General features: G+C 34.9%; 4 protein-coding genes and 1 long non-coding RNA gene across 10 annotated transcripts in view; 3 read left to right on the top strand and 2 right to left on the bottom strand.

The window, feature by feature from the left end:
• LOC145293896 (cilia-and flagella-associated protein 96-like) overlaps nucleotides 1-54052 on the top strand; it is a 64644-nt gene extending 10592 nt beyond the window's left edge. The window contains exons 2-7 of the mRNA XM_080140671.1: nucleotides 7061-7268; nucleotides 22618-22755; nucleotides 34672-34747; nucleotides 40602-40778; nucleotides 47625-47803; nucleotides 53447-54052. Coding sequence (XP_079996797.1) covers nucleotides 7061-7268; nucleotides 22618-22755; nucleotides 34672-34747; nucleotides 40602-40778; nucleotides 47625-47803; nucleotides 53447-53480 — 812 coding nt within the window. The 3' untranslated portion in view covers nucleotides 53481-54052. The remainder of the gene's footprint in view (nucleotides 1-7060; nucleotides 7269-22617; nucleotides 22756-34671; nucleotides 34748-40601; nucleotides 40779-47624; nucleotides 47804-53446) is intronic.
• A 5677-nt stretch (nucleotides 54053-59729) lies between these two features.
• Nucleotides 59730-128913, bottom strand: LOC145293891 (uncharacterized). 6 transcript variants are annotated; one of them, XM_080140652.1, is made up of 15 exons: nucleotides 128776-128913; nucleotides 124268-124388; nucleotides 123357-123549; nucleotides 118164-118259; nucleotides 113140-113283; nucleotides 111708-111812; nucleotides 109237-109326; nucleotides 104367-104483; nucleotides 95671-95795; nucleotides 92164-92308; nucleotides 77545-77691; nucleotides 69900-70042; nucleotides 69550-69707; nucleotides 61189-61334; nucleotides 59730-60490 (listed from the first exon to the last, which is right to left on the bottom strand). In XM_080140652.1, exons 2-15 carry the CDS (start codon nucleotides 124357-124359, stop codon nucleotides 60344-60346), a joined length of 1848 nt encoding a protein of 615 aa, XP_079996778.1. In that variant the 5' UTR covers nucleotides 124360-124388; nucleotides 128776-128913; the 3' UTR covers nucleotides 59730-60343. The 6 variants fall into 6 exon arrangements, with proteins under 6 accessions (XP_079996778.1, XP_079996775.1, XP_079996780.1 ...); XM_080140649.1 differs by lacking the exon at nucleotides 128776-128913 and adding an exon at nucleotides 128169-128413; XM_080140654.1 differs by lacking the exon at nucleotides 104367-104483 and having other exon boundaries at nucleotides 128776-128883.
• LOC145293892 (COMM domain-containing protein 2-like) lies at nucleotides 128898-147427 on the top strand. The gene is made up of 5 exons (XM_080140656.1): nucleotides 128898-129123; nucleotides 138146-138223; nucleotides 141531-141613; nucleotides 142691-142864; nucleotides 144912-147427. Exons 1-5 carry the CDS (start codon nucleotides 129057-129059, stop codon nucleotides 145107-145109), a joined length of 600 nt encoding a protein of 199 aa, XP_079996782.1. The 5' UTR covers nucleotides 128898-129056; the 3' UTR covers nucleotides 145110-147427.
• Nucleotides 147428-168321: 20894 nt separating this feature from the next.
• On the bottom strand, nucleotides 168322-184699 carry LOC145293889 (uncharacterized). The gene is made up of 2 exons (XR_013869783.1): nucleotides 184336-184699; nucleotides 168322-168681 (listed from the first exon to the last, which is right to left on the bottom strand). It is a non-coding gene; the product is annotated as an uncharacterized LOC145293889 (long non-coding RNA).
• Nucleotides 184700-184783: 84 nt separating this feature from the next.
• Nucleotides 184784-282058, top strand: LOC145293888 (uncharacterized). The gene is made up of 18 exons (XM_080140646.1): nucleotides 184784-185100; nucleotides 194762-194856; nucleotides 206044-206139; nucleotides 210132-210236; nucleotides 213062-213201; nucleotides 214261-214355; nucleotides 219707-219798; nucleotides 224838-224981; nucleotides 229233-229316; nucleotides 234158-234260; nucleotides 235847-236044; nucleotides 242180-242574; nucleotides 250958-251025; nucleotides 255056-256739; nucleotides 264231-264309; nucleotides 266479-269657; nucleotides 278860-278989; nucleotides 281249-282058. Coding segments are annotated over exons 1-18 (6873 nt in total). The 5' UTR covers nucleotides 184784-185099; the 3' UTR covers nucleotides 281434-282058.
• Nucleotides 282059-288358: the final 6300 nt, after the last annotated feature.

Raw genomic sequence — 288358 nt, 5'->3', positions numbered from 1 at the left:
TGGTGGACTAAATCACTGGAGGGAAGCATATGAGATTTCTCTTCGTGCACCGCAGCGGGTTACCGATTAGAGCAGGGCAATCAATAGATTTGATTGAAGAATGCGCTATTTCACAGATTTTGATGCATTGGAAGTGTGAAACATTAGTCGGTCCTTGTAGTGCCGTCACATAATTAAATTACTTAACCTAAAACGGAAATTACTTAACAAGCATAAATTATGTATAATGACTAACAAGACAGAAACCAAATACAAATATAGACATTCATTAACACATTTACAAATGCAATACAGACAAGACATAACAGAGCAATACAAATGTTCATAACTCACCACTGGGTGAAGGCTGCTTGTATCTAGCATGGAGGATAAGTGTGTTCTACCCTTTGAGGTTGCATGCTTTCTTTCACATGAGTTTTGACCCAACATATGGGAGAGGAGAGGTGCTTTCTCGACTCCTTAATCAGCTTGTATCTACAACCAGTCTTGTTTCCCTAATTCCCTTATATCCTTATTCAATTTCTGTTGGATCTTCCTGCTTATATATATATATATATATATATATATATATATATATATATATATATTTACATAGTAATTTATAAAATATATATGACGATTAAGCTACACTGAATATTCCGCGTTTCATCCACTCTAGGACTCTTCAGGCTTATGTGCAAATTCTGTGATTGTTTGTCGTTTTTATATGCTCATCTTCTATTGAGATTTTAGTTAGCCAATCAGCTTTCTACTATCAACTGCGCCCTTTCTATCAGCCAATGAGCATGCATTTATCAGACAAAGGCCTATTTGACCTCTGGTTGACCTGTTCCTTTGTGTGTGCTCTATTTAGTTTCTTGATCTGTTTTAAAACTAGGTTAGTGTTTTTTTTTATGTTAGTAATATATAAATATATATATATATATATGTGTACATACATATATGCATATATATATATATACATACATATATGTGTGATCGTTTATGTATATTCATGTTTATTTAATTTATTTATTTGATTATTTTCATTTGTTTTTGTTAGTTTTAAAGCTATTTTGTATCACTATCCTAGAGTAAATTTTATCTTGTGAGCACAGTTGTTTGCTATTTCTCTTCTACAGTTTAATAGATGTTGGGGTTCTTTAAAGTACAGGATATCAAATTTTTCATGAAGACATAATCTACATGGGTCGTCTAGGTCCCTACACATGGCAGCTTGTCTTATTATTTTCCATTCGCCGGTAGTCGAATGTCCGCTTTCTTTGAGCTCCCAGTATTTATTCGCTAGTGTTGTTTTCATACGGTGTTTTTTTATTGTTGAATGTACTTTTGTGGTCATAGTATCAAGTATGAAACATGAATATACATAAACGATCACACATATATGTATGTATATATATGTATGTATATATATATATGTGCATATATGTATGTATATATATATATGTATATATATATGTGCATATATGTATGTACACATATATTTATATATAAACTAACATAGGTAGAAGTTACATAAGAGATGACATACACTTCCTTAGCTCCCTACCACAAACAGTAGACGATGGGACAATACTAGCCACATTCAATGTCAGCAGCCTATACAGCAATATCCCACACAACTTGGAGAAGGAGGCTACCTCATACTGGATTGACAAACATGCACAAACTTTACACACCAGATTCACCAAACAATTCGTGATTGACAGCATTGACATAATCCTAAACAATAACTCCTTCGAAATTAATAATGACAATTACATCCAAACACTAGGCACAGCAATGGGTACTAAAATGGCACCAACATATGCCACCCTTACACTCCCCTTCCTGGAAGAGATCCTTTATGAAAAGATAAAGCAGAAATACAGATACAATATCAAAATACTCTTCATAAAATCTTGGAAAAGATGCCTGGACGACTGTTTGATCCTCTGGAAAACCACATCAAAAAACTCCACACTATACTACAAAACCTACACCCCAAAATAAACTTCACCCTAGAACAGAGCACTACAGAACTACCTTTTCTAGACATCCTAGTAATGATTAAAAACAACATAACTACAGACATCTACCACAAGCCCACAGACACTCAACAATACTTCCACTTCAAAAGCCACCATCCCAAAAACTGTCTAAAATCCATACTCTACTCCTTGGCATGTAGAGTCTGCATGATAGTCACAGACAAATACCTCCGTTCGACTCGACTAAATGAACTGCAAATAAGCCTGCGGAAAAGAGGATATCCACCACCACTAATACGTAAAGGTATTGAACTGGAAGAAAAAATCCCAGTAGACCAACTAAGAAACCCCAAAAAACACAACAAAGAACAAATTCTAACATACGTCTCCACACACAACACAAACAACCCAGAACTATTCACACAGATAACGAAAAACCTTATCCTTCTCAGTTAAAACAATAAACTAAACAACATACTCAAAACAACAAAAATAATAAAAAGCAAACGCCAATCCCAAAACTTAAAACACATCCTAACCTCCTCAAAACTCGTTCCACACACTACAAAAGGAAAAACTATTTCAATGATTTAAAAACATTATTATAGTGATCTTAAATATGATACCTTTTTGAATGAAAAATCAAAACACAGAATAAAAAATAATGTTAAAAAATAAATAGCAATTGTTGGTAACCTTTCTCATTTAAATATACATCTTTCTCGCGTTGGAATCTCTCAACCATTTTTATATATATATATATATATATATATATATATATATATATATATATAGGGAGAGAGAGAGAGGGAGGGGGGAGAAAGAGGGAAGAAAGAGAGAGAGAAAGAGAGAGAAAGGAAGAGAGATAATCAGATCTGTTTATTGTTTAATTTTTCCTCTTTTCAAATTATCTAATATATAATGTGTGCGAGATAATAGCATGCACATGTCCATGTACGTGAACGTTTTGACCGACAGACAAAATATAATGTGACAAATCAACAGACCAACCAACCTGCCGACAGACCAAACCTTTCATAGAAATGCAAGGGTGCATAAAAAAAAGACGAAATGATTTGAGATAAATTAATCTCTCATCTTTCGCATGAGACCATTTTAATCTTTCAAACATTTAACGATCCCGTTACGAGATGACTGCGTGTGACTGGACTTTAGGTTTTTGATCTCGGCTTGAATTTATGCCAATCCATGAATTAATCATTTCTCACTTGGCAAAAAGACTTTCTTCATCCAGTTTTGGTATCTAAGATGCTGCGTGTGTTCTGAACTCCAGGAGGGCAACATCAAGCAGTATTTCATTCCTTCTCTCCATGTGGTTCGATCCAAACAGTTGATATTAGCTTTCATGCTTCTGACATCAATTCTAGCAAAGGTCCCAGGTAAAAAGCGATCAAAGAAGATACTTTTCAGGCAGGGAACTCTACAATGAAGCGGTGAGATGAGCTGTTTGTCAGGTGAGTCAAGAGTATTTACGATGAAGGGGAGGAGTACAAATACAGTGAGTTCATTGAAGCATATTCTGTGGAATTATTTCTAAAACAGGGTAAAGAATTTGTTATTGAATTAATTTGGAATTCTTTTTGAGATGAGTAATTTGTATAATTACTTTTATTTATTTATTTGCGGACTATTATCCTCATCTTCTAGTTGTTGGTTTCGTGACGTTTCGGCCAATTATTCCTCTGGCCTTCATCAGGTGGTTAACCGTGACAAGATAGGAATGTCGAATCTTTCAACTGCATCCACAGCAATTACTGCCTTCCATAATTGTTGTTGTCTTACCACAATTTGGCCAATTGATCCTCTGACTGACTTTGATGGGATTGAAACTGCTACTTTCACCTGGAATCATAGATATTCCACACCTCTATCTACTGCCACGGGCCCTGAAGGACAATCAAGGTTGGATATTTTGGTCGTATAAATCCACATTTTTATATTTAGTTCTATTTTGTCGGGTCCGTACCAATTGTTATATTATTGAATTAATTTGGAATTCTTTTTTGAGATGAGTAATTTGTATAATTATTTTATTTAATTATTTGTGGACTATTATCCTCATCTTCTCGTTGTTGTTTTTACGACGTTGTGAAAACAACGACAAGAAGATGAGGATAATAGTTCACAAATAATTAAATAAAAGTAATTGGGTGAAAAGGGTGTAACTCTGAAGCAAAGAAGAAGAGACTGGAGATTGTCAGAGAGCGCGGAACCTTTTAAGATTCTGGTATTAATGCATATTACAAACCCGATTACGATAAATGTCTACCCGGGTTTGCCCTACACCTGATGTAAACCACCTGAATATGCTGAACATTGCCAAACAAATCTCAAAAATGCTAGGAAACAGAAAATAACAACATTCGCCCGATACGAATCATGATTAAAAGAAAAAATTGGAAAAGCAATAAAATAAAATATAACAACAACTTAATTTTGTTTTATGTTTTTCTGTAAATAAGTAGAAATATTTTTTTTGTGTGATTATAAAAAAAATCGGGTGAGTGTGGTAAGTTCCTTCAATCGGTAACAGTAGGTTCCGAGCCACCCCACATTTTCTTCTTCAAATTGTTCTGCACCTCATTTCAGATGCTATCAGTTTGTCCTAATGATAGAACTCTACTACTTAATCCAGCGTCTGTGCTAACTTGTCCAGCATAGTTAGATTAATTACTGTGTGCTGCTCTATGATTTAAAATTAATAACTAAAAAAGTTTTTTTTTCCTTTTCTTCCAACTTATCAAAAGCCGCCTGCTCGGCTTCTTAAAGGTTCATCGCATTTGTTGTTGCATTCTGATTGGCTGATAAACTTGACTAGCGCTCGGCATATTCCAACAGTTTGTGTAAGTTTCTGATCCAGTCCTACCAAACATTTATGCAAATACGGTTCAAAATATTCACTAGTATCATAAATTCTTTTTTGTATCCTGTCCAGGAGAGAGAGGCGAGTGTTGGGTGCACTAACCAAGATGCAGCAACAATACTCCATGCGCAGATGGCATCACTTCTATTCTGATAATGTTTTTTTCTTTCTTTACCTTGGATTGCTTTCCTTTCGAATTTCCTCTCCGTTTCCTGTTTCCCTAACTGTACAAACACACAGAAATTTAAATATAATGTCAACAAGCATCTTACTACCCAGCTCCCCACTAAGGCTGCACTCACCTAAAACATGTGACTCTTATCATAGTAGCCCCTTGCACTTCAGTTGCAGTATATCTTGTTTGGGTTAATATAAGCAATAAAAAAAAGGATTACAAAATCAAGTCATCTAATATCACTAGTTGCAATATTGGGATCTTTGTTTTTTTCAAATGGTTGAATTAATTAAGTGTGAACGACTGATTTGATGATAAAAATGCCTTTTGTTAATCCATATTATTTGCATTTTTTGGACTACTGTTCTCGTCTTGAGTGTTATTTTTACAACGTTTTCCGACCTTCTTTAGGTGTATCTTGTCGAACTCTGGAACTTTTCTGTTGGACTCAGGGATCTTTCTGCTGCAAGGATCTGTGGCGCAATGGATAGAGAACTTGGTAAAATTCAGTTGTAAAGATTTCTCTTCTGCAGAATGAAGGTTAAATTGTCAGTGCGGGTGACATCCATAATACAGTTGAGAATTACTTATGATTTCTACGCAGTGATGGCTGATGGAACGAAAGCATGTTACCATTGTGGATTAAATAAAGAATTTTGTTCAAAGTTCTGTGCAGATTTTCTGAGTTTGACAGAAATATTCCCAAGTTTGACAAGATACGCCTGCAGAGGTTACATTGACCAAAACATTATGAAAATACTAACATTCAAGATGAGAACAATAATTTTTTCTTTTTTTTTTTACTCGGCTTCACTCCAAACAAGGCATATTGCCACTTAGATGTAAGGGGCTACTAATTGGGACCATGCCTACAAAAGATTAAGATGTTGGTTTATATTGCATTTGAACTTCTGCATATCAGTACAATTTGGAAAACAGGCAGCAGGAAGAGAATTCCAAAGTCTAGCTATTCTAGGAAAGAAGCTATTTGAGTAGAAAACTTTCTGACATTTAGGGACCTCAACAGTGAAGGGGTGTGATTTTGTTGCTAAGCGGGTTTTTTTCGGGGATATGTACATCGAGGGGCACAGTGCAATGAGTTCATCAGAGCACATTTCATTAAAATACTTGTAATAGTAATCTGAAGAATCTAAATAATACGAAGAATCAATCCTCATCCCAAAAATTCAGAAACTTCTTTTTGGCATTTATTTATTAAGTATGATCATCAAAACTTGACTCACTGTTTAGAGTGAAATAGTATTTGAACTCATATCGTTTTATTGCCTCTTTAAGTTTATCCTTGTTGGTTTGTACTCAAGCTAAGGTTAAACCATGTTGTCTAGTCTGTCTAGCAGCAGTAGAGAAAAGATTTCATTTTTGTCCCCTTCTTTTTTATTTCACACTGATGTCTCAAATGTGATCACTTGACCCTTAAAATTCATCTGGTACCCACATGCATATTTATATGTATCCTATTTTGAAGGTCAGCCACATCTTTTATTTTATTTTAATTTATTCTTGGCACCTTTGCCAGTCTGGCTCAAGGATACCGGCCCTGAGCATTATTCTTGGTGCATGTATTAGATAATAAGTCAGCCGAATATTTTTTTTTTTTTGCCAAGGTTCAATATTCAGTGTGGACAACCAAAAAATACAATTACAAATTACTTAAGACCTCTATCCAGTCATGGCTGATGGAATGAAAGCATGCTACCCCTGTGAAGTAAATAGAGTGTTCCGTTCAAAATTCTGTGCAGATTTCCAAGTTTGACAGAAAGATTCCTGAGTTTGATAAGATACACCTGAAGAAGGTCGGATTTTACATCGACTGAAACGTTATGAAAATGACACTCAAGATGAGAACAGTAGTCTGAAAAATCCAAGGTTATTCGGTTGACTTTTGATTTGAAATTAACATTAAAAAACTAAAACAACTAAAAAAAAATCTTTATAAAGACAGAAGGACATTTTGCATGTTTAAAAGTTTTAACATTTTGTCTTTTTCTTCTTCTTTTTCTTCAATTCTAGTTTCTTTGCGGAAAGGAAAAGGATTCAATGTCCCCACATCTAAAGTCAAAAGTTCCAATTATGATGGTTACTTCGAGGATACATATTCACGTATTTTGGATGGAGAAGCCTACACGGATCACTTTAAGTTGAGGAGGCAATTTGAACTGAAGCAATTAAAAAAGAATTTAAGCAAAAATTTTTATCCAAGCAATGGATTCAAAGAAAGGTTAGTAAATATTTGTTCATCAGAAATTGCTTCAGACAAAGTATGCTGCAAAGAAGGTGGGTTCCCTCTATCAAGCTAGAAGACTACTCATGCCTGAGAGTATCCTGTACCTTTACAAGGCCACCATTCGCCCATGCATGAAGTATTGTTGCCACATCTGGGCTGGTGCATCTCTGATAGGTTCATAAGAGTAGTGGTTGATGAGCAGAAATCAGAGGCCCACAGTATTAATGCTGGAGTCCCCCAGAGGTCCATCGTGGGCCCAGCTCTCTTCCTGATCTACATCAATGATCTCCCAAAACACATACTTAAATCATTTTTTAATGCATTAAAACAATGGAGGGAAATGAGAAAGAGGAGTGGAGAGAGGAGAAGGAAAGTGGTATGAGAGAAAGATATAGAGAGATAGATAAAGTCCAAAAAAGAGTTGTCAATCTAATCGGTCCCACTTTATCAACTAAACTCCAGCCCCTGTCTCATCGCCGCAATGTTGCATCACTGTGCCTGTTTTACAAATATTTTAATGGAATGTGTTCTGAGGAACTTATTTCACTTGTATCCCCTCGACGTACATATCCCCGAAAAACCCATTTAGCAATAAGATCTCACCCCTTCACTGTTGTTGTCCCTAAATGCCAGAAAGCTTTCTATTTTAATAGTTTCTTCCCTCAAATAGCTAGCCTTTAGAATTCCCTTCCTGCTGCTTGCTTCCCTGGCTGTACCGATATGCAGAAGTTTAAATGTAACATAAATAAATATCTTGTTAATCTTTCCTAGACATGGCCCCAAATAGTAGCCCCTTACGTCCAAGTGGTGATATGCTTTGTAAGAGGTAAACGAATAAAAAAAAAAAAAAAGAAGCCACTTGATGTAAGGAGCTAAAATATGCTACTTCAAGTTTAAAAACTAGTTAACAGTAAGTGTGAAATGGATAGATTCTAACCCAGAAAACAGTAATTCTTCCCCATTTGTCAAAATCATCGCTCTTGGAATGTAAAAACTAAATAAGGGAGGCAAGAAGCTGCAAAAAAAACAAAAAAAAAAAACAAAAACAAGGTCCACTTTGTACTTTTCTTACCATCGTGTAGACTGCAAAAGATTTTTTTTTTTTAATTCTAACTCCCAAACTGACTCTGAGTCCTAGAATTCCAAAATATCTGAGTCCAACCCTTGATTTTAAAATCTTTCAATAGGCAGACTGTTGATTCTTTGGATATTAAAAATATCACTCCTAGCATTCTTATTAGTTTTTTCCTCTGACTCTGACTCTGCCCAAAACCTCCGACTCCGCTCTCACAATGTTGGGATTGATCTATAAGCAAAATAACTTATGGATTAGAGTCAAGCTTCTTTCTTTTAACTACTATAAAAGCCTTCTCAACCAATGATTGCCATGACAAATAATACTCTACCTCAAAGCCCATCTTTCAAACTCCTTGGCCTCACATTCACAGGCAACATGAATTAGAACAAATACATTGGGGACATTGCCAAGGCTGCTGCAAAGAAGTTGGCCTCCCTCTATTGTGCAAAAAAATCACTCACACCAGAGAGTATTCTATACCTCTACAAAGCCACATTTCACTCATGCATGGAGTATTGTTGCCACATCTGGACTAGTACATCTGCCACTAGTCTCTCACTCATAGACAGTGTCCAAAAAAGATCTAGGTCCCGCAGTGTTGTCCAAGCTTCAATACTGTTCCATCACTGCAATGTCATATCCCTGTCCCTGTCTTACAAGTACTGTAATCTGATTCTGATTAACTTATAGCACTTATGTTCCCCTCTCAGCGTAAATACCCCTACCTAATGTAACAAGTAGCAAAAATCTACCCCTTCACTGAAGATGTCACTAGATGCCAGAAAGCCTCATTTCTTACCTTAACTTTGGAATTCCCTTCCTGTTTTATGCTTCCCTGATTGTACTAACCTGAAGAAGTTTAGATGTAACATTAACAGACATCCTGATGCTCAACTCCCCACAGTGCCCAGTTAGTTATGTTAGTTAGACATGATCCCAAATAGTAGCACTTAATGTTCCAAGTGGCACTAAAAAATAAATGTACACTTAGAGTAGAGCCTCATTTTCTAAATACATTTTTCTGTGAGATTTTTAGATGCAAGCAGCGACATCAGTTAATTAAGAACATGCGAGGTAGTGGGGTGCCGGTGGTGGTGAAAAGGTGAATACCAACACAGAATGGCATCCTTAGTGGACTATTGTCCTCATCAACATTATTTCTCTTTAGACTATTGTGAGAGAGGGGAAAAGGATAAGACAAGAAACCTAGCATTGCTTTGGAGCAATAACTTAAATACTAAAAGATAGCTGAATTTCTTACGTTATACTTATTATTTTTAATATATTAAAAACAAAAATTGTTTCATTATGGTGTTGAGGAGGAGAAGCAAAAGAAGAGACAGGAAACTTGGCATTACGCAGGAACAATAACTGAAAAGCTGAAGGCTTCAGTGAATTTCTTACATTTTTATTGTTATTTTTTAATGCATTAAAACAATGGAGGGAAATGAGAAAGAGGAGTGGAGAGAGGAGAAGGAAAGTGGTATGAGAGAAAGATATAGAGAGATAAAGAGAAGTAGGGGGAGAGAAATTTTAGAGGAAAAATGTTGCACACATTTTTTAACTCTTCTATTTTGGTGAACATGCTAGTTTTAAAATAAATCTAAGTTGCCAATAATTAACAGGAACAATGCTAATGACAAAATGTCTTAGTTTTTCCATGTTTGAGTAAGGTTAAATTTTGTTTATTTAACCCAGTTAAAAGTGAGGAGCGCCTGAATCTCTTTTAAATAAAGGGAGTGATACTCATTTGGCTGAAGGAAAAAATATGTAGTGTTTATGATCTATATATATATATATATATATATATATATATATATATATATATATATATATATATATATATATATATATATATATATATAGCGAAATCAAAGGAGAAGCAATGTTTGCCTGATATAAGCAATGGTAAACTTTGATCTAATATAAATACAAAGTATTTATATATAGATATTTTAATCCCAACCAAATAAAAAAGCTCAATCACAAATAATAGAGAGTAGAACTTGTAAATTTCAACTTAAATTTTTAATTTCTTTTCTCTTTTCTCTTTTATATATATACAGCGGTAGCTCTAGATATATCTAAGGCTTTTGACAGGGTATGGCACAAGGGTCTTCTCAGGAAAATTAAATCATACGGTATCACTGGTAGAATACTTAGCATAATTAAATCCTTCTTAGATAAGAGAAAAATCCAGGTTGTCCTCGACGGTCGAACATCTAAACAGTGTGATATAAATGCGGGAGTGCCTCAGGGGTCTATTCTTGGACCTCTATTCTTCCTGATATTTATTAATGACCTCCCCGACAAAACTGCCTCTGAGACGGGTATATATGCTGATGACACTACACTCTATAACAAGCATGACAGGAAAACAAATGAACACATATCTAAAGAAATGGCAAAAACACTAGAAGATGACCTCCAATCTGTAGTGGAATGGGGACATAAATGGATGGTCACATTCAATGCTGCCAAGACTAAACTGGTTTCCTTCAATAATTACAAGAAACCTTCTCTGCCACCAATAGCAATGGCCAGTGACTCCCTGTCTGAGAGTACATCTTTCAAACTGCTTGGCCTAATGTTCACAGGAAACATGAGCTGGAACAATTATATTGAAAACATTGCCAGGGCCGCTGCGAAAAAGGTAGGCTCTCTCTACCATGATAGAAAACTACTGACATCTGAAAGTATCCTGTATCTCTATAAGGCCACCATTCGCCCATGTATGGAGTATTGTTGTCACATCTGGGCTGGTGCGTCTGCTATTAGTCTCTTACTCCTAGACAAGGTTCAAAAAAGAGTCGCCAATCTGATAGGCCCTGAACTGGCATCTAAACTTCAGCCTCTGTCCAATCGACGAAACGTTGCATCCCTCTGCTTGTTCTACAAGTATATTAATGGTGAATGCTCTAACGAACTGCAGACACTTGTGCCCCCACGATGCAGACACCCTCGACAAACCCGACAGGCAGCTAAATCCCACCCCCACACAGTAGAGATCCCTAGATGTAAAAGATCTTTCTACTCCAGTAGTTTCTTCCCCAGAACCGCTAGACTTTGGAATTCCATTCCAGGATCCTGCTTCCCTAATTGTACTGACATGCAGAAGTTCAAATGCAACGTGAACCAACATCTTGCTGCCCAAATCCCTATATAGTGCCCCAGTAGTTGCTGACCCTGATAGTAGCCCCCTACACCAAAGTGGCAATGTGCCTTGTTTTGGGTGAAAATGTAATATATATATATATATATATATATATATATATATATATATATATATATATATAAAATTAAATATGTTTTTAACTGTTTTTCAAGATGTCTTTTAACATATTTTATTAATCATTTGTTCATATATATATATATATATATATATATATATATATATATATATATATATATATATATATAAAGGAACCGTGTGTGTGTGTGAGTTCATACTCTATAGACTCGAAATTGGCTGGGCCGATTTTTATAAACTTTTACACTAAGGTACTTTATATGTCTGGCAGCATTCTTAAATAGGTTTTATATTGGAATGTCTCTGATAAGTATTGATTATCGATAATCAAAATAATTCAATGAAAGAAGGAACAGGCGATTTTGACCAAAATTAACACCTTACATAGCTTAACATCACAAGTGCATTTAAGAAGTTTTATTATCACACAAGCCGAAAGGCCCAACATATAAGATCAACAGTAGGTTCTTTGATATGACATGGCGTATTTGAAATCAATGTTTCTGTTTAAAGCTTTAAATGTACCATGATACTTGACTTTTTCATTTTAAACTTAAATTCAGGCCATTATCACTGCACAAGCAGTAAGGCCAGACATATAAAATCAACTGTAGATTCTTTGATATGACAGGGGCGTGTTCAAAATGAATGTTTCTCTTTAGAACACAATTGAAGCATGATACTTGACTTTTACATTTTAAACTTTAATTCAAGCCATTATATATAAAAAATAATTTTATAAAATCAACAGTAGGTTCTCTACAGTGAAATGTAAACTACATTGTATTGTGGACTACTCACTGTGGGGAGACGTGTGAAGCTTTTTTCCAGTGCACTATGATGGGTCCCCAACCAGAGCAGGCATTCAAGTTGATTGAAAAATGGGTGATTTCACTGATTTTGATAACAATAAAAATATGGGAGTGTGAAACATTTGTTGATCATCATTCAGTCCCGGGCAACGTCTAGTCTTCCTGCTAGTTATAATATGTTTATGATATATTATAATATTTTTATAATATATCTAATATAACAAAGGAAAAATGGGCTCAAATGTTTGTCTTTTTCCACGAAAGGCTTTTTGACTGGGGATTCTCGTGTCATTTATATTCCGGGAGAAGTTTTCTTATACTTTCTAGATCCTAATATCTCAGATTCACAAACGGACATCGTCGCTAGTTGTTTTTGATCAAGTTTTAAAAAATTCCCTCGTTTCGAGTGTTTGTTTGTCTTTTACGTATAAATAAAGCAAAACTAATCGAACGAATGACAACTCCCGGCCTTCCGGTTGGGTAGTATCTGTTCTGTAATTGGTCCTTGGTCAATGTAGGGGAAACCCTTCATACTGAGACAATTACTATTTAATTGGATACTGCCAGAGTGCCCCTTGTGTCTAATTTGCTTTCGTGGGGAAGCAAATACCACGACAGAAAGCGAGAAACTGAACTGGCTCTCGGTCAGGTTTAAAAGCAAGTTTCATTTCTGCACCTACTTCTATTATTTTTAAGTTAATTTACCAACTCATTGATTTCACTATCCGCTATGGCATGATGGTCAGTGTGGTAGAACTAATGACCCTATGTTTTCGAGTTTAATCCCACCTTTCTCTCTCTATCTTTTTTAAAAAAAAATTTATTTCATCTTTGAGCCAATATCCTCCACCTGGGCAAAAGTTAATTACCAACTCATTGAATTCACTATCCTCCTTTTTTCACGTTCTTTTCCTCCTTCGTGGTACAGGTTCGAGCCTGCCTGCCTACTACCACTTTTTTTTTTGCTCAACACACACCTCCAAACATCCGGGCAACGACGGGCACCCCCGCTAGTTATAATATATTTACGATATAATTGTTATACATGCTATTATTAATGTTCAACAAATTTTTATATGGATCCCCTTAATACTTTCCATGTATCTCTAGAATACTTTTTTCTTTCGGAGGCTGCATTAAAGCTTCTATGAAACCCCAGGTGTTCGTGTGGACATCGGTTGGAAATCCCTGAAAACGAACAAAAATATTTTTAAATGACGTAGAGTTTGAATTCACACGTTTTTGTCTTTCTTTCAATTCTCTTTGTTTGTTTGTTTGTTTTTTCTTTTTTATCAATTTTTTTTTGTTTGCTTTTAAGTGCTTCCTTTTTTTTTTTTTTTTCACCCTTTTCCACCACGTTAGATATACTCACAGAAAAAAGAGGGGAAATAAAGAATTATATTTTGAGGGGTTCGCAACTTTGTGCGGCTGTTAAGTTATGTATTTATTCAAGTTTCGTAATACTCTTATTTAACGTTAAAAAAAAAGAAAAGAAAAAAGAATTTTGTATTGATAAAAAAGCATAATTAATAATTTGAATACTTATAACTCTGTTAAGGATGTGAAACAAACTTTATTTGTGTTGCAGTGTTGATATTGGAAACTGTTAATCCTTTAAGCCGATTAGTGTTTCGTCACACAAATCTATTGTGGATTATGACAGTCAATGGGCAAAAAACAAACTACATCAATGAACAGAAAACATGTATAAATAATAAAATCACTTTCTTTATATTGTTACGCTCCGTCTTCGTTGGAAGCTTTACACAACGATAATTTAAAAAAAGAGAGAAATTTGTGGCTCAAGATGCCAGAGCTTCAATACAAATAATAAAAGAACACTAGAAATGGGAGGGGAACACTAGGTATTAAAGAAAAGCAGCAAATAAAAAAATGATAGCCAGTGCAAGATGACCGAACTAGAAATTGAAATACAATTATTTATTTACATAAAAATACAAGAGAAAAATATATAAAAGGAAAGATGAAATCTAATTTAGAAAGAAGAACTCCAAGACGAACAAAGAACACTTTTTAAATATAAATTTATAGTTTTTTTTCTCCTTGGCACCAAACCCACCAAGCTCTATGCCATTGTTGAGATGGCTTGTTCTCTGTTGACTGGGGTATGGTTTTGGACCTGTGCAGTTCTAGGAGGTCCACCCTTTCAGGCTTTACCTTTTTTCTTTGAAAAGAGATTAGTTTATAGCTAATCGCCTGAAGTGCTGTCGGGGCTGCCCAGGCATTTTTTGCATGCCAGAGTATTCTTCTTCTAAGGCAGGGTTTTCTAAACTATGGCCTGTGGGTTAAATATGGCCCGCCAAAGTCTTTAATCTGATCCGTGGAGCTCTTATGGAAAGCGTAAAAATATTCAGGGAGAATTTTTAAAAATGAAACTTGTGAGAATAGTGTGGTTTTTCTTTTTATTCACAAAATGATTTTAAAAAACGGGGTTTTCGATAACCGGTTTCAATAAAAAGAAAAACTAATGAACAAAACGGTATAAAACATGTCAAGGTCATTTTTATTTTATTTTGGCCCACGTAGATCTAAAAAACAGTAATATGCACCTCCCTCCCTCCCTTTCGATAACTTTGGAGACCCCTACTCTAGGGTAATCCTACTTTCTGACCCTTGTATCACATCATCCACCATAGAGATAAACAAGCCAGTTTATGAGAGGTTTTTCAACTTACAGTATACCGGTGGGTCGTTCAGAAAGTAATCCACAATAGAGTTCAATAGTTTGGAAAGCATGAGTTTCTTTCCATGTAAGAATCCATATGTGAAATAGAAAAAGAGTCTAATCAAGATATATACAACCTTCAGTCAGAATCGTCCATTAGGATATTAGTTTGTAATCCTTAGAACAGGTTGCAATCTGATGCTTATACTCCAAGTAGATGGGTGATTATAATGATAATGACAGGTCATCAATCACACAGGCTGGGCAGTTTGAATTTGGTGCTTATACTTCAAATTCACTTCTTGCTAACAATGGGGGGGGGGGTATTTTGTTCTCTCCCACTGCAAGAACTTAGACACCAGGGTGGGAAAATGGGATTGAGAAGTCAGCATCCCAAAGAAGAGGCACTTTGACCTGCAAAAAGTGCCTAGGCAGTCCTGTTGGCATTATCTTATGAGGGTGCCTCAAAGAGAGAAGGTAATGCCTGGGAGGGTCGACCTCCTAGAACTGCACAAAACTTAACTCCCACCACAAAATCAAGAGGGGCCAGATCATTACAGGAATGGTCTAATCTCTATTGATTTTGGGGGCACAGGATAAAAATCTCCAGCTGGTGCTGACAATGGAAATAATTCCAGATATAATAACACAAAATTGTTCGCTGCAAAAAATTGTCACCCAGTATTTCTTTCTTTTTGTCTTCTTCATTTTGTTGTTTTTTTTTTTATCCACAACTGACGAACGGTAACCAGCTGTTCTCACTCTCTGTTTTTTTTTTTTAACTTATATGTGTGTTGGTCACATGACAGAATATGTGGATGAACTGCATGAGCAGATCACTTCATAGCTGAACCAGATGACAGGTCAGGTGTACAGAGTTGAGAACATGACCTACGTTCAGTTGAAGAGAAAACATAATGTAAAAAGGGAAGGAGTTACAGGAAGTGACTTGGGTTTCTGCTCTTCTTGGAAATCTATCTTTCTTTTTTGTTGCCCATAAATTGCAATGAGTAACAAAATATAAAAATGCATAAATAAACAATGAATTCAATTACAACCCTTTCTTTTGTTTTTTCATTTTCACCCCAAACAAGGCACAGTGCCACTTTGATGTAGGGGGCTATTATCTGGGACACAATTGCAGGGATACTATATAGGGAGTTGAGCAGCAAGATGTCTGTTTACTTAACACTTTAACTTCTGCATGTCATTACAGTTCAGTAAGCAGGAAACCGGAAAGGAATTCCAAACAAGGCACAGTGCCACTTTGATGTAGGGGGCTGTTATCTGGGACACAATTGCAGGGATACTATATAGGGAGTTGAGCAGCAAGATGTCTGTTTACTTAACACTTTAACTTCTGCATGTCATTACAGTTCAGTAAGCAGGAAACCGGAAAGGAATTCCAAAATCTAGCAGTTCTGAGGAAGAAACTATTAGAGTAGAAGGTTTTCTGACATTTAGGGATCTCTACTTACTATGTAGAGGTGGGACTTTGCTGCCTGTTGGATTTGTCAGAAGTATTTACATCGAAGGAGTACAAGAGCTTGTAGAGCATCCACCATTAAAAAAATTATCTGCTTATTAAAATAAACAGAGAAATGCAACATTTCATCGATGGGACAGAGGTTGAAGCTTAGGTGACAGTTCAGGACCTATCAGCTTGGCAACTCTCTTTTAAACTATATCCAGAAGTGAAAGACTAGTAGCAGATGTACCAGCCCAGATGTGACAATAATACTCCATACATGGGCGAATGGTGGCCTTGTAGAGATATAGGATACTTTCAGGTGTAAGTAGCTTTCTAGCATGGTAGAGAGAGCCTGACTTCCTTGCAGTAGCCTTGGCAATGCCCTTGATGTATCTGTTCCAACTCATGTGCCCTGTGAATGCTGAGCCGAGGAGTTTGAATGAAGTATTTTCAGCTAATGTATCATAAGCTATAACTATTGATGGTTGAGAAGGTTTACTGTAATTATCAAAGGAAACGAGCTTAGTCTTGGCAGCATTGAACATTACCATCCATTTTAGTCCCCATTTCACGACGGATTGGAGGTCTTCCTCTGAGATTTTCACCATTGCTTTGGATATGTGTTCATTCGTTTTCTCCCCGTGCCTGTTATCGAACGTGGTGTTATCAAAAAAATAGGTTGATCTCAGAGACAATTTTACCAGGGAGGTCATTTATGAATATCAGGAATAATAAAGGTCTAAGGATTGACCCCTGAGGTACACCTGCATTTATATCATATTGTTTGAATGTATGACAATCGAGGACAACCTAGATTCTTTTCTTATTTAAGAAAGATTTAATTGTGTTAAGTGTTTATACAGTAATACCATAGAATCTGATTTTCATGTGAAAACCATCGTGCCATACCCTGTCAAAAGCCTATATCTAGGGTTACTTCCCTCCCACTTCCCTGCCTTATCCAGTGCATGGTATATATGTTCAGAGATTACTGTTAGGATATCTGCTGTAGAACGGGCTTGCCTAAATCCATATTGTTTAGCGGACAGAAGTTTAGCAACTGTAAGTTGGTGGACTAGAGTTTGATCAATTATGGACTCAAATATTTTGGCGAAAAGAGGGAGGAGGCTAATAGGACGATAATTTAATAAGTCAGTTCTTTCACCAGAATTCTTGTAAACTGGTACCACAAAAGTAGTTTTTCAGCAGTCAAGAAAGCAAGATTCGTTAAGGCATTTGCTGTAAAGTTTGGAGAGAACTGGAGCAACCTCAGCGGAGTATATTTTTAATAGTACAGCTAGGATGAGATCAGATCCACATGTTTTTGAGATGTCTAGGTTTTTTATGATATTATGTACATGAGAAGGGGTCATTTTCAGATAATCTAATGTTTCTGTCCACAAAGGAAAATCAAGGAAGGAGTGGTTTGCTGGGTTCAATGTAGAGTTTAAAGAAAATCGATTGGCAAGCATGTCAGCCTTCTCAGTTGCCATGCAAACGACCTCATCATTGTTGGATAGTGGGGGAATTGTTGATTGCCTATTATTTACTACACCATTGTAGATTTTCCAAAACTCTCGGGTTCCTAACTTCTGTGCTTCAATGCGTTTTCTGGTGATTTTGGTGTATTCTTTCTTAGCTATCGCTATTTCTTTCTTGCAATTATTTCTAGTTTCTATAAACCTTTGTCTGTTTGTACTGGACTTATGCCGGATAAATCTGCGGTATGCATGCTGCCTTTGCACAAAGTAAGTAAACCATTGGGGAGAGTGAGGTTTGCTATAGAACTTCCATGCGGGAACATGTGCTTCAATTGCCGTTTTGAACCATTTGGTGGTCTCATTTGCACACTTTTCTGCAGGAAGAGAAAAGATATTTTCCCATGGGGCATCTCTGATGATGATATCCCTGATGGTTTCCCAGTCAGCTTATAGTACCTTGTCGTTTTGAGCAATGGCTCTTCAGCTTTGGGTTGAGGATTTAGGTTGATTTATATCATTATCACAGCGTGATCAGCATGCCCGAGTGGTTAGAGGGGATGGAGGAGTGTAGGTTAGTTTCACTTAGTGCCAAGATATCCGGGGAGTTTCTTAGGAGAAATGATTCAACATCATCTAAATTAGTTCTAAGTCCACGGATATTCATGAATGCAAGCCTCAAGGGAGAAAGCAGGCGAATTGGTTTCGTTTCAGTTAACACCTGGTTTAATAGTAATTTTTGATTTAACTGTCATTTTATTTTATTTAAAAGTTTCAGTTTGAAGGTGAGATCCAGACTATGTAAACTTTGAAAACTATTTTCTTGATTATTCTACATGCAATATTAATGATTCTACTGGCTATTAACTTTCGTTTCATTGTATTTTATTTTGGACTAGCAAGACATGTGTACTGGCGTTGCTCAGTGGAAGTATGCTCCCGACCCCACCTATAAAAAAAAGAATGATTAAACTACAGTTGTTAGTGGGAGCCTCTGTCGGCCCAGTAAAATAGCGGGCACTGGCGCCCGTGACCAAAATGAATGTACCGTGCCAAAGTACTGATGCATTTTATATATACTTATGTATTGAACAGTTTAGTTTCCAAAGAAACATGTCCTTTTTATTATAATTTGTTCTGAAAAAAAATTACGGAATTTGATTAAAAGAAACACGTGTGGATAAAATTGTTGGCAAAAAAATAAGTTTATATCATTTTGTTCAATAAACTTCCTTGTTTTGTTTTTTTGTTTTTCGGCATAATAATAAAAAAACGCAATATTTGGGAGCTAACCTCTTCAATTTAGTCCAGAATAGACATCTTCAATATCGCCATATTCTCTATATAGCATTTATAAAGGTAATGTTCAAGGTTCCAATGAAGTTAAATTGGCTGTTTATCACCGTCTTTCACAGTCACCCTAATTTGATGACTTATAGTTTTGGGAGTAATCTGTAAACGAATAACACATGTGTAATTGTCACTGACAAATAGTCTTGCCATAAGCCAAACAATGCGCGCATGTGCATTGTTTGGCTGGTCGCTCGGAAAGCATAATGTTTTGTCCATGACAATTGTAGATTTGATATTCAATAATATAATCCCAGGAAACCTAGAAATGTTGTCAAATTGCATGGAAAAGATAAAATAATTAACAAATACACTTCCATATTTTTTTTTTCTTTTTTTGTTTTTTTTTTTAGGAGAAATCTTAATATAAAAGATGCAAATATTTGGGAGCTAAACTCTTCAATATATAAATATATACGTGTTTAATGGTAAAAAAAAGTTGATAGCAAGGGCTGTGTAATTTTTTGTTATTGTTTTGATGAATACATCGTTGTCGTCATCAACATCATCATCATTGTCATCGACGTCAACGATAATGAAGGAGATTCTTATAGTGGATAGCATGGTTTGAACTTTGTAAGAGAAAGCAAATAAACGGGTTATTTAATGTTTGTTAAATGATTTTCTCTCTGCTCTAATTTTCAATTTTACATGTCTGAAATGACCTATGCATTAAATGAACTTTACGCCAGACATACTAATATGTCTCTTAGTGAAGCTATATTTTAATGTTAGTAAGCGTTCGTTTATAAAGCAAAGAACTCTATTCTGGAATATGAGAATTTTTCAACCATTCAGAATGGACGAACTTTGGTGAGGGAGCCTTTATTATTTTTGAATTGGAAATTGGAAAGATTATGTTAGGTGTATGTATGTATTAGCCAGTTACGGTCGGTGTAATCACAGAATCTGTGGAACATGTAGAATTCATGCTAGTGACAACTGGTAGCAGTGGTAGGACTGAATATTTAGAGAGAAAAATAGGGACTCCCTCCTCTAAAAATGTTGTGATTGTGATGGTGTTGCTTGTAGGATACCATGTAGCATTTTCTTATCACAACTGAATGTGTCTAAAATGATGTCCAAAAGCTACATAAGATAGTGGCTAATAGCCTAGAATTTGTATGTGGCATCTGTTGTTGCAAACCTACAATATTTTATTCCAGAGGGGAATTTTTGCAGTCATTTTATTATATATGGGGATTGAGATTGAATCTATTTCTTGTTGGAGCATCCTCCAAGAATTTGAGTTGTTTTACACATTAACTTTCCTATCTTTTCTTTTTCTTACTTTGCTTAATTTGTCCTATTTTATTTATATTTTACAATATATATTTTACTCAGGTTTTTTTTTTTTTGAATTTGCTTAAATGTTTTAAAAAATTGTTTAAATTCTCTAAAATGAACAGGTTTTTACTATATCTGGATGACTAAATTAATCATGATTAATGTATGGTTAACTCTGCTGCTGCTGCTGATGATGATGATGAAGAAGAAGAAGAGTAAAGATCGTCTGAGTTGAAGTTGCTTGAAAAACGAATAATCATCATCATCATCATCAGCAGCAGCAGCAGCAGCAGCAATTAATCATGTTTAATTTTGTCATACAAAAATAATGCCGATAACTAACATTCGGATTAGATTAGTTTTCTTGGGTAAATCTAAACAGTTTATTCAATAATTCAAATATATATAAAGTGTATTGATTGATAGTTTTGCATAGAAATTTAACATAAAATGATCACTCACATTCTAATTAGATACGGGGATTGTTCAATAAGTAATACCCCTGACCCACTTCTCATACCAGTAGAGCAACGAAATTTAGCATAGCAATTAGTTTTTTTCTTTACATAGGAACAACTCAGAGTTACACATCTCCTATCGTTTAATACAGCTCCGGGAACCGTTTGTCCGTGCTACCACCACCACCACCACGATCACCACCACCACTATCTCCAGCTTGTCCGTCCTGAACAATACTAATTTTCTGCTACTGAATTGTTCTTGCTTTGTGCTTTTTTTTTTACTATTTATATTCACTTGTCCGATTTTAACCATATTATTTTTTTCTGGTGGCATTTTTACCTGTGCCATTTTTACTGAGCACCAGTATCGTTATATTGGTTGTTTTTTTTCACAACGTTTCAGCCAACGTAATGCCTGACCTACCTTCAGTGTATCTTTTTGAACTTTGGAACCTATTAATTGAACTTGAGAATCTTGTATTGTTTGGATTATTCTGACTGCTGTTCTCATCTTGAGTGTCATTTGCACAACATTTCGGTCGATGTAACCTTCCACCTACTTCAGGTGTAATTGGCCAAACTTTGGAATCTATGGAGGAAGCATGCTCTTATTCCATCAGGCATAGCTTGGTAGAAGTCTTAATTAATTCTCAATTGTATTCTTAGTATCACTCCCACTGAAGATTAAACCTTCAACACCCAGAAGAGTGTCACTTACAATTGAATTTTACCAAGTACTTTATCCGTTATGAAATTCCGTGCAGATTCCAGAGTTCGACAAAGTTTCCTTAGTTCGACAAGATACACCTGAAGAATTTGTATCATTTGAATTAATTGGACTACTGTTCTCATCTTGAATGTGATTTTCACAACGTTTTGATCAATGTAACCTCCAACCTTCTTCAAGTGTATCTTTCAAACTTGGGAATTTGGACAGAATTTCGAGCGGAACCCTTTATTTACTTCATGGGGGTAGCATGCTCAAGATAAGAACAGTAGTCTGATGAATCTAAATAATACGAATAACCAATCCTCATCTCAAAAATTCAGAAACATCACACCTGAAGAAGATTGGAGATTACATTGTCGAAAACATGAAAATAACACTCAAGATGAGAACAGTAGTTCGAAGAATCCAAATAATATGAATAATCAATGCTCATCTCATAAATTTAGAAATGTAATAATTGAACTTGAGAATGTTTTATTTAGATTCTTCGGACTACTGTTTTCATTTTTAGATGGTATTTTCACGTTTCAGCTGATGTAACCTCCGACCTTCTTCAAATGTGTCTGGTCAAACTTGAGAATCCACATAGGGGTAGCATGTAAGAATGTGTATAAAATTTGGAACTGAACAAGAGTAGATTGTTCTCATTCTCTCAGCCATAGTCTGGAAGAAATGTTATTTCATTCTTTTTTACTCTTATAATTAAATTTATTATCATTATTTATTTATTTATTTTGTAGCTGTGGTGCTGGCTCTTTCTATGGCACATTTGGTGGCATTATTCCTTCGATGTGTAATGTCGAGATAAGTAAAGGTCTATACAAACCTCAAGGAAAAAATGTGTTGACCAATCCAGGAAAAAAAGGCACAGGTTATGGGTGAGTATTTTGGAACCATTTCATTTCTCATATAACATCTCACTTTACTAGACCATCTGTAAAAAAACTGAATATCGAATGCAGAAGCAAGTCCTGGGAATATATACTCGAAAGAATAGTAGGAAATAAGTTATACACCACACACTGGGCCAGAATGCTATTTTTTTGTAATTTGGGCATAAATCCTCGGAAAATAATAGTATAACATGATGTAAAGGCTCATTTGAAAGCTAAAGTCGAGGCGAATACACTGGAATAAAAAAAATAAAATAAAAGTTTATTCATTTTTGGAGGGATGGGACCGAATTTGCATATTTGGACATTACGATCTCAAAACACTAAAATATTTCAGGTTTGGGTAAAGATTATGAGATCAGTGAAGGCTTATTTGAAAGCTATGGTCAAGGCAAATTCACTGGAATTAAAAACTGGAAGTTTCTTCATTTTTGAGGCCGAATTTCCATATTTGAACATCACAGTCCCAAAACACTAAAATTGGGATATTTCAGGTTTGGTTTAAGATTGATAGGTGAACATATATGTTCATGAGAAACAGCTGCTAAATGAGAACTGAAATGAGTTTTAACCAACATTGCATAACCATCACACATTCATACATAAATGGTACATCATCATATTTTTTAAAGATGCTGTACTAGTGTTATATTGATTTTAAAACATGGGTTGAAAGAGCTCATTATTGTAACCATTTTTTAAAGCAAAAGATGATACAAGAGAAATTATTTAAAAAAAAAACTGGTCTGTGTTTAGATTATGTAAATTCTGCAAGGGAGGGGGAGATGATACATCAACAGATGGAAAACAAGGCTATAGATTCTACTCTGATGAATTGATACCCTACACTGATGACTTATGAGGTGCCTTAAATAAGTTTCCAAATTTTTTTTGTATGGGCACTTTTATTGATAGTACACACATGAAACTCTAGTCCCCTTTAAAGTAATATCCTCCGGATGCAATGCACTTGTTGTAATGTTCAAACAACTTCTGGGAAACTCCATGGAAATCCTCCTGTGTGAATATGCCAATGACCCTCGTTACAACCTCTTTCATCTACTCAATTGTCTTGTAACGGCATCCTCTAAGGTTTTCCTTGAGTTTAGGGAATAATCAAAAATCACAGGGAGAATGGTCTGGACAAAAGAGAGAGTGAGCAAAAGATGATACAAGAGAAATCATTAAAAAAAAAAACTGGTCTGTGTTTTAGATTATGTAAATTCTGTCTGATGCCCATCTTGGTCAACTAGTCTGTGACAAGGATGGAGTTGTAAACTGGTGCATGCGCGCAAATCTTCCGCAATCTTCAGCTTCTGGCAGATAATTGTGTGTACAGTTCCCACATTGACATCAAACTGTGCACTTATTATCTCTATAGACACATAACTGTCCTTATCTATGAAATTTTTTATTTGACCAATCAACCCTGGTTTTCTAACTTCCTTACTTCTCCCACACCTCTCAACCAGCCTCACAAACTCCCTGCCTTCCTTGAATCTCTTATGCCACTGAAAAACTGATGCTCAATTCATACAAGATGGTCCAAAAGCAGTCTAAAGCATTCCATACGTTTCTGCAGCATTTTTTTCCAAGTTGAAAACAATGTTTTTGCATATCGTTCTTCTAAAGTGTCCTCACGTCCAGGTTGCATTTTTGAAATTCATTAGCTGTGACAATCAGGCTTTAGAAGAGTGTATTCCAATTCCTGCTGTAGCTGGTCATTTGGACCTGAAATCATAAAAATTGGTCAGTCATCTCATAGGATGTATAGCAATAACATACTGAAGTTTCAAGAGTCTACAACAATTTTTAATGTTTGTACAAAAAATGCCTGGAAACTTATTGAAGGCACCTCATAGTTTGCAAACTATCTAACAAAAAACACAAGGATAACATGTTAAAACTGCATAAACATTATCTTAGGAATAGTTTCCTGTACCTGGAAAATAAATACAGAGAAATACAAGCAAACTATGATTAACATTTCAAAAAAATTTTCCTTGGGTTAACATAAACCAAACTTTACATGAAACCATACAGCACAGTGCTCAATTGATCAAAACGAATGATGGGAGAATTTGGAGTTATTTTCTGAGGAAGGGTTACAGACTAATAATAAGGGCATTTGTAATTATCTAGAACACCTTAGTAGAAAATGCAATAGCAACAAGCAAATCAAAGATATTCACCATGGTTTAATGGAGCCATCAAATCCATATCTAATATACGTAACATCAAATTGAGCTGGATCAAAGTTGTGTACATTATGTAAAGCATCTGATCGCACAATCTAAACTCATGATGCACATTACTTGAAAATAGATGAACCGGAGGAATTTTTTCCTCTGACATGTTCGTCATTTACCTTGTTTGTTTGAACTTTTTTCAAATTTACTTTCTATTTGTTGATTCATATAGGATTCAATCTCAAGTGCAGAATATGTTGAAATGAGTATTTGGCTGCTTTCCAAATGTATGGATATTTTTGATCCCTGAAGTTACTGAAAACGGCTCAATATGATCCACTGGGAGACTTGAAAGCCATCTTCCAGATGAACACAATCTGAGAGTGAACGCAAATTGTTGTCTGATTTTTCTCTGATAATGGCACTTTAGACTCTCTCAGGGTTTTGGAAATGGATCAAAATGAGATAATGTCACGCTGAATTGTATTCAAAGCAGGATGTTCAATGTTTATATAATTAATATAGTAAAATCAGCTTGATTTGGGGCATATGGGATCCTGGGAAATGTTCAATAATCACTATTGAACTGGATTTTCAAATTCTGAAAAATTTCAGTCTACAACCTTGGGTTTTCCTTTCCTGAATAGCTTCAGGTAATTATTTTACAAACCGGATTTGTTTACCACAAGGCAATTAATGATTCATGTAGAGAATTAGTTGGGTATTCAGAATATATATATATATAATTAGTTGGGTATTCAGAATATATATATATAATTTACCCATATCCACAAAACATCTTCCAGGTGTAATTTGAAGGTAAATACAAATATTTGGGAGATTTTTCTCTCTAAAAAAAGCTATTTTTGACCCCACCATGTCATGAAAAAGAGTCAAAATAAGACAATGTAGGGGTTTCAATGTTCATACCATGAATGAATGAAGTAGCAAGTCCTGGGAACATATACTCTAAAGAACAGTCAGAAATAAATCATACACCATCCACTATGACTATACAATTCTTACAATTACGTACCTATTAAACAGAGTGTGACCAGACGTGTGAGGCCCCCAACAGATCGCCGACTCCCAACGTCGTGTGTCGTGGATTTTTCGTTTGACTATTTCTCTTATGACCGGATCATCATTATTTTGCTGGCGACTGTCGATGGGAACACCCGTGGTTTCACAAAGTAGAAATATAATAAATCATGAAACAAAGAAAGGAAAAACACAAACGCCAATGTTTCATATATAATTGACGTGTGAGCGTGTGTCTTCTCCCCGTTCTATCGATGTTACGTTTGTCTGTCAGTTGCAATTCATCTCTATTTCTAAAAAACTGTCCAACCATTGTCGCTATCAACTCCGATCTGTCGCAACCGGCAAGTTGGCCTTCGGGACAAGATCAAAGTGTAGTATCTGTTCTTCAGATGCTGCACTTCAATTTCTTGTTCTCTGTCAGTGAAGAAGAAATCCTTCACGACTGAGACAATTTTAATTTTTGTTCCTTTTCTCCGCGTTAAAAAACGACCCTGGTGTCTAACTCTGTCCCGTGGGGAGGCATTGTAAATAGGAACTAACTCTCTGTGTCAGTATTTGAAGTTGCCCCCCACCCCGACTACCGGAAGCTGCCCTTCCGTTTTATCTGTTCTGTGGGTTTCTATTGTCATTTTCAAATCTGCAGGCTTGATCTAAAAATACCTACAGATTCATTGTTTGCTATTTCCTATTTTATTGTTTATTGTAGGACATTTTCTATTCCTTTGTCTACTGCCCCCTCCTTCTCAGCACTTAGTGACTCAAGTCCACCTCAGGTCCACTTTATAGTATCACAAGAGTTATTAAACCTGACATAGTGATATGGTGGTGATTTACTAGTGACTTATGAAGAGGCTTTTAAGAGATTTCTGATTGAAATATTTCCTTGTAGAAATTGGTCCAAACAATGCATAAAGTCACTTAATATACGGAACTAGAAAGAAAAAAAAGAAATACCAATTAAGGTAAAATACTAGCTAACAATAAATGCTAGATGGATAGATTTCGACTCAGAAAACAGCAATTTTCCCTCCTTTGTCAGAAACATTACTCATGGAATATGAGGACTAAAGAACAAAATAAGGGAAGCAAGAGTTATGAGGCTGCCGATAGTAAACACAAGGTCCACATTCTACTATCCTCATCAAATGAAAAGTAAAGTTGGTTTTGACTTAACCGCCTGTGAGCAATGTGGCTTGTGTTTATGTAAAACCTGACTCCTGAACTGAATGAAAATGAAACGCTGGTGGGTCACTGTCAAGATTACTGCAAGATATTTTAATATTTTTAGCATCTTGCTACAATGTTGACTTATTGGATCCAATGGTTGCTGGTGGGTCAGAAAGCAAGATACAGCTACTTTTTTTTCTTTTTGCTAAATGTTAACCTTAAAAAAAACAAAGAATGAAAACACTACAACAGAAAAGGAAGTTGTGATTAGGAGTTCACTGATTAATCGTCAGGTAATTGTCGGCTTTATTGGTTATTTTGTTGATTAAACAGTAAAAGGTTGATTAATCGGTAATTGGGCAGTTAATTACTTTTCTTTTTCCTATTAAATTTAAACTATTTTATCACTGCCAAGTGACTCATCTTATACTTTGACACATTAACACAGCAACTGCCAATTTAACTTGACATTTTTAATGTCTGGCTGCTGTTATGGCTTTATGCTTTTCTTTTCTTTTTAATGAAATTACAAAATACAAAGTATAATTTCCAATTCTTAAATGAATATAATTAAACAACTAGATAAGAAAATATGTAATTACAAGCAAACTACAAAGTACAAATTCCAATTCTTAAGTGAATAACTATAAGCTGAAGTTCTGCTTCCACTGAAGCATGCTGCGGTGGTTACCTCTGCTCTGCACCTGCTGCTTCTCTACTTCCTCTTCTATTCTTGCTGCCTACCTTCTCTGCTCTCATAGTATTTAAAGCTGAATATTCTTAAGTTGTAATGCAGAAACATTTGAGTTTCTCTATTCTACGGACACAGCCTGTTCCTTGTAGGTTCATACATATTACCACCTGTACTAAAGAGCTTCTCACTCTCCATGGATGAAGGTGTTCTTCCGCATTTTGAAGCCAGTTTACTCAGCAGTGATAAGGTCTCCTATGTCTTTTTCGAACATTGAAATGGATCATCATCTCTTGCAAGAAGAGGTAAAACTACGTAATGATCAAGTTCTTTTGTGCACTTATGAATAAGGATTTTGCTCTTTTTGAGTTTAGATTGTACTTTTGTTGTACTTGCAGTTGCGAAATTTAACTTAGCCTCTACCTGCCCTAAGCTTGGATTTGTTACTGTAGGTTTATTTGAAGCTAATTTATCAAACCGGCTTGAGGTATATACAGTTTTACTTTCACTGTGAGCTTCTTGACTTTCAGCAGAGCTTGAAGAAGTGTATCTTGATTTTGCTTCATTATCACCAGTAGAAAGTAGACGTAGAATCCAATTCTTAAGAGTTTTTTTGATGTAATTTTTATTTTAATTTGAATCTTGGATCCAGGAAAGTAGACGCACACAAGTTTTTATCATTTAGATAAGATGAAAATCTTGTTTCCATTGATTCACTGAATTGTTCAACAGAAGTAAGGATTCCACTCAAGTCAGAAATATCAGAATTAGATTGGACAGCTTTTGACAGAAATAACCTCAAAGCTAACATTGTAGATATTATTGATATGGTTGAAGTTCTGTTACTTACTTCTTTGATGATTTCTTCAAATAAACTCAGTAACTGAACAAATTTTTGAAGAAAAAACATTAGAAAGTTGTTATTATCAACAGCATACATTATAAGAGCTTTTCGTTGTTCTAAATTCCTTTTCAGCAAATATGTTGAATTCCACCGTGTGATCACATCTTGAATGAGTTTTTCCAAATTAAGCTGATCCTGTTTTTCAGTTAATTTGTTGATTGCTAGTGGAGAGCAATTAGAGTGAGAGACTGTATTTCTGTTAATTGTAATGACTGTCATCACAACCTCTTGTGAAAATGATGTCATTTATTGAGAATTGCAATGTATGTATGAAGTATGACAGTGACTCTAAACCACATTCCTTGACACCAGCAGCCATATTTGCTCCTGAATCCCAAAAGACTAAGAAAACTTTATTGAAGACGAGTGGGGTTCCCGGCATTGCCCAGGTGTTTAGGTGGTGTAGTAAGGAACCCCAGGGAGGAGGAGGGGATCAAAAAAACAGTAGCGGGGGTGCCCGGGTGTGTGTAGATGGCGTAGTAAGGACGCCCCCCCCCCCAAAAAAAAGTGGTAGTAGGCAGCCCGGGTGGAACGACATGTTGTATAAAAAAAATTTTAAAGTTGGCAGTAGGCAGTCTGGGTGGAAAGAGGTGTTGTTTAAAAAAAAAAAGTGGTAGTAGGCAGGCAGGCTCAACCCGTAAAAAAACGTGACATCTAAACCGATGTCTCCATCACATGACTGGAGGTTCAGATCCAACCAATACGATGTCTTGTGAAAATGGTGACGCAAAAACCGCCTCCCCCTTGTAGAAAACTGCCACATTTAGAGTGAAGGAATTAATGTTTTTGGCCAATTTTTCAATATTTGTCTTCTGAAGGATCGAGCTTGAAAATGATACTGGTCTGGTCACACACACGCATACACACACACGCATACACAGATTTTACCTTTTATATATTAGATTTTATATTTATCAAGAACATTGTGCAATTTTTCACTTATTCTTGTGTGTGTATCAGGAATCGAACAATTCTAAACACAGCTCTGCAATATCTGAAGTCATTCGAAAGCCTATCAAACTCAGAAAAAGAGCATTATCTGTTGCAGCTGCCCAAATGTTTGTAATCAAAGAAATCCTGCTAATTTCCTCAAGAGGCAATTGAATTTTTGTTTTTACTTTTGTAAATATATCTGAAATTATTTCTCAGTGAAGTACTTTCATGATGGAAAACTAATTTTTGCAATAACCCTATAAAATTCAGTGTCAGATGTTACAGAATAAAGTTGAATATCAACATTAATCATTTCTCATTTTTTTTTTTTTTAATTTTCTTCCTTTAAAGATTGTAATGCTGGGTGTGGGGCAGCCAAACCAGCTACCAACATTGCCCTGCTTTTTATTGAAACCAACCGAGAGCTCTTTTTAGTATACTCGTTGTTCCCTTAAGTGCAATTGTCTGGATCTCTTTTGCACTTGGTTCACCAGGAATATTAGTTAGATCTTGTGACTTATAATCATTAATATCCCAAATTTTCTGCTTGACCAATATTGATTCTACAGTTTTGGTGTTTCACTGGAGGCTCATAGTGTAGAGGACTAGGACATATAAATCCTAATCCCGTTACAAAAGAAAATAATGAAACGAATGGAATTGAAGGAAACAAAAACTCAATTGATGGGATGGAATAAAAATGTCGTTTATTTTCTGTTGGAAATAAAAATGGTTTAGGTGTAACACATGTTCATTCAGGCGTTGACGACTACATGCGTGGAAAAGAAAGAAATGAAGTCGAGGACGAGAAATGGCCGTCTCACACGTAGTAAGGGAGTGTTTGCCTCAGCAAAACCGTGCGTTCATGATAGCAGTCGTCCACGTGCAAAAGTCTTCAACACCCAGAGCTATGGACGCCAAACTTGCCTGGTCAACAAAGCCAGGCGAAAGGGAAGAAAGAGGAAGTTGAATAGTGTCGTGGACTTTTATATCGGGGTGAGTGTTCTGACTGTGCATGTCTAGAATTCCTTTCAGGGGAAGTGACGTTTCGCATGTGTGCGTACTTGTACGCGTATGTGTGCGTACATGAGGATGTGTATATGCGTGCATGCGTGTGCGTATGTGCGTGCATACATGTGGATGTTCGAACAATAGTTTCTGACACTTGTTTTTAAAATATCTATCCCTGAACATTTATTGTGTTTCTTTTTCTTATCTGCAACTTTTTCTTCTTCTGCATTAACTTTTTAAAGATGGTTTAACATATTAATCATTGCAAAAGTTTTTGCTTATTTGCCACCCATTGATATAGTAGTTGACATAATTTGCAGACAGATGTATTCTTATTCTTGAGATTGACATCAAAATACTTCCAGTAGAAGTTGGTTGGTATCATGATTGATGGTTGTTGTCAATATTTAATTAACTTTTACGTATTTAATTTACTTATGTCTAATATCTAATTACAGGATGGAACGATAAAATTGTCGCTCTAGAAAAGATGACAGGATTCCATTTCCGTTTGATGAAAATCGTTTTTTTTTATTGTTGCTGACCATCTACTAGTTGGCCAGTTGTGTACAAATCCCAAGAGCGAAAGAAGTCTTCTATCATGCCTGAAAGAGACACAATGTTCAATGAACAAGATTGGAAATGCGCCACTGTACACCTCATACTCTGTACTAATCCAAGTTACAACAACAGGACCATTGCCAGCACCCTCAAAATGCAAATGCAGACAGTTCAATGCTTGAGAGTACAGCTCAATAAAGTTTCTGGCCACAGTTATTGTCTTCGGTGTAGTTTCAAATGAGGGCCACATCATGCCACCTCACATCTTCAAAGCCGGCTTGAAAGTCAACACCAAAGTGTACCTAGATGTGCTGAAGAGTGTGGTGATCCCCTGATGCAATCAATTGGACACTAGCAGAGCCTGGGTGTGACAGCAGGACTCGGCACTGGCCCACAAGTTCAAAGAGACCTAGGCTTGGCTTCAGAAGGAGTGCTACGACTTTGTATCCTTCTCTCACTGCCCCTCCCCCACTCCTCCCCCAACCTAAACCCGCTGAATTACTTCGTCTAGTCATAGATTGAGAACATCCCTAACATGACCTCCGACAACACCAAAGCCAGCCTGATTGCCGCCATCCGTCAAATATTTGCCAAGCTTCTGCTGGCGCTTGTGGAAAAGGCATGCTTCCAGTTCTGGACATGTATCGAGGCAATGATTGAGGCTGAAGGTGGCAACATTGAATAGATGTTAACTCTACTACATAATCAAGTTACCTGAATTGATTTTTTCAATAAAGGTTTTAAAATAAAGCTGTAGTGTTGTTTTCTTCATGGCTACAAATTTATTGTTCAACCCTGTAGTAATTTATCTCAATAAACTATGCATTGTTCAAACCAAAAATAAAAAATATATATGTTATGGTAGCACAGTTTCAAAAATGAGGAACAAGAGTACGACTGATGAAGAATGCTTTAATTTCAGTTTGAATGTGGCCACAATTTACCGTACAATTCCTCAATGCTAAAACTGAAAGATTGATACACCAGTTCTTGCCAGATTACCGAAGTTAAACAACATTGAGCCTGGCTAGTACCAGATGGGTGACCATTTGGGAAGGCTAGATGCTCTGTATGTACCTTCTGGGAAGGTTGGGCATGGGGCCAGCACCCTCACCCCGTAAAAAGAACTAAGTCGGTACAAAAGCATCTCCAAAGTTGTAGATGGCAGGGGCTCAAGTTCCATGGAATGGACTTTTTATGACAACAATATTTGCTAATTAATCAACACTAGAAAATTTGTTAATTGGCTAATTAATCAGTAATCGGACGATCAAAGTACAATTAATTAGTAATCGGCCAGTTTGTTTATCGGTGCATGCCTGAAATGAGATGGGTATATATGTTGATGACACCACACTCTATAACAGGCACGACAGGAAAACAAATGAACATATATCTAAAGAAATGGCAGAAACACTAGAGGATGACCTCCAATCATTACAAGAAACCTTCTCTACCATCTATAGCAATGGCCAACGACTCTTTATCTGAGAGTACGTCTTTCAAGCTCCTTGGCCTAACGTCCACAGGAAACATGAGTTGGAACAATTACATCGAGGGCATTGCCAGGGCCGCTGCAAGGAAGGTAGGCTCTCTCTACCGAGCTAGAAAACTACTAACACCCGAAAGTATCCTATACCTCTATAAGGCAACCATTCGCCCATGTATGGAGTATTGCTGTCATATTTGGGCTGGAGTATCTGCTACTAGTCTCTCGCCCCTTGACAAGGTTAAAAAGAGAGTCGCAAATCTGATAGGCCCTGAACTGACATCTAAGCTTCAGCCTCTGTCCCATTGACGAAATGTTGCATCCCTCTGCCTGTTCTACAAGTATTTTAATGGTGAATGCTCTGATGAACTGCAAGCACTGCAAGTGAACACCCTCGACAGACCCGACAGGCTGCAAAATCCCACCCTCACACTGTAGAGATCCCTAGATGTAAAAGATCTTTCTACTCCAGTAGTTTCTTCCCCAGAACCGCTAGACTTTGGAATTCCATTCCAGGTCCCTATTTCCCTAACTCTACTGACGTTCAGAAGTTCAAGTGCAATGTGAACCAACATCTTGCTGCCCAAATCCCTACATAGTACCCTAGTAGTTGTTGCCCCTGATAGTAGCCCCTCTACACCAAAGTGGCAATGTGCCTTGTTTGGGGTGAAAATGTAATAAAAAAAATAAATAAATAAAAATAATGCCTAGTTGTGACTACTTGTTGTTTTAATGTAACAAGAAAAGAAATGCGATGATAGTTGCAGAGGAATTGGAGTTTTTATTAAAGAAAATTGCAAATTTTATGACTAAATGAAGATTGATCGTCTTGCAACACCATTTTGAATATAATCTCAAGAAATAAGGGAGATAACTCAATGTAATATTGCAGTGCTTAGGAATTCCCATTTATTCTTTAAAAATCATTTTATTTATAAAAATAAAACTACTTGATCAATTTAAGTGACTTTTAGAATAAGATAGATCTTTTCAGTCATGGGTGTGTACATAATACAGATTTTTCTAAACAGCGATGCAATTCATGCAGTGCTACAAATGGTGTGAGTGAAAGATATTTGGGGGAGGATGATTGGCTAAGTTCCTATTGAAATAGTAGAGATAAGAAAAAAATAAAAATAAATGAATAAAATAAAAAATAAATAAATCTGAGATATCTGATTTTTCATAAAGGACTTTCACCCTCTATTTATTCCCTTTGCATAAAACTAAATCAAATTAATTTATAGCTCACATTTGGGTCCTTTACGCCAATCAGATGTGTTCTGAAATTCATGATGATCAATTAATTTAGGATAATAACTGCAATACTTTTAGATGGCATCTTTTAAGTTACTACGCTATTTTATCCCAATTCAATTATCTCTAATTTTAAAAACTCCCTTCGTATTCTTGTTTCATTTTATTTACTTAATCTATCACGGTTATATTTCCAGACACAATCTTTTAAATCTCTACGATATTTTAACTTTTAGACGTAATCCACTATGCTAGTTTACTCTAATTTATTATTTTCTCTCATAAAATGTATATATGTATATAGACATCTAATTTACATAAGGAAAACATGCTGCTCTCTCCCATCATTATATATAGCCCCAAATCTTGCGACTCTCTCGTCAGTGACCATCCCTCTTGAAAAAGCCCCCATAAATCGGGCAAAACATTGAGTATTCAGGTCCTTCCACCTCCATTTTATTTCATATCGTCGGATTTAATCCAGCTCAACAATCAATACAATATAAACATATTCACATACATAACTTTATACAGAGATTGGAAAGAGAACGTGTTGGTGGATGTTTGTACTTTTTTTGCTTTAGTAGAAATAACTGCTTTAGTGAACATGATAAATTCCATCATAATGTAATTGTTTTTATATTTGCGTTTGTAGTTACCTTGATGTGACTCTTGGGGAATATTACAAACATCTTTCTGACCCTTATGAACGAGCCCGGCAGCAAACACAGGTCAGTATTGCATGGTATTTACATGACATTTACTTAGTCATTAGCTAACCAATAATTATACTGCTTTCTAGAAAGAATACAACCTAATTTTTTTTTAAATATACTGAAAGATCTTTGTGATGTATGTACATGTCATGAAACGGAGATGTCATATTCCAAAAATTAAGTATATTGATCATGTAGTTTTATTTTTAACTAAGAAAATCAAATCTCATGATTCAACAAAAAGGGATTGTCTCACATCGCCATCTTGAAAAAAAATAAATAAGGGTAGTTAACTCCACAATAATTAAAACTTTACGTTACTATTTCAAAGATGTCAGCACATTTCTTGTGGCCTTTTCTCTTAGTAGGTCTGCAATCTGCAGCATATGCATGTATGCATCCCACCAAACATGCATCATTGTGCATGTTTACAAAAGCCCCTGAATATTTTAAAAAAGAAAATAGGGCCAATGTTTTTAGAAGACCACCTCCTTCCTCAAACAAATTTCATCAAAATCAAATAATGAAAAAGTAAGTCAAGATACTCTTAATTAGTAACTTTTTATTACAAAAAAAATATAACTGTAATTTAATCATTCTTTCACTGAATTATGCAAATAAATTGTCAAATATAAGCTTAAAAGTGTAAGAGCAGCATGTTTTCCTTATGTATAAACAATAAAAACATTAAAGAAGGGAGGCACATGGGATGCACATGATAAGAACATAACCATTATATATCATTTTTTGGTTGGAATCCTTGAGATGAGTAATTTGTGTATTCATTTATTTGTGGACTGTTATCCTCATCTTCATTGCTTCGTTGCTTCACCACATTTCGGCCAGTTCATCCCCTGGCCTTCTTCAGGTGATTAACTGCAATGGGATAGGAATGCTGAGTCTTGTAACTGTATCCCCATACATTATTGCCTTCCATAGTTGCTGTTGCTTCACCACGTTTCGGCCTGTTCATCCCCTGGCCTTCTTCAGGTGATTAACTGCAATGGGATAGGAATGCTGAGTCTTGTAACTGTATCCCCATACATTATTGCCTTCCATAGTTGCTGTTGCTTCACCACGTTTCAGCCAGTTCATCCCCTGGCCTTCTTCAGGTGATTAACTGCAATGGGATAGGAATGCTGAGTCTTGTAACTGTATCCCCATACATTATTGCCTTCCATAGTTGCTGTTACTTCACCACGTTTCGGCCAGTTCATCCCCTGGCCTTCTTCAGGTGATTAACTGCAATGGGATAGGAATGCTGAGTCTCGTAACTGTATCCCCATACATTATTGCCTTCCATAGTTGCTGTTACTTCACCACGTTTCGGCCAGTTCATCCCCTGGCCTTCTTCAGGTGATTAACTGCAATGGGATAGGAATGCTGAGTCTTGTAACTGTATCCCCATACATTATTGCCTTCCATAGTTGCTGTTGCTTCACCACGTTTCGGCCAGTTCATCCCCTGGCCTTCTTCAGGTGATTAACTGCAATGGGATAGGAATGCTGAGTCTTGTAACTGTATCCCCATACATTATTGCCTTCCATAGTTGCTGTTACTTTACCACGTTTCGGCCAGTTCATCCCCTGGCCTTCTTCAGGTGATTAACTGCAATGGGATAGGAATGCTGAGTCTTTTAACTGTATCCCCATACATTATTGCCTTCCATAGTTGCTGTTGCTTCACCACGTTTCGGCCAGTTCATCCCCTGGCCTTCTTCAGGTGATTAACTGCAATGGGATAGGAATGCTGAGTCTTGTAACTGTATCCCCATACATTATTCCCTTCCATAGTTGCTGTTGCTTCACCACGTTTCGGCCAGTTCATCCCCTGGCCTTCTTCAGGTGATTAACTGCAATGGGATAGGAATGCTGAGTCTCGTAACTGTAATCCCATACATTATTGCCTTCCATAGTTGCTGTTACTTCACCACGTTTCGGCCAGTTCATCCCCTGGCCTTCTTCAGGTGATTAACTGCAATGGGATAGGAATGCTGAGTCTTGTAACTGTATCCCCATACATTATTGCCTTCCATAGTTGCTGTTGCTTCACCACGTTTCGGCCAGTTCATCCCCTGGCCTTCTTCAGGTGATTAACTGCAATGGGATAGGAATGCTGAGTCTTGTAACTGTATCCCCATACATTATTGCCTTCCATAGTTGCTGTTACTTCACCACGTTTCGGCCAGTTCATCCCCTGGCCTTCTTCAGGTGATTAACTGCAATGGGATAGGAATGCTGAGTCTCGTAACTGTATCTCCATACATTATTGCCTTCCATAGTTGCTGTTGCTTCACCACGTTTCGGCCAGTTCATCCCCTGGCCTTCTTCAGGTGATTAACTGCAATGGGATAGGAATGCTGAGTCTTGTAACTGTATCCCCATACATTATTCCCTTCCATAGTTGCTGTTACTTCACCACGTTTCGGCCAGTTCATCCCCTGGCCTTCTTCAGGTGATTAACTGCAATGGGATAGGAATGCTGAGTCTTGTAACTGTATCCCCATACATTATTGCCTTCCATAGTTGCTGTTGCTTCACCACGTTTCGGCCAGTTCATCCCCTGGCCTTCTTCAGGTGATTAACTGCAATGGGATAGGAATGCTGAGTCTTGTAACTGTATCCCCATACATTATTGCCTTCCATAGTTGCTGTTGCTTCACCACGTTTCGGCCAGTTCATCCCCTGGCCTTCTTCAGGTGATTAACTGCAATGGGATAGGAATGCTGAGTCTTGTAACTGTATCCTCATACATTATTGCCTTATATAGTTGCTGTTGCTTCACCACGTTTCGGCCAGTTCATCCCCTGGCCTTCTTCAGGTGATTAACTGCAATGGGATAGGAATGCTGAGTCTTGTAACTGTATCCCCATACATTATTGCCTTCCATAGTTGCTGTTACTTCACCACGTTTCGGCCAGTTCATCCCCTGGCCTTCTTCAGGTTATTAACTGCAATGGGATAGGAATGCTGGGTCTTGTAATTGTATCTCCATACATTATTGCCTTCCATAGTTGCTGTTGCTTCACCACGTTTCGGCCAGTTCATCCCCTGGCCTTCTTCAGGTTATTAACCGCAATGGGATAGGAATGCTGAGTCTTGTAACTGTATCCCCATACATTATTGCCTTCCATAGTTATTGTTGTCTCATCACGTTTTTGGCCAACTAAACCCCTGGCCTGCTTGATTGAAACCATTATATTCAGACAATGCTTACCTGGAACCGTAGAGATTCAACACCTCTATCCATCTTATTTGTTACGCCACTCAACAACATCGCTGCCAATCCCAACGCTGTTTCTGTAGTCTTCTTTTTTGACCATGTTGTCATCTCTCATATTGGCAGCTCCCGAAACGTTCATTAGTATAAAAATAAAATAAAATAAAATACAGAAACATAAACTCTGACATATTTTGTAAATATCAGTTGCACCATCGACTCTATAAAGCTCACGTCTTAGTCGTCTGCCAAGACTATGTTTGTCAGTTGGTTGATCAGTTAATTTTCCCAACTGCTCCAAGCCACAGCTTGTGTTCAGTTGTGTCTAACTGGAGACTCTCCTCAACTCTAACTGCAGTCAACAGTTGCAAACCCAAGACTTTGCAACTGTTTCCAACTGTCGCAAAACCCACTGCCACATTTAAAAGTGTCTGTAAAATGACTCTAAAAATATATCTGGTCCTTTCGTTCCTGTTCACTGCTTTGATTAACAATCATATTTTAATTCTCTTTCTATGCATTGGTAAACAACTTCCTCTTCATTGTACTGCTGCTAAGTTTATTTTTATATTTTTTTCCTCATTTTTTTTTTTATTCCTACCACTGGGGTAGGGGGCGTTGATAGTATCACACAAAAAAATGGACTTGTCAGTCACCACCTTCACAACAGACCTCAATGGTTGCACTTGGCCCCAGGCGTTCATAACAACATTTTCTACCTTTTTTTTTTTTTAAACTATATATAGTAATGAATTCATTTACTTTTTTTTTTTTTTGCACCAAAAAACAGACTTACAAAAAAAGGATAAACATATCTCCCAACAAAACACAAACAGTCCATCAGTTTAAGGTCCACCCTGTGTTCACTCTGCTGGAATATATATATAGATACTAGACAAAATAAATGGTTAAACAATAAAATCTACTATCCAAGGGGTTTCGAATCTGTAATTTATTTTTAAGACACGTGGCTCACAATTGCAACATAACATGTTGTAGTCAAGAAAACATTACTATTTCAAAGATGCCAACAAATTTCTTGTGTGGCCTTTTCTCTTAACAGGTCTGCAATCTGCAGCATATGCATGTATGCATCCCACTAAACATGCATCATTGTGCATGTTTACAAAAGCCCCTGAATATTTTAAAAAAGAAAATAGGGCCTCTGAATATATTAAACATGACCGCCATAGCTTCAACTGCATTATCCAGTGTATGGTATATACGTTCAGAGATGACTGTTAGGATATTTGCAATAGAACAGGATTGTCTAAATCCATCTTGTTGGTGAGAGAGAATTTTAGCATTTTCAAGGTGGTGAACTATTGCTAGATTGGTTAATGATTCAAAAGTTTTAGTGAAAAGCAAGAGAAGATTATTGGTCGATAATTCTACAGGTCAATTCTTTTGCCAGAGTTCTTCAATGCAAATCTAAAATGTTTTAATTTTCAAATGAGAGGTGCTCCCAAAACTATAATGATCAGTTAATTAGTTTAGGAATAGATCTAGTGCATAGAAATGCATAAACATATACACATACCCAAATTTATATAAGTACAAAACTTTCATCAGATTGTGAACATATGCAGAAGGTGTAAATTTTTAGTTAGTGCATTCAGAAATGTGGCATCATTGAAATCCATTAAAGTGTGTGGTGAGCACTTTCACTTGAGATTAAAAGAATGCAAAAAATGAGTACCAAAAAGTGAAATCAGTGCTATGAAATTAGTAAGATGGACATGTTCACATGTAAAAACCATGTTCACTGTTGATCAGTGTAATTAAAGATTCTAGGAAATTATGATGCAACAACCGTGGCCAGAGATGGTTTGAACAAGTTTTACTTAATAAAGAAAGAGGAGATTATTGATTTTCTAAGAAAAAAAAAATTGATTGCGTTTTTGTACAACTGTATAACAAACTAAATAAAATCAGGGCTTGGGGAGCATTGCTAAAGTGGAAATGGGAGGAAAGACAAATTTGAATTGAAAATTGAAAGGGTGAGAAATAATGATCCAAGAAATATTTTCTTGTTTGTCATTTAAGATATCTTCTTGTAGCCTTGGATATTGTTACTAATCAAGACAAACACAGTGGTATAGTTAACAAAAAGTATATTAGCAAAAGTATGTTACAGAAGTATGCGTCATGATTTTAGGGGCCACAACTGCCACAAATCACTGTTATTTACTTATTCTCACTGCAGGAAGATGTAGAATAAGGTTGTAAGGTAGAGAGAGTCTAGCTAATACCCCTAAAGGAGGCGCACTCTGACCTTTTAAAAAATTGCTATGTAGTCTTGTCAGCATTCTCCAGTCAAGGTGGCTCAGTCAGCATTCTCCAGTCAGGGTGCTTTCCAGAAGGATTTTATAAGTAAAACTAAGTGTTTGTAATTATTCACAAGGACGATTAAAGGTTGGTTTTAGAAAAACCAGGAAAATTTATTTAATTTTTACGCACACACAAAAAAGGTTTATTGAAATAAAATTTGGATCAAATGGATTTGAGGCACCGCAAAATGAACAACAACCAAAAGGACACATTTTGTCTTAACCTTGATTTTATTTTTTTGCTTCTGACTTCCGGTTTTATCGCTTATTAAAGGTTTGCAAAGAAAGGTTTAAATATTTAAAAAATAATTATTTTCCAGAAAGAGCAAACTGAAAACAAGCAAAAGATGAAAGGCTCTGCTTTCAAGCTGAATATGCATCCTGAACCCTATTTTGATCCAAACCCGTACTTCACAAATAAGATGGAGCCTGAAAAGAAAAAAATCCTCAAAAAGAGAGAAGTGAAGCCATTTTATCCGAGTCATGTTGGGCTTAAGGTTTGTTGTTCAAAGTATCTACTTATGCCATATAATAATTAGGGCTATGACAAGAGCATATTTTTTATCATTGTTTTGGCTCTCGAGTTTATATCTGACAAAGTTAGACACAGTTAATCAACTGAGAAACACATAACTCTATCCAAAAATATATACGATATTAACTGATATATACTCGAGAGTCAAAATAATGAAAAGAATATTCTCTTGTCATAGCCCTAATAACAATACAGTATACTACTAAAACTCCGTGGATCTTGTTTGTTTGTTTGTTTATTTATATGTTTGTTTGTTTGTATGTTTTTTTGTATGTTTAATTTTTTTGTATGTTTGTTTATAAAAAATAAAAATGTTTGTTTTTTTTGTATTGTATATTGATGTTTTTTGTTATTTTGTGTGTTTGTTTTTTGTATGTTTATTTTTTGTTTGTTATTTTGTATGTTTGTTTATTTTTTGTATGTTTGTTTTTGTATGTTTACTTTTTTCTTATTTTGTATGTTTGTTTTTTGTATATTCATTTTTTGTATGTTTGTTATTTGTATGTTTTTTTTTTATGTTTTATTTTTTGTATGTTTGTTTATAAAAAATAAACATGTTTGTTTTTTGTATGTTTACTTTTTTGTTTGTTATTTTATATGTTTGTTTATTTTTTGTATGTTTCTTTTTTTTATATATTTGTTATATTTGTATGTTTGTTTTTGTATGTTTCTTTGTTTTTTGTATGCTTCTTTGCTCATGTGCGATTGAACCTACGAATGCATTCACTTCTTGTTCTAAAAATAACAAATAAATAAATAAAAACCCAATTATGTGCGCAAACAAAAGAAGATGAATTTAAGAGGCGCAAAGACTTTTTTAAAAATACGCCCACGTAAATTTTGTGGGTAATAAGACTTAAAATGCATTTTGTTTGGTGGACATAGTTGAAAGCATACCACGTGACAAAAGAGCACATTTTTAACCAATCAATGCTCCAAGAAAGATTTAATTTTCAAAACCTTTTTTCTCACATCGCCTGGGAGCCAATCGACAAATAAATGAATTCACTCACTCTGCGTTTCTCACTGAGTGCTCCTTACTCTGCGCTCATCACTCTGTGCTCACAGCTTGCTCACTTCTCTATTCACGTCAACGACTCTGTTGCTACGTGTTTTTTCTGCCAGCATGACAAAATAAAATTATCCACATGTACGCACACAGACAGAGAAACATTTATCCACACGCACGCACCGTGAATAATGCAGATATTAAACTGCACACAAGGATATTTACCTTCTTCTTTATTTCTCCTAGCACACAGAAAAATTAAGCCTGTTTTCTTGATAAGAAAACAAAGGACACTCTCTGCTTTTTCTTGTCAAAACAACAAACAGTCTCAATAACTTTCACATTTGCAAGAAATGTCTATCCAGACACACCTTTCGGAATCTAAGAAAAATGATTCGTTTGTTACTTGTTATTTTTGTGTAAATAAACACCAATTATTTCACGTTTGATTTTTTTTTTTTAAATTTTATTTGTGGTGGAAAAAGGGATTTTATCAGACCTGAGTACCACTACACTTATATATGTTTACTTTTTTTTGTATGTCTGTTTCTTTTTTTTTTTGTATGTTTGTTTGTTTGTTTGTTTTTTTTTGTGTGTGTGTATGTTCGTTTGTGTGCACAATGGATGACATGGTAAAAAATAACATCATCTATTAAAACAGGTGGTGAGAAAAATATATTTAGAATTTTGAAATCAAGAAACGTTGCTTAATCTTCAATAAATTTCAATAAACAAGTCCGTTTATTGTTCTTTGAATTAGAATAAAAATAAAAAAATAATGATCACTTGAATTATTATATAACTCGTGCATCAATTGAACAAGAAATTTATTTTAAAAAAAGACAAATAATAAAAGAGACATTGCATACAGGTCGAATGCGATTGATAAAAATAAATATTTAACACAAAGAAAATCTATGCACAGTTTTGAAGTTTTTTTTTTACAGAAACAACAATTCTGGATCTATGCTTTGAGTGTTTTATGAATTTTCTTTGCTTCGTTCTTTTTTTCTTTTTAAGCAAACTACATTTTTTTTAGCATAAAAATCTCTCTTGGCTTTGAAAAAACTTTACAAAGAAGGATGCAAACAATGTTTTTATAAAAGAGTTATTATTTTCTTTTCTTCTTGAAATTTGTCAGAAAATCTATTGAAAATAGTTCTTTTGTTTATTTTTTATTTTTTGCTTTTTGGTGAAACTTTAAGAAAAACAGTTCAGCATCGCCTTTTACTCGGGAAAAAATTGTTTAGAATCTGAAAAGAAAAATTGCTGAAAACCCTAGCCTAAAATAGCTAAAATATTATCTTCTGTTAATATATTTTCTTTTTAAATTTATGTTACGAATAAAAATCATTTGAACTCAAGAAACTTTTTGTTAACTTTTTAGGGAATATTCTGAAACAATCTTCTTGCTTCATTCTCTTATATATTTTTTATCTCTTATTATTTATCTTTACAAGAAATAATTAATACTCTTTGTTACAAAGTTGAGTACAAGATCTCATTTCGATTTATGAAGCTTTCTCGCAAAGAAAACAACAAATTAGCAGTAGCAGCAAGTACATTATGGAATGAGAAGAGACAGTCCCAACCATGACAAATAATAGCAGCAGTAGCAGCTAAAAACAACAATATTTACAAATCTTTACAAAATACCAAAATACTCAACTCTGATTGGTTAATTTCCAACAGTTTGATTGGCTATCAAAATCCAAATTTGACCAAACAGAAAAGACTTACCGTGGGAGCCAGGCACCTGCTAAATTTATGTTTAAATAGAGAGGAGCCAAGCTGATCGAAGGGATACTGGCTCGATAAAGCCTGGTAAACACTGCACAAATCCCTGTCAGTTGACAATCCAACTTCAAGACCAAGGAAAGCAACAAACTTTAACCCTGGCCAGTTTAGCCATGGGTCTCGACTAACACCAAGAGATGAGAAGTACTACACTTCACCGGTCTACCACCGGTCAATACTGACTTCTACACCAGACCACTGGTCAAATCTCCAGCCTTTTTCATGTATGTTACAACACAAGGATCAACAAACCTTCAAGGACACTACTAGATCCATCAGGAGACCTGAGAGCTTGCACAAGGGGAGAAAAAGTTTTGATATCGCTGACCGGCAGACGACAAATCTGTACCATGTTAGGATCAACAAAGCCGTGAAGCACAGCTGAATAAACGCCTCATCTAAACGAGAGAGGAACAACATTTCAAAAATAAGTAAATGACAAATCTGCTAAGTTGCTTTCCTTAACGTTTCCCATCGAAAAAACAAATTCTTATTTTCCGATATTGTTATCAAAACCACCTAGCACAAGGAATAAAACATATTGACATTTTTTATCAACAAAATCATTATTTATGCTAAGTTGTCTTCCTTGAACATTTTTCATTGAAAAGCAAGCACTTATTCTTCAATATTGTTATCAAAAACACCACCACAAGAAATAACATGACATATTTTATCAACAAAGAAAGACGTGAATATTAACACTTCTCTATCGCTGATAAAGACTATGCTGAAATGAATAACCTTAACAGAAGGGACAAAATGTTGTTGAACTGAAGAACATTTTATTTTGCTTTTCTTAAGTTTATTTTTAAAATAAACGATTGAGTAATCAATCACTTAACATTAAACTTATATTGTTTGTCTGGTTCTTTCCCGCCACCATAACGCTTATTCATAATAAACAATATTAAATAATCTAGTTACACAAACTACAAACTTGCAGATCTTTACAAAACTTTCAGATCTATTACAAAACTGAGCGTATGGAAAGCAAGAAAGTGACAAACAAAAAGGTTGAGTTTAAACGTTTTATTTAAAGTTTAAACGATCGTGAAACGAACTGTTTGGTGTGTTAGGATAATTTGGCAGTAACGGGGCGTCGGTGGGAGTGCTGGTCGGGTGTTAAGACGAACTCGGCGACAACCTAATTTACTGTCAGGCTGAGGTAGAGGGCGGCGATGGCAGGAATGTGGCTTAGCATTCTGGTGTCTGGATATAGGTGCGGCGATCTTCAATAGCTGGTGTCACTGGCAAGGGGTTAACAGCTGTTGGCTGGTGAGCTGTGGTGATCTGGTGGTGCCGGTGGCGGAAGAGATGTAGTCTTCAAGGCTTGCTGTCCAGTATCACGAGTGAGATGGCAGCGGTGCAGCGGCGGCTGTGGCACAGTAATCTCAGTAGCTGATGTCGCTGGTGAAGGGTTAATTGCCACTGGCTGCTGACGGAGCGAGATTCATGGCTGATACACAGAAGCCGATCTGGGTTGATCTGTTTGCGTGTGGAAAAGATGATCTTTTTATACTCGCGATGCAGACGTAGTAGTAGGCAAAGGCGGCTTTAATTGCTTGGTTATCATTTTAACTTTTTATTTGAGTTTCTTATTTTGTATTTTAATGTGTTGTAGGGAGTCGTCTGTTTGTTATTTGTATACATGTGTTATATCAATTTAAAGCTAATAAAGTTATGAATATATTCTAGTAGGTGTTATACTGTTGTAGTGTTTCATGAAATAATTATTCGTGTTTATATGCTGCCGGAGTTGCATCTGCTGTGACGTTTGTGCCTTGTATTTTGATTTTTCTTTTGATGTGCAGCTTCCTCTGGCGGTTTTTTTTATTGAAGTGAGGTGCAAATTATTCTGTTGATGTGTATACATAAAAAAATAGGCTTTGATGTTGTCCTATGTGTTTAGTGTGTTCATTTGCATTGTGTTGATGAAAGCGTCGCCATTATTATCACTGTCGCTGCTCCTGCTAGTTTCTGGTTTATTCATGTAAATATGGAGGAATATGCGATATAACATTTATCTGACAGTTAAATTTTCCTTATAAGAATGCCATTTAAGACTTACTGAAAATATTTTTTTAATATTTTTGACCTCTTTCAAAAATATTTTAAAACAAATATTGCAATATTTCAATTTTTCTTAATATTTTTAATCTCTGTCAGAATATTTAATCTGTTATTCAGGTTAATTTCCCGGTAGAAAGTTTTTTTACAAAAAGATATCAAAAGCTCAAATAAATCAGTTTTGAGATCAATCGTCTCACGTTGTTAATATATTATGCATTTCTATTTCTTCTCAATATATCGAGTTTACTTAAAAGGAGACAAAGATTTTAACGAAAAAACATTTTTCAAAGTAGAAAATTCATCCCTGAAGACCTAAAAAACCTGAACTAATTCACTCAGAGATATTTTCCAATCTGACAAAATTCGGTAACTTTACCAATCAGGAAAACATTGATTTTCTTTGTTTACATCACGTGACCCAAAACAGCTAATGAGAAGGCACCAAAAAGAGATCTTTTGATGAATACCACTACTCCCTTCTTTCACCACACCTCCCTTCAAAAACCCCTACTGCTCACATTCAACAAGCATACACCCCACTTTCTTCCAAAACGTAAACCACACCCAAATATCCTATAAAACTAATGTAATTTGGACTCCAGTTTCAATATCAATTATTTTTTGGTCTGATGAGATGTTATCCTTGAATTGGGATATGTATGCACATATGTAACCAATAATATTTGTATAATAAACAGACTATATACCAGCTCTTTCCGGCATTGGGCACTCTTTAATAATCACATGAGTTTCATTGGATTTACATCTTGGAAACCAATACATATAATAATTATATATATATATATATATATATATATATATATATATATATATATATATTAGGATTTTCAGAATGTGAGAGATTGTATAATAAATTCCACAGCCAAACAATGTCGCAGCTCACAAGAGCCATGACAGTCAACGAACCGGAAGTCCAAGACTTGAGTTTCGCCCTCATTTGGCGTTTGCTCAGTTGGTAGAGTGCTTGCCTCGCATGCAAGAGGCTCGGGTTTTGAATCCTAAGCTCGGATGTGTCTAACTGATGAGCCCAAATGAGGGCGAAACTCGAGTCTTGGACTTCCGGTTCGTTGACTGTCATGGCTCTTGTGAGCTGCGACGCTGTTTGGCTGTGGAATTTATTATATATATATATATATATATATATATATATATATATATAGGAAGAATTTATTATATATATATATATATATATATATATATATATATATATAGGAAGAAATTATTTTAATGATTAAGAATATAAATGTACATAATTTATTGAACCATGAAATGTTAAAAAAATAGGGAATATAATAAAAGTTGGACCCCAACCGACTTCACTGCAAAGAAAGAAAGAAAAATACACCTTCCAGTCGACAGCGGTTTGACCTTGACCTTCATACACACACATTGGCTCTGTAAACAAATATTGTAACAAGAAAACTTTTTAAACCAAACTTTGTATTGATAGGAAGCCGGTCAGAGTCCTTATTCCCTACTTCATCCAATGAAAGAAGCTTACTAATCAATATAAAAATTGAAACTGTGGTTATACACAATGGTCGTAAGAGTGTGAAAGAAAGTAGGGTTCATGAGGAACACATATAATCCAAAGGAAAAATTCAGTCAGTGTATTTAGCTGATTTAAATTAATCTCCAGCAAGAAATCTGTTAAATACAAAGTCCGTAAAAATATGGTCTAGAAAATCTTAAGCAGCATAATTATTCATTTTCTGTGTGTATTTAGGCAACATGTTTTCATTTAGGCAAATGTCATTAAATAATAGGTTTGATGATACTTTTTATTTTTCAAATTTTTTAATAGCTTATTAAGTATTCCTGTCACACACATCTGAATTATGTCGTATAAAAACACTTTATTATTATATTGCATGTAGACTAATTTGTACTTCTCTTTCTAATTTGTAGGATGGGGGCATGAAGGCAGGAACATTTGAAGCTTACCCCAGTCATTCAAATGACGAATACGTGAGGACCAAATCAAGCCATGCCATTACTGTGATGAACAAATCTGGAAAAATATTTGTTCCTCCCAGGAGAGGAAAATCACGTCCAATTTCTTCAATAATGCATTTAAATGTCATGAGGTAAGTATTTTTTTGTTGTTGTTTTTTAATACAAATAAATTTCTTTTGGGGATTTTTTTTTTTAGATACAACTACTAATATTTATTTTTCTAGAAACCACTATGGACATTTTCTTAGACTATGTACAATTTGAGGGTGCATTTTTTTATATACAACTATGGACATTTTTTAGAATACATCTATGGACAATTTGTTGGGGGGGGGGGCATTTTTATATACAACTGTGCACAATACCTTAGACTACATCTATGGATAATTTTGGGGAGCATTTTTATATACAACTATAGACATAATTTTTTTTTACAGAAAACCATGGATATTTCTTAGATACAACTATGGACAATGTTTTTAGATAACAGTATGGACACATATTATTACATAGCAGGGTGTCTGTATACTGGGAGAGTCTGTATAACTTGGAGGAGTGTATATTATATTCATAGCTGGTGTATACATATTCTGTATGTATAAACGAGGAGACCGAACTATGTACATGTTATAAATAGACTTCGTGGCTACAAAATAGACTTCTTGGCTTAGTGGGGGATGCCCTTTTCTCTACCCTGCAACCTCTCTCCCACAGAAGAGACGTTGCGAGCCTATCCTTGTTTTATCGTTATTTCCATGGCAGGTGCTCATCTGAACTCCAATCTCTGGTCCCCCCTCGCCAATCTTTTACGAAAAACACCCGTCTAGCCGAATCCACTGTGAAAAATTTCCCCACTCTTTATCTGTGCCTAAATCAAAACGTGGATTCCATGAACAAAGCTTCTTTCTTAGAACTGCACGCCTGTGGAACTCTGTTCCGTCTGCCTGCTTCCCACCGGACTACAAGTTGGATGTGTTCAAGTCCAATGTTAACAAATTCCTAATGAACCGCTCCCTTAAGTAAACACTTCATCAAATCCCCACACTAACGTAATGTACTTGCAATAACCCTTATCCCTGAGTGGCTTCCGGGCCTTAATAAGTGGTGATCACTGTGTAAAAAAAAAAAAAAAAAAATATAGTTATCTATATAATGTTCGCTGCATGTGTGTGCATACATTTTTAACACATATAATAGATACCTTCAGCAACAGTTCAACCAGCGGGACAAATAGCACCATTGTCTGCTTGCCCAGACAAGGGAAGAACATAACTTTTTGGTTGGAACCATCGCTGTATTTTTCCAGACGCGCTTCTGAAAATGTAAATCATTTTCTACCTGACAACCCAGACAACCAAATTGTTTCGCCATATTTACATTCATTCCTGTTGCGACTTTTTTTTTTGTTCTGGGGTTGCATGCCATTCCGTCGGGGATTACATATTACTGTTTGTTTAGCTGAATGCTTCAATAGCTGAATGATTCCCAACTAGCTGTCCCGTCTAATCATTCCAATTTGTTCACTCAAGACTCCCTTCTAACTAACTCTTAACTTGCCTGTATATATAGGAGTCTTATTAATAGTGAGAGTCTTAGAAAGAGAGTCTTAGAGAGTCTTAGTGAGTGTTTGTTGTAAGAGAGATTGTTCGTGTTATAAAGTTTTTCATATATATATTAAATGTTCATACTTAGAAGTGTAGATATGAGATGTAGAGTTCACATTGTAGATATGAGATGTGTATGTCAAGACATTTTAAACCACATGATATACAAGACATATAATAACAATTTTCACTTTACCTTTTGGTAGAATTACAACACAAAGACAACGTTTATAAAAACACATGATGGGTTTATTTCTTCTCACGACCGGCCGTGGTTTTCTGAGTCAAGAATTCAAAGCTTCACATTCTAAGTTTCAAAAGTGACCGTCTCGCTTCTAGACGTTCGAATCCCAACTCGACTGTCGTCTGTCGTCCTCAGACTCTCTCTGACTCTCCCCCAGTTTCTCCCCCAGTTTCTCCCAAGTTTCTAACTATATCTAGAACTTCCCATTTTCCATGACGTAATACACATGTTAAAACATGTGTCTTCTTTCACGTGTTCTGGACATGCGTGTCCAAAACTTTTTCCTTTGTTTACAAAAGGAATTTTAACCTATATTCCCAGTAACCTATTTTTCCAATATGTTAAAAACATGTTTATTAAATTATCTTGTATATGTTCCTCAATTGAATTTTTCATAACAGAATTGACAACGCACATTCTTTTCTTGAAACTATTTTATCTCTAAGCTAAACAATGGTTTGTTTTACATTCCATTTTCTAATTCTCTCTCGTAATCTATTTCTAAACCTAATTTACGAGGTTCGAATTTCGTCTATTCTATTTCATTTTCATTTTAACTAAATCTCTCTATTTTTATACTTACATGAAAAGGGGACAGCCCTTATCATGTAACATCCCTCCCTTCCATATTTCACAAAAAAAAATGTATGCATTTTTAAATTTAGTACATGTTTTTTTCTACATTTACACAACCACACAGCTAGGAAAGATCAGGCTAAAAAAAATCTCTTTCAGTCAACCCTCCTCGGCCGACTTCACAATTATTATATTTTTATAAGATCTTCTTGGCATTTACTTTTTGGATGTAAGGTCTTTACCTATGATTCACATCAGCTACTTTCCAGCCACCCATATGCCGCAGACTAGAGGTTTCCATCTCCCTCGAAATGAACGACTCCTTTCGTCCCAAAAGTGTCCTGATCGTCTCTTTCCGCATGGTTAGTCTTATCAAGTATCGCTTTTTTTTTTTTCTATAACTATCTTATACGGGACATACCAAAGCTCATAACCAATCTTCTTGGTTGGCTTTAACTATCAAGATAAACATATATATTAAAAGTAATCCTTTGTGTTCATGTCATGCGACTACACAAAAACCTTACAGGTGACTTAATTGGCCCAATTTTATTGTTTTATATTGAGGTTTGAAAACCTATTTTGTTTATGTCCATTATATTCTTTTCTATTAAAACATATTTGTTTTTATTTATCTAATAGTCCTTCTTGTTATTGTTTATAGAATCTAGTCAAGTTAAATTCCTAAAACGTCATTCAACCATATTTGTCCTTGAATTGCATTTTTCTCTTTAAAACAAATCTAATTCCATCTACATGATAATAATAATAATAATAATAATAATAACTTTCTGGCTCAGATAATTCAGCAATACCCTGGATGTGCTAATGTGCAACAATGTTTTTAAATGCGACTGAGGACATTTTTGGTAAAAAGGAAAACTAATCTATGCTTTACTTGTTTTCCAAGAGTCAGCCATGAATGTCTAAAAATCAGATGTGTCTGAAGATGGAGTATTGTTGCCGCATCTGGAGCAGTGCCACTCAAAACTATCTTTCCTGCCTTGACAGAGTACAAAATCGACTTTGGAATCTAATAAAAGATGACTTTTAACTTTTCCTGCAGACGTTGTTAGTGCTTTTCTATTCTGTTGTTATTTTCAGAGAAGGTGCTCGACTGAGCTCCTATCTTTGGTTTGTCCTTTCCACAGCAAAAACTCATATTGTTATCACAACAGAAAAATACATTTCTGTCTTCCTACGTATGCCTAGCATCAAGTAGAATTTCCATGGACAGAGCTTCTGTGGAACACATTATCATGGGACTACTTTCCAAAACATGATCGTCTTTAAATCTAATGTCAACAAGTACTTTGTCATAAATAATAAGTAAGCAAACTCAGTTCATACCATTGATTGTTCATCGTCTTTCAGCTGACAATCATTCAATCTTATTAACCATTATCCTCGAGTGGCTTTTGACCTTGACGAGTCCAAGAAGATGTGCTGACTAAACAGTAAAAAAAAGTTATCCATAACAGTTCCATACAATTCCTATCCTCATGTGAATTACTCTTGATGTGTAAATGCTATCCTTTTATATGCTACAATCATTCCAAAGCGAAACCTATTTCGGTACTAGCAGGATTGTCCAGCGTTGCTTAGGCCAAGAGTGTAACATATTTCTAATAAAACTTCTATTTTTCTTTATTTTCTCCACCCTCTTTCTTTTCTATGCCCAGCCCATTCCTTAGAGACATACACAGACAACTTATCTTTATATCGATTCCTAAAGGAATAAGTTCGCATAAGGGAATTAACTTCTTGATTAAAAAAAATCAGAGTTACTTCCCTTTACTCAATATATAATTTGGCTGGAAAATAACCCCCTGCCCGATGAAATCTGCATCAGTTTAGGGTCAAAGAATGAATAATTTTTTTCTAAATTTTCAATATTATACATTTGGGGCAACACTGATCAGGAAAATACCAACTTTGTAGATGTTTCTGCTTCTGAATTTTTTTGAGATGAGGGTTGATTATTTCACATTGTTTGGATTCTTTGGACTACTGTTCTCATCTAGAGTGTTATTTGCATAATGTTTTGGTCGATGTAACAAATCCCCAGAACTTCTTCAGGTGTATACTTAGGAATATGGACGGAACTTCGAACACAACAATTTATTTAATCCACAGAGGGTGTCATGAATAGGTAGAAGTCCTAAGTAATTTGCAATTTTATTTTGATTATCCCCCCCCCCCGCATTGTGGATGCTTGTTTCGTATTTTTTTTAGTTTTATTTGAACATGCAAACACCCACACAGGCAAACTTGAATGCCTACTGGAGAGAACTTGAATGCCTACAAGACACTGTCCTCGAGTGTCTAAGGTCTCTCTGTACAGGGGTTTGTCAGCATAACCTGGCATGAGGATACTTTTTCCATAGAAGTAAATCCTGACCAAATATCCAAATATCACATAGTATTTGCTGCACAAATAAGATCTCCTCACTACCTTCTCCAAGTGACATTACCTCAAGTAATAACACGAAGCTGGATACTCTACCAGAGTAGATAAATTTTTGTCCTGGAATCCAGTAAGACCAAGAGACCAAAATGAAAGATATAATACAATATATAAAAATGGTTAATTGGGGAGAGGAAAGTTACGTTCTCAATTTCTTTACTAACTCAGTGTTTGAAAAATAAAGAACTTAAATGGAACATTCGAATATCTATGTACCTCATATAGATTTCAAGTGTTAGCCCCAGGTTGTGGGCCCCTTGATTTCTGAGAACTTCGACTGAAGTAAAATAAAACAAAAAAAAGAAAATGCTCTTTATATAATAGACTAGCCTTGGTGCCCAGCGTTGGCTGGGTGTTTGTAGGTGTATGTTGAAAAAAAAAAAAAAAAAGTGGTAGTAGGTAGGCAGGCTCGAACCAGTAACGTGAAGGAGGAAAGGAAAGTGAAAAAAAAATGTGACGCGTTAGCTGTTGCCCCCCATCACAAAACCGGAAGTGACGTAGGTTTAAATTAAGGCTTGACTATCGAAAAAAGGGGATGACTTTCGAAAATATCAACGAAAAAAAGTGACCCCTCTGTAAACAAATGCCCAGTTGAGATTGAAGGAAGTAATGTTTTTGGCCAATTTTTCGATATTTGTCGTCCGAAGGGTTGAGCTTCAAAATGATACCGATTGTGAAAATCCATCGCCTCTGTCAAGTTTTTGTGAAACATAAAAACATACATACAAACATACATTTAAACAGACAGGTGAGATTTATTATATAATAATAGAAGCCTTGAAATGATCCCAGTATGTCCATAGATCATTTTCATTAAACTCTTCTGTTTAACATTTTGTGTACTTTAGATAAAACCACAATTTTTTCCTTTTTTTATTTATAGATCAGTCAACAATCAAAACTACAAGACTATGTGAACCTGTGCTGCTGATGACAGAAAATAGTTGAATTTGCACGACCCTCAAATTTCAACTGGTTATTCTGCAAAAGAATAAATAATTCAAGTAATATTTGATTTTCTTGTACCATTGTTAAAGAGTAAAGAGAGAGGGGGAGCTGTGATATGAAGCTGTGATTGGTCAAATAAGATCATGTGATGTTAAACAGCAAAGAAGAGAGTACTCTTGAAAATTAATCATTTGATCCATAACCTCTTAAAGCATAGTCATCACCTCGCCCTCATGTGTTTATACAAGAAAACATCCAAATTATGTAATCATTAGGGCTATGACAACAGCATGTTCTTCTCATTGTTTTGACTCTCGAGTATATATTCAACTCAGCTAGACAGTTAATCAACCAAGAATCACATCACTCTATATAAAAGCATATAAGATATCAACGGATACACACTCATGCGTCAAAACAATAAAAAGAATATGCTGTTGTCCTAGCCCTAGTAATCATTCTGCAATCAATTAAATGATGAAAACGTGGATGTAGCATAAATTTTTTATAATAGTGATGAAATAAAAGTATCACACTACCATTCTTGTGTTTTTTTTCTTCGTGTACTATCGGTGCCCTCCTTCCTTAAGTTGTTGGAAGAAACAAGAAAACAGGAAAAAGTGTAACAAAAAAAAGAGGAAATAAGTTTATCAGATAAACAAAAGTATAGGAAATGTCATAAGAAGTTGTTCCCCAATGCATACAAAGGAGAGCTGAGGTGGAGTTGTTTGTTTTTGTCTGTTTTTTATGGAAATCACTCGAGACAATGTATGAAGCCACTTGATGTAAGGAGCTAACAAGAACGAAAGCTGATTATTGCAAAGACAGGAAATGATTATTGACCTTAGTCTTAAAAAGACCAAGGAAGGACGGAAGGAATGCAGTCAGCAGGAAGAGAGTTCCACACCCTTGCAGTCCTTGGAAAGAAGCTACTGGAATAGGAAGCTGTATTACAATGATGGAGACCTCTAGACAAATGAGTCAAACGAGCTGGAACAAAGGAAACAGGGAATAGATCAAACAATTCTTAGGAATACGTCATTATAGTATTTGTAGAAAAGACTGAGATTAGCAACATCACGTCTGTGAGAGAGAGGTTGCAATGAAGTGTACGGGTCAATAAAATTACAGGTACGTTTCTGTAATTTATCAAGAACATCCAAATACAACACAGATTCACCAGCCCAAATGTGATGGCAGTACTCCATACATGGTCTGATAATGGATTTGTAAAGCTAGAAAATAGCCTCGGGTGTGAGGAAGTGTTTAGAGCAAGAGAGAAGCGATTTTACGAGAAACAGAAAGAGAATGGATTTAATATATGGACTGCAAGAAAGCTTTTAGGAAAAAGAAAAAAAGACCAAGAAGTTTTAGAGTTGATTTCTCATCAAGAGCAGAACCATGCATAAGAATCTCAGGAAGAAAAGAGATACACTTGCGATTGAAGGACAATAGTTGAGTCTTATTGTAATCAAGGTATAGCAGTTAATGTGAACAAAAGATGTATTTATAGAGTTAGTTTTAAGATTGGCAAGGAGTTTCACGACAGTTGGGAGCAGTTTGTAGATAGTTTTGGGTTTGTGATGATCGACAAGTAAAGTTGAGGAGAGTTGCCAGTTGGACACAGTGGAAGGCAGATCATGGCTTGGACCACTTTAGGCGAGCCTAGGGAGATTGAAATGGGCTGACATCAACTGACAAACACAACCTCAACAGAAAAACTATGATATGGATGTTAGCGCTTATAGGGTAGTCTCCCACAATTGTGACAGACGTATATAGAGGCAACTAATATCTACGGAATCTGACTGAGTTTGTGTTTCGTTTTATTTTATTTAATTTTTATACTTGTGAGCTAGTGCACTCTCTCGACAGTCGCCAATGCATGTGAGACGATGACATGGTCAGAACCAGAAGAGAAGGTGAGAGAAAAGAAATCCATCACACACAACATTGGAGTGGACAATCATTGTCGAGCAAGTGGGCCACGTGCTCTTCATTTTAGTAAAAAAAAAAAAAAAAAAAAAAATCCTGCCTACAAAAATTACTTGCAAAGAAAATTGGTTGCATTTCAGACTATGTAATTTCAATGATAGAAGTTTGTGTGGAATGTCTGGTGAGATTGTTGAGTTTCTTGAGAAGATTTATTGACCTGACTCACCCCAACCTCACCCCCCAAGCAAAAACCCCCATATACACACAACGAAAAATCTTGTATTTGGAAATGATTCAGTGATCAAAGTGAGGTATCTGAACAGGCAGAAGGTGGGGAGGTGGGGGCGAAAATCTATTGAATTTCTCCAAGCAACTATGGAAGGCAGTAATTGCTGAGGAGGCAGTTAGGAGATTCGGAGTTCCTATCACGTCGCGATAACCTCTGATGAAAGCCAGAGGAATAGTTGGCCGAAATGTCGTAAAAACAACTAAAGAAAGATGAGGATAATAGTCTGCAATAAAAAAATGAATAAATAATACTCCTATCAATAAACATTCCAATTAATTAAATAGCATATTCCCCAAACCGGTTGTTTGATAGTTTCCAGGTGGTCAGCAGAGAACAGTAGCAGAAAACAGCATTCACTCTATGCGGGTTAAACTGCGACTTTCAGGCCTAATTACTGAAAAATGATATCACAGTTGAGGTCCTAGCAAGCAAGATCTGTCGAACAGTCAGACTGCCAATAATGAATCAGAGCTTTTTACAAAAACATTAGAAAACTTAAAAACTTGCATCGAAAAAAGAGAAAAATAAGAAACATGATTTATACTGAACATAAACTTATTCAATCTATACTCCTAGAAATTTGGGGGTTTTGTGCATTGATATTCATATTAAAACCCCTTTTTCTATTTATTAAAAAAGAAAATACAACTTTGTTATATATGGGTTGTGGAATTGCATTCATCTGCAAAAGACCAAGCTAATTTGTATATTCTTTTAAACATTCATTTTAATTAATTCCCTATTAGTTTTTTCAGTTTTCTTATGAGATGATCATCTTTAGTTAACTATTACGTATAATTATATTCATGCAGATATTCTACATGATTTATACTTGCGTAACATTTGCGTAAGAAGATTTGAGTAAACACAAACTTCTTTATATATATATATATATATATATATATATATATATATATATTTATGTATGTGTATATATATTTATTAAAAAAATTTTGCCTACCAAACTTTTGTCAGTTTTTGGTCTACAGACATGAAACTTCATATATAGGGTATTCAAACCCATACAAAACTACGTTTTGGTTTTAGTCAGGGAAAATCTGTATAAAAGTGTAAAAATTAAAAAAATGGAATTTGCCAGGTGAAGGTCAAACGATGGCATTACGAATATACATGCGTAACATAATGGCTATTGGTTCATGTTTTAATTTTTAGTCTTGCAGCAAACATGTCTTCATAGGTCAGGCATTAACGTCAAAGGAAAAAATAAATCGTAAGCTAAACGTTTTCGTTTTGATTCTTGGTGGTGATGCAAGAGTCATTTTTTTAAAACTTTTTAAATCATTAATATATATTGGGTTCAATATGATATAATAATAATAATAATAATAATAATAAATACAAAATCTGCATTAATCAAAATATCATATTTAAGAGTATTTTATGACCGGGCAATGCTAAATAATAAAAATAAATTGGTAGTGGAGAGAGGCAACAGTAGGCAGTTTGGGTGAAGAGAAAAAAAAAGTGGTAGTAGGCAGGCAGACTTGAACCCATAACGCGAAAGAGGAAAAAAAAAATGTGACATCTTTGCCAATGTCTCCACAGTCCGAGTGGAAGTTCGGAACATTGAAATTGAGAGAAGTCAATCCAACCGATATGATGACTTGCAAAAATGGCGACAAAAAAAAAAAAAAAAAGAAAAAAAAAAGACCCCTCCTTGTAGAAAACTGCTCAGTTTAGGGTGAAGAAATTAATCTCTGATTTCGCTTGTTGAACATTGTGTCACTTTCAGACATGATAGAAAGCTCCTATCACTCTTGGGATTTCTACATAACTGGCCAACTAGCAGATGGTCTGCAACAAAGAAAACCGATTTTCATCAAATGGAAATGGAATCATGTCGTCTTTTCTAGGATGACAATTTTATCATTTCTTAAGCAATTTTAGGTTGGCAAACCAGATATTAGTTTGAGACTCTAGTTCTAAGAAAATTGTCCACCAGGATGAAGGAGGTCTCTTTTTCCCCAGTGGTTTCATGCCAAAATGTATGAAGTCAATAGCACAGAGGTTTATATCAGAATTTTCCTTCTTTTAGATGGACAGCCTGGCATCTATGAGATCATACTGAGAGGGATAATCCTATGCCTTGGCACTATGCCATGTATTTCGGCACCCCTGCATGGAAAGATAAAGCACTAAAATAAGTTTGCATATCTCTTCAAAAGAAAATAAAAATTAAGATGGGTTTCCCTCTCATAAAAGGTAGAAATGAATAAAGTTTAAAAGCTAAAAGCACGAGTAGTATACCAAAATTTATTTTCGTTTTTATAAACATAAATATCTTATTTGTCAAAAGAAAAGAATGGTTGAAACAAATCCTCAGTTGCCGCCCCCCCCAAATTTTTTGAATGTTCTCTGAAATTGGTAAAAATTTCAGTTGAGTGCCATATTGTAACACTCATTGGCTAACTAGATTTAGCTATGATATAGCACTATTTTCATTTATAAGAAAACTAGCCTGGGTGCCTGGCATTGCCCAAGTGTTTGGAGGTGTGTGTTGAGCAAAAGCAAAAGTGGTAGTAGGCAGGCAGGCTCGAACCCGTGACACGAAGACAGAAAAGAAAATTAAAAGAAAATCTGACCTCTTACCCCTACGCCCTGATACAATCGAAAGTTCAGAACGTCGAAATTAGTAAAGTCATTCCGACCGATACGATGACTTACAAAAATGGCAACGAACAAAAAAAAGAAGAAAAAAGAAAAAGAAGAAAAAAGAAAAAAAAGAAAAAAGAAAAAAAAGAAAAAAGAAAAAAAGAAAAAAAAGGAAAAAAAAAAAAGAAAAGACCCTCCTTGTAGAAAACTGCCCAGATCACTAGACGAAGTTTAAAGTTTAGCCACTGGAACTGAGGGTTAGCCTCTGCGTTTAGGGCCTGGTGACGGCCTGGTTACATGAATTGGTCCTGTGACGTAGGAGTGTGCAATCCCACCCTCACATACATAAACGTGGTTACATTTAACCATGGAAGTGCAAGACAATCTATTTATGAGTTAAATGAAGGATATATTTGGAGTTAGTGGATAGGTGACAGAGGGAGTATCTTGTATTTCTATTTATGAATTTCAAACTGTTTTATTCTTAGTAGTGTTGGAATGATTAATCAGAATCAGGAGAAAAAAAAATTAGAACTTTTGAGGTATTGAAATCAGAAAAATTTGTGCTTATTTTTCAGATGCCCAAAATGATTCTTTTTATTGTTTTTATATCTTTGTTTTTGTTTAAAACTTAATTTTCATGGTTTGTAGTAATGATAAATTGTTAAGTATTTATTAATTCTTAAACTACCAGTAAAACTAAAATCTATAGGTCACACCCAGAAGTCTATTTTTACATTTGCAAAAATAGATGCACATATTACATAGGTTTTTGCAGTAATCCACTTCTCCCCACCTCCTCTAAAACAAAAAAAAAAAAGAAATTTTATTTATTTTTAAAAAGAATCAGAATTAGTAATTGTATTGGAATTGGGAAAAATATTAGAATCGTCCCATCACTAATTTTTAGATTTTTTTTTTTTTTTTTTGTTGCTTACATTAAAATGTGTTTAAGCTAAGAGAAGTACTTGTCAGTACTCAGTCAGTCGCCATTAACAGAATCAGTCATGTAAACAGGGATGGAGAGAATTTCAAGACGAAGTGATGGATAAATGGAAGAAATAAAATAAAACATTTCTGATACAAACTCAAAATTAAAAAAATAATTTTAAACATGAATGGAGTCAACTCATATTTATTAATTTCAGGCTGTTTTACTTTTAGATAACATTCAAATGGTTTTTGGTATAGAATCAAAGTAGAATAAATAATAGTACTGGTCATGACCCAGCGGGTCACAAGTACATATTTGAATGAAATAAAATAAAATTAACAGATACACGATAAAACAAATTATTTTTTAATTCTCTAAACCTTTCAAGTTTAAAGCTATTGCTTCTAGGAAACGTGCAAATAAATTTAAGAAACAAAACAATAAGAATAGATTGTAGGGTTTTATTTAAATAACAAAGTACATAAAAAATGTATGCAATAAACATGTTTAAACAATATATTTTATCTACAAATAAATACATAGATATTTGTAATCAGATCGTATGATTTGTATGTAATTTCTTAAGTAGAATATTTGGTTCTTATTCATAATTCAACCTAATTAAAATAAACAAGAATACAGAAAAATATTATGATGTACATACCATCATTGAATGAAAACGTCATACTCTAAAAAAATCATGTAAATTGATCAAGTTTTTTTTAACAAAAAAAATCAAACTTTTCAATTTTTAGGGATTAATAATATTTCGAAGCCATTACAAGGCTAATTAAAACAAACAAAAAAATCTCAGTAGTCAAATTGAGTTGTCTCCCTTGATTTTTAAAACATTCTAAAACATGACGGACCCATCTTGCTTCCTCATAGAATTTGATTTTCTTAGTTTAAGAAAAGAGCTGCTTCATCAATGCGCATGATTTTCGGAATATGACATTTTCGTTCTATGATGGGTACGTACATCATATAGATATTTTCTCTATTTTTGTTTTTTATTAAATTGAATTCTGGGCTGGCACCGAATATTTTGTCAAGTAAATGAATCAAGCATTGTCAATGAACTGCTGTAGAGTGGCTTCTGTCTTTTGCCAGATTTCTTGCAAACGTTTGTCAAAATTGTCTTCCCATTCCTTTCGACGCATGTCCTCCTCGCCAAGAAACTCTTGTAACTTGACCTTTTCAATGCTGAACTGTTTAACAATAAAGAAGACATAGTTTTGAGTATTTGGTGCTTGTTTGGAATAAGAATGAAATCTGAAAAATTGAATTTCAACTAAAAGCAACGTTATCTACTTAATTATCATGTCGAAATTAGTAACATATTAATATATCACGCTCATAACAGAAGCAGTTTTGGATCGTTAATTCGCTTACCACATCATGAAACATTTACATTACATCAAAATTAACATTTTCAGAGGGAACTGTCATAGAAGGGAAAATGAAGAAAAGATGGGAAAGGAGAGAGAGACAAAAAAAAGGAAAAGAGAAAGAAAGATAAAGTGAGAGAGAGAGAGAGGGGGGGGGGAATAAAATCCAGTCAAATAGCAAAAAAAAAAAAAAAAAAAAAAAAATGAGAAAGTAAAGCTTTAGTAATTTTGCAGAAATAATCATTTTCTTATAAAAAGAAAAAGTAGATTTCGGCTAAACAGTAAAGATCTCAAATCCATGGATGGTCTAATGATATAAGCAAAAATTCATTATTTTTTTTAGACTATAAAAATAGTGAGTTTTCTACTAAAAAAACAAAAAACAAAAATGGAGAATTCACATTCTATATACTTGTGGGTGCACACATCAACATCAACAATGGCTTCTGAAAGCTGTTATAATTAGAAATCAAGATTCACCATTATTTTAACAAAATAAAAGCATTTATGAATCTTACCGTAGAATAATCGGATCCAGTCGCATTTTCTTTTTGCGTAGATATTTTAATGGTATCGCTTTTGTTGGATTTTGGAGTTGCTTGTTGTACAATATTATCGACTACTTTTGAAAGCTCACTCATAACATCGGGCTCTTCTTCTGTCTCTGAAAATGGGAGAATTACAAGAATTAACAAATGTCTTCCCGTATGTTGCAAAATATGATTGTATTGTCTCCAGGACTTTTGATTTGAGACAAAGTGTAGTATCTGTTTTGATGCTGCACCTTGTCTTTTTTGTCTTCTGTCGGTGAAGTTGAAGTTCTAGATGGAGACAATTTTTATACTTGCTTCAATCTGGAATTCCCCTTTTTTGTAAAGCTGGATTTTTCCCTCATAAAATAAGAACTTTTGCATAACTTTGCCCTTGTGGGGAAGCAAGTAAATAGGAGCTTTCTCCAAGACTTTCTGTTTGTCTTATCTGGAAGTTCACATGTTAACAGTCAATCTTCACGGTGGTTTACCTCTTTTCCTGCACCCTTTTTACCTCTTTTCTGGCACCCTTTTTACCTCTTCTTCTGCACCCTTTTATATTTTTTCCTGTACACTTTTACATTTTTTCCAGCACCCTTTTACCTCTTTTTCGACACCCTTTTACCAGTTCTTTTAGAAATACTAAATCAATGGTTACAAACTTTTCAAACTTCTTGAACGACTAAATGCATAATTTAAAATTTGGCAGACCACAAATAATATCAGAAAAAAAAAAAAAAGCTAAATTTATTTATATAATAATATTTGGAACAGTTTCTATTTTATTAATATGAAACGCATCCATTAAAAATAAGAAAGTTGTAATTTTTTAAGAAAAAAACAAATTGAAAATTTTAAGTTTATTCAAGTATTACACATTTTTTTGTTTTAATATTTATTCCTGTTTGTTTGAAATCAGTTTGCAAATTTGAGGCTCCAATAACTTCACTTCAAGACAGAGAGAGAGGTGTTTAGTTCAAGTTGAAATCGGTACACACAAATATGTTGTTGGAAATTGAATAAAAACTTTTATTGCTTTGATTTAATAGAACTAAAAATGAGGTTTTTATAAATTTGTCATAAGATTGATTGATAGGATTTTCCTTTTCATTCATGCTTTAATATCTTCATAATAATTGAAATAATGTTCCAATGTTTTTTCGTTTTTTTTTTTTTGCAGACTATCAAAAATCAGTTCTGGGCAAGCAAGATTCCACTATTTCATATTTCTTATTAACCATACAATCCCATCAAGCATAGATTGCATCTTTTAAATTTAACCGGTAGATATTTCCTTGGCTTAGCTAAAACTGATCAATTTAATGTACAGTTAAGGGTTCTCTCTAATAACCCCTGATATTTTTGCCAATGACCTAGATATACCTATTGTTCTTCTCAATGGTCTTTTCCTAAAAGACCCTACTCACACAAGGGTCAGGGTTAGTGCACATGTTCGTGAAGGGTTAAGTTTAGTGTACATGTTGGTGAAGGGTTAAGTTTAGTGCACATGTTGGTGAAGGGTTAGGGTTAGTGCACATGTTGGTGGAGAGTTAGAGTTAGCGCACATGTTGGTGAAAAGTTAAGGTTAGTGCACATGTTGGTGGAGGGTTAGGGTTTAAACACACATTGGTGAAGAGTTAGGGATAGTGCACATGTTGGTGAAGGATTAGGGTTAGCGCACATGTTGAAGGGTTATGGTTAGCGCACATGTTGGTGAAGGGTTAAGGTAAGCTCACACGTTGGTGAAGGGTTAAGTTTAGTGCACATGTTGGTGAAGGGTTAAGGTTAGCGCACATGTTGGTGAAGGGTTGGGGTTAGTGCACATGTTGAAGGGTTAGGGTTAGCGCACATGTTCGTGAAGGGTTAAGTTTAGTGCACATGTTGGTGAAGGGTTAAGTTTAGTGCACATGTTGGTGAAGGGTTAAGGTTAGCGCACATGTTGGTGAAGGGTTGGGGTTAGTACACATGTTGAAGGGTTAGGGTTAGCGCACATGTTGGTGAAGAGTTAGGGTTAGTGAACACGTTGGTGAAGGGTAAGGGTTAGTGAACATGTTGGTGAAGGGTTAGGATTAGCGCACACATTGGTGAAGGGTTAAGGTTAGCGCACATGTTGGTGAAGGGTTAGGGTTAGCGCACATGTTGGTGAAGGATTAGGGTTAGCGCACACGTTGGTGAAGGGTTAGGGTTAGCGCACATGTTGGTGAAGGGTTAGGGTTAGTGAACACGTTGGTGAAGGGTTAGGGTTAGTGAACACGTTGGTGAAGGGTTAGGGTTAGTGAACACGTTGGTGAAGGGTTAGGGTTAGTGAACACGGTGGTGGGTTAGGGTTAGCGCACATGTGGGTGGAGGGTTAGGGTTAGTGATCACGTTGGTGAAGGGTTAGGGTTAGTGCACATATTGGTGAAGGGTTAAGGTTAATGCACATGTTGGTGAAGGGTTAAGGTTAGTGCACATGTTGGTGAAGGGTTAAGGTTAGCGCACATGTTGGTGAAGGGTTGGGATTAGTGCACATGTTGAAGGGTTAGGGTTAGCGCACATGTTGGTGAAGAGTTAGGGTTAGTGAACATGGTGAAGGATTAGGGTTAGCGCATAGGTGAAGGGTTAGGGTTAGTGAACACGTTGGTGAAGGGTTAGGGTTAGTGCACATGTTGGTGAAGAGTTAGGGTTAGTGAACACGTTGGTGAAGGGTTAAGGTTAGTGAACACGTTGGTGAAGGGTTAAGGTTAGCGCACACGTTGATGGTGGGTTAGGGTTAGCGCACATGTTGGTGGAGGGTTAGGGTTAGTGAACACGTTGGTGAAGGGTTAGGGTTAGCGCACATGTTGGTGAAGGGTTAGGGTTAGTGAACATGCTGGTGAAGGGTTAGGATTAGCGCACACGTTGGTGAAGGGTTAAGGTTAGCGCACACGTTGGTGAAGGGTTAAGGTTAGCGCACACGTTGGTGAAGGGTTAAGGTTAGCGCAAATGTTGGTGAAGGGTTAGGGTTAGCGCACATGTTGGTGAAGGGTTAGGGTTAGCGCACATGTTGGTGAAGGTTAGGGTAAGTGAACACGTTGGTGAAGGGTTAGGGTTAGTGAACACGTTGGTGAAGGGTTAGGGTTAGTGAACACCTTGGTGAAGGGTTAGGGTTAGTGAACACGTTGGTGAAGGGTTAGGGTTAGCGCACACGTTGGTGAAGGGTTAGGGTTAGTGAACACGTTGGTGAAGGGTTAGGGTAAGCGCACACGTTGGTGAAGGGTTGGGGTTAGTGCACATGTTGAAGGGTTGGGGTTAGTGCACATGTTGAAGGGTTAGGGTTAGCGCACATGTTGGTGAAGAGTTAGGGTTAGTGAACATGGTGAAGGATTAGGGTTAGCGCACATGTTGGTGAAGAGTTAGGGTTAGCGCACATGTTGGTGAAGGGTTAGGGTTAGCGCACATGTTGGTGAAGGGTTAGGGTTAGCGCACATGTTGGTGAAGGGTTAGGGTTAGCGCACATGTTGGTGAAGGTTAGGGTTAGTGAACATGTTGGTGAAGGGTTAGGGTTAATGAACACGTTGGTCAAGGGTTAGGGTTAGCGCACACGTTGATGGTGGGTTAGGGTTAGCGCACATGTTGGTGAAGGGTTAGGGTTAGCGCACATATTGGTGAAGGTTAGGGTTAATGAACACGTTGGTGAAGGGTTAGGGTTAGCGCACACGTTGGTTGTTGTTTAGGGTTAGCGCACACGTTGGTGGAGGGTTAGGGTTAGCGCACATGTTGGTGGAGGGTTAGAGTTAGTGAACACGTTGGTGAAGGGTTAAGGTTAGCGCACATGTTGGTGAAGGGTTGGGGAACACGTTGGTGAATGGTTAGGGTTAGTGAACACGTTGGTGAAGGGTTAGGGTTAGTGCACATGTTGGTGAAGGGTTAAGGTTAATGCACATGTTGGTGAAGGGTTAAGGTTAGTGTACATGTTGTTGAATGGATAAGGTTAGCGCACATGTTGGTGAAGGGTTGGGATTAGTGCACATGTTGAAGGGTTAGGGTTAGCGCACATGTTGGTGAAGAGTTAGGGTTAGTGAACATGGTGAAGGATTAGGGTTAGCGCACATGTTGGTGAAGAGTTAGGGTTAGTGAACACGTTGGTGAAGGGTTAGGGTTAGCGCACATGGTGAAGGTTTAGGGTTAGCGCACATGTTGGTGAAGGTTAGGGTTAGTGAACATGTTGGTGAAGGGTTAGGGTTAATGAACACGTTGGTGAAGGATAAGGGTTAGCGCACACGTTGATGGTGGGTTAGGGTTAGCGCACATGTTGGTGGAGGGTTAGGGTTAGTGAACACGTTGGTGAAGGGTTAGGGTTAGCGCACATGTTGGTGAAGGGTTAAGGTTAGCGTACATGTTGGTGAAGAGTTAGGGTAAGTGAACATGCTGGTGAAGGGTTAGGGTTAGCGCACATGTTGGTGAAGAGTTAGGGTTAGTGCACATGTTGGTGAAGGGTTAGGATTAGCGCACACGTTGGTGAAGGGTTAAGGTTAGCGCACATGTTGGTGAAGGGTTAAGGTTAGCGCACATGTTGGTGAAGGGTTAGGGTTAGCGCACACGTTGATGGTGGGTTAGGGTTAGCGCACATGTTGGTGAAGAGGTAGGGGTAGCGCACATGTTGGTGAAGGTTAGGGTTAGTGAACACGTTGGTGAAGGGTTAGGGTTAGTGAACACGTTGGTGAAGGGTTAGGGTTAGTGAACACGGTGGTGGGTTAGGGTTAGCGCACATGTGGGTGGAGGGTTAGGGTTAGTGATCACGTTGGTGAAGGGTTAGGGTTAGGGCACATGTTGGTGAAGGGTTAAGGTTAATGCACATGTTGGTGAAGGGTTAAGGTTAGTGCACATGTTGGTGAAGGGTTAAGGTTAGCGCACATATTGGTGAAGGGTTGGGATTAGTGCACATGTTGAAGGGTTAGGGTTAGCGCACATGTTAGTGAAGAGTTAGGGTTAGTGAACATGGTGAAGGATTAGGGTTAGCGCACATGGTGAAGGGTTAGGGTTAGTGAACACGTTGGTGAAGGGTTAGGGTTAGTGCACATGTTGGTGAAGAGTTAGGGTTAGTGAACACGTTGGTGAAGGGTTAAGGTTAGTGAACACGTTGGTGAAGGGTTAAGGTTAGCGCACATGTTGGTGAAGAGTTAAGGTTAGTGAACATGTTGGTGAAGGGTTAGGGTTAATGAACACGTTGGTGAAGGGTTAGGGTTAGCGCACACGTTGATGGTGGGTTAGGGTTAGCGCACATGTTGGTGGAGGGTTAGGGTTAGTGAACACGTTGGTGAAGGGTTAGGGTTAGCGCACATGTTGGTGAAGGGTTAGGGTTAGTGAACATGCTGGTGAAGGGTTAGGATTAGCGCACACGTTGGTGAAGGGTTAAGGTTAGCGCACACGTTGGTGAAGGGTTAAGGTTAGCGCACATGTTGGTGAAGGATTAGGGTTAGCGCACATGTTGGTGAAGGGTTAGGGTTAGTGAACACCTTGGTGAAGGGTTAGGGTTAGTGAACACGTTGGTGAAGGGTTAGGGTAAGCGCACACGTTGGTGGTGGGTTAGGGTTAGCGCACATGTTGGTGAAGGGTTGGGGTTAGTGCACATGTTGAAGGGTTGGGGTTAGTGCACATGTTGAAGGGTTAGGGTTAGCGCACATGTTGGTGAAGAGTTAGGGTTAGTGAACATGGTGAAGGGTTAGGGTTAGCGCACATGTTGGTGAAGGGTTAGGGTTAGCGCACATGTTGGTGAAGGTTAGGATTAGTGAACATGTTGGTGAAGGGTTAGGGTTAATGAACACGTTGGTCAAGGGTTAGGGTTAGCGCACACGTTGATGGTGGGTTAGGGTTAGCGCACATGTTAGTGAAGGGTTAGGGTTAGCGCACATGTTGGTGAAGGTTAGGGTTAATGAACACGTTGGTGAAGGGTTAGGGTTAGCGCACACGTTGGTGGTTGTTTAGGGTTAGCGCACACGTTGGTGGAGGGTTAGGGTTAGCGCACATGTTGGTGGAGGGTTAGGGTTAGTGAACACGTTGGTGAAGGGTTAAGGTTAGCGCACATGTTGGTGAAGGGTTAAGGTTAGCGCACATGTTGGTGAAGGATTAGGGTTAGCGCACATGTTGGTGAAGGGTTAGGGAACACGTTGGTGAATGGTTAGGGTTAGTGAACACGTTGGTGAAGGGTTAGGGTTAGTGCACATGTTGGTGAAGGGTTAAGGTTAATGCATATGTTGGTGAAGGGTTAAGGTTAGTGTACATGTTGTTGAATGGATAAGGTTAGCGCACATGTTGGTGAAGGGTTGGGATTAGTGCACATGTTGAAGGATTAGTGTTAGCGCACATGTTGGTGAAGAGTTAGGGTTAGTGAACACGTTGGTGAAGGGTTAGGGTTAGCGCACATGGTGAAGGTTTAGGGTTAGCGCACATGTTGGTGGAGGGTTAGGGTTAGTGAACACGTTGGTGAAGGGTTAGGGTTAGCGCACATGTTGGTGAAGGGTTAAGGTTAGCGTACATGTTGGTGAAGAGTTAGGGTTAGTGAACATGCTGGTGAAGGGTTAGGGTTAGCGCGCATGTTGGTGAAGAGTTAGGGTTAGTGAACATGTTGGTGAAGGGTTAGGATTAGCGCACACGTTGGTGAAGGGTTAGGATTAGCGCACACGTTGGTGAAGGGTTAAGGTTAGCGCACATGTTGGTGAAGGGTTAAGGTTAGCGCACATGTTGGTGAAGGGTTAGGGTTAGCGCACATGTTGGTGAAGGGTTAGGGTTAGTGAACATGTTGGTGAAGGGTTAGGGTTAATGTACATGTTGGTGAAGGGTTAGGGTTAGCGCACACGTTGATGGTGGGTTAGGGTTAGCGCACATGTTGGTGAAGAGGTAGGGGTAGCGCACATGTTGGTGAAGGTTAGGGTTAGTGAACACGTTGGTGAAGGGTTAGGGTTAGCGCACACGTTGATGGTGGTTTAGGGTTAGCGCACACGTTGGTGGTGGGTTAGGGTTAGTGAACACGTTGGTGAAGGGTTAGGGTTAGCGCACATGTTGGTGAAGGTTTAAGGTTAGCGCACATGTTGGTGAAGAGTTAGGGTTAGTGAACATGCTGGTGAAGGGTTAGGGTTAGCGCGCATGTTGGTGAAGAGTTAGGGTTAGTGAACATGTATGTGAAGGGTTAGGATTAGCGCACATGTTGGTGAAGGGTTAAGGTTAGCACACATGTTGGTGATAACGTTAGCGCACATGTTGGTGAAGGGTTAGGGTTAGCTCACATGTTGGTGAAAGGGTTAGGGTTAGTGAACACGTTGGTGAAGGGTTAGGGTTAGTGAACACGTTGGTGAAGGGTTAGGGTTAGTGAACACGTTGGTGAAGGGTTGAAGTTAGCGCACACGGTGTTGGTGGGTTAGGGTTAGCGTACATGTTGGTGAAGGGTTAGAGTTAGCGCACACGCCGGTGGTGGGTTAGAGTTAGCACACACGGTAGTGATGGTTAGGATTAGCGTGCATATTAGTGAAGGCAGATGAGAACAGCAGAATTTCATTTGATGATGTCCAAATAGTTGCCCCTTCTTTCTAAGATGCAATATGCTTTGTTTGGAGGTGAATAAACATCTGTTATATAAAGGGCAAAATTGGTACAAGCATTTGTGTATGCCCACGAAGGGCTTTTTGTATCAGGGGTTCATGCGTTGGTTAGATTCCACGAGAAGTTTTCACATACTTCCCAGAACGTAATCTCTTGCATTCGCAAACAGACATTGTTTCTTTCCTTTTTTTGATCAAGTTAAAAAAAAATTCTCACCATGCTGTAGTCTTGAGTGTTTGTCTTTATCGTATGAATAAAGCAAAACTATTGGAATGCAACCGCCTGGCCTTTGGGTCGGGTAGTATCTGTTCTGTAATTGGTCCTTGGTCAATGTAGGGGAAACCTTTCATACTGAGACAATTACTATTTATTTGGATACTGTGAGAGTGCCCCCTTTTTTGGGAGAGCTGGTTTTCCCCCCATTTTAAAAATGACCTTGGGTCTAATTTGTTTTCGTGGAAGGTTAAAAGCAATGCCATTTCTGCAAGTCTTCTTTTGTTTTTGATTGACTATATTAAATTTGAACGCTTTAGACTTCCGGTCGCATCATGAAGCAGTGGTAAGTCATAAGATTTTCTCTCACTTTCTTTTTTGCCTTCGTGACACGGGTTCAAGCCTGCCTGCCTACTACCCCCTTTTTTTTTGCTCAACACACACCTCCAAACACCAGGGCAATGCTGGGCACCCAGGCTAGTAAAAAAATAAATAAAGCAGACGATGGTATCTAAAGTAAAATGAAAATCGTTTGGTCATTTAGATGAAGAATCTAATGAATTTTTTTATATTACTTACTCTTTTCTTTTTCTTCAGACAATTCTTTCTCGAGGTAATCTATGCGTTGTTTCAATGATTTGATCGCCTCTTCCGCCTGTTGCTTTGCCAACTGTTGGTGCTGTTCAAATTGAAGGTGGAGTTTCTTTTCTGTTTCTTCAATTGTTTTCTGAATTTTCCTAACAAAATAAGCATCAGATTTTTCATGTTATTGTGCATGAAAGAAAATTTGAAATTTCATTAAATTTAGGAAGTGAATTCGCTTTTAGTTGAGGATTTGGTAATCCTAGAGACCATTTCCAAATATGACTTCAATTTGGATCCGTTTGGATATTATGCCAACATAAAAAGAAAGTTGCTTTCTCACTCACCAAGAATGTTTATTTTTAATGTCTTCCACTGCTTGTTGCGCTATCTTCATGACCTCTTGCACTTTCTGGCGAAAATCAATTTCACAGTTTTTTAATCGAGTTGATAGTTCGTTCACTTGTTTTTCTAAAGCAAGCTTTTCATTCTGGAATCAAAACAAAAAGAGACAAAAGTTATTTAACTTTTTGTTTAAAGACTTGAAGGAAGGTTGACCAGCCAAGGAAAACTTTTAAAGAAAGTAATTAAAAGAGACTACATGCTTGTGCAATAAATGGGATTTCCAAAAACTGCATTTTAGGTAAAAACACTATTACGTAGTAACGTGTCATATTGAACTTGGTACAAATTCCAAAAATTTCCTACAAAATGATAGACAAGTAACAATAAAATGTATGAAATAATAGAGTTTTATCATATTTGTTATTGCTTAAGACTTCTTAAAATCCAGGGGAGGTAATTACAGTCTATGATTTTGACAAAATAATTGTAGGTATTTAGTTCTCTCTCACTACAAGAACTGTGATACTAGGGTCAGAAAGTGGGATTGAGAAGTCAGTACCCACAAAGAGGGACACTCTGACATGCAAAAAGTGCCTCGGCAGCCCCGTCGGCATTCCCTGGTAAGGGCACTTCAGGCGATTAGCAATAAACTAACCCCTTCTCAAAGAGAGATGGTAAAGCCTGTGAAAGTGAGCCTCTTAGAAGAACTGCACAAAACCAGCATCATATTGCAACCAACAGGGACCAGGTTATGACAGGAATGGTTTAATCTCTTTGATTTGGGTGGCTGAGGATAAAAATCTAAATAATGGTAATCCATCATTTCATAATAGAAAATGGCAAACGACTAATATTTATGCTTTTTATAAAAAAGTAGTTCTAGCAGATCTTCTACTGCAATTTAGGTCCCTGATAGTAGCCCCCTACATTAAAGTGGCAACATGCCTTGTTTGGAGTGAAAATGTAATAAAAAAATTTTTTTTAAAAGTACAAGGAAACAAAGTCTTTCAAAAACAGAAAAGGACAAAGCCGTAAAAAGTCTACAACCGCCAGTGAAGATAGATCTTTGCAAAGAGTATCTCTTGCAGGAAGAAAAGTTCTTCAGAGCTTGCTGCTGAACTTGAAGAGGATGCAAACAAAAACATATCAGCTCAAAGGTTATTAAAAGTGGGATTAAAAGGATGCAAAGCAAGGAAGAAGCCCTACTTGTCTCGGGCAACAAGAAAAAAAAAAACGATTGGAATTTGCAAAAAACATGAAAATTGGACACCTGATGATTGGGCCAAAATTGTTTGGTGTGATGAAAGTAACTTTAAGATAAGTTAACAGCTTATATATACAGGGTGACCAAAAAAAAAAAAAAAAACAGGCCCCAACTCTAATTAGGTCCCGTTTCTTAGTGTTTTGTTCGAATGAAATGAAACTTTGGTCATAACTAGTTTATTATATTCAAAACATCACATCAAAATACTAGGATCTTTGGCTTTTTTTCTCCATTCTACAGCATATGTTCTAGATGGCCTCCATCTAATAAAAAGAGAAAATGCATGTTTCTTATATTTTTAGTAAAGCAATCCACTTCAAAAAGTAAAAAAGGTGAAAATGAAAAAAAATGGTACTCTTGCAGAATTTGATCTGGATCCTCAGGAGTTTCCGTCAATCATGGTTTGGGCTCGACCAACAATCAGTGGATGAAGCCGAACGTAGCAAAAATGTTGAAACGCTAAATGTTTTTTTGTTTGTTTGTTTTCTGTATACAAAAATGTGAGTTAGTAATTAATATTTGGTTGATGGTGGGGGGGAGGGGGGTTACTATACACAGATTCGAAAAAGTTGTCCAAAAACAAATAAATGAAAGCAAACGTAAGGTAAGTTACGTTTCTACCTAACTGGATAATTGTTTAGTGTTTTTATGTAATGTAAAATGTTTAATCGGCTCAAAAAACAGAAATGGTCGCAGACTGTTGAATACGTTAAGTTTGGGAAAGTAAGTTGAAAACTAAAAACTATACAAAACAGTGTCAGAAACCCACCGAATATATGTTACCATGACATAGGCTGGCATAATCGGTGGGCTTCTGATAGTATTTTGTATAGTTTTTTGGTTTTAACTCACTTTCTCAAGCTTAATGTAATCAACAGTGTCCACCACTATTTGTAGCTTTCAAATACACTGATAAACACTGTTTTTCGAGCCGACTAAACGTTACATTAAATGAAAAGGGTTTGTAAACACAGAGACAAAAAAGTTGTCAAAAAATGTTCAGATATATCGCAATTTACATAGATGTTATTTGTTTTTGTGATACGTTTTGAATGAATTCAATTATTTACTATCAAAGGCAAGAAAAGTAAATGTTCTACCTAACTAATTATTTATTATCAAAAGGCAAGAAAAGTAAATGTTTTACCTAACTGGATAAGAATGTAGCGTCTTTATGTAATGTATAATCGGTTCAAAAACATTCAATGTTTATCGGTATATTCGAAAAATACAAATGGCAGCAAACTGTATCGAACACGTTAAGTTTGGGGAAATTTTGGGAATTTAAACTAAAAAAAATATATCAAATACTGTTAGGAACTCACTAAATATATATGTTACTGCGACGTGGGCTGGCATATAATCGGTAGTTTTAAACTTTTGCTCGATACAAGTGACGATTTTTAAGAGTCCCTTTTAGTGATTACCTGGTTTAAGGATATTTGTACAACTAAACGGCAAATCTGCCCCCAAAAATCCGGTATTATTTTACTTTAAGGTCTGTTTCACGTTCGTATATACCGAAATATTTTATTGTAGATTTTGGTGTACTAAAAACGAATCTGCAAACGGTTTCCATCGCAAAAAGAAAGTTTTCATGAACGATGTAAATTTAACTTAGAATGAGCACCTTCCTCTGGCCACCTGAGAGAGGGGCATTTTTCTGTGTATTTCTTGGCTAAAAAGTTTTTTGTTTGATTTCTTTTGCATGGTAATAACCCCTGAACTCTGGGACTATTTTCCATTTCACAGCTGTAGCCTTCGTTTATGCTATAGCCAATAAACATGGGAAAAAATCCCCCCTCTCTCAGGTGGCTAGAAGTGGGTGCTCATTTTAAGTTAAATTTACATGGAAAAGTGATCACCCACTTTTCGAAAAAGTAATTTCTTCATATCATGAAAACTATTTTGTACTCCTTGGGCGTTGAGTTCTATGGCGACTTGCAGAATTATTTAATGGTGGTTCCCTTAGTCTCCCACCTTGAGTTAAGGCTAGCGCATGCAACATTTTTTTTTTTATTTACTTACGTTGCCTTGTGCACTTTTACAAACATTCTTTACTCTTTTCATAAATAATAAAAAAAAGTAACTAAACCATTTATTGATAATTTGTCATGTGTACAAACATTTATTTATTTATTTACGTTGGCTTAACTCTTCAGGAATAAAAAAGTTTTACTCTTTAAGAATAATAAAAGGAAAAAGTTAAACATTTATTAATAATTTCTCACATACTTACGTTGGCTTAACTCTTTTCATGAATTATAAAAAAAAAAAGTAACTAAGCCGTTTATTGATAATTTCCCACTTACAAACATTTTTAATTTACATGAGCGGATAAATCTGCTGGTCGCCATGGAACTCAAATGCCACCCAAAAAAGTGTTTTGTTATATACGAACGTGAGACGGGCCTTAATGAAAAATTTGATCAAAATTCTGGGATGCTATATATTTTTTTTTTTCAATAACATAAGAAATTAAGAATTAGACAAATTTATTTTAGGTAGGCTTTGCCAGGAAAGCTTCAAGCCAAAAAAATGGATTCTTGGAAATCGAGTGTTGTTAGATGCCGCGTACCAAACTGCCTTGTCAAAAAACCTTTACGCCAATAAACACGAAAATAAATGCCCCTTCCTCAGGTGGTCAGAAAGTGGGTGCTCATTTTAAGTTAAATTTACATGGAAAAGTGATCACCCACTTTTCGAAAAAGTAATTTCTTCATACCATGAAAACTATTTTTGGTACTCCTTGGGCGTTCAGTTCCATGGTGACCGCAGAATTATTTAATGGTCGTTCTCTTAGTACCCCCCTTAGTTAAAGTTAACGCATGCAACATTTTTTTTTTATTTACTTACGTTGCCTTTCGCACTTTTACAATCATTATTTACGTTGGTTTAACTCTTTTCATAAACAATAAAAAAAGTAACTAAACCATTTATTGATAATTTTTCATGTGTACAAACATTTATTTACTTATTTACATTGGCTTAACTCTTTTCATGAATAAAAGAAATGCTTTACTCTTTAAGAATAAAAAAGAAAAAAGTTACTAAACATTTATTAATTTCTCACGTACTTATGTTGGCTACTATTAAGTAGATAGTAAAATGTTATAATTCAAAAGTCGTCAACGCGTGGTGCAAATGAAAGGCTCATTTCTACTGGAAATGAAATGGCAGACAGTGTCGCAGTTACGAAAAATATTTTTATTTTATTTAATATTTTTATAATTCGCAATGTTAAATTATTTTAATAATATGAAAACATTCCTTGACTTTACAGATAGATTTTCTGAAAATTTCAATTAAATTGGTAATGTAGAAATATGCTTTTATCGATTTTGAATGAACCAAGAATTACATTTATATATATATATATATATATATATATACCATTGCTCAAAGGCAGCATGCATTCCGAAGGTTTAACCGACATAAGTCCAGTTCAAACAGACAAAAGTACATAGAAGCTAGAAGTAACGTTAAGAAAGAAATAGCGACAGCTAAGAGGGAATTTACGGAAACCACTAAAAAACGCATCGAAGCACAAAAATTAGGAACTCGTGACTTCTGGAAAATCTACAACAGTGTAGTAAATAATGGGCAATCAACAATTCCCCCACTAACCAACAATCACGAGGTTCTTTGCTGAGCAACCGAGAAGGCTAACATGCTTGCCAGTCGGTTTGCCTCCAACTCTACACTGGACCCTTTAAACCACCCCCTACCTGACTTTCCTATGCGGACAGACGCCAAGCTAGACGATCTGGAAATCACCCCTGCTCAGGTGCATGCTATCATAAAAAACCTTGACACTTCCAAAGCATGTGGACCCGACCTCATCCCAGCTGTGCTATTAAAAAAGTGCTCAGCCGAAGTAGCTCCAGTTCTCTCCAAACTCTACAACAAATGCCTTAATGAATCTTGCTTTCCGAGCTGCTGGAAAACTGCTTCTGTGGTACCAGTATTCAAGAATTCTGGCGAAAGAACTGACCCATTAAATTATCGCCCTATTAGCCTCCTCCCACTTTTTGCCAAAATATTTGAGACCTTAATTAACCATGCTCTAGTCCAGCACCTTACAGATGCTAAACTTCTGACCGACCATCAATATGGATTTAGACAAGCCCGTTCCACGGCAGACATCCTCACTGTAATCTCTGAACGCATATACCATTCACTGGACAAAGCGGGAGAGGGCAGAGCGGTAGCTCTAGATATATCTAAGGCTTTTGACAGGGTATGGCATGAGGGTCTCCTCAGGAAGATTAGATCTTACGGTATCACTGGTAGAATACTTAACATAATTAAATCCTTCTTAGATAAGAGAAAAATCCAGGTTGTCCTCGACGGTCGTACGTCTAAACAATATAATATAAATGCCGGAGTGCCCCAGGGATCTATCCTTGGTCCTCTGCTGTTCCTGATATTCATAAATGACCTCCCCGATAAAATTGCCTCTGAGATGGGTATATATGCTGATGACACCACACTCTATAGCAGGCACGACAGGAAAACAAATGAACATATATCTAAAGTAATGGCAGAAACACTAGAGGATGACCTCAAATCAGTAGTGGAATGGGGACAAAAATGGATGGTAACGTTCAATGCCACCAAGACAAAACTGGTTTCATTCAATAATTACAGGAAACCTTCTCTACCACCTATAGCAATGGCCAACAACTCTTTAGCTGAGAGTACGTCTTTCAAGCTCCTTGGCCTAACGTTCACAGGAAACATGAGCTGGAACAATTACATCGAGGGCATTGCCAGGGCCGCTGCGAGGAAGGTGGGCTCTCTCTACCGTGCTAGAAAACTTCTAACACCCGAAAGTATCCTGTACCTCTATAAGGCCACTATTCGCCCATGTATGGAGTATTGCTGTCATATTTGGGCCGGTGCATCGGCTACTAGTCTCTCTCTCCTTGACAGGGTTCAAAAGAGAGTCGCAAATCTGATAGGCCCTAAACTGGCATCAAAACTTCAGCCTCTGTCCCATCGTCGAAACGTTGCATCCCTCTGCCTGTTCTACAAGTATTATAATGGTGAATGCTCTGAAGAACTGCAAGCACTTGTGCCCCCACGACGTGAACACCCTCGACAGACCCGACAAGCTGCAAAATCCCACCCCCACACTGTAGAGATCCCTAGATGTAAAAGATCGTTCTACTCCAGTAGTTTCTTCCCCAGAACTGCTAGACTTTGGAATTCCATTCCAGGTCACTGCTTCCCCAACTGTACTGACATGCATAAGTTCAAGTGCAACGTGAACCAACATCTCGCTGCCCTAATCCCTACATAGTGCCCCAGTAGATGTTTCCCCTGATAGTAGCCCCCTACACCAAAGTGGCAATGTGCCTTGTTTGGGGTGAAAATGTAATAAAAAAAAAAAAATAAATAAAAATAAAAAAAAAATATATATGTTATTTGTTTTTGCAATACGTTTTGAATGAATTCAATTATTTACGAAAGTGCATTTTTACTTAAATGCGAATTGGGAATAATTTTCCGTTTAACCAATTTGGTACCTCCATATGGGGAGTGGCATATATATTGTTTTTAAAATATAATTATTCACTGATACGTGTTTCATCGTGTACGACTTATCAGAGTGGCTAAATCTAGCGAGATTCGAAATCAGGACCCCATGGTAAGAAGCCTGAACTCTTACCACTCATCCACCTCGCTGACTGTTCAGATATATCGCAATTTACATAGATGTTATTTGTTTTTGTGATACGTTTTGAATGAATTCAATTATTTACGAAAGTGCATTTTTACCTAAATCATGATATATCATGAAACGTCTAACCTCAAGCAGGAGACATAAAGACAAAAAAATGAAAATAATAATTCAAGATACATAAGATATTTTAAGCAACTTCTGTGGGTTAAAAAAAAGTGAAATAAAAATAAAAACATGATAACTAGCAGGGATACCTGGCATTACCCAGGACAAAAATGTAACTTCTTTTTCCTCTCTTCCCCCTTTTCTCATTCATCTTCACCCAGTCCATTCCCGTCTCTCTGGACATTCTATGAAAAAAGATTAGAGTTATTTCCGTTTAATTAGTGGCTGGAAAACAGACTACTCACTAACATTAAAAGATGCATATACATGTTAATAACATTAAATGATATAAGTGAACATTTAACTCCCAAATAATGAATCATTTTCTTTAAATTTTCAATATTATACATCAAGGATTATGCTGATTAAAAAAGTAACAACTTTATAGGTGCTTGTTGTGTAGTTTTCAAATTTTATCTAGACATACAAGCAGACATTTGCTCTTCATATAATAGATAAAAAAGTCATTAATCAATTCTCAATAATAAATTAATATAACAAATTTGAACAAGAAAAAATAAATATTTACCTTTATTTTGGTGAGCTCTTCCACAAAATTCGGATCTTCCTTGACTGGTTCAATTTGTCCACTGCTTCCTGGCACATTTTGCTGAATTAAAGCCTTACGAAGAAGGTGATTTTCTGATCGAAGGGAGTCCATCTGTCCGTTAGCCAACTGTTTGAAAAACATTACATATATATAATTATTCCAGATCAAATATATCCAATGAATTTTACGTGGTTTATATAAGAGTGCTCAATGACCTTCTTTTGGTGCAATTCTGGCTTAAAGAAGTGTCATGGAGCTTCGTCGGCATCTAACCACTGAGCTGAGTGCCACCAGTTGTCATAAAGAACCTATTTTTTATCGCAAGTCACAACCCAATCAGAAACGTGTCGTTCTTGTTGCATAAAAGGGAAGATGACACTTCATAACGGCATTTCTTTTGGTTGTCATTCAATTTATGAGGAACCCATTAATCAAGTTTTCTGGATAGCACAAAAAATTAGTTTTTTTGAACAGAAAAAACAATAATACGCAGCAAATATGAGTTTAACATTTCTATCAAAATAATGTCGATTATATTTAAAGTATACAACTGACCCAAATGATATGAATTAATAAATACTCAGGAAGTAATACTGTGCTTTTCTTTTTTTTTTTTTACATAGGCATCACCACTTATCAAGGTCAAGAGGTCACTAGAGGATAAGGGTTAAAGAGTGTACAGTAGAAATTGGACAATATAGTAATCGTTAGTAATGGAAATTCATTAAATTTGTTAACATATGGAACGGCTCATCAAAAACTTGTTTACATTAGACTTGAAGACAACCATATTGTAATCAACTGAAAAGCAGGCAAACAAAAGACAATTCCATAGGCGTGCAGTTCTAAGAAAGAAGCTTTGTTCATGGAATCTACATTTAGGTTTAGGCACAGATAAAGAGTGGGGGAAATTATTGATAATGTTTTCTGCTAGACGGATGTTTCTTGTGAAAGTTTGGCAAGGGGGGACCATAGATTGAAGCTCAGTCGAGCACTTGACATGAAAATAACGCTAAAACAGACAAACTCGCTACATCTCTTCTGTGAGAAAGAGCTTGCAGGGAAGAGAAAAGAACATCCCCTACGATGCTACAAAGTCTATTTTGAACTCTATCAAGGCAGGATTAGACCTTTCTAGCAGCTCCTACCCAGATGTGGCAATAGTACTCCATCCTTGGACGTACCTGGCTTTTAGAGAATTATATCAGCAGTGAGATATCTACTGGATTGATAGAAGGATCCCACCATTTTTCCAGCGGCCTTGGCAACGGATTTAATGTATGTGTTCCATTTAAGATCAGGAGTAAAGGTCAAGTCCAGAAGCTTGTCAAAACATGACGCCTCCCCAAGACAAGAGCCATTCATTTCAATTGATGCCAGATGGGGATCAGAGCGTTGATGATGTAAAAATAAAAGCTTGATTTTAGATGCATTAAAAGTAACAAGCCACCTCTTTCCCCATTGTACCACTTGCTCAAGATCAGAGGAGAGAGAATCGGAGAGAACTTGGTCGTTTACGGTCTTAGATGTCAAGAGCAATTGCCCTAGAAAGGTAGCCTCCATTGAGAGATTCACTAATCCTATGAGATATAACTGTAAGCACATCTGCTGTAGATCTAGCAGAACGTAAACGATATTGCGTGTCACTAAGAAGGTTATTTTTGCTGAGATGGTTGATTACTTCTCTACTTAACAGATTCCAGCAACATACTCATGACGCACAGGAAACTTATTGGCCTGTACTGAGAGGGAGATGAGCGATCACCTGAATTCTTACATACAGGGTATACTGATGTCATTTTCCAGGGTGATGGGAAGCAATTCTCCTTAAGACAACGTTTAAACAGTTTTGTAAGGATGGCGCTAGTTCTAGTTGAAGTCTTTTGAGTACTATAATTGGTGTACCGTCAGTATATAGTTCAATACAAATAATAAAATCACATTGTAATGTGATTTTAATTTACTCCTTTAATCCAGCACTTCTTGGCAGACAATGTTTTTCCTGTTTTTTTACGTAATGTTTTGCTGATTTCTTTCTTCGGTGAAGAACTGTTACATGTTGAAATTATTAGGAGTTCCTTTCTCATGCCATTGCAACAATTATCATATATATATATATATATATATATATATATAATGATATCCGAAAACTGGGCTGCATCAAAGAGAGGTCACTCTCATATTCTTATCCTGGGTTGCCAAATTGGTCGTTTTAAATACCAAATTTCGCGAATTTGGCCTTTTTAAAGCAGTTTTGCCTTCAAAAATTGTATTTGGCCTTTTTCAAAATCTCATGTACAAAGTAGGAAACAACACGCAGAATATTGTATAAGTTAGGGATTCTATAACCTACAATCAAGAACATTGAGGTTTTTTTCTACTAACTTGCGATATATATAAGTGTAATCATTAAAGTTAAATTTTGTAGATTAAAATATATAAAAAAAATATATTCAAGTTAAGAATTTATTGTTTGAAACAAGGAATATATGAAGAAGAATTATATTTCTTTCCTTATTCCATGGATTTTCATTAATGGCTCACATCATCAGAGGAAATGAAATCCTTTTTCTATGACTTTAAGCACCACTTATATAACTTTCAAATAAAATTTTCAATATATGTGCTGAAAAGCAAAATACTTGTTTATTTACAGCTGCACATTTTGATAATTGCATTTCATTTCCTCTGATGATATGAGCCATTATTGAAAATCCATAGATTAAGGAAATAAATATAATTCTTTTCCATATATTCCTTGTTTCAAGCAATAAATTTTTAACTATAATATATTTTTATGTATATTTTAATCCACGGAATTTAACTTTAATCATTACACTTATATGTTGCTTATTTTTTATATATTGAGCTTTACCTTTTTGGCTAGGATTGTCCTGAAATTATTATCGCACTTTAATATCTAATAGGACAATTCACTTGATTTCTAATCTGTGACTTATCTCATTTATATATATATATATATATATATATATATATAGTTGGGAATCACTGCTTATCAAGGTTCAGAGGCCACGCTAGGATAAGGGTAAACATGTGTGTTGGGAAGGCGGTGATACAACACCATGATGATCAGTAATGATGGAACTTTGGTAGAATTGAATTTTGTAAGAGAACGGCTCAACAAGAATTTATTTGCATTAAACTTGAAAATGATCCTATGACGGCCAGCTCTAGGCAATAAACTTTTCCCATGGAATTTTCCTTTAGTTGTTGACAGTTGTTGCAGCTAGAGGAGTGTTTTTTTTTTGTTTGCTTTTTTCTGACGATAACCAAGCTTCCATGAATGACTGCACAAGAAATATCAAGGCAAAATGCAAGACGTGGAAAAACAGGGAAAATCAACATCTGAACAAAAAAAAAACAATGAAATCAAATGACTAACTAATCAGCTTATGGTAAGATTTTAAATTCCTATAGAATTGACTAATCGGTTTATGGTAAGATTTTAAACTCCTATAGAATTGACTAATCGGTTTATGGTAAGATTTTAAACTCCTATGGAATTAACCAATTGGCTTATGGTAAGATTTTAAACTCCTATGGAACTGACCAATCGACTTATGGTAAGATTTTAAACTGATTCATGATTGAGTAATCATAGACCAGAGTTTTTTACAGGAGGAGGAGGACCATCGATTGAAGTTCAGTCGAGCACCTATCATGAAAATAATGATAGTGCAAGGATGGACTTGCAATGTCTCTTTTTCTCTCTCTATAAATGTATATGCATATCTAGGTTATTAACGTCTAAACAAGTGGAATTATTTATACTGTAGATGACAATCAACAAACCGGAAAATAGCAATAAAAGTCAGCTTGTTGTCTTGAAGTCTGCGTAAGCTATGCAAAATCTGAGCTTAATAATTAAAGACTTGACCATGTTATGAAATCGTGCGTGTATTCTGTAAGTTAACAGCATCAGTTGCTTCGTGTGTATTGACTTCATATAATTAATTCATCCATTTGGAAAGGAACCAGATTTCTCAGCTGGATGGTTATGAGTTTGGTTTGTGCTTAGATTTTGTCAGTTTTTACAGCATGTCAGCATTTTTGCAGATTATTTAATGTTGTAACAATATTTATTGTCAAACTGTTTTTTTTTTTTTTAAATTATCAAGTTTAAAGAAAACACTTGAGAAAGCATTAATGAGATGCATAGATTGACAAGTGAATGGTGATTAATATTATTAGAGGATTGAAAATTTCCATATAACATGCACTCCAAAACAACAATCGAACCAAAAAACAAAAAAATCGTTTTCTTGACTCTTATATGTCTTGCACTTCTTATCTTATGGAACACGTACATTAAATCCATTGCCAAGGTCGCTACCACTCCAGTAGATATCTTACTGCCAAAGCAATTCTTTACCTGTATAAGAGTCAAGTATGTCCTAGGATGGAGTACTGTTGCCATATCTGAGCAGGAGCTGTTAGAAGTTACTTATCCTGCCTTGACAAAGTTCAAAATAGACTTTGTAGCCTAGTAGGAGATGCTCTATTCTCTTTTCTGCAACCTTTTTCCCCACAGAAGAGACATTGCGAACCTGTCTCTGCTTTATCATTATTTTCATGGCAAGTGTTTGTTTGAGCTCCAATCACCAAACTGTCACAAAAAACACTTGTTTAGCTGAAAACACTATCAATAATTTCCCCCTACTCTTTATCTGTGCCTAAATCTAAATGTAGATTCAATAAACAAAGCTTCTCTTTTAGAACTTCACACCTGTGGAACTCTCTTCCGTTTCCCTGCTTTCCAGCTGACTAAAAAATGGTTGTCTTCAAGTCCAATGTGAACAAGTTCTTGATGAGCTGTCCCCTTAATCCAATTTACCAAATTTCCACTACTAACGATTACTAAAATATTGACTATTGACTACCGTACACTCATTAACCTTTACCATCAAGTAGCTTCTGGGCCTTGATAAGTGGTGACTCCTTTGCAAAAAAAAAAAAAAAGAAAGAAGATCTATACATCAACATTATGTTAGTTATCTGCAGATTTCTGCATCAGCAATAACCTGAGTCATGACAACACGGTTTGCTAACCACCATTTTTTTTTTTTTTTACAGATGTGAAGAAAAAAAAAAAAAGAAACAATTCTTATTTAGAATTCAAGCTAATTAAAAAAAAAAAAACAATACAGAAAATGCAGACAAATCTTTATGATGTACATAGCCGTCACAGTATGAAAATGTCATATTCCAAAAATCACAAATTGATCAAGTAGTGTTTTTTTTTAACTAAGAAACTTAGATATTGTGAGTAAGCAAAAAGGAACTGTCTAGCATCGCCACCTTAAAAAAAAACAAACAAGGGCAGATAAGTCCACAATAATTTAAACTTGCAAGATCATCCTTTTGTTGCTAACGATTTCACATTAATTGCTTAAAATCATTTAAAAATGATTTTCTTTATAAAAATGAAACTATTTGATTAATTTTAGTGATTCTGGGAATATGACATTTCCATTCTGTAACGGATACATACTTTATGAAGTTTTTTCTATAATTTTTTTTTTTTTTTAATTAGTTTGAATTGTAAACAATAACCAAAAAAACAAACAAAACATCATAATATGGAAATCAATCCAGACAAAGCATAGAGCCATTTGATATAAAAAGATAACAAAAATGAAAAATGATTCCCACAAAGACAGGAGATGCCTATTGACCTTAGTCTTGAAAAGATCCAGCCTATACGTAGGAAGAAAACAACTAAAAAGGAAGCATGTTCCACAAGCTGGCAGTTCTTGAGAAAGAAATTACTGAAATAAGAAGCTGCATTACAATGAAGTATAAAGACATCAAATTGATGGAGACCACTAGACGAACCGACATCTTGCTGCCCAACTCCTCACCTAATACACCTGTAGCCTGTGTCCCTAGTCAAAGATTCTTTTTTTTTCAAAGATTTCAAAGATTTGCCCCCTACATCAAAGTGGCCATGTGCCTTGTTTGGGATGAAAATGTAATAAAAAAATAATTTTTTTTTTAAATAAAAAAGTCAAAACAGCTGGAACAAAGGAAGCAGAGAATAGATCAGAAAATTCTGAAGAACACATGCCATTATAGTATTTACAGAAAAGACTGAGACTAACAACATCATGTCTGTAAGAGAGTGGTTATAGAGAAGGGTGGGGATAATCAAATTACAGATACACTTGTGCACCTTATCAAGAACCCTCAAATTGGACAAAAATTCACCAGTTCAGATATGATAACATGACTCCATACATTGTCTGATAGTGGATTTGTAGAGATAGAGCTCCAGGTGTGAGAAAGTGTTTGGAGCGATAGAGAACTGAGTTTACAAACAGCAGAAAGAGTAGTAAATCTAATATATAAACACCAAGAAAGATTTAATGAGAAAGAGAGACCAAGAAGTCTCAGAGTCGACTTTTTTCAAGAGCAGAGCTATCCATGAAAATCTCAGGAAGAAAAGGGACACATCTATGATTGAAAGATAAAAGTTTTAACAAGATTAAACAAAAATATTTAGATGCAGATATTCCTCCAGCATTTAAGCTGAGAATTCTGAATTTCTTTATGGTTACTTCCAGTGGCCAAGGGTTAATCCTTTTACCACCTCTGGTAATGGGTATATTTCTATGCATGGTGTAGCAATCGGTCTCCGAAGATTAACAGGGACACCACGTGAAATCCTTCCAAAGTGCCCGTTGGAGACTGGGATATAACCCTGATCTAGCATTTATTTCATCAAAGCACTATGGAAATCTAGAAAAAACTGTGGGAAGCTCAGTGTCAAAACTCAACACCGACCCATATTTATTGATATAAGACCTATCATTAGGCCACAGAAACCCCAGATTAGGCCACGGTTCAATTTCCGTAAGGCCAACTGGGAAGGCTATACCTTTGACCTAGAACAAGCCATCAACACCATCACCCCACTACCAGGTGAATACAACAACTTCCAATCCCTGATTTGGAAATTAGCCAGGAAAAACATACCAAGAGGGTGCAGAAAAACGTACATCCTTGGTCTCACGGAACCAAATAAAGCATAGTATGAGGAATATATCCAAGCTTATAATGAAGACCCATTTGCTGAAAACACGTTAGAGCTTGAAGAGAATTTGCTTGCTTCCATCAGTAGCGAATACAAAGAGCGCTAGCAAGTAACATCGATATGACACACAATAGCAAAAAAGCCTGGATGACAATAAAAAAGTTAAACTCAGAAAAAGCCCCTCAGTTCCGAATTGCAGCCGTGACACCCAACCAAGTAGCCCATCAGCTGCTACTGAATGGCAAACCGCAACAAAAAGAAAGAGAACAGAAAAAGAGAATGAAAGCCGAACTTAGCCACGTCATGCAAAACAACAATGCCCATCTAGAACCATTCTCAGAAGCCAAAATAATCGCAGCAATATCTCAACTAAAAAATGGAAAGGCATCGGGCCTTGATGGAATAACCACAGATATGGTAACACACTTTGTAACAACTGTAAGAAAGTGGTTACTGGCCCTAATAAATAACTGTGCGTCATCCCCCAAACTCCCTAAAATCTGGAAAAAGGCAAGAGTAGTAGCCATTCTAAAACCTGGAAAAGACCCCACATCACCTAAGAGCTACCGACCTATCTCCCTACTGTGCATTCTCTATAAACTATATGAGCACATGATACTTGCCAGAATAACGGAAACAGTGGAAGAACAACTCTCAGCTGACCAAGCTGGCTTTAGACCAGGTTGGTCATGTTGTAGCCAGATTTTAAACCTGACCCAATTCATTGAGGATGGATTTGAGACCAAAAAAATAACAGGCACTGAGTTTGTAGACCTTACAGCAGTCTATGACACTGTCAACCACAGGGCACTCATATTAAAGTAGCCCAAATGATACAAAACTCAGCATTGGTGAGCATAATTGAATGTCTACTTAGTAATCGGCGTTTCCATGTTGAGATGGATGGAAAAAGAGTAGATGGTTTATCCAAAACAATGGCCTCCCACAAGGTTAAGATTTGGCTCCAACCTTATTCAATATCTACATTAACGACCAACCACAATACCCAAATATACAAAGATATATATATGCCGATGACTTATGCATCACCACCCAGACAAATAGTTTTGACATCATAGAAGAAAGACTCTCTGATGCCCTAGCCACTCTCTCTAGGTACTACAAAAAGTGGTACTTAAATGCAAACTCAAACACGACCCAGGTTTGCACCTTTCATCTTAATAATCACCAAGCAAATCGGAGACTAAGAGTCATGTGGAATGACAACATGCTTACACATGAACATTTCCCAGTCTACCTGAGGGTAACTTTGGACAGAACACTCTTTTAGAAAACACGTTACCACATTGAAAGGCAAGCTGTCATCACGAAACAGCCTTCTCGGTAAGCTTGCCACCAGCAATTGGGGTGCCGACCCCAAAACACTGAGGCAAACAGCTCTCGTACTGTGCCATTCCACAGCGGAGTATTGTGCCCCAGTATGGGCAAGATCATGCCATGTCCATAAAATTGATGTAGAGCTGAACAAGGCATACCGGACCATAACTGGTGCCCTAAGACCAACTCCCTTGCCAGCTCTATACTGCCTAACTGGTATTCCATCACCATATATCAGGCAAGAAGTCATCACCAGAATAGAACGGTACAAACAGCTTAACGACCACAGGCACTCACTGTTTGGCCACCAACCAGTGAGACAAAGACTAAAATCTCGCAGTAGCTTCATCAATATAGAGGAAATCGATCCCAAGCAAGCTGCCTCCTATAGGATGGAACGATGGTGAGACTATAACAGCAGGAATAAAAATTAAGCCCTACCAGATCCAAAAGAAACACTCCCCCAGGGTTCAAACCTTGGTAGAAAAAAATGGGTGACTCTAAATAGAGCCAGAGCCAAAGTAGGCAAAACAAAAGACAATCTCCACAAGTGAAGCCTAGACACCTCACCTTTATGTCCATGTGGAGAGATACAAACGATGCACCACCTTAGGGAAAACTGCCGATTGGGTCCTCATTGCTCAAACCAAGACCTTAAGGAGGCAAACAGCACTGCCATGCGATGGGCTAATTTCTATTGCGATAAGATATGATGATGAACAAAAATAAACCCTTTTGTACCCCAATCCACAACTGAACCCAAGTCAACTTCTAGATTAGTTGCATATTTCAACCGATTTTAGAGAGATGCAAGAAGCAGCACCAGAAAAAATCTTTTGCATAATAATTTTTTTTTTTGTGAACACATGGAGAAAAAAAAAAAAGGTACTTTTTCCACAATAATTTTTTTTTTGAACATACGAAAAGAACAAAACAAAAAACAAAAACAAAGAAAGAACAATTTTTTTTGCAAACAAATGGAAAAAGAAAGAAAATATTGTGCATAAACAAAATCTGAATTATTTATGTCATGGATTCAAATTTATTGGATAAAATATTGTGAAACTGGCAAGCAGAATTTTTAAAGGCTCAAAACAGTTTAATTGAAACTTTGACTGCAAAATTTTACGAACAATTAATGGAAATGCCAAAATCAATTTCTCTGGACACCATAGCAAGCACAATAACGGATTTTTTGTTCAATCCAGATTTAAACTTTTACTGCTTGGTATGGACGATGGAAGGATATATTTCAACATGAGTTCACATTCGTGGACGATGCATGGAGATTGCGGTTGCTACTTTGCAAACTGGACAATGCAGAACATGAAAGATATACAAACTTCATCCTTCTGAAAAAACACATTTGATGAAATGATAGCACAATTATCAGACATTTGTGGTGAGTCAGCATCATTACTTAATATCTGTTACAATTGCTTGAATCTAAAGAAAAATGCTACAGACGATTTTGTCAAATATGTTGGAATTGTTAATTTACAATGCGAAAATTTTCAGCTGAAATCGCTCAATTGATCAATTCAAATGCCTCAGTTACAATCTCCAGAAGATGTAGACATATGTATGAATCTACTGTCTATGGTTGAAAAAGACAAAGAAATGACAGTTGAAATTCTGACAACAGAATGTCAACGACAAATAAATCTAAAACGAGACATGACAATAGTGCAACAACAAAGCCCATTGGTTTCATTGTCAAATCAGTAAAGAAATCTCCAACTGGAAATAGAAAGAAGCTGCCAACACCCTGTTGGTCATGTGGGGAGATGCACTATGCTCATTTTTGCCGATTTAAAAGACACATATTTCAACATTGTTCACATTGTGGGCACAAGGACGGATTCTATAGTAAAAATAACTGTAACACTTTCAGGATACATACTGCACAGCCAAGAGTTAAAAACCACAGAAAAACGGCAGGACGTTTCCAGAAAGCCACATTGAATTCAATTTTTACGACTTTCAATGTAAATTTTGAAGCTCAGAGAAAACATACTTAAAGCAAAGTTTAGCAATATTTTTCAAGAGGGTCTTGGATGTTGCTCTAAAATACCAACCAAGCAGCAAATTTGGCCAGGCAGATGTGTTACACAGACTCATCTCGTCTCATAAAAAGGTAATGGAAGAAACAGTCATCGCGGCTATATCTGTGGAACCCGAAGTTGTCTCTGCACTTGTTTCCACAGTGAGATCACTACCTGTCACTTCAGAGATGATCCAGGAAGCTACAGTCACAGATCCATTCTTACAGTTTCATCTCGCAAGTTGGCCAAAAACATGCACTGACTAGCAACTTTAACCATTTTTTAAGAGATATTTATCCAAGATCAATGAAACACTTCTTTTTGGAGAATGTGTTGTTGTCCCATTCAAACTCCAAAACAAAATTCTCAAGCAATTTCACGATAGATATCAAGGAATAAATCAGATGAAAGACTTGGCACGTGGCTATAAGTATTGGCCAAACATGGACAGGCAGTTAGAGGAACTTGTAAAAAGTTGTGCCAAATGTCAACTGGTTGTGAAGTCTCCTTGGAAAACAACATTGCAACATAGAAACCCCTTGGTCACGACTACATATAGATTTTGCAGGACCAATTAATGGACAACATTACTTAATATTGGTTGATGCTTACAGTAAGTGACCAGAAGTCTTTCAGATGAGCCATCTATAAATATAAAAGCGAAAATGTATGTATGTATGTATGTATGTATGTTCGCTTTTCCCCGATGTCCACGAAAGGCTTCTTTCAAACAAGCGCTTACTCGCTTCACAACTTTTTAAAACTTTTTATATCATCTATAAATTGTAATATCTACGAATTATCCACGGAGCTCGCCTCTCTATTTAATTTTATTCACTTTCAAACCTTAATTATTCCACATTTCCCCGCATCGGCACGTATTACATTCGCTTTTCGGTATAAAAAAAAGCGAAACTCGACTCTAATCACAGGCCGAAAGCCAGTTTGTTCAATGACTGTAGCTTTCAGGGAGCAGGTTTTTAAAAACAAACAAACCCATTTATTCCAAACTGTCCCGCACAAAATAACTGCTGAATACCTATCGCCGTCACGTCAATCAAAAACACGCACCTGTTTTTTTTTAAAACACTTTACTATTTTCCAACTGCGTGTCGTCAACGCTTCGGCTTTTTTTCACATACCCCGAAAAACACCCGGGCAATGCCGGGTACCCCTCACTAGTACTATATAAAGTGAAACTATAAAGAAATTACAAGCAGAATTTTCTAACTTCTGTAAACAAAACAGCAATCAACATCTCAGATCTCCACCTTTCCATTCACAATCAAATGGTGAAGCCGAACGCTTTGTTGACACATTTAAGAGAGCACTCTTGAAGTTAAAAGGGGAAGGAATGACTCGCGAGATCATAGAAATATTTCTAAGTAGCTACAAAGCTACCCCAAATCCAAATTGCCCAAATGGAAAGTCTCTTACTGAAGCACTGATGAACAGAAAAATATGTTTATCAATGGATGCTATTCGTTCATCATCAAATAATCTTCCCAGGAGAAACAGGACAAACCAGTTCAATCGTCATCATGGAGCAAGGTCACGTAAATTCCTACCAGGATAACATATATTGGCAAAAGACTACCGCAATGGTAAAGAAAAATGGACACAAGGTCACATGGTACGTCGTTCTAGTAATGTAATCTATGATGTGGATGTACAATCATCTATTTGGGTCAGATATGCAAATTAACTTTGTCACTCATGTCTACCAAAGAGACAACCAAATAACACAATCATTCAATTAAATATTCTACTGGACACATTTGAATTACCTTTAAGTATTCAAGCAACATGCAATAAACAAAGCAAGGTCCAATTCGAAGGATGTAATGAAGGTGTAAACTAACTTCAACTCTACAAATAGATCCACATCAAACATCCTACAAGCATCCTATTTCAAAGGGTAGATGTTATAGCGATAAAAGGGGGAATAACTCTAAATAAATAAAGTAAGAGTTGTCATCCTTTATAGATACTTAAAAAGACTAGAGAGTTCTACTGCGGGAACCTAAGCAAGCTTTGCCGGACACTGAATTTGTACTTTAAATAATTTAATGTTTCTGCCACAAATAAATTGTGTTTGAAATACAATGAGCTTGTCTACTCGTTCTATGCTATTCAATGATCCTGCCATCACAACTTCCCCGAACACAACATGTAAGCATATAAGAAGGTTGTTAGCGATGTAGAATATGGGGATGTTAATGTGACGTGATCTATGAACAAAAACAGCCAAACAAACGAAGGTTATATTTAGATTATAAACGTCCGTATATCTAATAAATCTTTGTACATCTATTTATTTTTCAAAATAATTCACATACATAAATCAGTAAATATGGATGGTAAAGGTCTTTGATATTTTCAAAAAGAAAACAAACCAAAAGTATGAGGTAAAATCGGAACAGGAATACAAAATCAGTTGCTAAGCAGAAAATAATAGGGAAGGAATGGGTAGTAAATTTATTAAAATTTATTTATTTGTTTTTATAAAGCTTCTCTATTTTGTTAACTTAAATATTAATTTTATTAATGTTAAATACCATTTATCAATATTATTTTTTTATATATATGTTATTGTTATGAAATACAAATTTACACATGTACAAAACAACAGATTCAAAACTAGAACACACAAACATGACAGTTGGCAGTGAACTTAATAAAATTATTAATTAATTTATTTTTTATATTATTAGACTTTTATGCTAATCTATATATTAATTCACTATTATTTTCTACTTATATTAAGGAATATTGTTTTTTTTATTTATATATATATATATATATATATATATATATATATATATATATATATACGACTGAGAGCACATCTCTCCCAGTGGTATTAACGTGGCCTCATATACTAATATGGAAATTTCTACATTCCAATGCAATATATACAGCACTTAGTATTCTAAAATAACCAGGCTCATTATTGCTTAACTTTGGTAATCTAATGAGAACCAGTGTGTCAACATGATTATGTCGTTAGGAGAAGAAAAACTTTTATGTAAAACCTGAGGTTTACTGTCTGATCCGTCTTGTGACAATCATTTGCACTGACTGACGTTAACAGTGGTTCCAAAAAGAGTGGATGGTCCTACACAAAGCCTTCACCACTATAAAAAAACCATCTGTGTGGATTTTGGACAACTTAGCTGCCTGAACCTCATAAATTGGGATTTGATAGAAGAGCCCTTTTTTTTTTTTTTTTACATAAATAGTTGTAAAAAAATTTTAATAAAAGGTTAGGTTTAAGTTTTGAAAACATTTTTAAAATAAAAGAATTACATATAAACCAAATTCCATGACGATTCTGCAAAATTTATTTTTGAATGAGAGGAGGAAAAAAAATATTGAGGGACGTTAACATGTGTGGAACATGGGGTGGTAGAAGGAGATTCTTAAAAGGGCATTTTGAATGATTAAGTGATAGGGAAAAAAATGGTGGAAGTAATAGGAATGAAAGTATATTAAATGTCAAGTTGAAAAAATATTGAAATTATTAATTCAGTGTTTTGGTTCTATCAACTTGATTAAAAAAGCAAAAATACAGACAAATCTTTATGAGATATGTACCTGTCATGGAACGAATATGTCATATTCTAAAAATCATGTAAATTGATCAAGTATTTTCTTTCTTTTTTATTAACTAAGAAATTCAAATTTTATGAGAAAGCGAGACTAGAGTTGCCACACTGTTTTAGAATGTGTTAAAATTCAAGGGCGATAATTAAATTTGACTACTAAAATATTGTTTGTATTCAAAATAATTAGAACTTTTTCAATAACTAAAAAATTATAGCTTTTGATTTTCTTAGAAAAAAAAAAAACTACTTGATTAATTTACGTGATTTTTAGAATATAACATCTTCCTTCCTTGACAGGTAAGTATGTGATAAAGATCTTTCTGTATTTTTGTTTTTTTTAATTAAGTATAATTCTAAATATGCATCTATTATTTAAATGTGAACATTTTTTAAACCTTTTTAATTACTAAAAATCTGTAATTTTTACGTACATCATAAAGATTTTTCTGTATTTTTTTTTTTTTGTTTAATTAAGTCAAATTCTAAATAATAGTGAGTGAGACAAATTGGTTTTTATGCTTTTCCCTTTTTCTCAATAAACAAAATGGTTGACCTTATTTTGCAATTCTTCACTCGGATTACTTTTCAGAGTCTCCAATTGTTGTTCCAGCTGCGAGATACGGTTCGCCTTGTTGGCCAACTCCACTTTAAACGCACAAACGGCTTCTTTCAACAATACCTCAGTGTTGTTCAAATCACTAGACGGAATAAACAAAGAAACAAAAACGATATTAATATTTTAAAAGGTAAGCATTATGTATATTTTTTTTCAATAAAATGTTGTGTCTAGGTGTATGAAGTTTGGACACTTTATAGAGATGTGTGCAGAACAGGAAACTTTGATTGTATGACCACATTGAATGAATTGATGAAAGTTCTTGAGTTAGTAAATGTAGACTAGTTGAGGTAGCAGGTTCAGTTCATAGGTGAAGGAAATTCCCCTGTCCCATTTCCCAACCTGCACCTCCCACTCCTCTGCATGTGTGGAATTTAACATAGAATAATCCCTCAATTCCGGGTCATTCAAGCTTTTTTTTTTTTTTTTTTTTGAGCAATTAACAAAAAATTGTTATAAGAAATAAATTGTGTGCATTTCTTTTATATTTGTTTTGCAGAGGGGGGGGGGCTCATACTGAAATGTTTATAAGCAAAATAATTACCCTACCAATATTTTTAAGTTCAAGTCGTAAAGCCTCCTTAAAGAAAAAAAAAAGAAAAAAGAAAAAAATAAACCCCAAAACTTTCCTTAACTATACCACCATAAGTTATCAAATTTATCAAATTTTCATTACTAATGATTACTATATTGTCCAATTTCTACTGTACACTCTTTAACCCTTATCCTTGAGTGGCCTCTTGGCCTTGATAATGTGGTGATGCCTATGTAAAAAAAAAAAAAAAAAAAACCACCACCCTTAAATCTGAGTAGCAAGCCTCTCCGCTAAATAAATAAAAAAATAATTGCCCTAAAACACTAGAATGGCTCAGAAGTGGAAGATTATTTTATATTAAATGCACTTATGAAACTTTTTCTTTATACTAAATTCTGAAATAATTGCTTTTTTTCGTCAAGTTTTTTTTCTAGGTGATCAAACATAATCACCTAAAAAAAGTAAAATCTATTTTTTTTTTTTGTATGCATGAGGGGGGAGGGGATAGTGGAGTGTGTTAATCTACAATGCGTTTATTTTTTCATATTGAAATTATCGATTGAGGTGTTCTCATTTTATTTCTGTTAAACTTAGCTTTTTGTGTATAAACGTTTATTTTTTGTCAAAACATATTTTGTGTGTAATAATAAAGTCTAAAAGATCAAAAATAAGTTTAGTCAAAGAAATAAAAAAATAAGTTTAGTCGAAGAAATAAACAACAAAAAAACAAAAAAAAAAACAAGTGTACATTCAAAAGGAAAGCGACAGGATGGGGTTCTTTGATAAAGCAAAAGCATCCACTTTCCCTGCCCATAATAAAGTATAACAAAATTAACATTTCCAGAGAGAACAGAAAAGTTAGATGAGAAAGATAAAAACAACAGAAAAAAAGAAATAAAGTGAGAAAAAGAGGAGAAAGAAAAAAATAAATAATAATCAAGCCACTGCAAAAATTCTGTTTTTTTTCTAAAATTAAAATAAAAGCAGAACTTCACCTTTTTTTTTTTTTTTTTTTTTATTAGGGATCACAACTTATCAAGGCCTATAGACCACTCAAGGATAATGATCAATAAATGACATATGGGTAGTGAGACAACACCCAGATGAGTGATAATGGTGGAAATTGAGTAGAATGTTTATTTAAAAGGATAGTTCAACAGGAACTTGTTTACATTGGACTTGAAAATAACCATGTTCTAGTCAACCGGATAGCAGCTTTGTAGTATTGTGTTCCACAGATTGAAGCTAAAACAAGCACCTGCCATAAAAATAACCATTTTCAACTGTCTAGGGCAGTTGTTTGTGCATCCAGCTAAAACACAAAAAATACACAACAAACCCCTATAAAGTTGGCATTTTTGTTTTACATCAGTAATCATAAAAATATCTAAAATTAATAAAAAGGATTCATTTGGGAGGGGGACATTTATATGATTTAATCTGATGAAGTAAACACGATTTTTTATGTTATGTATTATTACAATCATGAAAACAAGTCAGCATTTTTTTTAAATTGAAAGACGCTACTTTTGGATTTAATTTATCGGTACTCCTGCAGTATTTTACCCACCGATTTCACGATCTTAGCCGAGCGTTGATCGACATCCGTCGGAAAACGCCGGAACATGGCGAGCGGTACGATACTCTATCAGCCAATCAGGGCGCTTCAAACGAATGCGCAGCAGACGAATAATTTTCATTGAAATTACACACATAGCGTTTCATTTCAGTTATTTTATTGTTCAAAGTAAAAATACACAGCCTTTCATTTCAGCTATTTAATTTAGCGATAAAAAAAAAAAAAAAAACCGGGAGCTGTTGGAAACATATTTATGCGAATTTATGTGGAGACAAAAATTTGGACACAACCCTTTTGTCTCCATAATAAATCAAATCGCGGAAGGCTACCCGGTTTGGGAACGAGCTTCTTTCCACATCCTCTGAAAACCCTTTGCTCCCTACTTTGCCTCTACAGTCAGTAGAAAATCTTCCAGTTGGAACTAAAGATAAACAGTAATTGTTGTGTCCCCCCGCCCCCTACAAACATTACTGAAAAAAAAAAAAAAAATTGTTACTGTTTAATAACGTTTTGTTAAAAACAAACAAAAAAAAAGCATTGAAGTGTTTATTACTGTTGCTTACCCCCCCCCCCCCAAAAAAAAACTATCGGAAAACAAAATGAACCAAAAAAAAAAAAAAAAATATTCAACAAAATAAATTTATTTTACTTTAAAAAAACTTACGGTAAGTGTTTGTGATTTATTTTATCCAAATTTTTCTGTATTAATTTTATCCATTTTGTTGTGTGTGTGTGTAATATCTTTTCCTTGTAATGTTGTTGCTATTCACATACTTTTAGCGTTCTTGCACCGTCGGCGTAGCTCCGAATTCTCGGCTTTCGTCGGCGTTAACGCCGAAAGCGTTCGTCAACGCTCGGCTAAGATCGTGAAATCGGTGGGTAAAATACTGCAGGAGTACCAATTTATCCTTTCTTAATTATTGTCATTTGTCTACCAAGAAAGGGGATGGGAGAAACTTAATTTTATTAGTGCTCTTCAGGGATTCTTAATTTTATTTAACGTTTTTAGTAGTGCTCTGGAGGCCTCCTAAGTTTTATTCTTTCACTCCTTGCTTTAAAATAAGGAGTGTCTCTTTTAGGGAGGGGGGGTTGAGAAAATCCACACAATTTAGCATCTTCTATTTAGTTATTTTGTTTTTATGGCTCCAGGCAGTGCCAGGTAGCCCTGCTAGTAATCCATAAAAAGTGTAATTCTGCTAAGATCTGAAAAGGATCCAAACCAATAGCAGGTTTCTGATAACTGATCAAAACGTTCAAGTTACTTTTACCGGACAACACTAGATTCCTTTGCTTTTAACAAAAATGCCAAGAAATCAAATACACCACTTACGTCAATTCTTCATCTTTCTTTAAAACTTGATCATGAAGGCTTTGGATCTCCTGATTATCTTCTATTTTCTGTTTTTCATAGACCTTGATTTTCTCAGCTAATTCTACCCGTTCTGTTTTCATGGCCTAAAAACAAACATAAAAAGGAAAATCATCCGTTAAATATCTACCAAAATAGTTGCTTTAAGAAATCTAATAAATGTAATTGGTATTTGTCTAGAATTCAATCTAATTAAAAAAAACAAAAATACAGAAAAATCCTTATGATGTACAATGTACATACTCGTCACTGTCATATTCTAAAAATCACATAAATTAATCAAATATTTTTTTGTTGGAATATTTCGGAAATAATGATGTCTATTAATTTTTTATTAATATTAATATGACCGAGGAAAATTGGAAGGATCTATTTATAGATACTGAGGATAGGAACTGATCAATCAAATGGGGCCACCTTCTGCTAGCAACCAATCAGAAAGCACAATGGATCTGTTAGAATTCCCATACATAATTTTTTGTGTCAACATGAGAAAGATGTCTGCCCTTCGTATGTAACTTTTAAAGTTTAGGACTTGTACAGATCAACTACCTGCCAAAATCACTTTTTCATCTCCAAGACTTCTGCAAATTAGTTACCTATTGGAAACTTTTCTGAAATTAAACATAGCTTTCAATTCAAAATTTTTAACTAAGAAAACAAAGTTTTATGAGGATGCGAGATGAATCTGCTTTAGAAATCAAGAGAAACAACTCAATTCGACTACAGAGATTTTTTGTTTGTTTTAATCAGCCTTGGAATGGCTGCAAAATATTCATTGCTAAAAATGATAAAATTTGATTTTCTTAGTTAAAAAAAATTTAATCAATTTATGTGATTTTTGGAATATGACATTTTCATTCCGTGACAGGTATGTAGATCATAAAAAATTTTCTGCAGTTTTGTTTTGTAAATTAGGTTGAATTCTGGATAAGACCGGTATAATCTTTTAATTATAATACATGCCAAATAAAAATAAGATGCAAAACAATATAAACAAATTTAAAGGGTAGGAGAGGGTAGAGCCATTGCACTTGATATTCTGGTGTTGCGTCTTATTTCTTTTAATTCTGTTAAGACTCACCGTGTGTCTTTCAATCGTAGGCATATCCCTTTACTTCATGAAATTCTCATGGATAGCTCTACTCTTGAGAAAAAAAATTGACTTTGAAACTTTTTTAACTATTATTAGATTTTATTTGGAGTACATAAATTAGATCCGTTGCTTTTTCTGCTTCTCATAAAGCAAGTTCTCTCTATCTCTCCAAACACTTCCTCACACCCAAGGCTATTTTCTATCACTACAATTCTATAATCAGACCATGTATAGAGTACTGTTGTTATATTTGGGAAGGTGAATCTTTGTCCCATTTGAGAGTTCTTGATAAGATGCAGAAACATATCTGCAATTTTGTTGACCTCAACCCTATCTTCTCTGCAACCTTTCTCTCACAGACATGATATTACTAGTCTCAGTCTTTTCTATAAATACTATTATGGCATGTGTTCTTCAGAATTATCTGGTGTATTCCCTACTACCTTTGTTCTGGATCATTTGACTTGTTCGTCTAGTGGCCTCCATCAATCAGCTGTTTTGATACCTCATTATAACAGTTTCCTATTCCAGTAGATTCTTTTCAAGAACCACAAGCTTGTGGTATTCTCTTTCTGCTGACTGTTTTCTCCCTACTTTTAACCTTGGTCTTTTCAAGACTAAGGTCAATAGGCATTTCCTGTCTTTGCGATAATTATCTTTCATTCTTGTTTAATCCTTACATTAAGCGGCTTCACACTTTGTCTGGAGCAATTCTCAGAAAAAAAAAAATTGCGTATTTTTTTTTTTTTTTTCACACCGGATATGATAAACAAACAGAAAAAATATCATTTTTTTTTTTTTTTTTCAATAAAAATAGAAAATATGAAATTTGCAAGGCAGTCTGTTCTGTCTTATAAAATAAATACTTCATTTTCAAACTTTCATAATTTTGTTTTTTTTAAATATTTGTTATCTTTGATGTTCAAAGTTCTATCAACTAGCATGGAATGGTTAATATTTTATGATTTGGATTAAAGTTAAGCTATAAAACTTAAATTGTCAACTGTAAATAAATGCAATTAGAAACAATTTAATAAAATTGTAAGGAAATATTTACATAAACTATGAAAATATCCATTTTTTTTTCTTTTACTTCTCTTTGCTTGCTTCACCATGACAACAGAATTAAACAAAAGATTGGTTTTAAATCGTGGGTTGGGGTACTCTGAATGAAGAAAAAGGGTGCTTCTTTATTAGGGCGAAATTCAAAAATCGAAATATTGAATTTCAATTAGAACCAATGGTATATACTTAATTGTCATGTCATAGTAATGAAAATATCCAAAAATTATAAAAAGCAACAAGGTAGAAAATTAATTATTAATAAAAACAGTTGCGAAAAATGGAATTTTTTTAAATTGGTTCAAGATTTAAAAAAATAAGTGCCTCCTAAATTATGAGTCAAATTCTTCGGTTTCTTTTTTCTCTTTTTTTTTTTTTTTTTTTTGCAAAACTCAATTTTTGCTGTCTTTGAAAACTATTTTCATTAATAATCATTTTTCTATGGTATCATGCAGTGATTACCTAGTTTATTGGTTTCATCCAGATATATTATTGATGCATTCGTTCCAAACAACTTATTTCTTTATAAAACTATGATTTATATATTTATATTTCATTTTTTTTTTTTAATATAAATATTTCATTTAAAAATTAATAATAGTAGTAATAGAACAATCCACTGTTATACAGTAGTGTCATCTTGAAATTTAAAATATAAAAATTAAGAGACCAAAGTGCATATTTGTTTTTAATAAACATTTATTTATTTAAAATTCAAATTTTTTATTCATATAAGAGACTACATCAGGAAAATGCAAACAATATTTTTTTTTTTTTTTTTTTTTACGTGTCATGTTGCTATTGTTTTAGCACAATCTGCAGTTGTGGATGAAGATGGAGGTTTAAATGCCCGAGTCAGTGTGGGAAGCATCTTGGGAGGAAAAAAAAAAAATTACACTCTATCTGTTTTTTTGAACCGTTATATTTAACTTCAAAATTATAGTAGTTTCTAACAATAGATTATTCCATTATTACTCATACGTGTGTTCTTCCCACATTGACTCGGACATATGAATTAAAACCAGTTGCCTGCAATACTACAGTGCAATAGAGAGGAGTTAGAACAACAATTTATTAATTTTACTTATTTAATCTACTTTAGATTAAAAACAATGAGTGAAATTAATAAATTAATATAAGACCGTTTACATATGTTCAAAGAAATCAACCCGGTTATTATCTGTGTATTCATTGTTTTGCTGATGATTATTCTCATCTTCATTGTTGTTTCACCACGTTTTGGCCAACTTATCCTCTGGCCTTCTTCAAGTGATTAACCACAACGGGATAGGAATGCTGAATCTTGTAATTATGTAACCTAGTAATTATTGCCTTCCATAACATAAAACTGAAACTACTGTCAATAATTTTCCCCACTCTTTATCTGTGCCTAAATCCAAACGTAGATTCCATGAGCAAAGTTTCTTTCTTAGAACTGCACGCCAGTGGAACTCTCTGCTGCTTGCCTGTTTCCCACCTGACTACAACTTGGACGTCTTCAAGTCCAACATAAACAAACTCCTGACAAACCCCCCCTTAAGTAAGACACTCTATCAAAACCCCCAATACTAATGATTACTACAATACTATCTCATTGATTACTGTACATGCAATAACCCTTATCCCTGAGTGGCCTTTGGGCCTTGATAAGTGGTGACCTCCATGTAAAAAAAACAACAAAAAAAAACAACAACTATGAAGATGAAGATAACAGTCTGCAAAAAAAAAAAAAAAAAAAAAAAAATGAATACACAAATTATGAAAACCTCATCTTAAATGATTAAAAAAAAAAATAAAAAAATAATACGAGTTATTATTGCTTTGATTTCTTTAAACATATGCGAATGATCTTATATTAATTCATTGATTTCATTTACATCTTATTTAATCTATATATTAATCAATGTCTATGTGTTACCTATAAAAAGAAATGTTAGAGAATCTACATAAAAAGTAAATATGTATTTATAAGTAAAATTTTCCATTGAAAGACAATGGAAGTTGTCTCGAATCTATAAGTGCACCTTTAAGAGAATTAAGGCAGCAAAACCTCCCTTAAAATTACACGTATACAATTTTTATGAAATTTAAATCATCTCACTTGTCTGTTTAAATGTATGTATGTATGTATGTTTGTTTGTATATCTACCTAAAACTTTTGACAGAGGCGACAGATTTTCACATTTATCGTTTTGAAACTCGACCCTTCAGATGACAAATATTGAAAAATTGACTAAAAACATTAATTCCTTCACCCTCAACTGGGCACTTTTCTACAAGGAGGGGGTTGCTTTTTTCATTGATATTTTCGAAAGTCATTCCCTCTTTTCGATTGACTAGCCTTAATTTAAACCTTTGTTCCGGTTTGGTGATGGACGCAACAGCAAAGCCATCAGGTTGTTTTTTTTTGTTTTTTTTTTCACATTCTTTTCTTCCTTCGCGGTACGGGTACCTCAAACACAATAAAAATAATGATAAATACAACAAAATTTAAACCACACATATAAGACACTAATGAAGAGAGTTTCCCAAAATTTCAGTTTCTTCCAACTATATAAGGGGATGAAGCAATGGTGGGTGAGGAACAGTTAAAGAAAAATAAAAATGAGCAATGAGCATAGTGAAAAAAAAATCAGTGCTCCTCATTAGATCCCAAGCAAGGTTGGGTCTTCCTGCTAGTATTAATATTTATTAAAATATTCCTGCTAGTAGTAATATTTATTAAAATAAAAACAAAATATTCAAATTGTTCAAAAATTCAGTTAGAGTTATATGTTTAGTGATGCAAGCCAAGATATGAATAAACAAAAAAAATTATTTTTAAAAGAATTATTAAAAATTTTTAAAACAAAAAAAATGTTTCACACAAATATATTAGATATTCCCCAAGAAAGGTGTTACTAACCCAAATGTTAGCTATATAAATCAATTAAGTAATGTTAACAATTTAAATAATTTGTTTTTAATAATATTTAAAAACTGCTAAATGTAGTCATCCTATCTAACCTGCCTGTTTCTAACGACACTGTTATCTGATGAAAACATCGGTGCTCGTGTGAATTGGTGATCTTTTAAACCAACATATTTCAGGTGAAAACATTACATACTTATGTGTCATGACGAATTTAGTATAAATTACAAAAATTAAGAAAAATAATTACAAGTAAAAATAGAATTTATTGAATTATTGAGTTTTGCGTTTTATTGTAAAAGAGCAGTACTACCAGTACAATACAAACTGACTTTTATTTAAATTTACTTAAATTAAGGGTCCCCTAAAAATCTCAGAACGTGGCTGATTTTTTGTAAAAAATACATCCAGCATATCTTTTACGGGATCATTTTTCGGAATTTTTGGAATTTATACTAATTTTGACATGACACGTAAGTATGCAATAATGTTTTCACCTAAAATGCACTGGTTTAAAAGATCATCAATCTACCCAAGTACCAAAAAAGAAGTTTATGAATGAACCAAGTAAACCCCTCCCCATCTCTAATAGGTTGAATTTTTTGATTAAGGAAATAATTGTCTTCTATTTAGCTTAAATGAATAGCTTTTTGCACAAGAATACAACACTCAGGTAGCCTTGTAATTGCGAATGCATATATAACTACTTATACATTTCCCTTTCATGATGGTTCCGTCAGTACAGCATTTGAATCACAACTGGAAGCAGTCATTCATTTCTAACCATACTGAAGAGCCACGGTACGGAAAAACAGCTGTTTGTGGATGGGATAGATAATATATGGAACTAGCAGATAAACAAGCAAGCAGAGTAATTAAAATGATAACACTAACACAAAGTCAGCATCAGTCGTGGAATAGCATGTGATAGAAAAGGCCTTTTCTGGATTTCATAACTGAAATATTATTGGACTTTAGAGATACATTCGTGTATTTTTTAACTAGTGTGCTTACTTCTTATCCGTTAATTCCATATATTAGCCATTTTATTTTGTCTGAAATTTGATTCCATGTTTTACACTTGCCATATATATATATATATATATATATATTTACAATAAATATTAATCTTTTATTCCTACAGATACTAGTGTTTCATGCAATCATAAGTGCAGAAAGTGATAATTACTGTTGGTCACAGAACTCAAACTGAGTCAACAAAGCCAACCTTGGCTTTTGTGTGCTAGCCTTCTTCCCCTTGATCACCAAGAATTAACTTTTAAATGGAAGTGTATTAAGATACTTATGTAGCTGTGTAAGAGGGCTTGTCAAAATCAATTTTACAAAAAAGAAGTTTGAAATGATACATGTAACTAATTGACCACTTTATTCTCAATTTACTACATAAGGCTTAACTTTAAACTTCTTAAAGGTTTATATTTTTTCAATAAATATTAATAATTTCTTTCATACCTAGACACTAGTGTTTCATGATTATCTAATCATCAGTATATCTACAGATATGACAGAAAAAATCTTGGTACAAACCAAAAGAATTTACTATCTAAAGATATGTGGAAAGTTTTCAATTGTGAAATTCACACTCTGCTATGATTAGACACTACCAGATTCCTTTTGTTCAGACTACTAATATTTTTTAAAAGACAAATTATACACTTTTTGTATAGTCACAATGTTTTAATCAATCTTGCTAGTCTTATGAACTGTTTCATCAATGTATCTTAATATATAAAAAACGATAATTTTCAAGATTGTTGAAAATTTTGTTTTAATGCACTTATGATTTTCTTGTAACTCCATTCTCAAAATGTTGAAAAATTCTCATCCTTATTTGTGCTGATGAAAAAAAACTTAAATTTGTCTCCAAAACGTATGTACACTGAAAATTTTGAAGATGTCATATTTTTTAAACATATACACTAAACAATGAATATGTCAATATTTTTGTGTGTGTGTGTTTAATGGCATGTCTGCCCTTGTTGGGTTATTTTATGCCGAATCGTAGTTTAATGTTTAAATATTTTTTTTAAACAAAATTATTTGAATAAATATATTTATAACTGAAGTATAGTTTGCACTAAAATTTGACTAAATTCGTAAACATTTTAATACAAAAATAAAAAAATAAATGCATAAAATGTATTAAAATGCGAGTAAATTTGCAAGTAAATAGATAAAAATATTTAAGATGAATTTGCGTTATGTGTGTGTAAATTTGTAATGATAAATATTTATTACTTAGGTGTAGTTGCGTTTGTGTAAATTTGTATAAAAGTGTTATATTTGCATAAAAATATTTAAAATAAATTTGCGTTATGTGTGTTACATTTGTATTAGTAAATATTTACTACTAAGGTGTTTGCGTTAATTTGTATAAGAAAGTCAAATTTTATTTAATTATTCTTATGTATATAAAAAGTGCAAAGGATTAGTTTAGAAATACTAATTCGTATCGATTTGTATTAAATTGTTTTGCTTATTCACATATATATGAAAATTTATATTTTTGTATATATACCAATTTCTTTAAGGTAATCGATTATCTTTTCGAATTTTATGTTTTCGAAAAGTTCTTATTGCTGTCTTTGTAATATTTTCATCTTATAGGCAGAAAATCAATGCATTCAATAAGAAAATGTTTTGTTGTCAGCAGAACCTGACATGCAATACAAATTGGCTGGTCTTCTCCTTTAAGTAAGTATGATTCGGTAAGGTATGTGTGACCTATACGTAATCTCGTCAATACAACCTCTTTCTTTCTATTTTTTCTGGAACTTTGTTCCCAATTACCAATTGTTGGTTTAATGGCATATAATTTATTGCTAGTGTAGCCATTCCAATAAATTTGCAATTATTTTTTAATGTATTCATTTATATTTTTTTTAAATCTGTATATGGAACTTTAAAGCTTTCATCTAGGTTATCATAATTTTGTATCTTTAAAAATTGTTTTATATATATATATATATATATATATATATTATATATATATAATTATTATTCGTATGGATATTATAGCTACGTATACACAGACATATTTCGGTTATAACCTTATTTTGACTAAACTTTATCATGCTGAATAATCAGGATGAAAGCAGAAACACAAACCAGTTCATTTTTTTTTGTTTTCATCTTGAAGCTTAGCTAAAATAAGGCTATAACTGGAACATATTTGCACATATCCAGTCAAAATGTTTATATATAAAATTAACAAATAAATATATAGCTCTACTTATTATTGAGCACTATTATACAAACACAGGTTTAACAGGTTTAATATCTGTAAACAAAAATATTACTAGAATATACAAATCAATAGCTCTCACTCATGTCGTCTTCTGCAGACCTAAGAAATATTACCTATTCAATCAAAAATTTCTCCAAGAATTTTTTAAATTTTAATATTGAGAATGAAAATTACAAAGAAACCTAAAATAATGGGGGGGAAAAAAAGAAAGAAAAAAAGGTTAGTGAAAACTAGAAAGATTTTATTAAAATAAGTAAGATTCTCAAAACAAAAAGATGAGGAAATATTAATTTTTGTGTTGATGACATGCAGTTTTGTACCTGCAACTTGGAATGAACCACCTGATCTCGATTTAGTCGCTGGTTTTCTTCGGCTACTCGTTTCATGGATTTAGATAACGCCTCCATGGCTGCCTGTATATTCTCAATGAAGGCATCCTGATAGCAGTGCACAGAAATATTAACATTTCAGACAGGGAGTTTAAGTGTAAACACTTCAAACAAAAACAAAAGCAAAACAAAAAAGAAAACAGAAAATGAAGAAGAACAAAGGATTTTGTATCAGTTGTCTCAATTCCTGTCTAGAAATTAATAACTGATTTTTCTTTTTCAATTTTGATCTCTTAAGCCAACAACTGGATTGAAAAACCAAGGTTTACTTTAAATGCATAAGAAACCTAAATGTTACTCAGTACAGTTGATGCTCAATAATAAAAATTACTAAATCAAAAAAAATTAATTTAAAATAAACAAATAAAAATAAACAAATAAAAATAAGATAACACCTGTGGTAATAACAATAATTTTTTTTATATTGTCCTGTGTTAGCACGACTTCAAAATAAAAAATGGAGACACGACAAAGTCGCTCTGGTACTCCATTGGAATGTATGCTAACTATGAATTGGACCACGATGACAAGTGATACAAGCATAAGCTGAAAGTAATACAAGAGAATGACAATGCCAAACTTGTTTTAGGACATGTGGATATAATCTGATAAAGTTCTTGAACATTCCTAATCAGACGTAATTTTTTTTTAAACATAAATAAGAGCATTTGCTTAATGATTATCATAGCCTGTCCCTAGAGTGCAGGAGAAAGAACATGCAAAAAATAAATAAATATCAAGATCTAAATTGTCATGATCTCAATTATGAATTAATTAGATTATGAAAACCTAAGTAAATCAAGGTGATTCCCATTGTAATTTGAACACCTGGAACCATAACAAAAAGCCACCATAAATGGTTTAAAGAGATTGAAAAGACAATTTATTTTCCAATTCTGTAAAAGGTTTGCCTATTAGGAACAGATGAATGTCTAAAGTCAAGGTGATTCAAAAACAAAATACAACTGAAAACATGCAGAAATTGAGACTACTACAAAATAAGAACAACAATACAACTGAAATGTTGAGGAAAATCCATGAATGCAGGAATCAACCCACATAAACGAATGCTAACCAGCCACATTTTTTTTTAATTACATTTTCACCCCAAACAAGGCAAATTGCCACTTTGGTGTAGGGGGCTACTATCAGGGGCAACAACTACCGGGGTACTATGTAGGGATTTGGGCAGCAAGATGTTGGTTCACGTTACACTTGCACGTCAGTACTGTTGGGGAAGCAGACAGCGGAAGGGACCATGTGAGTGTCCACAAAGAACTAATGTCTCACCTAAACTGGACAGTATCCCTTTTGCCCTTACGGAAGAAAACAATGGATGAAGAAGCATTTTGAGTCCAGTGCATTCAATGTATGCCCACATCAACGGCTGCAGGCAATGAAAGGAAAACCCATGGACATCACATTCATCTCGAGGGGTCAAACCCTCTGCTGTCCACACCCTAATCCCAGTCCCACACCATTGGAAGAAAAGAGTCAAAGAGGACCTCGACCGAGACGTGGCATTGGGCATCATGGAACTTGTACCAGTAGGTACACCTACAACATGGTGCTCCAGAATGGTAGTTGCACCGAAAAAGGATGGGTCACTGAGGCATACGGTAGATCTACAAAAGCTCAACGCCGCTACCCTACGAGAAACCCATCATACACCGTCTCCTTTCAACCAGGCATCGCTGGTGCCTGCGAAAACTAGAAAAACCGTCTTGGATGCATGGAATGGCCATCATAGCCTTCAGCAAGAGATGCAACTACTTTCATCACGGAATGGAGTAGATACCGTTTTCTTCAAGCACCACAAGGATTCCAAGCGTCAGGAAATGCATATACACGCAAGTTCGACAATATCACTGAAGATATGCCCAGGAAAACAAGATGTATAGACGACACAATACTATGGGACGATTCTATTGAAGCATCATTTTGGCATACGATGGAGTACATAAATAACTGCAGCAAAAATGGTATCGACCCCCAGAAATTTCACTTTGCAGAAAAAGAGGTGGAATTTGCCAGGTTCTTGATAATGGAAGACGGGATAAAACCCACCCAAAAAAATGACTGAAGCAATATGGAATTTTCCGACACCAAAAAATATAACTGACATAAGATCCTAGTTTGGAATGGTGAACCAGGTAGCCTACGCTTTTTCTCAGGTCAAAGTAATGGCCCCGTTCCTGGAACTGTTGAAAACAAAAAGTCGGAAGTTCTACTGGGACAGCACACTCGATCAAATCTTCGAAGAGTTGAAAAGAAGGATCACAGAAGAGATCAAGAACGGTGTAAGAACCTTTGAAGTGAACAAACCAACTTGTTTGTTGACGGACTTCAGTAGGACAGGCTTGGGATATTTTCTTTTCCAGAAGCACTGCAACTGTGCTACCGAAGCCGGACTAAAGTGTGGTGAGGACCACTGAAGATTAATCCTTGCCAGTTCCCGATTTACTAATGACACAGAGTCCCAATACGCACCAGTTGAAGGAGAGGCATTGGCATTAGTCTATGGACTGGAAGCATGCCCAGAGCTGTTAGTCACCATGGACCATAAGCCTTTGGTGAAGATCTTCTTGAACAAAGCTCTGGAGGACATAAAGAATCCAAGACTGTTCAACTTGAAAGAACGGTCCTTGATGTACATATTTTGAATAAGACATCTCCCTGGCAAACTCAATGCGGCACCAGACTGTACATCGAGATGTCCAGTAACGTTAAGCCAGGGGGAAGCAAATGAAAAGGACATCGCACAAACCATAGATAGTGCCATAAGAGCATCATTTAACTCCACCTATGAGCAGGACCCCAAATTAAGGGCAATAACATGGGACAGGATTGTGGCTGCAGCTGCTATTGATGAGGAATGCCGTACCCTCGCCAAATTCATACAAAATGGTTTCCCTAAATCTCGGCACAAACTGCCGGAGATAATTCACTAGTTTTGACATATGAAAGAGGAGTTATATTGCTTGGAAGGGGTGACGATAAAGGAAAATAAAATCCTCATACCCAGAAAACTACGTGCGAAGGTACTGGAATTGCTCCATGCGGTGCATCAGGGCGTCAATGGAATGTTGGCAAATGCCAGACAACGGCTGTTTTGGCCAGGACTGGACACGAGCATTCATCAGACCCAGACCCAGTGCAAAGTATGCAACGACTTTTTTTGATTTACGAGGAAAGAACTACCTAGTATATGCAGATAGATACACCGGATGGGTAGAAGTCACTCTGATGTCGTCCGGGAATGCCAAGGCCACATGCGACGTCCTACGAAACTGGTTCTGCACATACAGCATCCAAGAGGAACTGTCAACCGATGGTGCACCACCGTTTGACTCCAGTGAATATAACCGGTTCCTAGATAATTGGGGCATAAGGAAACGAACATCAGCATATTACCCTCAAAGCAACAGGAGAGCAGAATTGGCCGTTAAAATGGCTAAAGGGATAATTATTGATAGCACGGACAGTTGCGGTCACCTACGCCATGACCGGGCAGCTAGGTCCCTACTGACTCATCGCAACACTCCGGTACAAGACCTACATATGTCTCCAGCAATGATGTTCTACGGTCACATGATAAAGGACCAATATCGAATCCATAAACGCTGGAGAAAATCAGTCATTATCGGGAAACAGCGATGGCAAAAAGACACTTACAGAATATAAGGGAATACAATCTAAAAAGTCACCCACTTCAGGAACTGAAAATGCAGGTTCAAAACCAAGTTGGTCCACATCCATGCCGATGAGCAAAGACAGGAAGGGTGGTGGAAACGCTGGGTAACCGGCAATATAATGTATGCATTGATGGGAGTAACTGGGTAACCCGTCGTAATCACAGATTCCTCTGAAGAATAAACCCCGTGGTAGATACCCCTTGTCATTCGATACCTGAGGAGCCACTAGGAATGTTGGATACCATAGACAACCTAACAGGGCCCGAAATACCGGGACAATGGTCCCCCACATGTATGGATCAACATCAGCCCGAAACATCCGACACTCTACCAGAACAGATGGAAGTGGATGACACAGCATCCCCTGGGATGATGAAGGTTGAGGAAGATCAACTGGGACGTTGTAGCCGAAGGGTGATGCGACCACCCAGGAATCTATTCTCACAGGTATGGGGCACATCACACGACTACTCCAGAGCTTCAAATCATTGGACCACAACGCAAGTATCTTGTGGCCCTGGAAGAGGGAGTGCGTGTAGAGGTGGAATCGAACCCAAGACACCCAGTTACAAGACCAGAGTGGTCTTAGTGTCAGACACACCCCCATAGAAGTAGACTCGCCTGCTTGCATGAGAGGCAAGAGCAGGCTACTTAACCAAGACATTAACGGCAACGGGTGTGCTTTCAAATATACGTCATCTTGCCGACACTTACAATGATTAGGTAAAAGTTCTAAGTATTTTGCATTTGTATCTTGAGTGTCACCCACTGAGGATTGAACCTTCAATCTCCAGAAGAGTGTACTTTTACAACTAAATTTTACCAAGTACTTTATCCACTAAAGGTGTTTGGATTAAATAAAGGGTTCCGTTTGAAATTCTATGCAGAGTCCAGAGTTTGATAAGATACACCTGAAGAATGTCAAAGGTTACATTGATCGAAACATTGTGAAAAATAAAACTCAAGATGAGAAAAGTAGTTCGAGGAATCCAAATAGTACAAATAATCCTTATCTCAAAAATGAAAAAATTTCATGATTTTCAAGTTTAAAAAAAAATAGGGAGTAAGGCAAAGTAATGATTATAGATTTATAAAGAATTGCTTACTTTAGCTGAAATTGTTCCCATGGCGGAGTTTAACTGATCTTCCAACATGTTTTTTTCTGAGTTGAATTTGTGTTCCTTACTCTCTAATTGCTGTTGAATCCAGACAAAGAAAGAAAAAAAAAAGAAATTATCACTGGACACAACAATTTAGTATAAGATGAAAAATGGCATGACAAGCAGAAGACAAAGATGAACTTTAAAAACATTTTTTAAAAGTAAAAGGGAAAGCCTATTTTTGGTGATGATAAATTGTTGGAACAGTGGATGAAAATCATTTAAGAATTTGCTCAAAACTTTGATGTTTCAACACTGATTAAAGAAACTGGAAAAATAGATCCCACATAAACATTTTCGAAGAACTGGGAAATATCTTCAGCACATTCCACTCGGGTTTGTGACTAAGGTTTAAGAATTGAAATCTGAAATTTTGTAGCATCCCCCATATTCTCCTCATATTTCATCAACAGAGTACTCCTTATTCAAGTATTATTAACTTTACATTTGAAAAAAAAAAATGACATGATCAACTTATTTACTTTATTTCTGACCACTAAGTTTAAAGCTTTTCATAGGCGTAGGATTTTGTCTTCCTATGATTGTTAAATATCAATTCAAATCAATCAGATTTCAATGAAATAATCACTTGTTTTATTCATTCCTACAACATTTTAGTATGAGTGTAAAAAATAAAAGATAGTTTATGTGAAACATTAGATTTAATCAAACTTCTAACTCTATAATATTAACAGTGAATAAGACAAAAAAAAAAGAAAAGAAAATACTGTTTCTGCAGAGTTTCACCAAATGATTTAGTCCAGAATTTCTACTAAGTGGTTCAATTGTTTAAACGCAATGTATAGATTAAAAAATTAGATGCTTGTTTATATTGGTGACCTTAAACCATTATATTTCAAATGAAAACATTATTCCATATGCGTCATGTCAAAATTAGTATAAATTTTGAAAAATGAACAAGTAGATGTGCTAGAAAATAAAATCAGCCACAATTACATTCTGTTTAAAAATGGTAGACCATTAATTAAAGTCAAGAGACATAAGTTAATTTGTCATACTGAATTGCCCACAGAGGTCTTCCACATTAAAAACATACAATAAAACTTGATAATTCAATAAATTCTATTTTTATTTGTAACTAACAGAGCTGCCTGGCCTTGCCTAATCATAAAATATGCTTAAATATATTTTAATTCATGCAGATTTCATATTTATTATTACAAAGCAAATTCTCTATTGAATATTATATTGCACCTAATATATAGTACTGATTTCAAAAGATCAGTCAAAAAAAAAAAAAAAAAAAAAAAATTGCTTGGGTGCCATCAGCTAGAATTGAAACCAGAACATTTAGCATTTCAGCCGTATTTCCTACTATTTGAACTATCAACAGACAGATAAGAAAGATTTAAAATCAAACCACTTCAAGCTATGAATGAATCTGCACATGCACAAAAGTAATAGAAATATGTTGGCAAGTTGAAATGAACATTTTGCATTTCAACTTGCCGACATATTTCTGTAAGAATTATTCATCCATCCAAACAAAGATTTTAATATTTTTAACCATCCTTGGTGCACAATCATTATTTCTTGTCAATTTCAGTGTTATGTGACCAGAAGTTTAAGAGTTTATCAGTTAAATATTTTTATGCACACACACACCTACCATTTTATTTATATAGATTATTTTTCTACTAGAGCATTTTTCATAATTTTTGGAATTTATACTAATTTTGATACGGCATGCAAGTACATAATGTTTTCACCTGAAATGTGTTGATTTAAAAGATCACCAATGTAAACAAGCACCAAAGGTTAAAATGAAACACTTGCTAAATGCATTTTCAAGAATTTATTTTTTTGCATGGAGGCTTTGCTTGATATTCTCAAATAGTCACCTCTTTAGTATTGACCAGGCTCAACGTTACTTAACTTCAGTGATCTTCCAAGAACAAGTATCTTGAATGTTTAATTTCAGAACAGTTTCCGATGGGTAGTTATTCTATACAAGCCCTGAAGATGAATTTTCAGTGGGTAGCTGCTCTGTACAAGTCCTGGACTTTATGATTTTGCAGGCAAAGAGCAAAAGATCTTTCTCATGTTGACACAAAAAGATTACGTGCTGGAATGCTAGCGATTCAATATTTTTATGGAGCAACTCCGATTTCTGACTGGTTGCTAGCAGAACATGATTCCATTTGATTCATTAGTTCCTACCGCCAGTGCCTATAAATAGAACCTTCCAATTTTCGGTGATCATACCCTTCTCTTTATATCAAAAAAAATATTGCAACAAAATGTATTAATGTGATTATGTAAAGGTTAATCACCTTTAAAAAAAAAAAAAAAAAAAAAAAAAAATGCTAGACATGCAGATGACTTTTCAGTTTATATATTTTTTTTGATTGACAATCAATAATAAAAACAAAATAAATCTTTCATTTTGGAAATACCTGATATTTCCCACTTAGTTCTTTGCATTTTCTATCAAGATTTTCCATTTGGCTGAGCAATTCCTGGTTTTTCAACTCGTAATTTTGATTTTGCTGCTCAGTTTCCTGGATATTGAAATAACGCAAGTTTATATGAAAATAATGAAAACAGAAATACATGGATATTTGTCATTTAATTTATTTTCTTGGTATGATCGTGTGGAAAAAAATAGATTAAGAGGCACACAATATTATGAATGTCAACTTGAAAAACATTGGTTCTTTGTTATTCTAGCAAAATTCGAAAATTGAAATACTGAATTTCAAGTGAAACCAATGGTATCTACTGAATCGTCATGTTGCAGTAATGAAAATATCCAAAAATTACAAAGAAAGGTATAAAGTTAATTATTAATAAAATAGTTTTCAGAGACAATTAGTGAAAATTGAGTTTTGCAAAGAAAAAAAAAACGGTGAGTTCAAATTGTAAAAAAAAAAGGGGGTAAATATTTTCTGAAAACTTAAAATCTTTGGCCAATCAAACTTAATTTTCACTAATTGTCTTCGAAAACTGTTTCCATTAATAATTCATTTTCTACCTTATCATTTTTTGTAATTTTTGGATATTTTAATTATTGCGACATGACAATTCAGTAGATACTATTGGTTTCACTTGAAATTCAATCTTTCATTTTTCGAAGTTCGCTACAATAACGAAGAACCAAAACATCAAAATTAAAAAATAAATCCTCCATTATGGAAAATAGTTATCTAACTTGAAGTAATCTGGAAGAAAAAAAATATTAATGACACAAGAGAAAGAATTGTAAATTTATAAAGAAAAAGACGGGTCTTTGTCCAGAATTCAACTTAATTAAAAAAATACAGAAAGATATTTGATATGTAGATGTCATGGAACAGAAATGTCATATTCCAAAAATCACATAAATTGGTCAAGTAGTTTTGTTATATTAACCAAGGAAATCAAATTCTATGAGGAAGCAAGACGGATCTGCCATGGTTTAGAAATCGAAGGGAGACAGCTCAATTCGACTACCAAACAATTTTATTTGTTTTAATCGGCCTTGTAATGGCTGCAAAATATTAATCACTAAAAAACTACTACTTGATCAATTTACATAAATTTTGGAATATGATATTTTCATTCTATAATGAATAAGTACATCATAAAGATTTTTCTACATTTTTGTTTTTTAAATTAGGTTGAATTTTGGATAAGAACTAAAAAAGATTAAATTTTGTTGACATCTAAATATTATCAAAATAACCCTAAAAATGAACGAGTCATTACAAGTTGAAGTTGAAGGGAATTTCACCATAGTTACTCATTTTCACGCACTAAACTCTAGGCTGGTTTGTGATACCCAATCATGTATCAGTACAGCAAGTTTAAAAGCCGATTGGTCCATTCTATAGGAGTTTAAAATCTTACCATAAGACGATTGGTTATTCGTTTGATTTCATTGTCTTTTTCTAAATCTTGTTCAGATGTTGTTTTTCCCCGTTTCTCCACGTCCCGCATTTTGCGCTGATATTTCTTGTGCAGTCGTTCATGTTCGTTCCTTAATCTGGAAGCCTGATTATCACCAAAAAAAGCAAACATACAAATTAGCAAATCACGGATAACGCTGAAAAAAGGTTTAAATCAAAATGAATTTCGCAACCTGTCCTCGCACCCCCCTTTTGTGTGTGAACATGCGTATGTGGAAAGAAGGCACATCTAAAAACGACTTGCATATGTTAGTGATAAGTAAGCAAAAACATATTGAAAATAATTTGAAAAATGTTTGCTTACTGAAATATCAATCTTGGTCAACAAGAAAAGACAAAGAGTGTGAATGTGAAGGGAAAGAGACAGAAAGTCATGAGGAAACAAGTCATGTAATTCCACATGAATTACTTGAAATCAAAGCTTTTTTTAGCAAAATTAACATTTTCTGTTTTTAGAGAGAACTTTAATAATAGAGAAAAGGAAGGCAAGGAAAGACTGGACCAATAAAGAAAAAACAGGAACAGAGAGAAAGAGAGATAAAATACAGTCAAATAGTGACGAAAAATAATTTGGCAGCTTTTTCTTACAAAAAAAAAAAAAAAAAAAAAAAAAGATTGTGACTAAAAAGCAGAAAACTCACATCCATGGTAGACTAATGATTTAAGTGGAAATCTGCTTTTTTTAATCAAAAATAAAAACAAAGAAAAACGGAATTTCGTCAAAAAATTTAGAATTCACATCCATTCATACATAATTATCTCGGTACTTGTACAGTTTAGTCAAGACATTAAAAATCAAAATATTGAAAAAAGGTTATATTGTACGTATCTGTTTTGGACTGAAGATATCCGAAAAAAAAAAATTAATTTAATCTGATCGAGTAGTTTTTTTTTACAGCGGAAAAACACGTTCTTATGAGAGCATGTTGAAGTCAGCCATTGTGAAATTTGCTGAACACGCCACGGGGAGATAACTCCATGTAAAGCGCCAATACTCCCTCCCCATCTTTAATTCTAGCTTTTCTTCCTAAAAATCGAACCTTTTGCTCGGTATCATAACAAATTGCTTTTTCGCTGTAAAAAAAAAAAAAAAAATACTTGATGAAATTAAGTAAAAATTTTTTTCGGAGAACTTTGTTCCATAACGGATACGTGTAATATAACCTTTTTTCGATATTTTCATTTTTTAATGTCTAGACTAAACTGTACAAGTACCATTATCTCTCCTACAACAGGTTTATTGTCTATGTTCCCTTTGACAAAAAGTTTGATATTGTTTGGCTGTCGTTATGCCTCTAGTGATCATGATTGTGGGGACTGCCTGTATTCATTTAGCACTATTTACAGTCTTGTCTGTTCGTTTCTTTCCATGTCTTATTAAGACGTACAACTTTCTTTTTGCTGTCCAGTCTTACGTCTCTGCAGGTACCGATTTAATCTATCACTCTGTACCTTGCGCCCCTTAACCCTCGTCGTCCTTCTCTCAGGTCAAGGTGCCCACTCAAGTTAAAACAAACTCAGGGGTGGCTGGTCGTATGCTCCGAGTGTCTGCAGTATGTTCGATCAGTCAGTTGGATTGAATCTGCTCTTTGCCATGTTGTTTTTTTTATCCGGAAAGCAGGTTTGATATCCATCTGTTGCAATTAACTGGGAGCTGGGCTTGGCTCTGGGCATTAGTGATAGAATTAAGGTTTAGAAGATGACGATAACAAGAAACAGCACTTTTCAAAAGTCGAACAACAATGAGTGAATCTCAATTTGTTTATGTACAAATCTTGGTATGAAACAGATTATAGGAGAATGGGGTTATTTAACATATTATCAAAGAAAGAAGCAAAACAATGTGTTTGCCAAAACCCGACAAAAGATTTTCTTGTGTGTATACAGTAAAATGTATAACACTTGGGGAACATTTACGGCTGATAACTTCGATGTGCAACTCTCAACATGAGTCACCTCTTGCCACCGTGGCTCGCCATTCCGCTCGCTGACCCCTCTTACGGCTCACCAAAAAAAGAAAAAAAAAGACTATTGGCAAAAATTGCTGTATTTATATAACGAATCAGTCAGCTAATGACATTTCAACCCTTGAGACTACACACATGCATCACCAAATTATTGACAACCTTCAATCGCCACAACTCATGACAATTTATATATATCATGTCACACACATTAACATTGTTTCTATTATTGTGTGCTATTTTTAGATTTATAGCATCTGTATTTATTTTTACTTATCAAACTCTTAACTTGTTCACCATTCCATTCTTAAGTTAAGATTCCTTTTTGTTGATTTAGTAACAACGTCCTTACAATTCTAATAAACCCACACAGCTTATCAATCTCTTAATTCCTTAGTCTCTCACTCCAGTCTATCACTCTGCACTGCCATCACTATTGCCACTTCTGCATCAGGGCAGCATTTAGTTCCAGCTCGCTCCCTTGAGTGTTTTCAGAGGAGTACACCAACCTCTGTCTGTCACACTGATATACCTATTGTTTCTTTCAACATGTCTAAACCAGCAAAGATCGTTTGTCCTTATTAGAAAAACAAGTTTTCGAATAACTAATTTATCGAGTAAAATGTCTGACGTAATGTTTTGGATCTGGTCTGGCTTTACGTTGCATATTCACCTAACCATTGTCATGTCATTTCTTTGGAGTCAGCCAAAGGAGATCAGGGTGAAGATCTAACACTGTCATACAACATTATGCTTATCATAGACCTTACCCCTGGTAATAATTGGGATTGCTTGGGATGTTAGCATCAAGAAGTTCTCTGAATTTTCCCCAAATTGTGTTTAAATCAGAGCTGGTGTAAGTGGAAATACAGAGATTTGAATGTTGAATCCATCAATATTTACAAATTATTATTATGTTCCTATTTACAATGCCTCCCCACGGGACAGAGTTAGACACCAGGGTCGTTTTTTAACGTGGAGAAAAGGAACAAAAATAAAACTTGTCTCAGTCGTGAAGGATTTCTCCTCCACTGACAGAGAACAAGAAATTGAAGTGCAGCATCTGAAGAACAGATGGTATTTATTTGCTCCCCCACTGAGCAAATTAGGCACAAGGCCGTTTTTAATGTGAGGTAAAAACCAGCTCCCCTAAAAGTAGGCAAAAAGGGGTCACTCTGGTTACCAAAAATAATAATTGTCCCAGTATAGAGGGTTTCCCCTCCATTGACTGGTACAAACTATCTTAAGTGCAGCATCTGAAGAACAGATACTACACTGTGATCTTGTCTCCGAAGGCCGAGAAGTTTAGATTTTTAAACATTAAAGTTGACATGACTTGTCACAACACGTAAAGAATGTTTGTATATGAGACATCGGTGCTTGTGCATTTTTATTTTTACTTGTAATTATTTTAACATAATTTTTGGAATAGATACTAGTTTCGACATGACATGTAAGTACGTAATAATGTTTTCACCTGAAATGTATTGGTTTAAAAGATTACCAATCTGTACAAGCATCAGGATGTCTATCATCTTTCTCTCTTTGAATACATGACATGGTTCAATCGTTTAATGGTTCGATGGTTCAATGTTGCCACATCAAATTTTTGCTCTGATTGTGAGAAGAGAATTCTCTTTTTATAATACAGAATTGTTTTCCTACAAGGGAGTCACTACTTATCAAGACCTGGAGGTCATTCGAGGATAAGGGTTGATGAGTATAAGGTGGTCAGTGAGACATCAGCATAATGATTGGTAGTGATAGAATTTGGGTGGAATTTAATTATTTAAGCAGGCAGCTCCACAAGAAAATGACCATGTTGTAGTCAGCTGAAAAGCAGCCTCGCAGTATAGAGTTCCACAGGCACAGATACAGAGTAGGAAAAATTGTTAACAGTGGTTGTAGCTAGACGAGTGTTTGTTGTGAATGTTTTGTATAAAGCAAAATAATTAGGCATTTACATGTTATTTTTTTCTTCTTTTAGCGTGAAATGACCACGGCTTCAGAAGTGATACAGAAAAATGAGTTCAAAGTATTTCTTTTATTTGTTTGGCACTTCGGAGTCGACAGACAAGAGGAAGAACGAAATGAGAATGCCTTCTATAACATTACAAATCCCACCTTGTTTGCAAAGGCCTCAACGTATTTGCTAAAATTCATGTTATCTGTGTGTGTTAAAACAAGTAGTTCGAAAGATGGACTCTCAGGTAGGGTGTTATTTGTCATGACAATCAGTGGTTGAGGATGGCTGCTGTGACCAGCTTGTGGTCAGAGAAAAAAAAGAAAAACGTATGCCAGGTGATATGAATATGTGGTCCTGCAGTGGCAGCAAGACTTTTAAGCTGGTGTTGAGATGGCAGGGTTTTGTTAATCTCATGATAGACAAAATGAACAGTTAGAAAAATCAAGAAGCATCGTTTGGAAAGTAATGGTAATAAATGCCTTTTGCTAAAAAGCATAGAAAAAAAAGCAGAGTCAGATTTTTTATTTTTGTTTTTTCCATTTCCGGAGTCGGACAGCGTGGTGATCCAAGAGAGGTTTGAACTGTAATGAACATGGTTCAAGTGTAACAGCCATATTACCATAGTTGTTAAAGGAAAGGAGCTTAGTCTTAGTAGCATTAAATGTTAACATCCACTTACAGCTCCATTCCACTACTGACTGATGGTTACTATCTAGCGTTTCTGCCCTGTCATTGCCTTGAACATGCTTATATTTGTTTTTTCCCCACTCATGTCTATTATAGAGCGTGGTATCATCAGCAAATACCTATCTTGGACACAATTTTATCAAGAAGGTCATTAATAAATATCAGGAATAAGTGACTCAAAAATGAGCCATTCCCCTTAAGTAATCCAATTTACCAAATTTTCACTATTAACAATCACTACTACATTGTCCCATTGACCACTGTACACTTATTAACCCTTATCCTCGAGTGGCCTCTGGCCTTAATAGGTGGTGACTCCTTTGTAAAAAAAGGTCATTATCTTCTTACCTCTGTTTTGAGTCCTGAGAGTTGAGTTTCATACTTGAGCACCACATCTTGCTTCTCTTTAACTGCATCGTCCAACTGGCCATGCAAGGTCATAATCTAACAGAAACAAAAAAGGTCAATAGAACATAAAGTAGGGTTATTTATATTATTGTACAGTATAAGCACGTTTGTATAAATAAACATTATATATATGTTATATTATGAAATACAAGATCTCCATAGAGTCTATAATAACATGTAAACAAAACAATTGCTTCAGCAGGAGCGGAGACATCCAAACACCAGGAGCAGCCACCGATATCACAACAGCAACACAAATGTGAAAATGGTGCCAACCTGTGTTTTACTTCGATATTCAATTGACTGCTAACGACACATTAAGTTGTTAGAAACTATGCTTTTTGTACCCATCATTCTATTACAATATACGGTTCATTATAACAAAGAATTATCGGCCAAAACACATTGCCCAAGGAAATATCTACAAGAAGAGAAAGGTCAGAAAAAATTTGACAGATCAGATACGGAAATATGTGATGAGGTATCTATAAAAGATCTACAAGTGACAAACTTAAACTAAACTTCATTTACAGTCACATCAAGTTAAAATGGAAATAAACAAATGCGGACTCCAGGAGAACAAGCACCGCCTAACACCAAGGATGATCGAGACATTAAAACAATGACAAGATGTCTCCTCCGATTGCAGCATAGACTTCAGCTCTCAACTACATCCACGTGTGTGATACATAAAGGTTTGTGCCATCGGCGGTCTCCAGCAGTTGGTGGTAGAGATTGTCCAAATATCTTGCATGGATATCTCTCTCCCTTTTTCCTGACAACAGTAGCAGTCAGCACGAATGTCTTTTCCCTTTCTTTCTCATAGCAGTAGAAGCCGTTCGCTCCACACTGACAACAATACATCTTGATAACAAGACTTTATTATTTTCTCTTCTTGGAAATTTTTTATCAACAAGTGACAATTCTAATTAAATTAATTCTAACTAACCTTGATGTCCAGGACTTTTCAATTTCTTTCTTTCGGAACATTCTTATCAACAAGAGGATTTCTCATTCATTACATTTCTTCAATAAATATTTAGATTGATATTTTGTCTGCCTTTCTTGCTACCATATGCTATTCTTCTTATTGTGACCATCATTATCAGGTATTGAAATACAATACCTTATAACACACAAAATATAACGCTGGTGCCAGAAGTTTACAAAATAAAACTGGTATCAAAAGTTACATGTACACACACATACAAAATCAAAATTTGGGCAAAATGCCATTATAATAGTGAATAATATTCAAATATTTTTTTTATTAAAGCATGTTTTTACAACCTTGGCTTAAAATTATTTTGATAAAATATCCATCAGAGACAAAAGTTTTTTTAATATTAGTAAAAGTACTACCTCATTTTAAATATTAGTAAAAATATTACCTTTTTTAATAATTAGTAAACTCCTTTTGTTATTGTAGTAGTGTCTACCTCATACCAAAGAACAGTGTGATGAAATAGTTTTGTATTTTTTTTTTAATTCAAAACTTTAAGCAAAGTGAAAATGGAAAAAAGTTTCTTTGAAGCTTGTTATGATTTTTAAATAATTTAATAAAAAATATTTGCATCTTATTTGTTTATAATTGACATTTTCGATTTTCAAAGTTAAATTCCACTTTTTTATCATTTCTAGTATACTTCCGGCATCACTTAATGTTCTGTACATAAAAAACTGTTCTATCAGATTGTTTCAGGACATTAGGTGGATACTACTACAATAGCAAAAGAAATTTACAAATAAGCACTGTAAATGGTTTCATTTAAAAATTTTTTTTATGGAAATAAGCTTCAGACAAGGCATGAATCCACTTGATGTAAAGAGCTAATAAGAAAGACAAATGATTATCAAAAAGACAAGAGATGCCTACTGACTTTAGTCTTGAAAAGGTAAGAGGAAAACAGTCAGCAGTTCTTGGAAAGAAGTTACTGGAACAGGAAGCTTTTAAAATCAGAGAATCAGAAAATGTTAGGAAAAGTAATAATCTATTAAAATTTGACTAAATTAATAAATAATTTTCTTTTTTTCATGAAAAGTTAATCTGCAAAAAGAATCATGTATTTCCACATAAAAAAATACATCCAAAATTTGTTTCTGAATTTTTGACATGAGGATTAATAATTTGTATTATTTGGACTACTGTTCTCATCCTGAGTGTTATTTTCCAAACATTTCAGCCAATGTAACCTCTGGCCTTCTTCAGATATATCTGGTCAAACTTGGGAATCTTTCTGTTGAATTCGGCATGATCGATAAAATACTAGGTAAATTTTATTTGTAAGTGATACTCTTCTGGAGGTTGATGGTTCAATTTTCAGTGTGGGCGATATTCAGAATACAATTGCAAATTACTACCCGGTCATTGCAGACTGAACAAGAGCATGCTGCCCCAAGGATTAAATAAAGGATTTTGTTTGAAATTCCGTGCAGATTCCCAGACAAAATACACCTCAAGAAAGGCAAAGTTTACATTGATTAAAATGTTATAAAATAACACTCAAGATGAGAACAGTCGTCCAAAGAATCTAAATAATGCAAATCAGGCAAAGTTTGTATGTTAGAAATCATGTTATAATGTTTACATCATTTGCAAAGATGACAAGAAGGATCTCCAATATGAAATCCAAACCAAACCAAACATTACGTTGATGGATTTCTTATAAATATTACATTTATTCAACATGGAGGGACAAATTGGTTATACTTGTACGATCATGTGGAGCATTCATCCTCTTAAATAAACTGTTGCAAAAGGATGTATGAACCAGCACAAATAATTTGTAAGCATATGATTGGACAAGACTGTACAGAGTGGAATTTGGAGATAGTTGATCCACTAAACCCTGAGAACTGCTTGCAAAATATCAAAAGACATCTGAACCCTGGACAAAAACAATGTTAAATGAATTAAGAGAAAAAGAAAACATGCACCTGACCAAATGCAAGTATGCAAGTAACAACAAAATAAATATCAAATGTACTAAAATGTCATTTGAGAAATCATTTTGACAAAAGTGTATACCTGGTGATAAATGCAAAATAATGACATAAAAACAATTATGAAAAGGTTATTTAGATAAAAATTATGAACCTGATATGATAAGAAACAACAAACTTGATCAATTGTCAAAAAGAAGAAGAGTTAAAGGTATGGTCATTTTGAGCAAAAAGTTATACAGGTGTAATCAAGTCAGGTCAATTCAGTAAAACTACAATAGCCGAATAAAATGCCCTTTGAGTGTTGCTATAGTGATAATGCCGTTTCAATGGGGGTTGGAGTCAGATTGTCACTATTATTATATAATAATAACTGAAAAAGATATCAGTAATGGTTGACGATTTCGAACTGAGAAGAATCAACCCGTCAAATTCCCATGCATGCATCTCCCTCCTAACAACTCACCATCCATAACCGTCACATAGAATAAAGATAAAATGTTATATTTTTATATATCAGTGTGTCAACATTCTTTTAAAAACAGCAGAAATACAACATTAGGTTTAAAGCTCAAAATGTTCAGCACAGAAATAAAGCAATTTATAAAGCTAAATTATTTTATACAAAATTTATCAAATTAAAAACTTCTCTTAAAATTTACAAAATTTACTTTATTCCAACATAAATTTCCAAATCTTAAAGCATTTACTTCTGATTAGTCAATTTTCATTTGTTATTGTTGTAGCATGTTATTAATGATATAATAATCTACTTTCTAAATTACTTAGTCCAACTCAGGCAACTGGTAATATAAAACACTTTAAATAATCTTAAAAAAAAAAAAAAAAAAAAAAAAAAAAAAAAAAATAGCAAGGGGGGAAAACTCATGTTGTTTTCGATTACTTTTTATATTTTATTTGCCTCCTCTTGAAGAGATTAGACAGTCTGGTGTGGCTTTAATGAAAATTTTTGTGGAATGAATAGGATTCTAACTTGGCAAACTCAGCTTTTCAATCCATGGCATTAATCACTTAACCATTGCTTGCTTTTTTTTTTTTTTTAATTTTTACATAAAATTCTAAATAAGAAAAAATATCTCCCTTTAACACTGTTGAAAACAATGATTATTGGTCAGATATCGTTTTTTTTTTATCCTCCTTGTCCTTCTGAGTGAAAGTAAGATTTTGAAGTATTAGTCTACAAATAAATGATTCTGGTTTCTTCTTTTTAATCTTTTTTCTTAATCTTCTCACCAATCAGATTTTGTTGCAATGACGTTTTAATTTCCTAATACAGTCAGTTTTTTTCTCTAACAAATTTTGACTCTGAATTTTGGTGGAAAGATATCAAACATTTTCTTCGGATACTGCAAAATACAGTCTATCCTATATTTGTCTCAAAGACTTCTTCTCTCTCGCTGTTTTATTTAGCCAAGTGATTGATTTGCAAGTCCAAGGATATATGTTATCGTGCAATATTTTCAGTAGTTTACTTCTTTTTCTGCATCCTTCTACCATTCTTCCTAGACATAATAGATCAGCAAGCAATTAGTTTATGCTTTTGTATATTTTTCCAAGTTAATTATAGATCTAATATTAGACATCTAGTCACAGGACATGTTTCATTTTTTTTTTCTTTTTGTTATATTTCAGATCATAATTTGGGCTCTTATCCAGAATTCCCCTATATTAAAATAACAAGAATTAAAACATCTGTATGATGTACATTCTATGACAGAACAAAAATATCATATTCCAAAAATCATAAATTGGTCAAGTAGTTTTATTTTTATAAAGAAAATCATTTTTAAACAATTAATCAAATTTTATGAGTAAACAAAAAACAAGTGTCTCACTCATCATCCTGAAAAAAAGGAGGGAAGATAACTTCACAATAATTCAAACTTGGGAGATCAGCCTTGTAATGCCTATGAATTACCATTAATCGTTTAAATTTATTTAAAAATGATTTTCTTAATAAAAGCGTAAGGTGTACACTCGTTTATTAATCATATCGTTTCAAAATTTGAAAGTAATTTTGAAGCCTTTAAACTGCTGAACGGAAAGTTTTGAACGAAAAAAGTTAAATATTAATGTGGTGCATTTTTCTGGCTAAACCAAAGGAAAATACTCATTTTTGTTTATGTGTGTCCATGACAAAAGAACGTAAATTTTTTTTCTCATAATAACCTTTTTTAAATTTTCATCAATCGTCATCTTTTGCTGCAAACATTCTTTCGTCTTTGCTTCCATCTGTTTCTGGATCCTCCTCGTATGCTGCCGGAGTTGACTCTCCCGACTCTTCACCATGACGTCAATTTGTCGCACCAATTCTTGCAACTCTTGTTCACAAGAAGTCATCAATGGACCACCCAATGGAAGTCTGCAAACGGAAGAACGAGCAAGTAAAATAAATTAACTCTATTGTCTATTTTGACTAAACTAAAAAAAGAAGAAAATACATAAATTATTCTTGTCATCAAATTATTGCTAATAATAAGGATTATTTAGATTATTATTCTCCTCAGCTTCTTGACTCGGAGCATTGTATAATGCATGTCACACTATGCTTGCCTTATTGTTATATAGATTTTAAATCATTTTTTAAAAATTAAAAAAAAAAAAATACATTCTAAATTAATTTTAGATAACAAATAATACTACGCTTCTAAATTTTTGAGATGAGGATTGATTATTCATATTATTTAAATCCTTTGGACTACTATTCTCATCTTGCATTATTTTCACAACATTTTAGTTGATGTAACTTCCAACCTTCTTCAGGTGTATCTTGTCAAACTCGGGAATCTTTCTGTCAAACTCGAGAATCTTCATGGAATTTCAAATGGAACCCTTAATCCACAAGGGTAGCATGTTCTTGTTTCATCAGTCATGATTAGGTAGAAGTCCTAAGTAATTCGCAATTGCATTTTGAGTGTTGTCTGCACTGAGGATTGAACCTTCAACCTCCAAGTATTTTATCCACTGTGCTATGGGTCCTTGCAAGATGAGAACAAGAATCCAAAGAATGCAAATAATAGGAAAAAATAATGCAAAATAACTATTAAGCATATATTATTTTTTGACAATCGTGTACTTACTTATTTTCCTGTTGAAGGTCATTCCACAAATTAGATGCGTGGTTTTCCATATCTCCCACAGAGCTACAATAGGACGCATCAATCTCTGTCATAAAACTCTGCAACTGCTCAAGATATTTGGCTGAGAAAAACAAAATGACATCATACATTCCTTTTAAATTCTAAATAAAAGACATTGCAAGGTTGCTGCAAAGAAAGTGAGCTCCTATCAACTCAGAAAACTTTATCCCTATAAAACCTCATTTGTCCATATCGCATCTGTGATAGTGCACCAACCGCTAGCCTCTCCCTCTTATACAGGGTTGAAAAAAGAAAATATACAGGTAGTTAAAAAGAAATGTTTACTTTAATACCCTGCAAGTGTGTGGGTTTTTAACTACCAAAACACTATTCACTTAACGTCACTTTTCCCTTGTTTAGAAATCAGACTTTTTTTTTTTTTTTTTACAAGCTGATTCTCCATTCCTCACAATTCAGCAACTCAACCGTTTCTAAATTTCATCTTGTATGATCTTATCCCATCACTTGCTTCCATGTTTTTCAACCTTCTATGATTCAAAATATCCATGCTGCTGCAATGGTTTATCCAGGAGGATGAGCACTTCACATGACCATACCAATGTAACCGGATCATCTTTAGGACAACATCCATCTGGGCAAATGTAGAGCTTTCAGCAAATCCTCCAGCGTAATACGTTGCATCTGGTCAGATTTTACTCTGCAGTTCCATCTGATAATAGATCTGCCATTGCGCTGCAGTCAAACAAGAAAGAACTCGGTGAGTGACCAGCATTTGCTGTCATAAACATAAGACATCTGAGACAGCTTACTGGGGATATTATTAGAGGCAACAGCTCATGAAAGTTTGCCCTTGCTATCTTCAATCTACTTGCATAATATAATAATAATATACTAGTAGAACCCGTGGAAATTCCACGGTAGTTGAAAATTTTTAAAACACATTATAGTTAAAATGAATAAAAAATAAAACAAATAACGATGAATTTAAAACAATTTTTTAGCAAATTATTTTTTATCCTTTTAATATCAGGTTTCACACAACACCATAATGATAACGTTTACAAAAGAAATAAATAAAAATGTGGCACCGTTACTCTGTTGCCAAGAACACATAGCCCATAATAATTTAGGAATTTATCTCGTACACACATTAAAATTTGATTACATGATATAATTCAAAGTTTGCTTTACAGCAATTTTTTTTTTTGTATCTCACTTATTTTAAGTTTTTTTCTTGTTTTTTTTTTTAGGGGGGGGGCTAAATGATGAAATTTATAAAATAAATAATGCCCCCATGTTACTCACCATGTTGCCATAATTCATAATGATCTGTTCATTAGTTTAGGAGTGGATCTTATGCATAAGATATATGTGTGTGTATAAAATTTTATGTAGCTATTTTCAGTATTTATCTTCAACAGTGCTCGATAAAAAAAAAAAACTAGGTAATAAGTTTTGAAAATATATATGGTAATTAAGCTACACAGAATTTTCTGCGTTTTATATACATATTGCAACAACTTGATGAATCCTCACAAGGATGAAATGTAAAAATTCTGTGTAACTTAATTGTCATATGTGTGTGTGTGTGTGTGTGTGTTTTTATTATTTCAACCTTGGGGATTTTTGCTTAAATCATTAGAAGTTGTTTTAAGACAGAACAATAAATTATCTTGCCGATCTCATCAGACGATCTGTTTTTTTACTAAATATATCTCCTTTAAGAGAGAGAGAGAGAGAGAGAGAGAGACAAAAAGGAACAAACCAAGTTATGTGTTCATCAACGTTTTGTCTTTATTTCGAAACTTCGAAAGAAAGACGAAATGCTGATATACACATAACTCGGTTTTTAGTTCTCTATTTTGTTAGAATACTATTTCCATTATTCTCATCATATATATATTTAACTTTATATATGCAAAGTAACCAAAAATGTTCTGTCTATTTTTTAAAGAAAACAAAAAAAGAAAATGCTTCACAGTATGTGTAACTTATATTTAGTCTTCATCATTGGTATCCAGCACTTTCTGCCAATATGACTCCAGCTGTTCAATTTCATTGTGGTAGAACTCAGAAGTGAGATCATGTCTAAAGGAGATTATGTGAGGAGTTGAGCAGCGAGATGTCTGTTTACATTACATTTAAACTTCTGCATTTTAGTACAGTCAAGGAAGCAAGAAACAGGGAGAGAATTCCAAAGACTAGTAGTCTGGGAGAAGAAACTATTAGAGTAGAAAGCTTTTTGACATCTAGAGACTTTAAAAATGAAGGAGTGGGATTTTGCTAATTGTTGGGTTAGTCAAAATTATGTACATCAAATGTAATAGGTCCATCAGAGCACATTGCATTAAAGTACTTGTAAAACAGGCACAGTGGATGCAACATTGCAACAATGGGACAGAGGTTGGAGCTTGGCTTTTAATTAGATTGGAGATTTTTTTTTTTTTTGGAGAGCCTAAGAGGTAGAGGCTAGTGATAGATGCACCAGCCCAGATGTAGCAACAATAGTTCATGCATGGGTGAATTGTGGTTTTGTAGATATATAGGATACTGTCAAGTGCAAGTAATTTTCTAGCATAGTATAGAGAGCCCACCCATTTTTTTTTTTTTTGCAGCAGTCTTGGCAATGTTCTCAATGTATTTATTCTAAATTATGTCGTCTGTGAATGTTAAGTTGAGGAATTCAAACAGATCTCAAGTCGGGTGTTATTTGTCATGGTAATCCATTGTTATATTCATGTTGCGACTGATGTAACCATTGACCTTCAAGTCAAACAGGAAATTTGATATTTAAACTGAAAAACCTGCACATAATTTCGGACTGAACTTTGTATTTAATTGTTGAATAAAAGAGTTCATTTATATTATTCTTAGTTACCACCGTCCATAATAAAGATTGAACCTTCAACCTCTATAAGACTGTTCTTTAACTAATTGTTTTAATCGTTGGATCATAGGTTCATATAAACGATTCTAATATGAAGTTTTGGCATTTTTAACCTAATTTTGTATCCACATGAAGTATTACTACTTATTACAATAGAATAATGTTTGTTTTTTGAAATTATATTAATAATACTTTTAAAAATTTCCGTCCAGGTTCCCGAGTTAGACCTAAAAATTTCCAAAATCGAAAATATGTACCTGAAGAAGACCGAAGATTACATCGGCCGAAATGTTTTGATAATAACAACCCTGATAAGTAGTTCGACTAATCAAAATAATATAAATTATTACTGTTAGTCTAACAAATTTCCTAAGCCGTTTATGATACTTATGCAAAATACGGACTGTGCTGAAATAATAACATTTAGAAAGCCGTTCTTAACGTGGGTAAGGGAGGGCGTTTGTAACTATTCTGTACTTTCACCTCACAATTTTATAAAACTGAAGATACTGTAAAAAAAAAAAATGAATTTAACTCGAAAATCCTATCTAAAATAATACCACGGTTCGTATTTCTGCATAAGTATTCAGTTTACATTGTTTATATTGAATAAAGTTTTATTCGATCAAATATGTCAAATCTGTTTTCAGAAATACAAAATGACAAAAAATAAAGAAAGAAAACATGTATTGTACAGGTTTCGTGCTTGTGTGAGCATGTCGTTGTTTTGTTTTGTTTGTTCGTTGTTGTTTTTTTTGTTTGTTTTTGTTTTGTTTTTTTGGGTTTTTTTCTAATTTCGATCTCTAGTAACAAAAATAAATGACCAGAAAAAATGTTAAACACTGTCTAGGAGACAACATCGACAATTGAACTGAACGCAGCAAAGAAAGCAATGTTGTTATGGTAAACAGAAGAAAAGGTGCATTTAAAATTAAACATCCATTTCGTTTCACATAAAATGCGGCATAATTAATTCTATACTTCTCTTTCTACCTCTGATATTTCTTGTAGACGAACAGGTTGGGGAACGACACGAACGAAAAGAAAGATTCGACCAGGAACCACTTAAATCGGGTAAGCTTCCAGCCGTAAAACTGGCCATTTCTTCAAGAATTAAGTTTCAAAATAATCGAAAAATCACGGAAAATAGATTTTATCCGATTTTGTTTTCGCAGACTGAACGATCAGATGTTTCGACTATTTTTTGTTATCCTTCCTTGACTGTTGCGAAGGAAAAAACAAAAACAAACGTGGTAACTCGTCCTTTAACATTCTACGATTATTCCACGTTTCTTTTACCCTTTCTTTTTTGGGGGGTGTCCTTGCTCAAACACGTTAAAACTATTGTTGTCTATGTTCTTAGCGTTTTTTTCTTTTTCTCCAAAGCTTGGACAAGTCCGTACTTGATGAAAATATAAGCTTGGAGACTCGCCGAGAGAAAGCTCAAATCAGAATTTACCGCGGGTAAATTTGAAATGGGGTACAGAATGCAAAACAAAGGGATTGTTTAATGACAACGAGGTTTACAACAACCATTAACACTGTAAATCAAACACAAAACAGATCATATACACAGAAATAAAATAAACCATGTTCTTACGTGTTTCAGCATTTTTCAATAGTTTTTTTTTTAATGTATCTTAGTGGTAAAATGCACAGTGTTCGAGATCGACGTCCATGCTTGTCAACAACAGCATTAAATGTCACTTCCGGTAAAATTCCGGAAGTGGCATCAGACATCTCTCCCATCAAGTTGAAGTAAAGTAGGCGGTGTACGGAGCCTAGCAGAAATATAGTCTCCGCTCCATAAATAGTTTCCTTTTATTGTTATCGTTTCAAAAAAAAAAAAAAAAAAAAAAAAAAAAAAAAAAAAAAGGTAAAATGTTGGCCTTGCTTAAAGACGATCATAAGGAACATCTGAAATTTTTGGCAGACGTCGGTGTTGACGGTAATTTAATTTTTTTGTTTTTATTCTCGTTGGTAACCTGTGTTTATTCTTTTTTTATTTTCAATTACTGAAAAACATTTTTGTTGTTGTTGTGTCACATTTAAACGCGGATATTAGTTAGTGGAAAAAAAAACAAAACAAAAAAAAACAATAGTTATCAAAAGATTTTCAACCCAAATTCAATTTTTACAGTATTTTTTGTTTATTAAATTGTTAAGTGAAAGTACAGAATAGTTTAAAAAAAAAAAAAGCACCCCCTTCCTCTTACCTATCTTAAGAACGGTTTTCTAAATTTCATTCTATTTCAGCTTGGTCCTAAAATGTACACGTATCAGTCGATTTCAATCATGTAAATTATTTTAAGCGAAATAGTTTTGCTAAATGTACATATAACATATAAAGTTATATTTTCAAAGTCAGACCCAAATAGCACTTAAGATGACAAATCGAACTTTGCTTTTGATTAGTCAATGTTTATTTGTTATACCATGTTATTGGCAATACAATAAATTTTGTAACAACAAGTAATTTTTTAACTTGCTTAATCTGGTGAAGATGACTACTAATATGAAAAATTTTGCCTAAAAATAAAAATCAGCAAGGGGGGTAACTCATTTTAAATCACAAACATTATAGAAGTTTGTATTATTTAGATTCTTTTGGCTGAGTGTTATTTTCACAACGTTACAAGCTGTGTAATTTTGCCAAGTACTTTATTCACTATGCCACAAGGCCTTGTGCGAGTTACACTCTCCTAGAGGTTAAAAGTTCAATTCTCAATGCAGGCCGCCTGCGACACTCAAAAATACAATTGCAAATTATTTCAAACTTCTACCCAATCGTGGCTGATGAAACGACATAAATAAAGGGCCATGTTCAAAATTCTGTGCAAATTACTGAGTTTGACAAGGTTCATTTGAAGAAAGTTGAAGATTACATCGACTGAAACATTGTGAAAATAACACGGAAGATGAGAATAGTATTCCAAAGAATTTAAATATGAATAAAGGGCCATGTTCAAAATTCTGTGCAAATTACTGAGTTTGACAAGGTACATTTGAAGAAAGTTGAAGATTACATCGACTGAAACATTGTGAAAATAACACGGAAGATGAGAATAGTAGTCCAAAGAATCTAAATATGAATAATCAATCTTCATCTCAAAAATACAAAAACATAATAGAAGTTATTTACCTTAAGTTTAAAAATGTTTGTATTTATTCATTATCAGAGCGAAAATGAAAAGTCGAAAAAATGAATTTTCATTAAAAACCAATGTTATTTACTTATGTTGTAATTAGTTAAATGTTCCTATTTACAATGCTTCCCCACGGGACGGGACAGAGTTAGACACCAGGGTCGTTTTTTAACGTGGAGAAAAGGAACAAAAATAAAAATTGTCTCAGTCGTAAAGGATTTCTCCTCCACTGACAGAGAACAAGAAATTGAAGTGCAGCATCTGAAGAACAGATGCTACACCTTGATCTTGTCCCGAAAGCCAAATAACACATACCTTCATTCATGAGTTTATAAATTCAGTTATATTCCCCATTAATTGTAACAAAGGAGACTGCAGTTACTTCCCCTGACTTCAGATTTTTTTTTATTTACACTTGAATTTTGTTCAAAAACTGTTTTCATTAATAATTAATTTTCTACTTTATCATTTTTCGTAATTTTTGGATATGTGCTTTACTGTGATATGATAGGTAAGTATATATCATTGGTTTTACTTGAAATTCAATATTTCACATTTCGCTCATGTGCAAACAGATGTTACTATTGTTTTCATTTTTCGACATTATATCCCATCCTAAACGTTTTGTGAATGAGTTCCAATTTCGGTCTGTTGTCATTTCACTTGTGTCACCTAGTATGAGCAAGTTGTTAGCAATTGATCTCTTCCATTTCTTTTAATTTTATTCATTTTTTTTTTTTTTTTTTTTTTTTTTTTTTTTAATGGCTTTGGACTATTGACATCGATTTGGGCACGCTTCAGCGTGTTTTGGATAACTAACAGTAGGGTGATATGATCGTACTAGTTTAGACATTGTGTAATGTAATTTTTTTTTTTTTTGTGAAAGTTGTTACAACGAGACTGGCAAAAACACACGTTCACATTTCAAGCTATATTACTTGTCATATACATACGAGCACACAAACATATGCGCCCACGTACACATATTCACGTTTGCGTACATACACACACATGCTAACATACGCACATGCACGCACGCATAGACAACGTCACTTCCTCTTTCAAAGGAAATCCACACATGTGCAAAAGATCACCGGAAACAAGTATAAAAGCAAGAGACAAGCTGTTTCCAGCCCCTTTTCAGACCAGCTTCCTAGCTGGGCGGTCTACAGACCGACAGCGTGCCTTTTCGGCATGCACACGCGTGCCTCACACCACTTGCTACTATGTGGGACAAAAAGCCAACAGACAGTACGTACACTTTATATGCTTTCTCTCTCCATGAACTGAATTGACATTCTTATTCTTTCTCTCTCTATCTACTACTTGTGCCAGAGAACACCACCGCGTAGCTGATGGCTAACATGGCGCACAGTTTAACTGAGGTCAACCCTCTATCTTTTTTTTTTGTCTACACGCTGGACTATCATTCCCATTTTCCACTACATTCACTCACTTCTCTTCCCACGCGCGAACAAACAATAGTGGCCCGAATGTGAGATGAACACACATTTCCTTTTTCCTTCTATACTACCAATCCCGCAACAAACGATGGTTACACCCACGCGGACATGAACACGTATTATATCTAAAACATTCATTCTTTCAACAATAAATAAATGACACGTTTATCTATTCCAGCAATTGAGTCTCTGTTTCCTTCATTCCATTCGTTTCATTATTTTCTTTTGTAACGGGATTAGGATTTATATGTCCTAGTCCTCTACAGTTTTGACATTTTGCTATTGACCATATAAGAGTACAGCTCAGACATGATTGGGTGCCTGCATTTTGTAAAATTATCTTATCAGTTTGTCCATTGGAATCGGTTGTATTGCCAAGGTAGGTTAATTTACTGACTCTTAACATTTACAATGATTTCTGCTTACATCAGAGTTGGATTTTGATACGTGATGCAAATGCGTCAGATGCATGCAGCACTAGCAAGTTGGAACACCTTTTCTGACATCACTTATTGCATGTTCTGCATTTGATGCCAAGTGCTGATTTCCATTTGCATTGATAAGAATATAATTGATTTAAAAAATCTTTACACTCCTATCATTATTTCTAGGGGTTCGGAGATCACACAAACAAAGCTCACAGCAATTGTCGGTTTATGGTAGTCTAGAAACTACATTCACTAGTTCATCAGAAACAAGTTTGTGTCTAAGGATAACATTTTATGGCACCTTGTCAGAACTTTTTTTCTGAAATAATTACTTTTATGTTGGAGAAACTTCTCATGGTGTTATAATAGTAGAAAAAGAGCATTCTCAACTGTAATGCTCAAAAGCTGCGCAATCGACTGAGGAGGATCCAGTTTATAAGTATTCTTTCATAGAACTTCGATTCAAACCATGCTTGAGGAGTCTCAATCCTCTATAGCTTCCTTGTAAAGTCGGATAGTGATGCTATTTGTCCATTATTCTGGCAAAGTATCTTCATCCTTTATTTATTTTATTTATTTATTTATTTTTTGAAAACTGACAAAACTGATCATATGACAATTTGTCCATCACGTAACAGCAAATTGGTTGTTATGCTTGACAGATCTGGAGCTTTGTTCTTGACATTTTAACCTCAGCTATCAATACTTCCACCATAGAATCCACCATCACCTCTGTGGGTGAATATTTATGCTTAAACTTACCATTAACTAGTGTTTGAAAATATTTACAGATTCAGTCAGCTTTGTTAGAAGTGTTTCATCATCAGACTTGGCAGACAGTTGTACAGATACATCAGTTGTCCTTCTTCAAGCAACTTTGTAGATGCTGTTTTGGAGGCTTTCAGCTTCACCATGTGACATCATATCTACGTACCAGATTTCCCAGTAAAGTTTCTTATGTTTAGTGATAAGGATGCATATGATACGTGATGCCAAAGAAATGATATTTGTCCGTACAACAGATACACATGCGGCATATCTGTAAACTTGGAACTTGTTCAAACTCCATCAAATGCGGATGATGTCTCAACCATTATGCCACAATTATTTGTACTTGTTTTCATTCGTTGATAGAATTGTTATCTTTCGTGTTTTGAAAGCTATGGCTTTCATCTTTATAGTTTTGCTGATTGACGAATTCCACCACCATGTTTCGTATTTTTCTCCCACTTCAAATGCTTTTCCACAAGTGTCAGTAGTTGTAGTTGTGATCCATGTCTCCAGTTTGCTCCAGTCATCGGTATTTCTGCTGTTCAAAAGTTTTTCTATACTAGTGACATGTCTGAGCTTTCATTGGTTGATAGAACAGTTTGTTATATATTGGAACCCTATGCCAGTAAGTAGTGATTATGCTAACTAGTATGAATTTTGATGAGGGTTACATTGAGTACATGTCAGGATAACCTGGTAGCAAACAGGAATGGATCCAGATGCAACTAGCATGATTAAATTGAGGGAGGGAGATGGGCAAAGGTTAATTTCCTAGATGGAATGCGCAAGAAAGGTAGGTGTCGAAATTTAGGATGTGATGATGTCATGCCTTCGAAGAAAGAAACAAAAGGATTTTTAAGTCAGTTTAAGTCAGGAATTGGGACAGACAAGATGTGCCCGACAATATAAAAATCTAAATGAATGTTGCCTTGAGACTATTTATGCATCACTGTCTTAAGACTAAGCAAAACGAGTTAAAAAGTAATTAGAATTAGATATTGGTCTCTCTTCCCATAAACAACTTCTCTCCAAATAAAACCTTTTGAAAACCAGTAAGTCTCCATTGTGTTTCCAGGCACGAGTAGATTTGTTTCAAGTTAAACTAATCAACAACCACGAGCAGGTCACAGTTTCTCTGTCCTTTTTTAATCCCTTTTTCATTTTGTCCTTTGTTAATCCTTTTTTTTCTTTGAAAGGCACTCTCCTCCTCGTCCATGAAATAGGCAAGATGGTGGGATACACTCGATCTCATTAAAATTTGATTTTCATCTGTAAAAAAAGATGCTTGGATCAAATTAAGTGATTATTTTTTTATGAAAACTTTATTCAGTAACGAGTATATACAATATAATTTTTTTTTTTTTTTTTCAACATTTTCATTTTTTTAATGTCTTGATTAAACTGCACAATTATCAAAACATTGAATACTATCTACTTAATTGTCATGTTGAAATTAGTAACATATCCAAAAAATTTTAAAAATGATAATGAAGAAAATTATTAATGAAAATAGTTTTCAAAAAATATCATGTTTTACTTAAATAATAGTTTGTAACTGCATGAAGTCAGGGGAAGTAACTGCATTCTAACTGCAACAGCCTATTTGAGAGTATCTTTAGGTGTATCAAAATTTTTGTATGAATTTTTGACACCCCTAACACGAAACTGCGAATAAAATATTAAAAACTCGTAATTTCTCTTTTAAAAGTGGGTTGTTTATTTTCTTTATGGATTATACTTCCAAAATAAACTATTAAAGTTGTTTTAAAAGTAATAGAATTTTTTTTTTTTTTTAAACAGTAATGAAATTAATTGAATTTTATGAGCTCGGTATTTTTCAATTTTTAAACTTTAAAAATCTATCAAATTTTTCTATTGATTCAATTTTTACGATATTTTCAGGGTCAATGTGAAATTTTATGCTCTTTCCAATAAACCGAATATAATATTTTAGACAAACGTTTTTTTTTTAAATTCACGCCCCCCCCCATTTTCAAGTGTCTATTAAAAAGTAAATAATTAATTTACTCACCAAAGTTTTATATATCACAAATTGAAGATAAAAGATCAGTAAATAATATATTCAAATTTAAAACAAAAAAGTAGTGTTTTTTAGAAATTTACCTGTAAAGTCCGAAGTTTAAAACCTTCTTCTTTTTTTGAAACCACGCTGTTTGTTTATTCTTTTTTTTTTTTAATGAAAGCTTGGTCCTTGCCCCTTTAATTGAAAAAAAAAATTAGGGCTTGAATTACAATTTTCGAGTAGTTATAAGCTTGTAAAGACAGGGGGTCGAATTAATTCACGCCTCCCATTTTGAAATGTCTATTAAAAAGTTAATAATTAATTTACTCACCAAAATGTTATATATCACAAATAGAAGATATAAGATCAATAAATAATATATTCAAATTTAAAACAAAAAAAGTAGTGTTTTTTTAGAAATTTACCTGTAAAGTCCGAAGTTTAAAACCTTTTTTTTTTTTTTTTAAATGTTGTTTGTTTTTTTTGTTTTTTGTTTTTGTTTTTTTTTTTTGTTTTTTATGAAACCTTGGTTCTTGCTCTTTTTAATTGAAAAAAAAATTAGGGCTTGAATTACATTTTTCGAGGAGTTATAAGCTTGGAAAGACAGGGTAGAATTATTCAGTATTTTTCACAAAATTTCTGACACACCTAGAGTATCTTTAATTTAATTGAAGAATTTAGAAATTGAAAACAAAAAAATTCAACAGTTATGTAAAAAAATATGCATATATATGTTATGTCTATTTTGTTATTTATAAAAAATATTTATGCTTGAAATGATATCGTTTATGCAAGGGAAACAACTCGATTTCGTGTGTGAAATGTTAGTTTGAAAACAATTATAAAACCTCTCAGATGCTGTTTATGAAAAAAAAAAAGTGATATCAGGGTTTCTTTATCCAATGCTTCATATTTATTCCCACCACATGTATAAAAAAATGGTAACCAGTCCTAAGGGCACTGTATAGTGATTAACTGTGAGGATGAAGTCTGTCTGTCTCCAAACTATGCTATCCAATAGCTTCGTCATACCAGATTTCACTGGCACTGTTTTAGTAAACTTGTAGGATGTAGTTTCCAGGTATTATGTAGCGGGGAGGGGGGGATGTTGCTTGTGGCATGTATGTCATTCATTATGTATCGTTTATACAAACGGCGTGTATGTGATATGTATATATGCGTGTAATATACATGTGGGTGCGTGTGTATCTTTGTCTAGGTGTGTGCGCAGCCATGATCATCTATGTATGTATCTGTATCTGGGCATGGTCATATTGTCTTATCGGCTAATTTAATATGTGTGTTCATGTGTGTATAACAAGCAATTCATTCGACATACCTTAGTTCCTGACTTTCTGTGTCAATTCTTCGAGCCTGGAAATGACAAATAAAGGAACAAATAACTGGTCTCTTCTAATCAGATTCTTGGTTTTATTCTTTCTTGGTCTTGGCAGTTCCGCAATTTTCTTTTGTTGGCTGACTTGTCTTTACACCTTTCTTCTACGCATCTTAGCAAAATCTCAACGGTGCTATTCAAACTCGGAAAACCAACTTACTTGCATGTGGGAGAAAAGATATCTTCCTCTCTTTCTTTCATGCTCTCTTTCTCTTTCTTTTCTTTCACGCTCTCTTTCTCTTTCTTTTCTTTCACGCTCTCTTTCTCTTTCTTTTCTTTCACGCTCTCTTTCTTTTCTTTCACGCTCTCTTTCTCTTTTCTTTCACGCTCTCTTTCTCTTTTCTTTCACGCTCTCTTTCTTTCTCTTTTCTTTCACGCTCTCTTTCTTTCTCTTTTCTTTCACGCTCTCTTTCTTTCTCTTTTCTTTCACGCTCTCTTTCTCTTTTCTTTCTATTTTCTTTCTTTCTCTTTTTCATGCTTTTTCTTTCTTTCCACGTTCTCTCACACATACTTGATCGACGTATTCTAGGTGCTATCGTCAACCTCAACTACCGACTTTGACATACGTCAGCAACTTAACCCTTGAACTCTTCTTGCACTAACCAACCTTCACATACCAAAAATGCCACAAAGTAGGATAGAACCCATGACAGTTATTTTATTTTTTTATGTCTTCAAATATTGTGATTATACAAACGTTCTCATTTCTTTACACAGATCACATTATCAGTAACAAAAACTGGCATAGTGATATGAGATAAGTGGGAAAAGTTAGCAACCCTAGTTGAAGTCAGTGTTCCTAATGATGTTAGCTCAAACAGAGCTGAGAGAGAGAAGGTAACAAAATACTAAGGTCTTTTTATATACATCATGAAAATAAACTGAAACTTTAGAAAAACCTCCATGCTAATAATTATGAGAGCAACTGGATTTATCAAAAAGAATTTCAAAAACTTGTAACGTTCAGCAACTATACAATGCAACACAATGGAATGTGTAAATATCTCCATTGAACCATCTGTAAAAAGATTGAATATCGAATGCAGCAGCAAGTTCTGGAAACATGTTTACCAGCAAGAACAGTTGGAAATAAGTCATACACCATCCACTATGACTATGCAATCCCTACAACTACATACCTAGAAAACGGATCTATTAAACCTGACATAGTGATAAAGGACAAGAAGAAGTCACCTTATTAGAAGTTAGTCTCCACAGTGATACTGGGTTAAACAGAGCTGAAAGGGAAAAGATAACAAAATACCAAGATCTTATGTATGACATGAAAAGAAATTGGAAATCTTAGGAAGATCTCCATCATTCCAGTAATTATAGGAGCAACAAGACTCTGGGGGGAAAAAGAATTTCAAAAACTATCTGGCAAATATACCTGGTGAACCAGGTGCAAGAGAGATACAAACATTTGCACTTAAAAGGACAGTTATAATCTTTAAAAGCTCTCTCGGTTGGAATGTATGAGATAGGGGGGGGGTGAATGTCTACTGTCCAGTAAGATGCCCACTCCAGAGTTTAAACAAAATGATAAAAAACATAGTTATTAGAATGTAAGTATTGAAAATGCCTTTCTCCATTTACATTGTGCCATGCATATATATATATATATATATATATATATATATATATATATATATATATATATAATTTTTTTTTTTTTTTTCAAATTGTAAATTTCCTACAACTTTTATTTATGAGCTATACATTTTTTTTGTTGTGTTTTTGCAGTTGTTCAGGAATTTTGCCGGATTTCTATAGAATTCATTAAAAATGGTTGCAACCCCAAAATTTATCAAAATGCTGCACGTAAGTTTTTTTTTTTCTTTTTAATTTGTAGACTAGTGGTTCCCAACCATCGTAGCGTATCACATTGGTGTACTGCAGAATGATTACTGGTATGCCACAAAAGTTTTACTGGTGTGAAACCGCTTTCATATCATCATAAACGGAGTTGTTTGTATTAATAAATACTAACTCGCACATTATTACTTATGTGATATCGATGTTTGATTATCAAAAAGAGAATAAATAAAATATATAATAAATCATTTGTTTAAACGGTTATTTTGAATTTTCAATCATAATAAATCTTCGTAAGTATTGTTAATTATTCATTTAAATATTTTTTTCTGATAGATGTGCCGTGAAAATTTAAAGAGCTCAATTGTAAAAGTTTGGGAACCACTGTTGTAAACAAATTGTTGTTCTATAGTCAAGCTGTTGGTAAGAAAGGACAATGCAGTCTCCTAAAAAAGATAAAGTGGTTTCTTTATTAGCAAGTACAGATTTGGTAAAACAGCTATTAAGATGATCATGCATATAACAAATCAAATCATAAAAGAAAAGGTTATCCTGAAAGACTGGGAACTAAGAACAACTTAGTTCAGTGGGGGATGCCCTGTTCTCCTTTTCTCTTCCTTACAACTGCTTTCTCATAGAAGAGACGTTGCAAGCCTGTCTCTGCTTTATCGTTATTTTCATGGCAAGTGCTCAGCTGAGCTTCAATGTATGGTCCTCCCTCGCCAAACTTTCACGAAAAACACTCGTCTAGCCAAAACCACTATCAATAATTTCCCACACTCTTTATCTGTGCCTAAACCTAAATGTAGATTCCATGAACAAAGCTTCTTCCATAGAACTGCACACCTGTGGAACTTTCTTCCATTTGCCTGCTTCCCAGCTGACTACAACTTGGTTGTCTTCAAGCCCAACGTAAACAAGTTCTTTGTGAACCGTTCCCCTAAGTAATCCAATTTACAAAATTCCCACTACTTATGTTTACTACGCTATAATCACATTGACTAATGTATACCCTTTAACCCTTATCCTCGAGTGGCCTCCGGGCCTTGATAAGTGGTGATTCTTGTGGAAAAAAAAACAAGCAAACTGAATTGTTACAAGAGTAAAGGGGAAGCACTTGATAGAGGTAATTGATGGAATACTGTTGCCACATCTGGGCAGGAGCTGCTAGAAAGGACTTGTCCTGCCTTGATAGAGTTCAAAATAGACTTTGTAGCCTCGTAGGAGATGTCCTTTTGTCTTTCCTGCAACCTCTATCTCACAGAAGAGATCTTGCGAGTTTGTTTCTGCTTTATCGTTATTTTCATGGAAAGTGTTCGACTGAGCTTCAGTCTATGGTCCCTCCTCGCCTAACTTTCACAAGAAACATTCGTCTAGCTGAAAACACTATCAATAATTCCCCCCACTCTTTATCTGTGCCTAAACCTAAACGTAGATTCAATGAACAAAACTTCTTTCTTAGAACTGCAAGCCTGTGGAATTGTCTTCCGTTTTCCTGCTTTCCGGCTGACTACAATATGGTTGTGTTCAAGTCTAACGTAAATAAGTTCTTGATGAGCCATTCCATATAAGTTATCAAATTTACCAAATTTTCATTACTAATGATTACTATATTGTCCAACTTCTACTGTACACTCTTTAACCCTTATCCTTGAGTGGCCTCTTGGCCTTGATAAGGTGGTGATGGCTGTGTAAAAAAAAAAAAAAAAAAAAAATTTACAGAGGCTTAAAATTGATGGATCGGGTCCTGAAAGTGATTGATAGAATAATTAAAAAGCAAATAAAGTTTGATAAGCATAGATGAAATACAATTTTACACCTGAGCAAAGTATCACTTGTATTATATTTAGAATGAGACAAATGCAAGAGAAGTAACTTAATAATAAGAAGAGCCTGTATTCTTTCTTTTGAGGATCTAGAGAAAGCTTTTAACAGTGATTGTCCAGTGGGTTTTTGCATAAGCTGGGAACAAATGAGTGGTTAGTGAAGGTCGTTAAAGCAATATATAGAAATGCTGAAAGTCGTGTTAAGAAATAAAAGCACATTTAGTGCCAGTTCTAATGTTAAAGTAGGAGTACATCAGTGTTCTGTAGTGAGTTTGTTGCTTTTTGTTTGCGTTTTAGAAGCGTTTTTGGATTGGTGGCATAGAAGAGATGCTTTTTTGCATTGATTATTTAGTACTTGCCTGTGAAACAATGGATAACATATGTAAGTTAAGTTAAAGACGTGGAGGAATGCCATGGGAAATAAAGGCATGAAAGCGAATGTTACCGAAAACCAAAGTGATGATTAGTGATTGTAGTGCTGGAAAACTCCTCGAAAAAGGAAAGTTCCCTTGTTCCATTTGTGAAAAGGAAGTTGGGTGAAATTCAATTTTTTGTGCTACTTGCGAGCATTGGATGCAAAAGTAGTGCAATGGGATCAATGTTAAATTGAGAACGGATGACCAGTTTGTGTGCAAGATTATGGAAATGGATGAAAACTCAGATGTGAAGAAAGTACATCTGGATGGTGAAACCATTGAGGTTACCAAGAAGTTTTGTTACCTTGATGATAATATTGGATCACAGGGTGGCAGTGTGATTTCATACTTGGAAGTGCCAAGGAAGGACACCACCATCTAAACCTCCACTTGAAGGACATGGAAGGTACTGGAATCCCAAGGATGCTTATTGTCATTCAAATTCCAGAGAAAACCAATGGCTGTTATCAGCGATAATGCAAAGTGATTTAATCATTGGATACGCAAGAAGTGCAGTGACCTTGCTGTAAGATTGAAAGAGCATAACCAATTTGCATACAAGAAATGTAAGAATTAAGTCTCTTGTTCTGCATACATCTCCCTATACTGTTCATATTTAATATCCCTCTAAGCTCATCAGAACTGATCCTGAAATGACTTGCATTACACATCCATTGTATCATTCTCATACCATTCCTTTCCATGCAGAATATTTTCTTATCCATCACTAATCAGGTTTCACATCATCACATTGCGTAACATGCCTGATAGACTCTTTCCTTGTTGAACAATGGTAACATTGTGCTGTGAACTAAGTATTATGATATTCATTTGATGCCCAGTTAGGGATTAGTATTTAATGCAGAAATGAACACAAATGTAACCATATTCAATCATTAATTTGGCATAAAAGATTCCTTCTAAGTCAGACAATAAATTTGACCTATTTTTAACAATCAAAAAAAAAATCTTGTAATTGATAATTCCAGTGTAAAAAGTGGAAGTTAAATTTATGAAATATTTATTAGAATAATGATGGTTTAATACCAAGAAATTCTGTTTCCTTTTCAGAAAAACTTGATGTTGAGGCTGAAACTATTCAACATGCAGTGGAAGGTTTAATGCATTTGCTAACAGAGACTTCTAGACTAATGGTTAGTAATAATACCATTTCTCTCTCTCTCTCTCTCTCTCTCTCTCTCTCTCTCTCTATGTATGTATAAGGTATCTCCCTCCCACCAACCCCCCAAAAAACACCAATGCAATTGTTAATAGAATTCATGATCCATTTTTACTTTAACTTAGATATTTAACCTTAACGGTTAAACATTTATCACACATACTTAATTATGTGTTATGGATAGAGTTATCTTTTATATCATTTTTCATTTCAAAATTTTTACTAATTTCAACATATTTAATTACAGAATAATGTTAAAATGTATTTTTTTTTATCTAATTATAATACACAAGCATTTTTTTATCCTTCAAATGTTTTTTTTTTATTTTAAAAGTTTCACTTTTTTGTTGGCTTCATTTTGTGTTTAATTTATTTATTTTTATTTATTTTTATCTTTATCTCAGAAATTATATTTTTGTCACTGTCCATTATTTTGTTAAATTTCTGATTTTTCTCTAAATTGATTAATTAATTTTTCAGAGAAGTTGTTAGACCATGTATGCAGAAAACCGCCTGAACCAAATTTTTCAGGAAAACTTTTTTCTCTTAGGTCATGAAAATAAATATTAAAAATTTACATTAGTTTTTGCTAAATATATCACATGACCATAACAGCATAATCAGTTTGTCCTTAGGATAACGTATATGCTGGACAAATTTAGTGCTCTAAGCAAATTTTCCAACCTGATGTTGGATTGTAAGAATGTGCTTAAGTAATAAATAAATACCTGGCCAGAGATAGCTTGGTTTGAAAGTCAATTTCTAAAAGCTGTGCAACACATGCCTACATGTAAAATGGATGTTAAGTTATTTCTGATTTATTTTCTGAAGTTATTAAATAAAAATGATTTTTTTAGGTTAGTGTAGACACATGAATAAATATCTACTCTAATTTAACTTCAAATTGTAAAAAAAAATTTTTTAAATAAGTAAAGCATCTATAATTTTTCATTAATTAGCGTTTGAAATGATAATAAAAAATAAGTTTTATTTTTAAAAACCTTTTTATTTATATATGTTTTTGATTTTTTTTTTTTTTTTTTTTTTTCAGATTAATGAGGTAGACTTTCAGGATTCCATCACTATTCTTGGATTTCCAGATGAGATTGTCCAAATTCTTCTGACGATGTATCTAGAGAATAGATTGATGATCCGTAATGTTCTTTCGGATATGTCCATGGATCTTCCTCATTATCATGATTTTGAATGGCGTCTGGATGTTCAGGTAAAGATTTAAACATGAATCAGTTCTCCACTAATTAGGAGTATTTCTTTTTAGACTGAAGCGGAGAGGCTGATTTCTAACAACAATACTAGAGCTTACTTGCTACATTTTCTCATGCTGTTTGGCTGAAATTCACTGCTCTCCCTCTTTTACGCTTTGCTTATCTTGTTTCCCTCCCACCACCACCACCATTTTTAACATTTTCGTTACCATTATTTTGCTCATGAGGGAAGATGAGTTATCCATTGCTACGACTTTGATTCAAAATATTTTTCAATAATTTTTTTTTTTTTTTTTTTAAATATAAGTATATCAAATAGTTTTCCTGTTATTTTATTTTGACAAATAGCATGCTACCTGAGAGTTTATCATTCAAACTCCTTGACTTAACATTCACAGACAACATGAATTGGAACAAATACATTGAGGACATTGCCAAGGCTGCTGCAAAGAAGGTGAACTCCCTCTACCTTACTAGAAAATTACTCGCATCTGAGAGCATCCTATAGCTCTACAAGGCCACCATTCGCCTGTATTGTTGCCACATCTGGGCCAGTGCATCTACCACTAGTCTCTCCCTCTTGGACAGGATCCAAAAAAGAACCGCTAATCTAATAGGTCCTGTACTATCGACCAAACTTTAACCATCTGTCCCATCACCACAATGTTGCATACTTGTTCCTGTTTTACAAATACTTTAATGTATTGTGCTCTGATGAACTCGTAGCATTGTGCCCTCTTAATGTGCATACTCCCAATTAACTCGACAGACAACAAAATCCCACCCCTTCACTCTAAACTCTCTAGATGCCAGAAAGCCTTCTACTCTAACAGTTTCTTCTCTGGAACTGCTAAACTTTGGAATTCTCTCCCTTTCCTACTTCTCCGACTATGCAGAAGTTTAAATGTGATCTGAATGAATATCTTGCTTCTCAACTTCCCTCAGTACATGATTGCAAATAGTAACCCCTAACATCCAAATGACAATACGCTTTGTTTTGCATGGACAAGAGTAAAAAAAATCAAAGCGTACCAAATAATGAGTACGTCTAGTAAACTTTTAAGATATTTCATTAGAGTTTAATGATTTGATGAAAGTTCATAGAAATTCATCAGAAGGTATATCTTTTATAAATTAAGATTTTGTATGTACAGGATATTTTGGAACAGTGCTGATGGGTGTAAGGGATCCAAATGTGGCCTATATTTGGTATTTATGGAAATAAGGTGGAATCTATTTGTGAAAATTTAGATACTTTCAATTTTTGTGAAATTATAACAATCGGTATTAGACATCAATTAATAAATATTTCTTAAATTTCAGTTTCTTTGGGCATTTAAGGGGACATAAATATGGACACAACCTCTCATTTCAGATCTGTATTAAATTTGACCCATGGTCATTAGACACCAATAAAGCAAGATTCACTGAATTTCTATTTCTTCTTAAAACCGAGACATTTTCTAGAATTAAAATTATGTAATAGACTTTTATCAAAATTAGAATACTTTGAGACAGACACGCTATTTAACCATATTTATCGTTAAAAAAAATCAACAAGAAGTCTAAGTTTATAAACGATAAAAATAAACAGTAAAATTGTCTAGGAGTTCATGGCGTAATGGTTAACATGCCGAACTGTGATACATAAGGGCCAGAGTTTGATTCCTAGACACAGTCAAGCTATGCTGAAGAGAGGTAGATACCTCGAAACATACATGTACGTAGATTACTGTTTTAAAAATAATAAAATAAAAAAAAAAAATATTATATACGTCCAAATAAATATGGGCGATTTTTTTAAGTAAAATGATCTTCGAGGCGAAGATGCGATTTAACTGTATTTATCGTTAAAAAAAAAATCAACAAGAAATCATGCATAAGGTTTAATATTCTTATATTTCGATTTTAAACTTCATAAGAGGATATAAAAGTGGTGCAAAACTGTTCGGGTTAGGGAATTAAATTTTGGGATAATTACTCTTCTTATATTTTTGTCATTTTAAAATGTTATACCTATAAATCCTGTATTTATTTTGCTTATAGGTTGCCAGCCGCTCTCTCCGGCATCAGATAACACCAAATGTTGTTTTGAAACTTCACTTAGAGGAAGATCATGAAAAAAGCACGCACATTTTGCAAACTGACCCTGGTAACTTGTTGCAGCTCACTAAGGAATTGGAGAAAGCTTTAGACGAAATGAAGTCCACATACTGTCGCCGTATCGTAAGAAACATAGACTGAATTCACTATCGCGCTTTAGAGGATTCGGTGTAAAGATTTCTCGTGTATAATGTGCAGTTATGTGAATAAGAAATGGGTGGAGAAAAAATATGTTTTATAAAAAAGTGCTCCCAAGTTTTTATACTTGAAATGCTAAGAATTGTCTTTAGAAAATATACAAAACATGAAATTTTCCAAAAAAGACAAACTTTGAAGATTTCATATAGGTTGAAGTGAATTGAAATTTTATAGTTGGATGAGAGGACCAAAATTAGAATCAAACATCTGTCTATTACCAACATGTGAGTTCTTTGATTTTTTTTGATTTTTTAAAAAATTTTTTTTTTATCTTAGTTAAAACTGATTGAAATGCTGAGGAAAACCAAGCACCAAAAAACTAAACAGGGGTGTCAGTTCTCATGTATAATGTGGCAGTCATGTGACTGATGATGGGGAAAAAATGTTTTATAAAAAGGTTTACAAGTTTTTATATTCTATTCTTTGGATTGTCTTTAGAAAATATCAAAAATAAAATTTTCTAAAAAAGATAAACTTTGAAGATATGAATTGAAACAAATTGAAATTTTATAAATGGACAAAAGGATCAAATCTATATATCACAAAGATGCGAGTTCTTTCATGTTTTTACTTTCTTAGTTAAAACTGATTGAAATTGTTTAGGAAAACAAACCCCAAAAAATTAACCTGAAATCAGTTCAATTAATCCAATGATTAACTCTTATTTATAAATTTGCCAGTTTTTTTTTTAATTTACAAAGATTAATATTTAAGTCCCAACTACTCAAACCACTACTCATCATCTACCTGACATGTCAGCAGCTCAGACAAAGCTATCCGTAGACTACACTTACTACAACTCCAACACTTACAACTCAACAGATACGTATTCAACCTTGACGTTGTCTCTCTTTACTACTCCATACCAGCACACCAAGCTGTAGACCTTATCACAGACTGCATCTCCTCCAACAACTTCTACTACTTTGGTCACCCTGCTACCGACATACACCAACTATTATGTATGATTTAATATTTTTGAATTTTTGAGATAAGGATTGAAAATTTATATTATTTGAATTGTCCGAACTACTGTTTTCATCTTGGTTATTATTCTCAAGTTTCAGTTGATATAACCTTCAACCTTCTTGAGGTGCATCTTGACAATGGCACTTATTGGTGAAGGGTGGAAAAAAATAAAAACATTCTTTTCACCATTCACCTATAGAAGCCATTATTTGAAGAAGCTCGGAGGTTACATCAGCCAAAATATGAGAGTAATAACCAAGATGAGAACAGTAGTCCAAATAATCCATAATAGTCAGCAACACTTATTTCACAGAAACACAACAAACCTACAAACAAGTAACAGGATCAAATCTCTCAGAACTACTCAGCATTAGGTGCATTTTCATGAGATGACACTGTTCTCATATTGCTTTTTATTATATTTCAGCTGATATAACATTCAACTTCTTCAGGTGTATTTTAATAATAACTCCTATTGGTGAATGGTGGAAAGAATAAAATCATTTTTCCGCCATTCCCCAATAAGAGCCATTGTCAAGATTCCCAAGTCTGACAAAAAGATCCCGAATTCGACAATATTCAGCGAATGAACATTATAGACTAAAAAGGGTAGAAAATAATCTACTTGGAGAAATGCTTATCAGGCAAGTACAAATATTATTTAAACAAAGGGTTACGATAATTTTTATAGGTTGTTTACATTTCAAATATGATAAAGTGGAAAGCAAGATGACAAATTGCCGGTTAGAAATTATTTATCATCAAAAATGCAAATCTTCTATTCCTCACCTTATACTACACTCAATCTGTAGTCGAATGTGAGATGCTATAAGAAAAGATTCTTTCAAGGATAGAACAGCGTGTGTTTCCACTTGATCATCATATGTTAAAGTTCTTGCTGTGTTTTAATGCTGCCTGTTCTTGTTTGTTATTCATTTATTACTCCATGCATCTCGCGAGCTATTGCTCTGTCTTGTGAAATATCAGATGCCATTGGTGCTAAGTTATAAATTGGAAATTGTTCTGAACTCATGGTTGGCACCGCTTGAACTTCTTGGATTATATGAACAATGGAAAAAAATTGGAATTTTTTTTTTTTTTTGTTCCTGATCTTCTCTGCTGATGTCTGTACATTTTAAAAATAATTTAATTCTATTGAAATGTATTCAATTTATCATCTTTGAAAACAAAAAAAGATGAAATTTATTCCTTGAAAAATGGAAAATGTACTTAATTTATTGATAAATGAAAAAAAAAATCAAATGTATGAAATAAATTTTTATATATAGTAACATACGGTCTTTACTTTTTTATTGCATATATATATATATATATATATAATTTTTTTTTTTCTCTCTTAGTCTGTTTGTCTGTCTGTCCATTCACCTTTTTCTAAAACTACATGGCTGATTTGGCTGGAATTTTGTATGGACCTTTGCTATGATAAAGTACAGCAAACTAAGTATTATGGTATCAATTTGATGCACAGTTAGGGATTAATAGGGATTAGTATTAAGTTCCAATTTTTCAAGAAAACTACTAGGCTGATATTGCTAAAATTTGGTATCGACTTAATGTCTGAATTAGTAAAGTTAAAAGGAAGAAAGAAAAAAAAAACCCTCTCAAACTAGACAGAAAAAAACGATTTAGAATAGAAAGTTAAAAAAAAAAAAAAAAAATGAAAAAGCATCTCATGAGTATAGATTGAAGACAGAGGGTTGTCTGATGTTATTTGCTTTCTCAGTTAACATAAATACTTGAAATGGATTCGTCCAGCAAGATTTCTATTCAATAACTTTTTTTTATATATAACAGGACAGAATTTATATATATACATTAGTAGGTCATCCAGTATTGCTGAATCTTTTTTTTTTTTTTTTTTTTACATGGTGGTCACCACTTATCAAGGCCCGGAAGCCACTCAGGGATAAGGGTTATTGCAAGTACAGTACGTTAGTATGGAGATTTAATGAAGTGTTCACTTAAGGGGGCGATTCATCAGGAATTTGTTTACGTTGGACTTGAAGACATCCAGGTTGTAGTCAGGTGGGAAGCAGGCAGACGGAACAGAGTTCCACAGGCGTGCAGTTCTAAGAAAGAAGCTTTGTTCATGGAATCTACGTTTTGATTTAGGCACAGATAAAGAGTGGGAAAAATTATTCACAGTGGATTCAGCTAGACGGGTGTTTTTCGTGAAAGATTGGCGAGGGGGGGGGGCCAGAGATTCGAATTCAGACGAGCACCTGCCATGGAAATAACGATAAAACAAGGAGAGGCTCGCAACGTCTCTTCTGTGGGAGAGAGGTTGCAGGGTAGAGAAAAGGGCATCCCCCACTAAGCCACAAAGTCTATTTTGTACGCTGTCAAGGCAGGATAGGCTGTTTTTAGCAGCTCCTGCCCAGATATGGCAGCAGTATTCCATCCTTGGACGTACTTGGCTTTTATATAAATAGAGAATTGCATCAGTAGTGAGATATCTTCTGGAGCGGTAGAAGGATCCCGCCATCTTTCCAGCGACCTTGGCAACAGACTTGATGTACGTGTTCCATTTAAGATCAGGAGTAAAGGACAAACCCAGAAACTTATCAAAACATGGGGCTTCTCCTAGACGAGAGCCATCCATTTCAATTGATGCCAGATGGAGATCAGAGCGTTGATGATGTAAAGATAGGAGTTTGGTTTTAGATGCATTAAAGGTAACCAGCCACGTCTTCCCCCACTGAACCACGCGCTCGAGATCAGAGAAGAGAGAATCAGAGAGAACTTTGTCATTTACAGCCTTTGATGTGTTGCCGTAGATGGTCGTGTCATCAGCATAAATGTCAATGAATGATTTAAGTATGTGTTTAGGGAGATCATTGATGTAGATCAGGAAGAGTTGGGCCCAGGATTGACCCTTGAGGGACTCCAGCATTAATACTGCAGGCCTCTGATTTTTGTCCATCAACCACTACTCTTATGAGCCTATCGGAGTCATAAATATACTGATATTTTAATTCATGTAGATTTCATATTTATTATTATAGAGCAAATACTTTATTGATTATTGTACCCAATATATAGTAGCAGTTTCAAAAGTAAAATATGTATGATAAATATATACTTTTTTGTTTTTTAACACCTCTTTCCACCCAAACTGCCTACTGTTGTTTTGACCCCCCCCCACTACTGCCACTTTTTTTTTTTTAAGTGTTCCTTACAACACTACCTTGACATACCCAGGCAACGTCGGGTATCCCCACTAGTCTATACTATAAATGAAATATTTTTGTTTGTCTCTTGGTTATTTATATGCTTCAAAACTACAAAATTATACAAAATTTGCTATAAAGCATCCTTGATATTCCAGGTGTCGCTGTTGCTCCAAATATTTCTCCACCTGGATTGGTTTTTGGTAGAAAAAAAGAGTTTATTCAAATAAAACAATGATTCTTGTGTGTGTGCGTGTGTCCACTGCTGATGGTAACTTTGTATGTCAGAATTAGTATTTTGTCGACTGACGAAAATATGAAATAGTAAGGACTTTGAATTTGTGCTGCTACAGATGTAAGCTGTTTTCACCATTTTTCAATCTATTTTTGCTATTATCTAATAGTATTTACACTTCTTTTATAGTATATTGCTTTTTTTTTTTTGCTTTTTTTTTTTTAAATTACTTCTACAACTGCTGGACAATTATTTTCATGTCAAATTTTGTAGTTTTACAGATATGAAACATTCCCATTTTGTTCGTTATGAACACTTCTAAACAGCATCTTGAATTATAAAAATGTACATATTTTTTTCCGTATGTGTATTATGTCTCCATTATATGCATCAAACATTTTCTTTCACTCGCTTTAACAAACATTGGTGGTGAGGATTCAATACTAATATTCAGAAGATACTGTCACAAAATTTGTGGAGGGAGAGGAAAGCTATTCACTTCTTCATAATCAAAAAAGAAAAAATATATCTTGCGGTGTCGTCTTTCTCTTTGGTAATGACCTTTCAATTTTTTTTTTTTTTTTTTTTTTTTTTTTTTTAATTCCATTTTCACTCCAAACAAGGCACAGTGCCACTTTGAGGTAGAGGGCTACTATATCAGGGCTATAATTTGTATGGATACTATGTAAGGAGTTGAGCAGCAAGATGTCTGTTCACATTACACTTGAAGTTCTGCATGTCAGTACAGTTGAGAAAGCAGGAACCTGGAAGAGAGTTCTAAAATCTAGCAGTTCTGGGAAAGAAACTATTAGAGTAGAAGACCTTCTTACATCTAGGGATCTCTACCGAATAGGAGTGGGATTTTGCTGGTGTTCATCGGAGGTAATTATGTTGAGGGAGGGCTTGTAGTTCGTCAGAGCATCCACCATTTAAAATACTTGCAGAACAGAGGGATGCAACATTTCGTCAGTGCGACAGAGGTTGCAGCTTAGATAACAGTTTAGGACCTATCAAGCAGGCGACGATCTATTAAACAACAATAACTTTTCCTCCTGTTAATAAAAGATTTATATTATGCAAGTGTCAAAAATAATTTATTCTTGTTTGTATTCACTTGCACAGAAAAAGTGGGCAATATTAAGTACAAGATCAATTTTTTTTATATTCATTTTCACAGTTAAAAAGTATCGTTTTTTTTTTTTGTTTATTTTAATCTTTGTAATTCAACAAATATCCATAATTACTTGCTTTCCAACGAGGACAGAATTACGACATAAATTGTCATAACCCGGGGCACAGGTCAATCAAATAAAGAAACGCTTCATTTCAGTTTATCAATTTATTTTATATTTACAGTAGAATCCCAGGGTACGGCATTAAAAATTAGTAATAAATACAGTACAGTATATAATCAAATAACATAAATAACACTGTAAGACGGGGAAAATACTGTAACTAGGTTCGGAAAAACATTGTATTCCACATCGTAACCTGAAAAAAAACGTATCCTGGGGTTCTTCTGTATTAAAATGTTGTAATATAATACACATTTCTAGCAGTGGTACTACAAGCAACATCTGCAACAACAGCAGCAATATTTTGAATCAATAATTAATTTTTAAGCTGAGTTCTGGTTGGTGCAGGCATTTAATTTTGAGCTGAGCATATGATGGGAGATTATGAAAGGGATCGCCAACTCCTTTCTTCCTCTTTTTCAGCCACAAGATGGTACTGCTTACAACTAATTTGTGTTTGGATCAACCTCAAAATTTCTGTCTAGACCCAACTCTAACCCATCTTGAGTTATCTTGCCCTAAGTTTGACAGGAAGACTGTTGCAATATTTTGGTGTTATAATGGGGTATTTATTTAAATGCTGCCCACATCAGCATTATGTGGCACAAGGCCAGAAAGTGGGAACCCTGCAGGCTCCCCTAAAGGAGGGGCACTCCTGCAACTTTAAAAATTGCCTGAGTAACCCCGTCGGCATTCCCCGGTCGGGGCGCCTCAGGCAAGGCCTGAGAGGGTGGACCTGCTAGGTTTTACCCAGGCGACGTAACTCAGTCCAACAGGTGCTGGGCTGGTTCCCGGCCCCTTACTTGTTGGGCTGAGTGTCAAGTGACGAATCCTTGACATGTACTACCCTGTCCCCCTGCAGATGAAGCCGCTAGGAGACACATCCCATCACAACAGTGTTATAATGGGGTATGATCCCACACAGTCAGATGATTCTATTTATAAACGATGCTGCTAAGAACTGACGAATCAAATTAATTCACGTTTTGCTACCAACCACTCAGAAACCAGAATTGCTTCATAAATACTAAACCTTTTCTGGAGCAATTTCACATATTCTTTTCCGTCTTGACATGGTAAGAATATTTTGTTCTGTGGAACTGTCTACTACAAACAAGTCACCTCCCAGGACTTGTGTGTAACAGCAAACCATCTGAAACTGTTCTGAAACTAAAAATGGCTTACACTTCTAGAGGTTATGCACCCAGTGTGCGTCTTTATTTCGATGGATCCGAATCAAAATTCGAATTGTGGCAAGTTAAATTTCTAGAATATCTACGAATCCAAAAGCTACACAAAGTACTACAAACACAACCTGAAAACAGAAGCAACCCCGACTTCATTGAAAAGAACGCAACTGTCTTTGTGGAGTTAATACAGTGTTTAGATGACCGAAGTCTATCACTGGTAATGAGAGAAGCCCTGGACGACATATTGAGAGAGCATTATTTATCGAAAGGAAAACCCAAAATTATTTCTTTATACACTGAACTGACCTCTCTAAAACGAATGGAAGCTGAAACTATTACTGATTATATTATAAGAGCCGAGACAACTGTAAATTCTTTAAAAATGTCTGGTGGAGTGATAAGTGACAGTCTGTTAATTTCCATGGTCTTTAAGGGATTACCGAGTGATTTCAAGCCATTTATCACCGTGATAACCCAGAAAGAAAAACCCATGACTTTTAGCCAATTCAAGGTAGCACTCAGAAGTTACGAAGAAACTGAAAAGATGATCACATAAAAAAACGAATCCACAAATATCATGAAATTTGAAAATATACACATAAAAACACCAAAATCGAATTATACCCATGCCAGGAATAAAAAACGCAACTTTGCCAAAAGCAAGTTTTTTCCTAAGAAAAATACAAAAATTATTTGCTATAATTGTGGACGACCTAATCACAAGAGTTTCCAATGTAGATACAGGACTCAAAATGGTGACTACATTAAAAATGTAGAGAGCTCTGTTAGCGAACATACATTTTTATCTTCGTGTACATTTAATGCTTCAACAAACAATAATAATTTTCTTGTCGATTGTGGGGCCACGGCACATGTGATTACAAAGGAATCTGATTTTATCAATTTTGATCCCAACTTTAAGCCACAAAATCATTTTGTAGAACTAGCTGATGGGAGTCGAGTAAATGATATCGTTTTGAAAAGAGGCAATGCGAAAATCTCGCTAAAGAACAATAAAGGTGAACTGTGTTTCTGTATTCTAGAAAACACTCTTCTAATCCCAAAATTTAAACAAAATATATTTTCTGTACAAGCTGCCACAAAACAAGGTGTGAATATAAACTTTAGCCCCAATAAATCAAAACTGGTATACCCGAATGGAACTGTATTCGACATTAAAGAAAATGGAAGACTATATTATTTAAATAGCGTAGTCCCATCAAAAACCGCCTGCCATGATCTACAGACATGGTATAAAATTCTTGGACACTGCAATATTCCTGATATCAAAAAGTTGCCGACTGTAGTTGATGGAATGCAAATACAAACATCAAAAAACTTCAACTGCGACGTCTGTACGCAAGGGAAAATGACAAACTATCAAAACAAGATACCAGACAAAAAGGCCAAAAAAAATCCTATCGATGGTGCATTGTGACTTGAACGGTCCCATAGAACCGATGGCCAAAGAACATTATAGATATGTGTTGAATTTCATAGATGACCATTCAGGTTTAATAATGGTTTACTTTTTAAAGAACAAATCTGATACCCTGCTAGCAACTAAGAAATATCTAGCCGACATGGCCCCCTACGGTAAAATCAAGTGTATTCGCTCTGACAGCGGTACGGAATTCACCAATAAAGACTTTGAACTTTTACTAATTAACCATCATATCAGGCATGAAACATCAGCTCCTAGATCGCCACACCAAAACGGGACTGCTGAATGTGCGTGGCGGACACTTTTTGAAATGGCAAGATGCCTACTCATTGAATCAAAACTCTCTAAAAACCTCTGGACTTATGCACTTATGGCGGCAGCCTATATATGCAACATGTGCTTTAACAAAACACTATCTAAAACTCCATATGAATCTTTCTGCGGTAAAAAACCAAATTTAAGCAGAATGCATATATTTGGTTCAACTTGCTTCGCATATATAGAGAAAAAGAGTAAATTGAATATTAAAGCCAACAGAGGTATATTTCTTGGATACGATAAAAACAGTCCAGCCAATTTAATATTTTTTCCAGAAAAAAATAAAATAAAAAGAATCCAATGTGTAAAATTCACAGACACGTTTAATTTTACAGACGAAAACCCGTCATATGAAGAAGATGAAATCATATTACCTCAAATAATTAAAAAAAAAACAATAAAAATGACGGAGACGAGAGTGTCCATGATGATGATGATGATGATGATGATAAAGTCGAAAGATATCCCAAAAGAAATAGAAGGCGACCCGATTTTTTTGTGGTCGACAATATAAAAGATTATCAAATTGACTATTGCTATTCAATGGAAAATGCACCAAAAAGCTTCAACGAAGCAATTAATTCAGAACATTGTGATGAATGGAAAATTACCATGAAAAAAGAAATAGATGCCTTAACCGAAAATGATACCTATACGGTAGTGCCTCTCCCAAGAGATAAACATGTTATTTCTACCAGATGGGTCTTTACAAAAAAGAGTGCAGCATCAGGCGTAGAACAGTACAAAGCTAGATTTGTTGCTAAATAGTACTCTGAGATTTACGGTATAGAATATTTTTCTACGTTTTCACTGACCACAAACCTAACGACAATCAGAATTTTAATGCAAGTCGCATCACAATATGACCTAAACATCCATCAAATGGACGTAAAAAATGCTTATTTGAATGCCCCAATAGACTGTGAAATTTATATTACCCCTCCAGAGGGATTTATAATGAAAAATAAAAATAGCGTGTGGCGACTCAACAAGTCAGTATATGGTCTAAAGCAGAGTGCTCAGTGTTGGAACATAGTATTTCATGATTATATTATTAAACAACAATTTAGACAATGCACTGTAGACCCCTGTTTATATACCCAACACAAAGACGATAAACTACTGATTTTGGTTTTGTGGGTCGATGATATTTTAATCGCATCAAATTGTGACATAATGTTAACTGATGTTAAGAACAAATTAAGTAAAAGATTCAAAATGACCGATCTTGGCAAAATATCCTGGTTTCTGGGGATAGAATTTACTCAAAGCAAAGAACTTGTTACGATGACTCAATTGAGATACATCGACAAAATACTATTAAAATTTGGAATGGGAGAGTGCAAGAAATGCTCTACACCGGTCGAAAATGATATTAATAAAAATATACACACAGAATCTGAAATAATAAATGACACACAATATCGTGAAATTATAGGTAGTCTTATATATTTAATGACTGCAACCAGGCCCGACATATGCTATACAGTAACAAAACTGTTACAAAAATTATCACGACAGACAATGAAGGATTTAAACAGAGCTAAACAATCCTGCGTTATTTAAAAGGAACTAAAGAACAGAAATTAGTATTTAGAAAATCAATAAATCCCCTAAAGTTAGAAGGTTTTTTGGATTCAGACTGGGCAAACGACAAAGATCGCAAGAGTGTATCTGGATATTGTTTCAGACTCTCTGAAAATGGGCCTATTATTTCATGGAAATCTAAAAAGCAACAGATTGTATCTCTCTCTATGTGTGAAGCAGAATTTATCGCGATCACACACACGACCCAGGAAGCACTCTACCTTAAAAATATCCTAAAGACTATTTTAGAGCCACAATTAATTAAAAGCCCCGTAGTAATTAATTGTGATAATCAAGCCAGTATAGTCTTAGCACAGAACACGATAATCAACCAAAGATCTAAGCATATAAATATAAAATACCATTTCATAAAAAACGAGATACAAAAGGAATCCATTATTTTGAATTACATATCATCAGAACAAAATATCGCTGATGTATTTACGAAACCCGCAACAAGGATAAAGTTACGTTTTTTTCTCAAAACTTGTTGGGGAATTCGACTGAATAATTTTTTTTTTTTCACTGCCCTGTATGTATATAGATTTCTATATATCAAAAAAAAAAAAAATTAGTCCTGGACAAGACGTTAAACTGTATCCATTTTATTTGTATTAACACTTTAACCTATGAATGCGTAACTAATACTTTTGCTTTAAAAAAAATTAAAAAAAAAAAAAAAACTCTTTGTAATTTTCCTTTTTGACATTTGAACACAATTAAAAATGGCGTCTTTTTAAATGCTAAAATTCTAAGATCCAAATGATTTCTAATTTTTGTTATATCTAAGTGAATATAAAAATATATATTTATTTTTGAGCGGAACAAACACAAGGAACTTCCCCATTATAAAAAAATAGGGAGGATGTTGCAATATTTTGGTGTTATAATGGGGTAGTTATTTAATTACCGCCCACATCGGCAAAATGTGGCACAAGGCCGGAAAGTGGGAACCCTGCAGGCTCCCCTAAAGAAGGGGCAATCCTGCAATTTTAAAAATTGCCTGAGTAACCCCGTCGGCATTCCCCCGGTCGGGGCGCCTCAGGCAGCAAGCAATAAACTTGCCCCACCGGAAAGCCCGGTGGCAAGGCCTGAGAGGGTGGACCTCCTAGGTATTACCCAGGCGGCGTACCTCAGTCCAACAGGTGCTGGGCCGGTTCCCGGCCCCTCACCTGTTAGGCTGAGTGTCAAGTGACGAATCCTTGACGTGTACTACCCTGTCTCCCTGCAGCCGAAGCCGCTAGGAGACATCCCATCACAACAGTGTTATAATAGGGTATTATCCTACACAGTCGGACGATTCTATTTATTAACGTTGCTGCTAAGAACTGACGAATCAAATTAATTCACGTTCTGCTACCAACCAATCAGAAACCAGAATTGCTTCATAAATATTAAACCTTTTCTGGAACAATTTCACATATTCTTTTCCGTCTTGACACGGTAAGAATATTTTGTTCTGTAGAACTGTCTACTACAAACAAGTCACCTCCCAGGACTTGTGTGTAACAGCGAACCATCTGAAACTGTTCTGAAACTAAAAATGGCTTACACTTCTAGAAAGACCCAAGAATTTAATATGGTGGCAGCTGTATATACAAGATCTCAATGTAACACACTCACCTAAACATACGTACATACAGCTTGACTATGACACCTGCATACATACAGACTTTATTATATGAACTCTTTTCTTTTTCTTTGTTTTTTTTTCTTTCTCTTTTTTTTCTTATTTTACAAGAGAGTCACCACTTATCAAGGCCCAAGCCACTTGATGATAAGAGTTAATGAATGTATGGTGGTTACCAAGACAATAGCATAGTAATAGTTAGTGGTGGAAATTGGATATAATCAGAATATTTAAGAGGATGACTCAACGAACTTGTTTACATTGGACTTGAAGACAACCATGTTGTAGTTAGCTGGAAAGTAGGCCAGTGGAACAGAATTCCACAGGTAGGCAATTCTAGGAAAGAAACTTTGTTCATCGCATTTGTGTTTAGATTTAGGTACAGATAAAGAGTAGAAGAAATTGTTGATAGTGGTTGTTGTTTTTTTTTGTGAAAGTTTGGCTAGGAGGAATCATAGATTGAATCTCAGATGAGCATTTGCCATGAAAATAATGATAGAGTAGAGACAGGATCATGACATCTCTTCTGTTGGAAAGAAGTTGCGAGAAAGATTTCGAAGACAGTTTTAAACTATCACGGCAGGATAGGATGCTCCAAGCAACTCCAGATGTGGCTACAGTATTCCATTTTAAGAAGTATTCAGCTCTTATACAGGTAGAGGATTGTGTCGGGATGAGATATTTTCTGGAGCAGTAGAATGAAGCAACCATTTATCCAGTGACCTTGGCAACAGATTTTATGTAGGTCCTCTATTTCCGGTCAGGAGTGAAGGTCAGACTAAGAAGATTGTCAAAGCAGCAAGTTTCTTTGAAATAAGAATCATTCATCAATTTCATCAATTGAGGTCAAGTGGAGATCAAAATGTTTATGGTGAAAAGATAGAAGCTTGGTTTTGAATGTGTTACAATTAACCAACCACCTTTTACCCCATTGCACTATATGCTCAAGGAGAGAGACTCAAAAAGATTTTGGTCATTGCTGGCCTTTCAAGTGTTGCCATAGATGATTATGTCATCTGTGTATATACGAAAAATGAACTTAGAATGTGATTTGGGAGATTATTGATGAAGAAAAGGAGTTGAGCACAAGATGGATCCCTGAGGCACTTCTGTCTATTGATGATCACTTATATAAAACCTATTGAAGAGAAAAGATTTGATAGTTGCAAAGACATTTTCAGATATTCCATAACTGGAAATCTTGTGAAGTAGACATTTATGCCAAAACCTATCAAACGCCTTTGCTATGCCAACAGTTACTGTTCTGAAGAGGAAATCCCTGTTGATAGATTAACTGATTCTGTATGAAATTACAGTCAGTACATCAGCTGTAGATCTTGCAGGATGGAAATCATATTGCTTGTTACTGAGTAGGTTGTTTTTGCTGAGGTGGTTGACAAATTCTCTATTTCAGGCAGCTTACTCATGACACACAGAAGACTAATTGGTCTGTACTAAAATGCAGAAGACCAATCTCCAGTATTTTTTAAAAACTGGGTAAACTAATGGAGATGTTCGGAAGCGTTTCTACTTTAGGCATCAATTAAACAGCTTTGTAAGAATGGGTGCTAGTTCCAGTTGTAGCTTTTTGAGTACTATAACTGGACTATCGTCAAGGCCAGTTGCTTTGTTGGCATCAAGGTTCTAAATGAGTGTGGTAGCATCACAAACAGATATGTGGATGTCACTCTTATCTATTAACTATGAATGGAACATTTATTCAACACCACATGGATTCTCTAACCGTTTGTCTTCATCTGTACTCATAGACTTATTCATTTACTAACTCTTTCGTTCTCTTTCATTGACATGTTAACAAAGATGGCCTAATAAAGTTATTTTAAATGTTAGACTTTGTTTTCCTATTTTACACATTATTCATATTCAGTTGAATCCCAATAAATCGTCGTAATCCAGGAGACAATTCAATACCAGGTGATTTCTCATAAATCGAAAAAGGATCGATCTGTTGTAAAACAAATCAACCAAACTCCCTTTATTTTTGTCCCCCTCCTTCCTTCATGGTCCATTTCAGTTTATTTATTAAAATGTAACACTGAGGCTAAATTGAGACGAGGTAATTTCTTGAGGCGATTTTTTTTTTTTTCATTCAAACATTCATTCACACTAGTAATCAATTTGCAAAATGTACACATTTGCTTACACGTTATCTATTCATATAAAATATTTAAAATTATGGAAAGGGGAGGGGGGGGTGAACAAAATAAATATAAAAGATAAAAAAAAAATTGCCGGCATTACAAACAATAACAAAAAAAGATACAAAAAAAATAATAGTGCTCATGTATACTTGTCTGAACTAGACAAGGTTAGACATAAAGTTACTTTTTACATTTTTTTTCACTAGTTTTAAATTAATTCATTAACAAATGAATACCTATTTATGTGACCTTATTTCAAATGTTTTGCTCATTTAAAACTGAAATAAAAATTAAAATAGATCTCATGAATTGGTCAGAATAATATGTGTAAGTCATTCTCGATCATCGCACATTGTCGTGAGACTGCTTCTCTGTAGATTTGCTCAACTTCAAAGCCGATGTCAACAGATCTCTATCTAGAACAATCCACACAAATATTTGAACTTAACCCTTATCCTTGATATCTAACCTTGATAAAAAGTAGTCATTTCTCTCAGCGACTTTTTATTCAAATGTTCGTTAATAATTATGATCGATTTTCAAAGTGCACACATTTGCTTACAAGTATTATATAATTAATTCATATAAAATATTCAACATTATGGAGGAGAGGTAACTAAAACAAACATTCAAGTAAAAGTGGTAGAAAGATGCAACCATTTTTCCAGCGACCTTGGTAACAAATTTGATGTAGCTCTTCAATTCCATGAAGGTCAGACCAAGAAGCTTGTCAAAGTAGGGAACTTCTTTAAGATGAGAGTCATTCATATAAATTGGGGCCAAGTGGTGATCAGAGCATTTATGGTGAAAAGATAATGATAGAATCTTGATTTTGGATACATTAAAATTAACCAGCCACCTTTTGCCCCGTTGCATCACATGCTTAAGGTTGGAGGACAGAGACTCAAAGAGATCTTGGTCGTTACTGGCCTTTGAAGTGTTGCCATAAATGGTAGTGTTGTCTGCATAGATGTGCCCAGTTTATTTATGACTTGTAAAATTGAATGGCGCTGTGCTTAATTTATTTATGACTTGTAAAATTGAATGACCTTGAACGTAAATATGTTCACTGACATTGCAAATAACAGAACAGATAAAAAAAAATGTTTTTTTACTTGTGTCTATTTGTCTCAACAATGTTCGAAAGCTTTTAATTAGTTTTAAGTTTATTGATTAGCAAATAAATACATAGTTATGTGATGTTAATCAAAAAGTTTTTGTAAGTCGCCTAATCCATTTCATTAATGATTATATTATCTTACAAGCTATTATTTCATAAAAAAGACAAAATGAGAGGGGGGAAAAAATAAGGAGATTTGGTTGTTTTGTTTTAGGGCATATCAACCCTTTTCAAATTATTTAAAGCCGAATCCATGCATTTGGTAAAATTTTTATGCTTCAAATTCTTTACATCTTCAAATATTTATTCATTGTGTTTGGTTTGGTTGTTTTGTAGAGGTTTATTGTTGTTTTTAGCTTTGATTGAGTTTTGCAAAGAGAAAGGTTAAAATATGCAATAACCTCAATGTTTGGTGCATTTTAATTTAGGAAGTCGGTATCTTCAGGCAGCCTTTCTTAAACTCCTTTTTTTTTACATTATAAAATGTATTGCCACTTGGACTATGGGGCTACTATTTGGGATTGTGTCTACAGGGGATTGTGGGGAGTGTTGAGCAGTGAGATGTCTGTTTACATTACATTTAAACTTCTGCATGTTAGTACAGTCAGGTGATCAAGAAACAGGCAGGGAATTCCAAAGTCTAGCAGAGGGAAGAAACTATCAGAGTAGAAGGCTTTCCAGCATCTACGAATTTCAACAGCGAAAGGGTGGGATTTTGCTGCCTCTCAGCTTAGTCAGGAGTATGTATGTTAAGGGAGTACAAGTGCTATGAGTTCATCAGAGAACATTCCATTAAAATACTTGCAAAACAGGCACAAGTATGCAACATTGTGGTGATGGGACAGAGGTTAGAGCTTGGTCGATAGTATGGGATCTATTAGATTAGCGACTCTTTTTTGGATTCTAAGAGGGAGAGACTAGTGGTAGATGCATCAGCCCAGATGTAGCATATGCATAGGCAAATGGTGATTTCGTCAAGATACTCTCAAGTGTGAGTAATTTTCTAGCATGTTCAAGGGAGTTCACTTTCTTTGCAGCAGCCTTGGCACTGTCCTCAATGTATTTGTTTCAATTCATATTGCCTATGAAGTCTAAGCCGAGGAGTTTGAATGATGAGCTCTCAGGTAAGTTGTTATTAGTCATGACTATCAGTGGTTGAGAAGGTTTGTTGTAATTGTTAATGGAAAGAAGTTTTGTCTTAGTAGCAGCAATAAATATTACTATCCATTTACAGTTTCATTCCACTACAAAGTGAAAGTTGTTTTCTAAGGTTTCTGCCATTGCTTTGGATATGTATACATTCATTTTTCTCTCATGTCTATTATAGAGCCTGGTGCCATCAACAAGTATACCTATCTCAGACAATTTTATCAGGGAGGTTGTTCATGAACATCAGAAATAATAAAGGTTCAAGGACTGATCCCTGAGGCACATCTGCATTAATATCATGTTTGAACATATAGCTATCGAGGATAACCTAGATTTTTTCTCAACTGAGAGATCTTTTTAAGATTCTAACTATCTCTTTAAGTGCAATTGTTTGTATCTCTCTTGCACTTTGTTCACTGGGTATATTCGCCAGGTAGTTTTTTTTTTTAATTCTTTTTCATGAGCCTGATTATTTCTATAATTACTGAAATGATGGAGATCTTTCTAAAATTCCAATTTCTTTTCACGTCGTACATAAGACCTTGTTATTTATCCCTCTCAGCTCTGTTTAATTCAGCATCAATGGGGGGGGGGCACTAACTTCTACTAAGGTTGCTGCTTTCTACTTCTTGTCTCATAATCACGATATTAGGTAGAGAAAATGATAACATAAACTAAATTTATATAGATATGAATGATTCACAAAGGGATCGAATCTCAATTACAAAAGAAGCTCAATATTTAGACTTTGAATAGAGCCTGTAATCTGGGATATCCATGGGTGGATGTAAACTAGGTAATTTATGTTACATGGATGATACCATTCTCCTTACAACATCCAAGGAAGATCTTCAGAAACTTCTAGAAATAGTAATGAATGAGTGAAAAGCTTGGCCTGAACCTGAATACAAAGAAGACTTTTAGTTAATATGTGGCAAAGAAGTCATACCTATGTGTGAGTTAACAATTAGATCTGTGTCAATTACTCAGGTGGATAAATTCAGTTACCTTGGATCATGGATTACATCTACAGGACGATCGTAGTGTGCTATAAGATCGTGTAGAGCTCAGAATAAGCAAACATTTATCAAAATTAACTCAGTATTATGCTCCAATATTATCACGCTCCAGAGTAGACACTGCATTCTTAAGGCGTATGTTTCCTCTGTCTTGTTATATTTTTTTTTTTTTTTTTACATGGGGATCACCATTATCAAGGCCCAGAAGCCACTCGGGGATAAGGGTTATTTTGTGTACAATAATCAATGGGATAATATCGTAGTAATAGTTGGTATTGGAGATTTGATAAAGTGTCTTACTTAAGGGAGCGATTAATCAGGAATTTATTTATGTTGGACTTGAAGACATCCAAGTTGTAGCCAGGTGGGAAACAGGCAAACGGAAGAGAATTCCACAGGCGTGCACTTCTCAGAAAAAAGCTATGTTCATGGAATCTACGTTTGGATTTAGGCACAGATAAAGAGAGGGGAAAATTACTGACAGTGGTTTTAGCTAGACGAGTGTTTATCATGAAGGATTGGCGAGGGAGGACCAGAGATTGGAGTTCAGACGAGCACTTGCCATGGAAATAACGATAAAACAAAGACAGGCTCGCAACGTCTCTTCTGTGGGAGAGAGGTTGCAGGGAAGAGAAGACAGCATCCCCCACTAAGCCACAAAGTCTATTTTGTACTTTGTCAAGGCAGGATAGGCTGTTTTTTGAAGCTCCAGCCCAGATGTGGCAGCAGTACTCCATCTTTGGACGTACTTGGCTTTTATAGAGATAGAGAATTGCATCAGTAGTGAGATATCTTCTGGAGCGGTAGAAGGATCCCACCATTTTCCCAGCGGCCCAGGCAACAGACTTGATATACATGTTTCATTTCAGATCAAGAGTAAAGGTCAAGCCCAGGAGCTTGTCAAAACATGAAGCCTCCCCAAGACGAGAGCCATCCATTTCAATTGATGCTAGATGAGGAACAGAACGTTGATGATGTAAAGTTAGGAGCTTGGTTTTAGATGCATTAAAAGTAACCAGACATCTCTTCCCCCACTGAACCACGCGCTCAAAATCAGAGGAGAGGGAATCAGAGCTTTGTCATTTACAGCCTTTGATGTGTTGCCGTAGATGGTCGTGTCATCAGTATAGATGTCAACGAATGATTTAAGTATGTGTTTTGGGAGATCATTGATGTAGATCAGGAAGAGAGTTGGGCTCAGGATGGACCCTGAGGGACTCCAGCATTAATACTGTGGGCCTCTGATTGCTGCCCATCAACCACTACTCTTATGAACCTACCAGAGAGAAGTGATTTAATTATTGAGAAAACATTTCCAGTTATACCGATGGAAATCTTGTGAAGTAGACCCTTAAACCTTATCGAAGGCCTTTGATATGTCAAGAACAATTGCACTAGAAAGGAAGTCTTTGTCAAGAGATTCACTAACCGTTAGCACATCTGCTGTAGATCTTGCAGAACGGAAACCATATTGCATGTCACTAAGGAGGTTATTTCTGCTGAGGTGGTTGACTACTTCTTTATTTAATATGGATTCCAGTAACTTACTCATGACACACAAGAGACTTATTGGTCTGTACTGAGAGGAAGATGACTTATCACCTGAGCTCTTAAATACAGGGCATACTGATGAGGTTTTCCAGGGTGTTGGAAAGCACTTCTCCTTAAGGCAATGCTTAAACAGTTTTGTAAGTATGGGGGAAAGTTCTGGTCGAAGCTTTTTCAATACTATAATTGGAATACCGTCTGAGCCAGTTGCTTTACTGGAATCAAGGTTCTTGATTAGTTTGGCGACCTTGTGCACAGATATTTGTATGTTGCATCGTGTGTTGTCTGTTGTAGGAGGAAATATAGGGAGTTGATGACCTTCGTCGCAGAGGGTAGAGTTAGCTACAAAGTTCTTGGCAAATAGTTTGGCCTTGTCTGATGCTGATGAGATGACCTCAGATCCATTGATGATGGTTGGGATAGAACGCACGCATCTGTTCAGGATCCTGTTTGCTATTTGCCAAAACTGGTGGGAACCAAGCCGCTGATCAGCTACTTTGGATTTGACAGACTGAGCATATAGCTCCCTTGCATTTTTTATTAGTCTTTTGCAGTGGTTGCTGGCAGTCCTGAAGGCAGCTTTAGTCTCAGTACATCTATTACGTTGGTAGTTATGGAAAAAGTGATTTCTGTGCGCAATGGCAGCAGCACATTCTGGGGAGAACCATGGCTGGCTGTTAGGTTTTTGTTGGAATTTTTTTGGATGGTATGAATCGGTCTATGCCTACAATTAACCATTCGGTCAGGTCTGATACTATAGAGGATACATCCTTTTTAAACATGGAATACAGAGGTAGATCAGATATGAATGTACGGAAGCTATCCCAGTCAGCCATAGTGTATCGATATACAGTACGGTGGAGAGGTACATCTGAAGACTTATTGTATTTCATTTTTATCTTAACTGATACAACTGTGTGATCGGAGGATCCCAGGGGAGATAGAACAGAACATGAACATAGCTCAGGGGAAGTTGTGAGAAAAAGGCCTAGAAGGCTTGCATACTGACCAGTAGTATCAGGCACACGGGTGGGTTCGTGAACAATCTGAGTGAAGTTATAGGCAATGGCAAAATCATGACAGAACCTCCCCTCATCATCTGTCTTATTTGAGTGGGTCAGCTATTCCACATTATGGACATTGAAGTCACCGCAAATGTGAATGGTAGCCGAAGGATGAGCAGACAGGATGAGGTCAATTTTCTCAGATATACTCTTAAGGACAGTAACCCCGCTGTTGTGGTGGCGATAGAGCGCAAATATGAATGTGGTGGTGTAAACAAGTGCAACCCAGAAGCACATATAAGGTAAATTAGGGTCTTCTCTGGAGATATGAACTCATCTAGGGAAGTGGTCGGCCCTATGCCAGTTTCGCTTAGAAAGAGTAAGTCCGGTTTTGTCTCCTGTAATTGGGTTTCAACCTCTGGAAGGTTGGAACGTATTGGAGAAGGAGAAATGGTAGTAGGGGTCTACGTTGGAGGATGCAGTTCTACGTTTATTTGTTTTTTGTTTGAGATATTTCATGTTGAGTTTTTGGGATTTGTGGAACAGGTCGACAGACTTGGTTAGAGTAGGACAGAGAGGGAAAGTAAGAACGAGAAAGAGAGGAAAATTTTTTTTTTTCTTTGTAGCACATAAGGTAAAGCCGTAACAATTACCCACTAGTATGGCATCGAGAGGCCCCACCAGAAACTACTGCATGGTCCAGAATCCATTCACCAAATGGCAATACAGCGATGGCAATATTGTTGCAAAAGCTGGACTATCTGCCCCAAAATGAAGAAATGTATTAATAGCACGAAAATTTTGTTTGTGAGACAAATGTCATTTGGAAAGATCACATTTCTAACGCGGAAATATGGGCTAGATCTGGATGTGCTAAAGGATTGCTGATGGAAACTATCATGAAAAGACAAATGATTTTACTTACTGTCAAAGAGGCATAGAACATCTAGTAGAATGCCAGGATCGAAAAAGCAAGGTCGACCCACGTCTCCTCATAGACAGTCGCAAGTGAAAAATGACTATTCAGCCATAAGCAGATAAGAAGTTGAATGAAGAATCCATGGCACGCACAATGTTTGGGGGTCGGCAGGCCACGTGGTGTCACACTTGTATTTATTCCAACTACTAGAAAAACATTCATCTTTAATAAAAATATACATAAGTCAAAATGTTACTGTGCAAAAACTCTTCCATGCATTTATTAATACCAATAGCACTTTTGTATGCTTTCTCTAACAATGCTACATTTTCCTAAACTTTCATTTTTCTTTCGTATAATACCATCTTTCTTAAACAGTGCATATAATCGGTTACATTTTTTTTTCCTTACATAAAACAAAATTCATAAATTGCATAAGTATTTTTCTTCAGGTTTAAACTACAACAAAAAATACATTGATTATGTTTTCTTTCAAAATCAATCCTAACCTGTTCTGTTTACAATAACACATACAAATAAATTGATTACATTTTTTTTCTGTAATAAAACATTAACATAAGCCGAGTAAGGGGGGGGGGTAAACTAAAACAAAACAGTATATCGATTAACTTTATTTCAAGATCAAAAGTTTCCAGTTAATATGTTTACTTATCAACGCTTTCCATGATTGTTGCAATTAGCTCAGTTGATTGCATAACAGCCTAAATATTTCATTTTGATTTTAATGACTTTATTTAGCAGCCACAAAAGTTCAAAATATGGGCCTCCTTTACAATGCAAAAATACATAAAGATGTTTTCATATTCAAACTAAAACTACTAGCTTTGCTTAGCTCTTTCTCTCTCCTCGACACTGGCTAGCTGGTAGTCAGTAAAAGAAACGTCTTCCTATTGAAGGTTGTTTGTAGACAAAATGTTTACAGTAAATTAAAGTTATTAAAATCTCAATTTTATTATTCTTGTTGATACAATAACGATCATAACCGCAACAAGAGAAATATAACAACTTTAAAACTGACCAGAAAATTTTTTTTAAAACCTTTCAAGGCATCAAGTTAAACAAAAACAAGAAAAATCTGACAAAAGGTAAAGAGTTTAATATGAAAATTTCACACATGCTATTTAACTTTTGTTTCTTTTTTTTAACAACTTTGGGCAATGCTAGATAGTCCTGCTAGTTTCACAAATATCGATTATTTATTGCTTTCATACTGATGTGTTAAAAATAGTCACTATAGATTTATGAAAGGAAGAAATGACTGATAATTCTCTCGTCTGTTTTAGAATCAATAATTGTCGCTTTCAAAATTCATAAATTAATTAAATGTATTAAATTTGTATATAACCTCAATAGCTTCATCCTCTAAATATACTTTCTCCACAGTCCTCATCTGTCACCATCCTCTTACATCATTTATGCACAAACACGTTATCATCTTTCAAGCTACCTGTAATTCCACTGCACTTTTTGTGTACTCCGTGTAGTCATTTGGAAAGATCACATTTCTAACGAGGAAATATGGATTAGATCTGGATGCGCTAAAGAATTGCTGATGGAAACTATCATGAAAAGACAAATGGCTTTCTTAGGATATACGTAGCGTCAAAGATGCATAGAACATCTAGTACGATCAAAAAATGGAGTTGTGCTCATCTCCCTTTCCACAAAGGAAATAACTGAGAAATAAAATTGTCGCTTAAAAATCTGATACCTCGTGAATGCGGTTTTATCAAATGCAAACGGTTTCGGATAACGGCAAGCAATGTGGCCGTACCAGTAGAGATCACAATGCGACTACGTCACTAACCTTCAGTCATCCAAAACACTCTAAAGTGTTATGAATCCTACATTAATGTCAATAGCCCAATGTCACATGGTAGGCCGCTTAAGGCATAGTGGAAACAAGTTGATGACCTGATTTTGGCAGGCAGCACAAGCGAGATGGCAACAGGCAGGAAAAATTGGAATTCGTTAACAAAATGTCTAACGTGAGCATGAGATATAATGAAAAGTGAAAATAGTACAAAAACAACAACAAAAAAAAAATGTATCAGTATTGACTGGCATCAGACCAAATAGTTGTAAAAGGTTAAGGAGGATGGAAAGACTGAAAAGAGAAAGCACTAATCAGACCTTCACTGGAGGAGTACGAAGAGAACTGGGGCCTTGTTGCCACCTAAATTCCAGTGAAGGTCAATGGCAAACAACTGTTGCGATAATGCAAATCCATGAAAGGAGGTGGAGAGTACTGGAAATCTGGAACATGACCAGTTGTTGTCAGTGAGTAATCTCTGATGTTGACCTGTGTGAGAACTTCTAGTGAGTAGACATGACAATAAAGAAAAAAATACAAGTTCAAGAGAAATAAATAGTCACTGCTTTATTTCGTGTTAATAAAAAGAATCTCCATCTCTGACATTCTAGCAGAGACGCTTTGAAAAGTCTGAAAATATTGCAAAGGAAAGAAAAGTTCATGAGTAGCTTGTTGGAATCAGAGAGAGAACTCCTGCTGCTACTGTATCAAAATTTGGTCACATAGAGAATATAACAGACAAGAAGAAGAGTCATCACTGCCAGCGTTGGTAGCACAACTGTGAAGACCTTCTGTTTGTTTTCCAGGAAATCTCGTTTGCGTTCTCGCTTCTCCTTCTTATTTTCTTTCTTCACTTTGCCCTTCAGTTGACGCATCTTGAAATTTTGTCTTTAGAGAAATGCTGCAAGAATAAAGAAACACAACAAAAAAAGATTTTTAGCAACTTTATAAGAATCCAATGCAAAACACTGTGACATTATTGGGAAGTAAAAAAAAAAGAAAGAAAAATGAAGAAAAGAGTATAACAAAAGAAGAGGAAATGAGTTTATTAGTAAAGCAAAAGTATAGGAAGTTGTTCACCAATGCACACAAAGGAGAGCTAAGGCGAGATTGTAATCAAGGTGTGGCAGATAACCTGAGATATTTAGAGTAAGTTTTATGAGTATCAGTGGGTTTTACAACAATTGGGAGCAATGCATGGAGTTTAGTTTTTGCGAGTGTTTGGATTAGTGTTCTCATCTCATTTTGCCTGATGTAACCTCCGACCTTCTTCAGATGTATCTTAGTCTGAACAATCGAAATAATACAAATTATCAATTTAAACTCAAAATTTCAGAAATTATATCAAATCAGTACAAACCCAAATTTATACAAAAATAAAAATGACTGGACGCTCTTTGCATTTCATAAATCATCACATAATTTAAATTCCAACGGCTATGATTTGTTAGAAAAAAAAAAAGAATAAAAACATTCTTTTTCACCAATTACCAATAATAGCCATTGTAAAGATACACCTGAAGAAGGTTGGAGGTTACATCGGCCGAAATTTTGTGAGAATAATAACCAAGATGAGAACAGTAGTCCTAATAATCCAAATAATGCAAATTATCAATTGTCATATCAAAAATTCAGAAACACAAAGGTATAGTTAATTTTTAATATTAATAGTCAGACTGTGATTCAATGGCATTGAGGATGCGATTCAAACTCTAATGGATTATTAGAATTCATTGTAACTTTTAGATAATAATCTAAGCAGTGCCGCATTTTATGTGTTGGACACTGCTAGAAAATACCAGGTTCTCAAAAATAACAAACAAAAGAAAGAACCGACCTGGGCTGTCCCAGAATTTGGCTGAGAAGTTGATGTCAGATGCTGAACAAAGGAACAAAGGAATTTGGTCAATATAAACAAGCGAGGGACACAGAGATAGGTCAGTCAGAGAGCGTGGAGAGGAAGCATGAGACACCCACCACACCTCATCTACATTTTTCTCTCTCTCTTCACCAGCATAAGCCTGGTTGTCAAAATAAAGACAGCTGTTTTCCTATCAGGTAAATCATTAATTTATTGTTATTAAAAAATATACATCTGTACGCATTTAAAAAAGTGAACCTTAAAACATACATACATTCTCAACGCTCGCTCATAATACTACATAACAACTAGTTTAAAATCATCATAGAGAACAAGCTGGTGAAGGTATGAGTTTTATGATGTCTTTGAAATACTGAAACCTCAACTAAAATCAGAAGAGAAACACTTTAGCAAACATAAAAGACAACTATCTCTATCTTTGGGCATTTCTCTTTTATATGTGAGTCACCACTTATCAAGGCCAGAAGGCCACTTGAGGATAAGGTTGAATAAGTGTAATGTGGTCGGTTATACAACAACGTAATGATCCGTACTGGTGGAAATTGGGTAGAATTTGATTATTCAAGAGGACGACTCAACAAGAACTTGTTTACATTAGACTTTAAAATAACCATGTTGTAGTCAGCTGGAAAGTAGCCCAGCGATATAGAGTTCGACATGTGGGCAGTTCTAGGGAAGAAACTTTGTTCATGGCATCTGTATTTAGATTAAGGCACATATAAAGAGTAGGGGAAATTGTTGACAGTGGTTGTAGATAGATGAGTGATTGTTGTGAATGTTTTGCAAGAGGAGGGGGGGCACCATAGATTGAAGCTCAGTTAAGGACTTGCTATGAAAATAATGATAGAGCAGACAAACTGAAAACATCTCTTCTGTTGGAAAGAGGTTGTGAGGAGAAAAAGACATCACCTACGAGGTTTCGAAGTCGATTTTGAACCCTGTGTTCTGAGCAGCTTGTTGCCCACAAAAAAAAAAAGATACAACTTTTGGAAGAAGTGAAATTTAAAAAACTAAATATGTTGTGAAGAGACACACTGTCAGAATGAACCAAGTTGAAAAGAAAAGAAGACTATAAACAGTGCATACTGTTATTAAGAGAGAAACATAAAGATAATTGATTTCCAATATTGTGTTTGAGTGTATTTATTCCTATTTACTGTCGGGGCTATGATCTGACAAACGATGACACATGTCTACCGCCATCTTCGGAGACGTGCTTTTATGATTTGACTTTTCCAACATCTGTTGTTTCGACCATTTTTTTCCCTTCATTTGATTTGTAGTCAAACTTTGTCAACTTTAGTTGTTTGGTTGATTTAAAAGGTTGCCTTTCACTTTTATAACTGGCCTGAAACCCCAGCTGCCAAAGTTTGACACAAGGTTGCCATCCCAGAGCACCTCTTTTTGCGCATTTCTTTTTTTGTACTAATTAATCATCACTTATCAAGGCCTTCTATTGGTCGGTGGCAATAATGATTTGCTGGTTAGTAATGGCAGAAGTCTCCCAAATTTACTGCGGCCATTTTTAATTCTTGCGATGAAATAAGTTGATAAGCAGACCAAATTTATAGGAAAGTTAGTAGAAAGACAATAGGGAGGAAGTTGTTCACCAAAGCACGCAAAGACACCTGAAATAGGATTGTTAAACAAGGTGTAGCAGTGATTGGGAAAAAAATTGGACATACAGGGTTTTTTTCTTTTTTTTTTTACAAAGTGGTCACCACTTATCACGGCCCGGAAGCCACTCGGAGATAAGGGTTATTGCGTGTACAGTACGTTTTTTTTTTTTTTTTTTTTTTTTACAAAGGCATCACCACATTATCAAGGCCCAGAGGCCACTCAAGGATAAGGGTTAAAGAGTGTACAGTAGAAGTTGGTCAATATAGTAATCATTAGTAATGAAAATTTGGTAAATTTAATAACTTATATGGAACGGCTCATCAAGAACTTATTTACCTTAGACTTGAACACAACCATATTGTAGTCAGCCGGAAAGCAGGAAAACGGAAGACAATTCCACAGGCGTGCAGTTCTAAGAAAGAAGCCTTGTTCATGGAATCTATGTTTAGGTCTAGGCACAGATAAAGAGTGGGGGAAATTATTGATAGTGTTTACAGCTAGACGAGTGTTTCTTGTGAAAGTTTGGCGAGGGGGGACCATAGATTGAAGCTCAGTTGAACACTTTCCATGAAAATAACGATACATCAGAGACAAACTCGCAACATCTCTTCTGTGAGATAGAGGTTGTAAGGAGGAGAAAAGGACATCTCCTACGAGGCTACGAAGTCTATTTTGAACTCTATCAAGGCAGGACAAGTCCTTTCTAGCAGCTCCTGCCAAGATGTGGCAACAGTATTCCATCTTTGGACGTACCTGGCTCTTATATAGATAGAGAATAGCATCAGCAGTGAGATATCTACTGGATCGATAGAAAGATCCCACCATTTTTCCAGCGGCCTTGGCAACAGATTTGATATACGTGTTCCATTTAAGATCAGGAGTAATGGTCAAGCCCAGAAGCTTGTCAAAACTTGAGGCCTCCTGAAGACGAGAGCCATTCATTTCAATTGATGACAAATGTGGATTAAAATGTTGATGATGCAAAGAGAGAAGCTTGGTTTTAGATGCATTAAAAGTAACCAGTCACTCCTTTCCCCATTGTACTACATGCTCAAGATCAGAGGAGAGAGAATTGGAGAGTACTTGCTCGTTTACTGTCTTAGATGTGGTACCATAAATGGTAGTGTCGTCAGCATAAATGTCTACAAATGATGTAAGGATATGATTTGGAAGATCATTAATGTAGATCAGGAAAAGAGTTGGGCCCAGGATGGATCCCTGAGGGACACCGGCATTAATACTGTGAGCTTCTGATTTTTGCCCCTCAACTACTACTCTTATGAACCTATCAGAAAGAAATGATTTAATAATTGAGAAGACTTTTCCAGCTATACCATAGCTAGCGATCTTATGAAGTAAACCTTTATGCCATACCCTATCAAAGGCTTTAGATATGTCAAGAGCAATTGCCCTAGAAAGATTGCCACCGTCGAGAGATTTGCTAATCCTATGCGATATAACTGTAAGGACATCTGCTGTAGATCTAGCAGAACGGAAACCATATTGAGTGTCACTAAGAAGGTTATTTTTGTTGAGATGTTTGATTACTTCTGTATTTAACACAGATTCTAGCAACTTACTCATGACGCACAGGAGACTTATTGGCCTGTACTGAGAGGGGGATGAGCGATCACCTGAATTCTTAAATACAGGGCATACTGATGAGATTTTCCAGGGAGATGGGAAACTATTCTCCTTAAGACAACGTTTAAACAGTTTTGTAAGTATGGGCGCTAGTTCAGGTTGAAGTTTTTTGAGTACTATAATTGGAATACCATCAGGGCCAGTTGCTTTACTCGAATCAAGGTTTTTGATTAGCTTGGCAACATCACGTACAGATATACGTATATCACATAGCGTGTTTTCTGATACAGGAGGAAATATTGGGGGTTGGCGGTCTTGGTCGCAAAGGGTAGAATTAGCTGCAAAGTTCTTGACAAAGAGTTTGGCTTTGTCTGATGCTGACGAGATTACCTCAGGTCCATTGATAATAGTTGGGATGGAGCACACGCTTCTGTTCAGGATTCTGTTTGCTATTTGCCAAAACTGTACGTTAATGTTGAGATTTGATAAAGTGTCTACTTAAGGTGGCGGTTCATCAGGAATTTGTTTATGTTGGACTTGAAGACATCCAAGTTGTAGTCAGGTGGGAAACAGGCAGACGGAACAGAGTTCCACAGGCGTACACTTCTAAGAAGGAAGCTTTGTTCATGAAATCTATGTTTTAGTTTTGGCACAGATAAAGAGTGGGGAACATTTTTGACAATGGTTTCAGCTAACCGGGTATTTTTCGTGAAAGATCGGCGAGGAGGGACCACGGATTGGAGCTCAGACGAGCACCTTCCATGGAAGTAACGATAAAACAAAGACAGGCTCACAACGTCTCTCCTGTAGGAGAGAGGTTGCAGGGAAGAGAAAAGGGCATCCCCGACTAAGCCTATTTTGTACTCTGTCAAGGCAGAGAGTTTATGAACAGTTTCAAGAGTGGCTGCGAATTTGGAGACAGTTTACAACAGTTAAGAAAAGTTTTTAATTGGAGACAGTTGACTGTAAGTTAATTGAACAGATAGGAATATGAGACAGTAAAATCCTGTGGATGCAGACTGTGCTAGCCACCTAGTACAGGATGTGTAATCGTTTCTATGCCCTAATGGCCAACGGAGAATGACTGATCACAATGTTTTTAGAAATAGAGAGTAGAGATATGTGACATGCATCCAGAACATGGATAAATGCATAGAAGATTGGGTGAAAGTTTAATGTTTGGAGACCAAGTGAATAAGGTTGGTTTAATTGGTGATCGTGCTGATGTAAGTCGAGAACATTAGAATTTTAATGGTGAGATTGTTTTATTAAAAATTGTCCAAGATACACGTGACAGGAAAAAAAAAAAATAGTTTGTTTAGAGATGTCTTTTTTACTTTAACACTTGCCAAATGCCCTAGTTCATAAATATCACAGTCACAAATGTTGCAAAAAAAAAGAAAAAAATACATAAAATAAAATAACAAATGAAAATCAAAATGGGCGTTCATTTTCAAGCGCATAAAATCAATAACAACAATTGAAACAGTAAAAGAAAAAAAGAACAAACAAAAAAAACAGAACACAAAAAAAGATGTGCACAAAAAAAAAAAGAAAAAAAAAAAGTCCTAATCCACATAAACAACATATGCATTATATGCAAGTTTTATTCATTTCAAGCTTTATCTGTTCCAGCTTTTCATTTGGGGATTCTTTCTCACAGACAGATGCAATCATCATCATCACCATATTCAATTTAATGTCCATTTTACATGCCGGCATGTGTTGAACAGCTTCCAAACTAACAGATCTCTGGTCAGGTGTTTATTTATCCCTTTTTCTCTGAAGTCCATCCTTATCATTTCCTCCCATATTTTCCTTAGTCTTCCCTTACTCAACTGATCCTGCTGTCTTTTTTAAAATTTTTTATTATTTTTTTTAATTACATTTTCACCCCAAACAAGGCACATTGCCACTTTGGTGTAGGGGGTTACTATCAGGGGCAACAACTACTGGGGTACTATGTAGGGATTTGGTCAGCAAGATGTCGGTTCACGTTGCACTTGAACTTCTGCACGTCAGTAGAGTTGGGTAAGCAGGGACCTGGAATGGAATTCCAAAGTCTAGCGGTTCTAGGGAAGAAACTACTGGAGTAGAAAGATCTTTTACATCTAGGGATCTCTACTGTGTGGGGGTGGGATTTAGCTGCCTGTCGGGTTTGTTGAGAGTGTTCACGTCGTGGGGGCACAAGTGCTTGCAGTTCATCAGAGCATTCACCATTAAAATACTTGTAGAACAGGCAGAGGGATGCAACATTTCGTCGATGGGACAGGGCCTATCAGATTTGCGACTCTCTTTTGAACCTTGTCAAGGAGCGAGAGACTAGTAGCAGATGCACCAGCCCAAATATGACAGCAATACTCCATACATGGGCGAATGGTGGCCTTATAGAGGTACAGGATACTTTCGGGTGTTAGTAGTTTTCTAGCACGGTAGAGAGAGCCCACCTTCCTTACAGCGGCCCTGACAATGCCTTCAATGTAATTGTTCCAACTCATGTTTCCTGTGAACGTTAGGCCAAGGAGTTTGAAAGATGTACTCTCAGATAAAGAGTCGTTGGCCATTGCTATAGGTGGTAGAGAGGGTTTCTTGTAATGATTGAATGAAACTAGTTTAGTCTTGGCGGCATTGAGCGTGACCATCCATTTTTGTCCCCATTTCACTACAGATTGGAGGTCATCCTCTAGTGTTTCTGCCATTTCTTTAAATATATGTTCATTTGTTTTCCTGTCGTGCCTGTTATAGAGTGTGGTGTCATCAGCATATATACCCATTCTCAGAGGCAATTTTGTCGGGGAGGTCATTTATGAATATCAGGAACAATAGAGTTCCAAGGATAGACCCCTGGGGCACTCCCGCATTTATATCATATTGTTTCGATGTACGACCGTTGAGGACAACCTGGATTTTTCTCTTATCTAAGGAGGATTTAATCATGTTAAGTATTCTACCAGTGATACCGTATGATCTAATTTTCCTGAGGAGACCCTCATGCCATACCCTGTCAAAAGCCTTAGATATATCTAGAGCTACCGCTCTGCCCTCCCCCGCTTTGTCCAGTGAATGGTATATGCATTCAGAGATTCTCACTGTTCTATGTCTACTTACCCAAGAACTCTCATCCATTCTTTCAATATCGCAGTCTCTTGTTCGGCATGAATCTAATCTTCCTCTGATATCACCAAATCTAACAATGTCTTCAAAACTTACATTACGCATCCATCTTATCATTCTCATATAATTTCTATCCATGCAATGTATGTTCTCAGCCCTCACTGGTCAGGTTTCACTTCCAAACATCATCACACTGTATAGCCTGATAGACTCTTCCCTTGATTAACAATGGTAACTCTCTGCTGGTTAGTAATGATAGAAGTTCCCTGAATCTACTCCATCCACTCTTAACTCTTGCGATCACTCTAGTACCTGCTCCACCCTGTGATCCTATGGTGTTACCAGTATAACAAAACTTTGCCAATCTTTTTCCATTGTCTTAGATTTCTTGCACACAAATTGATTATCTTCTCTTAAATTATGTAGATTTTGTATTGGAATCCGTCCGATAAGTATCAAAAACATCCGATTAAAGCAGAAAGTTAGATTTTGACCAAAGTTAACACTTTATATAACCTAACATCACAAGTGAGAGGTTTTATCACCGCACAAGCAAAAAAGCCCAGCCTATAAAATCGACTGTACATTCTTTTATAAGATAAAAGAGCATTCGAAATGAATGTTTCTGTTTTGAGCACAATTGAACCATGGTAATTGACTTTTGCATTTTAAACTTTAAGTGAAGCCATTATTCACACATAATTTTATAAAATCAACAGTAGATTCTCTACAATGCAATGTAAACTACAACGTATTGCGGACTAAGTCACTGCAGAGAGACATGTGAAGTTTCCTTCCAGTATACTTCAGGGTGGTGGGTGGGATCCCTAACTGGAGCAGGAAATTAATAGATTTGATTAAAAAAAAACATGGACAATTTCACTGATTTCGATGACAATAAAAGGGCGGATCCTCATTCAATCCCGGACAATGTCGGGTCGCCCTGCTAGTATATATATATATGTCATTTCTTTGTTTATTTGAGGTACTGTTTTGAGCGGATTGCATTACCTTAATGCTAATTGGGAATAATTTTTCCATTACCTGTTTGGCACCCCCAAATAGAGAGCGACAAGTATATACATTTAAAAATATATTACATACATGTTTTATTATCATACGGCTCATTAGTGCAATGCTGTAGAAATGTACAAAACACGTGTCCGTAGCTAGTATATATACATAATACAAAGCCACATACAAACTCATGAGAAATAGAATATAGGATTCTTTTGGTAAAATGGTTCAGTACCACCTGACATTTCCTTTTACCGGATTCAATTATATTCATGAAAAAAATATTTCCATTATAGCAGCTGCAACTCTTATTTTTCATGAGTTTCAATTCTTGCAAAACACTGGGTTGTTTCAGTTGAAGCAGACCATTAAACAACGAAAAGAAAACAAAAAAAAAACGCATAATTATGTACGTTTTCAGCATCCTAATCATAGTTTAGCGTCCATTTTATATGCTGGCATATTTCCAAAGTAACTTATCTCTGCCCAGGTTTTTATTTATCCCTCAAGCCCATTTTCATAACTTCCTCCCATGTTTTTCTTGGCTTTCCCCTATGAACTGAACCAGCTATATTATTTATTTATTTTTTTTTTACATAGGCATCACCACTTATCAAGGCCAAGAGGCCATTCGAGGATAAGGGTTAAAGAGTGTACAGTAGACAATTGGATAATATAGTAATCGTTAGTAATGAAAATTTGGTAAATTTGTTAACATATGGAATGGCTCATCAAAAATTTGTTTATGTTAGACTTGAAGACAACCATATTGTAGTCAGCTGGAAAGCAAGAAAACGGAAGACAATTCCATAGGCGTGCAGTTCTAAGAAAGAAGCTTTGTTCATGGAATCTATGTTTAGGTTTAGGCACAGATAAAGAGTGGGAGAAATTATTGATAGTGTTTTCTGCTAGACAGGTGTTTCTTGTGAAAGTTTAGTGAGGGGGGGGGACCATAGATTGAAACTCAGTCGAGCACTTGCCATGAAAATAATGATAAAGCAGAGACAAACTTGCAACATCTCTTCTGTGAGAAAGAGGTTGCAGGGAAGAGAAAAGGACATCCCCCTACGAGGCTACGAAGTCTATTTTGAACTATATCAAGGCAAGATAAGTCCTTTCTAGCAGCTTCTGCCCAGATGTGGCAAGAGTACTTCATCCTTGGACGTACCTGGCTCTTATATAGATAGAGAATTGCATCAGCAGTAAGATATCTACTGGATTGATAGGATTCCACCATTTTTCCAGCGGCCTTGGCAACGGATTTAATGTATGTGTTCCATTTCAGATCAGGAGTAAAGGTCAGACCCAGAAGCTTGTCAAAACATGAGCTATCTTAACTGTTCTACATCTACCAATCCAAGAACTTTCATCCATTCTTTTAAGGTGGCCATACCATCAGAGTCTCCTGTTCTGTATACATCTCACCATATTGTTCAGATTTAATTTTTTTCCGAGATCATCAAAACTAAAACTGAAGTTTTGTTACCTTGGTGATACCATTGAATGGGATTGATGCTGGTGTGAATACAAGATTTCGGAATGGATGCAGTATGTTCAGGGACATCTGTCATTACTAACCAGCAGAGCGTTACCAATGTCAATCATCAGGCACATGTACACATGCAATGTGATCCGGGAATCAATACATTGTAGTCTCAGTCACAAAGTGGACAAAGAATAGAAAAGAACTTCAACTCGCTTTTTTTTTGTTGTACAACTATATTTATTTCTTCATTTTGTTATCGTCGTGATGTCCATCAAGTGATCGTCTTCTCGAACGCGCTCTCAAACGTCACACTTCTTTTCACAGTCCAACTATATTCAGTTCAAGGAGAATATGTTATAATTCCTTTTTTTTTTTTCAGGTTGTTTTCAGGAAATCAACTTTTAAATCTGTCATTTCTTAGAAATGTTCGTTTTCCATTATTTAAGTTATGTTTTTCAAATGCTATCCAGTTAGAAACTGCTAGTCCAGAAATCGGCGGCCATTTTATGTTAAATCTATATACAAAACTGTCCTCCATCACCATTCTGAAATAATTTTGTGCATTTAAGTTTGCTTTTACTGACATGTTTAAATATAATCGCTGAGAAAAAAGTAGATCTTTGTGTGTGTGTGTGTGTGTGTGTGTGTGTGTAAATAATTAGCATATGTTATATTTTTCCTCCAAAATAATTAACCTCTCCAGCACATCCATCCAAAATTAATCTTCCATAAATTAAATAGCCAAGATAAAAAAAAAAAAACAGGACAAAAACAAAAAGGTTCTTATTTAGAATTCAACCTAATAAAAAAAAAAAATGCCCCAAAACTTTATGATGTACGTACCCGTCATAGAACGGAAATGTCATATTCCAAAAATAATGTAAATTGATCAAGTAGTTTTGTTTTTATAAAGAGAAATGTTTTGAAACTATTTAAACTGATTAATGTGAAATCGGTAACATTACAAGGCTGATCTTGCAAGTTTTAATTATTGTGAATTCATCTTCACTTGTTTTTTTCAAGATTGCGACATGAAGCAGTCTCTTTTTGCATACTCATAAAATTTGACAGAGCAACACTGATTAAAAATATATTAAGTTGACAAGAAAGTTCATGTGAGATTTTAAATTTTGATCTCAAATGATGTATCTTCAAATAAGTCTTCATTATAATATCTTTACATTTTAAAGAGTGTTCTTCACCCTACCTAATCATTTAAATTACAATCGTTTTAAAACAATGTCTTCTTTTCAGATTAGCAAAAAAAAAAATATATATATATATATCTTTTCATTATTTTTTATGAAAAACACTACTTTTAAATCTTTGAAAAATAAATTAATAATTTTCTTTTAGTGAGTCCAATATTGGTAATATACCATTAAATAGGAAATGCTTTGAAGAATCGATACCAAAACAGAAAAAAAAAAAAAAATGATAAATAATTCTGCATTTTGCTAAAAATACGATAATTTCTTTCGTCAATTTGTCATTACATATTACCTCAACTATGGTAGACCACAAGGCCTACAGACAGGTATTCGTATTTACAAACAGTTATCTTTCCCTTTTCCAAAATTACATCCAAGCCTGCCACTATGCAATTCCAATTTTGGTTGCCCAAACTGTGCTAACTCCAGTTTCCTCGCTGTACTTTTATAAGCTACTTTCCTCGCTAATATCATTGCAAGGTATTCTTCTAGGAATACCTGAATCCCGAAGCACTGATCATTACTGGAAAATAGATGGTGTAGTCGAAAGATAAGGTGAATTACAGCAAATCCTCATTCCAAATTGTTATACTTTACCATAAACCAGATGACTATGATATTGGTGATGAAGAAGTGGTACCTGTGGTGGAATTGGCAGTAGATTTCCTCTATGAAGAAACGGATTTCTGTTGATTATAGCTGATTGACATCCCAAGAAGTTGCCCCCCCCCTCTCCAGAGGATTATCAAAAACGGCCCTTTTAAGACCCAACAAATTCTAATGAAAGTCTTTTTCACAAATTATGCGATAAAAAATTGTGGAAAAACCAATTTTATATGGTTTATGGAAAAAAGTTTTATATGGTTTATGGAACAAGTATATGGTTCACAGGTTACAAATAGGAAAATGGCTGTAATCATGAAATTAAAAATACATTAAGTTTTTAAAAATAAAATAATTTATGGTTGATGGAAAACAAAAATATGAAAAAAATAGTTTTAGTTTATTTTTATTTACAAATTTTTACTAGGAAAAATTTAAAGCTTGATAAAAAATTAGTGAGAAGAAAAAATATAAAGCGAAAATAACATAATATTGAAGGTATTTCACCATAAATGGCGTTTGGAATTATAATTTAATTCAATTATTAAAAAAAGGTTATTTGCTTGTTTGGTTATATAAAAAAAATATTTGAAGGGTAGGAGTGACCACAAATGAAGAAGATGGGGATTATGTCATCCATTGTTGTCGATGAAAACCACAAATATTACTGGTTTGGGGTCTAAGATCAGAGTGTACTATCTGTTCTGATGCTACACTTAACCTATCTTTTCCTCATTCAATGAAAGAGAAATCTTTTTAGAGTGGGGCAATTTTTATTTTTGTTCTTATCCAGAGTGACCCATTTTGGGGGACCTGATTTTCCCCACATTAAAAACCAATCTTGTGTCTAACTCTGCCCTCTTGGCGAGGCAAGTAAATAGAAACATCACTGGTTATTATCTGATGCTGTGACTTGCATTTGACTTAGTTTAAAGTGAGGAGGACTTGCATCTACCACACTCTCTCGTCCAGAAACACTTGGTCCTGATGGCAAAACAGAGTCAAGACGACTGTGATATTAGATGCAGGAGTTGTCTCCAACACATATAACATCTAAGCATTCCCAAAATGGTCATCCATCTGGTACTGGCTAGCCTCATCATTTCTTAACTTCGGGGATTATGTAGACAACAAATGTATATATATGTGTGTGTGTGTGTGTTTATCGCTTATGAAAAAAATTAAACCCTTATAAAGTTAATTATTCACTTAATTGTCAAAACAAACGTTAAAAACACATGGAAATTTACCGGACTGTAAAGGCTACCGTAGATTCTTCCAAACAAAATTCCGCCACGCAAAATCTACAGAGTGAAATAAAAGACGGAATTGTTTGAAATTCAGGTACTTGTTATAATATTTTTGCATATTTTTATAGTAAATCATCGTAAATCTTATTTAAAAAAAAAAATTGACTCAAAAACCTTTAAAAAATATTTAATGTTATTCATCGAGTCAAAAATGGCGGTGAATTGTGTTTTTTTTGGGGGGGGGGGCGTAAAATTTTATTAAAAATAGAAAAAGTTTTTTCATATGATAAAATTCACGCTTTTATATTTCTGGAAAAAAAAGTTGCTCAAGAATAATGGATTTTAATAGATTTTAATTCGTTAAAAAAAACAAAAAAAACTTAGTTTTTCTTCCATTTTTTGGCCGTGCCTAAATAAATAATTTAACAAATAAATGTTACCAAAGGCAAGAAAAGTTATTTTTCAAAGCGTTTATTTATTTTCAAACAAAAATAGAACAATAATTTATCTTGAATTTGGTACTACTAACAGTTATGGCGTTCATCAAATTCTGTCTGTGTTTGTTTACAATATCATGTCAGCTGATAGTTGGGTTCAACAATGAATGCACCAATGCACCATTGCACCAGAAAGTGATTTCTGGTTAATAGTTTTGTAAAATATTCCATTATTCTGAAAAAAAAACCCAGCCAAGTTCGTTTTTTATATTTTAAAACTGGTAAATATTAATCAGAAATGATTTTTCCCAAACATTCATTGTCAAGCCAAACCATCAGGTAACATGATATTATAAATAAATACAGACGGAACTGGATGAACGTCACATTTATTTGTTAATTTTCACTCCAAACAAGGCACAGTGCCACTTTGAAGCAGGGGGCTACTATTAGGGACTTAATTAGCGGGGTCATTATGAAGGGAGATGAGTAGAAAGATGTTTGTTAACATTACACTTGAACTTCTGCATATCATTGCAGTTGGGAAAGCAGAATCCCGGAAGGGAGTTCCAAAGACCCGCAGTTCAGTTCTGGGGAAGAAACTATTGGAGTAAAAGGCTTTCTTGCACCTAGAGATCTCTACTGTAAAGGGATGAGACTTAGTAGCTTGTCGGGTTTGTCGGGGGTAGTTACGTCGGGGAGGTACAAGTGTTTGCAGTTCGTCAGAGCATTCACCATTAAAGTATTTGTAGAACAGGCAGAGGGATGCAACATCTCGTCGATGGGACAGAGGCTGAAGCCTAGATGACAGTTCAGGACCTATCAGGTTGGCGACTCTCTTTTGAACCCTGTCCAGGATGTTATATGTTATTGTTTGGGTAATTTGTTTTTGTCTTTTGTCTTTTTACTACTTTTTCGTTTTGTTTATACTGCAAAAATGCACATAAAGCTTTTATAGCTTCATAACATTTATTTAGAAACCCACCTAATAACTGTCACCGTCGCATTTATTCGATAGATTTTGTATAATTTTCGATTTTTGAGCGATTATTGAGACCCCAAAGATGACAACGTTATGTCCGCCATCTCGTTGTCGTTCTAATTTAGCAAGCAAGGCTTACTTATTTCAAAACTTATATATAAAAAACATGCTTTAAAATAAGTTAAAGCAAAACTTATCCAGACTCTTCTGAGAGTAAATTTATCTTGTCTTTAGTAATGTTTTTTTATTTGTTATGTAGTTATTTCTTTACCACCTTTTCGGTTTGCTGTCTAATACTAAATACGCAATAAAATTTACTTTCAAAATACTACAAATTTGAATCAAACTTTGTTTAAAATTTAAATTAACCATAACTGAAATTTTCAATTTAGTTAAGCATAAGTAAGTTTGGTTCGGTTCAAATTTTGTAAAAGCAGCTTAAACATAATTTGAAAGAGAGAGAGAGAAAATTAAATATTCCCATCCAACACCACGCAGTTAAATTTTGATATTTATAAATAAATGCTTAGATGCACACACACACACACACAAAAAGAAGAAAAGAAAAGGGCACTTATTTAGAACTAAACCTATTAAAAATTGGCGAGGTTGCGATAACGTCGTTTTTGGAATATGATATCTTCGTTTTGTGACGGACAAAAAGATTTTTCTGGTTTGTATTACTGTACACTGATTCTAAAAAGTTGTCAAAAAACAAATAAATGTTATCAAAGGCAACACAATTTACTTTTCTACCTAACTGGGTAAGTTTCTAGTGTTTTTATTTAATGTAACATGTTTATTCAGCTCGAAAAACATACAGTATTTACCGATCGATGTATTGGAAAATTTAAAATGGCGCCCGACTCTCTCTTTGACACTAAGTTTGGGAAAAGGAGTTAAAAATAAAAAAGTATACAAAATACTGTTAAAAACCCACCGAATATATGTCAGCCTATGTCACGATAAAATATTTAGCGAGTTTTTAACAGTATTTTGTCTTTTTTTTTTTTTTTTTAAATTATTCTTAACTTCTTTTCCCAAACTTACCGTGTCAAAGAGAGAGTCGGGCGCCATTTTAAATTTTCCAATACATCGGTAAACACTACGTTTTTCGAGCTGAATAAACATGTTACATTAAATAAAAACACTAAAAACGTATCCAGTTAGGTAGAAAAGTAAGTTATCTTGCCTTCGACAACCTTTATTTGTTATATATTTGTTTTTTGTTTTTGACAACTTTTTCGAATCTATGTGTACAGTAATACAAACCCGATTTTTCTGCAAGTTATTTTTAATACGTTTAATTCTAAAGAAGCACTAAAAACAGTTACAAAAAGAAATAAAACAAAAATATAGAAAAACTTACAATGATGGAATCAGATGTCGAAAACACCTATCAAAAACAACGAAATAAATCTGTCGCGTTTGGAGAAAAAAAATTTCTTTTAAAAAATAAACGAATCGATAAGAGAAAAAAACAAAAAAAGAAACTCTAAACACCGTATACGACGTCACACAATCGCAAAAATTAAACCAATAAAAGTCGAGGGACGATCCCGGAGAAAGTAAATGAAATAATAATAAATAAGTCAAAAAGAAAACATTTCCACTTCAGAAACGAAGTAGGCGGGACCTAAACACTTTCTTTCTTTTTTTTTTGTTTTTTGTTTTGTTCAAAAGAAAAAAAACGCAATGTGTTGGCAAATTTCTCTTTAAAACACGTGGAGACTAGAGGAAATGAAACAATTTTCAAGTTTACTCCACTTCCGTTTCCGGTTTCAATATACAGCCGGGCGGAACCGGAAGTCAAATTTATTGACGAAATTCAAATTCGTCAACATGTCTTGACACGCAATTGTCGTTTTCGTAGCAACCTGTATTATTATTTCTGTACGATTGTTTGCCACATTTATTTTATATATGTATTTTACTTCCTTGGTTACCAAGCTTGTTTCTCTGGAGGCGTAGACGAAATAAGTTATTAGAATTGAATATGTCCGAATAAAAATGTTTTGTGTTGAACTTCATAAAAAATGGCTATCGACTTGATTAAAAAGAGAAAACATAGTTTAAATTATCTGGATTAAAAAAAAAAAAAAAAAAAAATCAAAAGCGGAAAACAAAACAACCAGTGAGTATTTCAGTGTATTTTTCATTTTTTTAAGTGTTAATCAATGGATACAGTTAACTATTAGGTTTGCAAGTAAACAAAACCTCAACGAATAAATTAATAATATTAAAGAAAATACATTCTCATGGAATCACGCCCTTATCTAAATCGTTTTTTTTTCTTTTTTTTTTTTTTTTTTTTAGTGGAGTGCTTCTACAGAATTTGAACATAACCAAACCACGATCGTCGTTAATATTAACTAAGGTTGTCAATGTGACCAAACCGACTTTTTCCAAACTAAACCTAAGACTTGAGGTTAGGTGAAGGTTAAAAAGATAAGTTTGGAGACGAAAGTGGTTAATGCTAATGTAAATTAGTGATTTTTTTTTCAACCAACGCATTTAGGTGAAAACATTACGTACTTACGTGTCATGTCGAAATTAGTATAGGATTAAAAAATTACGAAAAATGATCCCACAGAAAAATAATTACAAGTGAAAATTATCGAATTTTATTGCATGTTTTAACGTGAAAAAGTTGTGCAACTAATTCAGTATGACAAACTCACTTAAGGAACTGCTATTTTTCAATTGTGGGTGATTTTTGTTAAAAATATATCTAGCACTTCTACTGGTCATTTTTCATAATTTTGAAATTTATATGAGTAAGGTAGGTACGTGAAAGAAAAATTCAAAGTTAACATATCTTAAAATGGAACAGCTCAGCAGAAAGAGTATGCAGAGACCATTCTAATGATACTTGAACCACCTCTGTAGGACAAATAATAAGAAAGTTACAACAATTCTAAAGCTGAAATTTGAGGCTAATTTTTGACAATAGAATCAATGGATTTCCTTAACAAAGTTGTGACCGATATCAAGATTTTTCACAGTTATTTTGTCATAACTTTCTTATTTCTTGTCCGATTTCAAAAAGACAAATATCACTGGAGAGCTTATTGAATGGAGAACAAGAAAAATATATTTTGAAAGTTTATTAATGAATTATTTACAAGATTAAGAGGTGAAGGGGGATGCTGGGGCGGAAGATGTAGTCAATTACTTAAGGCAATATTATCCCCGCATATGAAGTCTGCTGCTAATGCTGATTTTTTATGTCAAAATAAACTGCAGAAACACCAATAGATATAATTTTTTTTTTTTTTTTACATTTCTCATGAACTTTTAGCATATAAATTATTAAAATTTCTTTTAGCATATAAATTAAAATTTCGGGTTTGTTAACTACTGTACACATAGATTCGAAAAAGTTGTCAAAAAAACAAATATATAACAAATAAATGTTATCAAAGGCAAGATAAGTTACTTTTCTACCTAACTGGATATATTTTTCGTGTTTTTATTCAGCTCGAATACAGTGTTTATCGATGTATTGGAAAATTCAAAATGGCGCCCGACACTCTCTTTAACACGGTAAGTTCAAGAAAAGATGTTATAAATAATAAACTAGACAACATACTGTTAGAAATTCGCTCATTATATGTTACCGTGACATAAGTTGGCATATATTCGGTGTTTTTTTAATAGTATTTTGTCTAGTTTATTATTTATAACACCTTTTCCCAAACTTACCGTGTTTAAGAGAGAGTGGCCACCATTTTGAATTTTCCAATACAACGGTAAGCACTGCATGTTTTTCGAGCTGAATAAACATGTTACATTGAATAAAAACAAAAAAATGTATCCAGTTTGGTAGAAAAGTAACTTATCTTGCCTTTGATAATATTTATTTGTTATATATTTGTTTTTGACAACTTTTTCGAATGTGTACAGCAATACAAACCCAAAATTTCTTTTAAATTATTAAAACTTTTAGAATTTAAAGTTTGCAAAATGTGCATAATAAAAAAATATATTCATGAAAGTTTTATTTTTAAATTTTAAAAATAACTCTTGTATTTTTTTTAATTGTAAATTTGTTTATTAGTTTATTATAGAAAAAAAAGCAAAGTAACAAAATGGAAGAAAAAAAAAAGCAGCTCGATAAAATAAAATATTTTGCCGGGGAGAAATGTTTTGGTTTAAAGAAAGTAAAATAATTATAAATCCTAAAAGTTCATTATGCTGAAATAAATTTTAATAATTTAAAAGAATTTTTTTAGCCAGCCATAGTTTAGCGTCATTGCCGTTGTTGGAAAATATTTGTAAACAAAGTGCGTAGGTTAACGATATGGCGTTAGTGAAATTTTGAAAATTTTCGTAACGGCTTCACATTTTAGGTAAACTCAAAACCAATGAAGGTAAAGTCATATAGGCTTCATATTTCGCACAAATAATGTTTAATATCTATATTAACGAATATATATAGTTTCAAAACTATTACAACTTACCTTCAGGTCTAATAATGATGATTTAAATGACACAAAACTTCACTTCAAAAATTTTTACACTTCTACTGAACGTATGAAAATAATTCAAATACCAGCATGTAGCGAAACATGTGTGCTACCTCATCAGTATCCCTGCGGTGTAGTTAACCCCCCGGATATAGGTGGTAGGGGCCAATTTATGACACATACCTCAGTGCACAGAATTACGGCTTACTCAAGTTATCAATGCCACTTAACCCTCGCAAAAGCCTTGGCATTTTCACATACCTAAGTAAGGCGGAAGCAGGAACTGATGATGCACTGCAGTGCCCAGTGCAGCACTCAGCAGTCCATTTTGCACATGTTCTCTTATATCACGGCCACCTCAGTAGCCACGCTTACACTCGGTACCAAATTCTCCTAAATCTTTTTAATACCTCATCCCTGCAATTCAAGGACTCTAAGAGTTGTTTGCGAGGGGGGGGGGGGTCTAGTTGGTGAATACACTCCCTGTCCATCTTCAAAATCAAACGAGAGTTTACTAGAGCAGAGATCGGCAACCTTTTGCTGTGTGCCGACTTAGGGTTTCAAATTATTCAGTGTGCCAACATATTTTATAGCAATCAAGGTCAATATACCTGTTCTCAGTGTATTTTATTTTATAAAATATACAATATTAAAGTTTATAAATAATGTGAAAAAAAAACTGTTTCTTAAAAGTTTTTGTAAAGTTTTTATTATTAATGGGACCCTTGTTCTTGCATGGTTTTTGCCAATTCCTCATACTTTGTAACTTTGAGCTTTACACAATTTTCTGAATGTTCAGGCGTTAGACGACTTCGATGTGGAGACAACACTACTTTCATGCGAGAGAAAATTTCCTCACAAGAATAAGTTGAACCAAAAGTCGAGAGAAGAGCAAAAGCCATTTTCTTCAAACAGATGAATGAGCTTGGGAGAGAAGTCCAACAGTTCAAAATAGCACCAGACTTTTCTAAATTTTCATCTTTCAGAGACTTTCTTAGTTTAGCAAATTTTAATGTCCATATTTCTGAAGACCTAAAATCAACCTGTTGCATTTCAAAATCATCAATGTCCATGTTAAAAAAAAAAAAAAAAAAATCCTGTTGAGGGGGGAGAGGGGTAAGTCGAGCGGAGGATCATGCTGGGTTGCAAAGGAGTCGCCCTTGCAACCCTTTCCTTAGGGTCAGGTAACAGAAGAGCAGGTTGGTAGAGGTATATAGGTAGAAATAGATGGTAGAAAGTAACTAAGTACCGAAGTGCCAACAGGAACGACTAGACTTGTAACACTTGCTAGCCACACCGAGGCAGAGTGGTTTGAGGCCACCTTTATAACAAAGGGAAAGCTCCTCTCACCACTCCTCCCAATCCAGCTAAAAAGTTTCAGTTGGGCATTTGTCAAATCAAGAATGTCAGTCTTAATAAGATATGAAAATAAGGATTCATGAATGTAGAAGTCCTGACTTCGTTTATCAAATTCTGCTTTGAGTGCTTCAACGTGCTCCTGAAGCTCATCTATGTTCACTTCAAATTGATTTGCATGATTTTTCACATTTGGAAATAACTTAAATGCTTTGATGTCATGGGTAAAAATGTCAAGTTTCATTGTAAATGCTTTCCAATAGCTGAAAAGATTAAGGACTGTTTGACTCTGTCCTTGTAATTTCAAATTAAGCTCATTTAAATGTGGTGTGTTTATGTCGGTCATAAGCATTAACTTTAACAACCAGCTTTCATCATTCAGTTGAGGAAATGGTTTCTGTTTTTTTATCAAGAAACGCCCTAATAGCCTCAAGGTAACAAACAAATCTAGCTAAAACTTTGCCTCGACTAAGCCAGCGAACATTGCTGTATAACAGAAGATCTCCATATTCACACTCAATTCCTTGTAAAAGAGATTTGAATTGGCTGTGAACCAATGAAGAGTGAGAAATAAGAGAGTTGATTATCTCAACAACAGCTTTCATCACAGACCAAATTAAAAGATGAGGATTTGCACATAAGCCCTTCTGATGCAATAATACAATTGAAACTTAACAGTTTGCGTCCAACATGATTTTCAAGAAGTTTTACAAATCCTTTCTTCTTGACAATCATTGCAGCAGCACCATCGGTTGTTACGCGAAATAATTTGTTCAAGTCAATGTCCTGTTTAGAAAAATAACCAGTAAATGCACACAAAATATCTTCTGCTTTGATTGTATCATGAAGGGATAATAAACAACACAACTCTTCATAAATGTGGTTGTTCTCGTGATATCTTGCAACCACAGCTAGGAGAGATGCATCGTTTACATCAGTGCTTTCATCAAGGGCGACACTAAATATGTGGGGTTGCTTTAATCCAGTTGTTTGTTTAGTTGTTACATTTTCAGCCAAGTCTCAACTGGTCTTGCAGAAACTGGTATTTCTCTAATTCGAGAGAGTATAATGTCTTTATTTTGTAAATCACAAAACAAAACTTCAGCACCGCTTAAAAAAGGTTTCTTTGATTTCTTCACCATCTGTAAAAGGTTTGCCATTCAAAGCCACACACTGAACTATTTTGTAACTACATTCAGTAGCTTTACTCTTCATTCCAACAGCTTGGCTCAAAATACCAGTTTGTTTTTTGAAACCAGAAATAGCTTTTTTGATGGCTTCACCTTTCTCCTATGAGGTTTTAAACTTAGTGTGAGAATTTTGAATTGGTTGACTTGCCAAGGGTAGGTCGGTGGGGAAGAAAGGGGGGCTGGTAGCTGTGACCAACACGGCCGGTGGTCCGTTAATCAAAGAACCTGAGTGCCTATTCCTTACAAGTTAAATAGACATTTCAGTCACGCGTGAATCTCGTTGACTGAGAGTTGGAATAGATAAAAAAGGGGTGGCCGCTCTACTGTTGTTGTAGTAGTTGTTGTAGTCTTTTAGACAAATTACACTTCGACCATCGTTACCCATTTGTTACTTTTACAAGGAAAGACTGCTTGTAAGCAACGTCGACATTTCGTTGCAAGACTCAAACCGTCTTTTCTTCCCCTCCTCCCTACTCGTCGGTATGCTAATTCTGACATTAGATTGATATTTGGTTTGAAAGTGCCTTTGTACACTAGATGTGCGACACACAACACTTTCGCAGCAGAAAGCACAAACAGATCCTTTTGTTCCACAAATCCATATTCCTTTGTTCAGTTGTCTTGAAATGGCCGATGATCAAGTTTTCTTTTCGGCCATAACTAACACCAGGGTCATTCTGAAAATATAAATAGGCCTAATTATACAAATGTCAATTATGATATATAAAATACTAACCAAATTATCCTCACCCTTGCTGTGGGAAAACTATGATACATTTTAATAAAATTTGTGGAGAAAAATTATGTATAGGGTGTCCCAGAAGTAGTCTAAAGGTTTTGATTAGCTCCCATTTGTGTGTGACATTCACAATTCAAAAAAATATTTCATCCACATATTCCCCCAATCATACCATTTTGTTTGGTACATAGATTATCGAAATTGCTCATCTCTAATACCAGTTATGAACTTGAAAATTAAAAAATACACTTTTAAGAATTTGAAAGGCAATTATACCGAATCTTGTATTCATATTCTGACCACTGAACAATTCTGTGACTCTAATAATTAACACGAAGTAAAAAAACGTGATTTTACCTATTATCACCGCTGGTGCATCGTATTTTGCCGCTCAACAATGAATGAGTCGACAATCATCTGCAACTCGTATGACTATGTCATTGAAGCCTGTGTAACGGCAGTTCTCCTTTCTCACGGTTTCATTGGCCCCGACAGCGCGCATAGAATCAGTTTTTCTTCTCCCCTTTGTTCTCGGCCATAGAATTGAATTTTGTTTGTTATTCTCATAATAGGCGATCCAATTCTATATTCTCGGCTATATCGGAGCTTGGGAGCTGGAGGCTCGGCGTGCCATTGAAAATTGCTTGCCATGCCACGTGTGGTACACGTGCAGTAGGTTGCCGACCCCTGTAGTAGAGGGTGTAAAAATGATTTGGACATTATTTCCAAACTAGAGTCTCAACTTCTGTTAGTCAAGGGACAGTCATTTACAGCATTTTGTATATCAGAAAGAATTTTCAGAAGATCAAAATAATTATAACTAGCTCGACCAATTAATTTAACAAGGCGTTATGATTTTGATCAGTCTTTCCCATACACTTTCATACCAAGGGAAGTGTAAATTAATGTTTTATGATGTGTTTTTTTTTATTCAATTGTAAGGTTAAAATACAGAATAGGTACAAAATACCCTCCCCTCTACATGTTAAAAACGACATTCTAAATAATATTATTATTTCAGCACGGATCAATAAGTGCACTAGTACCAGGAATCCCATAAATGTTGGAAAATCGAATTAAGGCCATTAGTAATGAATGGACAGGCACAGAAGTGCACTGACTGCACTTCTAAACAAGTAAAAACCAGGATATACATCCTCACCCTTTCTTCACCTTTTAGCACCCACAGATGGCCTGCATAGTCTGTGTGTAAAAAGGGCATTATCATATTGACCTGATATTTCGGTAAATTGGTCATTTTGGGCTAGGTAAATGGGATAGAGTTGAATTTCTAGTATAAGGAGCACCCTGACAAAACCTTTTTTACAGCCTGCCTACCTTGCGGTATCCAATACCCAGATAATCTGATCCTATTTAAAGTAGCAGAAACACCCAGATGCTTACACTGGTGGTGGCAGTCTAATACAATGAGATTAGTAAGAGGATAGTCCTTAGCAATAAGTAAAGGATTAACTATCTCATACTCGTATACAGTTTTCCAATTCTGCCCTAGAATTGAATTAATTCTTCCTTATCCATAAAAAGGTTTAGGCTTCCCACTCTCTGTGGTAACAATCTATCAGAAGGATTGTCTCTGCATCACTTTAATTAAGTACGTTCGAGCCATCTTGGCAGAGTCGGTCTCTCTTTAACTTATCGATAAACTTGACCACACATGCCGTAACATTCAATAATGACAATGATGAATATTTGTCATATTGTACAAGTGGCTCCTCTTGGCTGTGGGAAACAGCACAAACCATTGAGGACACAATCCTTTTACTTTCTGGCCGTAAACAATTTAAAGCATTTTCAGGCCAAGAAATCGGTTGGTTCTTTATCCAAGATGGTCCAGAGACCCAATATTCCAAATTGGCCCTCAATTTAGAGGTAAGAATGCCCCTGGTGATAAGATCAGCAGGGTTGTGTGCAGTTGGTACATATTTAAATTGAATGGCCACATCAGATTCAGACATCAGTTCAGCCTTCCATTGACCAATGTTGTTCAGTTTGTTTGTAGCAAAAACATTCTTGCTATTGGTTTGTTTTGTGACCAACCAAGATAAAACTGTTTGCAAATCAACCGCAATAAATACTTTGTTGAAACTTACATTCGAATAAGCTTTCAATAATGTTGGAAGGCATTTGATGGCTAAGAGGGCTGATAAAAACTCTATATTGGTTAAACTTTTTGACTTAAGGGGTGCCACTTTTGCCTTGGAAAAAAAAAAAACAGATGAATCTTTCCCTCAGACTGCATATGCTGCAAACCCATATGCTTTTTGGAGGCATCACAGAATAGAAATAATTTGGCCTTCCTTCCTTCCTTCATCAAGGGTTTTTCTTGGGAAGGTAACAAAACTAAGTTCTGACAATTCGTGGGCAATGATCACCCATTTGGATCGAAGTTCACTCTGCGCAATTTCATTCTACTCAAAACCAATTTCTACAATTCACTAACAAGAGTACGCGCCTGTAGTGATACTGGCAAACATAATGAGAGAGGATCAAATATCCTTGATGTTTCAGACAATATATGCGTCTTAGTTGTCGCTTCAGGGTTACAATTACAGGAAGCGGTATTGATGGTATCAATAAGAGGCTCATAATGATAACCTAGCACCTTCTCCCAAGGACAGCTGTGACTCACAAGAGTACCATCTCCTCTCATTAACTCATGAGTTGCAAGATTGGAGTATGAATCCTGCCTTTTGCAATCTTTCTACTGCATCTGCTAAGCTGCAATGTTCATACATCATATAACTTGCATGGGATGCATGTATTGGATTAAATCAATCCCTATGAGACCCTACAATTGTACACTGCCACTCTATATCCCTGCAGCAAAGGTATAATTGAGGTTCCTTAGGTTATCCCAAACCAGAGGAGGGTCTGGTACTGTGTGTGAAAGATTTAATTCACTGTCAATGAGAATAGGCAGTTGAGGGGCTACTTTTGATACATTGGATAATAAAAGTCTTAATATCAAAAAAACTACTTGTCTGCAACAATTTTAAATGTGTTATTCATTCAAAACACACCCGAATACCCTAATAATCAATTTTTGAAAGGTAAATCTTTAGTTGGTACTCTAATGCATTCTGATTGATTACAGTTCATCAACTGTAGAATCGCTTCCTAAAAACTTTTGTTTTAAAAATATAGGAGGACCTTTTTATATTTGAAACAGACCATTCTGAAAACCGAAACTCTCTAGCAATTCAAAATATTTCCATTCTGTGTATTTTAAATTGAATGAATTATTAAAAAAAAAAAAATAATTGGAGTAAACAATTCCTTTCTAGACAATATTAAAAAAGAAAAACATGTTCAAGAAAAACATTGCTGAATTTTTGAGATGAGGATTGATTATACATATTATTTGGATTCTTTATGCTATTGTTCTCGTGTTGAGTGTTATTTTTGTACGTTTCGGTTAATGTAACCTCCCATTTTGTAAAACTTAGGAATCTGTACAGAATTTTCAAACAGAACCTTTTTTTTTTTAATCCACAAGAGTAGCATGTTCTTCTTCCATCAGCCATGACTAAGTAAAAGTCCTAAATAATTCACAGTTGTATTTTGAGTATCATCCGCACTGAGGCTTCAATCACCGGAATAATGTAACTTTACAACTGAATTTTATTGAGTACTATTATCATTACGCCATGGGTCCTTGCAGACATAACACTAAAGATCAGAACAGTAATCTGAAGAATTTAAATACTTAAAAAAAATGAAATACTGCTCTCAAAAAAAGAAAGTTTTAATTAAATAATTAAAAAAAAAAAAGAACAAACAAAAAAAAATTAAAAAAAGAACTACATCTAAACTGAAAACTAACCCCCAACCCTAACTCCATAAGTATTGGAATCATTCATTGGAAATACCAGATTTTGGATCCTGAACTGCCTTAATTTTTAAAGATATTCAGGATCTGTATTTATTGAATGTTTCTTTTATCTAACGTAATTAATATATCAATTAAACATCACAAAATTATGTTGCATTTCTCTTTGATTTCTTTTTATATTATATCAGTGTATCAGAAGAAGCCCTACAGACTCAATGCCGATGAGAAAGAACAAATTGCAAAGGCAGAACGGGAAAGACGGAGAAAGATTCGAATCCTTCAGGTGAGTTTCCTTTTTTATTCCTGTTTGCTCAAAGAGTTAAATCAAAACGCAAAATTGACTTTTAATGGTTCATTAAAAGTCAAATTTGCCTCAATTAATATCTTTGTTTTAAATTTCACTACATCTAGCCACACTGATGAAGTCTTTTTTCCCCAAGGTTCAGTTTTTATGATGCCCAGCTGTAGTGCAAGTTACAATAAAATCTGAGGATATGGGTTTCAAAATCTTAAGTTTCTGAATGATTTTTACATGGAATTATCATATATCTATATATATAAAAATCAAACATCTGGTTTGTTCCAAATCAATAAACTAAAAATTTACACGCCCGTTTTCTGTGAAATTTTATAAGAGTGACTGTTTTTTATCATCTATGTTTTTAAATGTTAAAAAGTAAAAAATATTACCAAATTAAAAAAAAAAACTATTATTCGACATCGTTTCTTTTCGGTCGACCATTTTGAAATGACAAAAAATAACGATTCTGGCTACACGTGTGTATAAAACAAACTTTTTTTTTAACAATCGTTAAAAGAGTAACACAGAAATTGTTAAATTTAAGAAATAAAAAAAAATTATTTGTACTTCTGCATTTAATGAACCAGACGTAACTCAGCTTGTGACTCGGATTTCTCCGGAACATGACATCCACAGAGGAAAGAAAGAAAGAAACAATTTGATCGGTGGATGCGTGTTCCTCTCTAGCATACCAAAATAACGTTTTCCATAATATTTAATAACAGTGATTGTATCTAAAAAGTAAAAAATATTACCAAATTATAAAAAAACTGTTATTCAACAGCGTTCCTTTTCTTCAGTCAACCATTTTGAAATAACGAAAAATAACGATTCTGACTAGACGTGCATATAAAACAAACTTTTTTTTAAACAATCCACAAAAGAAAGAAAGAAAGAAAGAAGAAATTTGATCGGTGGGGGCATGTTCCTCCCAGGCATAACAACAACGAAAACAAAACACTACTCGTCGGGGATCGGCAATATATATATACCCCCAAAACCTCGAAAGCCGTTCTTAACATGGGGAGGTAGGGTGTATTCCTAAAGCCGATTTTACCATGAGGAGGTTGAGGTGTTTATAATACGCTTGGGCAAGTCATAAAATTAATGAAGTTGCTATTATTTATTGCAAAAAAATGCTAAAACTTTATTTTTGTGACAAAAAAAAAAACATTATTTTCTACAAACATTTATTAAGAAATACAAATGGCCGATAGTTTTTTTTTGTTTTTTGTGTTTTTTATTTAAAATTTTACTTTACTTTTTCTTTCACATAGCGTTGTATTATGTCATCGGCAATGCTCGACTTTATCCGGCTGTTGACATCATGCGCTGGTGAAAACCGAACGCTGAGAAAATAATTACACAACACTTAAAGTTTAATTCATTCTATCAGTCTTTGGAAAATAAATATTTGAAATAAAGTGGTGCTTATGCACTTACATTACCGTGCTATTTTTTTAAATTAGTATTTATACATTAAATTCAGGTTTAAAAATATCTTTTAGTTTATTAAATTGTTAGGTGAAAGTACAAATAACCCAGTCGGTTTCTAATTTGTGGAAAATCTAGCTCCCAAAAAAAACAAAAAAAACAGTATTCTGGATAGTAACAAAAAAAAAAATTGCCTCAGTCTCGAAGGATTTCTCCTCTACTGATCGAGGAAAAAAACGGTGAAGTGTACTTCACCCTCTGTTTCTCTCCCCCTCTCTTAACTCTCTCAATCCATCTCTCCCTTTCTCTCTCTCAATCTATCTCTCTATATCACCATCTCCATCTCTCTTTGAGCCTCTTTCTCTCTCTAATTCCCTCTATCTCTCTCCCCTTCTCTCCTTTCCTCTGTCTTGCTCCCTCTCTGTTTCTAACTCTCCCTCTATCTCTCTATATCTCCTTTTCTTTCTGTATTTCCCTCTCACTTTCTCTTTTCTATCTATATATCTTCCTGTCTATCTGTCCATCTCTAATCCCTCATCCTATTGTAGTCTCTCCAATTAATTACAGTGAATAAAGCATTGTCAAACATGCATAAATCTTATTTTAATCACTTAATTTACTGACTGTGAGAATAGAAGTTATTTAGAAATTACTGCTGCATTGAATAGCACCAGGAGTAACTGGTAAAACCCTTCTAATTAAATTGATTTTGGCAGCCATTCGGTGACAAAATGACATAGTCCTTGCTGCATGTGGAATACCTGTGACCTTGCTATCAAGTAGAAGAACTACTTATTCTACTTTGAAACTACTATTAAACATTCAATTTTTCAAAAATCTCATGTTCAACATCTCCAAAACATCCAGTATGGGGAAAAATATTGCAGAATTGCTAACTTATTGTTTGTGATGAATGCACAATAGTATGCAAATAATCACTTGAGGCTCTTGGTCGATCTTTGCAAGATTTGCATGGCAGACCATTTGGGAATGCAGTAATATTGCTTGCAGGAGATTTCAGACAAATGCTATCTGTAATTCTTCAATGAACACCGGCAGATGAAATAAATGCTTCCCACAAATACTCTTGTTGGTGCCATATGAAGACATTAAACTTAACTCAAAATATGTATGTCCAGTTGCAGACTGCTCGATCTGCACAGAAATTTTTATATCACTTGTGGGAAATTGGGCACGGAAAAGTGCTGGCTTATCCAAATTAAGGGTGACATTCTTCGACTTTTAACTTCTGTAATTTTATTACATCAAAAGAAGAGTTTGTTAAAAAGGTTTTTCTAGATATTCAAATTAATTATACGACTTCCACTTGACTGAGTAAACGAGCTATTCTTGCAGCTCAATACAAAGACGTCCATGAACTTAACGCTATTATTCAACGTAAAATTCCAAGTCAGGTAGTCACATACACATCCATCGACACTGTTGTGGAAGCAGATAATGTGGTTAATTATCCAACAGCTAGATTTGCCAGGGATGCCTCCGCATATACTGCAACTGAAAATTGGTTTACTAATTATCAGTTGTGAAATATAAACCAATCCAAGCTTTGCAATGGCACATGGCTTGCAGTAAAAAAAAATTAACAAACAATATCATAGAAACAACAATCTTAACAGGATCTTTTGCATGTGGAGATATCTTCATTCCAGGCATTCCTATGATTCCATCGGATACACCATTACACTTTAGGAAACTGCATTTTCCAATTTTATTGTTGTTTGCCTTTTCATGTGCTACAAAAAAAAAAATTTTCCTGTCTTTTTCTCTTTTACTGTCCCTCTCTGTACTCCTCTAACCAAGTATGCCGACCTGTTCCACAAATCCCAAAACCTCAACATGAAACATCTCCAGAAAAAAAACTTGAATAAACCTAGAACCCCATCTTCCAACGTAGACCCCTACTACTATGTCTCCTTCTCCAACATCAGGGGTTTACGTTCCAACCTTCTAGAGGTTGAAACCCAATTACAGGAGACGACACCGGGCATATTCTTTCTAAGCGAAATTGGAATAGGGCCGACCACTTCCCTAGATGAGTTCATAATTAACGGATACTCTAATTTAACATCTAAATCTGACTGAATATGTGCCTACATTAAAGATGGCTTCTCATGTGGCAGGGATATCTCTAGAGAAGATCCTAATTTACCTTATATGTGCTTCCGGGTTGCACTTGCTTACACCACTGCATTTATATTTGCCCTCTATCGGCCCCACAACAGCGGAGTTACTATCTTTAAGAGCATATCTGAGAAAATAGACCACATCCTGTCTGCACACTCCTCAGCTAACATCCACATCTGTGGTGACTTCAATGTCCATAACGTCGAATGGCTGACCCACTCGAATAAGACGGACGATGAGGGGAGGTTCTGTCATGATTTTGGCATTCCTTATGACCTCACTCAGATTGTTCGTGAGCCCACCCGTATGCCCGATACTACAGGTCAATATGCAAGCTTCCTAGACCTTTTTCTCTCAACTTCCCCTGAGCTATGTTCATGTTCCGTTCTTTCTCCTCTAGGATCCTCCGACCACTCCGTCGTATCAGTTAAGATAAAAATGAAATGTAATAAATCCCCAGACGTACCCCTCCACCATACTGTATACCGATTCTCCATGACTGACTGGGATAGCTTCTGTACATTTATATCTGAGCTACCTCTGCATTCCATGTTTAAAAAGGATGTGTCCTCTATAGTATCAGACCAGATCAGTATGCCAGATAAGGATCAGAGCATTGATGATGTAAAAATAAAAGCTTGGTTTTAGATGCATTAAAAGTAACAAGCCACCTCTTTCCCCATTGTACCACTTGCTCAAGATCAGAGGAGAGAGAATCAGAGAGAACTTGGTCGTTTACGGTCTTAGATGTGCTACCATAGATAGTAGTGTCATCAGCATAGATGTCTACGAATAATGTAAGGATGTGATTTGGAAGATCATTAATATAGATCAGGAAGAGAGTTGGGCCCAGGATGGACACCTAAGGAACTCCAGCATTAATACAAAACTATTAAAACTCCTTTGTAGTGGAATCTTTAACTTCCAGCCCTTAACCTTCACATGCTAACCACTTAATAGTCATCACTAAACATCTATACATTTCTACCTCTAAGACATGGATTAGAGTTCATTCCTATCCTGTTAGGTACTTAACAGCCAAAGTATGTACTCAGAAGCAAAGTGATCTGCATTACATAACTATGTCTCCTCCTAGATAGTTTTGCAATGATTAATACAAAACCAATACTCCTTGTTGATGCAAAATATCCCATGACTCTTAATTGAAAGCTGAAATTATCTTCCTTCAATTATAGAAACACACTTAATACCTACAACTTCAACTTATTCACATCTACTGAAAACTTGCCCATATATTTATTTACTTAATTACACATGACTCAAAACTTACATCCTGTTTTACCCGTACTGTATTGCACTTACATCTTAACCCTCCTGTCATCTAAAATATACAGAGATTGGGCACAATTTTTAGTTCAATTCTTAATACCTACTCATACTGTAACGTTATCCTATACCTATGCTAACATATAAATAAAATAAAATAAAAAATCTAAAGGAAAAGTCTTAAACCACATTAATCTCCTTTCTAACAAGCCTGCTTACAAACATAGTTGCTTATACTGATATAAGCCTTACTTACCCCCTTTATCCAGTAACAATGAAATAGCAATGCCCCTAAATCACTTTGAGGAGTGTAACTATTCAGCAGATATATAACGTCTACAAACTAACCCAGTAACATTAACTAATCATGCGGGGGTCGCAGAAATACCTGGATTAGGACCCAGGTGCAGGGCAAACCCTCTCAGCTAAAGCACATTTCAAAATGCACCCTAACTCTTATACTATAATTTTCCAATTAGTCACTAATCCACAAACCACATTTGATCTTTTCTTAACCCTAGTAGATATTCACCTTTAATCTACACCCCACACTCATACATATCACTTTTAAAAACGTAAGCAATCTTAATCCTATTTTGAGGAGTGTAACTTCAAAGCAGATACTAATTATTTGATATTAACTCTATCAATCCTCACTATCCATGCAACCAGGTGCAGGGAACACCCTCTCAGTGCTGATGGACCAGTAGATCTGGTTAGATCATCCATCTTGAACTCTGATTTGTAAACCTGTGTCACTAACCTCATACATCTTGGCACCAAACAGGGAAGGGAGGAGGCCTCATTCCTGGACGACAACCTCCCTATAATTGGTGACTTGATCAAATCACCGGTTTGCAAACCTAAACTGCTTAAGGAGTAGTAAGGCTCTGCCTATCTATACACCATATTCCTTCTTTGCCAGGAGCAGCGGTGCGGCTACAAGGACTCATTAGAAACGCCCAGTGCTTAGCCTTGTTTCCTGACTAGGGCAATGAATGCCATCCCCTACATTTGCCTTATTCCCTTCTCCTATAACTGGGCATCTTGGGAGTGCTTATTTACCATATATGCTAACATGATGGGACTGGGCCACTCCTGTCGGACAGGTTTGAGGGTATCGGTTTGACAGTTGCTGGTTGCTGTTTCCAACTGACAGTACAGAAGCCATTTGATAGCACTTAGAGCGGCTGTTCTATCATCAGTTGTGTAATATTGGGATATTTGTAGTGCCATGTCACGCATGGAAAGACACCCTGCATTCATCTCTGGTGGGCGTTCCCGAGACCACATTCTTGTGGATGAGGAGTCGGCTGATGGTCTACTCGTGTTGCATGATGGTGCCTATGCACATGCGTTTTGCCTAGCACCTCAATCTAGATCTGAAACTGCTAAATAGAATGAAATAGCTCAATCCAAAAAAAAATGTGCAAACCAGACACACACTCAGGCCTATTCCCTTAAGGCTTGCATTTACACAAATCCGAGGACTTGGAACTTAGATGATGCAGAATAATTTCTCCTAGCAAACTCCCCGGATATCTTAGCACTAAGTGAAACTAACTTGCACTCCTCCATCTCCTCTAACATTTTTAACATGTCTGGTTATCTTCCACTTTGTTGTAAGGACTTTACAGGAACGGACTTGGAGTCTATATTCGTAACACCCTCCCCATGTCTAGGGAATCTAAACTAAACTTACAACATAGCGTTAGCTACCTGTATTTTCTTTATTGCTCTCCATCAACCCAGGACTGTACTATAATCAATCATGTCTCTGATAGCATAGATGTAGCACTCTCCCTTGACACTATTGCCCAAATACATGTATTTAGTGACTCTAATGCTCGCCACAGAAATTTGCTTGGCTTCTCTAACTTCACTGACACAGCTAGTAGCATCATCCATATCTTTGCTATATCCCATTCCTTGACACAGTAACATTCCCAACCCGTCTCCCAGATCGCCAGGATCAGCAAGCTTCACTTCTGGATCTATTTCTGACAAGAGATCCTGAGGATCGTGTAACAAATGCTGATCATGTGATAATGATAGAATCCCTCTAAACTCTCGACCCCAAGTTGAAGAGCCATTGCTCAAAATGACAACATACTAAAATAAGGCTGACTGCGATACCATTAGCGATTGGATCAGAGATGCCCCATGGGGAAATATCTTTTCTCTTCCTGCAGAATAGTGTGCAAATGAGACTACTCAATGGTTCAAAGCAGCAATTAAAGCATATGTTCCTACACGGAAGTTCTATAGCAAACCCCACCCTCCCCAATGGTTTACTTCTACTGGTGAAGCTGCCATTGCTCAGAGGCAACATGCATACCATAGATTTATCCAGCATAAGTCCTGTACAAACAGACAAGGTATATAGAAGATAGAAGTAATTGTAAGAAAGAAGTAGCTACAGCTAAGAGTGAATATACTGAAACCACCAGGAAATGCATTGAACGCGCAGAAATTAGGAACTCATGATTTCTGGAAAATCTACAATAGTGTAGTAAATAATAGCAATCAATAATTCCCCCACTATCCAACAATCATGAGGTTGTTTGCACATCAACTGAAAAAGCTAACATGTTTGCCCGTTATTTTCCCTCAAACTCTACCTTGGACCAAGCAAATCATTCCCTCCCTGATTTTCCTCTGTCGACAAAAACCATGCTAAATGATCTGAAAATCACTCCTTCATGATATTATAAAAACTAGACACCTCAAAAGCATGTGGACCTGATCTCATCCTGGCTGTGCTATTAAAAAAATGCTCTGCTAAGGTTGCTGCAGTTCTCTCTAAACTCTTTAACAAATGTCTTACCGAATCTTGCTTCTGTGGTACCAGTTTACAAAATATCTGGCAAACGGACGGACCCATTAAATTATTGCCCAATTAATCTCCTCTCGCTTTTCACCAAAATATTTGAGTCTTTAATTAATCAAGCTCTAGTCCACCACCTTACAGCTGCTAAACTTCTGTTTGACCATCAATATGAATTTAAACAAGCTCGTTCTACTGCAGATATTCTAACTGTAATCTCTGAACTTATATACCAAGCAGCACTGAATAAGGCAGGGGAGGGGAGAGCAGTAGTCCTATATATATCTAAGGCTTTTGACAAGGTATGGCATGATGGTCTTCTCATGAAAATAAAATCTATGGTATTACTGGATGAATGATTAACATAATTAAATCCTTCTGAAATGAGAGAAGAATCCAGGTTGTCCTCGATGGGCGTATGTCCAAACAATATGATATAAATGCAGGTGGTTCTCAGGGATCGATCCTTACCGGATAAATGGGTATATTTGCCGATTACATCACGCTCTATAGCAGGCACGTGAGGAATAATGAGCACATATCTAAAGGAATGGCAAAAACCCTAGTAGAAGACCTTCACTCTGTAGTGAAACGGGGTCAGAAATGGATGGTAACGTTCAATGCTGCCAAGACAAAGCTCGTTTCCTTTAATAATTATATAAAACCTTACCAACCACCAATAGCTATGGCTAAAGATACATTACCTGAATGTACTTCGTTGAAACTCCTTGGCTTAACGTTCACAGGAAACATGAGTTGAAATAAATACATTGAGATCATTGCTAAGGCTGCTGCAAAGAAGATGGGCTCTCTCTACCATGCTAGAAAGTTACTTACGCCTGAAAGTATTCTGTACCTCTACAAAGCCACCATTCGCCCATGTATTGAGAACTGCTGTCACACTTCGGCTTGGTGCATCTGCTACTAGTCTCTCGCTCCTGGACAGTGTTCTAAAGAGAGTTGCCAACCTGATAGGCCCTAGTCCTGAACTCTTATCTAAGCTTCAGCCCTTGTCCCATCGACGAAATGTTGCATCCCTCTGCTTGTTTTACAAGTATTTTTAATGGTGGATGCTCTGACCGAACTACAAGCTCTTGTACCTCCGCGATGAAAATACCCCCGACAAACAGCGGTGCCACCCCTACACAGTAGAGATCCCTAGATGTAAGAAAGCCTTCTACTCTAATAGCTTCTTCCCCAGAACTGCTAGACTTTGGAATTCTTTTCCGGTTTCCTGCTTCCTCAACTGTACTGACATCCAGAAGTTTAAGTGTAATGTAAACAGACATCTTGCTGCTAAACTACCTACATAGTACCCCTGAAACTTAGATCTCTGATAGCAGCTCCCTACATCAAAGTGACAATGTGCCTTGTTTGGTCAGAAAATGTAATAAAAAAAAATGATAAAACCAAACCGGAAAACCATGTAAAAAAATAAATTCATTGGACTTAAGGAGTTGGAGTCTGATAAAAAAAATTCCGACTCCTTGTACTTTTAGAAATCTGACTCCGACTCCAGCTAAAACCTTCGACTCCGCAACCCTGGCCAGAGATATATTAGTTTGGAAATCCAACACATGCCAGCATGTAAAATGGACATTAAACTGAATATGATGGCCCTGTCAAAGAGCTTTGATATGTCGAGAGCTATTGTTCTAGAAAAAAAAAACTGAAGAAATTCACTGATTCTGTTTGATATTGCAGTTAGTACATCAGTAGTTGACCTTGCAGGATTAAATCCATATTGCTTGTCACTAAGTAAATTATTTTTGCTCAGGTCCTTGATGATGTCTTAATTTATTACAGATTCAAGCACTTGTGATGCATAGGAGATTGATAAGTTTTTACTGAGATGCCAAATACTTGACATCGGTATTTTTTTAAGTATTGGACAGACCAACAAAATTTTTCAAAGAGATAAAAAGCATTTCCCCTTTAAGCAATAATTGTACGCTTTTTGTCACAAACAAAACAGAACAATAACAAATGGCTTATGCGAAACACTGTAGAATTGAATTATCTACCAACCTGTATACATTTAACATTCTGACACTGGTTTTTAATATAGATTTACCTGTTAGGTAAATGGTGTGGTCAATTTAAAACGTGGCTCACAACAGTCAAAGCTGACTTGAAAGGTATAACTGTCCCTCATGTCTTTGGTATGGGACAATGGAATCATAAATGGCTGAAGGAGTTAGCAGCACACAGACCTGGATGGGCTGCCTTGACTCGTGATGTGACGAATTCACTCGCAGCTGGCTCAATCCATCCCGGGTGAATGCTGTCACAAGTACATGTCAGGTTATCTTCCTTATAGAAGCAACCAATTCTCAGACTATGGTCAAAGAACATGTGTGGCACAATGACGTATCCCTTTTTGAGGGAGTTGGGGGCTTCTACATTATTAAACCTTTTGTTTAACTTGGTCTGTACTTGTGAGGTGCAGATGTGTTATGCAAGTGTTTATGATTTTGAAAATGTTCTGCTATGACTCAAGCCAAGAATGACAGTTTGTTTATAATATGGAACCAAGACGAAATGATATAAGACCTTAGAATTTGAAAGGTCAAACCCGAAAGAACTCATGGATACAAAAACAAAACAATGTTTAAACGTTATGTATGAATGTCTCTCTCTCGCTCTTTCTCTATTTCCCTCCTTCACTCCTCTTCTCTTTCTTTCTTCATTGAAAGAGAGAATTAAATATAATTCTATTGTTTTAAGCAGTTGATGCTTGCATTCTGGAGTTGGCGGACGCGACATAGCATGCATCTGGTTTCAACTGGTCTTTATAAAAATATGCTCCTTATTGTTAAATCTTGAATAAATTATATTTTTATAAAAATGCATTTGTTCGCTATTTTTGTATAAGCGTTAAATTCCAGCATGCCATTAATGCTGATGATGGAAAGCTGACACAATGAAGACAAGAAGCGACCCATGCCAGCCAATTATAGCCAACGACATCTCGACCCATTTTTGTTGATGTTTCCAACATGTGCCTATCATTTGGGTATCGTGTCTAACACGCGGGGAGCTACATTCCGAGGACATTCCTCAATCAAGTAACTCTCACCGGGGAAGCGATAGTGTCATACATGACTTTCTTATAAAATTTCTTATTTTCTCAGAATGACATGCACCACGGTTGAGATTCTTGTTGTAAATTTACATGTTCTGTGTATTTACCATTTTTTGCCTTTAACAACATGTTTTGTATTGCATACTACTGACCTTGTGCCAGTACTGCTAGACACATGAACATGTTATCAGTTCAGATTTTTATCGATTGTATCTAAGAGATCGGAATCAGAATTTTTGTTGCTTAAAGTTTGTTCGCATATTGGTTTACTTTATGATTGAAGAAATTCTCAGTGCTTTTATTTTTTATCTCTGACAACAAAATGGTACTTTTTCTGTGAAATAATATTTTCTAACGTGTTTTTGTTTAATGCCTTTTCTTTCGTTTTAAGGTTCGGGAAATTTCCAAAAAGAATGCTGCGACTATCCGCAATGCTGTGAGGCATGAGAAGCTAAAACAGCTTCAGAAATTGGCTGACAACATTAATGTAAGTAATAGATTCATTTTTCTTGAAATGATTTATTTCTTCTTAACAATTACAAATCTTACACTTTCAATTTTTTTTATTTTACTTCAGTAAGTTTTAAGAGATCAAGGAACTAGCACTTGATTCTGTTATGATTTATGATTTATATTCAAGGGCTCTTTTAAGAATAGATACTGTTCCCTTTATGGCTGCTATTTGTATTTCGTTACAGCTTGATCTTATTTTTTTTTTTTTTTTTTGCTCAACACATACCTCCAAACACCTGGGCACTCAAGCTAGTTTATAATATAAATCTCACCTGTCTGTTTAAATGTATGTTTGCATGTCTGCCTAAAACTTTTAACAGAGGCGACGGATTTTCACAAGATCAGTATTGTTTTGAAGCTCGACCCTTCAGACGACAAATATCAAAAAATTGGCTAAAAACATTAATTCCTTCACCCTTAACTGGGCACTTTTCTACCGGGAGGGGGTGGCTTTTTTTGCCGATATTTTCAACAGTCATCTCCTGTTTTCGATTGACTAGCCTTAACTTAAACCTTCGCCACTTCCGGTTTGAGGATGGATGCAATGGCAAAAACATAACATTTTTTTTTTTTCACATTCTTTTCCTCCTTCGCGGTCCGGGTTCAAACCTGCCTGCCTATTACTCCTTTTTTTTTCTCGACACACATCTCCAAACATCCGGGCAATGCCGCGCACCCAGGTTGGTTACATAATAAACTGGAATAAACCATTTATTATTGATATTAGAAATCACCTGGTATTAAACCGTTTCCTGGGTTACAATGATTTATTGGGAGACAACTGAATATGAATAATGAGTATTATTACATTATTATATTACGACATTTTAATAAATATAAAAGTAAATCTACAAATTGAAAGTATATTTTATTTATTTATTTGTGGACTTTTATCTTCATCTTTTATATAGTTGTTTCACAACATTTTGTCCAACTATTCCTCTGGCCTTCGTCAGGTGGTTAACTGCGACAAGATAGGAATGCTGAATCTTCAACTGTATCTTCAGTAATTACTGCCTTCTATAGTTGTTGTCATCTCACCAAGTTTTGGCCAACTAATCCTCTGACCGGTTTTGGGTAGGATTGAAACTGCTATCTTCAGACAATGCTCACCTGGAACTGTAGAGATTCAACGTCTCTATCCACTGCGTCACGGGTACAGTGGATAGAGATGTTGGCCAAGATGTCATGAAACAACAACTATAAAAGATGAAGATAAGTCTGCAAATAAATAAATAAAATAAACAAATTACTCATCTGAAAAGAATTCCAATAATTAAATAAAACTGAAAGGAATCTTTTTTTTTTTTTTTTTTTTTTTTTAGAAAATAATGTTATCTTGAACTGTGCTCTGGGTTACGACAATTTATTTTGTTTGTGATGAGTCAATCATGAACCAACTGACTTTATTTTATAGAGTAGATAAATATGTCTATGTACTAGCTGTATCTCCCCTGTGCTACTCAGTAATTTTTTCAGCTTATCTGCTATGTGTCACTCGATTTCCTGTCTGTGGCATCATATCCTGCCACTTAGCCCTAATGCTAATCTGTTAACTTCTAATGGAAATTTCTACTTTTGTGTTTAACCTGACCTTATGTGTAATTTTCTGTTTGTAATCTTTATTATTATACACCCAAGTCTAATATTGCTACATGTTGCTGTTATCAAATTTGAGACTTGAACACAAAAAAAGAAACCACTCATTAAGGTTTTAAAAGGCTATGAACATGTTGAACCACCTGCGCTCCCTCTTGCTCGGCAATTGCTGAACCCAATGTTGCATGGCATGAATTTATTTTTTCACCTCATCTTCTTGTTCTAGCCATGTCATTGTTTCTCACACTTTGCTGGCGAGTCAGTGCCCTAACTCACAAGTATAAAAATAAAACAACTCAAAAGAAAATATAGAAACCATTCTGTGGATGTCAGTTGGGGTCTGTGTGTTTGTGTGACACCATTTTAAGGAAACACTCCTTTGGGCACTAAGATTCAAATTTACCTCTTCTGTTGAGGCCATGTTCGTCAGTTGATTGACGTCGGCTTGTCTCAATCTGCTCTGACGTAGAACTTGTGTTTTACTATGCCAAATAGGAAACATTCAGAGAAAACGTTTCAGTAACAAAGAGGAATGTTATAAAATAAAATAATTAGTTGGAGATGTTCGGAATTTGGGAAAATTAAATGTCAGCTAAATATGTATCAGGAATTTTAACTTGGTAAAATAGAATTTAGATCAAAACAGTGGCCATGTTAGTGGTCTGAGTGGTAACGTCATGGACTCAAACAAAGGAAGAGTTTGATTTGTATATATGTAGAATTAGTTAGACAGAGTCAGTCAGTCAGAGAACAGACCAGTTAGGGAGTTTGAGTCTGAGAATTGGAGTCGATTGTCATGGAAGCGTTTAGCAGGGAAGACAGTGGTATGTAATCACCAAAAACAAATGGCATATACTCCAAGGACAAAAGAATAAATGTTAAATTGATGAAATATAATTTTGTTATGAGTTTTCGGAGGAGAAAATGGTTTGCATTTTCAGGAGTACATTTAGAATGATACATCAACAATGTTTTGCGACTACAAAAAGATATGTTCTTCCTTTATTTATGTTTATTCGTACAAGAATGAACTGTTATAAACTGTTATATGTCCGGTGGGAACTGTATCTATATGTGTAATGCATATGTGTAAACAGTCATACACACACAGTAAACATTATACACACTAAACAATCACATGTATTATAACAGAGCCACTAGCAGCAGCATATGACTGCTAACATATGCAAATGACCAAACTGGCTGCATAATGTGGCATCACAGCAGAAACAAAATGACACACGTGGATGAAGAAGTATGTATTCAACACATGGCCAGAGAGTGGCAGAAAGAAAAAGTATGTGTTCGATACATGTAGCTAACATCACAGTAGAGATAAGAAGTCACATGTGGCTGAAGAAGTGAGGGAGAAGCACGTGTTCGAGACATGGCCAGAAAATAACAGCAAGTAACAGATGGGTAACGAGAGTGATTTAAAAAGACATGTCAATATGAAAAATAAAGTGTTAAAGCAAAATTTGTCTTGAACTACCAGAAATAAAGGTCTTTTGTTAAAAACTGAAAAAAGCGAGTCAAATTTCTTTTTTCCTTTCCTCTGTTTCGAAAAACACTTGTCTGGCCGAAACTACGATCAATAATTTCCCTCACTCCTTTTCTGTGCCTAGACCTAAATGTAGATTCCACAGACAAAGCTTCTTTCTTAGAATTGCATGCCTGTGAAACTCTCTTTTGATTGGCTGCTTTCCAGCTGACTACAATCTGATTGTCTTCAAGTTCAATGTAAACAAGTTCTTGATAGACCGTCCCCCCAAAGTAATCCAATTTACAAAATTCCCACTATTTATGTTTACTACGCTATAATCGCATTGACTAATGTATATTCATTATCCTTATCCTCGAGTGGCCTCCGGGCCTTGATAAGTGGTGATTCCTGTGTAAAAAAAAAAAAAAAAAAGAAAAAGACTTTCATGTACATTTGGGTCTGTTAAAATATTACAGAAAATTATTCTAAACCATTAAAAAAAAACTAACATTACAGTATTGATGCCCGTTGATAACAATGACTGCCATGCAAAATTTCAACCTGGTCAAATAAATAGTTTTTGATTTATTAATGTTTCCGTGGTATAACTTTGGGAATATTTCATACAATATGGAGAAGCCCGAATAAGAGTTTGACCCATCCTTACATTGTCAGCTGGATGCATGCAGTCTTACAACTTATGTTCTTGTTATAATATGAAGTTGCTTAGAGAGAATCGAATGTGGAGTAAAAAATGACCTTTTGTTGAAGATATGTAACAGTAGATTATGAAGGTTTCTAACTTTGATTCTTTTAAAAAAAATCTGATGTTACATTTGGATTTCGGGTGTTTATTGCTGCACGGTTTTGTTTTCCATTTATAGAATGAATTCAACAAATCCAAACAGCAACAACTTCAGGAATTGGAAGACAATTATGAGAAAAGTTTGCATAACATTGGACGAGCGCATCGCGAAGCTTCAAATCAGGTTTGTTGCGTTCTTTCTTTTATGATTTTTTTGTTCATTTCTCAGCTTTACTAGTCCACATCTGCAGGTGAATCCGATTTGGGCCAGGAATAAGGATTTTCTGATCCAAGACTTGAAACTTGTATTACCATTTTTTGTCTAATTTTTATTTTTTAAATAAGCTAGAAACATGTATGACGTCACACCAATTAATTATTTTCTTGTAGTAATGTTTTAAGCTGTATTTATGAGAAAGTCTAAATAGGTAAATTAGTAGAACCGTGGACAGAGTATCTCGGTTTAAATTTCTGTTCATTCTGATCATATTAGTTGGAAATTTACCATTTACTATTGAAAGAGCTACCCAGCATTGCCTAGGACAAAAAAAAAGTATAGCATATTTCTATTAAAACTTCTATTTCTTCTTCTATCTTTCTCTCTTGCCCCATTTCGCATTTCCTCCTTTCTTTTTCCACCTCCTTTTCTTCTTCATCCAGCCCATTCTTCTCTACACGTGCACATACATACAGACAACTCTCTTTGATATAATAGATTCAGTGAGGAATGAGTCGGCATTTTCTTTCCAGATTACTTGACCTCAATGAGAATGAATAGTTTTTTTCTAAATTTTAGATATTATTCATCCAGGGCAATGCTGATCAAGAAAATACCAACATTGTGGGTGTTTGTTTTGTAGTTTTGGTCTCCCAACAAAAGGAGGTCCTGGGTATGACCGTAAACTATATCCAGTGGTGAGGCCCCAACTTGCGAGCTTTGGGGAGTGTGGAGCCACCCTTTAATTGCCATTGCTCCCAGGTCCACTCTGACCCGGAGTGGTAGTACCTGTTAAGGTCCCAACTATGGGTTAAATAGAAACCAACTTGAAAGCAACAAATATATTCTATTAAAAAAATTTTCTTCAAAATTTTTGAATTCGGCATTAAATAACCTGAAAAGGGTTGATATGCCGTAAAACAACCAACCAACCCAACAAAAAGATGGTGGACCTGTAAATTCACCCTTGCCCGTTCGTCTGTCGGCACTTTTCTCAATTACTATGCCTTGGAATCTTTTGAAATTTTGTACGAACATTAAACATGGTATGAGTAAATAAAGTAACAGAACAGATTTTCGGGAAAAACTTCAGTCCCCCCCCCCCTCCCATAGAGGTGCCTTTCAGATTAAAATGACTAAAATTGACACTTTTGTGCTTATTAAAAAAAAATTGATGCTTTGGATTTTTATAAAACTTTCTGAAAAGTTGTAACTAACTGATTTCTATATAACTTTTAGGGCTAATAAAAACACTCCATTTTTGGGACTATTTTACCATATTTATCCAAAACTTTATGTGTATGTCTATTTAGCAGTTTTGCATGGTGCTGAACTCAAATTTAAATATGTTAAGGCTTTGGGGACATTTGGGCTAAATGGGGGCTGGGCAAATGATGGACTTAGTCATTTCTTTTTTTTTTGTATGGTGCAGAACTCAAATTTACATATGTTAAGACCTAAAACTTCACTGTTTGTTCATTTTCACCAGGATTTGACATCCCCTGGGGACTTTGAGGCCAAATGGGGAGGGGGAGGCAAATGCTGAACTTAGTCTTCCAAAAATCTCTCCTTATCAAATGCCTTTGCTGGTTCGGTCATGCCCTTAGCAACATCCAGGTGACTTCATTCATGAAGTCATTGATCCAGCAGCACCACCAAACTGAAAGAAACGTTGCGATGATCAACTCAAAACGTGGCTCAGAGCACTGAATCAGAACACTGAACTGATTCTGAGCCCCCACTTTTACGGTGTTCATCATTAGAACCACAAACAGCTTGAATTCATAATGGAAGCAGCCTTGACTCACCGTGCCTGGTCAGGATGTGGTGAACTTGTTGGAAACAGCCGGATCAATTGATTCAGGGTGAATGCCACAACCATGGCCATGACTTCACTTTTGTCTTCTTTTTCTCGACTGTCAAAGAGATGCAATGTTGCTCCCATATATATATATATATATATATATATATATATATATATATATGTGTGTGTGTGTTTGTGTGAAAAATAAAACAACCCAAAAGAAAAGATCTGTAGATGTCAGTTGGCCTCTCGGCGTGTGTGTGACACCATTGTGGGAAAAGTCTGTCTATCAAGGCTTTTTTGTCATCTGTTGATCAATTCATTTCCTCATTTGCTCCAAGCTACAACTTGCATTCTACTGTGTCACTCGCAACTCCCCCAAAACTAATTGTCGTCAGCAGTCATAAAAACTGTTGCAAAATCTACTGACACTCCTAAAACTAAGTTTAAAAAATATTGACTAATCTTTTGTTAATGCTATTGCCACACCTAACAATCCTATTTTAGCTTTCTTTTGTGTTTTGTTGTGAGCAACTTTCTATACTTTTGTTTTACCGATAAACCTATTTTCCCCTTTTGTTATACATTTTTTCTCTCTCCCCCACTTCTCAGCACTTGTGGGAGAGGGTGCTGATAGTATCACACCAATAGTAAAGTTAAAGATATAACTTGAATCATTAGAAAAAATCTTGTTAAGATTGAAACTCTTTGATAAATACAAAAGTAAAATCCTTTGTTTGATATACTTAGGTATCCAATTGGCAAAATGACTTATGATCTATAAACAAAAATCCTATGTATATCTGTAGAAATGCTTTTGCCTGGGATATCAGATCAGCTTTTAGTTTTAGTTTTTAGACAGCAATGTGGTTGGTTTTAGAAAATCTGTTTCCAAAACAAATATTTATAAAGTTTTGAGGAATTATTATTTTTCCTCTTTGCTCACTGTACTCCTGATTAATGATTCTATTTTGTTTCTTTCCCTTAGATGGAAAATGAAGATTTAAAAGAAATTTCCAAAAGCCAAAATGAATTAAAGGCTGCATATCGATACAACGCTGCTCTGGAAAGATTGCACGATGACCATGTGAGAAAATATGTTCATGAAAACAAACACATCATCGCAAGGTAAGAACAACTAAAACCTCACCATTATGATCTCGGGTCATTTTTAATTTCAGTTTTCAGAACATCGCTCCAGTATTCTGAAGATGTTAGAACATTAGCTCAGGACAAAGTAGGACATTTCTCTTTCTTTTAATGACCGATTTGGTAATGAGCTTGTAGACCAGGGTTTAATTTTTGGTCCAATAATACATAAACACAAAAAATCAGACTTAATGCCCTTTTGCTAAATACTCAGCATTATCAGGTGAGGATCAAGAGTAAGTGGAGCAATCCAGAGAAATGGGAACATTTTGTTGTAGAAAATTTGATAAACACAAAAATCTCTTGACCTACCTCCCAAATATTCCTATCACTATTAATTTAAAAAAAAAAAGAAGCCCTATACAACTCAATAATGCTGCAAACAATCTGCACATAAAAATTCATGATAAATAACCTTTTATTGCATTAAATGACCTAACAGGATTGATGTGCGATTAAAAACTGACCAGTCTACCAATAAACTTTTTTAATATTGAAGTAAAACTGGATGAGCATTAAAATTTTTTTCGTGCCTGTACAGAATGGTGATGTTTTAAACCAACGCATGTCAGGTGTAAACATTATTACATATTTATGCGTCATGCCAAAATTAGTATAAATTTTTAAAAATTAAACAAAATAATCCAGTAGAAAAATAATTATAAATAAAAATGTAATACATCTAGTTGATCCATTAAAAGGGTTTTACCATATGTTTTATTGTTGAAGAGTTTGTAACATTCATGGGAAGTTAATTATAAGCAATCATTGTTGATTAAGCAATTACAATCTTCCATTTTTAAAAACAAAATATCAGAATGTAATTGTGGCTGATTTTTTTTTATTGAAAATACATATAGCACATCTACTGGATCATTTTAGATCATTGGATCGTGTAATTTTTGGAATTTATACTAATTTTCACATATGTAAGTATGTAATGTTTTCACCTGAAATGCATTGGTTTAAAACATCACTATTTTGCAAAAACACCACAAACTCTATTATTATTTTTTTATTTTTTTTTAATCTCTCCAGAAAAGCTGTTCTTGAAAAAGAAAAAGAACGTGCTGCTCAGATAGCATCTTTACCAAAAGCGCCTCCAGGAATCCGGGAGAATATTCAGCAACAATGTGAGATGACATCCTATTTTTTTTTATTTTTTTTTAATTTTTTTTTTTTTTACTATTGAACCAAATGTATTTTTGACATCTCCAATTATACTAGCAGGTGAAACAGATAGATTTAGCCTGACACCATATCTGATGACACTAAAACACTGATCTCCCAAAATATGCATGAAACCCTAGAACACTAGCAGCTCAAATCTAATAGGTCCTGCACTGTTGACCAAGCTCCAGCATCTGTCCCAACACCACAATGTCACATCCCCATGTCTGTTTTACAAGTACTTTAAAGGAATGTGTTCTGATGAACTCCTAACACTTGTGTCCCCTTGACATACATGTCCACGATTAACATGACAAGTTGGTATCTAGGGGCGCAATAATTCACAGGGAGAGATGCACCCCCAGTCTTCGGTTAAGACATGCATCTAGGAGAAGGAAAACTCTGATGTAAAAACCTGCAGTCTATCGTATACTTGGTCCTGTGGCAGTTATCTGCACTGACAAAGGTTAGCAGTAATACCAAAAAGTGTGGTTGATTCTACACAAAGCCTTCACCACTATAAACAAATCATCTGTGGATTTCTGAGTTTTTGTGGCAGAAGCTCATATATCGAAATCGATGGGGGAGTCCATCATATATATATATATATATATATATATATATATATATATATATATAAATTTAAAGGAGATTAGAACAATAGTCTAAAGAGCAAAGTGTATTTTAATGTTATAGTAAAATTACTAGTTTAATTAAAATACAGGGAAAGAAAAAGTGCTTGTTGTAATTTAGATATATAATAAGCTCGATAGGTAAATATCCTAGAGCTAATTTAATATTTAGTAATGTGATTGATATATATATATATATATATATATATATAATGTGATTGATATATATATATATATATATATATATATATATATATATATATATATTTATATAAAGTAAAATTGTCTGTGTGTGTACATTTCCTTACCAAGCTACTGTGTCAATTTTCAGTTTACAGACTCAAGATTTGACATAAGAGGTATTGAGGTTTGGGAAAATCTTTTTAATCGGTTTTCAGAGTGAAAGTTCAACGATTTGACCTTTGAAAACTCTACCAAACTCCTCCGCCAATTTTGAGTCTAAACACTTGAAATTTTAGATGTAAGTTACTTGGATATAGATCAAACTTTTTAATTTGATTTGATCCCAAAACAATAAATTTTAAGGGGTCAAAATTGGGGTTAAAGTTTTTAAAAATTTGACCTTTGCGGTTTCTACCAAATTACACAACCAATTTTTGGTGTAAAGATTTAAAATTTTACATAAAGTGTATTCAGACATAGGGCAAGCTTTTTAATCGGATTTTAGCCAAAAATGTGACTGCCAAGGAGTCAAAGTTCAAAAGATTTGACCTTTGCGGTCTCTAGCAAATTATTCAGCCAATTTTGGGTCTAAACATTTGAAATTTTACATAAAGGTTATTCAGACATGCAACAAGCTTTTTAATTTGTTTTGAGCAAAAATTTGGCTGCTAAGAGGTCAAAGTTGAAATAGTTGACCTTTGCAGACTCCACCAAACTCCTCCGCCAATTTTGGGTTTAAACACTTGAAATTTTAGATGTAAGTTACCTAGACATGAGTCAAACTTTTTAATATATATACATATGCACATAAAGTTATGAACAGTACATAGGGCCCAAACAAAGCTTGGTTGAACTGCTAGTATATATGTGTGTGTATATATATATATATATATATATATATATATATATATATATATATATGTATATATACTAGCATAGGTACCTGGCGTTGCCTGGGTTGATATGAAGTTCCGTTTGAAACACGCCTGCTATACTAATCATTTCCATCATGGGTAACGTGGATACCCCCACAACAATTTAAAAAATAAAAACGGATAAAGACATGTAAATGTAATCATCCCCAAAAAGAAGTATCTGATACCCTCTCCACCAGATATTTCGAAAGAAGAGATCACTGTCCTAAGAAATCTTACGGTTTTGTGAACCTAAACAAATAACGTTTATAAACATTAATGTGTGCGTTTATTTTTTATTTTGGTAAATGTGTAGTTTAGCGGCTTAAATTATTTGCCAAACAAAAAATAAAAACTATTTTTATATAAAACACATTGTTAGACCAAAAGGCTGAAATATAACCAGAAAAAAAATTCATTTTTATTATTTTTTTTATTATTTATATTCATTATTCGAGGCCGGTATATTGATTTTAAAATTTGGCCTTTCTAAGATTTCTAAAATTTGGCAGATTGGCCTTTTTAAGCTCTTTCATAAACTATGTTTTTGGCCGCCATATTTTTTGTAATGAAAGAGCGTAAAAAAGCCAAATCTGTCAAACCTAAAACAGGCCAGATTTTAAACGTGTAAGGTATGCACATTAAGTCTAATAAAAAATGATAAAAAACATAAAAATGAATTTTTTTTTGTTTTATTTCAACCTTTGGGTCTAATAATGTTTCATATAAAAATAAAGAGCTTTTATAATTTTTTTTGTCTGTCAAATAATTTACGCTGATAAACTACACATTTACCTTTATTTTTTGTAAGGGCACTTTCTTTACTGGCTTTTTTTTTGTAAATAAAGGAAATTTTCGATTTGCTTTTTTTTTAGGGGGGGGGGGGGCTTTTCAATTTGCTTTTTATTTGTTTTATGTTTCTAATGTAACCCCCCCCCCCAAAAAAAAAAAAAATTGAATTTGTCATATTTTGGGGTTTGTTTTGTTTATTAAATTGTTAGGTGAAAGTAGAGAATGGTCTTATAAAAAATAATTAAATTTATCGTTATTTTATGTTTCCAATGTAATCCCCCGCCCCCCCAGAAAAAAACAAATTGTATTTGTCAGATTTTGTCCTCCCCCTCAATCACTAAACTTGAAAAAATGCTAGAGGTGATATGTCTTGTTGAATGCTTGGTGGCCAAAAAGTGGGTGCTCATATTATGTTAAATTTATATAGAAAAGTGACCCCCACTCTAACATGTTATTTTTTTTTGTTTTTTCAAAATTTCTTCTCTCATAATATTTATAAATAAATAAGGCTGTTTAAATGTATTAGGCTGAAAAAAAGTGGATCTCCATTTTTTTTTTTTTTTTTTTTTTAGGTCCTGGATATGACCCTAAACTATATCCAGTGGTGAGGCCCCAGCTTGCGGGCTTTGGGGAGTGTGGAGCCACCCTTTAATTACCATTGCTCCCAGGTCCACTCTGACCCAGAGTGGTAGTACCTGTTAGGGTCCCAACTATGGGTTAAATAGAAACCGACTTGAAAACAACAAATATATTCTATTAAAAAAATTTTTCTTCAAAATCTTTGGATTCGTCATTAAATAACCCGAAAAGGGTTGATATACCGTAAAACAAAAACAACCAACCATTTTTTTTAGGGATTAAACACTGCTGGGTCACATCGTATAAAGTTACCTTTTTAATTAGAAAATTAGGTTTGTAGTCGATGAAATTAACGCGAAAAAAGAAAGAAAAATGTAAATTGTGGAATTTGGAGGGGGGGGCAGTAGATCTTCATTTTTGTAGGTATTAAATGACGCTCCGAGTAAGGAATAAAATAAAACAAACAAATTTTCAGTTTTTTTCGTAAGTGTTTTTTTTTTTTTTTTGAATATTTAAAAAAACAAAAACAATAAAAGCCAAACATTTTTCAATCTACACAAAATTATTTTTCCAGCTAGAAACTTAATGAAATTACCAAATGATATTTGGTGAACGTTTGTGTTTTTTTTTTAATGGATAGCATCTAGGGGCAAATAACTCTAAAAAAGTTTTTAAAAAAGGTCGCTCTGTTGGAAATATTCATTCCAAAATAAATTAAATATATTATCAATATAATTGTTGTTTAAAATTTATTAAATAACAATTTTAAATAGAATACTTAAAATAATTCTCTCGCGAAAAACATTAACTAAGATACCGCTATTTAGTAAAATCGATTTTTCTTAATGTCATATGCAAATAAGGTTATCTCTTAATTGTATATTTTTGCAAGTATAATACTATATATAGAAAAAAAATGAAAGATTAAAATAAGACACGTTTTGTATATATTAATCAAATTGTGAACAAACAAACAAACAGGAATACAAATTTTTATATATATATAAGAGTAATATATATATTAAGTATATATATATATATATATATATATTAAACCAATAATGCAATATTTTGAAATACTTAATATTTAGTACAGACAGAAGATCAAAAGCAGCCACTTGAATGACTAATTTTCATGAATTCCAACAGTTCATAGTAAATTAATGTTTGGCGTTATTCATTTGTAATTTTATATCCTTTTTTTTATTTTCTATATATGTGCAATTGTATTGTCAAAATTAAATTGAAGTGATTTAATAATAAAGATAAATAACTAAAATTTTTTAAATTAAACTAACATTGCTTACTAGAAAGAAAGATTGATGATAAGAAGGGGAAAAAGAGAGAGAGCATAAAACCCAAGGAAAGCGAGCAGGAAATTCTTTTCCTTCTTTTAGCAAAGTAGTTAAGAGGAAAAGCAGTTGAGACAAAAAAGAATAAACAACATATGAAGTACACCTAACAATACTTTGCTTATTTTTAACAACAAACAATTTTTGTTATTACATGTTTTATTAATTTTATTTATTTAAATGAAAGTTGTGGTATCAATATAGCAATATTATCAACATAAAATGAATTGTTCATCTTGTCTGCTAGTAAAAAAAGAATTGCTGTGTGAATTTCAATAAAACTTTGCATGCACATTCAGAGTGTCATAAGTTTTGTAAAATGGACCTAAGTCAAAGTTAAAGATTGAGCCAAAGAAACCATTTATTAATGATTTTCTCATCATCTGTGAATCTATCGTTAAGCTCAAGACACTACACTTTTTTTTGTGGAGATGATATATAACAGTGTCTTGCCACATGACCTCAGACAGAGATTACATCTGGAGAGTATAGAGTGATGTGTGCAAAACAGGAGACTTAATTGGTTTGGTCACATTTAAAGAATGGATGAAAGATCTTAGATGCTAGCATGTAAAAATGGATGCTAAAGCAAATATGATGATGAAAGAATTGATGAGAATACCTTGGGTTAGTAGATACAGAACAGTTGAGGCAGCAGGATCAGTTGTAATGATAAGTGTGGATTAGAGAGAGAGAGAGAGGGGGGGAGGGAAAAGCCTTGGCTTGTGATAGGTTGGTTTGGAAGTGAATTTATTAAAGCTGTCCAACACATGTCAGCATGCTAAACTGATGATGTAAACAGAAGAAAAGATATTTTTGTAAAATATTTTATTTTATTCTTTTTTATTCTCCTCATCCATAGTGTGTCATGTCAGTGTGAGAAACGAAAACATGAATCAAGACGAAATCTCGTATCCAGGAAAACCTGTTGTAAAAAAGCACCACAAGGAATCGGTAAGTGTAGAATATTGCTAGGGTGAGTCAGCTAACCCAATGAAGATGTAGTGCTGAATGGATGTGATAATTGACAGAGTGTAGTTCCTGGCAGAAGTCTAGAACAGTAAAACCCCTGAATGCCAGAGCAGCTGGCATTTGTAGAGTGGCACCTGCCCCTCCTGGCATGTTTAGCCAATCAGGCGCCTCAAAATAGAACAATCCATCATCCCTGACTAATTGTAGGCTGGTCCAATGGCAATTAGCATGCCACTAATTGCTACTGAATAAATATGTTGAAATCAGTTAAATGGTCCATAATGGTGGAGAGGGAAGGTAAGCGCATTCTTGATTCTTGATTCTACATCTCCCCTCCCCCATCACGTGGAGGTAACGGCCTCCGAGGAGGAATGAGCTCTTCACGGCCAGGTTGATTATGTGGGAATAGCCTCGCAAGTGCCTGCGCCGACTTGGCTGGCATTAGTCTAGGAGGTTCAGGTACTTCTGGAGTGATGTTCCTGCCAGGTTGCTGTGTCCGAAGGTCAAATTGAGGGTCTGGTACGACAGGGCTGTTTGTCTCTGTCACTTGAGGTATGTGAGGTAGGGCCCCTGGTAGCATGCTTGGGATGGGCTTTGGAGATGTGGGAGTCTCAAGTTTTCTGAGGAACCGCCGATTCTGCAAGGTGATTCTACCAGAGCCATCAACTCTGATACGGTACTGCCAATTGGGGAGGGCTTCAATCACCCGACCAGTGATGTCCCAGAGATCGTTGTTTCTTTGTAGTACGACCAAGTCCCCACTTTGTAGTGGGCGGAGAGAATGGGCCATACGGTTATACATCTCTATGAGCCGCGTGTTGCGCCGAGACAGGGTTATCTGGCGCTTTCGAGCTGCGGCGATCCATTCCGGATGTGGCTTGTAAAGGGTCGGGTTAGAGGGGAGGTAGTCTCGAAGTCGCCTGTGGAGCAGAAACTGTGCTGGGGATAGGCCGATACCCTGTATAGGGGTATTTCTGTATTGTAGGATGGCCCTGGCAGCCTTGTCATTATCTAAGGACCCTTGTGGTCCTGTGTTGCCATCTACAACCCTCTTGGCTGTTTTGACAGCTAGCTCCACTTGACCATTGGATTGTGGATAGGCCACAGATGATAACCTGTGCTTTACAGACCATTTCTCTAGAAACTGCTTGAATGGGAAGGATGTGAATGGCGGGCCACCATCACTGCTGAGTTCTTCTGAGGAACCATATGCTTGAAATATCTCCCGACAGATTGAGATGAGCCGAGAGGCGGTTGCCTGCCCTTGGCTTAGGTGGTACAAGATGAGCCAGCCAGTTAATCTGTCAGCACAAGCAAGGTATCTGTGGTCACCAACGTGGAACAGATCCATGACAATCTGCTGGAACGGCCACTCTGGGGACTGTCAATGTAATTGGTTCCCGGGGCTGGCTCGGTGCGATCCTTGTACAAGTCATGCAGTTCTCCCTGGTATTGCGGATGGAGGCATTCATTCCAGGCCAATATATGGATTCGTTTGCTCGGGCTTTCATTCCAGTTATGCCCTGATGTGCTGAATGTAGGCAGCGCAATATATTTCCTCGTTGACCTTTTGGAACGCTATTCTTCTGTTTAAGAGAGAAAGGCTAGTAGCAGATGCACCGTTTTTTTTTGTTTTTTTTTTAAATTTTTTTTATTATAGTTTTACATTTTAAACAGTAGTGCAATATACCTGTGCCATAAATATTACTATTGAACATTTTGTTTCATAAAAATTAAAATTTGCTTCAAGTAATTATCAGTGGATTGAGATCAGATAGAGGGAACATATTTTCTTAAGGTTACAAACAATTAAGTTATTATGAGTATTTTCACCCCAAACATGTTCTGCCCCCCCCCCTACTCTTCCCTTCTTTCCATTTCCCGTTTCTCTTTCTATCTCCCTCACTTCCTGACTCGTTTCCTAAATTAAAATGTACCAAACCTTAATTTTAAGAAGTTTAAATTTTTTGGTTGAGGTGGGTGGCTGGGCAGGTATGTTTCTGCAAAATAAAAATGTCAATTTCAGGTGTTGTATAGAAAAAAAAAAACGAGCAAAATGTTTACATTTTCAATTTTTTCCTTATATGGGCTGCTTGAAGAAAAATGATGCATTTTTTTTATTCACATAATCTTTGTTTCCCAATGAAATCACAAATTAAGGTGTTTCCAAAGCTAAGAATTTATATTAATCTGAATGTATCCGATTGCAATTTATAGAACAAATCAGAAATGGCCAAAGTAATTCACTATTTGAAAGCCCCTCCCCCCCCCGCCCCCATATAAAGTGAAATGGCAGACAATACTAAAGCATACAAATTCAAAACTAAAATGAATTTAAGCAAGGTGACTATAACCTTAAGTTGGGGAGGTGAGGGATGCAAAAGTTTTCTAATTGACTGTTCAGCGATGGATCAACCATTTCTGATCCGTGATCTCAATTGGAAACCTTCTGGTTGATTTGGATCTCTCCCTACAGAAGTATCCAAATTAATTCTACTTTGAAATCACAGCCCTTTGAAAAATGCATCATGATGAGCCTGTTTGGAAATTTCAATAATTTATTAACTAAAATATCATAACCCTAACTCTTGAAATGCTTTCACTAGTCCTGTCATGTTCTTTGTTGTTACCCAATTGACTTCATCCACAAGGTTTATCGAACCAGCCTCTCTTCGGGGTTGAAAAAAAAATGATGCAGAAGTCAGCTGAAAACCTGACTTAGAGCAATGAAACATGATACTGAGCTGATCCCAGGTCTTCGCCTCTATGGAGTTTGCTGGTTAATGCTTCTATCTGTTAATGCGGTGGACCATCTTGTGCGGTCAGCATTCATTTGGGACACGGTAAATTCTCTGGATGGCCAAACTGCTCCAGGGTGAATACTGAAACAAGTACAAGTAACCTTAACCCCTAATATCCCAAACCTTATATCTTGCTATCTAACACAAGCTTTATTTGTAATCAACAATAATCTGACTTAAATAGTTTCAATAAAACTTTTGAATAAAAATTGAGCAAAAGGTGTCACTTCATCACTAGCTGCCTTAAGAAGCCTACCAACTTGAACAAACCGCATCTTCTCACTGACATTTCTCCTTCAGATGTCGGATGAGAAGTTGGCATCTGAATAGAGATCATAAGGGTCATCAGTGATAAATACCATCTCCTTCATGGATGTGAACCAGTCAAGGACAGGATAACTTTTCAACTTGTGTTTGAAAAGAGAGTAGAAAGGGGACCTTGGGTTTACTTTCAGCAGCTTCGTAATTTTTGCTTCCTTTATTTTGTCCTTTAGTCCTCACATTCCATAAGTAACGTTTCTTACAAAAATGGAAGAATTGCTATTTTCTGGGTGAGAATCTATCCATCTAATATTTATCGTTGGATAAAGTTAAGTCAAAGAAAAGCTTCCTCAACCATGTCAGACCCCTAACAACATCTCTGGAAAAGACCAGACTATAGCTGTGGACCAGACAACTGATATGACTATCCTCCCTTCTGAGGTCGTTTTAGTTCAGAAGGATCCTGGTTTCAGTGGCAAATACTCAATTGCCAGAAAACATTAATAGGTGGATCAAAAGTTGCTACGACCAAATATGGCCACAAAACCGACCTAATCATTTGCGAATGCAGAGAGGGAGACCATATGATGCAAGTAAATGTTGCCAAGGGCAGGAGAATTTACTCTTCTACTTGTGTTTGAAAAAAAGAGTAGAAAGTGGGTTTACTTTCGGCAACCTCATAACTCTTGCTTCCTTTATTTTTTCCTTTAATCTTCACATTCAGTGAATGATGTTTCTGACAAAAATGGAAGAATTGCTGTTTTCTGGGTCGGAATCTATTCATCTAACATTTATTGTTGGCTAGTTTTGACCTTGAAGTCATGTTTCATTCTGTTATAACGACCTAATGTGTTTAAAATGTTCTAAAGTTATATAAGATAGTGGCTAATAATCTGGACATGTTAAATTTGTATGTGGCATCTGTTGTTGCAAATGTATGGTACTTTGGTCCAGAGGGGTATTTCTGCAATCATTTTATTATATAGGAGATTAGCAGGGCTACTCAGAGTTGATCAGGGCCATAAAAAACAAAATAGATGTTAAAAAATGTGTTCAACATCTTTATATTACAACTTCTAATCTCTACCTTTCTCAATCCATCTTTCTCTCTTCTTTGTTTTTCCACATCCATCTACCTCTATCCAACTCATTTGTCTCTCTTGTATTGAAAATAATAATATAAGGCATTCATCTCTCCTTTATATGTAGATATAGCATTGGAGATGGCTGAAAAAGCGCCTTTCACCTAATGAGACCTGGCCCAGTTGACCGCCCCATAAGAATGAATAATTATTCTAAAATTTTGGATATTAATTATCCAGGGCAACGGCCATAAAAAAAATAATAACTTTGTGGGTGGTTGTTTTATAATTGTTACTCTTAGATATACTAACACACATACACGCAGACAACTGCCCTTTATATAATAGATCAGAGTCTCTAAACAAAAGCCTGTGGGCCAGATCCAGCCCACCAAAGCCCATGGAACTCTTATGGAAAGCATAAAAATATTTAGGAAAAATTTTTAAAATGGAAATGTGTAAAAATAGTGTAGTTGTTTTGTTTTTTTTTTTGTTCAGAAAATGATTAAAAAGTGAGGTTTTAGAGAACCAGTTTCACTAAAAAGCAAAACAGTACAAAAAACAACCATGTCATTTTTTATTTATATATATATATATATATTTTTTTTTTTTTGCCCGAGTAGCTTTAAAAAGTTAGCAGTTGGTCCCTCACCCTGTTTGAAAACTTTGGGGACCCTTGTAATTGATTATAAAACTTTTTGCTCAATGGTATTTTTTCTATATTGCAAGATACAGTAAATATTTTGAATAACTTATAAGGGAGTAATGCATGGAACTTCATAAACAAAATCAGGCTTATTTATTGTCAGTGTTTAATTGAATGTCTTTATAGCTTTTAATCCTAATTGTATTGTTCCTAATTTCTTCTCTGATGCAGGTGGAAGATGGTCGAAGGGCAGCCGTTATTCAAGAAGAAAAACTTGATGAACAACGCAAATATGAAAAATCTCTGGCCGTAGAACGAGAACAAGTGGCCAAGATCCGTTTCAAGAAGGCCATAGACAAGGAGTTGCTCGATCGAGTGAGTATCAACCATTGTCCTTTAGTTTATTCATGTGACATTGGTTTTCACGTTTTAAAATTGTCTTTACATGTAAATACGTCGTAAAATGTACGTATCATTTGCCTGTGAATGGAGTCTTTTTGCCACATCTGGGCTGGTGCACCAACCACACCCTCTTCCACTTGGGCAGAATTTCTAACCTAATAGATCCTGCACTGTCTTCCAAGATCAAACTCCTGTCACATCGCTGCAGTGTTGCATCATTGTGCTTGTTTTATCAGAATACTTCCACTGAATGTGCTTCGATGAACTTGCTGTACTCGTACTCCCCCAATGTAAAATCCCCTGAAGTGGAAAATAAGAGGAAGTACTCACCAATAGTTATTTAAAGAAAATAATAATGAATGTTTTTAAGTTGCATCCATTCAATCTTATACTTAGCATAAAAACTTATGGCTAGAAGTATATTTATTTGATACTAGATTTCACTTTTCTATCCTCAGTGAATGAGAAAGTCTTCTAGACCAGGGTTTCCCAAACTTCAGGACACCATGGAGCCCCTGAGCAGGGTAAAGGTTTTTCACGGAAAACTAACAAGATAATTTCTAAAATAAATATAGAAAATCTTAATTTCAAATTTTTACACTTACTAATGATTTTGGGAGTTCTTTGACTTCTTAGATGTGCACGCCTGTGGAACTCTGTTCCGTTTGTCTGTTTCCCACCTGACTACAACCTGGATGTCTTCAAGTCCAACATAAACAAATTCCTGATGAACCGCCTCCTTAAGTAAGACACTTTATCAAATCTCCAATACTAACGTACTGTACATGCAATAACCCTTATCCCCGAGTGGCTTCCGGGCCTTGATAAGTGGTGACTACCTTGTAAGAAAAAAAAAAAAAGAAAAAAAAAACACATGTATTGTATTTCTATCCAGTAAAAAAGATCAGTAATTAAATGTCTGCAGCCATTTAATTTTTTCATATAAAGCATTTGGTCCTCTTTAAGAAAGGGCTTCCGGAACCCCTCAGCCTCACTCACAGAGTCCCAGGGCTCCGTGGAGCCCACTTTGGAAAACTATGTTCTCAACTGAGGCAATCTTTATTTTTGTTCCAAACCAGAATGCTCCTTTTTGGGGGGCTGAATTCCCGCCCATTAAAAATTGATTGTGTATCTAACTTTGCCCTTGTGGGGAAGCAAGTAAATAGTGAAATCACATTTATTTCTAACACCCTTTATAAAAGTCCAACATTTAAACTCTTCGGTCTGACATTCTTAGGTAACATGAATTGGAATAAATACATAAAAGATACTGCCAAGTCTGCTGCAAAGAAAGTGTGCACCCTCTATTGGGCTAGAAAATTTCTAACATCTGTTAGTATTCTATATTTCTACAGTCAGTATGGAGTTTTGTTGCCACTTCTGGGTTTGTGCATCAACCATTAGCTCTCTCTAACCTAATAGGTCCCGCACTGTTTGTAAAGCTTCAACCTCTGCCACATCAATGCAGTGTTGCATCCCTGTGCTTGTTTTATAAGTACACTTTTACTGAATGTGCTCCAATGAACTTACTACACTTATAACCCCTTAGCAAAAATACTTCAGACTCACCTGACTGACAGCAAAATCCCACTCCTTCACTGTAGAGGTTTCTAGATGAAAGAAGGTTTTCTACTTTAATAGCTTCTTTCCTCAAACTGCTTTCCTATTTGGAAATCTCTCCTGGCTTCTTATTTCCGCCAACATGTAGCAATTTAAATGTAATGTGAATAAATACCTTGCCGTCCACCTCACCGCCTGGGTTACTCCTATAAATCTGACACCTATCGCAGTAACCTTTTACATTTCATTAGCAGTATGCTTTATTTGGGGGAGGGGGGGGTGAATAAAAATTAAAAAGAAGAAAAAAAGCAAGGAAAACTAACAACAAACTCTCACTTCTTTATTATAGAGGTTCCAAGATGCTGAAAAACTTTACAGTTTGTCTTTAATAATCATCCTGAATCTATCATTACAAAATTTACATCTTTATTAAAATGATGAACCTATTTAAAAAAAAAATGTTTTTAACTAAGTGTTTATTTGCAGTAATTTTACCTTCAAATCATATGTCTATAAAACAGTCTTCATCATTAAAGAAGACATGATTTTTTTTTTAGGAATAATAGATTACCACTTATCAAGGTCAAAAATCGCTCAAGGATAAGGATTAATGAGATGGAATGATTGTCAGTTGAGTGATGAAGAACCTTCTGACAGGATCGAAAGTGATTGATGAGATGAACCAAGTTCAGATACTCGTGGGGATGATTCATGATGGGGATCTGCTGACATTAAGATTTAAAAATGGCCATATTGTAATCTACAGGGAAGGAATCCCACCGTAATGTGTTCCACATATGGAAAACCCTTGTGAAAAAACTTTGTTTATCGAAATTCTGCCCTCGATTAGGCACATGAAGGAAAGAAAGGATTTTTTTTGTTTTTTTTATGATAGAAAAAAAAAATGAGTTCTTGATGTCATTGTTTTACAACAAGCCAGGGATTTGGAAATCCATTAAGCATCTTCCATGAAAATAGTGATAGAGTAGCGCAAAACTAACAACATCTTTTCTGTGAGAAAGGAACTGTAAGGAACAGAAAAGGCCATTCCGAGATGGTTTCCTTATTCTATGAAATTCAAAACTTGTTTAAATTGCAGGATTTATTTATGTGTGCATAACATACACTAGAAATAATCTAATTGATTGACACAAACATAAAAATTGCTCAAGTTTTAAAGATAAAATGTAGTATGAGAACAGATACTACACTTTGTTCCTAGCCAAAAGGCCTGTTTCAGTATTACATAACCTTTAAGAGCTATGTATTTGAATTTTTGAGATGAAGATTGATTATTCATATTTCTTTGGATTCCTTGGTCAAGCTGTCGTTAATAGTATTTTCACAACATTTTGGTCGATATAACCTTCAGCCTTCTTTGGGTGTATCATCAATAAGTAATAAGATTGTACATCTACATGCTAAAATCGTCTGCAAGAACCTGTGGCATAGTGGATAAAGTACTTTGTAAAATTCAGAATTTGAATTATTGTTTTGGTATTGCTTGAATAAGCGTCAGTTCCAAATTTTAGACATGGCCTTGTTGTGCCACAAAGGATTTGTTTTTATTTTTTTACAAAACAGGACAAACCATATACTTTGTGTTTTGGCATTAAATAATCTTAAAATGTTTAATACTAGCAGGGGTGCCTGGCGTTGCTCGGGTGTTTGGAGGTGTATGCTGTGCAAAAAAAGCAAAAAAACAAAAAAATGGTTAATTTTTTAAAACTTTGACCCCTATTATGACCCCTTAAAATTTATAGTTTCGGGCTCAAATCACTTTATTAAGTTAGATCCAGGTTCAAGGAACCTATATCTAAAATTTCAAGTGTCTAGACCCAAAATTGTCGGAGGAGTTTGGTAGAGTTCTTAAAGGTCAAATCGTTGAAATTTGACCCCTTAACAGCCAAATTTCTGGCTGACACCCATCACATCGATTTTCCCAAATCTCAGTACCCGGTATTTCAAATTTCGAGTCTATAGACTAAAAATTGACAGAGTTATTGCGTAGGGAAATGTACACAGACAGACAGACACGTTCACTTTTATAGATATATAGATACCATAAAATGGATGAAACAAACCATTATTATGACAAATAGATTCGGTTCTTGTCCAGAATTCAACAAAACAAATCAATTAAAAAAACAAAAAAAAATACAGAAAAATCTTTATGCTGTACATACCCATAATAGAACGAAGATGTCATATTCCAAAGATCATATAAATTGATCAAATAGGTTTATTTTTAACTAAGAAAATCAAGTTTATGAGTAAGCAAAAAGGACTGTCTCGTGTCACCATCTTGAAAAAAATAACAAAAGCAGATAACTCCACAATAATTAAAATTTGTGAGATCAGCTTTGTAATGCAATGTAATCAATTGACCGATCTTTTATTTCAGTTTTCCTTCTACAACTAGATTAACAATCTTATTTTAGCTTTCTTTTGTGTTCCTTTCTGAACAACTTCCTCTCCATTGTCCTGCTGATAAACCTATTTTCTCTTTTTTTTTTTTTTTAATCTTTTTCTATTCCTCCTTTATTTCCTCACACTATTGGAGTAGGGAGTAAGGATGTGTATAGCATCACATATACATCTATTATTAGAATTAAGTATTTTAAAATCCAATGTCCTAATTTTATCTAACTTGTTATTTTTCAGGATAGTGAAAAAGTAATGAAAGAGCTGAGCTTTCTTCAAAAGAAACAAATGAAACAACGTCAGAAACAACTTTCCACAGTTCCAGTGAGTATTCCAATTATTCAATCATTACTTTAACAGTTAATTTTAAGGTTTTTCTTTGAAATATATATATATATGGCATAATCGTGTTGACACACCAGTTCTCGTCAGATCACCGAAGTTAAGCAACGTTGAGCCTAGATAGTACCAGACAGTTGACCATCTGGGAATTCTAAGTGCTGTATGTGCTCTCCGCTTATCTCGGCATTTGTTTCCAGTCATCCTGTACATACACTTCACTTGCCACTGGTATTTAACAATGTCATCTCAGGAGAGGTGTGGTTGGAGATTGCGCACCTCCTGCCACAATAATTTCATGTGCAGGCACCCCTTTATAGATATATATATATATATATATATATATATATATATATTAATCATCCACAGGCAGACTGTTTCACTGCCACAGGTCTTAAATCTGGCTAGACTCAAGCCAGGATCGAAATTCGACTACCTAGGCGACAGTCAGTGCTCCTAAACATTACGCTATTTTGGATGCTGCTAAGTAGGTAGATGAAATTACAATAATTAACATTGTCCAATTGCCTTGAGTTTCATTTATTTACACAAAAGATCATTACATTATACGCGAGTGGCAGTTTGTTATTTCACTCACCAATATGCTCAACCCAAGATAGGGAGATTAGTGATGGGACGATTCCGATAGTTTTCTTTGTTCTAAATTCCTGATTGTGATTCTTTTTAAATTTAGAAATATTTAGCCATAGGGTTTTTTTTGTTTTTTGTTTAGATTACTGTAAAAACCTATGTAACATATATGCACATATTTTCTCAAATGTAAAAATCCTTTTGTCGGAGTGATTTTAGTTTTGCTGATAGTTTAAAATCAATAAATACTTATCATTTTATCGTTAATACCAGCAATGGGAAATTTTATTCTAAATAAAAAAAAAAAAAAAAAAAATCAATGGATCATTTTTGGCTTTCGGAAAATAGGCACAAATATTTCCGATTCCAATACCAATTCCGATACTCCAAAAAGTTCTGATTTTTCTGATTCTGATTAATCATTCCAATACATATATATATATATATATACATATATATTTATGAGTATTCATGTAAAAAATATTTTTAAAGGTATATATCTTTTATTATATTGTCTAAATTGCTTCAAATAACAAGCTCAATAGAATTATGTTTCTGGTCAGAGAATATATATACCACTTGTTTGCATCTAATGATGATGATGACTGTCACTGACTCATAGGGAGATAGGGACAAGTCTATTAAAGCATCCGTCTATCCCGTTTTTCATTAAAAAAAAAAAAAATTTCTGCCACAAACAAATGTTGTATAGTCCATAAAAGGTGATTGTTGAGAGGGTAGGGACTAATTTTTTTTCTTTTTACTATTGATGTTTTCTCTTTGAATAAATATCTCATTGAAGAAGGCAAAGACAAAACATATATTTTATTTACCTAACTCTTCATTCATTTATTATATATTAAGACCCTATGCCAGTAAATAGAGATTATGTTAACCAATATAAATTTTTTGAGGGTTGCATGTCAGGATAACTTGGCGGCAAATCGAAATAGACTCACCTGCAGCTAACATGATTGAGGCACAGGTTCAAAGATCAGCTCCCTTGACAAAACATGCTAGAAATGCAGGTATTGAATGATATTACATAGAAATGACATTGCATGTTTCAGGGACAGAGCAGTTTCTAGTCAGTCAGAGTTGGGAAGCAAGACAGGTGATGTGCATCTGAAAATGTAGAGAGAATCTAAGTGAATGTTGCCTCGAGACTCTGCCCATATTTCGATAATCTTAAAACTAAGTTAGAAAAAACAAGTTAAGTAATCAGGATTAGATGGCTCTCTCCTGAGATGAATAATCCTTTTCTAAATAAAACCTTTGCAAGGCAACAATTCTCCATTGTGTTCCATGTACGAGTTGATTTGTCTCAAGTTAAATAGAAGATCAATGATCACAAGGGGGTCATGACCCGCCCATGAAAAAGTGACAATAAAAAGAATAAAAGACCAGTGACTGCACATGTATGTAAAAAGATCTTTTGTTGATTGTTTGTTGATTGCTCACTAGCAAAACCACACGTGTGCACTTTATTCATTTGTTATAAACCACATGTGCAAACTGTTTAACATAAATATGTTACACATTTCCTTCTCTATATCTATTTCTGGTGACTGTCTTCAGAGAGATCTAAATGACTATATCAACCCAGATCTTATGTATTTTCTTTCACTAATGTAAAACTGCAACTGTTCATACCTTCAAATCCGTCTATGTCTAATCACATGACAAAAACTCAACCAATCGGTGAACTCTTATCATGGGGACAGATGAAGCTAAGTTCAAACCTTGTCCATCATGCACAAGTGACCTTTCCTATTTGTCACACATTCTGCACTTCTAAAACGTTTTACTGCTAAATCATACGTAATGCAGACGCAAATTACTTTCTATTATAAAACTTATTTATTGACCGTAAAAGGACATAAATAAATACAAATCGATGAAACATTTTCAAATTAAAATTTTTAATCCTCAAAAATATGCATCTTTGCAATCAGTAAGTGTTGTAGTTTATATTCTTAAATCCTCCTCCCATTGGATGAATGTAATTTCATTGTATCTCATTTTTTTTTTCAATGTCTTTAATCAAGGCTTAGCACTGTTTCTTCTCTATATTAATAATCTTCCATAGAATATTGTTCAGAAAATTAACATCTATGCTGATGATGCCACTCTGTATTCTAGTGTTGCTTCTTGCTTCTCACCCATCTTTTGCGAGTCAGTTGAAAAGTTGATCAGAGTTATGGATTGGGCTATGAAATGGTCTGTTTCATTTAATTCTCATATTGTGCCTTTCAATCATAGACGTATCCCTTTTCTTCATGAAATTCTCAAAAATGGCTCTGCTCTTCAGGAAAATTGACTCTGAAACTGTTTGATCTTTCTTCCTTATCAAATCTTTCTTGGAGTTCACATATTAGATCCATTGCTCCTTCTGCTTCTCGTAAAGCTAGTTCGCTATATCTCTCCAAACACTTTCTCACACCCAAGGTTATTCTCTATCTCTACAAATCTGCTATCAGACCACGTATGGCATACTGTGGTCATATTTGGACTGGTGAAACTCTGTCCCATTTGAATGTTCTTGATAAGATGCAGAAACATATCTGATTTTATTGACCTCGATCCTATCTTCTTTATAACCTTTCTCTCACAGATGTGATGTTGCTAGTCTCAGTCTTTTCTATAAATACTTTTATGCCATGTGTTCTTCAGAATTGTCTGATCTATTCTTTGCTTCTTTTGTTCCAGCTTATTTGGCCTGTTTATCTAGTGATCTCCATCAATTCACTGTTTTGATACCTAATTCCAATACAGCTTCCTATTCCAGTAATTTTTTCCCCAAAACTGCAGACTTGTAGAACTCTCTTCCTGCTAACTGTTTTCCTCCTACCTATTGACCTTAGTCTTGAAAAGACTAAGGTCAATAGGTAGGTAGGTCTATTGACCTTAGTCTTGAAAAGACTAAGGTCAATAGGTGTCTCCTGTGTTTGTGATAACCATTTTTTATTCTTGTTAGTTCTTTACATACAAGTGACTTCATACCTTTTATTTAAAAAGAAAATAACGGATTGGAAAGAATATGTAGTTTAGTAGAATTGGAATTTATTTTTGTTTATTTTGATATCTTCACTGGTCCTTACACAACAAAGACCAGACTTTGTCTTGTGTAAGAGGGCTAGAAGTATGTTGGAGTTGACTGTAAGGATAATTTTTCAATTGCAGAAGACAGAAAATATGATATAGTGATGTACTGATTGAGTGCCAGGAAGAGGGATGGATATGGAATGTTGGAGCTCAAGAAGATGTTGAGCAAAAGCTAATCTCAACATACTGCAGTATCGTTTATTTAATAAAAAATTTTGACTAACATGAAGGAAGCAGCAGAGGAGGCATCATGCTGGATCTAGTTAAAAAACGATGTGTATTGGAGAAGAAAATTAGCTTACACTAGTACCAATACGACCTCCTGTTGTGGATGGGGGGGGGCACTTCAGTGATGCAGCAGAGGAGTAGAGGCTGAGATTGTGAAGTGGTTTCTCCTGCTGATCGTGGTACTGAATCTGATTGCAGAACTGTTAGCTACTATGCACTGTATATGTGCAGATAACTTACACCAACTGTAACTATATGACAGGATAGTAAGACTGAAAAATCCAACTTATCTTTACGTGTTGGATTGAAACAGTTTTACTGCGTTATTCTTAATATTTATATATTCTGTTATACTTGAAATAGATTCTGTTGCAAATTCCCCCACAATCCAGTGCTTGGATTGAGTAATAATAATTATCATTTTTAGACTACTCATAAAATGTTGTTTTAGAAAAGTTGCATTTAATCTTGTTACAGAGCTTTCTTATGAAGAAAATAAAGTAAAACTTTGTCTTTGCTGTTTATGGATGTCCATTGTGAATGCAGATCTCTCAATATTCTTGTAAAACCTTTAAAACAAATTAATGCCGTCATTAGAGTTCTTGCAAAATTTTACTTGGTAAAAGTGATTTTATTTTGGTATAGGGCTTTCTTTTCAATTACATTCACAGAAGGACCAACACCATGAATACATGAATAGATTATCAAAGAAAATATTTTCAAGTCTTATTTTGTACAAAAATTTTCCTTATTTTTCTTTTCTTTTTTATCTCTTTTTTTTTTCTTGTCTCTTTTTCCTTTTCTTTTGTTTCTTTCTCCTTTTGTCTGTTTTTTTCTTTTATCTCTGTTTTTCTTTCATCTCTTGAATTTTTTCTTTTTTTGTCATCAATTTTGATAAAAAGAAACAAGTCTTCTTACCACCTTATAAAAGAGCCGAGGCTCTTCAAGATAAGCAGAGAATTATGGAAGAAAAGTTTGAACAATTCTATGTTGGAGATCATATGGGTGAGTAATTATCTATATATATAAAAGCGAAAATGTGTGTATGTATGTTCACTTTTTGTGTATGTCCAATAAAAGCTTTTTTCAGAGAAGCGCTCGATCGGCTCGCAACTTCTTAAAACTTTTTATATCACATATAAATCATAATATCTCCGAGTTAACAATGGAGCTCGCCTGTCTATTTAATTTGCTCGACTTCGGGAAGATAAATATTCAACAGTTTTCGCTCGCCGCCTGTGGATTAGGCTTTTTCCTATAATAAAAGTGACACTAATTCTGGCAATATTTTTCCGGTCGCCATCGCCAGAAATGTCCAAAAGCAATCGGCTTTGATCAATGTGGAAATATTTTCCTTATATCAGACAATTGCTACTCAAATTGGACAAGGGGAGCTCCCCCCCCCCCCAACATCTATGGAAAATAAAAATAAAAACCCCGCAGTCAAAGTTGACCTCATTAAGACATTAAAACATGCACCTGCAAATTCTAAGTAATTAAATAAATTCAAACGTGTTTCCGTTAGTATGTTGCAATGGCCCAATGGTTAACGTCACACTTTTTTTTTTCACACTTTAATTTCCAACTTTGCCTCAAGGGTTCGGGTTCGGGTTCGATCCTCATACTCACCAACCAAAACTTTTTTTTTTTAAATTTTACCCCCCCCCCTCTCCTCCAGAGTTTTGATTTACCTCCAAACACCCGGGCAACGCCGGATACCACCCCTCCCCCCGCTAGTATTTCTATAAAAGACAACATTTTTCTGTCCATATCCACCCATATCCACTTTCTTAGAACTGCACACCTTTGGAACTTTCTTCCGCTTTCCTGGCTTCCAGCTGACTACAATATGGTCATCTTCAAGTCCAATATAAACAAATTCTTGATGAGCCGTTCTCTTAAGTAATCCAATTTACCAAATTTCCACTACTAACAATTATTATGATATTATCCCATTGACTACCGTACACTCATTAATCCTTATCCTCAAGTGGCCTCCAAGCCTTGATAAGTAGCGACTCCTTTGTTAAACAAAATCAAAGAAAAAGTCTAATTGACTTAATGTAAATAGTTTCTAGGATCTTTAGGCGAAAAGATGGGTACGATTTGCTCAGAATGGAACAGAAATCGATACTGAACGTAAAGGCACAATAATGGTTATTTATAAGATGCTCACCAACGGATGAACCATAGGTATTCTTCAAAACATCTCATGGTAAATAATTTTATGTCGAATTTTCATTGGTATATATTATTTGACCCAGATGTCCAATCTTTTCACTGTCCTTCCAATGTAATGGAAACTGTAACTACATTTAAATAATTAAATAATAAAATTATTATAGTGAGAGTGGCGGTGGAAGGGGGGTCAGAAGAACATCTTTTTGAATTGAAAATAGAATGGACCTGGTGGAAGTATTATATGTTTGTTTACAGGTCCAACGTGTGTTAGCGAGTAACCAGAAGTGGAACAACCAGTGTCAAGCTAAATGTGTCCTTTTCATATTTGCGTGTTTTTGGGTTTGTTTTTAATGTAAATGAAAAAGAAAATAAACTGACTCATAGAAATTGTGTCTTCAACTTCATTTCAGCGCTGAAGAGTGATTTAAATGTTTTGTTAGAACCGCATCCTCCATTAGAAAGTTCTCACCGAACAGACTCCCTTGATCTCACCCTGACATCGGATGCTGAAACCACTCCTGTTAAAAACATTCCAAATAAACCGTCAGTAATGAAAGATATTACTAACGTTTCTGTTCCATCAACTCAAACAGTGCCGACTACTAAATGTAAGTAAATTTTTGCTTAATCCCTTTTTTTCTTATTACAGTGTAACTCGGATATAAGAGACCTGAATATAAGAAAACTTATATAAAAGAGGGGTTTGTATTACTATACACGCAGATTTGAAAAAGTTGTCAAAAAACAAATATATAACAAATAAATGTTATCAAAGGCAAGATAAGTTACTTTTCTACCTAATTGGATACTTTTTAGTGTTTTTATTTAATGTAACATGTTTATTCAGCTTGAAAAACATACTGTGTTTACCGATGTATTGGAAAATTTAAAATGGCGCCGGACTCTGTTGAACACTGTATGTTTTTCAAACTGAATGTTACATTAAATAAAAACATTAAAAAATTATCCAGTTAAGTAGAAAAGTAACTTATCTTGCCTTTGATAACATTTATTTGTTACATATTTGTTTCTTGACAACTTTTTTCGAATCTGTGTATAATAATACAAACTCTAAAAGAGATTTTCTCAGGTCCCAAATTAGAGCCTGTGTTAATGTACAGTGTAACCCGGATATAAGAGTAACCCAGATATAATAGAGTTGGAGGGACCAGAAAAGAAGTCTCTTATATCCGAGTTACACTGTATTAATAATAAGATTAAACTGTTGTTCTAACGACAAACCGCTGAAGTTACTAATTGGCACGCTTTATTTCGATTGGGAAAATAAGATTTATTAAAATGTCTGTTTCAGGTTTCAGAATTTTTGAGATGAGGATTGATATTTTGCATCATTTGTATTACTATCTTCATATTGGATTCTCACAATGTTTCAGCCGATATAACCTCTGACCTTCTTCAAGTGTGTTTTGTTGAACTCTGGAATTTATAAATAATTTTGAACTGAATCTTTTATCTAATCCACTAGGGTAGGTTGTTCTTGCTCTGTCAGCAATGATTGGGTTGAATTCTCAAGCAATTTTTATTTCATTCTAAATTAGTATTGTTTGTTGTGAGGACTGAAGATTCAGGTTGGCGTTTGTTGCCAAGCGGTGTAGCACATATGGTGTTATCGTAATTTAACGTAATAATAATTGAGGAAAAGGCAGACTGAAGAAAACTTAGAGTAACTCCATCAAAAATTACCCTCAACAAAAGCCACATTGAAACCAATGTAAATGATAGTGCCATGGAGAAAGTCACTTAGTATCGTCATGGCCAATGTGCAACCCACATCTGATGTGGAAGAGATATGTGAAATGAAGAACTCATCATTATCAAATACTTTTTTGAACCAATTCAATTAAAGACGAGTGTATTAAATATCAGGGCTACTTAACCAGTTTTGAGTCTCGCTCAACAGAGCTAAATTGAGATTCGGAATTATGATTAAAAACATAATATAGAATGTAGATTATAGTGAGGGAGAAAAAAGGGGAGGGGAAGAATCAAATAGGAATCACATTAAGTCCAAAGAGATTTTCTCTTTGTTTACAAGCTTCTTTCTTAGAACTGCACACCTGTGGAACTCTCTTCCATTTCCCTGCTTTTCAACTGACTACAATATAATCATTTTCAAGTCCAACTGGTCTTCATCAGAATGGTAATCTTTATGTGAACAGGTACCAATTGACCACTCTGACCCAGGAACAGCCAAAGTTTGAGATGTCACCACAGGAAAAGAAGAAGAGGGGTATAGATTGTCAGATTATATAAGCACTAGTAATTTAGAGAAAATATAGAATGTGGATGATATTTGTTTACAAGATTAATGTCTAGGGGAAAGAAAAACTAGTTTCATGAAATAAAATGGACGCTTTCATCTGTTTCGACTTATGAGGTTCCCACAATTTTTAATTTATGTTTGACTAGCGAGGGGTACCCGGCGTTGCCCGGGTGTTTGTAAGTGTGTGTGGTGTTAAATAAAAAAGAAACCGGGGGGGGGGGGGGGGTAGGATCGAAGCCGAAGCCCTGAGACAAAGTTTGAAAATAAAATCGGCCAGCCAGAATGAAGCATTGTTATAAGCGAATAAGTGAAAGATGTTTGAAAGTCGTCGAGCGTTACGACGATGACGATGATGATGTAATCATTGTTATAAGCAAAGTAAGAAAAGAAAACAACGTTTTAATTAAGCGGGGGGGGGGGGGGGGGGGTAATCAAAACATCGAAAAAAAACACAAAAAAAACTAATGTAAGGCAAACGAACGATGAAAACAGAAAAACGAACACGTGAAAAATGGCTTAAATAAGCCTGTTTCGATATTAAAATATAAAAAATTGGTGGGTACCCGGGTGTTTTAGGGTGTCGCTAAGAATAAGCGAAGTAAAAAAAAAACCCAGAAAAACGAACGTTACGTGAAAAATGGCTTAAATAATACAGGGTTCAATATTTAAATTTAAAAAATCAAAAAAAAAAAAAAACATCTCACACCACGATTCGAACCCAAAACGTTTAGATAATAACCAAGGCCTTAACTATCTGAGCTAAAGCGAAGTATATGAAATTTGTTCGGTTTTTCAACTATTTAAAGTAAATCAGGTCACGACGTCATGACGTCATCTGACGCATGCGTTGTTGACTCCCGCCCCCTGTCGAAAATTGTCGATTTCGGGGTGAAAAAGTTAACGTTTCTCTCTCTCTCTCTCTCACTTCGTCTTCCTTACTCTAAAGAGTGTTACTAAAAAAGAAAATGGCATTTGGGTTTGTTTTTTTGTAAAAACTTCGATTGTTAATATTTTTTGTTAGCATATTTTTTTTTTTTTTACTTCACATTTTTTGCTTGTTATTTTTCGTTTAACTATCATCTAACTATTTTTAACGTGCTAATAACTTTGGTAATGTTGTCATAGCGTAGAAGTTCATAGTTTAGCTTGTGTGAGGGTTAAATTTTTTTTTACCGATAACAACAATGTTTTTTAAATTCAGACTGCCATTACAGCTTGCTGACGTCAAGATCACGTGACATGACTCAGCAGGTTTTAAATACAAGTTGACCCAAAATAAACGGCCCCGTGTATACTTTATGTAGAAGAGTTGGTGCACATATTTTTTGGGGCAGTTATAAATCGATTTAAAAATATGTAATGTTTAACATTAAAATGTCACTTTTTTTTGGTCCCCCCCCCCTGCAGAAAATCGATCAGTTGACGCACTTCTGATGGTCCTTTTGGGCCAATTTTTCGATATTTGTTGTCCAGAGGGTGGGGCTTTCATATGAGACCAAGTTTATGAATTTTTGTTCCGTCGGTCAAGAGTTTTTAGCAGACATACAAACATACATACATATATACATTTTCGCTTTTATATATATATACTAGCGAGGGGTACCCGGCGTTGCCCGGGTGTTTTTCGGGGTATGTGAAAAAACCCCGAAAATGTGAAAAAAAAAACGAAGCCTTCACGACGCGCAGTTGGAAAATAGTAAAGTGTTTAAAAAAAACAGGTGCGCGTTTTTGATTGACGTGATGGCGATAGGTATTCAGCAGTTATTTTGTGTGGGACAGTTTTGAATGAGGTGAATAAATCGGTTTGTTTGTTTTTAAAAATCCGCTCCCTGTTTATTAGGAGGAGCAAAATGAAAGCTGCAGTCTGATATGACGAAGTCGACATTGAACAAACTTTACTTGGCTCTCTTGAGACAACTGGCTTTCGCCCTGTGATTAGAGTCGAGTTTCGCTTTTTTTATACCGAAAACCAAATGTAACGCGTGCCGATGCGGGAAATGTCGAATAATTAACGTTTGAAAGTCAATAAAATTAAATAGACAGGCGAGCTCCGTGGGTAACTCTGAGATATTACAATTTATAGATGATATAAAAAGTTTTAAGAAGTTGTGAACCGAGCAAGCGCTTCTCTGAAAGAAGCCTTTTGTGGACATCGAGGAAAAGCGTACATACATATATACATACATACATACATACATTTTCGCTTTTATATATATAGATATAGATTTGCTCATGACACACAAGAGACTTGCAGTAAGGTCAACAGATTAGGCAAGTGTATGTAATAATCTGATGTTAAAATTGGAGCATTTTCTCTACCTTTTTTTTTTCTCTCTCTAGTGTCTTTAATGTGACAAATAAAATCTCAAAAACATCCAAGAACATCATATGCAAGGTCATAAGACATCAAAACAACAAACTGACTTTATGACTTCACGTATAATGTTCTCAGATGTATTGGAAATTCTTTTCTATAGAATAAATTTGAGTTTCAAGTTCTATGAATAAAGCTTCTTTCCTAGAACTGCTCACCTGTAGAATACGGTCCCACTGGCCTGCTTGCTGGCCAACTACAATATGTTAGTCTTCAAGTCTAATGTAAACAAGTTTTGTTGACCTGTCCCCTTAAATAATTAAAATTCTATCCAATCTGTCATTAACAATTTACAACACTACCACCTTACATTCTTTTTTTTTTACATTCTTATACTCGAGTAGCCTTCGGTGAGTTCCTTGTAAAAAAAAAAAAAAATTTTTTTAAAAATGTAATAAATCCAAATTCTTCAAATTAAGAAATTAGACATTTTACAGACAAATATTTTAAATCTAAAGTAGGTTTTTTTTTTTCTTTATAATTGGTATTATCAAAATAACATAGATGGTTTGAAGGTATTTTTAGAAATGTCTATATAGAATATGTTTTCGATTGGATTTTCCCTTCTCATAATCATCATCATCATCATGACGGGCTCCTTTCCCGGACCAATGTGACTCTTCCTCTCCAGAGTTTCCTATCTTTTCCATCAGTTGCCTCAGATGTTCAGGTTCACAGTTGGCATCGTGTGCTATTTGTTGGATGTACGTGGATCTAGATCGTCCTCTGCTTGCGCGTCCGTGTCGTGGAGTCCATAGCAATACATCACTCACCAATTCATACTTGCTTCTCATAATAGTTGCTATATAACAAATAAACTGATTAACTGTAGAGGTTGATAAGCATTTTTGCTGTTTGGGGCAATTTATTTTATTATTGCAGTTACATGCCTTTCTCTACTTTATTATTCGAATTGCGGTTTACATTCAATATATGTAAAATCTTTCAGCCCATTTTAACAAGTTGCTCTCTTCCCTTTCTTGTGCACAGTTTTTGAAGTTTTGGTGATGTACACCAATTGCTGACGAGGCATCTTTCAATTTGTCTTTGTATCTCAGCCAGGGGTGACCTAGATTTCTGTGACCACAAACCAACTAACCGTACATGAGTTTTTGGTATTCTTCTCTAATTTATTCTAAAACATGACCAACCAACGTAACTGTGACTGTAACTGAAAGCTTTCTATCCCAGCAATCTTCCACACGTTAGGCAAGCGTGAGAATAATCTGGTATCAAAGTTGGAGAATTTTCTCTCACTTTTCATCTCTAACATCTCTCAAGTTACTCAGTTGTGAAATTTTTCAGTCCATTGTAACAAATTTCTCTCTACCTTTGATCAATTTATATGATTTTTGGAATATGACATTTTTGTTTCGTGACGGGTACATGCATCAAAGATTTTTTTAGTTTTATTTAAAAAAAAAAAAAAAAATTTAGATTAGGTTGAATCTATAATATAAATCTCACCTGTTTAAATGTATGTATGTATGTCTCGCAAAAACTTTCGACAAAGGTGACAGATCCTGACAAGATCAGTATCATTTTGAAGATCAAGGTCTCAGACGACAAATATCAAAAAATTGGCCAAAAACATTAATTCCTTCACTCTAAATTCGGCTGTTTTGTACAAGGAGGGGTCGATTTTTTTCGCTGACATTTTAGCAAGTCATTGTCACCGTTGGATTGACTTTGGTTAATTTCAACGCTTTTGACTTCCAGTCGCGTTGGCTAAGACGTCAGATTTTCTTTCACTTTCTTTTCCACCTTCGCAGTATGGGTTCGAGCCTGCCTGCCTACTACCACTTTTTGTTTTTACTCAACACACACACCTCCAAACAGTCGGGCAATGCTGGACACCCAGGCTAGTTCTAAATAAGAACCAAGAAAACAATGTCAAAGTTCTGTTATTGCATTTCCAAACACCTTTTATAATGATAGATCTGATACTAACGAGATGAAATGAACGTCTAATTTACATCATAATTTTAAAAAGTCGGCACACTATGTACAAATGTTACGAGAAAAACGTTTATTGTTATGTATAATTTTGTGTTTGTTTAATCGTTTCTCTTTGACTCTCTTTAGGTCAAACTTTGCAAACTTTATTTGATCGTATCAAATCTCAGCGCGACGACTGGATTACTGATATGGCTGGAAACTTACAAGATGCAGAAGTGCCGATTGGAAACCCCAACGCTGAAGAATCAAGTCCGTCTTCTCTGCTGCCACCCTTTACAGAATCTGACGCTTTACCGCAAGTATTCAGTCCACGAGAAACAGAGGAGAGAGTTCAGGAGAATGTCTTGAAAGACGACGGCTGTGCAACAATGCCGCTGACTAATGCTGTCCGCAAAATGGAACAAATCCAGAAAAAATTGCAGCAAGTATCTCTGACAGAAGAAGACGTTCAACATGAGATTTCAGAAAAGTCAGAAGATGTACAAGACATGGCTGATGACGGAGATCCTGCTAAATTTCAGGTAAATATTTTTTGTTATTTTTGTATTTTTTTTTCTTTCTTTTTTTACTAGGGACTAATCACTTATTAAGGCCTAAATGCCACTCGAGGATAATTAATGATCATACAGTGATCACGGGGACAACAGCATAGTAATAGTTAGTGGTGGAAATAATGTAGAAATGGATTATTGGGGTAGGGCTCAACACGAACTTGTTTACATTGGACTTGAAAATGTTCATATTGTAGTCAACTGGAAAGCAGGCCAATGAAACAGAGTTCCACAGGTGGGCAGTTCTAGGAAACAAACCTTGTTCATGGAATTTGTGCACAGATAAGAACAATTGTTGGTTTCATTGCTGGTGCTTCATATGATCTATTGTTTTTTTTCTAAATATCCAACAAATATTGGTGACAGCAAAAGAATTTAATGCCTTGGCTGCATATTTGTATGACTAAAACAAGCATAGGTGACAGTTTTGTTCTCAGAATTGAAGTGATGCAAATTGCAGGAGACACATTAAACAAGAATGAGCTATGTTATTACATTCTGCCATTACTAACTAGCCGAGCATTACCACTATCAACCAAGGGAAGAGTTTATCAGGTATGTGTATGCAGTGTGATGATGCATGAAAGTCAAATCTGGTCAGTGAGGGTTGAGGACATGCGTTGCATGGAGAGAAATGATGTGAAAATAATAGAATGGATGTGTAATATGAATCATAAAGACAAGCTTTGATCTAGTGACCTCACATGAAATCTGGATATATAGAGAGATGTGCAGAATAGGAGACTTTGATGGTATGGTCGCATTAAAAAAAAATAGGTGAGAGTGCTTGTGTTAGTACAGGGTGTCCAAAAAGTCACTGAAGGGTTTTGAACTCGAATAGATTCTTTATTTTTGATAATATCTTTCTGTAATTTTAACACAATTTGACTAAGACATTAGGAAATTAAAAAAAAAAAATTAGAGGTCTGCCAGCTCATGAAAGATCAAGTACAGCTGCTTGGTCTTCAAATCGGCACACAATGTTTCGAATTGGGTTGTAACTTGGGCTATCTCTTACATGAAAATGCCATAGATAAGCTCTTTAAGTCAAAACAATTGACCCCTGATTTTGGTAAAACAATTTTACAACTTGCGTACGTTGTTTAATGCTATACTTGTCCATAATTAATTTCCAAAAAATTATCTGTAAAATATCTGACATAGAGAAAAAATAAATATTAATGGTAAAATGACAAAGATTTTCAACTCTTCAGTGACTTTTTGGACACCCTGTGGATGTAGAACAAATGAAGCAGTTGGTTCATTTGATAGAAGGCCAAGGAAAATGTGGCATGAAGGGATAAGCATAAATTTGAGAGAAAGAGAGATGAATAAAAACCTGGCCAGAGATAGGTTAGTTTAGAAGTTAATTTCTAAAAGCTGTCCAACACATGCCTGCATGCAAAATGGATATTAAACCAAATATGATGAGGACAATTCTAAAAAAAATGCAAAGTTAGTCACTTTGGAAATGAAGAACAGAACAGCTTTAATATTATATGATTCAATATTTCTATGTATAAATAGCCATTCCTTTGGGTGTAAAACAGAATTCAATATAAATTCAAACAAATGTAAACAGCAGCTGATTGAAGTATTAGTATTTTATAATGTAAATAAGACATTGTTTTTTTGTTTTTTTTCAAAGTTAATTTAATTCTAAAAGTTGTAAGTTATAATTCAGTATATTTAGAGGTAATCTACAGGGTGGTCAAAAAGTCAGGTAACATTTTAAAGAAAAACGATATTAGCAATACACGTATATTTAAGTACCATACATTGAAATATAAAATGAAACAAACATGAAATATGTTTATTTTGTTAATTGTCGTCCATTTCTCTCTATCAATCGCTGGAAGCGATTAACCACTGATTGTGTAACACGTGTAATCATGTCAGCTGATATCCGCGCAATCTCCTCTTCAATAAATAACTTTAAAGACGCTATTGTATCAGGCTTCTTGCCATAAACGCTATCCTTTACATAGCCCCAAAGCCAGAAATCAGGAGGGGTAAGATCCGGAGATCTGGCTGGCCATTCAACTGGGCCACGGCGACCAATCCATCGTTGTGGAAATAATATTAAACGAATAGAGATTATAATGGATCATATTGTTTTTTCTACCTTTAACATGTTACCTGACTTTTTGACCACCCTGTATATATATATATATTTGTATGTCTCGAAAAGGCTTTTTTCGCCGCTGTTCTCGGTGGGGGTGGGGGGTGGGGGTTTACTATCGCTTAGAAGTGTTCATATACCCCCTACATAATAATATTGAAGATTTGCGAACGCGTGTCACATCTAGATTTATTTACATTGACTTTTATAAGATTCGCACTATTTCGCTCTGTCCCCTGTTTGTCCTGCTTTTTAGTATAAATACAGTGAAACTAAATTCAAACGGTTCGTCTTCTCGGCTTTCGTGCCGAAACGTCCAGAAAGAAATCAGCTTTTGATCAATGTGGAGTTTCTCCTTATATCAGATAATTGCTATTCAATTTGGACAATCCTCTTTAAATGGGGAGCTGCTCCCCCCCCCCATCATCTGGGGGAAGCAAAAACTAAAAATACTGCCACGTCATCGTAATGATTCCGCGATGACCTCATTTAGTGTCTTCCTGTCAATCAAACCTCTTTCACTCGCTTTATAAGCCTTAACTTAACATGCTAATCAATTACTCTCACTCGTGGTCGAGACGGTTTTTTATTACTTTGCTTATTCTTTAGTACCTTCCCCCCTATACACACAGCGTTGTTATCTTAAGATTGCAGGTTCGATCCGACAGGTTTATTTATGCCATTTTTTTTCCGTTTTGATTTTGGTTTTGGTTTTTCCAATTTTTTTAACATTGTCTTTTTTATAATATTTAAGCAGGGTTATTACTTACCCCCCCCCCTCCACACACAGACACCTACAAACACCCGGGCAATGCCGGGTGCCCCCCTACCCCGCTACTCTATATATACAAAAGGCAAAATGTGTGTGTGTGTGTTTGTATGTCTTGCAAAACTTCTGACAGAGGCCACGGATTTTCGCCAGACAGGTATCATTCTAAAGCTCGAACCTCCGGTCGACAAATCTCGAAAAACTGGGCAAAAACATTCATTCCTTCATCCTTAACGGCTCTCTTTTTTACAGGGAGAGGTGAAAAAAAAATGGTATCTTCATGACAAGATGGCTTTACGCATGCGTCAATATGCGCAAAAGACGTACATTGAATTTGTTTTAAATGTTATAAAAACTGACCTACTTTCATCCACGCGTCTATAGCACGATGGGTTAAGTGACAGCGTCGTTATCTAAAGATTTCAGGTTCAATTCCAGTTATCAGATATAGTTTTTTTTCTCGATTTTTAAACATTTAATATTGAAACGAGGTTATTTATACCATTTTTTTTTGCTTTTCGTTGTGTTTTTTTTTGTTTTCTCTTTTTTTCTTTTTTTGGGTTTTTGTTTATCCGATACGTCCATTCGCTGTTTTATTTGTTTTGTTTTTTTCCGATTTTTTAAAAAAGTTTTAACAGGGTTATTAATTCGCTTATTCTTTGCCCCCCCCCCCTCCCCTCCATACACACCTCCAAACACCCGGGCAACAGTGTCCATTTTTTGGGGAGGGATTTGTTTTTCCGATTTTTTTAAAGAAGTTTTACGTTCGTTGGCTGTTCTTTTTGTTTGGGTTTTTTCCGATTTTTTAAGAACTTCTTTAACCCCCCCCCCTACACACGCACCTCCAAACATCCGGGCAACACCGGGTACCCCTGCTAGTCTATATATATAAAAGCGGAAATGTGTGGGTTTGTATGTCTCGCAAAACTTTCGACACGGGCCACGGATTTTTGCCAGATAGGTATCATTTTAAAGCTCAAACCTTCACCCGACAAAAATTGAAAAATTGGCCAAAAACATTAATTCCTTCACCCTAAAATCATCAGTTTTGTACAGGGAGGGTGTAGCAAAAACCGTCCTCTCATGACAAGTTGGCTTCTACACATGTGCAAATGACGTCGGAACATGATTAGTTTAAATATTTAAAAAACTGACCCAATTTCGTCAAGGTTGGCATCATTATCTAAAGGTTGTAAGTTTGAATCGTGGTCTAAGGTTTCTTTTTTTTTCTCGATTTTTTTTTAAATTTTAATATTGAAACAGGGTTATTTAAGCCATTTTTCACGTTCTATGTTTTTTTTTGTTTTTATTTTTCAGATTTTTTAAAAAAGTTTTAACGTTCGTTTTTCTGGGTTTTTTTCATCACATTCGCGTTTTCTTTTTTTGGTTTTGTTTTTCCGATTTTAAGAAATTTTAACATCGTTCATTTGCATTATGTTAGTTTTTTTTGTGTTTTTTTCGATTTTTTAAAGTTTTTACATTTTTTTTATATATAATATTTAAACAAATAAAAAAATATTTAATAATTTAATATTTAAAAATATTTACTTCACTTATTCTTTTGCTTTTATTACCCCCCTTCCCCCGCTCGAGCACACACACCTCTAAACACCTGGGCAATAAAAGTGAAAATGTTGTGTATGTGTGTTTGTATGTTCGCAAAAACTTTCGACACGGGCCATGGATTTTCGCCACATAGGTATCATTTTAAAGCCTGAACCTTCGCCCGACAAATATCGAAAAATTGGCCAAAAACATTAATTCCTTCACCCTAAAATCATCAGTTTTGTACAGGGAGGGTGTAGCAAAAACCGTCCTCTCATGACAAGTTGGCTTCTACGCATGCGCAAATGATGTCGGAACATGATTTAGTTTGAATATTTAAAAAAACCGACCCAATTTCGTCAACGTGGTCTTAGCTCATTAGATTAGAGGTCAGCGTCATTATCTAAAAGTTGTAATTTTGGATCATGGTGTGAGATGTCTTTTTTTTCTTCTTTTTTTTGATTTTTTATTTTTAATATTGAAACAGGGTTATTTAAGCCATTTTTTATGTTTTTTTTTGTTTTTATTTTTCAGATTTTTAAAAAAAGTTTTAACATTCGTTTTTCTGGGGTTTTTTTTCCATCACATTCGCGTTTTCTTTTTTTATTTATGTTTTTCGATTTTAAGAAATTTTAACATCGTTCCTTTGCATTACATTAGTTTTAGTGTTTCTTTCGATTTTTTTAAGTTATAAAATTTTGTTATATATAATATTTAAACAAATAAAAAAATATTTAATAATTTAATATTTAAAAATATTTACTTCATTTATTCTTTTGTTTTTACCCCCCCCGTCCAGCCAAGCACACACACCTCTAAACACCCGGGCAACGCCGGGTACCCCTCACTAGTATCTATATATATAAAAGCGAAAATGTATGTATGTATGTGTGTATGTTTGTGTGTCTGCTAAAAACTTTCGACAGACACAACAAAAATTCACAAACTTGGTATCATATCAAAGCCCCATCCTTCGCTCCAAAAATATCGAAAAATTGGCCAAAAACGTTAATTTTTTCACGCCGAAATCGACAATTTTCGACGGGGAGGGGGGGGGTCAACAAAAACGGTCTTCTCATGACGACGAGCGGTTCTACGCATGCGCCAGATGACGTCATGACCTGATTTACTTTAAATAGTTGAAAACTGAACAAATTTCATGTACGTCGCATTAGGTCAGTCGATTAGCGCATTGATTCATTATTTAAACGTTTTGGGTTCGAATCGTGGTGTGATATGTCTATTTTTTTTTTTTTTTTCGATTTTTTAAATTTAAATATTGAACCAGTGTTATTTAAGCTATTTTTCACGTAATGTTTGCTTTTCTGTTTTTTTTTTTTTACTTTGCTTATCCACCCCCGACCACACACCCAAAAACACCAATTTTTTTAATTTTAATATCGAAGCAGGCTTATTTAAGTCATTTTTCACGTATTCATTTTTCAGTTTTCATCGTTCATTTGCCTTACGTTAGTTTTTTTTGTGTTTTTTCCTGCTTAAGTTTTAACGTTGTTTTCTTTTTTTACTTCGCTTATAACAAACAAACCTGGTCATTGACGGCGTCATCGTAACGCTCGACGACTTCCGGGCGCACACCTGTCAGTCTGGTTCTTAAATAAATTCAAACATCTTTCAGTAACTCATTCTGGCTGGCCAATTTTATTTTCAAACTTTGTCTCAGGGCTTCAGGTTCGATCCTACCAACTTTTACCCCCCCCCCCACACCGGTTTCTTTTTTATTTAACACCACACACACCTCCAAACACCCGTGCAACGCCGGGTACCCCTGCTAGTATATTATATAAAGGGCAGTTGTCTGTATTTTTATATGCTTGTCTTTTCAGTTAAAACTTAGAAAATGCCCAACAAACCCCTACGAAGTTATTTTTTTTTGTTGTTTTTAAATCAACGTAAACTTTAAAAAATAATATCTAAAATTTAGAAAAGAAAAAAGTCCATCATTTGGACCTCAAATCAAAAACGTTAATGTTATTATGTATTAATATAGGCAAGGAAATGAGTCCGAATTTTTTCAAATTGAGACACACTAACTCTGGTTTTCATTTATCATTTCTTAACTATTGTCATTTCTCTACAAAGAAAAATTGGTGGTGGGAGAAACTTAGTTATAGTAGTGTTCTGGAGGCATCCTTAATTGTATTTGGTGCTTTCAGTAGCATTCTCGGACACTCCTAAGTTTTAAGTTTTCATTCCTCACATAAAAAAAATGTAATTTCTCCTCTGGAGGGAATGAGTAACTTAAAACTATTTAATATCTTTTTAGTTTTTTTATGGCATTGGGTAATGCCAGGTACGTCCCCCCCACCCTCATAGTTCAGTATATATTTGAGCAAACGTAAGCATTAACAGCTGCTGACTCGATATATTAGTATTGTTTTTGTTTTTTTTACTCACATTCGCCCCAAACAAGTCATAACGTCACTTGGACGTAAGGGGCTACTATTTGGACCATGCTTAGGAAAGATTAAGAAAATGTTGGTTTACATTACATTTAAACTTCTGCATATCAGTACAGTCAGGGAAGCAGGTAGCAGGAAGGGAATTCCAAAGTCTATCTGTTCGAGGAAAGAAACTGTTAGAGTAGAAAGCTTTCTTGTATTTAGGAACCTCAACAGTGAAGGAGTGTGATTTTGTTGCTAAGCGGGTTTGTCGGAGATATGACCATCAAGGGGGCACAAGTGTAGTGATTTCATCAGAGCACATTCCATTTAAATACTTATAAAAAAGGGCACGGAGATGCAACATTACGGTGATGGGACAAGAGTTGGGGCTTAGTTGACAAAATGAGACATTAGATTGAAGACTCTTTTTTTGGACTCTATCCAAGAGGGAGAGACTAGTGGTAGATGCATCAGCCCAGATAGAGCAACAATACTCCATGCATGGGCGAATGATCGCTTTGTAGAAGTACAGTATACTCTCAGATGTGAGTAATCTTCTAGCACGATAGAAGGAGCCCAAGTTCCTTGCAGCAGCCTTTGCAGTGTCGTCAATGTATTTGTTCAAGTTCATATTTCCTGTGAATGTTAAGTCGAGAAGTTTGAAGAAAGAATTTTCAGGTAGGGTGTTGTTTGTAATGTAAAAAAAATCTGTTCTAAGTAAATGTGATTCAAGAAGTTGTAGGTTAGTTGAGCAATAAAATTTTTTTTTTTTTTTTTACAAAAGATATGTTTTTGTATCAGTAGATGAAATTCTCTATTTAAATATGCATGTGTAATTTGTAATAAAAACAATTCTGTCCTGTTTGCTAAGTGATATCATACCATCTTGAAGTATTATTGTTTAAAAACAATATCTTTTTTTTTTTTTTTTAAAGTATAATCATAAAAATTTTAGGTTGAAAAGTTTCAAACGAGGATTGAATATTCATATTATTTGAATCCTTTGAACTACTTTTTTCACCTTGAGTGTTATTTTCACAATGTTTCAGTCAATGTAACCTTTGAACTCGGGAATCTGCACAGAATTTTGAACAGAACCCTTTACTTAATCCAGGGGAGTAGCATGTAATTTGCAATTGTATTCTTAATATCGCTTGCACTGAGGATTGAACCCTCAACCTCCAGGAGAGTGTCACTTAGAACTGAATTATACTTAGTACTTTATCTGTTATACCACAGGACCATTGTATAAACTAATTACAGGTTTAACCAATTTGATTCTTCAATTTGACAAGACACCTGAAAAAGGTCAGAGATTAGACATGAAAACAACACTCAAGATGAGAACAGTAGTCTGAATAATCCAAATGATACAAATCTTCATTTAAAAAATTCAGAAACATAAAAAGTTTTCTTTGACAAATGTTAATATAATCAATCTGTAAATTGTTTCTTCATTTGTTTTTATTTTTGTTTTTGTTTTTGTTTTTTTTACTCTATCTGCCTTTCCTTTAGCCGACTGCCATTGCGTCTCATCTCCAGAAACAAATTGCCGAAGTTCTTGAACAGAAGAAAAGAATTCAGTGAGTTTATATTTGTTAATCCAAGTTATCGTTATTTACCTGCCTGTGATATGACTACATGCTATCCCGTTCGACAACATCGTCAACCTCAATACTGTTTCCATAGTCTTCTTCTTTTTCATTTTCTCTTCTGGCAGTGTCATTGTCTCTCACATTGGCAACTGTCACAGGGGCACACACGTGTTTACAAATATAAAATTAAAGAAATAGATATTGTATCTTAAATTATTTATTTTCCCTAAAATAAAATATATGTAAAATTAAGCACAAGGCCATCAAAATTGTGGGAGAATAGGAATTGTTGATTATTCTTGGTTTAATGTTATCAAATTTGACTACTCTACTCTTAACTAGAATCATCTTTGTCACCACAATACCACATTTACTTTGAGGATATTTTTAATAATAGGATGATCCCTAAGATGCTTTAAAATATTTAAATACTACATATTGATCTTGCCCCAAAAAGCCAAAAAATGAGTTGATTAATTCTAACATAAAGATAACTTTGTTGTTGAACAGTGAACCACATGGTCTTATTACATATAAACGCTGACCTAAACGTAATTTCTGTGATTTTCTATTTCATCTTCTCGCTGTGTCATCATCTCTTACATTGGCAGCTGCCGAGCGGATTGCGCAATGGTTCCAAAATATAAAATAATAAACAAAACACAAAAAACGCAAACTCTGACACATTCTATAAATATTAGTTGCACTTTGGGTGCGTGTGTGATACCATCAACCCTCTGAACGCTAAGTTCCATATTCTACGTCTTCTGTTGTGGCCGTGTTTGTTAGTTGATGTCAGCTCATCTTCATCTCCTAAAGTTCTCTCGATACGGTCCAAGCCACAACCTACTTTCAACCATGCTCAACTCGCAACTGTCTTCAACTGTCGGAAATCACAAACTGTCTGTAAACTGTCCTGAACTATCATAAATGTTCACAAAACTCATTGCCACGACTAAAACTCTACAATACGTTGACCGACCTTTTGTTCTGTTACTGCCACACCTTGATTAACAATTCTGTTTTAGCTTTCTTCTGTGTTCTTTTGTGAAAAACTTCCTATATCTTTGTTTTTTTTTATTATTATATTTTTTCCTTTTTTTTACTTCTTAACACCTGGAATTTTTACAAATTAGGCACAAGGTTCTCGAAAATGTGGGGAGTGAATGGAGTGGTTGTATCTTAATTAGATGCGTTTAAACTTGTTTATCCAATCATTTTATCTTTTTCACTTCACTAGTCAAATCACCACAATACCACATTTACTCTTACGGACTGGATATCCATCTGTCAGAATGATGAGGACCATCTGATTATCCTAAATTAAATGGATGATGGATGATATGTGTTAAATTGTGTTATCTCCAACCACTCCTTTCCCAAGACTGCACGGTTTGATTCCAGTGGCAAGGAGACAATCTAGGACGACTGAAAATAAAGTGAAGAGCACATGCAGCTTCTAGTATTACTAAATGTCATCCATTTTAGTATATGATAATCTGATAAGGCTCAATGATGCTTGACTTTGGGAACCTAATGTGGACCAGTGTATCAGATTGATTATGTTGTATTCTTACTGACTATCCGTAATCATTTGAATGTAATCTTAGAATATCCAAAGCAGTTCTTAAATAAAACCTCATTTTGGTGATTATAATTTTGCATTAGACTTGATTTTTACCCACACAACAATCTTGATTGTTTCTATTTGATCCGATCATCATATTCGTTTCAACATCTATTTTACCAACTTGCCAACGGGCATTGAACAGCCTTTAGAAATTGACTTTTGCACCAATTTATGACAGTTTACAGACTTGGGTTTGTGATGGTTGAGGACAGTTTGGAGTTGGATACAGTGGATGCGGTTGAATGCAGTGTGTGGTTCGAAGCAGATCAAGATGAGGTTTCCACAGACTACATAGATGTGGACCTTAGATTTAAGATTGTCGTTTTCTGTGATGGCGTCACACATGCCCTCAGAGCCCAACCAATACATACAGAATGTGTTGGAGTCTTTCGTTTCCCTCCAGTTTGTGTTTTAAATTGTTTTATTTTTTTCTACTTGTGAATCTGTGCACATCACCCTGACAGTCGCCAATGTGAAAGATAACGGCATGACCACTAGAGAAGGTGAAAGAAAAAAAAGACCATGGAAACAGTGGATACAGTGAGTGGTTACACAATTGGTGTCATAATGGGCACCTGGCCATCTCCAGGACTTCCTGTTTAAGATACAGGCTGGGTTAGCCTATCAGTTTTGTCTTCTTTTGCTCTGATCATGATTGTAGCACTGCTATAATTTGCTTAGTTAATCATGGTGTGACTGTGATTGCGTCAAAGGAGCGGCATAGAGGTTAATATATTTATGAACAGTTTTAGGAGTGGGAGTGAGTATTGCAACAGTTGATGACAGTCTTAAGTTTGTGGCTGGGAGTCTTCTGAGAGAAATTGGAGCTGAAGCCAAGCAAGACTAGATCGGGGCGAGAAGAAAATTGCTGGGGACTGATACGACCAGAAAGTTAGTGACAGACAGGATTTGGGGACGTTATCACATGGACACACCCAGAGCTTAACGGATTTACATCAAGTACTCGTCTTATAGTGATATAGTTAACAAAAAACTGTATAAGCAAAAGTATGTCACAGAAATACACGTCATGATTCTAGGGTCCTGGATATGACCTTTAAACTATATTCGATATTGAGACCCCAGCTTGCGGGCTTTGGCGAGTGTAGAGCCACCCTTTAATTGCCATTGCTCTCAGGTCCACTCTAACCTGTTAGGGTCCCAACTATGGATTAAATAGAAACCGACTTGAAAAAAACAAAAACAAATATATTCTATTAAAAAGATTTTCTTCAAAATCATTGGATTTGGAATTAAATAACCTGAAAAGGGTTGATATGCCGTAAAACAAAAACACCCAACCAACCATGATTCTGGATCCCATGTAACTATATTTTTAGTCTCTGGGTAAGTCCAAAATTTCACAAATAAGTATATTGGTCTCTATTGACAGAGAATAACTTGTTTCTGTTGTTGGGCTATAAAATGTACTCTAGTTATATGTCCATTTCCTTTTTTTTTAAGGAAATCATGATAATATCTATATATTAATAATATGCCAAGATATTTCATGTTTGTACATCCAGGGATGAGTAGAAGTGTTAATTAATTTTTTATTTTCAGTTATTATCACCTATAAGGATTTAACCTTCAACCTCCAGAAAACTGTCACTTTGAACTGATTTTTAATAATCCTTTATTTTTTTGCACCATGAGCCAAGATGAGAATAGTAGTCTGAATAATCCAAATTATCAATTTTCATCTAAAAGAATTCTAAAAGCCTTTTGTACTTTTGTTTATTTAAAAAAAATTTTTTTATGTGGGTCGATCTTTAGATTGGGAAAGACACAGTGATTTATTTATTATTAACTAGCCTGGGTGCCCGGCATTGCCCGGGTGTTTAGAGGTGTATGTTGAGCAAAAGCAAAAAAAAAAAATGGTAGTAGACAGGCAGGCTCGAACCCATACCATGAGGGTGGGAAAGAAAGTGAAAAAAAAGTGACGTCTTTACTGGAAGTGGCAAAAGTTTGAACTAAGGCAAGTCAATCGAAAAGAGGGGATGACTTCTGAAAATATCAGTTAAAATAGCGACTCCTTCTTGTAGAAAAGTGCCCAGTTGAGGGTGAAAGAATGAATGTTTTTAGCTAATTTTTCGATATTTGTCGTCCGAGGGATCGAGCTTCAAAACGATACTGATCTTGTGAAAATCCGTCGACTCTGATGAAAGTTTTAGGCAGACATACATACATACATACATACATACATACATTTAAACAGACAGGTGAAATTTATATTATAGAAGAATTGTTGCTGAGGGAGGAGGGCTATTGGCCTATCCTTTGGATATGAGGTTGATATTCTCTGGTACAGCATATGTGATATTATTGGGCTAATAAATCATATTTGGTTTCTTTATTTGACATTTTTTAATTTTTTTTTATTTTTAGGGAACAAAAAAAACATCTTGAAGATCGACTGCGACAGTTTGATGAACATCAAGAAAAAACATCACTACATGGTTACAGCTTTAATCCGACTGAATTTCCCATACCTTCTGATGAACATCCCCAGGGAGACTCGGTTCACAGCCCACCAGATGATGACAGCTCATTTGTTGGGCATTCAAAGAATGGAACTGAAGATGTTTTGGATCAGCAAATCTCAAATTCTGAATCCCCATTATCAGATCTCAGTAGTGGAATCGATCTACACAATCAGATTTTAGATCAACAGAGCCCGGATTACTTGGCCAGTGCAGCCCTTAAGCGTCTGCCAAAAGACATTGTCAAAGTTCGACAATACCAACAGAAGATGATCCATCGACATACAGAGCGGATAAAACGCATCGAGGAAATACAGAATGAGATTCATCAAAATCGCAAAACCCTTCAAGCTAGCATCTCCGGAATCAATTTACCCGAAGCTGACTCAAAGTTTGATCAAACGCCTTCAAAAAGAATTACAACAGATCCTTTAATCCGTGATCCATCTGAACATATATTGAAATCAACAGGAGATGTCACCACTGATGTTCGGATCTCATCGCAGGGCAATGCTTTGCTGACTGGTTTCCAACCTGGTGGATCTCTCCCATTATCTTCCGAGGTCGATAATAGAGTCCTTCCAAATGGGAATCCATCCATAGATCAAATTCCGTATTTTGATCCCGAGGGATTGCATAAGAATAGCACAGATTTCCTTCCTGCTTACCAATCATGTATACAGGAATCCATTGCGAGAAATCTTTTTCGATCCGGCTTGTCTGGATCTGTTTTTAACAGAGATTTTCAGGGTAGCAATGCAGTCAAAGAAATGTACCCAACCATGCCTTCGTTTGATGACAATGTTCAGCATTCTGAACCGGAAGTCATTTCTGTAGAAACTAGGCTTTCAGAACCAGACACGCCTATTTTGGGAACCACCTCCAAGATAAACAGCTCATGTGCCTTTACTCCATCCTTTGATGATTTTGATTTGTCACCCGGAGAACCAATTCCTTCATCGGAGTTGCAGGAAATTAGAAAGTCCCTACCTTTTGATGAGACCCTTGAAGATTCTGCCCAACCCACTCCTGTTCCCTCCATAACCGTTTCACCACATAAAATAACTTTTCCGTTTTATAGTGATGGTGTCGTATCAGAAAGCAAAGACATCAGCACCTCAGTCCCTTTGTCATCGGATGATGCAGAAATCCAGGGAGAATTCCAGCGGATTAAAATGCAGCTTGAAGATATTCGAAAGCAGAAAGCAAAACTATATCAAAGTTTGATGGATGGCCATCTTGAAAACCAAATTAAAAGCTTTGGACAGGATGTAATTGGTTCTGGATTGGACATGAATGACCGCATACCTTTAGTATCTGAACAATTGTCTACAACCCTGAAAAGGCATCCACCACTTTTGCCCACAGCTTACCTTTATGGTCACTCTCCTCATGAACTGAGCGCAATCCAAGAAAGGGACAGCAGCATTTTGAGTTCTCATTTGTCCGACATGCATTCCAAACTTTCTTTATCTTCGTCGGTTTGTAGTCCATCGGAAGCAACTCAGACCAACATTGATCAACTTGTTTCTGGACTTGAAGAGAAAAAACTTTGGAATATTCTTCATGTCCTCAATCATGAAAATCTGGTGAGTCTCTCTCTCTATCTTTTTTATGGAAATCGCTCCAGACAAGGTATGAAGCCACTTGATGTAAGAAGCTAAAAAAAAAAAAAAACTGTTGTTTTCGGAATCTAAATCTATCTATCAAACAGTTATTGTTGACTAGGTTTTGATCATGAAGTAGTTTTTTTTTGCTTTTTTTTTTCATGGAAATCGCTCTGGACAAGGTATGGAGCCACTTGATGTAAGGAGATAAAAAAAAAACTACTTCATGATCAAAAACTAGTCAACAATAAGTGTTTGATAGATAGATTTAGATTCGGAAAACAACAGAACATTGATTATGAAATGTGAGGACTAAAGAGAAGCGAGAGATACAAATGTATCTAAAGTAAATTTAAATTGATCGTATAATTATAATATATTACTTGCAGGACCTATTGAAATTCGACAGGGGACTCATTCATATATAATATATTGATGTTGGTATTCTGTGGATGTTCAACATAAATGTAGATGCTCTGATATTATTGTAACTCTTTTGTTAAAACTGCAAAAGTACTTATCTAATCTAGCAAGGGCGCCCGGCATAGCCTGGTCGTAAAGTACGCTTAAATATGATATTTTAATTCTTGCAGATTTTGTATATATTGTTATAGAGTTAATGTTCTATCGATTTTTATATATTATAAAGTTGTGATTTCAAAAATAAAAACATATATCCATATGACTTTGGTGTATCAGCTTGAATCAAAACTGAAACTAAAACTTATGAAAAAAAAAATATATATAACTTGAGTTTCTTCAACTATAATCGAAACCAAAACTTATGAAGAATTTTTGGTAAAATTATTTATAAAAAAATGACTTAAGTGCCATCAGCTATAATCAAACCAAAATCAAAACTTATGAAGAATTCTTGGTAAAATTATTTATTACAAGAAATGGAAGTTCATAACAATTAAACAACAATCACTCGAATGTAAGCGTGACACACAAAAAAAATAACAAACATACTATCCTATTTATATATAGATATATAACATATTATAAATATATGATTGATTTAAATGCGGAAACTTATTAGTCATGGATAAAACTAAGAAGACAATTCGGAAATCTGTTTGCTGAAAGGAAAGGGGGCAGTTGCACATCTAGGGATATGAGTTCTTTGACTTTTAGCCGAATTTCACTTTCTTTTTTAATCCAGAAAAAGCAGATTTCCTCTTAAATTGCTAATGCCTTCCATAGATGTGAAATCTTCATTTTGGGGGTAAGATCTGGTCAAATTTTAGGGGGCGTATCAGAAATCTATTTGCTAAGAGGAGAGGGAGGGGTTACACATAGGAGAATGATTTTTCATTGACAACATGTCGATGCAAAATAAAGTGTTGGCAATGAATGAGTTTAAAGAGTTTAAAAGAATTTTTGGCATTTTTTTACGAGAGTACCCAGCATAGTATAAATACCCCCAACCTCCCCATGTTAAGAACGGCTTTCAGAAATAAACACCCCCGACCTTCCCATGTTTAAAACGTCTTTTGAGGTTGGGGGGTGTTTATTCCGAAAGCTGTTAACATGGGGAAGCTGGGGGTGTTTATACTACGCTGGGTACTCTCATAAAAGAATACCGAATGTTTTAAGTGGAAGATGTTTTATTTTTTAAGGGAAATTGAGTGCACATGTTTATTTTGACTGTTACCTTATTGCAACCAAGCTGGGTTGATCAGTCACGCACAAGCACAGTCAAGGCACGACATGCACTAACCCCAAGACCTAGTGATTACACTTTTACTTTGTCTGATGATGGACCCTTTCAAAACATAACCAGACACTCTCTCATTACTGGAAAATACCCCTTTGATGCTTAGAGTGTACAAAGCGCACATGACCTTAAGTTTGTGTGGCAGTACCTTTAATTCGTTGGTTTGCCATTCGTTGTCAGACATCGTGGTTGAGTTCTTCTTTTACAGGTGCACTGATGGTGGTGGATATGTGCTTCTTGCAGCTGCAGCTTGAATATCAGACTTAGGGTAAATCTGAAATTAACTGAGTTATTCTCCAAAAATCAACAGGTATCAATAGTTAATAAAAAACATCAGAAATTATTTTCTTATAAACAAAAATAATTATTTGTATGAAATAAATTCAGATAAAGTTCATACAAAAGGAAACAATTAGATTTGGGATTCTTCTGGGTTTAATCAACATAAACTGTTTCTAGATGCAGGAGTTATGATTTAAAGCAAATCCTTTCGGATGATTTCTTGGTCAGAAGAGGAAGAAAGTGCTTTTCCACTTAGCTCTTTCAAGGATCTATCTCAGCCTTGGAGCCATCAGCTCCAAAAAGCTGGCTTGTTACTTTCAATGTCAACAAGCAAGTCTCTCCTATCTGCTAATACAAGTTTTTTTTTTTTATGAAAAACCTAATTCTGCCTTCATCTCTCTGAGATTAGCATTTCCTCCTCTATTCTTCCTCCATTCCTCTTCTCTTTCTTTATTTTGAAACCCTTTTTTTTCTCTTAAACCCCTTTTTCTTTCTCTCTCTTTCATTCTCAAGAAAATTGGTCTATCAGGCTTTTTTTGGGGGGGTGTCTTCTCACTGATGTAAGAGATGTGACTCTATGGTCATTGGTAAGACTGTTTCCAACCTGTCAACCCCTCTTCATTTAGAAATTAATTTTTCCTGCCAATATCTCTAACAAGAAAATATTTTATTGTTTCTCTGGGCATATAGAACTTTTGACCAAGTGTCAGAACCTACAATCGCCAATCACCTGAGTTTTCGACTAGCAAGGTCCTAAATGTTGCCTGGGGCATAAATAGTGTTATATTATGAGTTGGCAAGATACAGTGTATTTAAGTAGGATAAACATGTTTTCTTATTTTGTTCTAGCTGAGAATGTGAATCCAATCAGGTGCCAGATATTCACTGGCTATCGTACATTCCAACAGAGATATCTTTTTAAGATTCTAACTCAAAACGGAGCTATTAAATCTGACATAATCATATGGCATAAAAAGGAGAAAGAAGCAACCTTAGTAGAAGTTAGTGTCCCCAATAATGGTTAAACAAAGCTGAGAGGGAAAATATATCGAAATACCAAGGTCTTATGTATGACATGAAAAGAAATTGGAATTTTAGGAAGATCTCCATCATTACAGTAATTATAGGCACAACCTGACTCATAAAAAGAATTTCAAAACCTCTCTGACAAAATGTACCCGGTTAGCCAAATGCAAAAGAAATACAAACAGTTGCACTTAAAAGGACTAGTAGAATTTAAAAAAAAGATCTCTTATTTGGAATGTCTGAGATAGTAGGTGAATGTCTGACATCTGGTAGGATGCCCCATCTCCAGCTGGAACAAAGTTATATATATATATATATATATATATATATATATATATATATATATATATATATATATATATATGTACACATTCATTTTTATAGATTCTTAGCACTGGTAAGTGCCTGCACTAATATAAAAATAATAAAAAACATATATGCAGAGAACTATATATAAAAATATCAGTAAATGGCTGAAACAATTGTACGCTTGTAAACTAAATAAAATTGAGCCTTTATTAGATGAGCATAAAAATGAGTGTCTGCTCCCATATATATATATATATATATATATATATATATATATATATAATTTCTCTTAGTCTTTTTGTTCCACTTTTTCTCAGAAACTACGATACATATCTGGCTGAGATTTTGTATCGACCTTTGTTATGATAGAGTGCAGCGAACTAACTATTATGGTATTCGTTTAATGCACAATTAGGAATTAATATTTCATCACAATACCATATTTACTCTACAAGTTTAGCATAAAGCACTCATTCTAAGTCCACAGATTCTAACTTTTGTCAAACCATCTATATGTAAAGAGAGATAGACTGATATATGTAATATGTATGCATGCATGTGTACGTATATATATATATATTTTATATATAAATATATATATATATATATATATATTTTATATATTAGACTTTTTAACTCATTAAAAGCAAGCAAAAGTTATAGCCTATTGACGTAGAATTAGTGCTTTATACTAAAAATAATATCTAGTTTATTTATTTATATGCGGACTGTTATCCTCATTTTCATAGTTATGTTCTACATTTCAACCAACTATCCCCAAATAAAATAAATATACAAATTACTCATCTCCTAGGATTCCAATAATAAAATAATAATATCTAGTTTGTTGAAATGGATAGACTAAGAGACATATATATGAGAGAGAGAAACTGATATATATCAAGAGACTTATATATATATATATACAGAGAGAGAGAGAGAGAGAAAGAGAGAGAGAGAGAGAGAGAGAGAGAGAGAGAGAGAAAAATTTATGAACTTTGGCATTGAGTGCTTAGTTAAGTTTGGTCTGCCTTAATTTAGCTGTGAGAGAATTTGGTTTTAGGCAATCTATGCATTATGACAACATTGTTCCTGGTTCAGGCAGCAAAACATTTAAGTTGATTGAAATTTCCAAATATTTTTTCAAATTTAATTTTTAAAAAATCTGGAATGGTCATCATTATGACAACGATGATGGGTCACCATTTAGCAAATGTTGAATTCACCTGTTAGTACTTGTTTAAATTGATCCTAATTTGGATGAGATATAGATATTGGTCATTTCTTTGGATGTACCAAGATCCTCGATAAGATGTAACTGAAATGGAAAGCTTAACTAAAGAATCAAGAGCAAAGGTAAACAATACTTGTTCAGTTCTGATATTCGAATACATGATTTGATCTTGATATAGGAGAAAGCCCTTTCCGCATCACTATGTATACATTGGTCAGTACTGGTGACACTGCTGTTGAAACTATGTATTGCTTCATGATACGATTTGACATTTAGTCAGTAAGAAGGTTTAGCTATGGAATCACCATTGTCCCCAGTAATAGCCAATGTATATACAGTAATACCTTGAGATACAAATTTAATTTGTTCCATGACTGCCAACATATCTTAAAATAATTATTCCTATTTGAATTAAACGAAACAAAATTAATCTGTTCCAAGGGTAAGAAATTCACTCAAAACAAGCTGAAGTTACACTGAACAATCATTAAAGAAAGATAAATACAATAGTAATGACACAGAAATTGATATATAATAATAAATGTTAATAAAAACAATGAAAAAAAAACATGATACCCGTCACCTAGGCGAGTGCTAGTGTACAGGATGCATGCAAGGAGGAGAGAGGGAAAGAAACAAGGCTACCACACATACACACATGATATAGTAATTAAAAAGGTGCAATACATTATTACACACTATTAAAAACGTTGGATGAACTTATGAAATGCTTAATATTTAAGTCTTAATGTAACAGAAAGGATGAATAAAAGAATAAGGAATAAAATTATAACCAACTTACCATAGAGACAGGGATGAGCAGCTAACAAAGGTGAGCTAGGAGGAGGAAACTGGGATGAGCAGCTAACAAAGGTGAGCTAGGAGGAAGAGACAGGGAGAGAGAGTTTAGACAGCATAGTCTAGCCTATGATACACACACATTTTTTTTGCTTTGTATTTTGTCATTTTATTTTACTTTTTCTTTCTTTATTTTAGTTTTCATTTTTTTAATTTTTTGGCGTTGCTTGATTTTTTTCAAAATCATTAAAAAAAATCTTATCTTAAGGTGTAAATATAGATACACTGTATCATCGTATTTCAAAAAAAATCTGTTTTAGTAAATTCATATCTCAAGGTATTATGGCTTATGGAATACTTCAAGAAAATAGCACTAGGATCCACATAAATGTAACATTTTGTATTAAAATTTGATTGTGGTTTGCCTTATTTTAGCTGTGTGCTAATTTGGTTTTAGACAATCTGTGCATGATGACAACATGGTAAAAGTACATTTTAGGTGTGTAAACTAAAACGCTTAAATAAAACCATTACTTTATTTTGTAGTTCAAATGTACAACAAGAACACAATATTAGAGGTAATAATTGTCAGCTATAATCGTTAGCATAACAAGTAATCGTTACGAAACCTATCGCAAAAAATAAATTCATGGAGATAAGATGGGAAAATATCTCAGGTAGTGCCAAATTGCCTGCACAGTTTTTGTTTAGCGTGTGTCCACATATTCTTGATATGTTCGGTGTGGATGTCTGAATTGTTTGGATCCGCAAAATGTTGCTGATGAAGAGCAAATGAGTAAAAGTGGTGTTTCATTAAAGGTTTTTAAATTACGCACCTAAAATGCACATTTACCAACAACATTGGTCATTGGTCAGACAACAAAAACGTTTAAATTTTGAAATATTTTCCCAGTTTAATAAAACAAACAAAATATCAAGATCTATTTGTACTTAAATCATATAATGTTATTTTTTTTCCCCATCAAATAATTTATTATCAGCAAATGATTTAAACCAAGGCATAAATAATTTATAGGTATAATAAAACCAACCTTGCATCATTTAAAAAACAAATTTGTAAACATAGGATTTTAAAAAAAATTAATTTTAGCTTTCTCAGTTTATTTTTTATTTAGATAAATACTTGATTAATAAAAATTTGTTGGGTATTTATTAAAGTTACATATAGGCGAGAAACATACAGACACAAGATCTTATCAGATAGTTTGAATACAGTGATTATAAAGGCTCTAATTTTGATTTAATTGAAATTAAATTATCGGAACAACATGGGGATACTTGCTTGTCAGTCTGTTTCACATGACTAGTTTGTGTTAATCTTATTCTGACAGGTTGACAGTACAAGTTTGACAGCTTATCTGGCTGCTGTTTATGACTAATAGTACAATAGCCTTAACTCTTAACAATAAAAGTTATATAACAGGATAATTGTATGCTATGTCACTCATGGTAAGAAACCATGTGCTTATTCCTAGTGGGCATTCCCAAGTCTACAACTCCTAGATATCAATCCTGCTAATAGTCTACTTATGTACATTTTGATGACAGCGACAACAACTACAAGTTTAATTATTTTTCTTTTTTGTTCATTTCTTTATTTGTTACATAGACTTTTAGCAAATTTTCTACTGTTTATGACTGGTAATACAGGGGGCCTAACTCTTAGTGCTAAGAGCAGCTGCTCTATCAACAGTTGTAGAATAGTACTCGCCTTTACAGTGATGTATGGGATTATTGCCTGGCTGTGAAATATGTTGAATACACTTTTTCTTTTTTTATATAGTTGATCCTGGCCTTGGAACATCAATATTTTCAGTAAAAAGTGAAGTTAGTTTTATTTTTCCATTATTTGTACTTACTTGGCATCACTTGGGATGTGGTGAAATTATTCTATATTCTATTTAGAATTTTGCACTGAACTCATTATTTAATCCACAAGAGCAGTTTGTTCTTGTTCTGTTAGCCATGACTGGTTCCATCAGCCGAAACATGGTGAAAATAACATCCAAAATGTGAACAGTAGTTTGAAGAATCAAAACTGTATTGAATTGAAAAGTTTTTTGTTTTTCTTTAATATTTTCAGGATACAAATAGCAAGACACATCAAAGTGAAAACAAACCAACAAGTCATTCGTTTGCAACATCTACTCCATTTTTTTCAGGTGAGTTGATGTCATCAGTCCTTTCCATTTTACACTGTTCCCCCATTTGTGTTAGTGAAAATTATCTTTCTTTTAATTATTCCACCTTTTAGTTTTATACAATTCTGTTATTTATGTATTACCCAAAGTTTGTGGATGTTGTTATTTCGAATCAAAAAAGCAAGCTCAAATTTTTTATTCTGATACCCCAAGAAGTTCTGATTTTGCAGATTCCGATTAGTCATATCAACACTAATATATTTAATAATTTATTTATTGCGGACTATTATCCTCATCTTTTATTAGTTGTTGTTGTTCGTCAGGTGGTAACCGCGACGGGATAGGAACTCTAAATCTCCTAACTGCATTCTCAGCAATTGTTGCCATCCATAGTTGTTGTCGTCTCACCAAAATTTGGCCAAGTAAGCCTCTGGCCGACTTTGAGTAGGATTGAAACAGCTATCTTCAGACAATTCTGGAACTGTAAAGATTCAACATCTCTAGCCACGGCGCCACAGGCCCCGCAATAAATAAATTAATAAATAATACTCATCTCAATAATGAATTCCGATTGAAAAAAAAAAAACAATATATATATATATATATATATATATATATATATATATATATATATATATACTAATATATTTACTTAAAAATCAATATCTTAAACAGTGAATGATATTTCAAATGTAAGTGTGGCAAACCTACATAAATGCTATTCCAAATTTAAACCTTACCAACTAACGAAAATGCTATTTCAAACTTAAGCATTAACAACTTTTAGCGTTTGTAATTGCTATCTTGAGACCATGTACTACAGGTTGTTGCTTGCATCATTATTATTTTAACAACTGTTTTACATATTGGCATGTATTGGACAGCTTTTAGAAATGGATTTCCAAATTAACATACCTCTGGCCAGGTCTTTATTCATCCCTCTTTCTTTCAAATTTATCTTTATCGCTTCCAAGTTTTCCTTAGACTTCTCCTCCCAACCTACCCTGCTACCTCAACTGTTCTACATCTATTAGCCCCAAAACTTTCATCCATCTTTTTGATGGTACAAAATCAACGGCGATATTGTTAAGCTCAACGTTGTGTGCCCTGGTCTTTTCCATTGTCTTCTTTTCTGGCTGTGTCATTGTCTCTCACATTGGTGACTGTTGAGGGAGCGCACATGGGTTCACAAATGTAAAAAAAAACTTAAGTAAAACAAAACACAAACTTTGACACACTCTGCAAATATCAGTTGCACTATTTGTGTGTGTGTGAGACACCATCGACACTCTACACGCTAATGCCCACATCTTATCTATCAAGGCAGTCTTTATCAGTAGGTGTCAGCTAATCTCTTTCTTCTATGAGTCACAACCTGTGTTTAACTGTGCCAAACTGGAAATTGTCTTCAACTGTCACAAAACCAAGACTGTCCGTAAACTATCCCTAACTGCCATAAAACCAATTGTTGTTCCTCAAAGTGCCTGTAAACTAACTCGAAATATATCTTCATTTATGTTCAGTTTTTTTGATTAACAATACTATTTCAGCTGTTTTTTGTGTACCTTAGTGAACAATTTCCTATAAGTTCTGCTGATAAACTTTTTTCCTCTTTTTTTTTTTTTAATTCCTGACATTTCTTTTTTGTGTGGAGGAGTGATAGTATCACATAAATTCTTTTGTCGTTAACAAAAAAGGTTGTTTTTTTTCCTTTTTGTGTAGCAGTTTTCATTATTTACTTATAATATAAAGAAGTTGGTCTTAACACCTCCCTGATAAGACCAGCTCTTATACTCCCATTGTAACAGTTGGTTCAGTTATTATGAGATTAAACTGATATACCGGAAAGATGGAAAAAAATGATACATTATAAACTTCATTGCCGCATGAAGAGTTTAGGGAAAAATAATTGGAAATATAGTTGAAATTTAGTGGGCGATAATCACTAGTCTCTCTCTGCTCTATCGTTAGTTTCATGAAACGTGCTTGACTAAACTTCAATCTTTGATTCTCACTTGTAAAATACTCACAGCAAGAACTTTTATTTTAATATGAATATCTTCATAATTCTTCCAGCTTCTCAATTTTGTTATAAATAATTTAATTTAGTCATTCGATAGGTAATGAACACTTTTAATGGTGTAGACCATTTCTTAATTTAAAAAATTTTTTTTTTTTTTTCCTTAACAGAATTCAAAGATGCTGACAATACCAATGGCCACTCACCCACAATCATTACAGTACCAGGAGAAGATCAACCTGCTTTGCAAAATGTTAACAAAATTCCTCAACAACTCTCAACAACCACCAAAACATGGGCAGAAATTCTCTTGGAGAAGTCACGACTGAGTGGCAACTCAGAAAGTGAGACAAGTTCAAGTATTCTCCAAGAAGTTCCAACCACTAATTACGATTCCCAAATATCATTACCAACATCTACTGATACCGATTCGACAGTGTTGAGGAATTTTAACTTTGTACCATTTGTTAATCCAAGAAATGTCTGCCAAGACATCAAAAGAAATGTTTTGACACCATCTCCAGGCTTGGGGTCTCTTCACTGTGAATCAAAATCTTCTGAAACTAGTTCCGATGAATCTCGGCTCATTTCTCATATCCAAACCAGGGATTCTGGTTCTTTTTCGACACACGCTCAAGAGAGTTCCGAAAGCTCATCTCTAGCAAATTCTGAATTTCATTCAAGAAGTTCTCTTACGATAGATCTTCTGCAGAATCACAAAGAGCTATCTGAATTCCTCTCTCGCATCTTGCAAACCTCCGAGAAGTTCAGTTCTGCGACATTGCAGTCGTTACCGAAAGCTTTCTCGTTGAATACAGATGTCCAAATTATGCAAAATTCTCCCAGAATTTCACAACCAACACATTTGTCTAGTACCGTTAGTGTTTCTCCAAGTTGCAAACACGAAAACGATTCTGCTTTAACCGTGTATCCCAGCACAGTGAACGATTCAGTTATGAGTGCTGGCAGGGGGAAAGTAACATCATCAGAACTTTTTCAAGTGACTAATACGACAAGTGAGTCAGTTGTAGCACATGAACCTACTTCCTGTACTTGGTCTCCAAATAGTGTTGATGTTTCAAATTGGTCAGATATGGGATATGGACCAACCTATCCTATTCGTTCTCAAAATACAGCAGGTAATATTGAAGACCGATCTGTTATAAGGCATAAACCTATCAAAAATGCTTCGTCTCCAAGTACTGTTGATAATATTTTAAATACCACATCTGTTTCACCGTCTTTTAATGCTGACTCTAAGACAAATTCTTCTGATGCTTCTTTGATTTCAGTAATTCCATTAACTTCAACAGCGGCTAACCAAGGAATAGTGTCAACTGCAGACATTGGTAAACCGTTAGAACAGTCTTCCCCAAGTCAAATAATAACTCCTTTATCATTGACTCTTGAGCCAGCTTACCAAATAAACACTGCAATGCCGTCAACTCTTGGGAAAATGTCCGAATTAAATTCTGAGGCTCCTTTTAATACCAGATTTGTTTCTACAAAGTCCTCGCCTACAATTTCGGTCTCTCCGGATCAAATCGGAAAGGAAATTACTCAAGCAACACATTTGAACCAGCAATCTATTCTACCATCATCAACTCCTCAGAGATTTCTTGACTCGCATCCCCCAACATTTCCATCCAACATTTCTAAGTTGTCCCAATCACATTGTGCCTTTCATTCCGGCTATGGAGATGCAAATGTAGCTTCTTCGATTTCAACCGATATTTCTCCGATTCCCCAAGCATCGTCAACATCCTCATCTGCATTGACTCAATATTCAATCAGTACCAGCCCAGAGTCTGATAACAGCATAGACATTGTTAACCGTTTTGCTAACATCCAAAACAATCTAACCCAACAAGTTAAAAACTTGTCTTCAAATCCTGCCTATTCTTTATCAAGTTGTCATACTCTGTCAGTCTCTGAAGGAACTGCTCCATCCATTGCTATGAAGACAATGGCCGGAGTAGAATTATCTAAAATAGAAGAAAACCTTTTGCCTTCTGTAGCATCAATAATTGCTTCTTTATCATCATCATCATCTTCATCACCCTCATCTTCATCACCCTCGTTATTAGTTGCCAGTGGACCCATCAATCTACCTCAGTACCAATCCCCGAACCAAAATTCACTTAAAATAAATGAAATTTCAGGTAATACAGACATACAATCTCTTCCTTCTCAATCCTATCAGATGCAGTGCATGATTCAAACCCAGAAAGTTATCTCTCTCAGAGTATCCGGCAAACTGTCACCACTATCATCATCATCATTATCATCATCACCCTCATCATCATCATCATCATCATCAGCCAGTTCATCTGATGTCAAAGATACAATCAAATTGGATCAGTCCCAAATCTCTGCATTTTTACCTAAAATAAAACCTGCATCGACCTTGCCTGTCATTCATGACCAACCCCAAAGTCATGATTCCACTCCAGTTTCGTCAGAAAAGCTCTCCATGACGCAATACTCTTACACATCTCCGGAAACCTGTGATGATCCAGTTTTACCCCAAACCAATCAGATTAATCCCTTAATTATTCTGCCAGATCCATCAAATCCACCATCTGACCAATTACCTTCCATTGTTAAAAAAGAAAATAATTCTGCAGTGCATGCTAGCGGTTTTGGTCCAAATCTGGTAACGTCACTGAACGATTCCAGTAAATATTTATCTCTGACCCAACATTTAGCTATAAACCAAACTCCTTCTGGAAGAGAGGGTTTCAAATCCTCAATGTCAGAATCTTGCTCTAGTCATTCAGAAAAGCAAGCCTCTCCGTCATTTGTCTCTCTGATGTGCGGAAAAAATGCAACTGGTTCCGTTTCTTCTTCTGATACAAACCCAGAAAAAATGTTACTGGTTGAAGAACCATTTCAAATAACTTTAGATGTAGATGGCGCCACTGCTTCTGCTGCTGTTGCATCCACTTCTGAAATAAGCAATTTAACGCCCGAAGTGTCAAGCCCAGCTGAACTCACAGATAGCCATTGGTCAAGTAAAATAGCTTCATCAACAGACCTAAGTGGATTAAGTCAGCTCTCCTTGCCATCAGACATGATGGAGGACTATCAGTATTTGATACGGCAAGCACGAACTCTGGTCAAGCGGGGCAAGGCTGACCTGTTGCAAGAGGACAGAAACAGGGCTTATGCCTCCGGCGATTCCAAACTTCAAATTAGTAAAGCTTCGGTATATGGCCAGACACTTTTTCACAAGGATGAGGATGAAGAAGAGGATGAACCATTAATTCAAGGAAAAGGCTTATCTGTATCCAAAGCAACAGACCAAGATGTTACCGAAATGACAGAAACTAACTCTGTTCGTAATCAGGTAAATATGAATTTAACAAAATATTTTGTTTTGAATTTATCATTCTGTAATGATTAGGGATTGCTGAATAGCACTCATTTCGTATGAATCAGGTAAATTATTGTTGGCATTCGTTTCCCTGATATCTTTCTAGTTAGAATTCTTTCTAGAAAGACATAGGGTACTTATGGGAAAAACCATGTAAAGGTTGCCAACATCCCTAAGTGAAAGTATTTCTGTGGAATGAATGGGATTTGAACTTGACATTCCTAAGTTGTCAGTCCGTGTTGCTAACCATTTAGCCACTGTCACCTCTCTGGAGCTAGTGGTGAGATGCGAAAAAGGTCAATTTTTTAATTCTAGTGATCTTTTATTGGCTTTATTTTATTAATTTTATTTTAATGAAATAAAATGGTCACAGTTTCTGATTTGAATATTCAAATTGCTAAGTTTTCTATCTGATTTTTAGGCAAAATGTTGTAAAAACATGTTGTAAAAACAAGGATTTTTCAAAGTACTTATTATACAGACGATCTTTGATATGTGTAGTTTCTTTAGTCTCCTGATATGCATGAGAGAACTAATAATTATTCGTATTATTTTGATTCTTCAGACTATTGTTCTTATCTTGTGTGTCATTTTCACAACGTTTTGGTCAATTCTTGCAAGGACTTATGACACAGTGGATGTTTCAGTCGGTGTAACCTCCGACCTTCTTCAGTAGCACAGTGGTTAGAGTACTTGGAAAAGATCAATTGTAAAGTGATTAATCTCCTGAACATTGAAGGTTCAATCCTTAGTGTGGGCAACCGAAAAATACAATTGCGAATTACTTAGCACCTCTATCCAGTCATGACTGACAGAACAAGCGCATGCTACCCCTGTGAAGTAAATGGGTTTTGTTCAAAATTCTGTCCAGATTCCTGAGTTTGATAGAAACATTCCCTGAGTTCAACAAGATACACCAGAAGAAGGTCGGAGTTTACACATTGACTGAAACATTTTGAAAATGACACTCAAGATGAGAACAGTAGTCTGAAGAATCCAAATAATACGAATAATCAATCCTCATCTCAAAAATTCACAAATGCTTGAATTATGTTTAGAATAATTTTATTCACATACATATGTAGGTGTGAAAACTGCAATAAAAATAAATAAAAAGTGATGGCCATAAATACAATAGAAATGTACAAAAAACATATGGTATTTTACAAAAATAAAATACAGATAAAATAATACAAAGAAAACGGGTAAGAGATAAATATGACAATGAAACCAGACACATGCGATACAAAAAAAAGGTTTCTTCAAAATGATCATGTGGAATGAGGAAATGCTGAAAATGTAAAAGTAAAGAAATATTGAATATATTCTTATTAAAAAACAAGGCTATATGCTATCTCATGCTGAAATCTTGACCAATCTAATATATATATATATATATACTAGCGGGGTTGCCCGGCGTAGCCCTGGTTTTTAGAGGCGTGTGTGGATGGGGGGGGGGGGTAAAATGAAAACAAAGCTAAGTCATAACCCTGTTTAAATATTATAAAAACAAACAATGTTAAAACTATTAAAAACAAATCGTGTAAAAAAAAAAAGCAAAAAAAAACAATTAAGAAAATGAACGTGATGCAATCATAATGGTCCGGCGGTGCCCCTGTGTTTGAAAAATCCCAAAAAATTTTGAAAGAGGGGGGGGGGGATCTTGGACTGGAATCATTCAGGCGAAAGAACCCCCCCTCACCCCCCAAAAAAGAAAAAAAAAACAACAAAAAAACGTGATGAATTAACTAAAAAGTGAATTAGGTCAAATATCAATTCCGCAGTGAAGTTTGTTTTGGTTTAGTTTCAGTAGTCACATCACACTCAAATTATAAATGGATGTTTTTATTTTCTCGAATTCTAAATGAATTTATTTGCTTTAATTTTAATTTAAGTGTAATGCAAGTGAAATCACGATATCGTTTCGTTGTAATGTTTGTGTAAAAATAAATGTTGAGTTGAAAGTACTAATAAATAAAGGTCATAGTTAGATTTCACGGTTAGAGTCGTTAAAACCATAAGTAAAATCCGGTTAGTCTCGCAGATTGCGTCCTACACTAACGAAAAAAAAAGCAAAAGGAAAACAATAAAAGTAATCGCGTTTTTTTTTTTTTTTTTTTTCTTATTTCTATTTTATTATGGAAAAAACAGAAAGCATAAATCGGGGAAAAAAGATAAAAAAAAAAAACAAACAAAAAAACGGCATAATTAACCTAGTACAATTCCAAACCGGTGTGTTTCCTCATACTGTTCCGCTGCGGTGTAAATGGGGAGAGGGAAAAGGAGGAATCTAATAGACAGAAAAGATGTTGCAACTTCCATTGAATCTAAGCGATTTTGGCAGTGGACTCACACCAGAAAAAATATAGGAATGTACCATTGTCGAGGAACTGTAGAGATAATAGGCCTATAGCAAATCTCAGATAATGAGCTACAGTCTGTACGGATTACATTTGCATGTAATTTTCATGATTTTTAATCCTATTAAGGTCAAAGTCGGGGGGGGAAAAATGAGTTCATTTTATTTATATAGAGATATATATACTAGCAGGGAGACCCGGCATTGCCTGGGATTGAATGATGATCAACGAATATTTCACACTCCTATTTTTATTGTCAGCGAAATTTGTGAAATCGCCCGGGGGGGGGGGGGGACTTCACATGCCTCCATGCAGTAACTTAGTCCAAAATATGTTATTCTACATTGCACTCTAGAGAACCTGTTTCTTTTATAAAATTATTTTCTATAAACTTCTTTCCATTAAATGAAAAAAAAAAAAAACATTAAGAAATTTACGTGCGGAGTTTGAACCTACAAACCACATCATGCAAAAAAAAACAAAAAAACACGCTATCAACTTTCCCACAGTAGAATTTTCACGGCCCATTGTTCTATCATTGTCACTTAGTGACGACATGGGAAAAATGGCTTTACCGATGATAGATAAATTAAAATAACGATTTCGATTATCGGTAATTATCGGGGGGTATTCTGAGACAAAACTTAACTAAGATCACTCCCAGACTTATACACGAAAGTTCTGTAAATTTTAAAGAAAATTTGTTCAGCCATTTTGGAGTCTATAAGGAACGAACTAACACACAGACAAAGTTGCATTTATATATATATATATATATATATATATATATATATATATATATATATATATATATATATATCATAATCCTGAAGCAAATAAGAGCACAGATTAATGATGAATCCTGTGGTATTGAGACTTACAGATATTTTTTAGAAATAAGACGGAATAGCTCAATATACTTGATAGAGCAAAATCTCTGAGGAAATGAGCCTACATCGAAAATCTATAGCTTAAGGAAAAAAATGTATTCTTTGTTCAAACAATAAATTTCTGTTCTGAAAAATTATATATTTCTGAATGAAATTTAAATAAAAAAACTATATATATATATATAGTTTTTTTATTTAAATTTCATTCAGAAAAATAAGTGCCAACGTGGTAAGAATCCAAAATCTTTATATATATATATATATATATATATATATATATATATATATATATGATTTTGGATTCTTACCACATTGGCACTATTAAGGACTAAGGAAAAACTGCTATTACATTAAGTTGATAGAATGACGGACGAAATGATCTTTGGGGTCGAATCTTGAAAAAGTGCTTCGCACCAAACCACAGCTTGAATGTAAGGGCACCTAGCTTATTTTAATTTCTAAGCTATGTAGAAGACAAATAGTTATTTATCTTATTTATATCATTATTACCATGTTACTCTAATTTGAACAATATTTTTTTTTTTTTTTACCTTATCTTAAAAGCTTACTTTATGGAGACAGATTTAGCTAGGATTTATTAGGATTTGATATTTCGGCATTGTAGTTTGTAAAGAGCCAAAAATACTAAACTCATCTATCCTATGGAAAGATGAATTTCGCAGCTGCCACAATACCATTTGTTGAGAATCAGATGATTATTGTTGGCATTCATTTCCCTGATATCTTTTTAGTTAGAATTCTTTAGACACCGGGTACTTACAGACGGGACCATGTGAAGATTTCCAACATCCCTGAGTGAAAGTGTTTCTGTGGAATGAAAAGGGATTTGAACTTAACTATTGGGGGAAAGAGGTGGGGTGAGGGGGTTAAGCTTGAAAGATGCAAGAATGTGATTGGTCAAGATGACATGTTTAGTTGGAGAGAAAGAGAGTTTGAATAGAGAATCAATTGGTGAGATGCTGACAGACACAATCTTTCACAAAAAACACCCGTCTAGCTGAATCCACTGTCAAAAATTTTCCCCACTCTTTATCTGTGCCTAAATCAAAATGTAGATTCCATGAACAAAGCTTCTTTCTTAGAACTGCACGCCTGTGGAACTCTGTTCCGTCTGCCTGCTTCCCACCTGACTACAACCTGGATGTCTTCAAGTCCAACGTAAACAAATTCCTAATGAACCGCCCCCTTAAGTAAACACTTCATTAAATCTTCACACTAACATACTGTACTTGCAATAACCCTTATTCCTGAGTGGCTTCCGGGCCTTGATAAGTGGTGACCACTGTGTAAAAGAAAGAAAAAAAGAAGACAAGTGGTCATATGGGACATTTCTTTTGCACAAGCGTTTGGAAATAGGAATAAAAACTATTTTCTAGTATACGCCTTTAAAAAATATTATTTTCAATCCTATTTACTTTGTTTCTCTAATTACCGGAATCTGTCCCCTTTCATATGCAACATTTGAAGCATGTGATAATACAAGTTTCACACTTTTCATGCAGTTCTTTGTATTTTTGTTGTATTCTGCAAAATCTTTTAAGCAGTAATGCCCACCGATCATAAAACACTTTGGATATTTTAACTGGAAATGTTTTCTCAATCATTAAATCATTTCTCTCCGATAGGCTCATAAGAGTAGTGGTAGATGGACAAAAATCGGAGGCCTGCAATATAAATGCTGGAGTCCCTCAGGGGTCAATCCTGGGCCCAACTCTCTTCCTGATCTACATCAATGACCTCCCTAAACACATACTTAAATCATTCGTTGACATCTATGCTGATGACACGACCATCTACGGCAACACATCAAAAGCTGTAAATGACAAAACTCTCTCTGATTCTCTCTCCTCTGATCTCGAGCGGGTGGTTCAGTGGGGGAAGATGTGGCTGGTTACCTTTAATGCATCCAAAACCAAACTCCTATCCTTACATCATCAACGCTCTGATCCCCAGCTGGCATCAATTGTGATAGATGGCTCTCGTCTGGGTGAGGCCCCGTGTTTTGACAAGCTTCTGGGTTTCACCTTTACTCCTAATCTGAAATGGAACGCGTACATCAAGTCTGTTGCCAAGGTCGCTGGAAAGATGGTGGGATCCTTCTACCGCTCCAGAGGATATCTCACTACTGATGCAATTCTCTATCTATATAAAAGCCAAGTACGTCCAAGGATGGAATACTGTTGCCATATCTGGGCAGGAGCTGCTAAAAAAAGCCTATCCTGCCTTGACAGAGTACAAAATAGACTTTGTGGCTTAGTGGGGGATGCTCTTTTCTCTACCCTGCAACCTCTCTCCCACAGAAGAGACGTTGCGAGCCTCTCCTTGTTTTATCGTTATTTCCATGACAGGTGCTCGTCTGAACTCTAATCTCTGGTCCCCCCTCGCCAATCTTTCACGAAAAACACCCGTCTAGCTGAATCCACTGTGAAAAATTTCCCCCACTCTATATCTGTGCCTAAATCAAAACGTGGATTCCATGAACAAAGCTTCTTTCTTAGAACTGCACGCCTGTGGAACTCTGCTCCGTCTGCCTGCTTTCCTCCGGACTACAACTTGGATGTCTTCAAGTCCAATGTTAACAAATTCCTAATGAACCGCCCCCTTAATTAAACACTTCATCAAATCTCCACACTAACGTAATGTACTTGCAATAACTCTTATCCCTGAGTGGCTTCCGGGCCTTGATAAGTGGTGATCACTGTGTAAAAAAAAAAAAAAAAAAAAAAAAAAAAGATTTCAAAGTAGCTCTACTAAAATAGTAATATTTTAAAAATCAAAGTCTCCAAAAATACCACCATTTTGTTTGGAAATGAATATCCTTTCAAATGCTTTAATGAATAATAATCTACAAGATATATTGAAAGAGTTTTTAGGAAAAAAATGATAAAAATGTTAACGCTATGAAATGCCTATTTTATAGCAGCTTTTTCTTTTTTGACTTCCGCAATGTTTAGAAGCTTCGTACAACTCCCCTATGTCGAATTTTGTCAGGAAAACAATCAGAAAAAACAAAACATCAATCTTATTTATTGTCAAGATATAAAATAAACTGGTCCATTGTTTTTTTTGTTGTTGTTGTCTTAAGAATAAAACTTTAACATGACATTTCAAAAACTTTTTCTAATTATTTTACATACCCCAAGTAATCAGTAAATTGTTTTTATTATTTTTATGCGTTAAAATTATAATTCTGTGTTGATTTTTCTTTCGGTACGAAATGTTTTTAAATAGCCCCTCCTCCTTCCCAATTGTAACCCATTTTCAGCAAAAGTAAACTATTTAACTTGTAGTACTAATAATAAACACTGTTACATAAGCTAGAAAAGTCTACAAATGATATTGGTCTCCACATTAATGCGGATAAGACAAAGTTTATGACTTTCAAGAAATAGCAACAATCAATCTACCAAAAGGAATTAAAATGTGATACAACATGGTGAGAATCCGAAAATTTGGAAGAGAAGCTGCAGGTACCTTTATATTTTACCATTACGCCTACTTGTATTTTAATAAATTTCTTCTGATGAGTTAAGGGCAAAATAGATTCACTAATTGATATAATTATTAAGTGATTGATTTTGCGCTACGAAACAGACACTGTCAAGAACTGTAAGGATCAATTTATGTGAAGGAATAAAATATAAAAATTGTCAACATCATGGATTTTGGAATATAAATTTTTGTCATTTATTATATATATATATATATATTTGTTATTGTTGTTTTTTCAAGCGATACATACGGTTAATATTGGCTCCGCCTCGGAGCTCATTTTTTTAATTTACTTAGAAAGTCGCCCTTTTTAATTTGGACGTATATAACATTTTTATTTATTTATTATTTTTAAAACAGTAATCTACGTACACGTGTGTTTCAAGGTCATTACCTCTCGTCAGCGTAGTTCAACTGTTTCTAGGGATCGAACCTCAGACCATGTTTACCACTGTCCGGTGCCTTAACCGTTAGGCCATAATCCCTAGATTAATTATACTGTTTATTTTTATCGCTTATAAATTTAGATTTTTGTTATTGTTGTTTTTTAATATATATATATATATATATATATATATTAAACAAAGTAAGGGATAGACTGATGGCACAAGAAATGTGAAGTTTTTTTTGTTTTTTTTATATGATCCTTATTATATTGCCATGTTATCATAATGATTACTATATTGACCAACTTCTACTGTAAACTCTTTAACCCTTATCCTTGAGTGGCCTCTGGGCCTTGATAATGTGGTGATGCCTTTGTAAAAAAAAAAAAAAAAAAAAAAAAAGTTCTAATTGCATCAATTGAGTGTCATTTTAAGACCTCTTGTCTGTTGTCATTATCCATGATGGTGTGTAACATTGTGATGTCATCATTATCAAGCAGAAATCAACCAGACAGATGTCTGGTAGTCAGGTCACAATTACCAAACTGCAGTGGATACCAACACGTCAGTTGCAACAACATTACAACCATTCATTCTTATCTAGAATTAAGGAATGAGAGTGATTGGTGCAAGTTCAAAGTTCAACCTAATTTAAAAAAAAAAAAAAAAAAAAAAAGAAAACACAGAAAAAATTTTTTGATATATTTACCCATCACTGAATGAAAATGTTATATTTCAAAAAATCATGTAAATTAATCAAGTAATCTTTTTATATAAAAAATCTTTTTACAATTTCTAGTGATTTTGATAGTAAATTGTAGCCATTACAAGGCTGATTTTCATCTCAGTAGTTCGAATTGAGTTGTCTCCCCCTAATTTATTAAATATGACAGATCAAAATGGTCTTGCTTCATCATAAAATTTGATCTTATTAGTTTAAAAACAAAAACTACTTGATCAATTTATATGATTCTTGGAATATGACAGTTTTTGTTCCATGACGAGTATGTACATCATAAAGATTTTTCTCTCTCTATATATATATATTTTTAATTAGGTTGAATTCTGGATTTGCACCTAACCATTATATTATGTGTATTATTTGGGTTATTTAGACTATTTTTTTTCATCTTTAGTGTTTTTCTCAATGTTTTGGCTAATATAACTTCTGACCTGTCTCAGGTGTACCTTAACGAACTCGGGGGATCTTTCTGTTGAACTCTGGAATCTATACAGAATTTCAAACGGAACCCTTTATTTAATCTACGAGAGTAGCATGCTCTTGTTCTCTCAGCCATAATTATACAAAATATCAATCATCATCACAAAAAATTCAGAAATGTATGTTTAACGACACATTTGTTAAAGTCACTCAAAATTTTCCATCTGAAAATCTCCAAGTTTTGAACATTCTTTCATAATTGAATCAAAATTAATTCATGTCACTTTGAATTGCCCCCCCCCACCTTCCTCTAAAATTCTCAATCTGCAGTTCAACCATATTTAGTACAAATAATGCTTAACTTGTCTACAAGGTTTCAGTCATAAATGTCCAACAGTCTTTGTTTTATCATTGTTCATTTTTAGTCATGATCGATATTGAACGCAGTCTCGTGTTTAAGAAGTTTTGGACAACATTGGGCAGGAATGAACAGTGGTTTTAGGTGGATAGGGGCAACTCTCCACACTTCAAATAAGAGCTGGAGCACTTCAGTGATCATCTCATCAGTAGGAGATTTTTTAGCTTAAATGGGTTTCACATTCACCGGATCTTAACCTCCAATATTATCTGTGGGGTTATCTTAAAGATAATTTCTCTCAAAACCATTCAGATCATTCCTGAACTAAAGAAAACTACTGCAGCCAAAATCAAGGCAGTACCGATAGGCATGGTGTTTTTTATCGGTGGGTAGGAGGTCACACTGCATAATGATTTTTTTTTTCTCTAAATAACAGAAGAATTAGGTTGAAAATCTTGTCAGATTTATTTACTTCTGTATATTTATTTATTTTTTTTTAATTCTAGATTTTCAGCCTCGACCAATTAGGAATCTCAGACGAACCAAATTTGAGTCTAGTTTCGGCTGGTGGTGATGAAACACCAACAGTTAAAAGAGGAAACCAAGCTGAGAAAGTACCAATGCTGGCTGATTCTGGTAAGATAAAATATAAATTTTTGTATTGGAAATTTTTATTCACATATATCTACGATCTTCACCCACTTGCTATTGATTTGCTAATGAATCCCTATTTACTGCATGAAATCATTGAAACGAAAGTCTCCAAGTCATTCAGAAAGTTTGTTAATTTTGGAAGGTATAATTACATTTCAGATAATAAGTAAAATAATGTGCTTCTCGTTTTATGTTTAATTTGTTGTACCCTCTCGGCGTTTCCCAAGAATGTTCTGAAGTCATTTCAGTTTTTAATTTTTATTTGTTTACAACACATTTTTAAACTTAAGGGAGACATCTCTTATCATATTCTATTTATAATGAGTTATCCTTCATTTCTGAGTTTTATTTTAAGGTGATTATTTAAAAATATTTCAGATTTGTAGTCATCTGGGCCAGACTGAGTAATTTGTAAAATAAATTGTAATTAAGTACGTTATTTTTAGGGCTGTGACAACAGAATATTCTTTTCATTCTTTTGACTCTCAAGTAGATATCCGTTACTGTAAGACACAGTCAATCAACTGAGAACCACATCAGTCTATATAAAAACATATAAGATATTAACGGATATATACTCAAGAATCAAAACAATGAAAAGAATATGCTGTTGTCACAGCCATAGTTATTATATTGTCAATAACATGGTACAACAATACCAAGTGAAATTGGCTAATCAAAAGCTAAGTTTGATTTGCCATCTTAAATGCTATTTCAGCCTGACTTTGCAATTTGGCAAGAATTGATCAAACTTGGCTTTTGATTTGCCATCTTAAATGCTATTTCAGCCTGACTTTGAAATTTGGCAAGAATTAGAATGGAGATGCCAAAAATAATACGTTTCTGAATTTTCTAAATAAGGATTGATTATTCATATTATTCGGTTTCTTCAAACTACTGTTCTCATCTTGACTTTTATTTTCACAATGTTTCGGTTGATGTAACCTTTAACATTCCCACTGCTACCTGAAACCTAGATTCGATGATCTGATCATCACTTTCCATGTCTGGGATAGCATAAAAAACCTTAACACCTCCAAAGCATGTGGGCCTGATCTTATTCTTGCTATAGTACTAAAGAAATACTCTTTAAAATTTTCTACAAATACTTTGTTTATCTAAAAGCTAGAAAATTGCCTCAAGAAATCTGGTAAAGGAACTGACAAGCAAAATTATCGCCCCATCAGTCTCCTCCAACTTTGCTAAAATCTTTGAATCGTTAATCAATCTACTGATAGTTCACCAATGCTAAACTTTCTGACCAACAGTATTGATTTGGGCAAGCTCGGTCTACTGTGGCTGTCTGACCAATCATCTGTAAACACATCATCCACTAGATAAGACTGGTGAAATCTTTAATAAAGTCTAACATGAAGGTCTTCTCATGACAATTCGTATGCTAAATCCAAACAAGACATTAATGCAAATATGGTGGAAAGACTGTCATAGGAAGTTGTTCACCAACACACACAAAAGAGAGTTATGAGGTTGTAATCAAGGTGTTGTATATGACATGAACAAAAGAGTCTGATATATAGATTTAGAGTTAGTTTTAGGATTGGTAAGGAGTTTTACAATGGTTGGGTAAGTTTGCGACAGTCAATGAATTTTTGTAGTGGATAGAGTACTTGGTAAAAGTTGTAAAAATTACGCCATTCGGAAATCTTAAGGTAAAATCCTAGGTGCCGTCAACACCCAAAATACAATTACGAATTACTTAGGACTTATACCCAGTCATGGCTGATTGAACGATAGCATGCTACCCCCATAGATTAAATAAAGGGTCCTGTTCAAAATTCCATGCAGATTCCAGAGTTTGACAGAAAGATTCCCAAGTTCAATAAGATACACCTGAAGAAGGTAGTAAGTTACATCGACCGAAATGTTGTTAAAATAACATTAAAGATGAGAACAGTAGTTTGAATAATTCGAATAATACGAATAATACCTCCTCATCTCAAACTTGTGAACCGTTAATTTTGAAAATTCAGTTCTCAGTATAGGCAATATTAAGAATACCATTATATATTATATAAGAATTACTTAAGGCTTCTACTTGGTGATGGCTGATGTAATCTACTTTTGTAGATTAAATAAAGTGTTCTGTTCAGAATTCCATACAGATTCTTAAGCTTGACTTGAACATTCCAAGAGTAGAACAGTTGTCCAAATTATCAATTTTCGTCTCCAAACTTGTGTAACACTTTGAGATGATTATTTTCTATATTTTATTTCTTTCAGGTTTATCAAGTACAGACCATGCCACAAGAATTGCCGATAATGTCGTAGAAAATAAGGAATTGCTGACAAGTCATCAAAAACTGGATATTGACAGCCAACACAGAATGAGACCAGAGCAAATAATATCCAATTCCGTAGCAGAATGGAAACTGAAATACAGAATGTCAACACAAACCAAAAAATAATTTCAAATTTGAGAAGAATGTTGTAGTTTGTTTGCTGTATTGTGTGTTGTATGAAAGGAGTTGTGTTTGAAGGCTATGATAATACAGTTTGTGGGAAACACTGTGGACACTAGTTAGTGTATAAAGTTTCAAATTTATTTTTTTATTTTTTTTAACTAATTTATTAGATATTGATTTCTAACCCTAAACGTGACACTGATTTAGATATTTCTATGTTTTTAACAATTTTTGTAAATATAATATTCAGTCCTCAAAGAATGTAAAAATTCAGATTTAAAAAAAAAAAAGTTTAAAGATCAGATTTATTTGTAAATATAATTATGTATAGTAATTTGCTTTTTATATGAAAACTGGACACTTTTGGGTGCTTTTAATTTTAAATTCAGATGAGACATAAAGGACGTTAGTGTATATGTGGTAATATTGATGTCCCAACTCCTCAAGTGTTAGGAAGTAGAAAAAAAGAGCAAAACATAAAAAAAAGAGGGATCAAGACAAGATTAAGGACCTCAATCAACTGAGAAAAACAAAAGGACAGATTTCGATCGACACTGGTTTAATCTTGACTTTCGCACATGTACATGATCTCTGTAAATAAATATAACGTTTGGATTTTCTTGACCAAGTTTTTTTTTTATGTAATGTGTTTTTTTTATATGCATTCACAAAACGTTTTTTTTTTATATGTATTCGCAAAACTTTTTAATAAAACTATTTAAACCAAATACAAGATAAGTTTTTAATGTAAGGAACAAAACATTTTTAAATGAAATAATTTAAATAATTAAATTTTTTTTTTTTTAATAATAAAAATATCAATCCAGAATGCTTCATTTTGGGGAATTTGTTCTTCTTAAAATTTCTAAAATAAGATGCCATCCATTAAAAAGATTGGTTTAAATAGTTTTATAAAATTTTTTGGTCATAGGGCAATAAAACTTTTAAAAGTTGATTTTTAGGGTATTCGGCTCTGTTTTGAACGAATATCACATTTAAAATTGTTAACAAATAATTTTTATGATATTAAGGCTTTTATTATTCATTGTATTCCCTATTGTTTTCACTGGTTGCCATGTTTGTTTTTTGCAGGTGCGTCAACGTAGATGTGGACCTTAGTGCTTGGAGGGCTATTTTCCATGATGGTGTAACACACACACACAGTCCAACCAATATATACACAATATGTTAGTCTTTCGTTTCTCTCAAGTTTGTGTTTTAAGTTGTTTTATTTTTTATACTTTTGAGCCATTGCAGACCCTTAGCAAGCGTCAATGTGAGAGACGACAATGACATGGCCAAAAAAAATTAAAGAGAAGAAGACTATGTAAACAGCATTGGGGTCAGCATTTGTTTTCAAACGGGGAAGTGCATGGTCTCACATATACACATAGACCTTTATTTTGATTTGACCACTCAGCCTACAAATGGGACGCCACGCCAATATTATGCACTTTAAAACCTTTTCAAAGTAAATTCTGTACATAGACATCTTGAAACATATATACATACCTAACTTTATATAAAGAGAGTAAGTCCAGAGTCCAACCTAATTAATAATGAAAAAAAGAAAATGTAGAACAATCTTTGATTTACGTACCCATACATAGCGGTTTATGATTAATCGACTTTTCTTCAACTCTTCTTCTTTCCACTTTAGTTTCTATCTAGCACTGTTACCTCAACATGGGAAAGATCCTTCAAACTCTGAATCCTCCTTCCACCTGTGGCTTCTGCTTTTTTCTCTGAGTCATCTGACTGTCCTTATGACAAATTATTCAGAAAATAGCTTTGATAACTAATTAATTTTAGGTTTTGAATTTTAATTGTCTTTTGCTTGTTCAGTAAGGTATATTAAGTAGATGAGAGAGGGAGAGCGAGAGAGAAAGAGAGGGAAAGGGTTAGTGTAGATGTCATGTTTTGACAAGTACAGGGTTCATTTAAAATTTTTGTAGTCGCTATACGTCAACTTGTCCATTTCAGTGTACAATTGGTTGTTTTTTTTATAATACATGCGTTAACGCACGTGCAAATACGCATACATACATATACATATATATGTACATTTCTACACATTCATATACAGACACATACGCACACACACATATATAAACAATGTATATGCAGACATACACTCACACACACACATATACTCAGACACACACACACATATATATATATATATATATATATATATATATATATATATATATATATATATATATATATATATATATACATACACACACACCTACCTATATGTGGAGATATAGATCTCCAGTAAGAAGTAGATGTGCATATACATACACACACATCTATCCCTATACACATATATACAATTACATAAATATAGATATTAATAAAATATAAACATACAGACATATAGACATATACACACATATAGTAAAAAAAATAATTAAATATATATATATATATATATATATATATATGCATACACAGACATGTATATATTTTTATACCAAGTAAACAAGGTAAAGTCAGGATAAATAAATAATAATAATAAATAAATAAGTAAATAAACGGGTGCAGTTAATAATGCGAGATTAAGTAGACTCATCTATATCTAGATATAGTATACTCTCATATATATGGGGTGGGCCCCTAACATGGTGCTTTGGGCAGTGGTTATGTTTAACTTTATTTTCAGTGTTAAATGCATCGCTGATACAAGCACATACACACATATATGCATATAAACTCAGATACAGCTGCATCCATATACATACGTTCAGCCATGCATACCCGTAGATACACACACATATAGACATTAACAGCTAGATGTATGCAAACACATACATGTGCACACAGATATAGATATACAAATATCCACCTGAACTGAAATATTGTCAATACCTGTCTCCCTCTCCCCTTATTATCTCCTACCTCACCCCCCTTCTTTTTCTTTCGTATTTCTTCTAAAACACTTCTTCCTAATACTAACCACTTCTGTAAGGTCTGACGAGGCTGTTGGATCGTAAACATGGTCCAACATCTGAAACATATGTAACCAAACTGATAAAACGGTAATAAAAAAAATAAATAAATAAAACACATATTAGCTCTGCAATAGTATTGAGCACTCTCTTCAGGTTTTTACTAATTACCAGTTTTACCAAATATATATATATATATATATATAATTATTTACTATAATGATTAAATACCTAGACACTAGTGTTTCATCCTTTCGGGAATCTTCAGTGCAATGTGTCATGATAAACACCAGTTGATAGATTCGAACCCAGCGACAGAAGCCATCTCTGGCTTGATTAGCAAGGACTGTATCCATTCGGCTACCGTTAACCACATGAAATAACGTTGAAATTTAAACATTTTATTTTTAAATGTTTTTTATGTCAGTCATTGTGATCTAATCATTATATGATGATCTATGCATAAGAGCTAAATTGACTGACTTAATTCAACTGAAAGTGCTCAACAATAAGAAACAACAACTAATAAAGATTAGAATAATAGTCCGCAATAAATAAATTAATATAAATAATACTCATCTCAATAATGAATTCCAATTAAATAATATATATACCATTCGGTATGGACCCGACCATGGAAGCTCAGATAATAAATAAATGTGGATTTATAAGACCAAAAAGTCCAACCTTGATCGCCCTCCAGGGTCCGTGGCGCAGTTGATAGAGACGTTGAATCTCTACGGTTCCAGATGAGCATTGTCTGAAGATAGCGGTTTCAATCTTGGCCAAAACGTGTTGAGATGACAACAACTACGGATGGCAGTAATTGCTGAGAATGCAGTTAGGAGATTCGAAGTTCCTATCCGTCTCCGTTACCACCTGTACGAAGGCCAGAGGGATAGTTGGCTGAAACGTCGTGAAACAACAACTAATAAAGATGAGAATAATAGTCCACAATAAAATAAATTAATATAAATAATACTCATCTCAATAATGAATTCCAATTAAAAATTAATATAGATGAGAAACGAGTTTCTTAAAGGGGCTGACATAATTATTTACTATGATAATAATTAAATACCTACAGACACTAGTGTTTCATCCTTTCGGGAATCTTCAGTGGAGGGTATCATGATTAACACCAATATATATATATATATAACAAAAGTCTATATTACAAATTTCAAGATGTTGACCATCTTACCATTTATTTCTTTAAGTATGTTGAAATGTTCAATTCTTGACAACACCTGTTTTGTAGTACAGAATCATTAATGTAATTATGTCAGTTTTGGAATTTATTGAAATAATTACATGAATGATTTTGCACTACAAAACAGGTGTTGTCAAGAATTGAGCATTTCAACGTACTTAAAGAAATAAACGGTAAGATGGTCAACATCTTGAAATTTGGAATATAGACTTTTGTCATTTATTTGTTATATGTAGTTACATTGAGCTTCATAAATTAAAGGATTGGCATAAGTAAAAGGTGAAATATAATTGAATAAACATAAATCTAATATATAAAAGGCTATATGTCTGTCTCCATGTTTTCAAACTTTATCTCCTCCCAAACTAAAAGTTGCGGAACGGCGCTGGGGGCTTCAAATGATTGGATTTTTTTCATGGGTTGTTCTTTTATAGGTCTTTCACTGGTTGAAATTGTTTTTAACTAGCAATGGCTGCCCGGCGTTGCCCAGGTGTTTGAAGGTGTATGCTGAGAAAAAAAAAAAAAAAAAAAAAAAAAAAAAAGGTAATTTTTTTTAACTTTGACCCCTATTATGACCCCTTAATATTTATTGTTTTAGGCTCAGATCAAGTTATTAAGTTAGATCCATGTCCAAGGAACCACTATCTAAAATGTCAAGTGTGTAGACCCAAAATTGTCGGAGGAGTTTAGTAGAGTTCTCAACAATCAAATCATTGAACTTTGACCCCTTAACAGTGAAATTTCTGGCCGAAACCCGATCACATAGATTTTCCCAAATCTCAGTACCCTGTATATCAAATTTCGAGTCTGTAGACTAAAAATTGACAGAGTTATTGCCTAGGGAAATGTACACAGACACACACACAGACACGTTCACTTTTATAGATTGCATGTGGCATTGGTACAATGGTAACGTCACCCGCTTTGAATGCTACAATTTCGGTTTCGATTCTAGCTGATAGCACCTAAAATTTTTTTTTACTTTCGAAATCAAGACTATAATATCTGGACAAATTAAGATATCATATTTAAGTATATTTCCCCCCCCCCCGCTAGTGTATGAAAAAACAATTCTAAAATTATTTATATATTCATCAATGTTTCATCTTTATTTAAAGTCCTCCTCAATATACATTTGAAGAAATAAATACAAAATTTTAAAATATTTGGTGTGTAGCAATATGAAAATTTTTTTTCCGAACAAGATAGTCAACAGAATTTTAAAAAATGTGATTAACTGTTAGAATTCAAAATGTGTAATGTGTTCATAGAATTGAATGAATTTTTTTTTATTATGGATGTTATGTAAAGTCTTTTTTTTTTTTGGTGGTGGTAATGGTGTGGGGGGGGGGGTAAATTACAAAATTCTGTTAAGTTTACTGATTAAACGAAATAAATGGTAGAAGCCATTATGCTGTTCATGTTAAGTTTTTGATGAGTGCTGATTAAGAAGTATTGGTGCATGTTAAGAGATAGTCAACAAATCGATTTTTCAAATATATTGTTTTAAGCAAAAAAATGTAACGTACTTAATTGGCATGTCGAAAATAGTAATATATCCAAAAATTACGAAAATTCATTGAGTAAAACAACTGCTATTGTGTTTTTAGTAAAAAAAAAAAAAGTCGCTGTAGACAATAAATATTGCAGTCATGAACAAATAATCTAAAATATTCGTTTGAGAGTTATCTCCCCTGCTGTAGACGCCTACTGTCTACTTTATAACATCTAAGAAACTGCAATTTTACCCAATTTTTTTTGTAAAAATTACTTTTCACTATAAATAACCTTTTACTTGATTTTTCGTAATTTTGGATATATTACTATTTCCGCATGACAATTAAATAGATAATGTTTTTGGTTAAAAAATTTTTTAAAAATGGATCTGTCGACTGTATCTTAACAAACACCAAAATTTAATGAATCTAGCATATTTAAAGAATGATTATGCAATGCATGACAGAATAGTGCATTTAGAGAATTATTACTTTTTATGTTCACCAAGCCTTTTTTTTAGTTCCCATTAAATTTCACCAATGTATATCTGATGACAATTATTGTTAGTTATGTAACACTAGTGTCATCTTGTGTTTCAAATAAGCAGTTAAACTATTCAACAGAAACTGAAACTTGGAAACAAACCATTAATCGACATCAAATGCTTACTAATAGGATTTGAATAAAACGATTTTTTGTAGTTCGCAGCTGAGAAATATGTTATCGGAATAACCACACCATCATCTGGAGGAACCAGTTTGCAGTTTCGAATTCTATTCCTCAACTGCTTTTCAGAAGGAGGTGGTTATGTAGTACTGTCCATAAATGCGATCGAGTCACATCCAATTTTTAGCCACCATCAACAAAAACTGATTTTGATTGCATCGTGATGGTATACTAACTGGTATCATGACATTACTCTGTCTCTCGTCAATACATTTTTTTTTTATCTCCTTTCACCATCAAAAATTCACCTCTCCTTCCAGTTTGTATCACCACTCATCAGCCCTATCACATAAGATGCTTTCTCTTGTTTCCTGAAGATTTAAAAAGAAAAGAAGAAAAATCTTCCAGATTTACACTTAACTTCCAGTTTATTTTGCATCTATTTTTGTAATCGTTAGATGATGACTGATTACCTTTTGTACCTGTTTTGTGGAATTCCATCTGTTTTGTTTAATCGTGTTTGTGTCAAATTCTCCATCGTGAAATTGCCTTATTTTTACTTGATTTATTTTACCAATCATTAAAAGCACCCAACTCT

The sequence above is a fragment of the Euprymna scolopes genome, chromosome 15 (assembly GCF_053919585.1).
Source record: "Euprymna scolopes isolate OS-2025 chromosome 15, ASM5391958v1, whole genome shotgun sequence".
NCBI classification, from domain to species: domain Eukaryota; kingdom Metazoa; phylum Mollusca; class Cephalopoda; order Sepiida; family Sepiolidae; genus Euprymna; species Euprymna scolopes.
The sequence above is the reverse complement of the archived record's forward strand: the minus strand, read 5'-3'. Positions and strand labels throughout refer to the sequence as shown.

Coding starts and splice junctions, on each gene's coding strand:
- LOC145293891 (XM_080140649.1), bottom strand. CDS start 128,277: ATGGCCAGTTTTACGGCTGGAAGCTTACCCGATTTAAGTGGTTCCTGG. Junction 77,692..92,163: donor GTGAAGAATTGCAAAATAAG/GTCAACCATTTT, acceptor TTTTTCAAACAG/TTGGCTAACGGACAGATGGA. Junction 60,491..61,188: donor CTGGATCCGATTATTCTACG/GTAAGATTCATA, acceptor ATTGTTAAACAG/TTCAGCATTGAAAAGGTCAA.
- LOC145293892 (XM_080140656.1), top strand. CDS start 129,057: ATGTTGGCCTTGCTTAAAGACGATCATAAGGAACATCTGAAATTTTTG. Junction 129,124..138,145: donor GGCAGACGTCGGTGTTGACG/GTAATTTAATTT, acceptor GTGTTTTTGCAG/TTGTTCAGGAATTTTGCCGG. Junction 141,614..142,690: donor CAGAGACTTCTAGACTAATG/GTTAGTAATAAT, acceptor TTTTTTTTTCAG/ATTAATGAGGTAGACTTTCA.
- LOC145293888 (XM_080140646.1), top strand. Junction 229,317..234,157: donor AACAACTTTCCACAGTTCCA/GTGAGTATTCCA, acceptor TTTGATAAAAAG/AAACAAGTCTTCTTACCACC. Junction 236,045..242,179: donor AACAGTGCCGACTACTAAAT/GTAAGTAAATTT, acceptor GACTCTCTTTAG/GTCAAACTTTGCAAACTTTA.